The 262,369-nt window shown below is 41.6% G+C and overlaps 5 protein-coding genes and 1 non-coding gene across 13 annotated transcripts; 1 reads left to right on the forward strand and 5 right to left on the reverse strand.

The window, feature by feature from the left end:
* Positions 1 to 2,619: 2,619 nt before the first annotated feature.
* FSD2 (fibronectin type III and SPRY domain containing 2) lies at positions 2,620 to 54,577 on the forward strand. Its single transcript, XM_064456314.1, has 13 exons — positions 2,620 to 2,816; positions 31,047 to 31,831; positions 31,910 to 32,005; positions 33,046 to 33,279; positions 34,546 to 34,568; positions 35,563 to 35,684; positions 43,262 to 43,417; positions 44,468 to 44,602; positions 45,437 to 45,590; positions 45,977 to 46,110; positions 48,033 to 48,165; positions 51,305 to 51,481; positions 53,710 to 54,577. The coding sequence occupies exons 2-13, from the start codon at positions 31,088 to 31,090 to the stop codon at positions 53,960 to 53,962; spliced, it is 2,361 nt and encodes a 786-aa protein (XP_064312384.1). The 5' UTR covers positions 2,620 to 2,816; positions 31,047 to 31,087; the 3' UTR covers positions 53,963 to 54,577.
* Positions 11,870 to 26,817, reverse strand: WHAMM (WASP homolog associated with actin, golgi membranes and microtubules). Its single transcript, XM_064456311.1, has 10 exons — positions 26,192 to 26,817; positions 22,685 to 22,858; positions 21,194 to 21,344; positions 20,502 to 20,671; positions 19,626 to 19,791; positions 18,489 to 18,676; positions 16,951 to 17,037; positions 16,771 to 16,866; positions 15,918 to 16,395; positions 11,870 to 13,161 (listed from the first exon to the last, which is right to left on the reverse strand). Exons 1-10 carry the CDS (start codon positions 26,741 to 26,743, stop codon positions 12,875 to 12,877), a joined length of 2,349 nt encoding a protein of 782 aa, XP_064312381.1. The 5' UTR covers positions 26,744 to 26,817; the 3' UTR covers positions 11,870 to 12,874.
* A 446-nt stretch (positions 54,578 to 55,023) lies between the features above and the next one.
* Positions 55,024 to 59,696, reverse strand: LOC135314279 (serine/arginine repetitive matrix protein 3-like). Of its 4 annotated transcripts, none has more exons than XR_010373739.1 (4): positions 59,093 to 59,689; positions 58,633 to 58,738; positions 57,030 to 57,587; positions 55,024 to 56,936 (listed from the first exon to the last, which is right to left on the reverse strand). XR_010373739.1 is itself a non-coding variant. In XM_064456313.1 (4 exons), the coding sequence occupies exons 1-3, from the start codon at positions 59,670 to 59,672 to the stop codon at positions 57,548 to 57,550; spliced, it is 726 nt and encodes a 241-aa protein (XP_064312383.1). In that variant the 5' UTR covers positions 59,673 to 59,696; the 3' UTR covers positions 55,024 to 55,804; positions 57,514 to 57,547. The 4 variants fall into 4 exon arrangements, 2 of the variants coding, with proteins under 2 accessions (XP_064312383.1, XP_064312382.1); XM_064456313.1 differs by having other exon boundaries at positions 55,024 to 55,804; positions 57,514 to 57,587; positions 59,093 to 59,696; XM_064456312.1 differs by having other exon boundaries at positions 57,514 to 57,587; positions 59,093 to 59,695.
* Positions 57,765 to 57,895, reverse strand: LOC135314488 (small Cajal body-specific RNA 15). The gene has a single exon (XR_010374019.1). It is a non-coding gene; the product is annotated as a small Cajal body-specific RNA 15 (non-coding RNA).
* A 6,659-nt stretch (positions 59,697 to 66,355) lies between the features above and the next one.
* Positions 66,356 to 227,025, reverse strand: PDE8A (phosphodiesterase 8A). Of its 5 annotated transcripts, none has more exons than XM_064456317.1 (23): positions 196,622 to 198,292; positions 104,699 to 104,755; positions 102,045 to 102,235; positions 100,815 to 100,871; positions 98,467 to 98,524; positions 96,877 to 96,965; positions 96,560 to 96,638; positions 94,810 to 94,947; positions 89,331 to 89,419; positions 88,037 to 88,088; positions 87,898 to 87,940; positions 86,854 to 86,931; positions 85,527 to 85,597; positions 84,713 to 84,877; positions 82,054 to 82,102; positions 81,673 to 81,808; positions 78,792 to 78,990; positions 75,776 to 75,993; positions 74,781 to 74,913; positions 70,985 to 71,149; positions 69,950 to 70,079; positions 69,053 to 69,175; positions 66,356 to 66,734 (listed from the first exon to the last, which is right to left on the reverse strand). In XM_064456317.1, exons 1-22 carry the CDS (start codon positions 196,880 to 196,882, stop codon positions 69,066 to 69,068), a joined length of 2,568 nt encoding a protein of 855 aa, XP_064312387.1. In that variant the 5' UTR covers positions 196,883 to 198,292; the 3' UTR covers positions 66,356 to 66,734; positions 69,053 to 69,065. The 5 variants fall into 5 exon arrangements, with proteins under 5 accessions (XP_064312387.1, XP_064312386.1, XP_064312388.1 ...); XM_064456316.1 differs by lacking the exon at positions 66,356 to 66,734 and adding an exon at positions 67,706 to 68,970; XM_064456318.1 differs by lacking the exons at positions 66,356 to 66,734; positions 196,622 to 198,292 and adding an exon at positions 226,609 to 227,025 and having other exon boundaries at positions 67,706 to 69,175.
* A 13,053-nt stretch (positions 227,026 to 240,078) lies between these two features.
* Positions 240,079 to 255,018, reverse strand: GATM (glycine amidinotransferase). Its single transcript, XM_064456321.1, has 9 exons — positions 254,876 to 255,018; positions 254,235 to 254,450; positions 248,523 to 248,718; positions 247,111 to 247,301; positions 245,663 to 245,800; positions 245,208 to 245,372; positions 243,283 to 243,346; positions 243,075 to 243,191; positions 240,079 to 241,133 (listed from the first exon to the last, which is right to left on the reverse strand). The coding sequence occupies exons 1-9, from the start codon at positions 254,942 to 254,944 to the stop codon at positions 241,021 to 241,023; spliced, it is 1,269 nt and encodes a 422-aa protein (XP_064312391.1). The 5' UTR covers positions 254,945 to 255,018; the 3' UTR covers positions 240,079 to 241,020.
* Positions 255,019 to 262,369: the final 7,351 nt, after the last annotated feature.

Consider the following 262,369-nt stretch of genomic DNA (forward strand, 5'->3'; position numbering starts at 1 on the left):
AATGATTGAAGGAAAATTCCCTGTTACTGCCACTGCTTTGTAGTGGTGGGAATTTCTCAGCTACAAGACTGTGCTCTTCATTAGGCTCTTCTTAAACAGTTATCGCTGCAAAACCCTTCAAAGCATCAGTGGCTTGTAAGGAATATAGCGCTGTCTTCCTGAGCCTATGGATTAGCAAAGAAAAAACCGCTATCAGGATGAAATGATGCCCCGCTCGGTTTAGTGTGTGACTGATGCTGAATCCCAAGGGAACAGGGACTCGGACAGCAGCAGCTGATTTTGATAATCATTTCAGCAGAAGTTTTGGTGAAAGATGTGCTCTGCCCACAAGATGTGGATGAACCAAAGGTATAGGATGGCTGCACTGAACTGTCAGCTCATCCACCTTTGTCTGGGCAGTTCTGGGCTTGTCAAGCCTGTAAATATCAAAAAGTCCTCAGCATATCACAAACATGACAATGTGAGGGATGAAAAGCAAATATCCACACATAGCTGAGCAGCACTGCTTTAGGGTCAGACACTGTCAGTCAAAAACAGGAAAAGCTGTTGCTGTCCTACACAGGCTCAGCAGTACCAGAGACCTTTCAGAAGGGTGGGTTCAGCTTTTGGGGGGGCTGCAAGGCAGTGAGGGCTCCCAGGCTGGGCTGGCGTGGTCTGTTTGTGGGCATGATTTAGGGGCAGAAAGGCACAGAGCTACCCTAAGGTAATTTTTATTTCCATGGATCATGTTCAACAAGCACCTGTGTATCAAGGAAAGCAATACATAGCCTCAAGATGTTTTAATCCGGACACACCTCCAGATGGAGAGCCCTGGCTGGCCAACACAGCCTGGCCGGGGATGCTGTGCCTGAAGTCCTGCACCCCTGGGAGCTCGGCATTGCTTTAGGCTCATTTTTAGACTATAACCTTGACAGTTACGTGAAGTTTGCGTGTCTTAAATACTGTTCTCTGTGGTAAACCATAAAGTACCTGAAGTGAAATAGGGAGTTAGGAGGTGAATATAAATGTGACGAAGGTGCTTCCCAAACGAGGGCTCTCCTGCAGGCTGCAGGCAGAGCTAGTCCTGGCCAGGAGAGCTTTGCTTGTATTCCTGGGGGATGTTGGATGTCTAACCATTTTGACTTTCTACTGTGTTTTTTCTTAGCTCTTTTTTTCTTTTCTTCTTTTTTTTAAGTGAATATCCTAAACATACAGTCTTCAGATGAAGGTGCCTATACCTCCAAAAATTTTATATGCACATTTTGAAATAGATTTCTTTTTCCTTTCTGGTTGTTTAGTTACCTAATAATAATGACACATAACAGGGAAGGCACTTGAGAAAGAGCTGTCTGCTGTTGTATTTTTGTTTAGTTTTGGTTTTGGTTTGTTGGGGTTTTTTTAACACTGGTCAGCAATAATTATTTTAGCCATATACTAGCTAAAAAAACTGATAATATAAGATTTGTGAACTAAGCTTCTAAGTTTGCAGAATGTTGATTAACTTGGGTATGTGAAAGGGAGCTACGCTCAATAAAAGAGTATTTTGCAGCATTTAGATGTTTTCATTTAATTGCTTAATAGTGATCATGAACATATTGTTCTATAAAACTCATCCTGAATGACAAAGCACATCATTTTTAACATTAATATATCCCTTGTAGTTGAAAGTTCTGAGAGTGTTTTAGTGTGGTCTGCTATACCAAAATATTTAGATTATTATGAGATTTTAGTACTAAAGGTAAACATACACCCTGTTTTTACTGTTCCAAGTTAAGTGAATGACTGACAATTTGTTGATACACAACTGTGGGAAAACACTGCAGTGCTCTAAATGTATCTTTTTATTTAGTTTTATGTTTAGTATTTGGTTTAATGAAAACTGAAGTGTTTACTACAGTTGGATCATTGTAAAAACATCTCTTACCTCATCATTTTGTCTGCTGTGAAAAAGTACTTTCTTCTTTTTTTATTTTCTTTTCTTTTTTTTTTTTTTTTCAAATTGACCATAGACCATCAATGTTAATATTTAGACTCCTAGTAGCAGTAAATGCTGGGTTTTATATATACAAAAAAGGAAAACTTGATTTTTTTCTTTATGAACTTATTATATAACTGTGATTTTTATCTGATTTTATTGTAACATAAAGTTGTTTTATGTAAAAATATATAGTTTAAGTAAAATCTCTTGTCTCACTGTCTTCATTGGCTTTGGAAAATGAACATCTGTGGCTGCAAATCTGAACTGCCCTTTGATAATGCTGTCCTTTGATAAGAATGCGGTTTTGATCTGTACATACGGTATAGTGGCTTAGGTAATCGTAAAAACCCTTTTTCAGGAGATGGATCTTTAAAATGTTTGTCTTGCTTCACTCTATACTCATTCAGAGAGGGGTGCAGGATTGGGGCTGGTACATACATATATATACACAATACATACATACTAAACTGGAAAAGTAGTATCTAGAAATATTTTGGTGTGAAATTTTGGACTTGCTGCATGCTGAGAAAGGCCTATGGCTAGGAGAAGGCTTTTTGTCACCCTGTCTGGGGGATGTTCAGGACCAAAACCCCTCCCATGATTCCTGTAGCTGATGTGGCAGCCCCTGCTGGCAGCTACAGCTGGTATTTTCTCTGCAGGAGCTACCTGGGACTCAGAAGTAATCCTCTATTGAAATTAGAGATGTTCTGACACGAATCTCCTGCATGAGCATACAGCGGGTAATAAGAGCCCTCTCAGACGAGACTGTTTCCCAGGTCCTTGCTGGTGTCCAGCAGCACAGTCCACGCTCAACAGCGCACCCCTGGTAGGGGATAAGCCTGAAGGCCATCTACAGACAGTATGTAATGATGCTCTCAGCATCGTCATATTCATAGTACAGAAGCAGCGTTTGCTGACTTTGCGCCAAACCAGGCTTCCCCAAAGGAGATAAGAAGGTTTGAAGACTGCTAAATGGCTGAGGCTCATCGTGCCTTTGTTATTCTGGGCTACAAGGCTGCAAATGTCAGCTTTGGGGTGCGTGAGAAACACGTCAGAGTGCTTCTACAAGGAGCCATCAATAGCTCTGACAAAAAGTTCAGCAAATTCTGGCAGTCCCTGAATAACCAGTAGCTGTAAAAGCAGCTTACATGTACGCCAGTAAAATGCAAGTAACGGTTTCTAACTCATAGCAAAAAAAGCAATCTGTTTGGATGTACATAATTATAAAGCTTAGTATAGTAGCAGTACCTGTGCATACTCCTACCTATCTGCATACTTCTATCCCATCACCTACATTTATCAGAAACAAGCCTCATTCTCCTGTTACCAAGCAAGCTGATGATCCTGCAGTATGCATTTCCATTTATGAGTGATAGCACCCCTCTCCAGTCATGCATGGGGAAGTGCCTTGTGCCACCGGTTGCATGGAGGTGCCTGGTCAGTACAGGCACATCTGACACTTCTGTAGGCTAATCGCCTCATTAAGTCCAGGATATACTTTAGCATTGAGAAAGTCACTGGTCTGTGTGAAAGGTTGCTTCTCGCCAGTTGTTCATAATGCAGGTGACCAGCGGTTCACATCAAAAAGCTTGTGGAGCCCCTCCTTAATGGGGTTTGTACTTCTGCAGTTACCCTTTAAACAGTGTCTTACCTAGCTGCATGATACTGAGCTGTGATGTCCCACCTTGGGAGGTCTGATGCAAATAGGAGCTAAAGCGAGATGAAGTTTAAGTTTAAATTTCCTTCCTTTTGGAGGAAAAAAGCCACCACACCACCACAGGGGAGGCCTGTGTAAAAGCAATATAGCAGATGGAATCCCTGAGCAGCAACAGGCTTGCTCTCCCTGTAATGCACAGAACTGGTGACAGGGTTGAACTTACATAAAATTCAACATTATTCTGTCCCACATACTCCAAACACTTTTAATGTTCCAAACTTTTCATCTAAAGGAGCGTCTGTACCAACAAGGGAAGAGAAGAGGATGTGTTAATTATATATCACTCTCTTAACTGTCTCCCCACTTCCAAGGAGACTTGAGCATTTATGCACAAAGCCACTGATACACAGAGAAATGTGCATACATTTTTCTTTTATTCCTTTTTATTGCCTAAGGTGTATCCAAAAGCCTGTAAATCATTTTAATGATTTACAATATTAAATATCCTTTATATAATCGGCATTGCCAACCAGAGCAGAACAGCAGCACCAGTGAGGCTAATATGCAACGGGCTAACCTTCTCCTGCAAACAACTGAAATGTACATGCTAGATGTAAAAATATAGCAGTAGCAGCTGAGAAAGTAAAGCCAGGCAATGAATGTAGCTTGGACTCTGACCTGCAGCAGTGCTGCAGCTGTGCTTTGGCCACAGAACCAACTGGAGCAAAGTCCAACCCTCCTTCAAAAGCAGAAAAAAAATACCCTGCCAGGTGCACTGCCAAGTTTGATCTCAGTGAGAAATGCTAAAAACGGCCATGCAAAGACTCATAAAGCAGCACTGCAAAGGCCATGCCAGTAACCTGCAACATGACTTTCCATTTTATCATCTAACATGTGTCAGAGTAGCACTGCCATGTAGCTGTCCCAGGCTGTGAAGATCTGAGACCTTGTGAATTTTAAAAGCTTGGCTAACACTTGCAAGACAAACATCTCTGATCTTATTGCAACAATGCATTGATGGGAAGATTTGACAGATCATCGCAGCTGAGTGGTACTTAACTCCGACCTCTGTCTGTGAATTTTTCGAAGACAGATCTCTGTGCTATGAAATTCACTTTGGGTCTTAACACTTTCCTTGAAAACTGAATATATTTCAATAACATTTCAGAATTGTTGGATCTTCTCAGAAGCACTGGCTGAAATGAAATGATCTCTAGATGGAAAACTGCAGGCTTTCATTTGGGTTGAAAACAAGAAATTTTTGTGGGCTGGTATGGGACCCAGCTTCTGGCTTTAAGGCTGGTACCCCAAGTGTACAGGCACAGCACTTTAGAAACATTTTACTGAATCAGTCCTGCTTGAGCAGAGCTTTGGGGACCAGCTGTTCTCCACCATAAAATGCATAAACACATGCATTCCTGTGTTGGTCTGCAGTGGTGGTTTGTATCGAGGATCCCAGAGCTAAACTCCGTGCAGCTTCCTGGGACTGTGCTTCCATGCGTGGCTGGGAGCTGCAGTCTGAGTGAGGGCTTAAATACCCTGAACAACATTTCTTGACAAAGGTTTGCATTTAATTTCTCAAATTTTTGAGCAGCTACATCTATTTGTACATGAAGCATGGACATGGAGCATTTTTGTTTTCCTTTCATGTCCTCTTCATTCATTAGTACTGGCAGTCTATGAAAAAGAAATCGGTGGCTGCTGTGATCAAGAGAGAGTGGGCTCTTGCTTTTCTCCCAGCTTTCCATCACTGAATGTGATTTGTTGCATATGCCCTGGATTGTGCTTAATGTATGCTGGCTGGAGGGAATTCAGACGTTCAGGGAATTATAAATACTACCCGCGCAGGCAACCTTTTTGCCTTATCATGTCACACTGAAGTGTATCAGTTTTCAAAGCTATTTTCTTTATGGCTTTTGCCATTTATTTCGTTGCTGCCATTAGCCACAGCTTTCACTTTTCTGTGGATGCAGGTTTGCACTGTTCATTAGCCTGGAGATGAATGATGCAAAATAAGATCCCGGAGTTCCCTGGAGCAAAGAACTCAGGAAAGAAACAAAGTATTTGCGTCTTTCAAATCCCATTTATCTATAGCAGTGTTGGGTGCATTTATAAAGATAATCCCTGAAACCTGAGAAATTGCAGTGATTCACTTTCTCCTTACACTGCAGAGGTCCTGCGGTCATCAGCACAGTCATTTCAGTGGGAGGGGAATGGCTTTAGGATAGGGATAAGAGGTACACATTAATGCTGTTTAAAAACCAAGAAGGAAAAGAAGCACGGATGTATTGCACTGCAGCCTAGCTCTTCTAAATCATGGGGTTTAACATTTTGTATGCCTTAGTGGTTCAGATGAAAGGCAGCCAGGGTCTGTATCCTGGTCCCTCCGTAAGGTGAGATGTAGCATCCCTCAGCAATCCATAGCTTCAGCTGCCCTACTTTTGTATCTTGTAACTGGGTACTGAAGATAGAAGGTGAAACTTCTGAGCTGCAGAGGGTTTTGAACAAACTCTGACCAATTTTCTTCAGATATGGTTGCTGTAATGGACTTGGGTTTTTTTATACATTCTGGATAAACTAACATTGCTGATCACAGTTAGCTCCTCTTTAGAAAAGAAATATAAAGACATCGATAGGCTATTACTGATGTACAACTTGCTTCCATGTGTGATAAATGCATATTAAAAGCCAACACTAGCACTGATGGGAGTGTGCAAACAAGGACCGAGAAGCACAGTGTTTCAGCAAATTAATGTGGTGCTGTCTTGCAAACTGGTTTATTTTGTGCAAAATGTGGAGCAGTTCTGGCATGCCTCATTGTGAAGCCGCCTTTGGGTCACACCAGGCTGGTGGGCTCAGCAGATCTCTGTCACAGGAAAACATTGCTTGTCTCTAGATGCCTGCTTCACCTCTGGTCCAGATGTCTCCTTGCCATTTAAAGCTCATTACAGATATACAGATGACTGCAGCCCTGCTAGACTGCTGTGGGGAATACTGCTGCTGTTGCTGGAAGTCATCCCGCAGGGATGGAAGCAGGTCCACAGAGCCAGCCCCATTTCTGTCCCCAGGTACGGTATGGGGAGATCCTGCCCTTAGGGGAGCAGGCAGCTGCCTCGCGTGCAGGCAGAGGCACTGACACTCACCAGTGAGCAATGTCTGGAGGGAACAGGAGTATCACACACAGAGGCTGTGTCTCCCTGGTGGTCAGCCCTTTTCACGGCAGCAGATGCATCCTGGAGCATTTACATGTGCAAAATGCTCCTTTAGGCACAGCAGACAAGATGCAGTTCTGCTTCACCATTCTGTGCCTACACACCCATACACACTTTTCAGTATTTTCATTCCAAAATAGCAGGCCTGCTGACTCGGGAGGGAGGGGACAGAGCTGAGCTCTCCATGTAGGCTGGGGGAAGTGTAGGCGCTTGATCCTATTTCACTGTCACCTCTGCTTCACAGGAAGAGACTGTGGGAAGGGCAGTGACTCACTTGCTGATGAATAGTGATTTGAGCACATCACCAGGAGTGGGACAGATTCATTTCGTCACACCACCCCACCCCCCCCGCCCCGCCCCAATGACTGCACTGCCCACTGCCACAGCGCTGAGACATCTGGCTACCAGGCTGCTGGCATTGGAGCTGGCTGCCTTTCAACCCCTTCTTGGGGAGAAGATGATGGAAACGGGGCAGAGCAGAGGCTGCTGCTGGTTCTCAGAGAAATACCTTTTGGTTCTGCGAAGACACCCATGGGATCATGTTTCAACTCTTGCCTTGGGACAGAAAGGAGCTGCAAATGTCTTTATGGAACTGAGTGATCGACTCTTTGAAGCTGGCATAAACCAGTCTCCCAGTAGGATATTAAGTTTCTGCCCCAGGCTGTAGCCTGGCCAGCACTTCCCCAGGCTGTGCGCCCTTTGGCTACTAGCAGGGCAGTGTTATATGTCATTGGGAGTAGGAGGGGAGGGATGTGTGCTCCCTTTCCATCAGGACACCCTTGTTCAGGGCTGGCCCCAAGGTGCAGCCACACGACCCTGGTTACCTGCAGCCAGCTGGCCAGGGAGATTTCTTTTCACCCCATCCTCAGTGCTTTGCTGGGGATCTGGGGCAGGAGGGGCTCCAGTGCAAAAATGAGCAACTGTAGTTTTGCTAAATATGGTTTCTGAGCAGTTTGTGGCTCACTTACTGCAAGAGCCATGGCTTGCTAAAGATGGCTTGTTTTACAAAGCATTTTCACAAGTAGCTGAGCTGTTAATGTCGTTGCTACCTGAGCAGCTTTAATTGTGTTGCTGCTTGCTTTCAGCTAAGCATGACATGCTGGGAATGAAAATCACATACCTTTTTGCCGGGAAAAAAAAAAGCAAGTTCTGGAGCAGTTCTGAGTGTGTGTTCCCCCCAGGGATTCGTTCACATATTGTTCTGAGCTGCTTTTCTGCCAAGGTTTGCTGTGGCATTTATTAAAAGATGCCTTCAATACAATTCAGCTTTTATCATCACCATGGGTTTAATTGAAATGATGTGCCCCTTTTTCCTACCAATATCATGTTAGTATGGTGTGCAGTGCACAGATGTACCCTTGGCTGCAAACAGGAAATTTTGGAATTAAAGCAATGCTTTTCAAGTGAGGGTATGCATAGCCTTCAATTGCATTTTCTCCAAAGGGCACACACTCTTATCCACCAACCTCATCTTTGTAAAGAAGCACTGAAAAAAGAAGCACTTCCTATCTTACAGGCCTTATAAAGACCAGGTTAAACATTGATTTTTGGCAGAAACAGACATTTAGTGGTTTTTTTCCCGCCCGCCCCCTTGATTTTAACCGAAAGGCAGAGAAAAGCTAATGCCCACAGCATTCAGGCATGGTGTGGCTCACAGAAGTGAGCAGGCTGCTTGTGCAGCACACCAGTCACTTCCAACCGTGCATCTTAGAAAACAGCCAAGGAGAAGGGAAGGCATGTGGTTTGAATGGAGATAGACAGGCTTATGGAGATTTTAACATAATTTAATATTAGGTGACGTGCTTTTATAGCATGTTTATAGCTTTCTGTATACAGAAATGCCCGCACTTCCCAAGCGTTGGTGGAACGGTCCAGGCATCTCCCAGCTCTGGGCACATGCCATGTCCCTTGTGCAAAAAGCAGTAACTCCATGACCTGCAGGTGGGGTGAGGTGTTTCTTGTTACTAGGAAACCCCTAGAGGAGGACAGGCTATCTTTGTGCAAGCACATTTTTATAAATCAGCATCACTTTCCAAATAGTAGTAAATTAATTCAGAGAGGCTCTTTGACTATGCATGGCTGAAGTGAAATACTTGCTTGAGCCTCTGTAAGAGCAGCATCTGGATCACTTCAGAGTGTCTACACTCAGACTTGATTTGCTTGATTCAATAACATTTTACAGGAAAAAAAAGAGTCAATATCCAGCTTATGAGTCAGCCCCGTGCGCCGAACTGGGGGCTTGGTTATGGAGGCGCTTACTAAATCCCCAAAAGTGGCATGTTGACAGAAATGCTGATAAATCTGTAGCTGCACTGGGCATTACCAGCTACAGCCACACTGCTCTGCACATTGGGTAACGCTGCTGCGACACTTCTCTTGCTGTGATCAAAGCACTGGGATTTCAAAGTGAAATTCTTTTAGTCAGACCAAGTTGTCTTTGAATACTCTAACTTTAAACCTCCCTAAAAATACTGGCAGCTGCTCTCTGGACTGTCCACATCCAGTTAGAGAGACCACAAGCCACAGTGATAATGATTTATAGAAATCGATCTCTTTACCTCATTACTGGACTTTCCAGCAAACCTGTGCATTATTAACTCCTTAAAGCCAGACAACTGTATTTTTTTCAGTTTGAACAGATCAATTTCTACAGCTGGACAGTCAGGGAAGATTATTCCCATCAAGGGATTCATTTCCTATCCCAGGGTGAGATACTTTAAGAAGGATATCAAATGTCTAAAAGCTGTCACAGCAGTTTTGCTGGTTACTATTAATCTCGTCCAGTAGAGCTGGTCATCATGGAGCCAACCCGCTACTCCAGTTTCTCCCATTTTGCCCATCAGCTCTTGCATGGTGCTGAAAGCATGTGCATTGAACATATGCATGTGCATGAAAGCATGCCAAGGTGGGAAGGCGCCAGCTGGAGCCTGAGCTCAAATCCAGATTAAGGCCCCTCTCCTCTTGACACCTGCAGGTGGTTTCTCTTGAGTGCCCCATCAACCTGGGGTGAATCAGCCTTGGGGCACCGGGGCCATTTCCTATCCACCAGTCCCTCCGCAGCCCGGTGCCAGTGGCACAGGACAGGTCATAGTCACAGAAAGCCAGGAGAAAAAGATCTGAAGGTTTTTCTTCAGTCTTCTTACATTTGGGCATCTCTCAGAAAATTAGCTGTGGCTCCCCCCCACAGGGCAAACTGAGCCTCAAGGCAGTACAAGTGCGCACACATCCGCTGGCCACAGGCTGCAAACCTCTCCCTGCTGCAGTGCGTCAGCAATACCGGCAGCACCTTGGGGGGTGTTTGTCTAACCTGCTTTTAAAGATTACAAGTGACAGACACTCCACCACCTTCTCCGGCAATCTGTCCCTGCACCGCTTTGCTCTCACTGTGTATTAGAAAGGAGTTCTCATGCTGGTTGTAATTTAAGCCCATTACTTCCCTGTGAATACACAGAACAAATTACTCCCCTCCTCTTCACAGCAACCTCTTACATATTTGAAGACTGCTCTCTTCTTTAGGCTAATGACAGTGCTTTTGGTGTTTTCCCTAGTCATGTTTCTGACATCCAGGAGCATTGGTGTTCCAGCAGCTGCCTTTTGCCAGGAGCTGTGCCCGCAGCATGGTCAGGACTCCACCATCATCCCCCGGCACTGCGGCTGTGCAACGGCTGCTCTGCATCCTGGGAGCCCTAGTCCCATCAGTGCTCATCTCTGCTGAGTAGCATCCTTCAAATTTTGGTAGTGAGCCAAGTGGCAAGAATTTTTGATAGAAGTGAAATCTTCCACACCAACTAGAAAATTGCTGCAGCACATTTTTCACACAGCAGGTCTATTGGCCATACTGCAAATGAAATGGGCTTCAGAAAACGGGCGGGTTCAGACAGTTTCTGAGTGGACTTTTAAGGATGTTTTTCAGCCTGGGATGTAGAGAGCTCTGTTGAACACCTGAGATCAGCCCCTAGCTGAGTGTCAGGCACAGTTGCAGGAGAAAACTCAAGGTAGGAGAAATCACTCCAGTGTTGCTGTTACTCAGACGGCCTCTCCTGAGTAAAATCGCTGCTGTTAAACACAAAAAAGCTGTAAGATTTGTTGGAGAAATTGCAACTTGCTTATTCTCCGCATACTTTAAACTGCTGCATTTAACTCCCTAGCACTGTAGCTGAGAATTCAATCATAGCAATAAAATGGCAAAGGGCTCTGCACTGGACTCCGAGCTGCCATTTAGCAGGAGGGACCAGCCACAGGAAAGCAGCCGAGCCTCTGTGCCCTTTCCCTCGGCTTTAAATAACCACACTGCTAAAGGGCACAGCCTGCATGAGGGCAGCTCTCAGTCCCAGCACCAGTCCCCCTGCACCCTCCCCACACTGCTCCCCACCACTGGCCGAGCATGCCTCTGTGCAGGGTAACCTCAGGGAAGAGATCTCCGCTCTTGAAGGACCAGATTTTATCCTCAGTTCCAGTCTATGGGAAGCATTCAGCATTTGGGATGCCAAAGTCTGAATGTGCAATATATTTGCCCGTTCTGCCCCAGTTCAGCACAGCTCTTGCGCCCAGGGGCAGGCAGGGTGGTATGGGTGCACTGTGGCATCGGGCCTGCCAGCTCCCCTCTGCAGGCATCATGTCTGAAGTGTTGAGCAAGAAGTGACCTGTGCTGCTGCTGCTGCTGCCACTGCTTTTGTCTCCATTCAGTTTGACAGCAGTGGACAAAGTTGGGGTTTTATGACTTCCAAATAGCAGTAAGTGCTGAAACAGTAAAAAATGAACCCCCAAACTGCTGCTTCTCGCATGAAAACTGTTGCATACATATTTACTGTGCTGATTAAACAGATCTGCTACTCTACAGGAAAAGAGGGAACTAAAGCACCATATTTGCTATTTTGTTACCAAATTACAATTCATAAATACTTGAGAAAATAAGGTCATTTACATATAACTTGTGAGAGAGTGCGGTTGCTGTATGACTGCCACTTGCTATCAAAAACCAGAGTACGATGGTGTAAAAAATGCTTACTTCACCACAGTATCCTAAAATGACAGCACACTGAATACACTTCTGTCAGGATATATTTTTATTAAGGGTCAGTATAAACTCCAGAAGAAACTTTGAATCAGTTTTGTCACTATCTACTCCAAATAGAAACAGTCTATAAATTGAATGTAGCTGAATTTTTAAATAGTCAAGTTCCAGGCACAATGCAAATACCTGCCATTTATAAGGCAGATAATTTAAATTCATGAGTAGCTATAAACATGCATTGATGTTCTCAGTGGAGAAATGCAGCTCTGTATTACAGGGCTAGATCCCAGAAAATATCATATACAATATTTTGGCTCTTTCTTTCACGCCAACACTTCATTGTAGATGTATGAAAAGCATCTAAAAATCCTCTATATATAACTCTCCAGCTAAAAAGTAAACTCTTTGGTAATTACTACAGCAGTGTTTATTTCAAATTTGATAGTAATTTTTCCAAGTAGCATTACCATGCTCATTCGTAACTGCACACTCTATAACATGATAAATGGAGGATCCATGAAGTTAGTTGAGAGTGAGCTGTATTAGGCAAGCAAAATGTTAAAGAAATTTCTGGACAACGGAGGTAGGAATGAGAGGTTCCAGATTATGCCAAATTTTCTGGTCTGCCTCTATCGACACAGATTTGGTTCTACGTTTACCTGACAAAATAGATTTTCAGTTTGTTATTCACTCAAACTGTGTTGTGATAGCATTACTTACTGTGTATTAACAACCTAAACACATATTTCAATCCAGCATCTTAGCTGTCTTCAGATTGGTGAAAATTCTACATGGCTGAGCCAGAAATACCTATTAATGCAAGCATATTTTGGAGTATGGTTTCTCATGCAAAAATAATGATTTGGAGCTCCTGTAGAAAATCATTAGGATTCTTTCGCTTTACATATCTTGGACTGTGAGAAGAACACACACACATCACGCTGTTCTTTCACTTTGAAAGGGACAGTCTTCTACAACAGGCAAAATGAGACACACATACTGTTCCAGTCCGTACAACTGTTACTCTGAATTGGTTAGCCATCCCATTCTCCATTATTCTGATCATTGTTTTCTTCTTCTTCAGAATCAGCAGACACTTTCTTAATTCTCTGGATGACTGCCTTAATGCTTCTCTCTAGCTCATTAGTGGATCCTTTACTGACGTCTTTCTCAGTATCTCGATTCACTTTTCTTAGTTTAACTCCTTGCCTTATGGCAGAGAGGATGTTGTCTTTCACAGAAGCATACGGATTTGGATGTTCCACTTTGCGAAGATGAACTTCATTACGTTTTAGAGAAGCCAAAACCTCATCCATGGAACCTGCAACACATACATGTATTGTTACCAGAGGAAAGAACAAGACAACCACACTTCGAGGCATAAAACCTTACCCAAGTGTTCAGGGTTCTTCCTTTCATGTTTGCTAGAGACAGGAAAAAGACTGGTCTGTTCTGGCACAGACTCCTTCAAGCTTCTGCAACACAACACTCTGGAACAGCTTTTAAAAAGCAGTTAAAATTTTTATATCTGGAATTGAGAATCCAATGCCTCTTCAACATTATACAAGATTGGGCTCTAAGGAAGGAATTATACACAAAGGAGGATGCTTCTTTTTCATTACAACTTTATGGGCTTTCAAAAAAATTTCACTGAACCAAAAAAATCTCTTCTATTCTGTGTTAGAAACAATCTACCATTCCTCCTAGCTTGCTCAGATGCCTGCTGTGACTGTCAATTGCATTTTTGCTCAGCCAAGAGAAAAATGAAAGGATTTGAGTAGAAGGCCTTGAAACGGCACCACTGAAGTCAGTGGGAGCCAGATCAGGCCCTAAGCAGGCAGGCAGGCAGCTCTTTTCTGTATGGACTTAAAAAATAATTTCCATTTTACAACATGATCTAAATCTCGGGTGTATGCTTCTGAACTTCAGACCGTAAAGGACACCATACTGAGAGAGCTTCCACTAGTTCTCTTGACACACACTGTAATTTGAATTTTACTCCTTCTGTTGGATTCTTTCTTGCTAGCTTCAGACTGTCGGAAAGGGAGGCAGTTTCCCTGGACAGCAGTCAACTCCTACAGCCATAGGTTCAGACCATCAATGCCTCACAGCTGGAAGTATTTTTTCCATGCACAGTGCACAGAAGGTTATGTGATTCATAGCACATATTCTTTCAAGTGATCAAGCACTTAAAATAATATTCTGCTAAGTCCTGTGGTACCTTCAGAGACTGAGATGCCAGAAAAGGATCAAAGATCCACCAAGTTGTCTCACAAAGCCGTCAAGTAAGAACGTCTTAAGTCTATTAATCAAATGGGCTGCCTGGTAAGACTAGTCTAACAAATCATAGAAGTTCCCCTTGGAAAGTATGTTAACACGTTACAGACAATATTTTCAACACCAAAATATGAACCTCTCCTGGCTTTTCATGTGCAAATACATGAGTAGTCTATGTGTAACTAAAACCTGTTTATGAAGCTGTTTCAGCAAGCTCCTGTGGCAGTATTTTACTGATTACTATTACAGCAATTACCATGCTGGGTTTCTTCATTAAATAGGTGTAAACAACCAAAGAGACCTCTCCGATTAACAAAAAGGATTTTTTTCCTATCCAAAAATAATGAAAGGACACAATGTTAGGCTGTGAATGGTAGTAAATATTAGCTGCTAACAAGGCTATTCTAGTAGCAATCAGACTACTCTGGTGTACAACCCCTGTTGCTAATCAAAGCTTCTTAAGCATATCTGTGGTAGAGTTATCCCACGGACCTCCCACACTGAAGTCCGCACACTGATCCACTGGATGCACAGTAGTCTGGCACAGTAACTCGATTGCATCTCAGCCCTTCAGCTGCTTGTACTTCCCCTTGGAAAAACTGAAAATGCTGAACTTTCCTTGGTATTTCTGCCTGTGGTTTGCCTCTTAACTGAGACGATACAAAGGCTGCTTAGATGTATTGTGAATAGTCTGAAAAGGAAAAGGAATGTACCACATTTAAAGACATGTTTCATTCTAGCATAAGCTCCACTGTAAAAATGACAATAAAAAATTGCTGCCTTCCAACTTAGATCAATCTCCCTGACATAGTCAAAATATCTGCTTGCTTTAGAGATAAAAATAAGCCTGTTAGCGGGATGTAACCAGTGCAGCCTTGGGAGGCTGCTGAGCTCTATTCTCAAACTACTCTTTCAATTGCCGAGGTCAGCCTTCAATTACACCTGCGTAGTCTTGCTAACAAAGCAGAAGTGTAACAGAGCAGAATTTTTGCCCTAGGAATGTTCATGTGCCAAAGCTATCCATCTGCCTTTCAAATCCTGGTTGAATTCTGCATGAATTCTCTTAAGAAACTTTTATTTAGAAACCAAGCAAATTGTAAGTGGACACAGGCTGTGCATGTCTTAGAAATGCAAGCAGCCCAGCTGCTAGCTCTGTAGTATGTAAAGTGCAGCCTTAGTACAACCACAAATTGACCCACAGTAGTCTTCTGACTAGACAGGTGATTAATCCTCCATCAAAATGCCACATTCAGTTCAAAAGTTGCAAAACTGTGGCAAGAAAAAACTTGGTAATAAACATTGCTTCTCACCAAACAACATGAATAAACACCCTCCCCTTGAAATTTCTTCTGACACCTTCCTACCTATTACTGCAGTGGGATTTGCAGTGTCATAAGAAATGCAGGTCCTGAATTACAATCTCCACAGAACTAGTAGTGCTGTGATTAAGCATGGTTTAAACTAACTTGTAAGGCTGTACTTAATAAATGCAGGATTCCGGAAAAGATTCTAGTTCAAACTGATAGCACTTCCCCAAAAATGCAGTCACGCACTCATGAGCGTGAGGACCCTGTGAAGTGTATCAAAAGGGATACACAAATCATTGTTCCTCACTTAGCATCCTGAGTTATGGTCAGTGTTATTGTATGTGGTTTCTTAGACTAAGCTTTCCAAGAGCTTCAGTCTCTTGAGCAAGACTGCACACTATTCCTGTCCAGAACCATAAGGAGGGAGAACAGAAAAATACAGGAAACAGAAGGAAAAAAAACAAACACCACCAGTTGATGTGAGCCTTCTTACCTATGTAATTATTTATAGACCTCCTGGATGAGTCATCCTGTTTGTGCAGTGCAGGGCTTTCTGTGGGGACACTGGAGCTAAGGAGAAGTGGCTTATCCACTATTGCTGATGGTGTCTTTAACTGAAGGGGTAAAGGGGGAGGTGGGGGAGGAGGGGGTAGAGGAGGAGGGGGTGGAGGAGGAGGTGGTGGTGGTGGTGAGGATGGAGAGACCATCAATCCCCCACTGTGCTTTTCCTGCTCTGAGTCAACAGCAGTAACAAAAATCTGGACAGGTATATCTGCTGAGGTATTGTGATATGAAGGTTTTGAGTCTTCGGCGTCTACTAGCAGTATGCTCTTTGGCTGCTCCAGAGCTGCCCTTGCTCTCGACGAAGGTGGAAGGGACAGTACTGCAGCCTGCTGAGTGATGTTTCGTGGCAAGTTGGGACTGAGAGGCTGGGGATGAGATGTTTTCAGAACAACATGAGGTGGACACTTCTGAAAAACAAATCATAAGGCAAGAGGTCACATCTCCATTGGACTGGCCAAAACACAAACCCCAAAGAGACAAATAGCCACAGAGTATAGACTTGTTCCACTCACCCATTCAAGCAGAAAATTCAACCCTGAACAGACTTAAATTAATATCAAGGTACTTCTTTCAAAGCCATTTCCTCACTTGTATTCTTTGCAACAGGTTCTGCACCTGGAAACTATATTCTTAGTGGATTTAATCCTCTTGACTCATAAACAGTCCTACTTTAGGCTATCCAAATGGTTGTCTCTGACTTGGACTGTGCTTACACATGAGCTGTGTCTACTTCCTGACGTGTTTTGACACCACTTAGGACTATGTAAGTTCACAGTACTTGCCTCTCTGAAGGTCTTCAGCCTCTCCAGTGTTTTCTGACGTTCCTGGCTTATCCAAGCTTTTTTCTTTTTCTCCTCCTCTTTTTGCTTGTCTCTCTTCTGCATTAAAACACAAGTAAGTGAGCATTAGTGTGTGAAAACAAGCAGCCACCAGATTCTCCAAGGCTACTATTCAGTACTCACTATCTGTATGCTATGATGCTGCTGGAAGCGTTTTTTGCTCTCTTCTGCCTGTTGCAGTCTCTGCCGATGGCTTGCTTCACATCGATCCTGGTAGAACAGCAAAATTCATGCAACCCTTGGTTAGTTCACGTTTACTGTGCACCATCTGTGCCATTAGTTCCTGTACACAAGCCACTAAACAGCAACTAATGTCAAGTGCTTAGCTGTGCCAAAAAGGATGGCTAAGCTCAATCTGTGGCAGATGTGAGAGCCTGAAGGTAAAGTCTGTGGGACTCCTTCATGGCTAAAGCCAACGGGATATTTTGTTCTCCTAATTAATGATAGGGTTATTCATGCTGCAGAGGGAACATACCCAGATCTGAATTGATCCCTCTGTCCTACATTTAGGTTAAAAAAACAGAGAAGAAAAAGGGAAAAAAAAAAAAGCAAGCAGCAACAAGCTCTGAAGAAATTTCACCCAGGTACCAGCTGGAAGGAAGCGGTGCAAAGACATGAGGAAGAATGCAAGAGGGAAGATAGCTGGGCATTAGAAAAATGCAAGGCTACTTTCCCACTGTCCCTCATTTGCCATAGCTCCCAAGTACAAAAGCCAGGGAAGCAAGGGTATGGGAAGCACAATGAATGCCTAACAGGGATACCTTCTTTAGTAACAAAGTGCTGCAGAGAAGCTGCAGGCTTCAATATTTTCTCTGGGAGTCGCTATTTGTCACTGTACAGAGGGGGATTATCCACATGGCTGGGTAAGCATTTGCAAATCATCTGGCATTTGGCTTTAGTGTTATATAACCAATAGACAGCAATTAAGTGAATGAAAACAGAAGCAAAGGAAGTGTCTGCCGAGGAAGCAGTTGCAAGCAAGAAACAATGATGGCTCACAATACATTTCCAATGTCACTCCCATTTTGTCCAGGCTAGTGAGGGGTAAAAGGCTGAATAGACTGGAGCAAACTCTGCTCTCTGACCCAGGACTGCGCAGATGTAAGGTAAGCTCAGCTCACTGGGAAGGTTCATGAGTTAACTGTGACCTCACCTGTGTCTTCCTAGTGTCCTGCTCTGAATGGAAAACAAAGGAAAAAACTGCCCTTTGCACAGAACTGAGAGGCTGGAGAGAGAATTGTAGCAGTTAAATTTTCCCCTCCCTCCTATGCAAAAGTAAAGTATCTGTCACCACAGCTTCCTTCATTACATGCCAGGTTTCCTCCTGTACTGCAGCTGCTTTGTAAAAGGTTTGTAAAAGGGCACAGCTCCATCTGGCCACAGCAGGGCTCTGGTAAGGTTTAGCTGATACGGGAACACCTCCTGGGTCACCCATGTAAGTTTGTGTTATCTTAATAAACTAGAGAGGCACCTGCACCACACAGTGGAGTGTAAAGCTGGCTTAAAAAAATCACGTTGCCCCTCTCTGTTTGGAGGCTTTGGCACTGAGTCATGTATTATCTTATATGCTCCACCCAAAGCTTCCCTAGCTGTTTCCTGGCCATCCCTCTTGAGTCAAGACATCAGCTAAAGAAAATGCACATCTCCAGGACTGCATTTACTTTTTTGTTCCTGAGGTAGGCTCTCCTCGCACAGACAGTCCCACGCTTTGTCTCCAACTGCTTAGTCTTCTGCCTCAGCATCGTCATTTCTGACAAGTTAGCGTAATGTTGTCCCATTGTCTGTTCAATGACCTTGAGCTCCTCAGGGTTTTCACATGTATCATAGTAAACAACTTCATCCTGTTTCTCTAAAAAGGCATTTGGCATTTTTTTAAAAACCCCAAAATTGCCACAGTTATTTAAACATTTAAAAAACTAATGACATTTTAAAAGCCACTGAAAGCAGTAAGTTAGTTATTAGAAAGTGTAATGCTCCGGAGTGGAGCTTGATCCTTCAAAGTCTTATGCAAACATGTCACGTTACTCACAGGGATGCTTTGCAGGATCAAATTTGTGCTGTTAGCATTTGTTATTTAGCTTGCTCTTTCAAATGGCCCTCTGTGCTTTAACTCCTACCCTCACTGACTGAAGTTTTCCTGGAAAACTGAAGACTGTTCTGATCAACATGGGGTGACTTATTTTATTATTTACCACATTTTAATTATGCAACAAGCAGGAGCAATGCTTACTTCACAGTTCACACAGTAATAGAGAATTCATAAGAACAAATAAGCATAAACAAGACTGGTGCCTAATTTGGTCATAAATATGTTATGAAGAGACACTTAAACTGGAGTATAGCAATATTCAAGTACCATCTAGCTGTAATTACCTCTTTTTGTCATTACAGGATGTTGCAATTTCTACATATTAAATTACAACAGATTTGTGATGAATTTCAGGACCCATTTCAGCAAGTCATGATATCCATATTCTCTGTTCAAAGATCATGTAACTCAGAGCAGTTAAGTATTTTCTATGGAAGTCGTTCCATTTGCTAAACCAGTGCATGCACATATCACAGCTGCTGGCAAGATGAGCTACCCATGTGGCTTATTTTTAAACTCGTGTTATCAAATTAATGTCTAATTAGTCAGAAGACAAAATATTAGATGGTGCCAGGCATCAATGTTTTCCAACGATGCTTTCTACTATCAAGACCTCAGCAGCGATAATTTTTTTTTTTTAAGTTAAAACAGAGCAGGCTATATCACTCATGTCTTTCAGATATGTGCTTAAATATTTGTTTATTCTTACCTTTAATCTGTCTCCTTAAAGTGTCCAACTGTACAATAAGCAGCATCTCTTCATGTTTCAATACTTCAAGCTGTACATTATATAATTCCAGCTGCATTTCATAATACTGTATTTCCAGCTCCTCCACTACAGTCAGGTTCTCTTCTTCTTCACTGAGGTTCTCCATCTGTATAGACCCAAACAGAAGATAAAAAGCATTAATAACAAAATGAAATATGGAACACACACGAAACACGCATGCATGCACAAATACATGTACAAAGCCTGGCCTAACTGGCAGCTGCTTAGGTCCTTTGGTATGGAAACAACAGAACATTAGAAATAGCTTGGAACAGAAACTCAGAGGAGCAGAGAGCCTTATTAACCTAAAGTGTAATTTTACCTGAAGTCTACCAGGAAAGACTTCATTATCATCTGCACAAATAATACTGCTCCTGAAAACAATTACATACAGTGCAGTACACTACTCTTGGAAAATAAATATCCAGTAGTCCTAGCAGCAGTTAGAGGGCATCAAATCAAGATCAGAAGATTAAAATTAGGTAAGTATCTTTATTTTGCAGTGTCCTCTGAAAATAATATCTGGTCTTTATCTCCCTAAACCTAACAATTTTAAAGATTAATATCACAAATGCTAAGAAGACACTTGAACTGTAAAAGCATGTATCTTAACCTTTGCTAAGTGTCCTTGTCTGTGCAGGAGCAATTTTAAAAAACCAGAGTCATGCATTTTTCCATAACTTAAAACCATATTGAAAACCTAAGATTTTTCATAAACAAAGACTTTGAAAGTCTATTCCCCATGACCACTTCCAGTAGGTTTTGTTCAGCCCTTCACAGAATAGTGACAGAAAAGGAGGCTTTGCAAGGTCTTACGCTTTTCTGAATGCCAGCTCTCTTCTGCTTCAGGCACAACTCTCTTGCCCTCAGATGCTGAAGAGTTTCTTTAGCTAGCATACATTTCAGGTTTTCTAATCGTGGCAAAGCTGATGCCCAGCTGGTTTTACCAAATCTTTCCTGATCTTGTTCCATCTGTTTGTGCATTGCTGCAGATTAAAAACATTACAATAAGATATGAGAAGTGCAGTGTACTAATAGACCTTATGCTTTTCTGTTGTACCTGCAGTACTAAAAGTATTGATGCTATTAAACAGTTTCTGAAGCTTCTTAAAAATTACAAGACTAAAAGGTTGAATTTATGATTTTATGTAAGTAAAATACTTCATTGTACCATGGAAACATGCTTTAACAGTTACTCAGCAATCTACTCAGTTAACATGCTGAAATCCTCAAGGCTTGTATATCAAGCACTAGAAGTGTGCGTGGTTGCTGTTCAGAGATTTGCAGCCCTATGTCTCAGGCCTTGGCAACGTTTGTGTGCAAGCCAAATGCAAGTTGTAAACCAAATTGGTTAAAAGATATAAAACTTAGGTGAATAAAATGTTTCTTTCTTAAGCTGAGCACTCATCCTAACCTCAGGGTCTGCAGAGAGAGACCAGCAAAGGTGGCAAGAATTGCTCAGTCCCCTAGGTATTTACACAACTTCTTGTATACATCATTCTGATTACCTGCCAGAGCCTTTACAGTTTCCTTGAAGTAGTTCACAGTGATATCCTGAATAGAGCACACAGCATTCTCAGCTCGCTTAGTCCATTCTTCAGCATCTTTCTGCAAAGCTGCTACTCTTTTAGGCCCCAAATTATCATACTGCAAAGATTTCTGCAAGGAGACAAAATTCTCAGTTACCAACTGGTTACCACAGTGGTGCAGCCTGCATTACGCTATACTGAAAGACATTTCAAGCAAGGCAGAGCATGGTGGCAAACATGACCTTCCCCTCACCTGTCACAAAGTGAATCACTGCTCATGCCTATGTATTGCCTTGTTCCTCATTCTCTAGGCTAACTCAGAACCTTTGTTCCCCAATCATGACTTCATGCTTAACTTTGGATAACTTAATTATTAAAATATTTTTAAACTATCATCTTAAAAACCACATCCAGTACAAATGTTTTCAGTTGTTACTAAAAGTAACTCAAAACCACTCTTCTATGTTCTCTTCTATTTTTCTCCACGCGTTGACAGCACATCACACTGTCAGGTTCTCCAGTTTGGCAGTTCTTTAACAGAGGAACAGGGATATTGAAAAGAAACATAAGACAGTATTTTCAAGTCCATAAAGTATACATGCATACAAGACTAGTATTCAAACTTTTTTTTAAAGAATTAGATTCCAAATGAGCCTAAATATCCCTTAAGAGTTTTTCTTTATATACAGAAACAAACTTTCTGTTTCATCCATTCAAATTTTCACTTTCAGTACAGCATACTGGGTATTTTATTGTCACAGATTTAGACCTTCAGTATCCAAGAACCTTAGTCTGAACTTAAAACCGTTCTGCTCTTTTTGAGAACATTAACAGCTCACTTCAATTTTAACAGACTATTTAAGGAAAAACCAAAATAGTAGATGGCAGTCTTTTCCAGGGGCACCGTAACTTCCAGTTTAAGATGCACATGAAGTTAAATGCACACAGTGACAACTGACATGTTTTAAACTGTACTTCTAGCAGGTTGTAGCAGCAGTAGAAAACCACTTTTTGTGATAAGGTCTCCTCTGCCTTCTATTCTACCACCACAACTGAGTTAATCTGGTGCACCAGCATTGCTGGGGGATGACATTCTCAGTGTCACAAACTAATCCCACAACGAAGGCTACTTAAATCTCTGTAAAGTCAGCCTACCAGAGTAAACCCCAGAGAGGTGGATCTTGGGGATGTTTTCCTTTTAAGTCCTCAAAACAAAAGGAAGTGGGACACTGGTGGGAAGACAGCTGCAGTTCTTTTCAAGTCAGTGTCATGGACTCTCGAGATCCTCTCTCTGAGAGTGGTTCTACCCTAACTCTGAATTTCTCAGTCATGTTTGGTGGCTTGGCAGGCAAAAAAAAGTAGGTACAGACAGAAGTAGAGAATGTTAAGTGATTTGAGTCTAAACTACTCCAAGAGCAGCTGATGCCCTACTGTATAACTTGTCCTTTCACTTTGTAAAGGCAAACCTACCAGGATTTCCAGTTTGTACAGTGTCGCCAGCTCTCGCATATCTCTGAAGGGCTGCAGTAAATACTGGTAGAATTGTGTTGCCATGGTGACCAAATCCTGATAAGCTTCGTCTTCTTCTTCATAAACCTTCATCAAAGCCACCATTGTGTCAGCATTTTTATGCTGCTGAAGAACCTAGTGGGATAAAAGGTAAATCAGACTTAGCTGCTTTGCATTCATGTGCGCTGACTGCTGACAAGCTTTTGTGGAAAGGACCTGCCATTTGTCATTCGATGAACAGGCAAGACTTCCCCCTACACAGGAGGCGTAGGCCAGGCATTCAGCAGCCACCTCTAGCTGGAAATATCTTTAACACCACACTGTTAAAGGCACTAACTGCTGCATATTGCACTGGGAGACTGCCTAGGGCTTCCACCACAGAAATTCTAATAGCTGTGTATAGGTGACTTGGTTGCTGCTTTTTATAAACACAAATGGGAAACCGGGGAAGTCTGTGTACTGGAAGGACAAGTAAGGTATTCTTAAACTAGCTCTTGCATTGCTTCCACAATTCCTAAATGCCTGCTAATATGAAATGAGTTTCTGGATCCAGAATTTCCGACTTCAGGCATAAAAAATCAGATTGCCATTTAAAAATAAGAATTCAGAAACAGATTTCTACTCCTGATATACCCTGCAGTTAAATTCCTTTAACATTTATATAATTTATAATAGTTAATCCTGATTTCAGTTCTAGGGATATTATACCTCGTAACTTGTAATTCTTCCATGGAACAACTGCCTTTCTGATACACTAGCCCTTATTTGCTTCTATGACAAAATATAAAGTTGGAAACTTCCCCTCATTGCATTTTTTACTGGCACCAGTCAAAGCTTCAAAGATTATTCTTTGACAGCACCTAGCAAGAACACGGCACGCTCTGTGTGCCAGGACAGAGTGACCCAGCTGAGAGAACACAGCTAAGTTCCTCTGAGAAACACAGACCTTCCTGAAAGGACAGCGTTTGCTCTACAGCCCTGTAAGAAGGGAAGGGAATGGGGGGTATCTAGTGCTACAAAAACGAGAAAAAGCATTAGAAACATTAGCTTGATTGTGTTGCAACTGGGAAGCACTGAAATTAAACGATCACCTTTGCACTTGCCGGCTAAGTCTGGGTAAGACAGCAGGAACAAAGTTCCCAGCTGCAAAGGCACTTCACCAGGGAAAATCTGTAGAAGTCAGGCTCAAGGGCATTTCCCACCAATCCTCCCTCGAGGCCTAGCACACGCAGGATGGGAACAAGAGGATCTGAACTGCAACAACTTCTGATAATCCCAGAAGTCCTGCGGCCCCTTAGGATTCCCCAGGAGCTCATGGTAGCTCAGACAGTCCTAGGGCCCACCTGCAGCAATTTAATTGTCTGGTTTTTTTTCCTCCACTATCAAAGCCAAATAGAAACGCAATAGTTCACTTTTTGGTTTCCATTCTCAAAGCAAGTAGTGAGTGTCATGCTGCTCCTGAAGGATGCTTATAGTGAGCAGAATGGGAAATATCAGTAAAATTTCAAAGTCAATTCATGAGACATTTATTCATTACACGGGTTTGGGGTTTTCTTGGGGACAGACAGGGGTGGGGGGGGGGTGACATTTTGTCTATTTCAAAGTAAAATCTTGCTTTTACACAACCTGATATTCTTTCCACAGAATTCTGGTTCACAGTTAGCCCAACTGACTACTCTGATTGTTGTAATGGTATTGCTCTTGGGTTTTTTCCTTTGTCTTTGAACACACATACACACAAAAAAAAGTATTTACAATACTCTCCTCCATCTTGTATCGGTATCTTCTGAATTCTTCAAAATTAATCTCCTGGCCCAGAGGATGAAGTATTTGAGAAGGACATGAATGTAAAAAAGGAATAAGGATACTCAGATACTTAAGGCTAACTTAGTGCCAGAAGAGGCAGGTTTTATTTCTTGAATCTTGTGTAACTTGGTCTAGACTGCAATATAATGAATTTATGTCCCTGTTAGGCCTGCAAATACAACAACACTTTGTAGCCTGTTTAGCCATATCCAAAATATAGTTGGAAATAACAGAATAACTGGCACCGAGCTATACTTAACCACCAAACCCCAAACTGCCTCATGGCTGTACATGCTTGGGCTGCTTGCAAAAGAACATGGTGGCTAGAATATATTTCTAACTGGGCCATGAACTGTTATAGTCAGTTAGAGAAACTGTACCTTTTATATACAACACTGTACATGAATTTCATGTAAATTGAAGTTTTCTTTTTTAAAATAGTGTCCTCCTGAAACAGTAATGTTGTTACAGCTGTTAAATACTGAAATAGGAAACAGAAGGCTAAAGCCAATTGTCTTAACTTCCCTCCAAAGCATGACCACTTTCATAAAATACCTTTCAGCCTACTTTGCCAGGAAATAGACTGCAAACAGATACAGCAAGAAAACTATAGCAGCAACACACTGGTGAGCCTAATGTATCTGTAACGCTTCTTTTAACATACTGACATCCTCATTGCAACCATTTTACTACAAGTTTAAATTCATGCTTACTACAAGGGGAGAAAAGCCAGGAACATATCTACAGCAAAAACAAACTTATAGTACTAAAGGGAGAAAGGGCTAACATCATCATTAGTTCATACAATCATTAGGCCAGAATCTGACACTTGAAAAACAACACAGCTTCTCTGACTACAAAACACATACTTGGCATAGGCCTATGGCTAGGTTTGGTTTTAATAAAAGACCTGACTAAGAATCCCCCAGTTATAGGCATTACTGCAAACAGGCAGTCTGAGACCTTCACAGGGAGGTTAGAAAATTAGAACATGGTTGTACTCTCCCTTTATGTTATCATTCCACCCATTGCACAACACAGCTGGGTATTTTTAGCAATGTGTTTTTGTAGGAGCGCTTGCAGCTTAAGTAAGCACCCCAACGTCTTATACTGAGTGCGCACCCAGAGTTGGTTTATTCCCCACTTAATAAAGCAGCACTTACAAAGACTTATGACACTCAGTACTTGAGAAAGTTGGCCTAGCAGATTCCAGACAATCAAAAAAGTGTTTGTGTAAGCACCAATCTGAACACTGGACAATACTACGAGCAAGATGGTATTAGTAACTTAGTCACCCTTGCTCACGTTATCCGAATGTGAATTTGACCTGAGCGACTGAAGCTCTTGCAGCAGAGGCTGCCAGCCTCATGCATGCAACCCCCAGGCAAGCAAGAGGTGCTTAAGCTCAGAGGCTCAGGCAGGTACAGCTGCGAGCCGTGCTGCAGCAGGGAACAGCAAAAGTGGTCCTACACCGAGGGAAACCCTTGTCCTGCCCGCAGGGAGAGCAGGGGGTGCCCCTGCATCGCCCCCACCCCGCACCCCTCAGGGGCAGCCTCAGGCCAAGCCCGGCGCGCCTGCTGCCCCAGGCCGCCGGCCCCCTCGGGCCCCGCCGGCGCTGCGGGGCGGCCCCTCCGCCCCCCCGCCCGGCCCCGGGGCCCGTACCCGCCGCAGGGCCTCCTTGGCCCGGGCCAGGTGGCCCCGCAGGGCCCTCCCGCGGAGCTCGTGGAGACTCTCGAAGTACTCGTCGTCGCGGCGGCTGTCGGCGGCGAAGAGGACGTCCAGCACCACGCGGCCACCGCAGAGCTCCAGGGCCCAGCCCAAGTAGAGCTCCAGCTGCCGGCACAGCCCCTGCAGCTCGGCCTCGCCCGGCGCCGCGCCGCCAGGGAACAGCACGGCCCAGAGCCCGCCAGCGGTTGCGGCGCCGGGCAGGGAGGGCGGCAGCACGGGGAAGGCGGGCTCCAGGCGCGGACAGATGGCTGCCAGCTGCCGGTGGACGCCGCGCAGGGCCGGCGCCGAGAAGAGGCCGGCCCAGCTCTGCGGGGCCTGCGGCGGCGACGCCGCCGCCTCCGCCCGGCCGTGGCAGGTCACGGCGAACGCGCCCTCCACGCCGTTCCAGCCCACGAGGAAGCGGAGCCGCGGCGGCGGCTGAGGCTCGGTGAAGGCGGTGTCGCGCACGGCCACCCACCCCTCCAGGCTATCGGGCTGCGGCTCCATAATGGCGTCGGCCGCGCAGCCCCCGCCGACCGAAACAGAAACCGACCGGCCCCCAGGGCGCCGCGCGCACCCGGCGGGGGGGCGGGCCCCTCACGTCACGTCACCGGCAGCGCGCGGACCCACTGGCCGGCGTCGCCCAGGGGCGGGGACCAAGGCGCAGCCGCCAGAGGGGGTGGGGGCGGCTAGGCGGCACTCACATGGCTGGCACGGAAATAAACAACATGGAAAGAGAGGGGGGTGATACCTGCGCGATGCGGAGTGAAGGCCCTGAGTGTGCAAAAAATCCCAGTTCTTTTTGTGAAATAAGCACTTATTCCTGTGAACAGCGGTGGGCACACGGCCCTGCGGGAAGGAGCATGGGCATTACCTCAGGATGTCCGCTGACTGCGGGAGGCCTCTGCCATTTTCCTGGGCCCCGTGGGTTTGAGCCGCTGGCTGGATGCTGTGGCTGCTGGCTGAGGGGAAGCTGCTGTGCACTAGCAGTTTTCCAGCCATCATTCCCATGGGCCCGGCAAAATTTCACAAGTTGATCCCAGACAAAACCCTATGGTCCTTCCCTGCACTTCAAAATGGAGAGGTGACACCCTGTGTCAGCCTCCAAGCCCTGGTGGTGGCAGGTGGCACCAGGCCCCAGTGCCTGCCGTGCCACATGCTCAGAGGCTGTGGCCACAAACCACTTTGCAGTCAAGTGGTGCTTGTCCTTAAACCACACTCAGTCCTAAGGTCATCATAGTTGTTATACCACCTAAATACCGTCTCATGGGCCTCTGAGGGGAGTGGGGAGCAAAGAGATTTTTATGTAGCACGTGTCTTTTATTCAGGCCTTGTGTGCAAGGCTGAATTTAATTAACGGTAAACACAAATTAAATTCATGTTTATTCTTTGAATGTTATATTCTAGTCTTTGGAAGCAAAGCTGACGCTACTAATTTTTTCAGTAAATTAAGGCCTGCAAGATAGTGTAGCTTAGCAGTATAAGGGAGAATATAAGTTGTCATTTGAAAAATTAATAAAATCTCTCTGACGGCATAAATGTTAACATTTCAGCAAATGCTCCATAATTTATGTGAAAACATCTCTGCTCTGATCTCACAGATGATAGAGGCACTGTCAGCGGTAATGAGATCATGACTACATGGGTAATTAACTTGCAATTCCTTATCAAAACAGCAACAATTGCACTGCTAGCCATGTAAGAAAATTACACCAGGTTTAATTGGAAAAGGAGGAAAAACCAGAGCTGTGTCAAGATCCAACAGACGTTTCCCCTTGCACTGTCCCCTGAGTTCAAGATGTATATAATTCAATGTTATCAAATGTGCTTAAAAACCTCTTGCCAGCAAGGCTGGCTCAGTAGCATGTTCACAAGCAGAAGATTATGTATGCTGGACAGCTGTGGGTTTGAGTGGATACATAAAGCTCAAGTGCTAGTGTAATCACAATAATCAGTGGTAATATACAGCCTGGTTTTTATCAGGTGAACCACTACTGAGTGCAGACTGAAGGCGTATGTTCCTGTGAAAACCCTCCCTAGCTGTGCTGTTGCCTACCTTTTTCACTATAGTTAGCTCACCAGTGGTCCAGCATAGACATACAGGGTAGGAATGTATGTGTATGTATAATAAGTATATACAACATCATGATTTCTGATATTTTTCTAAATTCTGATTTTTAAATATTTTTTTCTATAATCTGATCTTGATTCCAACTCAAGCCTGTAGTAAAACTTCTGCTAATTTAATAGAGAGCAGGGCTTTGCCATTAAAATTTTGCAAAGAACAGAACAGATACTTCCATTTAAATACACAGTATTGCTGTAAGTATGTGTCCAGCTCTTTGAGTTTGTGCAGAGTGTACATTTTGTGTATCCCACACACGATACTCTGCCTAGCACCACAGTCTTGGAAATCACACCTAGAGTCAGTGACTGCACTCTGCCAGCTTTATTAACACCAGTTCAGAAAGCAATAGAGCTTTAGCAAGGGGTCTGTATAATTGTTCCAAGTACTTCAGATCCAGGAATCAACCTTCAGAGCCTTTTCTTGGTGTATGACATTCATCCTGGTGGCACTCAAGTAGCATGCTGCTGAAGGACAGCCAGGGCACATCTATATTTGTTCCATTGCTCATGCTGGCATGTCCCCTGAGCAAAGAGGCAGTCTAGGGTTACAGTAATAAGTCTTCCAACTGCAGTCATAGGAAAGTGGCAGGGAATTGCTTTCGTGTGAATTAATTTTTACTAGGGGAAACAAATGTGAAGTTTGATGCCATCTGAGCTATCAGAAGAATTTATGACGTCTTAAGATAGAAGGCAAGTTTTTAGGTAGTAACATTCTTTGTTATATATTTTCAATAATTGATGGTCACAGACTTAAACATTCTTCACTGTAATTGTATCTGTGCCTGTAAACTGAGCAAACACTGAGCAATCATCTGAAAATCTTATTTAGGCAGCAGGGTTTCAGGCAAGCTTAAGTATGTTCATTTTAATTTATGTAATTTAATTTCATTTTGGTAGGAAAAATACTTGTTTATTCACTTTTCTAGTTAGTAGTAGCTTCTAAAGCAAGCCTTATTTTATAATTATGGGGGGAAAAGTCTTTGTAGGAGCCAGACAACAATTTCTGGTATGTGTCAAGACCTTTTCTCTGTTTATTATGTTAAAATTTGCATGATTTATTATTTATTTTATCACCTTTAGCATAACTAGTATTTCTGCCTAACTTCCGTGTTTTTGTCTGTAGTAAGATACTGCTAGCTGTAGAATCCACTCCCATGTCTGCAGTGCCAGAAGACTAACGGTGAACTTCTGTGTGTGTTTCTTGCAGATCTGGGCTGTTTTCAGTCATTGATTTAAAACTGGAGATTTGGAAGTTTCTTAGCATTTTTCACTGGTTCAAGAAGCTGCTTTCTAATAAGTCACTGAATGTGTTGACTTTGTTAGCTAAGTAATCCTCAGGAATATTAGTGAAATATTGACGAAATAAATTTGAAGTGATAGCAAGTACTTGAAACTATGAAAACAATAAAAAGTAGTTTGAAAGCAAAGCTTATGTGAAAGCTTCTGCAGAAGCTCTGATAACTTTGATGTCTGACTGACCTTTTGGCTTTTTTCTGCAAGAAAGTGGTTTTAAAGCTTTCATATGCTTCACTGAACTAGGATTAGATGTAACTATATTTTCATTAATATTCAGATGAAATCTCTCTATGAACTCTTTTGACTGTAGTAGTAAACTGCTGAGAAAATTGTCTCAAATAGCTTTGTAGCTGTGATTTTGTTAGTGCCGGTGAACAGAGGAGGGCTGCAGGGACATTGCAGCTCTGACAGAGCACCATGTGGTCTCTCTGTACTAGTGTTATTTCATGAGCTGTTGTTAATATGGGCTGGTTAGAAAGAGTGGACTTAGGGATTCAGGGTTAAGATTGCCCTTGCACCTTTAATGTTGTCCCACATGCATCTGCTTTATCATATAGCTTTGTGTTTCACATCCACATGCTCTTTTCACACCTTCCACATCGCACAGAATGGATGTGTGTGAGCTCCAGGTCAGAGGAGACTTCTCTCAATTCAGGGGTCAATGACCTGCCCTGCTTCCTACTTACTGTATGCTTTATCACGAGGATCATCACTGATCTTTTTTCTGAGCTTTGTTTTTGTTAAAACATATATTTTCACAGCATGTAAGAACCCCCAAAAGGCAGGTTTTTTTCCCTGTTTTATACAAAGGACCTGAGACCTGGACTGAGAATAATGTTAAAAGAAACCTCAAGTTTCAGTATCAAGAATAGTAACTTGAGAAATCCAGAACAGGATTTTTCAGGGTATTTATTAGTGTGTTATATGGCATCAGTGGTGACAAGAGAGGGCATCCTACAGTATGCCTGACTGACAGTTCAGAAGAGCGCTTGACAGCAGCTAAAGGATGAGCAGACTTCAGGCAATCTCCAATTGCACAGAACAGCATCAACTGAGCCTGAAGCACAGTCACAGCATTGAGCTGAGGACAGAACTGTTTGGAAATCAGACATCAGGGTCACAGATGAGCCACTCAGAAAACATAGGTTGCACACCAGAAATGCTCTCTGCTGTGCTTTGCATGGAGGTGAGAAAAAAACCCAAGCTTCCTGTGGCTTCACTTCAGAAGATTCATTTAGGAAGTGAAGCTACCAGCTTTGGTCTTTCCCAAGCCTACCTCCAGGCCCTGAGCAGTCCTCAGCCAAACCTATTCACTCTATATATTTTTAAGCAAGAAAAACTCATGCTTGATATCTCGGTATGTAGCTAAGGATCTTATCTTTTACAGCTTTGAGACTCAACATCCCAAAATCCTCACTGAGGATACCAATGTCATCCAGATCTGGCAGCACAAGAAAGTATGAAACTAATGACCAGTCACCCAGTCATTCAGCTTCCCAACCAGTCCCAGAATCTAGTGAGAATGAGACTGAAGGCTTGATATTTTATCACATGGATCTTTATGGATCAAAGGAGAGGTTTGATATCTTTCCTGAAGAGCCATCTGGTCAAGGAGACAGATCTCTGGGGGATACCAGAAGGGAATCTGCATTGAGTAGCAAAAAATGTCAGCGCTCACAAGAAGCTGGATATGACTTGGAAAAGGAGGTTGCAGAGTTGGCTAAGATGTATGGACTTGATGAGGATAGAGAAAAAGAGCTTGAGCTTCTTGGAGGACATCTGGAGATGGTGGAGAGCAGATGGCCGCCTGCCCTCACAGAAAAAACAGGATCACAAGGCTCCATATATAATGCATCAAAAAGTAGCTCTCCAGTGAAAGACCATAATCAAAGCACAAAACAACAGGGACTTCCTGGCGAGACTTCTCAAGATGATGATCAGAGCAAAGCCAGAGCAGAGGATGAGGCTGAGAGCCACACATGGTCCAGAGAGGGGCTTAGCAGTGGCAGCATGTCAGATAAGTGGAGCAGTCAGGTTGTCAGTGAGGAAGAGGAAGCAGCAGATGTTTTTTGCTCTACCTGCAAGATGCCAATCCGAGCTTTTGACAAACTGTTTGGTGAGCACAAGGATCATGAGGTGTCTCAGCTCCCCAGTGCTGTGGAAAGCGAAAAGGTAAGAGTAATACAAGTACTGGGGTGCCTCAAAAACAGTGTTCAGATATACTAAGAATCACACTGGGTGTTTTGGTAGGAGGAGCTTCATAAAAATATGTGCAAGTTGGAAGAGCAGATCGCTCAGATGGAAAACTTCGCCAGTCACTTGGAAGAGATCTTCATCACTGTAGAGGTAAGGCATTTTTGTTGGGCTAATTTTGTCATACTAGGGTTAGAACAGTTTTGACAGTCATAGTGTTCAGTTGTTAATGAGGTGAGTAATTGTGATAACAGAGCACAGAGTTATGTTGGGGTTTGTCTAGACTGAGGTACTCAGGAAAATTAATTGTAATGGATTTTTAAAGTGGGTTAGTAAAACCACATTAAGCATTTGCACACACACTTGCATTCAGAAATAAAGTGCCCCCCCGCCCCGCCAGTTATCTTAGTTTTAAATGGCTAGAGACCTGTGACCTAGCTAGTCCATCCAGGGTGTACCCCTTGTGTTCACTCTGTTTCATTCACGGAAGCGCCAGACACAGGCAAACCCTTGGACCAGCTGCATCAAGCTACAGCACTTTAAGGGTTGTGCTCCTGCTCACCTGATGTCAACTTGGCCCCAGGAGAAGGGGCCCATCTGGCACTAAGTCAAACTGAAGCAGTAACTCAAGGCACCTACTGTCTTTTCTCTGCTGCACATGGCACAGGACATTGGTGCCTTAGCAGTGGGCAGCTGCTGGCAATAAAGCCTTGCCTGCTCCTTAAGTCTTCCTTCCTAATGCTTTCTCCAGCAATGAGTGAGGATACCAGCATTAGCTGCTCAGCTCCCCCAGTGCGAATCCATGGATCCCACTGGGTTGCCATGGTTTCTGTCATGGAAGGACGTGCTTGACTGTGTTGGTGGAAACACTTGTGAGATTATGGCTAGGATATATCCCTAGCTGTGCTCCCTGGGCTTAGGTTGGAGACAGTTGACTTGCATAATTGTTTTTATTATAATTTCTGATGCCCTTAATATGCCTGGAACCATATCCAAGACTCTCTTGTGCCTCAGTGGGGATGAACAATTAGAATGAACCCCTAAAAAATGCAAATTAGTCAAATTACAGCTTCTGTGTACTGGCATTGCCTCCCTGGCAGGGAGAATTTTAGGCAGACCTGAGTAAGAATTTTCTGTTGCTGAACTATGGATCAGGACTGATGCCAAGGAACAAACCCCTAAATGCCTTGCAGGAAAACTTTGGGAGGCAGGAGCAGAACTTCGAGGTGCATTACAATGATGCAGTGCAAGTGCTTGCTCAGAAGTATGAAGAACAGTTGGAAGCACTGGGAGAAGAGAAGAGGCAGAAGCTTGAAGCTTTATATGGGCAGCTGGTCAGTTGTGGGGAGCATCTCGACACCTGCAAGGAGCTGACAGACGCAACCCAGGCACTTTACCTGGAAAATGAGAAAGCCAATTTTATGAAGGTAAAGAGCTTTAATTGGCAAGGCCCATTCTAAATGCTCTTTGCTGCTTTCAGGTAGTCCCCATCTAGGAAGTCAGTGGCTTTATTTCTAGAGAGCATTTGGGGTGCTCGACCCATGGTGCTGTCACTGCTCCAGGTGCTTGGCATGGTGGCATTGACTCCATGGGGCCAAAATGCAGAAGCAGCAGCAGAAGTTTGTAACTTGGATGCTCAAGGATTTATGAGTCTCACTGGGGTTCAGAGAAAGGATATGTCTCTAGAAAGCTTATCTCGGGAAACTCTGGAAGCACTTAGTGTTCATTGCTTCATGCGGGCTCAGCTCTCTTGCTCTATTCTGGGCTCACAGAAGGCAGGCTGATGCAACCACTTTGGAAGATGTTTCTTTTTCTTGCTCATTTTGTTGGAAAGTTCAGCTGAACAGGAGGCTCCAAACTAAATACATCAGGAACTCTTGCAAAGTGATGGATGAATGCCACTTTTGAGGAGGTGTCAAGAAGTTCTTTTTCTTTAGCAGGTAGAAAAATAATTGGAAAAAAATGAGAATTTTCACTGCTGATGAGCAATTGCTCTAATTTGTCCTGTGACTCAGGTGGGTGGGAGCATTTCTATAGCACAGCCACAGTACCTTCTGAATCAGACAGTGAACAAATCTCCTAAAACCTCCAGTCTGCTCCAGTGGACCAGCTTGCTGTGTTACTCCAACCTGTGGAGTTCTTCACATGAGCTGACTGTTCCATTCCTCTGCATCTCTGGAATAACCTTATTTTCTCCTTAGCTTGTAAACAGTTTTAAATTGCCCCTAGGAACCATTATTCATCAAGAAGTGAATAGCTCTTGGTCATGAGCTCTCAGCTGCTCATGTTTCTCCAGGGATGGTACATCTGTCTTCCAGTAATGTGCACTGCTTGGACTCCCTCCAAAGCAGATTATTTCACTATTTTCCCCAGCTGTTGTTGGGGTTTGTTTGTGAAGGATCTGTTAGCACTTTGAACACTTCAGGAAGGATACTGTCTACAGTCTAATTGGGTAGACACTGGTCACTGCCTGATACTGCACCTTATCTTTCTTACTTATCAGCCAAGATCTGTCCATTTGAATGGACAGTTAGGCATGGCTTTGTTCTTAGAGCTGAGTGAGAGCCAGCTAGCTCACTCTAAGGGCTGCATTTGGGACAATTCATGTATGACAAGCCAACAGCATGATGCAGACTAACGCAAGAAATGTATCTTTTCTATCTTTAACACGCTCTCTCTCTTTTTTTCTACAGGCAGCAGTAACCATGGTTGACAGGTAGCATCACAGTCTGGGATTTTGCATCATGCTCCTTCCTGCTAATTCTGCCTTTTACTGGCGAGACTTGCATGTTCTGGACTCTGTTCAGGCACACAAATGTCACCTAAGCTACTAGAGCTATGGACATCTTTAGTATTTCTGGTTCAAACTGCAGCAGAAAAAGAAGTTTAAAGAAGTTTAACACTCAAAACTAGTTTTAAGCCAATTTTTAAAAACCCAAAGGGAGAGTTAGAGCATGAATAAATAACTGTTTTCAGCTTAGTCATAAGGAACTAATTTCAGTGACTGAGAAACAGGATTGCTAAAGATCTTGAAAGAAATGCTCTGGATACAAATCTGCCTAAAACTGAGCTCCCTGAATAGGTTAGTAACAGGCTTATTTATGCATTAGTATAGAGGAGTAGAAAGTCAAGCCACGGGAGCTCAGAACAGATCCTGAAAGATCTTGGAGAAGTTGGAAGAAATCTTAAGGCACACTAAATCAATTGCAAAAAATATACATTTAAATTGACCGCCATAATTTACGAAAACACAGAGAAAAGATACCCCTTTGTTTCAAATTTACAACACCTAGAACCATGAGGCCCTGAATTAGTAATAGGGTCATAAATTCTATATAATGGAAGTCATGGATCTAATAGCTTGCTTCCCACAGAGGAGTGCTGGGGAAACCTCACCCACCTGCTTACTGGGAGCGCAGTGTGCCGCAGCCAGCTTGCGAAGTGTGTAGGGCACCCAAGGCGTGGTCCCTCAGTCCCATCAGCATCCAGCTGTTTGGACCTTGGAGCGCTGCTCTGATGTATGGCCATGTAGCTCCAAGCAAGGCGCATGGGGAGGCTGGGCTTTGTACAACTATGAAAACATTATTTTAAGGAAGTAGCTGTTATTTTAGAGTTTGATGTTCTTTTCCTCTTATTAATAGGTATCATAGAAAGGTATCTCCAACACTATGGTACTTCCAATTAGACTTTTTTTCCCCCTACAATTACAGGCTGGAAGAATTCTTAAAGAAAAAAGTGGATTTAGAACTTTCAACACTGCCAGACTTTGAAGAGCGGGTCATAGACTTCTCTGAAGTTGAACAACTAATGAACTCCATTAATACAATTCCAGGTACTCTTCCTATCTGATCATTATTTCAGACCTATTTACATTTAATTAAGGATATGTATTTGTCGTGGTTTAGCGGCAGCTCAGCCCCACACAGCCGCTCGCTCACTCCCCACCGGTAGATGGGGGAGAGAATCAGGAGGGTAACGCTCGTGGGTTGGGATAAGAACAGTTTAATAATTAAAATTAAAAGAAAACAACAGTAGAAATGCAATGTAAAGGAGAACAACGAGAGGCGCAAAGCCCCGGGGGGGGGGGGGAAAGGGAGGGGAGAGGGGGAACGAACCGCCGGAACAAACTGCCCGCGCCGCAGCCGCGCGCCGCCCGCCGACCCGACGCCGCGCCGCCTCCGCGCTGGCGCTGCAACTGCCCCCACCTCAATATATTGGTCATGGTGTCACATGGTATGGAATGAACCTGCCATTGGCCATTCGGGGGCAGCCGTCCCCACCATGGCCCTGCCCCTCCCAGTCCCCCCCGCCACACGGCAGAGTGCGGGAAGCTGGAAAGGTAGCTGACCCCCACAGTGAGGAGAATTAACCCCTTCTCAGCCAAAACCAGCACATTCTCCACCCCTTATTCCATACCATTTACACCATGCCCAGGTCCCATATAATGCAATACAACCATACCAACCACCACCCCTCCCCTTCCCATCCTTTAACATAATACACAGACATCATTCCCTTAGTTCATGGACCTTCCCTGTACAATGTCCATTAAAAATGTCCATTGAGTTCATCCAGTCCATGACTCTGGGCTCCATCTGTTGTATCAGTCTTTCCGGGTGGGAGAGATGGTGTGTGGCGTTGGGCCGCTGCATACCAAGTCAGTCATCGTTCCATCACTGCTGCACGGCTTGTTTCATAGTTGATCTTCCATGGGTTGGGAGGCTCGTACTCTGATATCATTGGTACAACACAGAGGTGACACACAGTATTATATAGCAGTTCACATTGTGCCATGCAGTTCATTGACTGTTTTCACCCAAAATCAAATCCCCTTGAGGCACACATCGGATTTCTCCATCCTCCCGCATCACCCACCAAGTGCACCCAGGTCCTCGAGCAAAAGCAATCCCACGAATGGATTTGCCTTTGCCGGAGGCAGGAAGAACCCAGACTGTTTTGCCCAGCATACTTTTTGTGTGCACTACAGGGACTCTATCCCCTTCCACAGTACGTAAGGATTCTGACTGGGCAGGGCCAGCTCGGTTGGCAGATCCCCTCGTGTTGACTAACCACGTGGCTTTTGCTAAATGTGTATCCCAGTGCTTGAATGTTCCACTCCCCATTGCTCTCAGTGTAGTTTTTAACAGTCCATTGTACTGTTCAATTTTCCCAGAGGCTGGTGCGTGATAGGGGATGTGATACACCCACTCAATGCCATGCTCTTTGGCCCAGGTGTCTATGAGGCTATTTCGGAAATGAGTCCCATTGCCTGACTCAATCCTCTCTGGGGTGCCATGTCGCCACAGGACTTGTTTCTCAAGACCCAGGATAGTGTTCCGGGCAGTGGCGTGGGGGACAGAATATGTTTCCAGCCAGCCAGTCGTTGTTTCTACCATTGTAAGCACATGGCGCTTGCCTTGGCGGGTCTGTGGGAGTGTGATATAGTCAATTTGCCAGGCGTCCCCATATTTATATTTCAGCCATCGTCCCCCATACCACAGAGGCTTTACCCGCTTCGCTTGCTTGATTGCAGCGCATGTGTCACATTCGTGGATAACCTGTGCAATAATATCCATGGTCAAGTCCACCCCTCGATCACGAGCCCACCTGTATGTTGCATCTCTCCCTTGATGACCTGAGGTGTCATGGGCCCACCGAGCTAGAAATAGTTCACCCTTATGCTGCCAGTCCAGATCCACCTCAGCCACTTCAATCTTGGCAGCCTGATCTACCTGCTGGTTGTTTCGATGTTCTTCAGTGGCCCGACTCTTGGGGACGTGAGCATCCACATGACGTACCTTTACAACCAGGTTCTCTACCCGGGCAGCAATATCTTGCCACAGTGCGGCAGCCCAGATGGGTTTGCCTCTGCGCTGCCAGTTGCTTTGCTTCCATTGCTGCAGCCAGCCCCACAGGGCATTTGCCACCATCCAGGAGTCAGTATAGAGATAGAGCACTGGCCACTTTTCCCGTTCAGCGATGTCTAAGGCCAGCTGGATGGCCTTTACCTCTGCAAACTGGCTCGATTCACCTTCTCCTTCAGCAGTTTCTGCTACTTGTCGTGTAGGACTCCATACAGCAGCCTTCCATCTCCGGTGCTTTCCCACAAGGCGACAGGACCCATCAGTGAACAGGGCGTATTGCTTCTCATTTTCTGGCAGTTGGTTATACAGTGGGGCTTCTTCAGCACGTGTCACCTCCTCCTCTGGTGATAATCCAAAATCTTTGCCTTCTGGCCAGTCCATAATCACTTCCAAGATTCCTGGGCGACTGGGGTTTCCTACTCGAGCCCGCTGGGTAATCAGTGCAACCCATTTACTCCACGTAGCATCAGTTGCATGGTGTGTAGAGGGGATGTTTCCTTTGAACATCCAGCCCAGCACTGGCAGTCGGGGTTCCAGGAGCAACTGTGCTTCAGTACCAACCACTTCTGAAGCAGCTCGAACCCCTTCATATGCTGCCAATATCTCTTTTTCAGTTGGAGTATAGCGGGCTTCAGACCCTCTGTATCCCCGACTCCAAAACCCTAGGGGTCGACCCCGGGTCTCCCCTGGTGCTTTCTGCCAGAGGCTCCAGGTAGGGCCATTCTCCCCAGCTGCGGTGTAGAGCACACTTTTTACATCTTGTCCTGCCCGGACTGGCCCAAGAGCTACTGCATGGACTATTTCTCGTTTAATCTGTTCAAAGGCTTGTCGTTGCTCAGGGCCCCATTTGAAATCATTCTTTTTCTGGATCACTTGATAGAGAGGGCTTACAATCAGACTGTAATTTGGAATATGCATTCTCCAAAAACCCACAACGCCCAAGAAAGCTTGTGTTTCCTTTTTGCTAGTTGGTGGAGACATGGCTGCTATTTTGTTGATCACATCCATTGGAATATGACGACGACCATCTTGCCATTTGATTCCTAAGAACTGGATTTCTCGTGCAGGTCCCTTCACCTTACTTTGTTTTATGGCAAAACCAGCTTTCAGAAGGATTTGGACTATTTTCTCTCCTTTCTCAAAAACTTCTTCCGCTGTGCTGCCCCACACAATGATGTCATCAATGTACTGAAGGTGTTCTGGAGCTTCTCCCTGTTCCAGTACAGTCTGAATCAGTCCATGGCAAATGGTAGGACTGTGTTTCCACCCCTGGGGCAGTCGATTCCAGGTATACTGGACGCCCCTCCATGTGAAAGCAAACTGTGGCCTGCACTCTGCTGCCAGAGGGATTGAGAAGAATGCATTAGCAATATCAGTTGTGGCATACCACTTGGCCGCCTTTGACTCCAGTTCGTATTGAAGTTCTAGCATGTCTGGCACAGCAGCACTCAACGGTGGAGTGACTTCATTCAGGCCACGATAGTCTACTGTTAGTCTCCACTCTCCATTAGACTTCCGGACTGGCCATATGGGACTGTTAAAGGGTGAGTGGGTCTTACTGATGACTCCTTGGCTCCTCAGTTGGTGAATGAGTTTATGGATGGGGATCAGAGAGTCTCTGTTAGTGCGATATTGCCGCCGGTGCACTGTTGTGGTGGCGATTGGCACCTGTTGTTCTTTGACCTTCAGCAACCCCACCACAGAAGGGTCCTTTGAGAGACCAGGCAAGGTAGACAGCTGTTCAGTTTCCTCCGTCTCCAAGGCAGCTACACCAAAAGCCCACTTGTAACCTTTTGGGTCCTTGAAATACCCTTTCCTGAGGTAGTCTATGCCAAGGATGCACGGAGCCTCTGGGCCAGTCACAATGGGGTGCTTCTGCCACTCATTGCCAGTTAGGCTCACTTCGGCCTCCAATACAGTTAGCTCTTGGGATCCCCCTGTCACTCCAGCAATGCTGATGGGTTCTGCCCCTATATAGTTCGATGGCATTAAGGTGCACTGTGCGCCGGTGTCCACTAAAGCTTTATACTCCTGTGGGTCGGACGTGCCAGGCCATCGGATCCACACAGTCCAGTAAGCCCGGTTATCCCTTTCCTCCACCCGGCTGGAGGCAGGGCCCCTCTAGTCCTGATCATGGCAGTCACAACTCACTTCCTGCAAATGTGAATCAGGAGTCCCTCTATTACACTTAGAAATAAAATCTGCGCTTCTACTCCTCTGTCTGGGGACTTGTTCACTGGAAATTGGAGCAGCAGCTTTCCTGGAAGAGCCCCCCTGAGTGACTGTTCTTCCTTGCAGTTCATGCACTCGTGCCTGTAGGGTCGAGGTAGGCTTGCCATCCCACCTCATCATGTCCTCTCCGTGGTCACGCAGGTAGAACCATAGGGTGGCCCGTGGTGTGTATCCCCTTCTTTGAGCCAAAGGACGCTTATTCCTAACAGCTGAGACACTGCTCTGTCGAGGTGGGGAGTAGGACAGATCTTCTTTGAGTTGCTGGACCTCTTGGGATAGTTTCTCCACAGCAGAGACAAGCGAGGAAGAGATATTTGTGTCGTAATCTCGGAGTCTATCTATCACCTCTGCCACTGTTGGTGTCTCGTCATCTTTCCAGGACATCACTGCCAATGAGTTTGCATGCGAAGATGGTGCGCGCCGTACAAACTTCCGCCACATGGGTCGTGTGCACTCGGCTTCATCTGGATCTTTGGATGACCGTTGATCGTCCAGGTCACCATAAATCACCTCAAACACAGCTAATTCCCTTAGATACTGGATGCCTTTCTCCATAGTTGTCCATTTTCCTGGGCGATATGTAACATCTTCTTTAAAGGGATACCTTTCCTTCACTCCAGACAGGAGTCGCCTCCAGAGGCTGAGGGCTTGTGGCTTTTTTCCTATTGCTTTGTCAACGCCCCCTTCCCCAGAAAGGGATCCCAATTGTTTGGCTTCTTTTCCCTCTAGTTCCAGGCTACTGGCCCCATTATCCCAGCATCGGAGCAGCCAGGTGACAATGTGCTCACCTGAACGACGGCTATAATCTTTTCGCATATCTCGCAACTCGCTTAAGGACAGGGATCGGGTGGTCTCTATTTAATTTATTACTTCTCCCTCCTCTCCCCGCGATGGCCCTGGTTCTTCATCATCCCGTTCTAAACGAGTTGATGTCCGCTTCCAATATTTTGTCTTGTGTATGGGGGCAACTGATACTGGTACGGGTTTATTTTCTGAACTAGCTCCGGCACTTGTTGTGGGGGTTTGAGTGGCTGCAGTGCCTGTCGTCCAGGCTGGATTGTCTACAGTGCCAGTCACTTTGCATTTCAATCCAGAGACATTCTCTTCCCCCTGGGGGCACTGAATGCTGTTGAGCAGGGCTCGGTATGCATGGGCCAGACCCCAGCATGTTGCAGTTATCTGTGTCTCTCTGGAGTTCCCAGTGTAACAACATACTTTCTCCAAATATTCTACTAGTTTTTTAGGATTCTGCACTTGTTCGGGGGTGAAACTCCAAAACACTGGGGGTGCCCACTGCCCTAGGTATTTGCCCATGCTATCCCACATGCCCTGCCACTCGTAACTATCAAGCCTCGGGGCAGATTTCTGGGTGATATTCTTAAGTTGCTTAGTCAAAACCGAAACAACCTGCCCAAAAACTAACAATAAGTGCACCTTAACCACCCAAGGATGTTCAAGATACAAAGACGTTGTTGTAACAAAGGCACAGACATCATAGAACAAAGTTGCAAAGGTATTATTCTGTATTTCCTCCATATAAAATCTCTCAGAGGAGGAGGTATAATTGTTAATTGCCTCAACAAGGTGGTATCCGAAGTACAGTAACGGTTTCAGCAAAAACCCCAAATACCAGATAAAGCTGAAAACGAGTGTTTGTATAACAAATCTTGTAGGCAAAACATTACTAATCACAGCAGAACACAGCAGACTCAACAAATGAACACCAATCTGTAACACCAACTGCAAAAAGGACAACATGGTGCTGTGACCAGCAGCTGTTGTTATCTCCAACCCTTGAGGCCCACGTTGGGCGCCAAAAAGACTGTCGTGGTTTAGCGGCAGCTCAGCCCCACGCAGTCGCTCGCTCACTCCCCACCGGTAGATGGGGGAGAGAATCAGGAGGGTAACGCTCGTGGGTTGGGATAAGAACAGTTTAATAATTAAAATTAAAAGAAAACAACAGTAGAAATGCAATGTAAAGGAGAACAACGAGAGGCGCAAAGCCCCGGGGGAGGGGAGAGGGGGAACGAACCGCCGGAACAAACCGCCCGCGCCGCAGCCGCGCGCCGCCCGCCGACCCGACGCCGCGCCGCCTCCGCGCTGGCGCTGCAACTGCCCCCACCTCAATATATTGGTCATGGTGTCACATGGTATGGAATGAACCTGCCATTGGCCATTCGGGGTCAGCCGTCCCCACCATGGCCCTGCCCCTCCCAGTCCCCCCCGCCACGCGGCAGAGCGCGGGAAGCTGGAAAGGTAGCTGACCCCCACAGTGAGGAGAATTAACCCCTTCTCAGCCAAAACCAGCACAGTATTAAACAGAAGTCCATTACTTCTTTTAAAGGAAAACTGCAAAGGCAGAATTAGCTTCTCCCTAGTTTTCCCCCTAGGTTTTTTTGTTTGCCTGAATATACAGAGCCACTGGAAGCTATTTTTGGATTTATTTTTTTTTCACTTGTTTTCAGTATAAAATTACCAGAACTTCCAAGTTTGGTCTTCCCTGCTTTTGCTGCATGATTTCCTAGAAGACTCACAAAAACACCCCCCTCTGTTGAGGGGTCAGGCATGCTTAGTTGGTGATAACTTGTCTTACCTTGTAGTTGCTTGAAAAAAAAGTAGAGAGGGACACCAGACTGCTTTAAACAACCTGAACAGCTTCTCTCAATAACCAGATTTCAGTGGCTTGTTCCTCTGCTATTTAGCAAACATTTTTCCTGTTATCCACAGGAATCAGCAAAAGTCAAAGAAATTTCTAATAATTAAAAAATAAAAATACAAAAGATTTAAAATATTTTCTGGCACACCACAAATGGTCAGAAAGAATAATATGCATTTTTTTAATGCCTATACATTGTGTTTTCTTAAAGTAAAATAGCATTTGCTACTTGTTTGCTTGTGCTGCTGACCCCATGTTGTACAGCTTTTCCCTAAGCTTTCTTCCAGCGACTCCTGAGCCCCTGGGCTGGCCCGCAGCAGCGCCGTGCATGTCAGATGTTGTTCCTGCAGGGCCACACTAGCTCACTGGGAAGCAGTGGTCCTCAGAGGCAGGGGAGGTCAAGTTGACAGAGAAGTGTTAGGCTGAGGCTTATGTATTTTGTTGTTTTGATTTTGATTTGGAGGAAGACTAGTTCATACACCAGTTATCTGCAACTATTTACAGGGTCAGCTCCTAACTTTTCTCCATGTGGGAAGAATATGACTCTATTCAATGCCTAGTCTTTGTGTAAACACCTTTGTGAGAGGAGAGGTGTTTGCCTTTGAACAACATACTATACTTATACATATAAATACTGACCTGTTTTCTACTCTGCAGCTCCTTGTGCCCCTGTGATCAATCCCCAGGCTCCCAATGCAGCAACTGGCACCTCACTGAGAGTTTGCTGGGGGCTTTTCTCAGATGACACTGTCGAGTGCTACCAACTGTGCTATAAACCAGTGAGCAACGAGAGGTGCAGTGGTGAACAAGCAGGTAAGGAGGCCTGGACCCAAACGGACACCTCAGTGTCCACCCATCAAAACCAGCTAGTTCCAAAGTGCCAGTGGACTTGCTGTGGCAACCAGTGCACCTTTTGTGCACTCCCTCCACCACCAATACTGTCATATCTGCCACCACATTTCCTGCTTCTGGCTTTGTCACTCTTCCCCTGCCACATCTGCCAAGCTGCCAGCTGCAGCAGGACCCATCACAGGAGCAAAGACGGGACAGGGCAGCAGCTGGGATAGCAGGAGCGGGAAGGGGACAGTGGACAGAGTCATGTCTCAACAGCAGCATTTCTTTTCCTGGGGGGTGCGCACTGAGTTAGACACACATGTGCTGCATCCACTGCAAGGCACAGTATTTTTAGAGAGCAAATCATATTATCAGCAAACCCATTGAAACTGCCGTAGTCATCTTACAGTTTATCTCAGTGCTAATAATAGGCTGTAACTCCCCATCACACACACACACACAAAAATAACCACAGAACCATCCTAAAATGTCCCAGCCTTGTGACAAAACTGCTTTTGCTAATAATATTCTTGCAGAACCTTTTACTGAAAACACCCAGTCACTTCTCCAGCAAAGTGGAAGCCTGTAGTGTCAAATGGCCAGTTCAGAAAGAAAAGCAGAACCTGTCCAAATCTTATAAGATGAAGAATGAGAAATGAGTAGTGAAATAGCTTCAGTTCTTGTCCCACTGCTGGAATGAGCTGACCAGACAGCATCCCCTGAGTGGGAATGTGCAGGGTCTTTCTAGAAAAAATTCAGTGACAAGTAGGTGACCTTTCTTTCTGGGTTTTTTTTTTTCTGAGTGATGTGGCTCCTTCAGAAGCTGATGCATTATCTGATTTATGCCTCCTTAGAGGAAGGCATGGTGAAACAGCCTGACAGCTAATCAAAGGGTATGGAGCACACAAGGAGCTAACTTGAACTCAGCACATAAAACAACGCGCCTCAACTCCATTATCTGAGGCAGCTTTGGGTAAGTGTGGGTAATTGTGTAAATGCACTGTAAATGCTTTGTTGTTTTCATTTCAGAGCATACGCTAAAAGTCAAAGAAACATATTGCACCATTACTAATCTGTTGCCGAATACACAGTATGAATTTTGGGTCAGTGCTTTAAATGCCTCTGGTATCAGCCCACCGAGTGAAAGAGCAGTTTATGTAACAGGTAAAAATATTTCATTAATATGACTATGTGACCATCATAGTGATGTTCATAGTAACCTCTGAATTTATGCCAGTCATGCTTCCTAGGTGCTTTGTTTCTTCTGATGTAAGTCTACTGAGTGCAGGGGAATTTCCTGTGTTTATTTGGAGAGCCTATCAGGCCAATTGTCCATGTTTTAGAATTGAAGAAACAGAAGCACAGAGACAAAATAACTTATTTGAATGCAGACATGTAGGAGAGCTGGGAGTAAGGTTCAAGTCTCCCAGTTCTGCCAGGTGGATGCCAGCCATTCTTTTATTGGCCTGTGTATATTTTGTGGATTCACCTGCTATGCTGCCCTTTGTAACTGCAGTTCAGTCAAGCACATTTTTGATTAGTGTGGCTTGTCTTCGGGAATTCTTCCCAATAGGTGAACTGCACCAAGATTAATTACAGACCCTGGTTCTCTTTTGTGAAATCCTGACATAAAATTGAGCAAGTCAAAGTGGGACCTTCAAGCACTCATTCCTGATATCTTTGACATCTTAAAGCAGAGAAGAGCTGCACCTTTATGACAAAGATAAAGCCAATGGTAGAAAGAAAAGGGTGTGTAATCAGTCTCTATGTATGTTACATCTCTGATTAATTCTCTTGGGACTTATATAGTCCAAATTAAGTCTTTGAATAACACTGTTAATCACCCTGCCTGCTGTTTATTGTCCATTGGGGAAGCAGGTTTCTTTATCTACATAGTATTAGTAAACAACTTTGTTCTATTTTTTAAGTCTTCAAAGCATGTTTGTTGCAAACATCTTCAAGCAACAGCTTATAATTGTTCTTTTGCCTACTTTTTAGCTCCTTCACCACCTACCATAAAGAGTAAAAACATCCGAAGCTGTGAAAATGCAGCACTGGTGTGCTGGGAATCTAGAGACATTAACCCTGTTGATTCCTACATGGTTGAGTTGTCCAAGCTGACAGATGAAGAAAATGGTGATACTATTACTGAGTAAGTCACTGTTCTGTCGAGTCCATAACCTGTAGAGATGAAACCATTTCAAATCATGTGGCATCAGATAGCACTTAGAAAGGACTCATGACCCTTTGGTGAATTTACCTTTACAAACAATCCCATTAGTAAAATGTATTGAATAAATGTTAATAAAAATTACTGTACAGGGTATGGGAAAAAGGCAGAAGCAACTGTAAAAATCTGCGTAGTCTGTCACACACCATCTCTTACCCCTACTACTGACAACTGTACAAGGTAAAGTGTTGTTGATGGGTTACAAGAGAAGCTGATCATGTAATTTCTTCTTTGTTGTTCAGAAAATAATCTCAAAGGCCTACCTTTATTCTCTACCCTGTCATTTTCCATGGATTTATTTTCTGTAGATCTATTGTTGGGATTCCTAACTGCGAAGTCCTAATTCATCTCCAGCCAGCACAAAGCTATCGCATCTGTGTTAGAGCCCTAAACCTGGGTGGTTCCAGTGAAAGAAGCGAACCTGTCCTGATACACACCACAGGTACCGTACAGCACAGATCAACTCCAGCAGCCTATTATCTCAACAGAAAGATTCCTGCTGGTTTCAATGGCCTCTGGATCAGGTCCTAATCTCTTACCTCTAATTACACACCTGGTAACCTTTTAGGAATGGAAAAAAACCACTTTTTGTAACGAGTGCATTACTTTAGCTCTGTAATTCGAAATTACTTCTGTCTAGTATATTTGATACTTGGAAGTTACTAATTTCTAAACATTTTAAAAGACCAGATCAGCCCAATGCCCCCAGATGTTGCCAGCTTGCCAAGTACTGACACACCAATGAAGAAAGTTGTAGCGTGAATTTACTTCAGAGATTACCTTGTAATGATGCTGCTGCTGGAAATTTGAGACAGTCAGCACTTTCCAGGGTAATTTGGATATGCAAAATCTTCCTGTGTGTATATTAGAATGTCTCCAGCTTGGCTGGGGAAGCTCTGAGGTCTGGTTGCCTTTATTAATCAGGAAAAAGGCAGGCCAGCTTTCAGCTGTAAGCTTTGCTTTTGGTTACTGACAGAGCATTATCATCTCTGCTCTCAGTGCCATGCTGGGCAAGGATTAACCTTCTCCCCCAAAGGCAAGTTGGATGCCCTTTCCCCTCCCAACCATCTAATCAAAGCCCATTTTGATGACTTATAGGCAGACATATGTTTTAATTTTCACCACTGCTCTAATGATGCTGCAGCTTCACTGGGGTGTCTCAAAGCTCCTATGTCACTCACAGATGCAGTCACACCATACCTGTGTCTCTTCTGCACTTACCTTCTGTGAGAGACCTGCAAATTGTGCTTATTCAGCAAGCTGACCACACACCCATTGATCTGCGAAAGGCTTCATTTCAGTAAAAAACCTGTCTGCTACACATCAATGACACCACAGAAAAGAAATGGTCATTCTTAAAGCCCTGGAGAGGAAGACTGTCATTGTGTTACCATTGTTTGTCATTGTGTGTATTTCAACTACTTAAATCAAATTCAGTATTTGAAATTGCCAGTTCTGCTTGCACAGCATGTTTGTTTTCAGCAGCACATGCCTGTAATTGCCCTGTCATTGTTTGCATTGTATTTACATTGAAGTAACTTGGCAGTTTGATTATAATGATTTCATTTGGAGAGATTTATCTGCTCTGAGTCTACATTATGCAAACAGCTGACGCAAATTGATCTGTCAGTTGCAAGCACTCACCTCCAACACTGAGAATGACCTTTGATTCTTACTTACTGGGGTGGATACACAAACACCAACTACAAACAGCAGCTGTGACACAGGTGGCTGCTCATCAGAGTGCCATGTGTCAGACCTGCTCTGTGAAGTCTCTGAAGGGAGAAAGGCAGAAGGACTTTTATCCTGGGCTGGCTTAGCTGACTTACCTCTCTGAAGGCTGATCTGATGAGGAGGTGCTGAAGCATGAGGGATGCTGTGTGTGGCACCTTTGTAGAGGTTCCTTCTCTTCAAACTGTGCCTGGCATTTATGTGGAAGAGTGGGGCCATGGAGAGGCCTTTAAGCCCCCCTTCTCCTTTCAGTGACTAAAAATAGATCACTGCAGCTCTGAGGAAGGTGACTTGAAACTGGACAGTCCACTGCAGGGAGGACCACTCATCTCTGAAAAGCTACTTCCTGCACAATGCCCACAGCTTTGAGCCCTAGCTGGTTCAAAACCAGGTTAAGGCCCCTTTTCTGCTTTTCACAGGCTGTAACTAAACAGGGTTAAGCTGTAAAACACCCATTTATTTTAAAAACTCCAAATAGACAACCTTGTCCAGTCAATGTCAGCCACAGATTCCTTCCAGAGCACCAGTTAATCTTTTTGTGGATCCAAACAGTATTTTACCACACCCTTGCTGCAAACCCTAATGCCATAGGGAGCTACTGGAGTTATCCTCAGGCATTCTCCTCCCTTGCAGGCACCTACTTCTGCCTTAACGAGGACACAGCCCATCCTTTACTGGCGATTCTGGATGATGGATTTACAATTGCATGCGATGAACTGGAAAACCCAGAGTGTGATCTGCCTGTCTATGACAACAGTTTTACAAGGTATATAGAATAATTTCAGTTGCAACAAATGCATGTGGCTTGTGGCTGCTTCGCCCACAACACACCCCTACCTTGAATTTAAATCCACTAAAAAGGTTTACTGGTATTGCAGCTCTCCTCACTTTCAAGCCAGGCACCAACCAAGTAAAACTTACAGACTGTGTGTGTATAATGCATAGTGATTTTTCCCATCTTGGTTTTTGCATACGTGACTACGGTTATCTTCAGTTTTAGACAACTGCAAACATTTTGGTTGGTCCTTTTAAAATATGGATTACTCATCTTTTAGAATACCAGATTTATTTCAAGGTATTTCAAGTTGGGCTCCTAAGATAACTATTCATTTTGAAATGGTAGGCTTTCTTCCATAGCTCCTTGGCATACATATTATCTACACCTCCCTTTGCATGATGTGTGCACCGACTTCTATTAAATTCAAAAACTTTCTTCCCATTAAACTCTTTACAGAGCCCTAAATCCCCCAAAAAACATCAAAAGAAAAAAATAAACAAATCCCATATACTGTTAATACAACACTAGTGGGATTAAATTTTTTTAAAAAGGCATTATTATCAGGTTCTCTTTTAATTACAGTGATCCAGCACTCACACACTTCCAAGGCTTGAGGAGCTGCTCCTCTCTGTTGGCTGTTGCTCCCTCTCTCCAGCCCCTTCCTTTGCAAGCTGCTGAGGTGATAGAGCTTTGCATGTAATGTGCAGGAGGCTCTGCCCCACCTTCCCTAGTCTCCTTTTCACACATGGAGATTTGGGGACTGTTTTTATATAGCTCTGTCCAATTGAAACCACCACTCATATAAAACTTGTTTGCTACAGTGAATACTACAGAATGGGCAAAAAAAACCTATTGGTGCTTTGGGCACCTGACAGTCTTCTTTGAAAGAGGCTTGTGTAGTTCAAAGCACAAGTGGTCTGTTTGGGTTTGTTGGGGTTTGTTTTTTTGTTTTGTTTTGTTTTGCTTTTAATAGATGCCAGGAAGCGTCTAATGGGGCTTTCAGCAGCTCTCATTGATTTTGTGAGTTTAAATCTCTGTCTCTAGCTGCTCTTTGGAACCTAAGCATTATTTGGAAGTTAATGCAACTTCATGAAGAGTATTACAGATGCAGCCAGCCACAATTATATACAAACCTGCTTACACATGTTGGGCACCTCGAGCTAAATTTGAACAGGTATTTAAGTGCCAAAGCAAATGCTAAGGAAAGGAGAGGGATCTGAATACTCACCTCTTGCTGAAAGATCTAGCTGATACTATCTGGGCCTACAGCTTTTACTTTCAAAACAGATTTAGGCCCTTTGCCATTGAAATGAGAGACTTAGCTTGCCAAAATGCATGTTTCCAGTCAGAACCATGGAAACAACATAAAACCAGGACAGGGGTCTGCACAGAATACTACAAGCCCACAACTTTGTCCCTCCATGGAAATGCAATGTTACTACAGGGCTCAGTAGAAAAGAGCCAGGATATAGAAGACTCTCTTCATTAATGTCATCATAATTAACCCTAAATGGGATTTCATCCCACTTCTACAGAGTGCTTTTATGTTTCACATAAACAGCCAGAGCTGGCACTCAACTCATTCTGAACTCTGAGGCTGAGCTTTTGATGCCACTGTGAACTCTCAGAAGCCTCTTTCATGCCAAGATACTGTGGGGGGAAAAAAACCCTAAAAATCTCCCAAGCTGAAATGACTAATGATCATAATACAAGGAAATTACATCACAAACTCTTCTTTCTGAAGTTTGTGTGATCTCTGAAAGACTAATGTGTTTTCTAACCACAGCAGCTCCTATGGTCTGACTCAAGTCTGCCTTTGGTAGCTTTGCAACTCTCATCACTATGGTAATATTCTGCTCACAGATGTTTACCCATCTGTTTTGCAGCATTCTGTTTCCTTCCCAAGCTGGAGCAGCACAGCCTCTGTGAGTCGAGATTTCAGCAGCCTTTAAGCTATTTCCAGGACATCTACGTGCACTTGTAATGAACTGTACACTCGCTTTAAGTGATTGCTGCTGAGGTACAGAGTACACCTATCTTGCTGTGCATGCCTGCCCTTACACATCAGGCCCTCTTTCTCAGTATTACCTAAAGGTAGATAAGCTCAGAGTGGCTGCCAGAGACATCCTTTGTAATTTACAACTTTAGATGACCCTACCACAGAAACATACAGGTTGTGTGTGACTCCCTGTCCAAAACTGAAGGTGTGTTTTAAAACCTGCTATCCCCTGTGATGCAGCAATGACGGCTAATACACTGTGTACTTTTCCCAAGGAAAAGCTGGGTGTAATCTTACAGGATTCACATTGCCCTTTTAAATTGAGTCAGGGTGTTTCAGAAGCATTTGGCATAGGTTATTTTGCCCAACTTTCTTGCTTCAGAACCTGTGTTTTTGCTGACTTGCATCTTCAAAGCACCCACCTCCTTTGACTCTGAGACTGTGCTTGTAAATCAAGCTGAAGGGTCTCTGTGGTTTATTGTCTTTGTCTCTCCTACACATCTTTTTAGGCATCTTCTACATGGTTCCTATCATAAAGGCTAAGTCTACTGTTAAAACTTTCACGGCCCACGTATCTAAGCATATTGCAAACTCTGCTGCTGTGTTCAGTTCTTGCTGGTCTCTCCAAACACAGTATAAGCAGGTCTCCTCCTTCCCAACTTCTCCAGGAGTTTCATGCTGTTACAGTGCTCCATTCCTGATGGTGAGGGACATGTAAAGCCCTGGGCTGTTTAGGAAGAAAATACAAAATCTGTAGCCTTTTCCCCCTGCTATACTGGGGTTCACCAGACCACTCTCTTCTAGCAAGTAACAACTTTCACAGAAAACCCAGACAGCACAGGATACTGTTCTCCTTTTTCCTGGAAGTGCCCAGGGTATTCATTTATACAAAGCTACCTGCAGGTAAAAACAGGGTAGGTGTCACAAAGAAATTTCCAGATTCTGTGTCAGGTCCTCAGCATGTGGGCTTTGCTGTAGTCAAAAATCCATGCTGTGCTGCTGAGGAGACAGCAAAAGTGGCTTTTGTTTATTGGTAGGTAATGTCCAGATACATTACATACCTAAACATTGTAAATAGCATTGCAGCGAGTCCCTGCCAAAGCACGTATTCCTGTCTGTCTCCCACAGGTGTATTGGGATCCTGGGGAGTCTGATCCCATTTCCAGGGAAGCATTACTGGGAGGTAGAAGTTGAGGAAGATACAGAGTACAGAATTGGTGTAGCTTTTGAAAACACCCCGAGACATGGCTATCTGGGGGCCAACAACTCATCCTGGTGCATGAGGCATATCATCACGCCATCGAGGTAAGGGCTGTGGAGGCTTCAGGTCTCCTACAGGAACACCTCCTACATGTACACCTGCAGGCAGAGCAGCAGACACCTCCTACCTGCAGGGGACAGCCAGAGATTTTATATCAAAGCTCAGAGCAAGCACTTAACCAGGGGCCTCTGACATTCCACTGCTGGCACTGTGAACTGGTGTTGGAAGGATACTGGAACCTTTAAGCGAATCCTCCTGCTTAATGAGATTCTCACACTGAAACAGGCTCTTGCAGGAACAAAATCTGCATTGCAGAAGTGAGCTATAAAGGCCTTGGTTTAGGTCACCGGAACCCCAGTGGGAAGACAAAGTAATAGATCCATGTAACATAGAAACTATGTATCTGGCTAAATTCAGTAGTATGCAACTGGTTTGGATCTCTTTCCTATCTATGGAAGTACCAAACAGCCACACTGCCACATCTGCATGCAGAAGTGCCAGCTCCCCTTAGGCCTCAGCTGAACCTCTGGGCTCTCCCCCAGACACCATTATATTAGCATCACTGCCTTTGGCTCACACTAAAGATCTGGGCACCTTGTGAAGCACCCAGGAGCAAGAAAACAAGTCACACCCCCAGGCATCTCAGACCATTGCCTGCTGCCTGCCTGAATGGCTCGCTGCTCAGCCTGCAATATTTGCCAGGGTGCTGCTGGGTCCCATTGAACAGGGAGCCTGGATACCACCTGAGGGTCCCCAGCACACACAGTCAGCAAATGGTAGGGGTGGCATAGCATGGGCCCATATCTGCCTGTCCTCTGCCTGCTGGCATGCAGGGAGAGGTTTAAGACGCAGCTCAGTTGGCTGGAGCACGTGCTCCTCCGCAGGCACCTGCTGCTCCCGGCTCCCCAGCAGTTGGCCCACTGCATAGCCCGGGTCCTTAGTAGTGCTGGCATTTGCCTCCCACACAGCAAGAAATACCGCTCAATGACAGAGACCAAACCCACTAAGGCTAATGACTCTCCCATACACTGCAGGCAGGCTAATTTGATTTCCTTGCTATGTTGAGCTAAGAGGTACATTGAGGTTTGTTCTCATTCTTCTGGAGCAATGAGCAAGGACTTCAGAGCTGGGCCATTGCTCAGTTTGAGTCACTGTGATACCCATTTCTGCAGGGAAATGTTCTCAGGTTTGAGTGGTGTGGGTGGAGAAGGTGATTAGTAAAGAAGCTGGCCCTTATGAAATGCCAGAGAACCCACTTCAGCCAAATAAATCTTCTCATTTCTGCACAGAAACGCGCATGTTCCCATAGAAGTCTCATTTTTGGTTGCAGCGTGCCACACTAGGGAGAGCAGTGTGAGTAACTGTTGAAGAACGTCAGCATTACTCCAACAGTGACTACGTGGGGAAGGACTATTCTCATGACAAAGCTGCTTATGTACAGAGCTGCTTATGTACAGAAGTTCCAGTCCTCATGCTCATTTACTAGAGGCTGACATCTTTTAATTGTGATTCCCTGGACTGTGGAGGCCAGGAGCGAGCAGGGAAGTCCTGTAGGAAAAGCAACCAGAAACATAATTTGGAGAGTGGGGGTTGAAAAATTATGTCCAGTATTCTGGCAGATGCTGAGCCACACTGAATCAGGCAGCCTCTGCCCAAGGGATTAGAGCCCCTCACTGCTGCTGTGCAGGTGGGTGTGAGCATTTTCCCGTAACTTTGGCAGGGAAGATGACTCGGTACCACAGGCCCTCAGGGAGCAAGTGGGCAGCATGGCAGAGCCTGTGGAAGAACAGGACTGAGTCATCCCTCACCAACTCTCTCCTTGACAGTGCCTGCAGATGTCTAGGGGTAAGGCTGGGGGGATGACAGGTGTTGCTCTGGAGCAAGCCTAACAGAGCACAGCTTCTACATGGGGGGGACAACTTCAGGGAATAAAAAAGGGAAGTCCCACATTGTGCTCTGACCTTGTCCACATGTAAGGGCTACCAGCCATCCATTTGCAGCCAGACTGGGATATGAAACAAGAGGCCCTTTGCACAGGTTAGGCAGGCAGGTCCGAGCACTGTGGGGTATGGCTGCATGAAAGCACAGAGCACACTGTTCCTCAGAAAACGAGGCCTTTGCTCAGTGAAGTGGATGGGACTCGGGCAGTACTGCGGGGTGCACAGGAGGCACGGGACCGTGAAGCAGGAAGCATACCCTGGAACACACTCATGTGCACAAAATGCTTCGGTTTGAGAAGCCCTCAGGTTTTTTGTCTGTTTCTTGCCAACAGGCACAAGTATGAATTCCTGCACAGTGGGATGACGCCAGACATCAGAATTACTGTCCCCCCACAAAGGATTGGCATCCTGCTGGACTACGAGAACTGCAGACTCTCATTTTACAATGCAGACATTGCCCAGCACCTTTATGCATTCAAATCATACTTCCAGCATTATGTCCACCCCTGCTTTGCTTTGGAAACACCTGGCATCCTACGGATACATACTGGAATTGCAATACCCCCATGGACTGCCCTCCCATAACCTGTGTTCTGCAGCTGCAACATCTACATGTAACCTACACTGGGCAATGCCCTCTTTTGGCATTAACTGCTCCATCACGCTCCCTATAAACCAGCTGCCTCCCAAGAAAGAGAGCAAAGCAACCCACCCAGACCAGCTGCCAGGCCAGAGCCCTTACGACAGTTTCTATCCTCTGAGGCAGGATCTTAGCAGAAAACCACAATGGTCACAAGATGCATCAGCATCCCAGAATTCTCCTGTTAGAAATGGACACCATCCTTCTCAGAAGTGACGCTGTCACCAAGCAGCAGAGGCAGCTGGATCTCCAGTTCCCCCAGTACCCATTTGAGCTTAGGGAACTCCGCTGTTCCAGAGAAATCACTAATTCCACTCTTGTGTCTGCTGAAGAGCTAAAAATTCAAGAAAGCAAAAATAGCAAAAGGCATAATCACTGTACAGATGCTAGACAGAGCTGAAAACGCTACAACCATGAAGCTGATCTCACAGTCAAGTATTCTTGTCAGTACATGAAGCCTGTGACACAAGATAATCAAATACATCTCCCTTGTGTGTGCGAACTGTTAGCGCCTACCACACTTTTTGAAATACCCAAGCATGCACTAGTCTCAAATATTAAAACACATTTTTACAAAATGCCCATGCTTCTCATTCATTCATCCAGGGAAAAAAAAAACCAAAACAAAAAACACACAACACCAAGGCCTTTTGCAGTGCCCAATTGCCCCTACAAGAAATCTAAAGCATCATTTTTAGCTTGTCTTTTTGGCCATGTTCACCTCCACCTGGGTATTATCCTCCACACTCACAGATCTGTTCTCCCGTCAGCACTGAGGACTTCTCACCCCTGATGGCACGTCTTTGAAGATTTGCGTGCCCAGTGGGGGCTGGCCCTGCCACTAAATGTCAACTAAATGCCAACTAAAATGTCCTTGTTTAGGCTTCATTTCCAGACATGAGACAGAGAGGCACTGCCAGTCAGGCAGGCTTGTCTAGCTCTCAAGAGCCTCATTCGTGTTTCATGTCAAAACTACCTGAATTCAATCAAGAGTCATTAACAGAGAAGCTTTTCCACAGATTTATTGTACATTCATCACAAAAATTGTTGGTTCAAGTTCCCATTCTAGGGGATAGTTGGGAACAGGCAGCGGCCTCTACAATACACAGGGTCCCTACAAACAAACAGAGCCTGGCAAAACTGAAGAGATTTCATGTAGAACCATGTGCCAAATGCTTGCCTGTTCTTCCCCAAATAGCTTAAAATCTCTCCAAAACAGGCTTTGCAGAAACCATAAAGACAGGAACTGAATATGTCATTACGGCAGTGATTAGTACCATCCTCTCTTGGTACTAATTGCTCTCTGTTTTGCAGGCCTCAGAAGGAGATGTTTAGCAACACTCAGCTACGCAAGTACAGTGTTATTTCTTAGCCTACCAGGAATTAAGAGATTTCCAGTGCAGAAAGGGTTGTTATGGTCACTTTGTCAGACCTCCTGTGCAGCAGGCCAGAGACTTGCTGTGAGCACAACTTGTGTCCAGCAGAAACGGATGACTCGGCCAGCCGGCGCTGCCAACGCAGAGGGCAGGAGGTGGCCAGGCAAGCCCTGCTGACATTGCAAGGCCGTACCAGAGAACAGCAGCTGACGCATACAGCTCCTCTGCCAGGCAATGAAGTGGTGAGGTAGCACCACCCAAGTTGTTTTAACACCTTTTTGTTTTAACACTTTTTTTCCCCTTTGCTTAAAAAAGTATGACTTGATCCAGGGTCCAACTTCCACTCACTAGAACATGTTTTACCTTTATCTGCCAAAAATTGAGCGACACGACTTCGTTTCAAGTAGATATCTGAAAGAGTAAAACATGCAAATATCAGAGCAGAGATATGAGGATGTCTGAGCCTCCCAGCAAAGCCTTCAATGCAGAAAGACTGCTAGTGAGCCCAACAATTCTGGTGAAAGCAGCTGTTCTCTTATGAACAGTCCCACCACTCCCCACCAGCAGCTTTCACCTCAAGCGTTTAAACCATACCTGTACCCTGGCGCAAGGATTAGCCATTCACCTCAGATGATGCAAGAAGCCAATCCAAACTCTTTTTCAAGCTGTGAACTGCCCTTTACAAGCCTCCTGCAGGACTGCTGCAAGGACAGATTTTCTGAGCCAAACACGAGGTGCTCGGACACCTGTGGCATGGGGCTGTACAGGTACCAAACAGCTCCATCATTACATTGCCAGCTTGGTTTAATCTGCTGGAGAATGCAGGCCTGATGGCTGAGTATGGAGTGGCCTGCTCAGCAGAGTATGACTCAGTGGTCATAGCGAGGTGTGGTACAGGACAGCTAAGGCTACAATAGAACAAACAAGCAATAATTGGCTACTAGGTTAAAAACAATATGGGAAATGAGTTTGCATGTTTCTGTTTAATAAAAGCTTCACCTGACAGCAATAACCCAAGCTTTCCTCCCTTAGGAATCCCATCCCTGTCGCTTAAATGTTTATACAACAAAGGAAAACGCACAAACAACCTGCATTTTTTAAAACCAGCTGTCACTGTGAGCTACCTTTATATAAATCCCTTACAGGGAGGCCACTGCTTCCACCACAGGGTCTATCAATCAGACCAGTATGGCACCAAGCTTTAAGTTCACATCCACCTCACCTGCCTGCATAAGTCCACCAGACAGGGAAGTACAATACCTCTCTGAGGCTCTAAGGGCCAAAACCAGTACAGAACTGGAAGCTGTATTTAATAGTAAAAGGGGCATCTCCTACCGAAGCTAAAGGGCCAGCACAGTACCCCAGAGCTGACTAACACCAAGTGTATCAGTTTATCTGGAATCCTTGATATAGCACTCATCTTGAAGAGCTGTGTTGAGCTGTCCATCCAAGAGCTACTTCTCTGCATTGAAGGATGTCTCCAATGAGGCAAAACCAGTTCTCATCTCTGGCATGTCTACAGGAACTCTGGCTCACTGCTGAACTAGAGCATGTGAAAGGACAACAGTCAGTCAAAAACTAGTTGTCCTTGTCTCTGAGAACATGTTATGTACTGCAAGATGCATTTTCCTGGTACCTGTTAGCGTTTTTCTTTGTGTTCCTTTTCACTATGTGCATTTACTGGCAAATACTAGCAAAATTCATCTTCTCTGAAGGACAGGAGCTCATGCCTAAGGCTCTGCTATTGGCCACCTGAACCCCACAGGCTGCCCTGACTTGCAGCAGTGATCCAGGCATCCCTGCAGAGCTTGCAGCAACAGGAACCATCAAAGGAAGGGACACCCCCAACCACACCTCGCCCAGCAGCTAACTGGGGACTTTGCCAGGGCTGCCCAAAGGCCCTCACGCATAAAAGCAGACACCCTCAAACCCCTTTAGGCTGGGGAAAAAGGACCACTTTTTCCAATTCCCTTCTGTTCCCTCTTGATTTAAAGTATCAGTACACGTTGTTGCCACAGGAGGGCATCACACGAAGTCCTTTCACGAGGCCGCACCAGTTATCAGGCAGATTTACACAAACAGCCTACGACTTTAACAGTTACAGTTTCTAAACTGTTTACGGTAATCCTTCAGCACGTCCAGTGTCGTTCCTCCTCAGCCAGTCCTGGAGCTGGGAACAAAGGGACCGAGGGGCCTGTGAGCAAAAACACACAGGTCAGACAGCGTCAAAAGCACAAATACAACAACAGGCAACACAGCAGCCCTGAAATACAGTTTAGTGTGTTCGATTCAAACCAAACACACCCACCATTTTCTACAGAAACACTTGACTTCTTTACTTCTAACTTGCTCCCTCTAATTGCCATTAAAACCCTGTAGGTAGATGAAGTAGGTCCTGCCTTTCTCTCACAGACAGGCCTTGTTCTTCCGCCATTTAATTTAGGAGGATAGTATCAGTGGAGCCAATATAATGTCACTGGCTCCACTTTCTTAGTCCTCCAGATGAATCTCTGTAAGAAACTCCTGGGAAGCCTCATGGGCTGACTGTGCTCTCCTGAAGGAGACTGTGCAGCCTGACCACCCTGCCTGCCTTCCTGGCCTGGAAGGCAATTCCCTGTTCCTGCTCTCAAACCCAGCTCTATCCTTCTAACAGCCCACTACTGTTTTCCAACAGTAACCACTATTACTCATTAACTGCTAATGCACAGCAAAGTGGCCAGGGACCGCGCAAAGGCGGGCTCTGCTTCCCGTTTAATTCAGCACCTGGATTCCACTGACTCAGTGCACAGTCCTGAGAAATAATGCTGACTTTTTGTTAAATTTTCTCTCGGTTGCATTTACGCTGGTGTGCTCAACTGCCAGTATATTTTGGGACTCAGCTGTCCCGCCCCCAACTTGCTTAAACTTTTTCCAAGTAGGCTTACGTTTTAAGCTTTATGTATGCAAGCAATACCAAGGCCACAAACTGCTTCATAAAATGGCCGTAGGGGGCTGCACTCTCTGCCAAAAGGATGCTTATGCCACGGCGGGAGCTGAGTAAGTGTTTTGCTGCAGATGCAAAGCTGTGGCTTAAACTCAGCACCAGAAAGGCTGCATCAGCGAAGAGTGTGGTCTCAAACTAATTCACAAAACCAAACCCCCGGGCAGCTCCCCGCCCCGCTGGGCCCGTCACGCCGCCGCGGGCGCTGCCCCAGGCAAGCCCTGCCTGCAGGCCGTGGGCCCCGGCGGGCATCGCTCACCTGCCGCCCTGGGGAAGGGTCCGCGGGCAGGAGAGCCTCTTCATCAGCCCGGCACGGCCGTGGCCGCGCAGATTCCCACACGAGACGCACATAGCGGCGGCAGATCCTGCAAGGCGGTACACGAGATGGCGACAGGCGCGGGCAGAAGGCCGCTCCCAGCGCCGCACGGCCGCACAGGGGCCCGCTCCGGCGGGAGGAAGGCTCGGCCCGGCCCCGCGGGGGCCGCTCAACCCTCCCCACGCCGCCGCCGGCCGCTCCGCTGGGCCTCTGCGTGACCCGCCAACGGAGCGGGGACGAACGCCGCCGCCCCGTACAGAAGGCCGCTCCCGGCACCACCGGCGCCACTCTCCCTCCCGCCCTCGGCCGCCTCACCCCGCCACGGCAGGGCGAGGGAAGACACTGCGCCGGAGCAGGGCGCGGGCACCTCCCCGCCGCCATAAGGGGGCACATCCCGCCTCACCTCGTGCCACCTCCATTTCCTGCGGGCGCAGGCGCCGAGGCAAGCCCAACCGCGCCGCGCCGCTGGGAGGGGCCGCCCAGCTCCGCTTCCTGCCCGGGCGCGGCGGGGGGCGGGCGGGCACTCGCCGCCGGGCGGGGCCGCCTCGCTCTTTGCTTGAAAAAACCACGACCTTAGACGGGCGACGGGCGGGCCCTGCTCTCTCTTCGGCGCCGGGGCGAGGCGCCTCGTGTTTCACTCTGGGTGGGAGCGCTGTCCCACGCGTCGGACGCGGTGCGGGTGGCCGCCGGTCCCGGGGGAAGTGGTGGCTGTGGAGGCGCCCGGGGGTCGGTGGGGGGCGCCGGGACCGCGACCGCCGGAGGAGCGGCTGGTGCGGGGCGGCGCAGGAGCTCCCGCCGAGCCGTGCTGACCCTGCGTCCCGTCTCCGCTGCAGCCACGCAGCGTTCGCCCGAGAAGTAATGGGCCGAACCCGAGCCCACCACGTACTGCAGCCTACCTGACAGCCGGCCGGGCAAGGGAGCGCTTTTTTAGCAGCGAGGGCTCGCTCTGTTACCTCTAGCAGCCCTTGCCCAAACGTCACCATCTTGTGCAACACCTGCTTATCTGTCCGCCTCCTTTCCTTCCGATAACAAGTGCTTGATCCTGCAGATTTAAGCACGTGAATAACATCCTGCTACTGGGTCGGGCAATTTCCTTTCCCCCGGGCCCTGCTCCGCGCGTAGCTCTGGCATGGCTGAATGAGAGCCACCAGCTCGCAGCAGCCGCCGGGTTTGCACCAGTGGGGCTGGGGCCGTGACAAAGCTGCCGTGTTGTCTCAACCCCTGGGGCAGGTCCACAGCTGCCAAGTGCATCTGCGTGGGCAGCCACCATCCAGGCTGGGCTGGGCTGTGCTGAAAGTAGCACGTAGAGTCCCTCGATTTGGAGGTATTTTGCAGCCAGTTGGATACACTCAAGTTTTCTCTCAATCTCTAAACAGAATTCCTTATGTCCCATCTACGGCGTTGGAAAGTGCACTCTCAGGAAATGCCTGGGGCCACCCCAGCACCTCCTGCCCTGTCCTACTCCCATGCTGACCAGAAAGCTGCAGCCAGGCTGCTTGAGTAAACCTATTTATTGTGCCTGTGCAGTAAGTGTCAGATATATTTCACAGCCTGTATAATAAAACACTTGATGAAATGAACACTGAATAGCCTCACCATTTATAATCTGGGTTTGTAAAGCTCTCTTGTAGCAAGAGTCAGTAGCAGCCCTGCTTGTCTTCACCCTTTTGGTGTAGCTTTTCCGGCCTCCAGGGAGGCACCTGGTACATTTAGCACGGGCCTAGGCTTTGGGAGAGCTTCAGTATCTGCAGGCTAAACTGTTTCACATATTACAGGTTGGCCTACCACCAGTCAGGCTGTCCAGCCCAACCTAAAACCTTATTTGCATGTTTGCCCCTTTCTGCGACAGTGCATGGTTAGGAGGGCTCAGCTATTTATGAAGCTGCAGCTCACTCTCTGTGCTGGGCCAGCTGCACTCCCAGGTTGCGCTGCGGTCCTAACTCCTCAGGGCCACCCAGGACAGCCAAAGGCAGGAATAACAGCCATGGGAGGGAAAGCTGGGGAGTGGATGGTTGCTAAGGTGCAGTGCAGAGGCAGCTATCACAGGTAGGGACAGGCTGCTGGGCTTCATTCGTAACTTTTTATTCTTGCACAAGGCAAAGAAATAGCCAGAAGTAAAGAGCAGTAGCTGTAAACCACCTCTGCAGTCTCCATATTCTGGAGTTAACAAAGCTCTGCTTGGCCTTAGCAAAAGAAAAGCAAATTGCTCATCAGACTCCTCTTCCAAGCAAAGTAAATACTTTGCCTCCTGCCCTTGAAATGACTTATCAAAGGGCAATATCTCACCAGAGCCTGTTTCAAACGTGGTCTAACTACCGTTCATGCTATTATTAACTGGAGGCAATTTGGGAAGGGGAGGCAGGGGGCTTTGATTCCTCTCACATGAAAGCTTTAAAGAAGAGAAAGAAGTCAGAGTATCGACCTGTCATGGCATACAGATAAAAGCCTCACTGTCATTTTTGCCCGCAGAGCCTCACCATGGCTTCAGTGGCCTGACTGTGGGGTAGCTCAAGCCTGATTTATAAACTGCAGCTTTCCCATTCAGGGTCCCCAGAGCACAACCTTTCCTCCCCTCCAACACCCCACAGGAAGAAAAAGGCACATCACCTCCCATACATGGAAGCATGTGGTCTACACTGCTGATTAAGCCCAACATTTCTGAGCATGCCCAAAGAGATCACTTGTATTGACATCCAGGAAAGGACACTTAAGAAGTAGTCCGACTTCCTACATCTGACAGCTTGTCAGATGTAAAAGAAAACCTTTGTTCCTAGTGGAGAATTTCAAATTCAGCATCATCATTGCTATGACCTGTTCTCTTGCTTTGCATTCCTCTGTCTGTGTATTAACCCTAGAGTTAACATCTGGCTTTTTAAATAGTTAAATAAGCCGAAAGATCAAGGGATAGACAGACAAAAACCTGAAATACATATACAAATATCTGTTTAAATTAGAAATTGAGACTACTTTTTTCTTTTGCTGCACATCAGCTTTTAGGTTGTGTGGTGCCCTCTTGGTCCCTCAGCGTCTTTCTGCATATTGCTAGTGTAATCTTGGCTGACATCGGCTCGGCTCAGTGGTGAAGATATGAAGAGCAGGCCTGTGCAGGTGGCTCTCTGTGCTTATAGCACTAGTATCACACAGAAGGAAATCTGAGCTCAGGGAGCAGCTGATCAGAAGAGGTAGGAATAGTTCTGAACTTCGCTCAGCCATGGTACCATGGCGTTTCCTACAGACTATGATAATGTGACCATGAATTTGCAACCACTCTCAGGGCAGACTTCCTTCAGAAAACCAAAATGATCGAAGAGATGGATCTGTGGGTAAAAAATAACACCTAAGAGGCAGATTATGAACTGAACTAAGCCAACAAAAGTGTAACTTCAAAATCAGTGCGTTGGGAAGGTTTTTTACTTGAAAGTCTTGAGGTGGGGCTACTGATGGGCAGATGTTTCTCTGTGGGGTGCTAAGTGGGGGAAAAACCCCCCCAAGTCCCTTTTTTACAGACCACCTTCTAGAAATACTATTGACTCTTGTTACAACAAAAGCAACACAAATACAAATACCACTTTGCTAATACATACTGAGCCAGACTTAAACATGTCACTGATATTTACTTAACAAATATTGTTAGGTATGTACTCTGATGTGGTTCAAAGAACACTTGCTTATTTAAAACAGCTTATTCTAAAACAAGGCTTTTTGTTTTCTTTCTTTTTTGTGTGTGTGTGTTCTTGGCACGATAGAGCAGCTAAAACTTTCTGCTTTCTGACCTTGGCTTGTCAGAGATTTGTCATAATGGGATATAACAGCATATTTGCACTGAGTCTGCCAGCATGGATTTTCAGGGGCTGGGAGAGGCTGCTCACTTTTAGGGCTTTGTTGTATGGTGAGGAGAATTCAGTTCTGCTCTCAAGATGACCTGAAAACTGTCTATTCATGCAACTGGAGTTTTTCTCCCTAACTATCCCGAAAAGCTGTGTCTGATGTTATGCATGCCATTCCCAGCCCAGTCTCGGTGGTGTGGCTGGGCACCTTGCCTGTTTCTCAGCACTTATATTCATGCTATATCATTGCAGTCTGTCTTACTTACGGTAAACAGTGCCTGAAATAGCTGGCACCACCCACCGCTGGGGACAGGCACTGGGACTCCGTGTGCACAGGCCGATGGCACGCGGCACTCCCAGGAGTCTCACTGAGGTCAGGACAAAGTGGGGAGGAAAGATGGATTTCTGGCTTCTCAGCAGCTCTGACCAGTATCTCTGTAAAGCAGCAGTGACAAACCATTATGAAAGCACCTGCTTTCTAAATTTCTCTTCCCACTGTTTTTGAAAGTCAGCATGGTTCAACGCAGAGCCCTCAGCAGCAGCCTGGGGTAGATGCTGACAAGCCACTGTACTTCCCTGCAAGTTGTTTTACCCACCTGCAAAAGGGCTCTCTGGGGCTTCTTATAAAACACTTAGGGATCTGTAAAGGAAAAATTTGATTTTCTGTAAAGAAAAATATTACAAGCAAAGTAACATTTTTTATTTTTAGGCAAAAAGGCACAGTTCTCGCTGGAGGTGCAAAGCAATATTCCTCTCACATTCTGCACTGCAAATACCAAGGGAATCTCATCAAACATATTCCATTTCATCTTTAGGCTGAAGACAAAGCTGTACCTCTTCCCAAGGACCTAGGGAACTGCAGGATCACTAGGATGACATCATTCTACTTGTTTATAAAACATGCTGCACACTGATCTTGGCGCTTAGTGTGCTCAGGTTGAGCTAAGAGCTAATGTAATGAACTCCAGGGAAGGATTTACATCAAATACCACTTTGGAATATTAGAGACAGCCAGGCCCAACTCACTTGAATAATTACACACTGGCTAAAGTCCTCCTTTCATTTCAAAACCAGGCAATTACCTTTTTCACTTGCTCTCTAAAACTGTGTGCATTGCTGTGCTATTTCACTACCTCAGGAGAAATATATGCAATTAAAGGATGAAGTAACTCCTGTTAATTACCTTGGGCTGAACTAAGATTGGTTTTAGCTCTAGCAATGACTCTTGCCACTCGAGGGGGGGAGCAAGCAAACCAAGAAAAGAGAAATTCCAATCTCAACAAGCATCCATAGCTGCTTTTATTTAAGATAACCTCAAAGGCAGAGGTGCCTGTGAATACTTCTGAACTTCAGTGTGCATGTGGGAGTACAACACAAAAGACCCTGCATACATATACACATTATATGCAGTAGCAATGCAGTGCTTACAAGCCTTTTTAGTTTACTATTTTTATATTCTTCTGCCTGTGGATCCTAGTGTAAGGCTTTCAGCCATTATAGGGTATGTTTCCAGGCTCAGTTTAACTTGAATCTGAAAAAGAAGATTTTCTTGTGGTAAAAGTTGTAAGCGGTAAGTCAGTTTGAAAGGCAGGATTTAGTCCCAGCATTATGGCTGTCTGTTTGAGGGAGATCCACAGCCAGTGGCAGTTAAGCGAAGGACTCCTAGCAAATGGGACCAGAAGAAAAATGAAAGACAGAGAAACTGAGAGGGAAAAAGTAGAATGCTAGAAGACCAGAAGACTGCCTCCTGGCCTGAGAAAGACTTACTGTTAAACCATGGGCAGGGCTTGAAGGTCCAGGGTTTCAAAGGTGTTCAGAAGTCTCAAACCCATTTTGCTTAGTGGCTCCAGGTCCCTGGCCTTTTCCCACTCAGTTGTCTTGCTTGTTAAAGAGGATGCTAACACTTAGCTTTGCAGGGTTTGCAAAGATAAGTTCACTGAGGTTTGCATGGGAAGTATGGGAGAAGATTCTTAAAGATGTTAAACAAGGGGAAAAAAAGGAAAACACAATACACTTTGCCCAAGTAACATTCAAAGCAGGCACCGAGAGAAAGCATTCAGTGGAGTTACAACACAGAAGTCCTTTGCCCACAGAGCCATAGCTTCAGCAGAACAAAAAATAGGTGAAGCACCTGGACATCCCCTTTGTTCTGAACCAGCAGCACATGCTGCACAGGGACATGGCAATAATTTAAAAGCTCATTTTCTGCATCCAAACATCATGTCAGGATGAAATGCAATCCATCCTGCTATCATTTAATGAGCACCCCTGGGACCACTGTACCTTGGAGGCATGATGTCACACGTCAGCAGAAAGATTATTTGTTTTGAAGCTTTGAATAGCTCTGAGACTTCATTTCAAAGTGCTCCACGCAGAGTCATGACTCAAACCCTTCTGGTCTCACAGAAGGGCACAACTGACTAGAGTTTCCCTGTGCTGCTTCTGAGCATCCTGTAAGGGATTATTAGATATTTAATTTTATGATCCTTTCCTCTCTTTTATGTAGGGATGGCTTTGTCATTGCTTTAATTCCATCATGTTCATGACACATTTTCTTAAGTGTCATATCAATGATGTCTCTACTGAGACAAGCAGAAAGAACCACAGCAAAAAGCACTGCAACAAAAACCAAGGCATTCGTTCTATTTCAGGTGATTTTTCATTTATATATAGCCCTTGGGGAAATCGTAGTATGAAAGCCATTTCAGACCTGTGACAAGGTAGCTGTGCACAACACCTGTCTGGTTTCTCCTTTTGTAAGAATAAGCAATTATTACTCAGAATTTTATACCTGTCCCTTGCAGGGAACAAGATATTAATCTAGGGCAATTTGCTGAGGAGCCAAGATTTTTTCTTACCAGATCATAATAGTTTGGACTTATCCGGAAGCAACTGAAGTGATACCCAGGTTTAGCAGCAATATTACCTGATTGAAAATAGGTAGCATGGAAAATAGAGGCAGTCATTCTGAAAGGGTCATTTAATGCTGAATTGCTGAACCTGATTCAGTTTTAAAACACAAAGCTTTAAGATTGAAACCCATAAAGGTCCTCTCCTTCATCATGTCTACATTGGAATTTACTTTTAACATTAAAGCAAGAACAAATGAAAAGTGCAGACGCTGTATACAACTGCTAGCCTGTCTGAAATTGGGAATAACTTCAATCATACTCTTTCAGTTTATTCCAGCGTTCTCCCTTCCACAGTGGAGAACCATCATTAAAGCCATGGTTCCTGTCCCAAGCAGAGCTCCATCACTGAGTGACAGTTCAAAAGATGTGGCACTTCAGGACATGGTTTAGGAGGCATCGTAGTGTTGGGTTGATGGTTGGACTTGATGATCCTAGAGGTCTTTTCCAACCTTAATGATTCTATGATTCTATACAAAAGCACAGGAAGAGATACTAAATTGGAAAGGGTTCAGAGCACAGGGCATACGGTCTTGCTATGTAATCTTGGAGAAGAAAGGAAGGGGATCTGGAATGGCTGAAGAATTTGCAATGGGATCCAAAGACATCTGGATCCTGGATTGATAAATATCACATCACAGCTATTGCTGCTCACAGCAAGGCCCTTCCTGCCACATGGGCAGCAGCCTGGAATCGCCTCCATTGAACCTGCACAGCCTTACACTGCACAGAAGGCTTTTAGAGAGAAGCTCTAAAGATGAGATGAGACCTAAAGAAGGAAGAGCTCTTAGGTGAGGACCAGGCATAGTCATTCCAGACTTTAATTATAATGTCCCTGGCAACAGCAAAATTTAGATGGACAACAGAATGAACAGAGCTGCATTCAGTGGTTGCAAATCAGTGTTTTATGTTAAGTGAAATTATTGTACACTGACAGGGACATAAATCTGGCTGATACAGAGGGTGGATTAGCACAGTTCTACACTCCAAGTAATGACATTAAAGATGCAGTGTGAATTTCAGGGAATTAATCATATTGATCACATCTTTTCAATGATGATGTATCAGGCATTTTTATAGCAGATGAAATTAACTGCTTTTACCATTCATTAATGTAACCCAGAATATTAACTATGCTTATGAAGAAATATTTTTACCCCCTTCCTGCAGACATTCTCTGGGCCCATATGCTGTTACTTTTCCTCTCCTACCCCCATTGCAGCAGATAAGTGGATGAGATATTGATGGTGTGATACAGCTTCCCTCTAAAGGAGCCAGGGTAGCTTTTCCTTGAACTAGGCACAGGAGCCTGCATGCAATAGAAGAGATTAACGCCAGGTGGCAAATTACAGTTGATTATAATAGGTGCATGTATAGCGAAACACAGTGTAATATTGCCAGTAAAACAAAATGTATCTGGCACCAACTCTCCCTCTCCTTGCATGTTCCCTTTGAAAATAGGATACTTGGTTTTTTCAGCCTTCAATGGAAATATACCTGCTCATTCAGTATCAATTGTAGAACCCCTGGGCACTCCTAGGCAGGATCTGAGCCCTGCCAGCCTAGGCAAAATACACACATCAATGAACTAAAGGAAATTATGAAAGGGAATCCCCTGCCCTGACAGCATATAACCCAAATTCTATGTAGGAAGGCAGAGCACACAGCAAGGTAAGGGCAGCACTGGCAGAAAGGTACAATGCAAACATGAAGAGTAGTGAGCTACAAAAGGTGGTGGCCCATGAGTCTCACTGGCCTGGAGATGAAGGAGAAACACAGGAACAGGTAACACCTGGAGAGGTCACCTGTTCCTTTGTTACCTGCTTTAAGGCTCCTACTGCTGTAGTCCCCTGCATCATCCACCTCTCCCCTGCTTCTGCTTGTTCAGGAATGGTCAAAATGTTGCTAAAGTCAATTGGTTCTGCACTGACAACAGTCAGCCATTTTTTCAGTGCTTTTGGAGCCCCTTTATGCCTACCAGAAAGGCTGACAGGATACTCTTCTAGTCCTTCAGTGGAATACAGCGTGGCATTGCATTTAGCTGTGAAGAGACTTGTCAAAGGGCACAAAAGGGTTTGATGGGCTTACCAAGGGCCAGCCACAAGCTGAGGGGCCTGCCAGCCATACACCACCTTTCATCACCATTATGTCAGTCCAACCCCCTCAACTATTCCCTTCCCCAGACAGCAAGTGTCCCAGTTATTTTTAAAATAATTTGATTTATCTGTTAGTCTTCAAACTACAAAGTAAATATATATTTCAAATGAAATGGCTAGGACCTTTGACACTTCTTAAAATATACATTTTATTATTTTCTGGTGTTTACTATGAAGGTTTCATTCAAATTGTGAAGGTACACAGCCTTTACAAACTTCTTGAGTCAAAGGTTTTTGTTGGTGGTTTTATGTTCTGTTTCTTTCATGGTAGAGGAAAATACATAGGCTATAAAACGTTGAAATTCATTCGATGTTTAGTATTACCTCTTCGCATATGCTGTGGAATGCTTTGTAGAAATACCATATAAAATAAGGCAGACAGGGAATTCAGTCATAAAGTTTCATGGGAGAAAACAAAAAGTTCCAACATATTATTTTTGTAGCCAAGGGAAAATCAGGTGGTTGTCACTGGTTTGTGGGAGAACTACTGCAGTTCTGGTGCTCAGACAGTATACATTTATTGTTTATTCTACTATTCTCAAGTGAGACCTTTTCAATAAAACTTATTTTAATTAACATAAATCAGACAATATTTAAACATACACATCTATCGTTACAGTGCAATAAAAATGTATCATTGTATAGTATTTTGTATTTGCATTATGAAAATAAAAGGTCTGTACATCAATTAAATGTATATTAATGAGTATGAATCATGTAAATTTGTAATGCATCTAAAGTTGGCTTTGGCTTTTAAGTATTTATAAATTCATAGAAAATATTGAACATCTAACAAAATAAATAAAACATATCATTTTAATCATCATAGATGCTAACGATCAACCTCAAAAATTCTTGTGTTATTTTTTACATTTGCTACTAAATTTTTTTAAAGAGAACTCACTTTCAGTAGTGCTCAGAAGTGAATGATTGCACCTTCTGTGATGTGAAAAAATAGAGTACATCTATTTTTCATAGATCAAAAATTCCTTCAGAGTTGCATTTTAAATGTCTGATTGTTCTACGTAACTGTCTTAAGTGCTTATAAAAAGCATGTAGCTTTCTCATAAAAGCTGTGAATTTCTATTAATAGATATTTCTTTTTCACTTGCAAGATTGAGGATTAAGCAAAATCTTCTAGGGAATGTCCTTTTTATGAGGATTCTTCAAGGTCTTCCAGCTTCATGTACTGGTATGAAGATATCACTAAAATATGTTCACTAATAAACCCTCTTCAGTACAAGTACTGCAGCAATCCAGTGTAATTCCACTTGGTAGGCTTATTTCATTGGAGTCCACACATGGTAGTTTTGTGGAAGTCAACTGCTGACCTCATGTTCTCTTGAATTTGAAAGTTCCCCAAGCACATGGGCTAGCCTTACTGTAATACTGAAGAGACCAAAACAAATCTGAAATCACATGAATAAAAGTGAGCTTGAATAAATAGGCATCTGGTTAGTAAATTACACACCATGGTCTAATTGCTATTCTGGTGGTGGTGGTCGAAGGCTCCGCAGCTTCCTTTCATCTAGTCCTTTCCAGTATTTAAAGTTATTATCCAGATGCTGCATCAAATTTGGCAGGTCTGCAAATGCTAGGGAAGAAAGGGCAGAGTGTATTTAGTTTGCAGAATTGAGAGTGTCACATGATTCTGTCTGCTTAAGTATCACTTTAAATGTCTGGGCAACTGTGTTAAGTAAGAAAGCTTAAATCTGTCATACTGATAGTTGAAATGGTTTTGGCTGTATAGCTCTCATCACTCATGTATCACTCAGGCCACTGAGAACAGCTCTGTAAGTCTACTTAATACTGGTTTTCCAAGTTCCAGCAAAGGGACCCAGTTTTCCAGGAAAGGCATAGCTAATTATGCTTGTAATTATTCTACTTCATCAAATCTCAGTCACATGTCATGATCTGGCATTCAGGAGAGTGACATTTCTGACCACTTTTACCATGGAGGCAGCACTTGGAAGGAAATAGCTGCTCCCCCAAGCAGTTTCTAGACTGTAGAAATTTGTCTTGAAGAATAACTGATATTAACATGGACAAAATGACTGTGCCTAAAGTGCTATCAAGGAGCATATGTTCTGTTCTCCATTTACAGAGAAGCAAGTTTAAAGTGAAGAAAGTTAAACATTGCCTGAATCTAATATATTAAAGAGAAGCCAAGAGAAGCTGAGAGAATGGCTTGTAGCAGTACCAAAATACTTCTAAGCAATAATGAAGTTATTAAGCTTACTCAAACTGCAGAAATCTTCCCTTTTCTCCCCCTTTCTTTAGGAGCCATAAGAAAGCAATTTTATATCACAATACTTTCAAATGTTCACAAAATAGTTATTGTCAGGAGATACAGCAGAGTTTTGCTTACCGTCCCAGGCATCAAACATATCCGTAATGAAGTAATCAATGAATGATATTTGGGATTTGGGGATGCTGCAAGTATTTCTGTCAAAAACTGGCATCACAACAGGTAAACCTTGCCTCTTTTCTTCATCAGTCTGCAAAAAAACACTCTTGTGATTATTCACCTAAGACACATTCTGTTAATGGGCTTCTTTTAGCAGCAGATTGTTTAGCACTGACTAGAGCATGCAACTGCTAAATAAACAGAGGAACCTGAATAAATCTGAAGAAGCAGCAATTTAATCTTAAGCACCTAGTTGTCTGGGTTTCAGCAAAACAGCAGACGAATAATGCCTTCCAGTGTTTCCCACAAAGTGATACATTTACCTTCTGCATCTACACACAAAGCTGACCCTAAGTAACTTCACATGTTACTGCTTAAGTTATGACTGCTTTGGAGCTAAAAGATGCTCAACCATTTTCAACCTCTGACGGAAGCCTCACGGAATCTGTACACCTCAGACATGGCACAATATCTTTTTTGTCCTCCTCTTCTCCCCTTGAGGTACCAAGGCCCAGCTGCAGTGTTTGGTCTATCATCTGTAATAATGACTCTGCCCTCTCGTTTTCCCCATCTTTCTGAAAGCTTTCTTCAAGCACAGTGTGCTACGGTCTTACAGCATTTCTTGGAGCGAGTACTGTCCCATGCTAACACTAGGACCTGATGATCCTAATTCTTGAGGCATAGCCAGGATGTGGGTACACAGAAGGCACCCTTCCTCTGCCTCTTGTGATGGGAATGCATTTGCAGGCAAAACTCAGCTCTAAACTGAACAACTTGAAAGCTTAAATTTTTCAAAAACTGCACTGTAGAACTTGTCAGCTTTCATCTGTCTGAAGGCATCTAGTCTTGTATCAGCATGAGTAATATCCCATCACTTAAAATAAAAAGTTGTTATTTTTCACATTATGTGGTGCAGCCTTAGATGTTCTGGGACACTAGCAGTATATGCACCCTTCTCTCACCTGGAATTTCAGCAGCCCGTTTTAGCTGTCTTACCTGTGCAAAGTACTCCTCAGAGATGCGTCCAGCCCACTCTATGCACTGTTCTATGGGTCTGCATGGATTGGAAATGTCAGCACACTTTATCAGCATGCGTTTGATAAGGATACGGTTTTCAGGAGACGTGAGAACAGTTTTGATTGACTCTCCATCACCATTATTCTGTAACATTTAGGAATTAAAAGCAATCCATTAGCAAGGTCTCTGTGCACTTACTCAAAAGCTTTGTGCCCTGGGAATGCTTTCAGCAGATCCTACAGGGATCAGTCCTGCTACTGGCTACTATATTTGATGTCCAACTGAATTTATTGGGGGATTATGAATATTAGCCACAGCTCTGAACTAACACTGAACTCCAGTTTCTGGATTCAGTCACCGTCTTTGTGACAGATCTCTTGGTCATCTTTGGGCAAGTCGTCTAATCCCTCTACGCCTTAACTGCCTCCTTAAAAGTGTGGAGAGGATCCATTCATCACTACACACATAGTGATGAGAACCGTGTAGGCAGAAAAATGTAAATCTCTGCCGAAATCCAAGGATTAATGGACTTGCACATTAAGGGTGGAATAGCTGGTTTAAAAAAAAAAGGCCTGACCCGAGATGCACGGTCATCCTCTGCACACAAACCTCGCCAGCATGAGCATCAATCATTCTGAGAGCACTGCTACTATTAGGAGAGTCAGATCCCACGTTGCCTCCCAGGCATGCTCCTCATTCCCTTCCACTGGACCCACGTTAGCCCATGAGTCTCTGACCTGACTGGGAATTTTGCTTTCTGAGAGTTTGTCAGTATTAAAGCAATATATTAGAAACATGCTTCTGAACAGCCTCATCTTTCCTCTGCAAGTCCAGGAAAGTTTTCAGCCCACACACAGCTTATATTGGGTTCCCAGGCTGCACATATAAGCGTGTCAATGGTACTTGTTTATTTGGAGCCAGTATACAGCTAACATGAGTAAAGGCTGTGATGATCCAGGTTAGAAGCTATTTTCTGTGGAGCTATGATGAAGTAAGTTTCCAAAGGGCAGAGATTCAGGATTAAAATATCTTAAAAAAATTACCCAAAATACAACGTTATTCCTTGACTCTTTAGGGATGGGTAGGTACAGAAATTTACAACACCGTCTACTCAGAATAGAAACTCTTTGAAGCAAGGAATATACTAGACTTCTCTGGCACCTAACAAGATCTTGGTTTATAGTCAGAGCAGTGAAGAAGCAACAGTAATGATAATGATAATCATAATAATATGCCATCAGTTCCTGCAGTATTTTGTACAAAGAGGGAGATACAAAGCAACAGAAACATAATGATCTTTTATTAGGACATATTTTTCAGAAGAAAGTTCTTGTGGGGAAGAAAGTTCTTCCTAAAGGAAGAAACTGCCAATAAAAAAAAATAGTATTTGTTAGTATAGTGGCTCAGAAACACCAGCTCCACAGTTAACACCAAAATGAGACTCCCAAACCAATTCTTTTCACTCATTTTTAGATATGTGGAAGGGAAAATACAGAGGAAACAAAGTGAGGTGCATACATCTCCACATAGCAGAGAATATCCTAGTAGGTAAACCACCAGGAATCAAGAAAGGATGTTCACTTCTGTGATCTGTTCAAACGAAGGCACAATTCTACTTGCTGGATGCAGATGTCTTGGGAATAAAATGTGCTAACTGTGCTTAGTCCCAGCATCCTGCTCAGAGTGCAGAGGTGTCTCTGCATGTCAGATGTTGGCTTCCTGTCATAGGCTTAGGTGACATCATGAAGGGAAATGGGAGGATAAAGGATGCTGGAGCTGGAAAGGATTTTTTTCAGTTTATGAAACAAAAGAAGAAAGGAAACAAACAGAGCAGCTTCTCAGCATGGCTCTTTGAACAAATATGTATAAAAATAATAAATAAAAGAAATAAGTGGAACTGTCCCATTTGGAACACACGGTTGGCAGCTCAGCCTGCAAACACTACACTGACTCACCGCCATGACTGGAAACCAGGCCAGGAAACACATGCTGCTGCTGCAACCAGATATACAACCAGACTTGAAAGAGGACCTGCCAGTGTTGTTCTGCTGGTAACAAGCATGGCAAATGATTTGGTTTCCCACTCACACATTACAGGCCTTTTAATAGGAACCTGCTAAACAGAGAAACTCCCAACCAAAAGAAGGGAAACATTTTGCTTCTTGTTTTCAATACAAATTATATACTTTTTGTCTTTCTTCCCACCCTTGGGCAGAATTTGCTATGAATTGCAAATGCATTGTAGGGCAGTTTATTTCGCTGCAGCCCGTGGGGCTCAAGGGCAGAATTAACTTTTGTTTGATTTCTATATGTCACTGTACTTGTTTTTACTGTCTGACTGTACAGGTCCAAGCCCTGTTCTTCAGCAGCAACAGCTATTCAGCTCTCCATAACAGGCAAGAAGACGATTTTGGCTCTTTGGATAGATGCTGCTGCTGAAAAAACTGCTGGATCCCAATTCTTGGGGCTGGAAGGAGGGGCTCTGCGCACCAAGCCAGGCCAGTACAGAGCCCTCCAGCAGGACCAGGTGTCCTAGAGAGTTATGCACTCCACAAGGTCAGACAGTGTGGTGCACTACATTCAGCAGCAGCAGCTCCTTTGTTCTCCTCCATGTCTCTTCCCCTCCTACACTGAATGCTGCTACGCTCACCCAGAGAGGCTGTCCAAGTGAGGACTTAACAGCATTTCTCCTAGTATAGTCACTAAAACCAGTATCCTAGGGGACTTTGGCTTCATATTTACATAGTTCTCATTAGCATTGCTGGGTGCCAAGAACAAAGCTAATTCTGGCATATACTCCTGTGGACAAAGGTACTCCCCTCCAATTAAGCTCCAGTCTGCTTCTGATGGGTGAAGGAACAAGACCTGTGCCTCTCCCACCTTCAGATAATAAACTGACTGCCCTCCCCCATTGCACACAACAGTCATAAATGTGGCTTTCTAAAAAACATGGTAAGAAAATACAGAAAACCATTACAGCTCCTACAGGATGTTGCCACCAATGCAAACTTTATTATAACCATTTCTGAAAATTCTTCTCTTTGCAAAAAACCATTCCAACAAAATTATACACTGCTCTTACTGGCAACAAAACTGCTGGTTGAAGCTGTTATTGAAACTGGTGTGGTTTTTCAGACTGAGTTCTTAACAGGCAATTTCATTGTGTCCATGGGGTTCCAGATGGCTATTGATTATGTCTATATGATACATAATACAACCATCATCTATTTTAAAGATTAAAAAAGAAAGTAGACAGAAAACCCATGAATGCTGCCAGGCAGTGCTGAAGGCTGAGGGCCCTCATTTTCAGAGAACACACCATATGGCAGTCAATATACCTGCCCTTATGCTGCACCACCAGCGGTTCCTGTTGTCAGTGAGGGAGTAATTCAGCTTCTGTTCTGAGGCAAATCTTGGGTCCTTTGCAGAAATGGCTAACAACAACATCAAGTCTTGCCACTAACACTCTCTCCATGGGAGTAACTGGGTTCATCAAATGGCATTTTTAACAGGAAAATATATAGCCCAAGGTTCTGGTCCCAAGTACAACATCACAGCACTGCAATATTAATAGGATCCAAGTGAGTCCCGCTCACCCTCAAAATGTGTGATGACCCATTAAGCAGAAGGGCATTCAAACCCAGAGGTGAAAGGCACATTTCTAGTCTCTCTTTCTCCATGTTTCTGATGAACTTTACCATGTGGGGATTTCCTACAGCCAAGGGTTCCCAGTCCCTGCCTAGTCATTTTAAGGAGGACTTGCAGTGTCACTTACCCCATTTTCTTCTAGTGCTGCCAAGGGTTTATTAATGCTGTTGACAAACTTGTTGACATGCTCAAAGTGCTTTGTCATTTCTGTTGCTAAGACCATGTCAATAATGGCTTGGCGAAGGGTTCGATACTCATTCCTGTTTAAAGAAGGAAACAATTAAGAACGCTGGCTAGTTCACAAAGGGCTGCTTGCTGAAACAAGTCTAACAAAAACGCTATAGACCATTTCCATTGAAGGGAGGTGCTGGGGGAAGAAAGAACAGCAATAAAGGCTTGGGCAGCTGCATCTATGCTGGATGAAGTACCCTTTGGTGTGCAGAGACATATGTGCTAGAGGCATGACTGGATCTCTAGGAGAAACAGTGCAGGAGTGGGGCAGAAACAAAGGCTCCAGCTACTCAGGAGGGCTGCCAGGACATGCCACACCAGTGTGTTCCCAAGGCTTGTAGCATAGACACTCAGCAGTGGCTCATGCCCCAGCCAAGTTTTCAGTAATACTTTTCTGCTGTGTCTTGAGAGGGCCAAGGCAATGGTCACATCCTCACCCCAAATGCCTTTCTAGGGCTGGAAGAAGAACAACAGGTCCTTCACTGTCTCTCCCATTGCAACAAGGCATTTAATTTTTGACTGACGCTCTGTGAGTCTTTCTATCCTTGTTCTACCCAGCAAACTACCCACTCAGCCATAGCTTGTCCTCTATATCCAAGGCTACAAAATTATTCTTCTAGACTTGCTAACATTAGGATTTACACAAAGTTCCTTAGATAGGGTCTGCCTTTTTATCCACAGGAGGAATTGGAATAATGGGATTACTCTTAAGTCTGTGCAAGACAGGCAGAAGGACTCTACTGTTTTAGAAGCAAACTTCTACAAGGACTACAGACAGTTATCCACAAGGCACTGCCTTCCTCTGGGATGCTTGTTTGCATTATCTTATGTTACGAAGAAGAGAGTGAGTGATGTTAATGGGCAGACAAGGACCCTGGATTTTAAGCTTACCTCTCCATGTTTTTAAATATATTGCATTTGTCATCCCGGGTGGTGAGCTGGAAAGCCAGGGCAGCATGATGGCTCTCCAGCACTGCGGTGTCATTGTAGAGAATTGCTAGCTCACTGCCAGCATTGCACAGGAAAGAATTTGTTCTTCCTGGGTGATCCACATCATGGACTGTGGCAGCAATGAGTGCAGCAACCTCATCAATCGGATCCAAAGTTTGCTGAAAATAGAAGGATGCTTCGTTTTCCTGGCAGACTCATTAGAAACCCTACTCTGTCCATAAGATTAAGCCAAGCTGCTGAGGAATAAAAGCCTGAACTCTGCAGATCAGTAAGGGTCAGATGTTCTAGACAGAGCAATGGAAAATTCATTATAAGCTTCATTGAACACTGTATGACTTTTCTGGCCATTTTGTGCCTCTTGAATTTTACTTTAGCCACACCTTTGACAAAGCACATCCAATTAAACAAATGCAGAGTAATATATTAGTTTGTGTTTTCTAACACAGAAACCACCTTCACTTGGAGTTAGGGTATTTGGCTTGGAAAAAAGACCAATACTGCTAAAAATCATTCTATTTCCAACAGACCCCTTCATTTCTTTTGGAAACTCAATGTGTCCTAATAACATTCCACTTACATGCTGGCTAGGTTTACAATTTGTAAGGAATGTTTCCCGTATATCCAGTTCTATAATAACAGTGTCCTGGGGCTACAGCTAATATGAATTCTATGAAGAATCCTTGATGGTTTACATCCGTGGAAAAATTACATGACACACTGTTCTATACTTTCTGTATAAGATTCTGATTCTCTTAGTGTGCTGTACTCCATGCTTTATGTCTACTTACATTGGTCATTGCTTTATGTCTAATTATATCTACCCTATAATGAAATAAACAACTACTCAACTTTTAAGGTTTTATACTTGAGTTTTAATACTGTGTTAATAGCATAAAGGAGAAAAAGAACCAAGCATCTCAGGAATATATTGTACACATTTGGAAACTAGCCTTCATGCTGTGTTTATGTTGGCTTTTTGTGAAGGATCACAGATACAAAACAATTACGTTAAAAATGTTAATAAAGTGAAAGAGACACAAGAGCAGAAATGTTCCCAGTTGAATCTGGGAGCAGGGCAGATAATTTCCATTCCAATTAGTTTGAATTTAAGGTCCAAATTCTCTACTGGCTTTGACAGTACAGTTCAGAATCATTAGACTTGGTAGGTGAAAAGACAATCCCTACACTACTTTACACCTCCTGAAATTAATGCAGTGACTTGACTTTGATGGAGTTAGGATATTATTCATTGAGGACTGTCAAGAAGGTCTTGTGGAGGACAAGAAAAGGCAAAGAATTATTTCTACTCTAGGTTCATAGTAAGCATTGCCTGAAATACTATCTGCTGTGTGTTAGCTTCTTCCTTCTTTCTTTCAGCTGCTGCTCATGGGATTCTATTTTTGTGGTATGAAGTTAGAAGAGAGAGATTTTTAGAACAGACTCTCCTCAGAGGGACACACTGACCAGTGTTCAGTCTGGCTGAAAGACCTGTGCAGATGGGAAGTGGCCAGAAACTGGAGAATACTTGACCTGTGGGATCACAGCAGTGTATCTTATGCTTATTTCCCAAGTCTGATAACAAACTTCACAGGGATTTACAGCACCTTTACCCCCAACTTCAGGTCAAGGATTCTAATTTTGTCATCTTAACTCCTGTGGCACAGAAGTGGAAATGATTCTGAGAATATTGCTTCAATTTGGGAGCCAGAAAATTTTCCCAGACAAGAACCAAGTTCAATTTACTAAAATAAAAATCCCCTCAGTGTGAACTTGAGTGGTAGGACCTGGCCTTCTATATTTAGGTTAAACTGAACTCTGGACAACACAAAAGCAGCTGGGCTGTAACAATGAAAAGATAAAGAGAGAATTTTGAACGTTGATTCTGCCCCTTCTACTGCTGCAACATTTTTTATCTTCCTATGCCTACAGCAGAATGGAAATAACATTCTGGAAAAGGAGGAGGCAGTCTTGCTTCTGTGGCATTGAAAGGAGTCCAGATCTTGTCTGTTTTTCATAGATATTCTTGGGAAGACCAGCTAAACCTCTGGCAAATCAGAGGCTGGAAATATCCAGTGACATTCTGTTTCCACTTGGCATATAGTATTTGTAAGACAGTTTCTGGAAAGCACACTAGTAAGCTGCAGCTCCAGGTTAAGGGACTTATTACAGTTTTAATGATCTGTCAGAAGGTTGGTTTACAGTCACGAATGTCTCAGCAAGGTGCCCATCACTAGCACTATCCTTAGGCAGGCCATTTCAGGGTAGGAATTCCTATCCAAAAATGCAACTCAGAAATATGTACTACCACTCCACTGCATACACATGCAAGCACTGTTTTAATTCCCCTTCTCCAGTCCGCCCTCTGGGCATGTGAGAACAAAGGTTGCTGTGATTTTTTCTGGTTGTCAGTGGCTCTAATATGCCAGTAGGTGTTATGGTACAAGGAACTTCAACGAGTAATCTTTTTCAATACTCTCCTCCAATGTAGTCTCTTTAAGCCTCAGGGCATCTCGTCCAGTGTATGAAACAGCTTCAGAAGCACTAAACCTATTTCAGGCCTATATTGTCCTGGGAGTCTTCTGCAAAATGACCATCACAAGGCATAAGAGATAGTGATTTATTGTGTTAAGTCTGTATTTGGCATGTACCATCACAAAAATAATTGTGTCATTAGCTTACCTATCTGAGAAAGTTAAACTATATGAAGAAGTTTTGTTTTAAAAGGAGGGTTTCTTATTCTCGTATCAAGAATAGCTCAATTCCTGTAATATTAGTGTCCATCCTTCCATGTATTTATAAGAGAGGTCCTAGAACGTACGTAAAGCAGCCCAGTTCTCTGACCTCAGAGTTACCAAATTCAGTAGACATTTGGCTCTTGGCAACTTTTTTTTTGAGATCTTCCTCTGATCGCGCCTGTACGTCCCGCCTAGACTATTTCTTATAAATGTGGACTCACCTTTACTCTTTCTTTAGACAAGAAATAAGCAGTGGCATGTAGTACATCTGCTGAATGAGTAGAATTATGGTAGGAGTTGGAGGAATGGTAGTTAGCTTCAATAACCTGTAACCATGATCTCAGAGTTGATTCTGAACAGTTTAGGAATTCACAGATTCCAAAGCGAGCAAATATTTTGAGACCCAGATAAACCAAAGGCCTGTTGAGAAAAATAAACACAAAGTTTTAAAACAAATGAGATTGAAAGAGTATTACCTAGCATCAATAGTATGAATCTATTCAGCATTTTTAACCAATGACATGTCAGATTAGGTATAAGGACTTGTTAAAGAATTACAATCCAGACCTGTAGAAATGTTCTGCCTACCCATCATGTGCGCACTCTCAGAACCCTGCCAGTTCTTGACACCTCCAGGAGTAATAAAAAGGCCTACATTGCTGCTGTACGACATGTAGTAGTATTTTGAGGTTTGCAGAGTCTATGTTGAGTAAATGTATACTGTAGTCAAAATGAGATAAATTAGCAAGTACTAAACTCTACGCATGAGAGGAAGGAGGTAATCTTGCTGCTGCAACAGATTCCTAAACTAGCTTGCTTACAGTTAGATTAATTATATCTATACTATACAATGCTGCAATCACTATTCTTTCTGCACTGCAGATCTGCTCCATTTCTTTTACACCCACTCATGCAGGCTTCCATTACTCATTGACTTTGCATGCAACAGAGGATGAGAGATGGAGGTATTCTGGAAGCAAATGACCAGGCCAGAGTATGCCATTTCTAGAAGGCTACAAGGTCCTATAAGTATAAGGACTATAAGATGAACCCTCAGGTTAACCAAGTCAGAGACCTGTCTCCAAAACCAGCCAACATCACTGTATTCCAGTACTCTTGCCAAACTGCACAGTTTAAACCCAGATGACTGGCAGGTGAATGAAGACCAGAACAGCAGTACAGAATATTTCTAATCTGAAAATTGTGATAGTGCAATATGTTTAACGGAGCAAATGAAAAGAAAAAAATATCAAGTTTTAGCCCACTAGCCTTTTTTCGAACCCAGTTTAATATCCCTGTTTTCTTGCCCAATACATCCTTTGCTTAAGAAGAACAGGTATAGTAGTAAATATTTTCAAATGTGGATTCTTAAAAATAGATCTTAAACCCTGATTTTGGCATCTCACTTCGCTGCTTGATTCCAGATGCATCAAGCCCTTTGATTTTTAGCTGCACCTGAAAGGTGAGGTGAGGTCATTTGGAGTTGGCTGTACATCTTTTGGCAAAAAAACTCAACAATACTGTGCCATATACTAGAAACATAACATACTGAAGTTAAATTCCCCCTAATTCCTGCCATGTAGCACTGTCAAAGGTCTCTCCAGGTTTCCGTGTCAGTTAACTGTAATACACTAAAGCTTAGATTTAATGAATTATCTTTGCTTTACTACCATAAGTCTTCTTGGACTTGAAGACAATAGTAATAGCATATTCATACTTGTGATTCATTGAAGATCACTTTAATTCTCTTAATAAATGAATTGCCTTTATTTAAACACAGCAGGAAGCAATCATGGTTATAATACCTTTAGTGAGAGGACAGACCACAGAGTCTGTGGTCTCTCCAAATCAATAAGAACAGAGAAAAACCTATCTGGTGATGTCATGCATGTTGGCTGGGATAATTAATTCTTAAGTTACTGCAATGTGCATATTAAATGTCGTAAATCACACAGACTGAATAAATATTGACTGTTTTTTTAAATTACTGTATCTATAGCACTTCATTAGGATCAGAAATGTAGCGAAGGAAAAAAAACCCTAAAGTGACTGGATGCAAATTTCTTCACTTACAATAAAATCACCTTAAAGAAGAATAAAAACCTCATTTTTTTTTCTGTCCACACTTTTGACTTATAAAACCGTGGTCTAAAAATGAAGTGCATATATGTTAACTAAATGCTTGGTATCTTTCTTAGACACTGCTTTTGAATACCTTTTAAAGTTCTTTCAGATCTGGGATTTTAACAAAGGTTTAAGATTCACTGCAGGGTCTAGCTTCCAAATTAGTGTCTCATAGAAGCATTAAGCTAAAACAAAGCATGACACATGAAACTAGACCCAAGGAGAACTTTTGCTAGGCATCCGAAAATAAAAACAAGGATTTAAACAGAAAGATCAATTTACAGTCTTAGTGGGAGCATTTACTACTAATGAAGTACAGTGTATCAAAACTGCCAATCTGGTTTTGAAAACTTCTGTGATGGAAATTGGTATGCACGACTTTTAATCAGTAAATATTCTTCAGTTAATCTTATACATAAAAGGTAGCCTGCCAAGATTTTAGATTAAAGACCTTCCTCTAGTCTGCTATTCTGCTGAAAAGCTGTATTTGAACTGTTTAGGAATAAAAATTGCCCAATTACATGGAGAGAAAATAAAGCATGATCTGTATCAACTGATGAAATTAAGACAGCATGTTGACTCTGTATGTAGTTGGCCATAATTTGAATTTGAATCCCAAAAGACAACAATTTGATTTGTAGAACTTTTCTATTACTGAGAATGGAATAGGAAGACTTTTAAAATTATGTTGTTTTGTTATTATACCATATCAAAGATACATAATCTTCATTTACATCCACTGGGTATCTGCAGAAAATAGTGTATGATAAACCAGAAGATATTTAATGGGTTCATGGACAACTACAAATGACAATGGGAAAATTTCAAACATTTGACTTTGAAAATAAAAGTAAAAAAGCAGAGGTAGAGAAATTAATATTTTAAAAGCACAGGTAGAGGAATTAAAAAGCTGGTTACAGGGTGACATTTAAGTCAGTTTTCAGCAACTTCCATTTATTAGCTCTTGAGCTTACTGACCTTTTATGGGTGGCAGCCTCAAGTTCAAAGATGTCAAAATCCCAGTGTTCTTCATTTTCCATTGCCTGTGAAATCCGTGGGGGTATGTCATTGAGAGAAATTGGAGAGATCAAACTGCCAGCGACCTGATGAGTTTCTGTTGAGGAATATATTTTCAGATCACTATTAATAACCCTGAGATACACTTTTACTTTAAAAGTTTTATTTTCTGTAGTAATGCCTGGCAACTCTAATTTCTGTAAAGCTCAGTAATGCTGCAGAACAATGCTTATAAAAAAGAATAAAACAATGTTTATAAAAAAGAACACCTGATCACATTTCCCATTTATTAAATTTCTTAACATGTTTTAATATCTCAGTAACCACCAAATTAAAACTTACGTTTTGCTGACAATATGTATTCATTCCCTGATAATCTTCGTAAACCATCCTGTTCAAGAAAAGTTGAGAGTTAGATGCAGGGTATTATACAAAAGGTCTATAAGACAATGACACCAAACAGTAGCACAATGACTTTAGAGAAGCCTGACTGCAACCTGTCACAGTCATCAAAGCTGCCTCTCTCTTATTTGGGTATACTGTTAAGATTTGCCTGTTTTACATATAGTTCATAATGAATGTCAAACTGCAAGATATGGGATACAATGTGAACTCAGACAGGTAAAAGTGAAATTTCTCAGCTGCAGATGGAGGTCTGGAATTACAGCCTCACATCCACCTTTGTCTGGACAACACACACACAGGCTCTGGATGAGTGCCACAAACCAGACACAGAATGTCCACATACTTCCCATCAACAAGCAAAGGTGGGTGGTGGGAGAGAATGGATGGAGACATGCTTCTGCTTTCCTCCCCCTGGTATTGGCAGGTCAGGTCACCTCAGCAGCATAAGAATCTCATGATTTGTTTCTGGGATTGCAGAACAACAAATTACTCTGAGGCTTCCCTTCTATCAAACAAGAACGTATGCTTGTTTCTTCTCCAATTCAGTGCCTCCTAGGCTTAATTCTGGCATGATGCCTAGATGTGCAAACTGAGACTAAGGATTAAAACTAACAGGATGATATATTTAATATTTACTTTTCAGCTAATCTAAATGCTGGGGCCCAAATACTGCTTGGTCTTTTGATGTATACAGCTGTTAGTTACTGCACATTAATGTTTATCCCATGATGTAAAAAACCTGTTATTAAAAAAAAAATCTTTCTGCAAGCACCTTACTAAAAATGTTATGCACCCAAAGTAGAGCAGAAGTAAATATGGATGCTATATCTGAACATGCAAAGTCTGCACTTAAAAGAATTGTTATATCTCATTCTTATTTTCACATTTGTAAGTAAATTAGTCTGGAGTTTTGTGATTTAAAAGGAAAGGGAGTACTACTCCTATAACTGGCTCAGTGACTTTTTAATAGCACTGCTATAACACCAATATTTAGTCCATCAGATGCTGTCTATCATTCAGAATCAAATATTAGTTTTTTAAAGAGTTGAAATAGCAGGTGTAATTCTATCTGGAAAATCTATCTTTGAACTCCAAATGCCCTTCCCATCATGAATTCTGCTTGAGAGTTCAAATCCAATAACCTACTACTTGTTCCCCTACTCAGACATAACTTCTGAACATGAAATAGAATAATATGATTCTGTTTTCAACAGACCCTTAGCTGGAAAAATGTATCTCCCAGATAATTTAAAACTCATACTATACCATATACCCTTATGCTCTGAAATGGATTTTCTCAGCTTTTCTATTTTTTCATAAAATTGCCCTTGTTTTATTTTTAGTAAGGATTTTGTGTTTTGTAGTATTGTTACCTACGTGTTCTGGGATACAGTCAGAATACAAATCTATGTGAGAATCAACAATCCACAAAAAGGAGAAGACAGTTGAGTTTTTATGGACTATGTGTATTCAGCAGGAGAAAAGATTAACGTTGAGACTCTAATGGTTATATGCATCAATATTCTTCCTATGTTTTTATAGTTAAGGTAAGAATATATTTTGTCTACTGAGCTAGTAAATTCAAACCCTATACAAACCATTCAGGTCTTCACCTGGTATTCTTGAAGTCTCTCGTGCGTTCTTCCTGATTAGGTATTTGCTGCCATATTTTAAAAGGCAAAAGTATATGTAAACTGCTTGAAGATTTGATAGATACTGCAAAGGCGTTTTGATAGTTACAGCATGAAATGATAATAGCCCAGAGACATCTCTGAAAAGCTCACATCTTGTGAGCCTTTTTGCATCCAACACACTGTCAAATCTTTTCCTGGGGTAGCCTTTTATATGCAATCTACAGACTAATGGGAACACATACCCTTTAAGGCATAGGAAACATTCATCCAAGTTCATCTAGTTATTATCAGGAGGGTCAGACTCCAGGCTCTGAAGGTTTGGGTACAATTCTTGCTTCAGTACATACCCTTTGTTCAACTTTGGGTGCAATGCTTTTTCCAATGCCCCCATTCCTCTTTTCATAACATACCAACATAATACATGCCGCCTTCAGTCTTTTTATTGCCCTATTTATTTAAATTATGAGTTCTGTGGAGCATGATTGTGTTTTAATTCATGTTTCTAGCTCAAAGCACTCTGATCTTTCTGTGAGCATCTATGGGTACAAATATAATCCAAGAAATCACAACAAAAAATATATTTTGCATTCTTTTGAAAACACATACATTCTATACACAGAAAAGCCCCTGAAACATGCCATTCTAATCCTAATTAATAGAAACAAGTGTCTGGCTATCTTTCTTCCTTTGTCTCCCATCTAGACCTTTCTAAAATGAATCACATTGAAAAAATGATTGGTTTTCCTTTCCATTTCTAGCAAAACGAACGCTTCAATTTTCTTCCAGTTTTCAGAGCTACATTCTTAATGTAGGGGAAAAAACATCCACAAAGAGAGATGTGCAGTTTTTCCTGAAAATTTGGCATTGTAGAGGCAAAACACGTGCCAGATGATAAAGATCGAGTAACTGGGAAAATCAGGCACTGGGACATTAAACAGCTGTTTGTGGCAGTATGTACTTACTGTCATTAACCCTCCAACGAGGTCACTTGTATGTGGATCCTCATCTTTTGTCCCCAGTTGTGGAGAGTACAATTCAGTGGTTCTTAAAATCTCCAAAACCCGGTCTAAAGCTTCAGCAACTGGCATGGGACTGCTTTCTTGTGCAGCATTGATGATGTTTATTACCTGGTTTAGCATTAGACATGTTTTGAATTTAGAAGTGATTTAAGAAAGAGCAAGAGACACTCATCAATTACTATGGAAAACTCACAGCAAATAAACAAGAGCTACAACTTTAATCCATGTGTGGGAGAATCAAAATGAAAGGGATGTTACTAAAGCACTGATGATTGCTACTGATTCTGGGAACAAGATCGCAGCCTTGAAGACAGCAGTCTTACTAATGACTTTCCCATTCAAGGCACAGCCTCAAAATGTCTCTGAATTGATTTAATATAACCTTCTCCCATTTGCCTCTCTCAGTTTATTAAGGAGCTGATTTTTGCCAAATCCTTGTATGGTTTCAGAAGGCAGTTTACAATGCATAAGTAAGAAGGAGGAATTCTAGCCCCTCCTTCACATAGGCAAAAGTCCTTAAAAAGCTTCATGCAATGGCTGACCACATGGAGGGCTCTCTACTAAGCAGGCTTGGGAGGACTTAATTCAGAGCATCTGGCTCTTTGGAGCTCCACCAGTGGGCAGGTGGAATGGGGGAAGAAGTTGTACCAGAGGCTAGCGCTGCCTTGCTCCTCAGTCTGGATGCTGTACTGGAGCCTTGTGCCCCAGTATGCCAGTACAGCACAACTGACAACAGCTAGTGACAACAGCACATTACCTTGGTGATGGGTGCTTCAATAGTCATGGAATGTATCCTGGCCATAGAAGAGTGCCGCCTTTGTGAGCTGCCTATGTGGAAAACAAAGCAGAATTTGTATCCTGATTTCAGCAACAAGGCATGACAGGAGGATTGAGCCAAGAAATCTTGATTCATTTTTCTGAACTGCTTACCCTGCTGTCCCTTTCAGAGGCAATCTACTACAGAATGATACACATGCTCGTTATGCTGAGGACACACAGGTACAAAGAAATGCTTGCTGAACTACTGTTATCCCACATTAGAGGTAAGTAGCTGTAACAGCCTGGCAAAATCATGGCCATGTTTTTTTTATTTTAACTAATTAAAACATTAAGTTAAAAACTCAGTTAAAAGTCTATACGGATGTGTGTGTGTATAAACTGGCAGGCACAGGTAGGTAACTATTGCACTTAGGTTATTACAGATGTATCTTCTGCTGCTGCCTAATGCAACATGACAAGTCATAATGAGTCAGCTTCCAAGCTGAGGTAAATCAGTGAAGCTCCTCTGAAGTGAAAATAGCTAATCCAAATTAAAACAGCAGAGGTTCTGGCCTATCATTCATTGGAAATTGAAAAACAAATATTTTATATCACTTAGCAATTTTGGTTCTGTAGAGAAAAGGCCAAGATGGGATTTTTCTGTGTAATTATGTTGTGCTACCTATAAAATGCAGACACATATCTGTTACTCTTTGTGCTGAGCATCTCTTAAGAAAAAGAATCAATGCTATTTTTGCTATACTGGAGCATGATTGTATTCTCACTGCCACAGACGTACTTCCTTGTTTCACTAGTGTATGCTGCCTAGACTGTAATGATGTATGCTTTAACAAAATCATGTAAGTATCAGCAACAGTTTTGTACGTGTGACTTGGCTATCAAGTTTGGGGTGATCTAATGAAGGAAAACACAACACAGTGAAAATAAAATAAAATTCATTAAAAATTATCTTCATACTTTTATCAAGAGAAGAGGTAAGAAACGTAATAAACTGTTAGGTTTAGAGTTTGCTGTTTGTACTTGAAAATATCTGTGTTGTATCTTTTAAGGTCTTCCTTGCAGGATGGTAGCCTTCTGTTCTCTACCAGTTCCAAAAAAAGACTCAAAGTAGTTCAAGAGAAGAAAAATGGGGCTGACAAATGTAAAGTTGTTCATGAATTGATGACTTACTCTTTTATTCGTGTGTGTGTGTGTATGTGTATATATACACATTGATGCTTACCTATATTTGTATGTGTATGTATGTATGCACATAAAAATCTGAATATATATAGAAATCAGAAATATCTATGTGTTTACCATACCATCACTCCCTCGTGACGTTGTGGATCTGACATCTAGTGATCCTTTCCTCCTGTCTTTGTGTCTGCAAGTCTGAATATCTGTGGAGAAAATGATATTGTACAATTACATATATTGTGCCTAAGATGTATGTTAAAGGAACTGAAACACAGAGGAAGCCTGATAGCAGCTGAGTGACATCCACAATGCTTCAGCAGATGAGAGCCAATGAAAGCTTCTTTTTAAATTCTCGCCCAATTACACTGTCATGAACCCAGTCACACTCTCTGGCAGAACATGCCTAAGTGTTTTTGCAGAAGGGATCTAACAGTGTGGAGGAAAAAGTTGCTTTCTTGACACAGTGACACAATTCTAACTGTAAATACAATTTGTGCAACACACCTGAGCTCACTCAAGTAAGAACTGCCACAAAGAACTGGTGGACAAAAGTAGACTACACACTAGCAAACTAGGCCATGTATCCTAGGTCCCTTATAGACTCCAGCAGATACAACCTGTGCTACCAAGGCTACAATTAACAAGCACCTGCAGCATGGTTGCCAAGGATGTTGTAACTGAACTGTTGATATTTGGGATGAGGGTGAATGGTAGTGTTGGTCATCCTCATTTCCATCCACATGCAAATATCCCACAATACAGTTAAAAGCAATACAAACATACATGCCACTAGCTATAGACCAGCCACAACAACATGACATCTAGACAGCATCCTTCTTATTTCTAATTTTGTCAAAGGGATCCACTACCTACAACTGAAATGTGACACTGAAGCCAGCAGTGTATCCCACAATACCAAGTTAGGGTCCTATTACTACATTTTCAAGGGTGGTTTGCTTTATATCACTTCTAAAACAAATGAGGCAGGTAGAGAGGGCTTGTATTTACTTTCCTGCCTTTTGAACTGGATTCCCAGCTTATTGCTAGCTAAATAGCACTGTTCAGACTGTCCTGGGCATCTGTGGTTTTCAGTCAGATCACTAACAATGGGCTTTATTCTTTCCCTAGTTACGTTCTCTGCTTATTAGGACAGAAGAGATGCGTCATACCTGTCTGAGATTCAGCCTGAACACGTTCACATGTCTTCTCCGCCTACAATTTAGTATGAGAAATCCAGTTAGAATTTTCCCATTATTTTGTAATATTTAGCACTCAAACTAAAGCAAGCATAGGACTATTTTAACTTACCTTATTGTTGTCATTGCACAGTCTACTAATTGACACATAGTGTCTAATCTTTCTGTAGGCAAAAAACAACATGTTAATTCCCATCCAAACCTCACTGTAATGCACTGCTGATACACAGATTGGGTAAGAGCAACAAATTAATATAGGAAGAATCCTGTTCTGGCAGGAAGGCTCAACTGGGAATGAAAAACCCCCACAGTTCTGCATGTGATGGGGAATACAAAATGGAAGCATGTTTTGCAAAGATTGTCTCCCCCTCTTTCTCTCTGTCCCCTGCCCAGCTTCTTCTGGGCTACCATAGGACGTTTCAGGTATGATATAAATGCAAAACATGCAGCAATGCAGTCCAACAATCAAAACCTTCCATAGGATTTAGGGACAGAGCAATCAAACTGGAAACTACACCCTTGATTGCCAGGAAACTTTCTGAGCTAGCTTCAAATGGGCGTAGGTTGTTCTATAAGTAGCAATGTATGTAATACATATTGGTCTTACAAGTTTGGCATCTTAAGCTGAAAATATGTTTTTACTCTACTGATGGAGAATAGAGAACATTAATTACTTCCAGGGATGAAACAAACCAAACCCACTTTTTTTAGGAAGTAACTGCATGAAGAAGCTGCATTTAGCCTTTCCTTCATGAAGACGCACCTTTCTAAACAATTGTCTCAGCCTAGTCTGGAAGATAATGTGGTGTGCTTTTAATTAATGTTTGTTTTGCCTGAGAGGGCTTTGAAACTACTACGGCATGCAACCCGATCCACTTTCTTTCCCAATATAGTATAGAAGGACTCATCATAAAGGTACGGATAACTAACATATACCTGTGTGCTCTGAATGCTCTACCAAGTGGAAGTTGCACAAAAATCAAGACGTGCTTGAATTTTGACTGGGATCAAAGCACACAGTAACCTCATCACATAAAGACGCTTGGCAACGGGCACTAGTAGGTGAATACAGAGGAACATAGCACAGGTGCACAGTGGAACAGGATGTAGGTCCTGGTGGTCCCAACACAGCACACAGAAAGAGAGAAGGGTGCCCTTGCACTTTAGGGCGTATTAGAAGAGTAAGAGTCACAAGTGAGCACATGTGGATCTTTGGCTCCTTTTTGGGGAGAATTTCATTTTCCCTGCACACAGCATGTAAAGTTGATTTTGCCCCAAGGAATTACATGCAGAGGTCTGATGCTCCCTTCCTTGCATGTTTCCCTTATACTCAGTAACAGGAGAATCCAATGTCTGCTGAAAGCCTTGCTTCAGACCTAAATCACCACCTTAGCTTTCATACTTACCCTCCCTGTCCGACAACAGGTAGTATCTTCACATTTTGTTGTATGTTATCTCCATTTTTCTTTTTCGCATGGTACATTCCTTGCCATTCCTGAAAAAGGAAGGAAGTTCAGACAAAACAGGAAGAGAAGCTGTAGCTTCATACCTTTTTTCTTTGAAAGCTGTCTTACAATACAAAACCAGTCAGGGCTAGTTGAACTGTGCTAACCCTCAAATTTCTCCCCTGCAACTAGCCTATGGGTCACCCTGTAACTAACCTGTAGGTCACTGTGTTGCTGCCAATGCACAGAGAACTTCCAGAGGGGCAGCCTTTGAGTGCCCTGACAGCAACAGCCGAACCTCAGGTGCTGTGGGAATCAGAATCACATATTCCCACTGGTCCTGCCTCAGTGGTGCTGGGGGTCACTGGGGGGAGACCTGGCAAAGATGCTGTCAAGAGCAGGGGCTTGGACCAGCCCTTTGCCTGGAGCAAGAGTCCCCCAGAGGCTCTAACAGTGCAGGGCACCCCCCTGCCCTGCCCCCGGACCAGACAGCACATGTCTGGGACTGCTACGCTGACCTGCCTGACTTTCTCCCTGACTGTGTTGACTCCTCACAGGACAGGAAGGCCGATGAGAAACCATTATGCTGACCTGTCCACCTTCATTTCTGGACTGTATCGTCTCTCCTGTAGAGTTGGGAAGACTTATCACTGGTTAACATTAAATATATCTGTGACTAAAGCACTTTGGTATCCTAGCACATTTACTTTCCACACTGCCAGTTCTGTCTCAGAAAGCGGCAGAGATTTATCCTGGCTTTTTTAAAGCAAAAAGAGCCTAGTAGAATAGCTACTGGATTCTGCTTCCCATCTGCTGACCTCCCCTCTAAAAGCACTCTGGTTTCAGGATCACATTTAAGTAGACAATTTTTGAAGTATCAGATTGTCACTGCCAGTATAATTGTTTCTTGATAAAACTCAAAAATGGGGAAAAAATTTTTCATTGTGCAGTGAGAAATCTTTTTTTTCCTCTGGAAATGCGACATTTCTTTCTTTCTAGTGCAGAACCTCATTTTCTCTTTCAGTGAGACTCAGGAAAAGTCCCTTCTCAATTGTTTAAGCATGCTTTTAAATGAAATACTGTTAAAACAATCACTTCTGTTATTTAGAGAATTTAAATCCAGAAGGCACCACCATGGTCTAACATCCAGCCCCAAACCACCTCCCTGCAGCAGAGCCCACACCCATGCTGTGAAGTAGGAGAGCTCCCACGCTGATGCACGCAGACATGGCTAAACCTAGCTTCAACATATGCCAGGGCATGGGCCCTGTACTTGTTGCTCCCTCCCAATTCCCTCACCACGCTGCTGCTGCTTCTCAAACTGTGCTACAAATACCACAGCAAAGACATATACCACAACACTGACAGACCTCCCTGGGTCTCCCCTTGCATGTGGTGTCTCAATTAGAGTTGCCCCCTCACAGGCCTATTTAGGAAAACTCACGGAAAGAAAAAATTGTGAGCCCTGGGTCTCCCCACTTCACTTCTGGCAGCAGCACAGAGGCCGGTAACCTTCTAACAGAGCCGGTCTTTTGAAACCTGGCAGCTGACAAGATTTACAATCTTGCCTACACATATCCATCCCTAGAATAGTTGTTGGTGTCTTTTTTAATAGATGCATATTTTGAGCAGGGCCTCTAATAAATACCAAGTGATTAATAAATAATTGATTCCATATTGCATATTAACTTAATACAAATTACCCATGTCAACTGCTGCCTTACAGTTAAGTTCAACAGACTGCAGATCAAATTGTACAAATGTATGTGAAAATACCTTAATGAGGTACATGATATGTATTTATATATGTTAGTCTGACAGATGTCGCAGTCAAGCAGGCCAGAGCACAGCTACAGTGAGAACAGTTTTGCATTTATGTTGATGGAGCCAGCAAATAAAGACTCCAGCCTACAGAGAGCTGCATGGTGACAGGCTGGGCAGAAAAAATTATGAAAGGCTTTTCCGAGGATCTGTCAGAAAAAAGAACTGTGCATAACAAATTGTGAAGTGAGCATGATATCTTCTGTGAACTGCATGAGGAATATAAATGAAGGTAAAGCAAACATCACAAAATTCAATGCTCTCATAATTAAAAGTATGCATATCAATTGTTTCCTGACAAGCAGGATGAGGCAGAGATGAGTAATCGATCTCTAACCCAGGTAATAAACCTGGAATATGCACAAAAGGGTGAAGCCATAAGGTATAGATTGGATAATTCCCACATTGAAAGTGCATCCTTTTCAAGAGAGGTTATTCACTAATGTGCTCATCTTAGTCAACAGATTGATTTTTCAACTTGTGAATTTCTAAAACCTGTGAAACTGTGGCAAGAAATGTGTGAGGGAAAAGGTCAGCAGAATTCTGAGAAATAGGAGGTCCAAGCCAAACTCCTGCTGGTAGTTGAAGTTCTCCCAGGGACATTACTTAAACATATTTTAAGAACACCATATGCTCTCTCACAGAGCCTCTGTCACCAATCCAACAGAGAAGAGCTACTTCACAAGACGTGCTGTCAGTCAAGCTCACGGTTATGTCTACATTACAGCCACACAAGTACAGTGATCAGTCACTTCTGCATGGCCTTATGTGCTGGGATTGAACGCAGAGTAACTACCATACACAGTTAAAAAAGTGGTTTCACCCCTGATAGAGTGAATCAACACTGAGGTTTCAAACTTCATTAAGGCAGCCATGGCATACATCTATCCACTGAACACACACATGCATAGTAAGTAATCCTTCAATTCAGCCTTCCTTTTAGATTGGGGCTTCTTCCACTAGAAATTGAAGTTCAGCAAGCTACTTGTAGAAAACAGAGCAAACCAAAATAAACACAAGATGCCATGAAAACAATCTCACTGAAAGGAAGGCTCCGTTAGGAAGGAATTGCCATAGACCTTTATCATAGAGCGATCACGCTCTCCCAGTCCCTCTGTAAAGATAGCTATCTTGCAAATAATTCCCAAGGAGTAAGAGGAATTGCATGTCTTGTCTGATTCATCAATAGCTATCCATCTCACTTCAGAAAAAGCAAAACTAAGATAAAGAGCTTTGTGTCAAACTTCAGAGATCAGAGGCAGCAAGAATTCCAGTCAGAATTGCACATTTCATCTTAATGGATGTAATTTGCATCATGAAACAGAAGAATGAAGAAAGTACAACTTGGTTTTTAACTCCTCAAGTATGGATGGGTGAAAATGCCTTTCAATAACGCTGGCTTCTTGCAAATTACAGCCAGCTGTAGTAACAAAAATTAACTTCCAGAGATTTTTTTTTTTTGCTAAGAGAAATAACATCCTGACCCAAGAATCCCTATGTACCATGCAATTAGCAATTTTTGTATATAATGCCTATGAACTTTTGTTTGGATATACTGAACTTGCTCACAGCACTATGTTTTTCAGCACGAGAGGGTAAATGCTACAAGAGATCATCCTCCTGAATTCCATTTAAAGACTAGAGGTAGATTTTATACAGCCTACATTTTTCTAAAGGTCAGAAAATCTTGCCTTCTATTATTTTTGTTGTATTACCATGTTTGTTCAAAACAGAAAAGCCAAGCCTGTTGACAGGAGAATATCACAATAGTAGACAATTGGCTTTTTCAGTATGCTATAATCCTACAGTAGCCACCATATAGCCTATTGTAAAGGGAAGCAGTCTTTTAAATTTAGGATATAAAGAAATCACAAGCCTGAAAACAACATACAGACCATGCCAGAATGATCCAGACAAAAATGAGGCACGTCTGAAAATGCTGTAACATCTTGACACAAAACTTTCAAACTAGAGCACCTTCAAAACGCTGCAGTATTTCAAAGGTTGCTCCGCACAGTTAACCTCTACTCACAAATACCTCCTGTAAGGATTTAATTTGGAACTCATTTTTCTATTAATATGTAAATGTAAGGCCACATAGATTGCATACTATAAAATGTTCCAAAGGGAAATGCAAAAAACACGTAAACAGAACATATCCATCTAGAACAGCTGTTCTAGACAGACAAGTTTAAGTAAGTAGTATTTCATTAACCCTCACAGTTGGAAGCCCTAGAGCCATGAGTAAAATAAGTGCAAGGAAAGAGATAGATTACAGTTATATTTCTATAATTCATATAATAAAATATATTTCCATTATTAAAGACATTTTTATCAGCACACTAAATATTAAAAATTTGATCACTTTATATCTTGAGAATTGATGTTGTAGATTTAAAGCCTGACACATCTAATGTATTCGAATTATAACTTAATAAGTACTCTCTCCTAATATCAGTTTCGTATTACACACATTTACTGAAATAATTTTGGTCAGGCAACAGAGGTGTGAAGTACCATAACCCAAGCTATTGTCTATTGCTGGGATCTCTTCCAAAAGGCCAATACATGTAGAAATGAGTGATACATTCTTGTTGAAACGCACATGCAATCTGCACACAGCTAGGGTGTAGCTTTTGTTGATGAATGCTTGTGTTAGTTCCCTGATTTACAGGGTATGAATCATGACAATTTTGCATCGGTGCTTTTGCATCACTGCCTAGATAGACAGAGTACCATGATTCATTTCAGCATCTCCCTGCTCTGTGTCAACAACATGCTGCTTCCCTGCAGACAGTCAGTATGACCCAACTAGCTATCCTGACTCAGGTCTGAGCATGGGCCATGACGCACCTACAAACACACCATTCCCAAATCTTTTTGTGTAACCTTCAAGATTTTCTTCCTATAAGGTACTATGACATGTTCAGTGACCCCAGAAGCATTTATCATCATCATCAAAATGCAAATGAAAGCTCCTAGACGGATTCTCACACTACAGCCACAACAGACCCAAAGGAACATCATGGAGCTACCAGAAAAACAGTAACGTCTCTCTGTAATGACCTCCCTTGATGCCAGATGCACCTCCTCATGCACTTTCTTGGTGCAACAAACATTTCTAATGAAAACCCATTAGAAGCTCCCATGTCATTAGAGAATAAAAGATATTGGCAGCTGGCAGCTGACACTGCCGATCACTCTCAAGTGATATTGCAGATGTCTCTTTTGATATTTTCACATTCTGAACTTGCAAATCAGCTTCCACTTTTCATGCTGAAATACTTCAACATGCTGCTTTTCTCATTTACATCACACAAGATAACATGTGCATCCATCCCATTTCTCTTTGGTATTCCCACACCTTTTACTACATACAGCATATATTATAAAGAAACATAGCAAGTCACTTATTTTCATAAAACATGTAGCTCTTCCAAGCAAGAAAAGAGAAAGAAGCCCTTACAAAATGAGCATTTTTTACTTCCTCTTCTTGTTTGAGTAAAAAAGATGCAAATGGTATGTGTATGTGAAGCTGCAAGTTACATCATGTGTCATCCCTGGACAATAATAACTTTTACATGTAGCAAATGGTAAGTGATACAATGCCATTACTCACCTTTCCTATCTTAATGCAGGAATTAATAGTATCTAGGAAATCGGCTTTTTTTTCATTTATAGGCACTTCTGTTAATTCCTTTCCTATTAGTTCACCTATTTGATAGCCCATCACTGTTTCAAAAGCAGGATTGACATACTGTGAAATAAAAACAAACAAAAAACCATTCAACAGAATACTTAAAGCACAACAGAATCTTTTTTTTTTTTGTATTTGCTAATCCAAGGGATCTCTTTCTCACCCTGAAATAAAACTCTGTATGCACTACTCCTGAGAGATGCCTACATTTTTTTCTTTGTGAAGCAAAACATGAATGTCCATGCTAGAAGAGTTGTGCAGAGTGTGTGCATGTAAGCAAAGAGAGGGAAATTATGGAAACAGCTGAGTATTACATATCCACAGAGTTTAGATAGACAACATAAATTCCTGAAAAATTAGCTCTGTCAGTTCTCAAACCTATAAACCTCAAACCTATCTCAGTGTTCCTAAAAATTGCAAATTAGATGGTGGGATAGCATAGAAATAATAACCTTATCTACTGACAAATTCATCATCTTATTGTGTGTAAGGGCCAACCGTCACCATTCCCCTGTCCCAGCAAAGCCCAGCCAAGCAGACTGGAAGAAGTGGAATCTAATAAAGCAACTTTCTCTCTGAACTGAATGTTGCATTTCACTGCAATGCTGTAGCCCTTGCCTAACAAAACTGAAGACTGGTACCCATAGCCCACACCTTCATGACCCTCTCGCTAGCTGAGTTACAGACACAGGTCCTGTCATAACAGCATCTGAATGCCTCACAACTTACAATGTTTCAATATGAGAGAAATTAAAAAGGTGCCACTGAATGCCCTCTGCTCCTAAACATTCCCCACTAAAGGTTCCTGCCAAAAGGTTTCCCTGCTATTTGAGAAAGCCCTGCCTGACAGAGTTCCAGGACTCTTGCACATGTCGGTTCTCTCATACTCTAGGGCTGTCAGCAGATGGACAAAATTTGGTCTGAAAACACATATTTAAAACAACTTCAGGATGTGTTCTGTATTTTTGCAAAAGGGACAAAGAAGGCACATCCTTCAATGAAATTGCCATTGTCAAGATCTGGGTCAAGAGGGTACAATTTATATGTATGTTATAACTCCTAGAGGATTAGACTCAAGCTATACTGATAACAAAATCACTCCTCACAACCTTCATAGCTAGGGATGGAACTAAATCCCTTATAAAGATTATGTTTTTCAGGATTGCAAACCTAAGCACAATTTCTTTTCCCTTTTGAAAGAAATTTTTAAGATGAGATTATATTTAAAAATGGCTGGCTCAAGAATTCTGATGCATCAAACAGTATCAGATTTAAGAAAAAGAAATATTACCTTTCTTTAAATAGAACATCAATTAGATTTGCTTTTCAAGACCATCAAATTAACATACAATATTTTTGGAAAGAATACATGCAAGCCAGTGGCTGCATTAATTTATGATATGAAAGAATCATTACAAAATATAAAAACAAGAGAGTAAATCTTTATTAATTCAGAAACAAAAATATCCCTCAAAATCAACTTGATTTATGCAAGATATTTTAAAGGGAGAAAATTCTACTCTACAGCAAAACTCTCTCCCATCTTCTTAGAACCATTAAGTTAGGTGAGATTCTTGTACTGTAAGAAAGAGTAAATGTAATCATCAATGAAATAAAATACAGTCAGTCCACAAAGCAATTTTCTGTACTTGCAAAAATAACTGGAACAAACCTGTATTACATGGTCTTCACTTGTGATCTCAATGGCTTCTTGACTTTTCTCTAATGCTGTAAATAATGAATTACACGCCCTGGAGACAAAAATTAAAAAAAAAAGGCTTCTGATTAAATTTAATCCACGTAATTCTTATTGTATATGACAATAAAGTACTGCAACTCCACACTGAATAAAGCTGTACTTTAATGATTGATGTACTTTCTTCAGCTAACTGACATTCTTTAATTAACCTCAGTACAGTAAAATAAATATTTGTTTAAGGATGTGGCTGAATTGGCATATTTTGTTGATAATGTTTTTGGTATAATTACCTTAGTTTGAATTGTGCCTGCACCTCTCCAAATTCCAGCTGAATCAACTCATTGTAACAGGCCATTATATTAGAATTTTCTACATATCTCTGCAAATAAAAGGTTAGAAATATTTCATTAATACACATTTCTGTACTCAAAGGTATGAATCTCTTGTTTTCTTTTGCTTGATAAAGAACTAAAAAGTAGTAGACATGCCAAAAATGAACATGTTGTAACACAAGCAACATGAGATTATTTTTTGGGACTAGTAGAATTCTCCAGGTTACTGCATTTTGAAAAGGTGACAGATCCTTCTGGCAATGAGGTTCATCTATTCTGTTTATTCTCTGTGATTGTCAGCATGATCAATATATAAAATAATCTACTTGTAACGGTTAATGCTTTCAATCTACTTATTTAAAATAACAGTGAAAACATTGTGTCTCAAGTCATCAAAATTTGAGATTATTATGCGTTTCCAATTGCTGATACCCCAAATTGTATACATAGAAGAAAGCAAAACTTCCTGACAAATATACCAGCCATTGAATACAATTATTCATTTTGGGGCTCATATAACAATGACCTCAGTATCTGTGATGTTTTTTTAAAAACATCTCATATTTACTAGATTTGAGCCTGAACGTTAAAATCTTTGTTCATGCCAAAGTGCCACAGACATTGATAGGCTGGGAGGGAGGATTGATTATCAAAGAAAAGCCACATCAAGGCTGCTAAACAAAATTTTCTATGCGTTGCCATTAGACCCATCTCCAAGGCTCTGATCCATAAATAATTCAGAACCTGTGTCAGATTACTTATGTGCCCCCTGGAATGACACTGTACATATAAGTACGGTTATTTTCAGGCTCTAGCATTTCCTGTATTAGGACCTTACTACAAAGAAGCAAATAGGTGCAAATGGATTGTGATGGGATAGTAAAAAAAATCTGTCGAGCATGCAACCAAATACTCTGAATCACACTGTAAATCATGCACATTTTTATTCCATTGTCAGCTTAATGCAATGAGGAATCCACTTAACTGACACACTAATAAGCACCTTTCCTGCTTAACTGGAAGAGTTGCCAAGGAACAGATTCAATGTAATATATTACAGGTGCCTCCAAACAATAGATAATAGCACTTGACAGTGTTTGAAGCGTGTTTACAGATGTGAATTGGCATTTAATAGAAGAGATTTCCCACAGCACATTCTGCTGTTCATTGCAAGCTGCTCTCTGGCTCTGCTGCAGTTGCTAGTCAATTTTGTCACTGTCAACTTTTCAAGCAGAACATCATATACTTACTTTGAAATAAATGTATAAAGAAGAAAAGTCGCAGCACCACTTCTTATATTCCTGAGAATGTCCACCTACTTAGTCAGCATTATTCTAATTCTACTGCTGTATGGTAGTTCAGAATCTTATATGTATATAAGAATATATATATATAAAAGAATACATATATAAGAATGAGAAGAATGAACAAGATTTACAGGTTGGATTACAGACACGAACAGTCGCTGACAGACAAACTTCTAGATAGTTTCTTGCATGACAATTTCGAAATGTCACAGCAACCTAGTGAAGTATAATACATACATACCCTTGTGAAGCCAGCAGAGATCAGGGGCAATACTGATGACTCTTCACGATCAGCATGCCTTTTAAAGAAGGACGATAAAGTCAGAGATCATTTCTGTAATCAACTGAGACCCAATTTCACAATACCTGTACCCCAGATGTCACATTAAAGGCTAATATGGCTGGATCCTTACAGGATCTATGAATAAAACAATATTTGTGGGTTTTATAAGCTTTCATCTTTGGCATGGCTAAGCCAAAATGTTCTTTTTCTTTTTGCGTGTAATGAGCTACTTGCATCACAAAAAACTAATCCTTCAGGAAAACAAATTATTTAGCTAGATTGTTGTACTATTCCTTCTTTTTTGGTAATGGATTCTTTGTTGTTTATGCTGTGCTTAGCCAAAGATGCACTTGAAAGTCTATATGGCCAAAGTTCTAAGAAATAACTTGTTATTTGAGTGTACCAAATCTTAAGTGGGCAACTCAAGATTCCTGAATGAGGATGGATTTTCCAGTATTGCCAACCCAGCGTCTTCTAGTAGGTCACTTTGGGATTACATACTTCTAAAAGGAGATATAGGAATAATTTTTAAAAACTTGGCTATACTGTTAAAAGAGACTCCAACATATGTGAATGTATGGCTGGAATCTGGAAGAAAGGCCATTATGTTAGGTTTCTGTAAATGAGCAGATGGAAGATGGTCTGGTTTAGTAGATGGCAGAATAGCTTTTATTTATGTGTGAAATTTTGGATCTTATGGCACCTCTTCTTTTTGTTTTCTGTGCACTTGTTTCTTATGCATGAAGAGCATGATGCCTACTAAAGTACAAGGTTTGCATAAGATTAAGCAGAGAGAGAAAAATCTCTGTCAGAAAAATCTTCCTCATGCCAGCTATCTGGTAATGCTTCCTCCCAGAAGCACAAAGAAAGATGGCAGGCATTATGCAGGGGAAAAAGAAGGCCAAAAAACCACGAACTGAACGGCAGGAAAATGAAGAAGACCCTCCATATGCTGTTGGCTAAATGTCAGGCTTTTTCATAAATATGCTTCTTGCAGCAAGAAAGGAAATGTGTGAAAGTTCTCTGTGAAATTCTAAATGGTGACTCAAGAATGCTTGGGTTTAGCACATGGGAGCTTGACACAGTCAACTCAGTCACAGTGGAAGGCAAACTCACTTCTGAAGTTTTCAGTAGATAGGGATAGTAGACACATCTGAAAAGTTTGAGAACTCAAGCTTCTGAGATACTGTCACTGCAAGGGACTATTATCTTGTCCCCACACGCAATGCAAACATTTTGAAAAGACAAAAATTAATGGCAGGGAAAAAACCCTTTTGAGCAACTTCGTAATTGGAAGTTAGCAAGCCCAGCTTCCAAGCTCTCCTCACTTCTGAAAGGAACTGCTGGCCCACTGAACCACAGGTGTCTTTCTCTCTGATGTGCATGAAGCAGCTCTTGAGTTGCTGTTTGCTCTGTAGCTCCTTTTTTCCCCACTTTTCTTTTGTGTTAGTCTGATGAGAGGCAATTCTGATTGTAGAAGCAATGGCTACATAGACAGAAGACTTCCTGACATAAAAACATCGAAGATGACATTCACAATGGAATCCCTTGAAATGTTTAATTAGGGTGTTCTCTTCACTAGAGATGATAATGGAAGACAGGATTTTTAATGAGAAATTTCAATACCTCAGAACTTGTTTTCAGAAGAAGTACTTTCTGAGAAATAGACATTCCCAAAATTGTACTTTGAGGAAATTATCTTCCATTTATTTCATTTCAGGTTAAATACATGGTATTTTTGTTACTTTTACATTATTTTATGATATATAAGTAATGTTTTCAGAGGGAGTAGGAGAAAAAGGTATATACACTGCTTTACTGAGATGTCTATTTTACTTTTAAAACTTCTACTTCAAATTGTTCTGTATCTTTTTTTTTGTAACTCAACGGATCTCCTGTTTGTGCTGAGATTAATCAGACTGACAGACAGATCAAGAAAGGTCCAAACTGTTATTTTTATTAATACAAAAATACAGATCTATGAGGCAGTTCCACAGTTCTGTACATGATGTTGCAGAGGTTGTTTGAAACATACTCCAAAAGCCTGCAGTGATCAAGACAGAGGAAAAGACAAACAAACAAAAAAAACCCCAAAATCCAAAGAAGGACCTCTTTAGTAAAAACTAGAAATCAAAAATCCTGTTCCAATCTTGTGGTCAAGGATGGTGAAAATCTATATGGTATAACACATTACCACTAGCACAGTAAGAAGTTCTAATTAAAGTTTTTTAATGTAGTATTTAATTTTACAGTGATAAGATTTACGTCATGTTGATCACACGTGAAAGTAAAGATATGAGTATTACCTGCGTACTACACCAATAATGACTGTGTTTTCTGAGGGTTTTGTTGTTCTGATAGACCTTTAAATAAAAAGCAAATCATTTAACATCTTTTTAAGTTCACATTTCAGAAAACAGGACTTTACAGAATCTTCACAAGGTACTTTTCTTAAAATGTCTCCTTTAAATGGTTTTACAGCAAAACAAATATCAAATCCCGAGCCCGCTGGACCACTAAGAAAGGAGAATAAATTTAGCAGTACCTGAGACTCCATTAAAAAAAGACAGAGAATGTAGATTAATCTAAACCTCAAATACTTTCAGTGGGGAATAGCAAAAATTCTCACCTCTGAAATGGCTTGTAATGGACTTATTTGAAGGACTTGGCCTCACTCATTTAAGGAGCATTTTCTTTAATCCGGGAGAGAATGGGAAAATGTAACAAGGGGAACAGCACTGATACCTAGTCTTCGCCTGACAAAAATCTTATCTAGTTACTTTAGTTTAGCAAGGAGAAGAGCCTTTGTCCCAGTCCCCTGAACCCACCACACTCATCCAGGGTACATAATCTGACCCCACCACCCCACACCCCACAGACTGTTGCTTAGTCTAGACACATTCCCAAGGGGTATTTCACTGGAAAGTCACTGAAGCAAGGCGCTGCTGCCTGTCAAGTCTCTGTAGAGACACTCAGAAAGGCAAATCCTTTTCCCCTTTTTTCTTACTTTACAGCAGTTTTTGAAGTTTTTTTAGAATCAATTGGCAATTTTCCTCTTCATAACAGATTTTTAAAATGTTGTAGGTATGGAAACATGCACACAAAAGGTTGCTTATTTGCATCTGGAGTTATTCAACAGCAAGTGACCTTTCAAAAACTTTGAACACTAATGAAGTGAATGTATTCATTAAATTGCTTGGTGGCACATGCAATCTTTGCAGTTAATTTAATGTGCAAACAAGTAACCAGGTATTTGAAAAAAAAAACAAAACCACAACAGTTCACTATGGCAAGAAATTTGTACACTGTAGCTCTGAGCCAGATTGAGCTTCAGATATCCTAGCACACAAACAAAAATGCTCCAGCTATCAGATGTAAAGCACTGAGTTAACATTATTTGATGCTGTGAGTGGACATCTGTCCAAAAGCATATCAATGTTCAATAGTTTTATAAAAGGGTCATATAAAGCAAAAAAAAACTTTGATGATGTGTTAACTATATAGTTAAGCATTAAATACACTGAAATGGTGCTTACCTGCATAATGCTTCTGCATCAAAGTATCTGGAATGTCTATGGTCAATAATGATAATGTCATGGTGTTTATCAAGAAAACATTCTAGTGCCGACTCAGGTGTCCTCGCAATATTACATCGAAATCCAGCTTTCTCACATGCCCAGCAGAACCCATTACTCTGGTTATCTTCTTTAGCAAACACTAAAAGGACCTGGGATAAAGACAGACAATGAATCATTACAAACAAATCTCACATATACTGTAGATTCTGTGACTTTTGCCTATTCTTAACATGTGTTTTTAAAGCCGCTTCCAAGGCTTAATCCATTATTTTTAACAGAATTGTTTTCTACATACTATTGCTTTTTATAATTGTCTGTAAAGAGAGGTGTTTCAAGTGGGTAAAAGAGTCTGACAGAGCCATTTATATCCACAGGGGATGAACAAGTTTGGGAAGTGGCTCTCTCATCATTAGCTACAAAGAAAGTTTAGGCAATCAGTTGAGATTAGGTGCCTACATTTCAGACAGTGTACATGAAATAACAGTGAGGCTACTTTTCTTCACTGAAATTGTCTTACATACAACAGTTTTCTTGGGTTTTATTTTTCTTGCCAGGATCATATTCCAGGAAAAAAATGCCACGGTTCACCTCACATGAATTAATATTTAATGGTGCTTCAATGGCATGATGAAAAATGCGCTTTCCTTTTCATCTCATTCTAGTTCCCCAGAGTACTGAATGCAGCCCAGTCTGCAGTGTTTCTGGAATCTATAGACAGGCTGGTCAAAATGAACTCATGCAAGACTGAAATCATAAGCAGTACCTCTGTATATGGAGTATGTCCCCATGTGACTCCTGTGCAAAGCTTCCCATGGGATTTATATCACAGAAGGAGATTACCATGGTTAAAATCCAGAACTGGAAGTCAGATCTATGAGCCAGTATTTTCTCTGCCCTAACTCGCTGTGTAATTGTCAATAACATTAATCTCCCTGAGCCTTTTTAAAATCAATACAATGCCTACATACTCATAGTACAATAAGGCCCAATTCCTTCTAAAATGTATTTCAAATTCTAGGATTGAATACGGTACAGAAGATAAACATAAATTCTGCTAAGGAAGATTCTCACTGATGTGATTGTGCTTTGTGTCAAGATAATATTTTGCAGAAGAAAACTTCTTTTGCCTGAAAGAATACAAAGAATAGCAGTATACGTAACTATGTTAGTGTTGATCTTGTGGATGACTCAGTATGTGCAGCCTTTTGGGAAAGATGGATAGCTAAGCCAGCACTTGGTCTGTTGTCCCAAGACACCAATCTTTCAGTAATTTAATCAAACCACACTTAGATATATGCTTTGGTCAGACAATAATGTGGAGCATGTGTAACTCACACCCATTCTGCTGCTGTTTATCTTCTGAGTGGTTTAAGGAATTCCAGTGCTGGTTACACTTTGGACCAGGTTGGTGGAATGTCTACCAGTAAATCTTAATATTTCCATGTAGTGCATATTTTTGTAAGAATGAAGGACTTTGCACTCATTCAGTTCAGATTCCTTTTATAGCAACCTGCAAAACTGTTTGCAAAAACATGTCATACTTTGGACTATATTTAGTGAAGTTAATTTATAACACTCTTTAGAAGTGGAAGAATGGTTTTCAGCAAGAGCACAGGAAGTCAGCAGATCTGAGTTGTATGATTGACTCTGGCACAAATGTGATGTCTAACTTCTCCTTCCCTCATACTTGCCAGCTATATTAAAAGGATAAATTGGGAGAATTTTAGAGTGGCCTATGACTGGACAAAGGTGATACAATCATTAATAACAATAAAGGAGGCAGAAATATTTGAGGAATGTTTCTGATTTGTACTTGGGGAACAGCTGGATGAGTCCATCCTAAGATCTGATGTTCGATGATATCACTGTTCTGACAATAGCTCAGGAAGATGTTGAACTGCAGTTCTTGAAGACAGACATTTTCCAATTATCAGGTCCAGATTACTTTCACTCAGGAGTTTTGTAATTACTGGCTGATAAACTTCTTGGATTATTAATGGTTCAGTATGCCTTGGGATACAGGAGAATTTTCAGAGGAAGTCCAAAGGAGTCACATATATGCAAACCTCATACCCATCCCAGACAAAATAAGGGGTCAACCGACATATAACCTTTATTAATAAAGATATAAAAAGGAGGACGAATTAATGCCAGTCAACAATAAATAACAACAACGAAAAAAAACTTTGCCAAGCTCATTTCATATCTTTTGTGATGAGATTGCAAGTTTGATTGATGCTAGTAATAATGCCAGTGTAATAGGTCTTGACAGGACATGTGGATTAGTATCATTTTGATGAGATTTTGGTTAAGAATTGGCTACCAGTAAAATACAGAACAAGGCACAGACTAAACTGATTACTAGCTAACTGATAGCAGAACAAACTACAAATAGCTCTATTTTTATAAGCTGAGAGATGTTTGGAGAAAAGAGGCAGGATTTTCAGGATATCACATAGGTTGTCGTGATAAAAATCTGTTAGGTGCTCATTACCACTTGACGAAAATGATCTGTGAAGATCTCTATACCCAGAAAATTCCAATCATAAATTTTTAAGCTAACGTCTGTGATGTTTTAGAAGTTAAGACTTCAGTTTGAACTGTTATATTACCTGAAGCTGATCTTGATGAAGTCTCATAGGGCCAAACTGCACATCTGTTACTGGTGACTAGAAGAAATAAGAAGAGATCTTATTAATACATATACACCTAGGGAAGAAAAAAAAATAGCTCTGTTAGAGAAGACATTTCTTATTTACCACTCTCTCACAGATATATTGCTATCGTTATGAAGCTGCTTCTTCACGAGGCTCTTGTTCTGCTTTTTGTAAATTTATATGCTAAGCTGCATTAAAACAGTTAGAAATCAACAATCTATTCTTAAACTTATTTTCTTCTTGTTATTTTAAACATAAAGTAATGGATTAGTCATGAAAGTTTGGTAGACAGATTGTTATTTTTATGTATCCTCTGTATCACTCCAGCAGGTCTGCAAAACACGGAAGTGTTTAAAGTGGGGTTTTTTAAGTCCAAAAAAGCATTAGATCTCCAGGAGAAAGGCAAAAATACATAACTCTGCTCTTAGAATTTCACATGTAACAGGTGCCCAAGAGTGCTACAAACACACACTAATTTAATTTCTCCAAGGGAGTTTTGCTGCATTCTCTCCTTCCTGCCCAGCCCTTCCAGGGAAGGTTTCAGAACTCAGATGTTGGTATTTGATGATGCATGTATTCAGCATGCAACTTCACTTTGAAAAACTCTGCAAAAATGCTGTCATATGTCATGCATTCTGCACACCAGCGATTTCCATATCAGAATCTGTTCAAGTAACACAGGCAGTTTAGCTTAGGATACAGGAAGTGAGCTGAGATCCTTTCTTCTCATGTGTCACTTCAAGCAATGGAGGTCAATGACCAGAAGTGCTGTTTATCACAACTGGTTCTCTTTGATATGATTAATCATTAATCAAGCTTAAACATGAATGACTCTTCAATTGGTATGGGATGGACTTTCAAAAGTAGTTAAACACATAAATACAGAGGGAGACTCTCACAGGATTACACCCATTAGGTTCTTTGGGAACTCCCATGAGGCGAGTAACTGCACTTTCATGTGCTTAAATATTTTTCACCTCTTGTCTCAGAAATGAAAACTAAAAAGCGGGAATAACAATGTTCCCAATTCAAAACAGGAAACAGAGTCCAACCAATGGTCTTTGCAGTTACATAGACTCTTCAAAGGTAACTGGAGTAAAAAAGCAGAAGAAAATTATTTTTTGCAATGCAGTGAACAGAAGACATCTCTGGATTCATATGTATAAAGAAAAGATCTGTTGAGCATACAGATGGCATTTTTACATTGTTGTTTCTCACAGTAAAACCACACTTTATGATCAGATTTATTAATTTGCAGCCTAGAATTTTTCCAATAAGTCATTTTAAAGAATCACCAGCATGTCCCATAGAAAAATATTTTTACAATTAGACACTCCATTCTTTTATGTGTTAAGATACATGAAGAATTCTTTCTATGACCTTACTGTACCATTGCTCAGCACTCAGAGTTTCTCATGTGTGGTTTTATTTATTTATCAACTTGGAAATCATCACTGAAACATTAAATAAGCAAGAAACATGAGTCAAGGAAAAATGGCAACACAGTGCCTGCAAAAAGAAGCCAGGAACCAATGTTTGCCTGTGTTATTTCAGAGGGCCTCTAAAAGCTGATATTAAAATGACATGGAAGGGTTTCAGATTTACTCTCAGTCACTCAGGATCAGATTGGCTTAGTAAATACTCTCCAGTCAATTTTTTCCTAATTTTGAGATCAAAAATCTCTCTTCAGGTGGAAGAATCTATCTGCTTTATTCTCCCTTGGGGCCCATTATCCAATTATTCAAAATCTGCACTAGAAAATAGCAAATACTTTTTCTGATAATGCACATAGCAGGAGGGAATCCAGCTCTTTGCACCAGTGTTAACTGGTTTTGCAGCACTGACAGTAGTAACTACTTGTCCTGAATCAGTAAGATCAGCAGAAATGCCTGAAGGACAGAGAGGAAGCATGTCTATTGAGTAAGAAATGCCTCTTTACAGTCACTTCTCTGACCATAACCACACTTCAAATTAAATTTTGAAACATCTATTTTGTACACTCCAGCTTCCAGCATAAAGCAGCAAGTGTTTTTAGTTTCACCAAGAGATGGGCCTGAGTGGAGAGGTTCAGATCCAGAGCTGAATTTCACTGGCATTTGGGGGTACATAAAACCCCATCTACATGGTCAGCGTAGCCTTGTACTATCAGTCTCAGTCCAAGGGGAATTTTAACAAATGAGGTAAGCCCAGTATTGCCAGTTATTGCTTTTCAGATGCTTCTTTCTTTTAAAAAAGTTCTGAATGAATAGTCATCAAAGTATTTAAAAGACTAAGCCTGAAAAAACCACTTTTCTCACAGAAACATGGGCCATTTCTACACTAAAAACACCGGTCTATGCCCCATTTAAGCTTAAGTAACAAGGACTGCCTAAATGAGATAAACTGTCTTGTTACATGTTAACTTGCTGTCCTGAGTAGAAGAAAAACCCCAGTCTGCATCTCAGCTGGAAAATTTTGGTGAACGGCAGTTAATTCTTAATCCTGTTGAAATCTGTTCAAATAACTTGATTAATCATTTCAACTTTTTGTGTGCTGCTGGTAGCACTGAGAAGTAACATGCTGATTAAGTACTGTGTCAAATATCAAGGCTTCAGCAAGGATTAGCAAAAACTCTCAACTATTGGTGAACTAAATGAGCTTTAAAAATACCTCTAACGCTGCAAGCTTATAACAAAAACAAGCCCAGCAAAAGCTCACATGTATAGTAACTGCACAAACACAACTTTAGCTACTTATTCCTTCAAGTTTCTTTCCTACTTGAAGAACAAAGACCCAAGTACATTGTCAGGTTGACAGACGTGATTTATGCATGTGACAGCCTTCCAAGCAGGCACAAACCTGTAAGAAAGTGTATAAGACAGAGAGGTGGAACTAGCTGTAGGTTCCTGGAATTGATCGTGAGAGAGCTGGGTCCCTTGCCAAAGAGCCGCTGATGCAACTTCACAGGTAAGTTCAGCATAGGTGACTGTGCAAGACCTGAGTCCAGGACACTTAGAGCACCCTGACTATGAATGTAGGTCTTTTGAAAATCCTTCCTTGGCCAGACAACCTTAGAGGCCAGCCTATAACTTGGAGCCAGGGACTAAATCAAGAAGATAGTAGGAAAGGGTGCTGCTGCTGATTTCAGACAGCTTAGCCTACTCTCATTGAAGCCCCATACTCAAACGATCCCAAGCGTCCAGGCTGGCACCAGGGCTCATGGTCTCAAAGGTATCTAAATGCTAGAATAGTTTGCAACAGTAACTAATTCTCAGGCTTTTGAAAAGACAAACCTTTTTGGCTCATCTGTGCTAGTACAACTTCCACAATAGCTGCAGCTCATTTCCTCTAGGTCTGGGGAGTGACAGATGCCTGTAATAGCAGGCTGCATGTCAGCAACTACTAGTTAGCTTTAATTGCAGGCAGCAGCTCAGTTTACTGCAGCAGCAAGGGTTTACACCCTCTGCTTAGAGACACAGCAGATAATCAACTCCAGGCACTTGCAGCCATTTTACATTCTCTGACCTGCTGAACTACTGCTGGTAGCACTTATTTTCCCCAAAATTTGCCTTTCTTATTTGAACATTGTCTTTTCTGTCCTGTCAAACCAGGCCTGCCCCTGGCACAAAGTGAAATCCATCCTAAGGCAATGGCATTAGCCATACATATGATAGCTGTCAATGGGGAAGTCTTCTACTGACTGCTGGGTTCAGCTTCACACTCGCTAGAAATAATCTGCGAGTTGTAGCAGCTAAGTTACAAACACTGAAATTACTGATAGAAACACTTTGTTTCCAAAGTCCAGATAAAAGTGAATGTTTGGTAAATACAAACTCAAATAAGCTTTAAAAAGACAGACCCAAACAACTGTGACTGATCTGATTAAAGTACAACAAACTCAATGTTGACCTGATATAACCTGGTAAAGTACTTCTCACTATGAGTCATTCTTCACATTTTACCAGAACAGAATCTACAGGAATGGTCTGTTCTTGGTTGCTGGGTTGGTTTTTTTTTCTTCCTACAGCTAGAAAAACTTTGAATGATCTTGCTCAATGAATAAATGTAGAAAGAAATAAAGGGTGGAAATAAAGCCAGCTTGATCCACATGCTCCCTATGGTGATAAACTGCCTGGTTGGCATGTGGGACACATCAAAGCAGCCCACAGGTCTCCTATTTACTAGAGGTCTCGTATCTTGGCTTTCTACAAAATGCCTCTCTTACCATTACCAATTGGAGAGGAGAGCAAACTTCCTAAAAGGGCAGAGTCAACCCCCACAAAATCCTTTGGGTATTAACTCCCATTAACTCCTGCTATGGAGGGACAAACACATTCCTTCTGGAGGCTGATTTTCTTAAATCACTTCTTTTATAAAGCTTTTGTGGGATGTTTTAAAGCAGAGCCCCATGCAGCCCAAGGTGACCCTTGTCAGGGCTGGGACTGTGGGCTGCTGCAGCACTACCCACGCACAAGAAGCTGCTGGTGACCTGGGGAGCAGGAGTGCTTGCCTGAAATCCTCCTCCACAATCCACAACTGCTCCATCACTTCCTTTCTGCCACAGATGGGGCTGCGCGGATGACAGGAATGACTCTTCGTCTGGGCATGTAATTGCCATGCACAGCCTTGGCCTCCTGCTAGTATCCCTCCCTAAAGGGCAGCTGGAAGCATTTCTGCTCCTGCTCTTCTCGCCTTTTCCAGGTTAGAATTTGTGGGAGGAGATGTGACAGCTTATTTTTCCTGCAACTGACTTGAACAAAGAAGTGACACAAACTTTTGCTGAATGGATTGCAGACGGAAACTGCTGCCATACGGCTAACATCTGGGTTTAAAAACCAGATGATGAGAAGAGAATTTCTGTTAGTAGTTTTAAGACTAAGTAACTGCCTCTTCAAATAAAGACTTCAGCCTCAAGGCTCTGACTCATTTTAATATATGACACAGATAACTACAATGATTAGACATGAGAATTTATCGCTGGTCCTAATGGACTACAGCCAGCAAAAGTAATTATTTTACTTAGATCAATATTTTAAGACATTAAAAGAAAAGTGTTTTATCAAAATTTAAAATATATACTTAAGTTTTCTACATATACTAGGTACACTATATAAATCAGTATGAGTTGACTCATCACAGCAAGATTTGACAGTCTTGATCATCAAGATATTCTAGGAGCTACAGGACTGTTAAACTGAATTTTGATAATTCAAAAAAACCCAAAGGGATTAATTTTACAAAGGAAAAAACGTCATTTTTCTTAACCTGTTCTTTTAAGCATAAATTTATCACCCCAGAAAATGAAAGCTCAAAGGAAATAATAGATTTATACCATACCTTAAACTTTAACTGATTCGGGATCTATTAATGGCAGAAATTTGAAATCTACATGATAATACCTGATCTGAGAAACCTTAGCCAAACACTCTTGGCTGCTGAAAGCTAGGAAATAACACACTCAGTATAAACTGGAATGACAAGGTCCAGGATCCAGGCCACCCAGGTCATACCAGCATGGTGCCTCTGTCTGAACAGAGAGGGGCTTTGTAACCTGGTGTGGCTAACGTTTCTGGGCAAGGAAGACTCCATGTTCAGGATCAGCTGTAGTTTTTCACTATTCACATTTTTCTGGTTTGTAACAATCTTGATCCCTTTCTGAGATATACGAATACTAATCCAATCCATAGTCATTTACCTATTTCCTTCTCAGTGGAAATCTACCTAAGTAGAGTATTTAAGACTTAGCTTCTTATTTTCCACACACTTTCTGCTAGACACTTAACAACACTGTTCATATCTTCCTTGCAGATTTTAACAGCACTGTTTTGTTACAAACTTAACATTGGTACAAGTTATATAAAATGCTGGCTGAGCAGATCTTCCTACCAGGCACAACTGTTCAGAGCATAAAATGAATTTTATAGTCCATGGCCTGAATTCCAACCTGGTAGCAACAGTGAAAATTCAGAGTAATCCCACTAAATACAAGAGAATATACTGGATTTACTTCAGTGTAAATGAAGTGGGAGTCTGGCCCCATGCAGCTACTTTTGTTGTTTGGAGGCCACAACAGTTGGAATAAAGAATAAGAGGGAAAAAAGCGTCCAGGGTTTCTGCCATTGCTTGACAGATTCAAGGACAAAGGTAAGCCCAGCTCTCAAAGACTCTAAGCAGTATGTAGTCAGTTTGTTCTTCGCTAAAATAGGAAGACAAGAGTTCTGAAAGGCAATTAAAATTCACCAAAACTGCTGCTCAACCTAGACGAAACCTGTTAATTCCAGCCCTTGATATTTTTTTCTATTTTTTTTCATAAAAGATACAGACAAATGTCACAGACTCGGTAATTTACATAATGTAGCATTCTGACTCAGTGCAATTTTCTTTGATAAAGCTAGCATTCAAGTTAATATAAATTGAGTTCCCACTGATGCACCTCTGTCACCAAAACAATACAGGTTTAGATCTATATTACAAGGTCTGAAGATCACCTGAGGTTCTGTTCCAGTATCTTTTTCCTTTTATCTATTTTCTGTTTTAAATTGATTCCTAGAAGAATTATCTGCCACGCTGCCGTGTAATGATACAACAGGCAGTGTAAGTGATGGGGCAACATATCTTCTGTTTTCTTAATCCATTTCTTAAATTTTAGTATCAGTTGTGAATCAGTTTTATATAAATGAGCTCTTGAGAGCCAAACTCTGGCCTCTGATTCACATCATTAGCAACACAGAATTTGGATAGCTTGCAGTTTTTGTGAGAAGAAGAGCTTTATTGAGCATAATGAGTTGCCAGAGCTCTCTAGTCAGGCTGCTGGCCCTGTCAGCCATGAGACCCACTCTCTTATTCCCGAGTTCCCGACATCACCTTCACTGCTCCTAAAATCTAGCCCCTCTTCCACTCCTCCGCCTGGAGGCAAGTTTCAGGTTAACCCAGGTCCTGAGGAAGCTACCCAGAAGATTTCTGCACCCAGCTGGGATGGGGACTGCATCTCTGGTGTGCCAGGACACAGCACTGAACACTGTGGCTATCCTAGTTTCACCAGGCCTCTCCTGGGCCTGAGGAGGAACCTGCTGATTCTTGCTGTGTGTTGGGCTTGCCACACATGCCAACCATTATTATATATGCTTGTTTGTATTCTGGGCCTAATTCCCCACTGCATTTCTTCAGTGTTATTCTGCTGCAATAAGTAAACCTAAATTAGAACAAAACTGCAGTAATACTGTTGTGAAATTGGGCTCGTTGCCTTCTAGCACACTTCAGACACAACTGAGAACTCCCATTTTGTACTGTTTATACATTCTCCCCTTATTCATTACAGGAAACTTCAGTTATCAAGCTGTAAGCATGATATGCTTATATATATATATATATAATGCCATATAATGATGGCATTAGCAAAAGTGAATTATTCCATTTTCTTGGGAATAATTAACGATGCTGTCCCAAAGAGACTTTTATTATTATTCATAATGCGGTAAGACCTGGGTGGCCTCTGGCCCAGATGAGTAGCCCACTGTGGTAACACTGTACAACGACAGGACAAAAAGGCAGTCATCATTCCCTGCCATTGTTAAAGGTCAGAATTTTTACACAGAATATGGTAACAATTTGGGGGAATTTTTTAGCTCTTGATAGGATATTTAAGTGATAAAATAAATGTCATTATCACTTAGCATGCCTAGAGCACTATTACACAAATCTCAAAACTTGTGGAGGGAGGAAAGGGTTGCTGTTTCTATTTTTACATTGAGAGGAACTGAGGCACCAGGGAAGAGAGCCGGTCTCGGCACACCTTGTGCTGAGCCCCAGCATCCTCCAGCACAGCGTCAGGTCCCCCTGCTTCCTGGCCAACTGACAGCAGCACACACTGGTAATATTGGGACCATCTGATAACAGCTGATATCTGGAAAACACCCACTGATTTCTGAAATTCAAAACTATAGTTTGTGATCATTCAAACACAATTTACATTATGAATCAGTAGCTGCAGTGTTATCATAGGTTTCTAAGGTAAGGAGATGCAACTCCAGCAAAGTGACTATGCAAATCTCATACTACGTACTTCCACAAGAGCCCTCATTCTCAATGAGCCACACATCAAAAGGGACAGAATAAATTACAGACAAGTCAGAAAAAGAAAGCCATCTACTCATTAATCCACACTGACTTTTTCTGTCCAAAGAGAACAAAGGCAAATGGAAAACAGACCTCACATCAAAAGCTATTCAAATATACCAAGTTGTAGTTGTTGCAGTACCTACCTGATTCAGAGACCCCTTATAGACCTGTATGCTATGCACAAGCACACAGGGCTTGACATTTCATCTATTTGTCTGTTTAGAAGAGGAAAAAATGTGAATCATATGCTCCACAACAACCCTGGAGACGTGAATACCCTTAACACTGGTCTGTGCCCCATGGTCATAATTTTGCCAAATGCTTTTATGACCAGTAAGCACTGAGTTTAAAATGCTCTAGGCCTTCACCATCTTAAGATTTGAGATGGCTCACAGGGGTCTTCATTAAGGTCCCCACTTTCTGACTGAAAGTTTTTCAAGAACTTCTCCATTAAGGCCACATATGCACAGATCTTTGTCTGGAGGCTGTGAGCTCTCCCCACATTGGATCCCTGGGCTGCTCACTAAACCATAGCCAAATATTTCTGTGTGGTGAGGGCATGCTGTAAAGCATTTGTAGTTATATCCTGCACTAAGAGAAAAACAGTGGCTTAAATGATCTGGCTTGTACTTTAGAAGAATTTTTTAAACCCTATAATAATGGTTTTCTATACATAGGTTGCAGAAATGGATGCCTTTATCAATGCAAAAAAAAAAAAAAGTAATATGAACATTTTCAGCTGTTCAAAGTCAAATGTAATTTTGAAGCATTTATCTTTTTGGAGAGTCCAGCTTAAGGGTAACAGGAATAGAACGTGCAACATGCAGAAACTTAATTACTTCAGATGAAAGAAAGGGTAATCTTTAAGACACCAGCACCTAATTCCATGTTTTATTTGTTTTTGACAAAATTCAAGGCTCAGCTAGAATACCCTGCACTTCAGAGCAAATGTCCTCCAAATTCAGGCATCCTTAGTATTCTGGGGTTACTTGCAAACAAGGGTTGTGATACGTTTGTGTCCTTTGTGAGACGTTACCTTGCAGGCAGCTGAATGGCATGTATGTGTGGATATTACACCTCTCTGAGTGCAGCTATTCCCCCATACTCCCAACAACTCAGAGACTATTCTGTTTTCCCCTTTGCAATGAGGAACAGTCACACTCTATCTCACAAAACGCTTTAAAGGCAGCCACATAAAAACAGTGTGTCTAGCAATTCCCAGAAGCCTGAGACACCTACTTCCTCTCTGCTTTTCCCCTCACCTGACACAAGTCTGGCTACTCCGCTAGCTGGGACAGCTATAACCAAGCTCTGGGGACCAATTAACTCCTCATATGCCAGTGTCAGTGTGAAAGTCCTAGTGTGCTATCCTCTCTCATCTGCTGGCAGAAAAAACCTCTAGCCAGATGTAAAGGCTAGCCAAGAAGACAGAGGAAGAATTTGGTCTTTGAGTCTTTCAGGTCATCAGCCAAAACACATTCAAACCCAGAGCGTTAAATATGTTGGGGTTTGCATCACTCCAAACAAATCCAGCCTCAGCTTTACCAACATCATTGTCTAACTGAAAAGGAACTTCTCATTTGCCTACTGCTGCCTCAGGTGTATTCATTTTGCAGGCAGGCTATAGCTGACTTTCCATCCCCCTACTTGAGCAGACACTTCAGTACAAATACTACATTCTTCTAGCCCAGAGGGAAATTCTTGCTGCCTGCACTTTAACAGTTGAGCTGCATGGCACTCTGGGAGACTTAAATATGGCACAGTAGTTCTATTGTTTAATATTATTAAAACTGCTTGCTCTCTTGTGATTCTGCAAGATCCTGGAGTGTAGCAATAAGCACTAATCATTTCATATCTATCAGCTAGTTCTCTTCTTTTTAGTGGATACCACTTGCTAGTTTTATTTTAGAGATTATTACAGATATATCAGGATACAATAGATCTCCATCACTGTCAGTTTTATTCTTTTCTTTATGCACATGAATTTCAGTGGCAGTTTTCCTTGAACCATCTGGATTCAAAGAGTCAGCTGACTAAAAGGAAATTCCAGTCTATCATCAGGACCATTTCCAATTACTTTCTTTATGCCAAACAAACTTTTCATGCCTTGATCTACCAACATTGCAATTGTCACAAACAGACCAAGCAAAGCAAGAGGGTACAGCACAAAAATAGCATAAACCAGTCAGCGGATCTGCTAGGCTTCCTAGAAGATCTCTATTTTGTCCTAAGACTTCCATTTGTTAAGGAACAAACTTGATTTTTCTATTGTCATTAATAACCCATTGTTCGTGCTGATACAGTTCAGGCTGTACAGACCATAATAATTTTTCTATCTGCTGCCATCCATTGTCATAAAAGCATACATTTCCCAAGCAATGTCAAATGGCCTGCAGCAAACTGCTGTCAGGTCACAGTTGTGCAGGTAGCAAGCTCAGATTAGTCCTCCTGACCAACTGAGAACTGCACATGAGCTCCTGTGGCTGCTATTTATGTTACACATCGCCAGCCTTTGCATATGTGGGCATCCTGGATGCGCCAGTTGATTTTGGTCCTCTGGGGCTGGATGGTGACAGTATGGAGCTGCCTCCTTCTCCTTCTTCATCCCCATTCCCCCAGCCATCTGCCACACACACCGTCTTCACACAGCTTACTCAGGTGTCTGTGAACCTGCTGGACACCGCTGGCATGTGGTTTTCTGTATGGTCCAAAAGGTGTGCTCTGCCCAGTACCCTGCCTGGGAACTGCTCTCAAAGACAGCAAAGATGCAGTCTCTGAGATGTAATTTCACAGGCAGAATAAATGCTAAGTCAGTGGGACAGAGTCCAGTACAATGGAAGAAAAACATTCAATAGGATAATGAACATTTCAGCATTTTTGTTTATTGGATACAGGTTTCCCAGGCTGAGTGCAACTGTCTACTGATATTTGAGAAAACCAAGAGAGGTTCATGGCATTCAAACCTTTTCTACATAGGGAACTTTGTCTCCAGTAAACGGAGGAAGACTTGAGACTGCAGGCATATTCAAGATGTCTTTTTTAAAAATCAAGGAAATTCACAGCAGTAGATCCTTTTTTTTTTTTTCATGCTTAAGGTTTAGCATTAATTATGCTTGTTCACACCAATGACCAATCCAACAGGTTAACTCCAGGTTTTATCAAAAGAAGGAAAACAGACAAATGGATTTAAGAAGACTGGGGATCCCTTCTTTCTTTTGACCACCAGGAACTTCACTGGCTGAGGGGATGAGTGACTGGTTTCCTCTAATACAGATGCCTCCTCATTTCTGAGGACCTACAGGGTAGTTTGAAACCTGACACTGGTTTTCTGCTTGAGTCTGGTTCAGTAATACACAGTGCTTCTGCCAGCCCACAGGGCTCGATAAATATTACACGTGTGGTAGATGGGATCACTCTTTTTTCCTTAAGTACAGTAGAACCTTTTTACAGTTATGCCAATCCCCCTAAACTTTGCATGTCTTTAATAAAGTTGGGTTTTCATTACAATCAGAATTGCAATTAAGTAAAATCTGATGCAGCAAAGCAACTTTTCGTTCTGGTTCTCTTGTAAACAGAATTCTACTCTATCTGGATTTGTGGTAGGCACACTCCATTTTATTTAACTGAAAAAAAATCAATTTAAAAAAATTAACTATGCAAACACCTTTGAAACAAAGCAATCTCTGCACATTCTGCCTACGAGTAACATTTCCTTTACAAAAGAACTGCTGGATATGCCAAAGAAGATATGGCTGGTATAAAACTAATTATTACTAATCATGATTTTCTCTCTAGAAATGCACAAGCAACCGATATGTTACTGCCTCCTAGTACAGTTTCACAGGACTAAAGCTGTGGTAACAGCAGAGCACTCTACCACACGGCAGCTCCTTTTTTAATAAACAACCCATCAGCAAGGAAACCCATAAAGCACGTTGCCACTGTAGTCATTAGCTGGGAAACAAATTCAGCTGTGTATCAAATATCCCCTTAAGATGAAATCCCGCCCACAGTGAAGTTCATTGACATCAGTACTATCTAGATACACCCTCTCCAGGTACAATGTTTGTATTTCTCAAATAAAGTACAAGGGCCAAAATTATGCAAATAACCTATAGATGTTGAATAGCTTCACATAAATTATTTAAGCTTGAGATTTCCAGGAAAGAGAGACATCATTTGGAGATACTTGCATCAGATACTTTTACCAGTTACATGACGGCAGTGAAACTTTCACACCCTTGCTGCAATTACAAAGTTTGAAGGAAAGATCTGTAACATGCAGGTAAGAAGAGAAGATGCAAAACCACTCTATAAACCTATAATGTAAGCACGTGCATTCACCTGCAAACTGCATGGACAGATAACCGCTGTATAAAATCATGAACACTTACAAGTATATAGCTAGCAGCGGTTAAAAGGTGCATTTGGTCGAGCAGATGTGGACTTTTCATGTGTCATTTGGACAGTCATTTTAAAACGGTACTTGCCTTCCCTATAATGTGGGTAGGATGTCAGAAAATTTTTTTTCAGAAGCTTTACCAGTCTCCTCAAGTTACGAGTCCTCAGACCCTTCAGTGGGCCCTTCCACAAGGGCTGTTTGAACACCAGCACTCTGTGTGATCTCTGAAATAAGCAGGTTCTCTGCTCCCCCAGCAAAGACTGCAAAGTGCGAGCAGGGCAGAGTTGAGACTAGCACAGCAGAAAAGCTTCTCAAATACTAGGGATCACCAGGTACCTACCACCTTCTGCACAGTTTTATTGACACCTGAATATATCTGGCTCATCTAAAAAGGTCTGATGTTGTAGCTGACACTTGTGCAATTGTCCTACAATAGGAATCAGTGCTGGAACTGTGCACATGTGAGGACCCTGGCCGATTCTATCATATGCCACACAGCTCCATGCTGCACCATTTAGTTAGGCAGCAACATTCTCCTTTCACTTGGATAACAATGGTGAATTAGAAGAAGGAGCTATATGAAAGAAAGAGGCTCCACTTAGTCATTATATAATGAAATGGTGTCAACCTATGCAAAAAAAGACCAAAACCCTGCTAGGTTGCAAGAAAAAATGGCATCCATCCAAAATCAATCTCCCTTGAGATACAAATTCTGGTATCTGCCAAGATGGAAGCTTGTTTAATCTGTTTTGCAACTATCTAAAATATGTGTCCACCCTGAACATTTTTGCTTTCTCATTCTGCTGTTTTTTTCTAAGAAAGGATGCAATGGGCCTAGGCCTTCTGCTTTGAGCGCGAAAGTTTTATGCCAAAGAACAAACAAGAGAAAATAGACATTAAAGTCCTGTCTGGTGACACCACTAATAAGTTCACAGTCACCGTTTCCTTCTTCCTCCCCTGCACCAAGTGTTTCTTCCCAGACAGTGATCCAGACTGCTGATAGCTCTGGCAGGGAGCTTTTACCAGAAATTTTAGCAGGAAATGTTAATTTGCAAGCCTCGGTGTCCTCCCTCAGGGAAGACAGACATTGTATCTGCACAACCGAACTGTGGGGACTCAGAACTCCTCAGACCTGCCTGGAACATGCAAAAGAGAAACTCCTCTGTATCTCTAGCAAAGCTGAGTAAAAAACCAACTGTATTAATTTATTTTCTTTTGCCTTTTCCCCCAAGCAATTAAACACTAGAAGAATGTCCAAAGCAAACAGAAAAATTCTATTAATTAAATATCCAATTTAGTGTAGTTTCATGGCATAACTTTGAGCTCAGCCTGATTTCTAGGACACAAAACATAGCTGGAAATTTGAAGGACTAGAATAAAAACAAACTATTGCTTTGTGTAAAATTCTGCTGCATTTCTATAAACCAGCTTAATGGTAAAATAGCCTGTGTGTAACAGTAAATGTAACACATCCATTACAAATAAATTAGATATCAGGGATAAATAGTTTTCTAGTATAATGTCTCATGTAAAAGACAGAAAGAAAAAGCCAGACTCACTTTATTAACAGTTCCAGTAAAGCTACAGTAAAACTACAGGTCACCTGGAGAATTAAAAAATAAACCTATAAACCTATAAACTCATTGAAGAATTATGTAGATCAGACTCTTAAAAAGTTTTATTACTCAGATAGATCACCTGATTTCTTTTTCTTCCTCTTTGAACTTTGAACAGAAGGCTGTAAGTAATTAGATGCAGTACTATAGATGCAGGAGAGAACAGTGTTCTTTATTAGGAAAGCTTTTATCAATCATGGGAAGTTTCATTTGACTTGTTTTATGTGTTTGCATGTTCCTTTCAGCTAGGACAAACGTTCTTACCACATTCATATTTGTCTGGTTAGCAGATTTTTCTGCATCTCTTTTGTCCTTATCCTCCAAAGACAAAACAAATGCTGTGCTGCTAAATGTTGAACTTTGCAATTTTAGTACTGCATTGCGACAGGAATGTATTTTGACTTACTGTACAAGCCACTAACATGTACAGTCTAGGCACCTACCACGGAACACCAAAGTTCTACATTTTTTCTTCACTGCTTAGTTTGAACCAGTATTTCATACTACGGATGACTTCAGAATATACTATGAGTTGCATAATTTAATCCAGTTATATTTTGTAATCTAATTTTGCTAAGAACATGCAAATATATTCCAACAAAACAAACCTTCTGTGAAACAGCAGGAAAATATTAGAGGTGGCATCAAACCACTACTCCATTGGACATAAATTACTCACAGTACGATCCCCACAAAACAGAGTAACAAAATTTGCAGGCCGCAATATGAGGTCGTACCCAGAAATACTTTCCAGATGAAGCAAGCAAGATTTGCAGTGGTTTTGTGACACAATCAACAATTTCCTGCTATTGGAAGAGAGATTATCTAGTGCATTTGCTGCACAGATTCTGTCTTCTTGCACACCTCCTTTTCTGAGTTCAGTGAGCAATGAAAGCTAAAAAGGGCACTTGCACAAATGTGTAAAATGTGTTCATCTGATTCGTGTCAATATGGAACAATGCTAGAGTCACACGGTGAAGTGTGACCTTCTAGCATTTGACCGTTCTGTTTGTGCTTGTGTAACCGAGGGCCGTTCAATTGACTTGTTAACTGTCTTAATGGTTGGAATGTTGATTGGCGATTTGGGTTGATGGTGAAGACAAAAGCGTGACCCAAAATTGATCAGAAAACTGGGGGGGCTGGCGCCTGAGATGGTGCTTGGGCCAGTCGGGAGGGCGTCCTCCTAAAAAAGATACAATTCAGTTGACCTTCAGGGACTAACAGCGGAGGCACCCTGCTGCAAAGGGGAGTGACCAAAAAGACTTGCCCCCCACACCCGTAAAGAGCATGCGGGCTAATCTACATGGCAAGCGTGACTAATTTAACTACGGCTGACCAACGGCAAGTGGGATGCTTATCACTGACCAATGAGTGTAAACTTAGGCGTGTTTTTACTAATTGTTATTAATTAAGTAACTGAATATAAACCCTGTAATTTCGTATGACGGTATGCACGTTAGGCGGAAGGATCCCCCGTGCATCCAGCGCTGCTTGCTTGTCTCTATTCAATAAATTGTAAACTTTGATTGAAATTCCGTTGAAGGCTAAATTAATTATAACAAATGTAAGGTCCATCACAGCTCTCTGTCCTTCCTCCTCTGTGCAGCTGGCCCTGAATGCTCAATAGCTGATCACCTGTGAATTATTTTGTCAGACAAATCTAACAAATACATTGCCTACCAAGCACGCGTAGTATTTCAGCCTCATGCCCCTTGTTTATTCTTAAATGGTACAGCCCTGCCACTGCTACCCATGTACTCTTTGGGAAGTAAAACATGGCTTGTTTGAACCATAAACTAATACTACTTAAAGCATTTAAGACTGATTTTTTTTTTTTTTTTTTTTAACAAGAGAAACATGCCTATGTTGGGAATAATATTTTGCTGATACTGTAAACATGGAACTACGGGTGTCTCAACCCATATCCCACATACTATGTTTCTACTTCAGACTGAGTTTTAAAACATAATTTCACAGTGTTTATGATAACTTAATAGCTTAACTGATGATTTTGCTCTGCAACTCTCCTTTGTATTTTTAGCCCATTCTTTTTTTTTTTTTTTTTAAATCTGCATGGCATATAGAATTACCAGGACTACCATTTGACTGGCTTGCTATTTTTTCTAGCGTAAGAAGAATCTGTTAGCTGTGCCAGTCAAGAAAAAACACTTCTTCCCCCGAGTTACACTCTGAGAATTTAGTTACAGCCTTTACAAGCAGTGCTATGCAAATCAGTGCTTCCCACGCAAGCAGCTTTTCAGAGTCTTCAGCAAGAAACACCTGCTGGTAAGTATAGACCTATTTTTTACAGTACAATAGCATATTTTCTTCCTGAAATGTTCAATTTTTTCCAGTATTTCTGTCATACAAGAATAGATTAAAAAGAAAGTGAAATAGTTATTACTTTTCCATGACTGCAGTGCCTACCAGTTGTTTCCTTGACACACCTCTCCCAGTCTCATCTGGAACTCTCCCTGTTTCACTGGGTTGGAAAAACTGTGTCCCTTTGACTGCAACGGTGACAGCATTCATTTCACTCTCTGTTCTGTCTTCTAACACAAGACTGAAGAACTGGAGCCTCAAGCTGAAGTCAGAGGCAAACATCTGGAATTTATTTGTTAGAAATAAAATGAATGACATCTTTTCAGGAGTGTTAGCTTGCACCTGTACTTATAAATCTCCATGAGGGCAAGTTATTAATAAATTTAACCAGGAGCAGAAGGCAGAAGGCTCTGAATATGAGCCCTTTGGCTCGACCCCTGTCAAGGGCCCCAGGAAGAAGGTCAGTACTGAGATGCCCTCGAGACACTATTTGTTCAGAGCTTTCCTCTTCCACCGAAGGATAAGGAATACAGTATATTAGGCCTCCTGGGGCCCACCATGCTTTCAGTGCACAAATCCAGCCAGCTCTGTAGAGCAGGTTGGGTGGCAGACTGTGTTCTCTTGGTCTCCTCTCCCAGATGACAGAGTGCCCTATCCAGCCTTACAGTCTGCACAGGCAACTGGGAGTTTCATCCAGCCTTGCCACAGGGGAAATGTAGCCCCAGTGGTTATTTTTGTTGTCTGTAACACCAGGAGTGATTCAAACTTCAGCAGAAGCTTTGCAGGGCAATGGAAAAGAGAACTGGAGGAATTTAAGGGGACAGTACTGCAAACAGAGTAGTGATGGGGGGCCAGGACAGAGGTCAAAAGAATCAAACACGGCAGCTGTTATCTGATGGGAGGGCACAAAGGTACAGGATGAACCTCTGGAAGTATGTAGAGGAGGGAACAGGGAATACACAGAGAGGAAGAAGGGCAGGGGAGAAACAAAGAGAGAGAAGCCCCTGCCAATTGTTTGGATGAAGTGTTACCTTTGCCTAGGCACTGAACTCATTGTCTGCAGCCGTCTCCTTTCCTGCTTCTTTCCTGAGCCTCCCTCAGCACAGACAGTGCTTGTTCCAAATCGGAAGGTGACTGATGTGGGTCCTGTGCTATGGGCAGGTCTACAGCAGGGACTAGATCAACTTCTTTAGTTTTACTTGTGCAGAGCACAAGGTTTTCACTGCAAGGGTTCAGCTGACTGAAGTGCAAGTTCACTGCATCTTATCCAACTTGGCAGGCTGTCTCAGGGAATGTTCATATTTAGGGATTGGTATGATCTTAATGAAATCCCGTTGCAAACGCAATGAAACACCTGGAGATGCAAAGCAAATTCAGACAGGTACCCATGCCTGGGTACTCTATCCAGTTCATTTCTCTATATACTGACTATGGGCCCCATTAGGGATGCAGGATGCTGGAAGAACAGGAACTCTGTATTGGGGGGAAGCCATTATATTTCTTTCTGATCATAAAAGAAGATACTTTGAGGGAAAGGGCATTTTTGTTTCTTCACAGACCCAGTCATGAAGAAGTCAGAAAAGACAGAGAACTCAGCATTTCAATGAGGTGAAAGCCCACATGCTCCACACTCAGTACTTCACACAGTCAGACTATTTCTAGTTACTGAACACGTCACTGAGACAGTGCAGCAATACTGAATTTAGTAGAGGAAGGCACTAGGCAAAATGTTCTGGTGGTACCTTAATAAAAACCATTAAAAAAATAAAGACAAACTCAATCCCCACAATGGTGGTCTGGTTCCTATATGCCACTCCAGCATACCCTGTTGCTCTGCAACTCCAAACGTTTCGAGTTGTGGGTTTTTTAGTTTTCTGTTTTGGATTTTTGGGGGTTTTTGTTTGTTTGTTTTAAAATAAAGGACCTTAGAAGACTACTTACAAGAACTGCTTTCATGAAGTGATCAACTGCTCTTCACCAAATACACAAGTTCTTTGGAGAAAGGAAAAAAATAGGATTTGGAGACAGGGTAACACTATGCTGGGGGGAACCATTTGGAGTATGACAGGCCTACAGAAGAGATAGGGAAGCACAAGACTCAAGGCACACAGTGTGCCCTATTTTTACAAAGATTGTTTCTTATTTCGAATAGGTGCCTCCTCTTGCTGTGGGTGACAGGAGATTAATATGATGATGATGTTAGTATTATTGACTAAAGATGCCTGCCCCAAGCTTTGTCTGGAAGAACCGTTGAACTAAGCTCACTGGTTCTTGTCCAAGTAGAAGTTAACAACCCTGTGGCACTGGCCAAAATACAAGCAAACCAAAAATGTAAGGGGATCAGACCCCTGGCAGAGTGTCAGCACCCCTCATCTCAGCAACCAGATTGCTGTGCTAGCTAGTAGAAGAACTATTGATGAATGCATTATTGACAGTTCCTCTGTCTACAGAATTACAGCACTAGCAGCCTCACAGTTAAGACTTGCAGAATGTTTCTGGATGGAAGTGTTTTCACATATACATCATATAGCACCATATTATAAACTATTTCAGGCTACTTCAGAAAGCTACTAACATAATTCTGCAAGAAAAAACACTCATGGGGAAAAAAATCCAAAATCCATTAAAAAACCCACACACAACCTGAAACAAATGTGGGTTTTTATCATTGCTTGATATTCAAACTGTCAGCTTTTTCCTCCTGGTAAGCAGGCAGCTCTAGTTCACAACTGAACACCTACTTTATTTATTTAGCTATGCTGCATTTAACCTTACATCCTGTCTGCTGGGTGCATCCGGCTCCACAGATCTCCATGCAGCAAAGCTTTAGCATAAGGTGGGGGAGCTACTTTCCACAAGCCAAAAAACAGGAAATTTGATGACATTGTTCAGTGAGCTGACGTCAGCAGAGAGTGATACAAAAGAGTAAACAACTTCCTAGCAGCCGCAGACAAATGGGCCGGAACTACTGGAATCCTGTGAAGTCTGGTGTGTTTTGCATGAAAATTACTGTCTCAATGAAATAGGGAGAGATCTTTGGCTGATGCAAATTGGAGCTGCTCCCTGGAAATCTAGGAACTGCACCAATTTGGTCTGTTTAAGATCTGACTCCCAGCCTTTACCTTTCAGATCCTGAAAACACCATTTTTGGGAATTCACACTGTTGATATTCTGAATATTTTGTAAACGTTCTCATTATTTTAAAACACACAAAAAGTTGATTTGAATAAAAAGGATAAACTTCAGTGAATGTATGGAAGGTACTGTCAGGAACGCAGGTGCCACTTCATTATGATCATACTACCATCAGTCTTACACATATATAAACTGTATATATACATATAATATATAATATTCTTGTTAAAATACATTGATATGAAGGGAGCTTAGCACTCTGCTGGTGGAACCAAACAGCATGCATAACATCTCCTTTTTGGATTTCACTGTTTGCTTTGTGGAATCTGCTTTCATATTTCCAGCTATGGGCAAATGTCAAATATGATCCAAAAAAATAACCCCTCAGCTAGATGTACAATGACTTAAAAACAGATTATAGCAGGCAGAAAGGAAACATAGGGGAAGACATTTTGGCTCTAACTGAATGTCATTCTGCCCATCTCTGTGCAATTTAAAGATTTCTTAACTGCAAGAAGTAATATTTGACCGTTGATCACAAATATGGAGCTTCGCTACTGCATCCCAATCAACTGTATCAAGAAAAATTCTCTTCCCTACTCGTCTACTTGTAAAGAGACCATTGAGGGACAAAATTTTTCAGGCCCTTTAATACTGCCTTTTGAGCTATCCCTTTCAAAGGGGTGTAGAGAATTAAGTCCTATTCTAAACAAGGTAGTTCTTAAGCTCCTGACAAACTGACTAAGACCTTGCTGGGCCCTTATAATCTGAGAAAGTCTGGGGTCCTGACAGAAAATACACAGGGATATTCCCCAGGGGGATGCAATTCAGTAGGTACAATCCCAGGACTCTCCTCTCACCCAGGTATCCCTCCTAGCCAAAATCTAAGCAGAACAGACTCCTAAGATGAAAATTAGCAGCTAAGTTTAGAGCTTTCCATAAGACTGCCCTACTCTCAGTAACAGAGCAAAGGAACAACAGGAAAGAGCTGGATGCTTCTTGGCTCTCCTTGCCAAATTCACCTCTCCTTGGAGACAAAAAAATGTAGTATGCAGTCCTGGGGAGGAAGACACACCAATAACCATGTCAACACTGCAGTCAAATGACAAGGCAAACATACTGGACCAAATCTATCTGCAATATAACTCTAGTGATTTGAACAGACTTTGTTCTTCCCAAATAGTGGCAAGTAGCTGTAGGCTAACGAATGGCTAGACAAAAATAAATAAATAAATAAAACCACACACCTGAAGAGCAACAAATACCAATAAAAACCAGCAGGTCTTAAAAAAAAAAAAACCTAAAACTGTTTCTCATTCCTTATTATACCTACATCAGAATTTTCCTGATTTCTATGAATTTGTCATTTCAGCAGAGTATGAGTTTGTACCAGTTCTGTCATTCTTCCCCGACTCCTCCATTTAAATGTTAGAAGTAAGGGCTTAGAAAATAAACTCTTCTCTGAAGCTAATCATTCGCAATCCTATCTTTGGTTACATGATGAAATTAAAAGCATATACATCACTAGCAAAAGCTTCCAAGAACAAGCAAATCTACCTGGAGAAACTCCAACATATTTATCAGTGAACGATATTTACCTGGGTGTGCCAACAATGTCAAGAAGTTAATCTTGTCAGAGATGGGTTTTCTGCAAAACCCACAGGGCTTCAGGATGAAAACATAATTTTGCTACAACTCTCTTTCCAAACTTCCGTTCTACTAAGGATTATGGCTAATACATAGCTAGGGAAAGAGACCTTGCTCTGACCTGCAGGAACGGCAATGATGGTGGTGTGACACAACCTGAGTGGAGATACATGACTATACAAGTCTGTTATCTACATAGCACACTTATTTAGGGCTTTCCATTGTTAAGGTCTGATTTATATCAATAGAGGTGAACATGGTGACCAAAGGAAGACGGCACGTGGTTTTAAATATAAATGAAACTATGGAATCCTATTGTGTGCAAGCACAGAAGCAAGGACAGCATAGGAAGGGTGGATGGGTGTGCTAAGCAATCTGCTCATTGAGGTTACTATCTCTTCTTGATAGGGTCTGGCAAAAAGGGTAGTAACTTCTACAGGATTTCTTTCCCCTTCTTTTCAACAGCCTGAGGCCCTGGACTAGCAGATATGACACAAAATGCAAAATGTTTTCCAGTTACCTCTACAATGACATACCACTGAGATGTATTTTGCAAGCCGGGGCACCGTTTCCTGCTTTTTCCTGTGCAGCTAAACAGAGAACTCCTTTTAACTTTCAGTTAAATGGAATACCTGTCATTATCACCTACGTTCAATTAAATTTTTACATATGAATTTTTTTTCATGGAAGTGTATTTTGAAATTTCACTTCTGCAGTGCAATGTAAAAGCACCTACTAATCAGATTAAATGAGCAATAAAACCCTAGCCTAGGTTTATGGGGGAGTTAACCTGGAGGCCACTAACTATGGTATTTCCTATATTTTACACCTATTTTGGGTCACTTTACATTAAACTAGCAAATGGACTAAACTGAAATGTTTTCTGATATTAAAAGAGTGCTTGTCAGGAAAAATGAGAGCTCCAAGGGTTAGATGCACCTACCATTCACCCATCCACAAAGGGGAATGTGTTTCTTACAGGATCACTGCACAGTAGAAAGCTTTGTTTCTGTAGAGATTTTGACATATGGCTGAAGTTAGACCTTAAATTAGAATATTCCTCTCTGAATTGAGAAATGATCTTTCTGTGCAAATGAATAGTGTATTCAGTGCAAATAAAGCTTCTGCTATTGCACAGTTCATCTTATCTACTGATGTAATTTCCTCTTAGTTGCTTCTCTAATATTAATAATCACCATATAGCCAAAGAGGTCATATACTAGGAATGTATACTTTAAAATTCTTCAACATTGAAGAAGAGTTTGGAAAAAAAAATCTATGTTTCTGGCTAGAAGAACACTCTGAATGACTTGCAAGGACGTGATGTTATGTTTTTTAAAGGCGGGGATAAAGAAACCTGTCTACTTAGGGGAAAAAGACTCCAGATTGCAAGAGAAATGCAAGAGTTGAACACAGAAAGGAAAATCACTAATGAACAGTGAACCTAACCTTCCTTAATAACCAAAAAAAGGTCATAAACAAAGTAATCATGCTGATATAACCAAAGGATCACACAAAAATCATGGAGGTTTGATTTATGGGTTCAGGACATTTCTGATGCAATTCTTGATATGATAATTTTTGTTCTAGAATGACTTGCAGCAGCAGCTTCTCTTTTCCTGAACAAAGCAGAAGCAGCTTCCTCAACACAATGTTTTCAGCAGTCAATTCCTAGCTGCACAGGCACCTCAAGGATGCCCACTTACCTACCCAGCTGAAGAGCAGAAGAGAGAAAAAAAATGCAGGTACAGAAAACTTGATGTTTTTAAGGACACTGGCACCTTTTAAGGTAACTGCCTACTATGAACTTCTCAGAAAATCTCAGATTAGAAAGCTGGGGTATCATTTTTGTGATGAGTACTCTGCTTGGTGGGACTGTGGCTATCTCCAGGTGTTATGAAGAAGTTCAGCTCTTTGTACACAAACAGGAGCAAAAGAGGAAAATGAACCTCTACCACATACGTCAGGGGAAATAATGGCCCAGGTCCATCCTGCCTCATCTTAGTCACATAGCCAAGATGCCAGCATCAAAAAGGTGGAAATCCTAGTCACCTCTCTAACTCATGGACAAATTCAGGAACCTGTGTTTCAGATACAAAAGATCTTAGGAGACAGAAATGCTCACAGGACCGGCTGCCTTGGAACAAACCAGAGCTGCTGGCACTGGAGTGGGATTTGGAAGGATCTGCCCCCTTCTGAATGACTCAGCACTCACCCCTGAAGCTTTAATAGGATACCCAAGCTACCATACCATGGGAAATTAAGAAGTGTAATTGAAAAATGATGTTGATGTTTAAAAAACAGAATTAGGACATTCTTTACCATCTTTGATTTATAAAAGCCCTTCATGTCACTATATATAATTTTGAATGAAGCATTTTTCTCCTTGAAAAAAAAAAATTACTGTCTAGTAAAAAGCAATTGTTTCTACACAGAAAATTTAAAAATGGGATTAAATGCTACATTTTTAAAAAATTATAATTTAAGGAGGAGACAAGTTCTAGGGCACATTGGAGTGAAAAGACATTGAGAGCCAAAAAATTGGTTCTCAAGAAATGGTGTCAGAACACAGTAGCTGGAAGCTTTCAAGATGGGCTGACAAAGAAAAACTGAGTAAGACCTAGTTAAAGATAGCAGAGTAAATCTGAGCAAAACTGAGAATATTACAGAAGACACAATATCTCACAAACACATTCTTTTTTTCTTCTTCTTCTTCAGGGTAAATATAGGTCTATTACATAGAAACTCTGTTCTTTTATGTATTGGAAATAATTCTTTTGAGTATTTCAGGGCATGGAAATCCTCTTCTGGGAGAGATCCAAATACTGATTTGACAAGGTCTTTAAACCAAATAATTCTGGATAGAATTTTCTTCCTCATAGTACTTTGGCTTTATGTTCTTCCCGGAATGTTTTCTTTCTTCACTTTTAAGTACCAATGTTACCAGCTCTGGAGTGTCTTTAAAGGATCTCAAAATAGTTGATCTTTTCCTCAAAGCCAGTTCCTGGAATCATGTGACTGCATGAGATCGTAGGTTTTCCTTGTAAAAAGGTTACTTCTGCCTCTTGCAGTTGCAGAAAAAGCTTGAATCCTTTATGTTCAAACACTAGCAGAGAGAACCAAAATGTGCCATGATTTAAAAAAACATTAATTTCTTGAGCTTAGTGCTTTTTTTTTTTGTCTGGAATACTGATTTTTAATCCCCTGGAGCTGGCACTACTGCACCAGCACAGCAGAAACAGGTCACAACTGCTGCAGGACTTTGATCTGAGCAAGAAAGGCATTAAGTGTGAAGCAAAACAGGGTGAAAGGGCAAGGATCAGCCTGACTAAGTCTTGTGCCCAAAGTCAGACCCTCAATCAATATTCAGACAGCTGTCTTCAGCACCCATTTCCCAAATACAGGACTGCCACTTTTCAAAGGAGACTTCAGCTTTGAACCAAATGCAATAGGAAAACCAGCATTTGGATTATCACACGTCTAATAGTCCTGGATGGACAAAAGTAGCCTGGGCTACCATGTTCACAAATAAAGGCCAAAGGTGGAAAGAGCTGGTTCCACTGCATGCCCTAGTAGAGCAGCAAACACAGAAACCGGTAAAACGGAACACAATATAGCCAGAGATGACAGATCATCCTGCAAAGGGCAAAGAAGTCAGTCAATAATTTACACCACAATAAAAGCTTATACTTTCACAGGGCAGAACATCAAATCGCAGAGCTAGAAGGCACCTGCAGAGGTTATCTAGATCATCCTCTATCCCAAGGCAGGATTAATATAGTTATGTCACCCTTAACACACATTTGCCTAAGCTTATCTTAAGCTCCATGACTCTCAGCTTCACTGTCCTCTCTGTTTGGAGGTTTTTCCAACTTATCACACTTCAATATTCTTTACAATTAAAGCTGAATATAGCATTTCTTGCCCTATTCACTGTGGAAATGAAAAATGTATTATTCCCTCCCACTCTTTAGCAGCCTTTTCCAGATTTGAAGGCTGGTTAGTTTGTGGAAGTAAAGGACTTGTTATTTTCCTTTTAGTCAAAGCATTTAAAAACAATTTAAAAAAAAAACACAACAAAAAAGGTTATAAACACTGTTATGGTAGTTTTATAAGCTGCAACTTGTGAGCAGTAGCTCAAAAGAGTTTGAGCACAACTTATGGGGGGGATTGCAGAGGGATGGAGGCACACACAGCAGCTGAATGCAGACAGCGTATCTGACACTGACAATGCTTACCAGCTGAAACCCAATTTCTGGGAAACGCCTAGAAAGAGCGCAGGTACCGACTTCCACGGCAACTATTCTGTTGAAAACCAAGGTCCTGCATCTTCACTAAGGAAGGACCATGTCCAAGGCAACACACAAACATATCTTACTAAAACCAAGAGAATTTTGAGTTAAGCTTGTGCTTAAGTGCTTGCTGAATCACAGCTTGGTGTTATACATGAGGAAGTTTGTAATACGCATTCATTTTCAATCAGACAACCTAGACATTATAGGAATTACATTTTGCTCTTAGGATTGCACTTGGACTGATTTTGTCAGTCCCCAAAGAGAGAATCACTGTTTATTACAAGAGCTGGGATTAACTACGTACTCTAGTAAAGACACTAGAAATCCTAGCAGGAGGTGACTGTATAATTACATTTCTCATAGATACTTCAGAATGAAATACAAATCTCGTTAGTGCTTACTGACATCTCCAGAGCACATAAACTCATAAAAGAAGTTTTCATAGATTTATAAAGTTAAATAGAAAAGCTTACTGGAAAACAACAGACTGGGCACACTTATCTTACTTAATTTGTATGAGGCTCTGGCAGACCAGAAAGTATAAAGGAAATAGTTGTGTAATGCCTAATGACTGCTTAGAATGGAAAAATGTTTCTTCTTTTATCTTAGCTTGTTATAAGGGGATGGGTCAGAGTACAACACAGTTTAAATGGGAGATCATGCCTATGATCAACTGAAGTTTTTAAAAACTGTGTGTACATATTGTACAGTACCATGTTAGCTTTGAACCATGTTGAAAATAGAATCATTTCTATTTGCTAGGAAGTTGTGGGTTTAACTTTATAGCACAAAAGCAATAAATTGACTTTCTTGCAACTAAGCCAAGGAGGACGGAGTAAGTATTCTCATGAAACTAGCAAATAAATGCACCTACATCTATTTGATACTGATAAATCCATATCCCATCTTTTTGTTCTCTGACTCTCCATACATTAACGAATTACTGCAAATTACTAGGACATTGTCATTATCGTATACTTTCAAAGCTTCTAATTTTCATGTATCTCAGCTTCTGAAAGGTACTAGCATTGGAGCATGCCATGGAGCCAACAAACAAGGTCTGTGTTTCAGCAAGTGGAATCAAAGTGGAGAACACTCTGTTCTCTTTAAACTCACTTCAGCATCCCATCCCAAACGAACTAAGGCAAGGCACTTGAGGAGGTTTCTGTTCTGAGCATTGCCTTTGGTCTCTGCTCCACACAGGAGATGTGAGACATGCACTATTCCTCAGCGCAGCTTCCATCAGTGTTGCAATGGGTGTGTTCCAACAGATGCATCAGAAACAAAAAGGTAAACGTAGTTCTGGCCTAAACAGTTGCAGCTCTCACAGTCCTCTCTCTGAGCTGTCCCAGCAGAAAACTATGTTCTACGTGATATAAATAGGCTTTGAGTTTTTAGAACCAATATGTTGTTTTTTGCATTGCAATATTACGCCTTATATTGCATACACCAGGCATAAAAGTCAGGCTAACATGTATCAAGATTTTTACAATTCCATGCCAAGAAAAGCACCTCCAGTCTTGAATCTTGCATTTCTCGTTCATTTAACTTCATGTCTTCTGAGGCAAAAGTACCTTTAGTGCACCAACAGTTTATTGCTGTTACCATCACCCAAACAGACCTGATTAAGGGGCACTATAATATTACATTAATGAATATGAGTACTGATAGCAGTAAAAATGCCCCAGATGAGGATCTGACCCTTTGACTGTTATTTGGGAAGCCTCACTTTTCACAGCTGCAACTGACTGAAGTACATTTCGTTGCCAACAGTTTTCTAGATATATTATAGAACTAAAAGCTTGAGGCTCTGTAACAGATAATATTAAAATCACAGTCCTTAAAAACAAGAAAAGCAACAATGGCAATGCACAGGCTGAGCACCAATCTCATCATCTGTTTACACCAGACATCTGTCAAGTCACTGGTCATTATTCCACTACTTTTGCAATTTTTAATCCCAAGAATCCAAATTAATTTTAACATGGATGACTAGATTTTGATACTTCAGCACCTTATTCCTTGAAAAGTCTGGAAAAAATAAAAACGTTGGCAGTCTGATTTAAACTTAAACCAAATCTGGGAAGATTAATTATGAGTACAACTGTAGTAAAAATCCTTCATATATAACACTACGTTCCCCGCCCTCCTCTTTTCTAACAGATATGAATGAGCAGTCAGCAGATAACCTATTTGACAGACAGATTTTCAGGAAAGCGTAATCAGCTCTCACTGCAGCAGACTCTAGTGAGCTGCATGGATTTACACCAGCAGGAGGCCATGGTCAGAATATAATTTCCAGTAACTGTGTGAATGAACTGGGGTTTTTTTCCTTTTTAAACTCTACATGTGACTTAGCAATTACATTTTCTGAAGTGTCCCCAGGCCAGCAGGCTGCAGTTCCACTGGGTTAGGACTCAGTGCAAACCCAGCTTTACAAAGGACTCTGTACAACATGGGCTTTGCAAAGCCCATGTTGCAAAGCATTCCTTCAGCAGGCTCCCTGGGCACGTGTGAGATCTGGGAGTCCCCCAGTGGCATCTGAACCTCCCATCTGATTGCAATGAGTCAAGTAGTGATACTGCCCTTCCTGCTGGGAGGAACGCAGCAGCTCAGGAGGAGGGCCAGGAAGAGCTGCTGAGAACTGGAATCTCTCAGGGATGTAAAACAATGTGAGGACTTAAGTCCAACCAACATTTTACAGATGACAATTAATTCCTACAGAAAGAGAATTGTGGGCCAGAACAGCTCACACTCCAGGACAGAATAATCACAACCAAGTCTGGGTCTTCATTTCAACACTTTCTGGACATCGTTTTGGGCCCCAGGGCTTTGTTGCAGGTACCAAAGATCTAAGGCTGCCGTGGTATTAATACATCCCTTCCCAATTCAGCATATTCTGCACCTGGATATTGTTCCTGTGACAGATTAAATCCATCCATTTCTTCTGTTGTTTGTCCTCAGACAACAAAGAAATCTTACAAAGGGTCAAAATGTATCATCTCTGTTGCCAGCTAACAATTCCTTATCGCCATTACTCATTTATACTGTTTATGTTTTCCTATTGCCATAGTAACAACAGCTAAAAAGAGCTTGGATTAAATAAATCAGTGGAGTCTGCAGACCTGAAAGCTCCTCAATTAAACAATGGTTCATATCGAGGGAAGAAGGTGATGGACAAAACCTGCAACACATTAATATTGGACAGTCTTCTATCACTCACATGCTAGCAGCTGGCAAACATAGTGTCTGAAGAAAACTGGCTGGTATAGAATCTAACAGGGAATATAATACAAGGAGGAGGACTTGAATGAGAAGGTCATGATTAGTTGTTATTGCTGTAACATATTAATTGTTGATATTACATGCAAACATCAGAAATTTGGCCTCTCTCCCAATGACTCTGCAGTCTATTAGACACAGCCTTCAATTCTTCCTTATGCTAGTGTTCTTTTATTATATGAACAGCCTCATCACATGAGATGCAAGACTTGCACAATGAAAACTTAATATTATAGACAACACATATTCAGAAAAAAGTCTATTAATGGTGATCTGCAAAATGCTTTTGGGAGAGCATGGAGGGGGGCTGTTGTATAAAGGACATCTAGGCAAGTTTTGTTTCCCTTTTTTTTTTTTTTTTTTTTTAGTTTTTGACCTGTTCTTCCTGGTTTTCCCTCTTCCCAAAATAGCAAGATTTGCTACAGTTCTCAAAATATATTTGCTGTTGGTCCTTTAATTAAGTATATCAGACTGCTGATACACAAACAAAGATGCCCAGAAAGAGAACTTTTAAGATCCACAGAGCTTTTAATCTAAACATAGGTGTTTTGTGCCATTTGAGATGCCCTGATATCTCCCACATGGCCTTCCCTGCTGGTCCAGAAGGTTGTTTGTAGATAACGTGTTATGAACACTGAGTAGCAGCTGAGGAGGATCATCCAAGATACTGCAGGGCATCACAGCTGGCACGCACTAGGCACCTCTGCTTATGCAATGGAATAAATCCCCAAGTGCCTCCACAGTTAAGCAGCATCTAACCAAGTGGTTTAAGGATCACAGTCTTAGATAAGGAGATCTAAATTACATTTCACTTTGCTGCATTTGGCTCCTTCTAACAATCTTTACTGCTGTTACTGCAATAGGACAGCCTCAAGTGCCTTTTCAGCTTTGCTTTTCCATCGGCTCCACTATTCATGTTTATTTGTACTGCTGGTTTATCCAAGAGCCCTTTTCATATACTGGGATGCTGTATCAACAAAACACAATGATGGGCAACATCCTACAGATCAAGTGTATGACATGGAGCAAACAATGGAGACGGATGGATGGGGTGTAACACAAGGAAACAGCACTGTCGTAGTGGAAGGCAGTACTTTCAACAGACCACAGACATAGCCATAGTTAACTGGGTCTAGCACAGCTGCTTCTGACACTGCATCTGTCAGCAACACGGGCAAACTTTTCAGGGCAGTAAATAAGTCCAAAGAATATCCAGTGACAGAGGCACCTGGATTTCTAATGTGAAATATATCCTTCATTCTGTCCTTTTCCTACTTTCACAGTGTAAGCCTGTGTATGAACAAATTTGCAAAATGCAGGCTAGAGGGATACATGACTGCTCTCCATGAAAATGCTGGACCAGAAAAGAGCAAGCAGAGAAAAGAACTACTGAAGCTAAATAGAAAACCTTGGCACAAAATGAAGTAGGTATCAATTCACCATAAGTAAGTTTAGGCTTGAAAAAAGGAGGATTAGAAACTCTCAGAAGAGGAAGGATCTGGAGCAACCTTCTAATAGGAACAGGGAAAGGCTGAAAAATAATTAGCTTTGAGACAGTACAGAATGCATTTATGAAAGACATTTAATGCTGTGGCTACCCATAATAGCAGAGGACTGGCCTTCATGACCCAGGTGATCCCTCCTACTCCAGTCACTGCGTATGTCCCCAGAACACAGAAAAGGCCAAAACCCTATCTGGTCAAGGTCCCTTTGCCTATGTGCTTGTTTTGTGCGTAATCCATTGCTACAGTAGCCAGTGGAATAGTGAACAAGTGGTACAGAAAAAAATTATTAGTCCAAGAAAACACAGTAAGGAAAACCAGAATAAGTCAGAATATCAAAACCCCGAATGTGCTATATTTGAAATGCAACTTTTTAAATCTTCCATCCCCAACTCCAAAGCAGAAAAATGAAAAAGTGACTGGGGGATCAAATCATCTGGTTTTATGTTTGGCATTAAACAGGTCATAAAAATTATTGACTTTGGCTCTTTACGCCTCTAATACATTAAAAATAATTACAACCATGCCCCAGCTGAAATGTAATCTCAGAAGTCAGTATGTGAATTTAGGGTTTTGAAGAAAAAGCTACCGCTCAGCAGCACACAGAGCTCATCCCAGAGAAGAGAAGAGGAGAGGGCAGCCTGCACAGCCAAGTGATTGCCACTGCACCGTACAGCACAGGCTTGTGTAGTCCTCTGACCAGGGTTAAAATCCTTCATTACTACCATTACCTCCATAGTTAGTTAATCCTGGAAACCCACAAAGACAGTTGCTTAAATTCTAAAGAAAAAGGGAAGAAAGAAGGTGTGATTGTTTTGCAGCCAGCTGGGAAGAAAAGTGGTCCCAGAGACACCACACATAAGTGTAAAGAAAAGCTGAATTAACTTCAAGAAGCGTATGTAAAGCATTATATGTACAAGCATGCTGTAAATGCTCTACTCATTCCTGCTCCATACAGAGTTCCCAAACGTACTGAAGGGGGAATGGGACTGAGTCAAGCATTGAGACAAGACTTCCGAATTACCTCCAGTTCTAGGTGCCTCCCATTTTGAGAACCTCAGGTGGCATTCCTACAGCCAATATTCAAAAGCGCTTGAAATTTACTGTTTATTTTCGTATCTGGCCAGGCAGTGTGATTCTCAATTTTTCTGCTCCTCACACATGGCACTACACACGCAGTGAAGGCCTGTTAGATCTGCTCTGGCAAAGCAAAGCAAAATTCAAGAGACCCCAAGTTCTCTCTCTAACTGCCCATGTAGAAGAGGCTGCCTTGCTTTATATCTGCTCAACTTAGCTAGCTCTTCTCAACACTGCAATGACTAAAGACAAAATTTATCTTAATGAAAGATTCCACAGAAACCAAAGAATTTGGCATCAACCTTCAGCATGAAAACTTCATTTTTTTTTTTCTGTTTACAATTTCTGTAAAGCCCAGTTGAAAGTCAGCTTGTGAATTCATGTAAAGGCACCCAAATGGCATTTCAAAGCTAAAACATACACACTTTGGTGCAGTCAGTGTGCTCAGTGAGAATGGGATAATTCAGCACCTATATAAACCTTAAAGTATTTCTAGGTTAAAAAAAAATCATTAATGTTTAAGACCATCTTCAAAATCACCTCATCCACCCTCAGGTTAATGCCACATGAAAGTCTTATCTTATTCCCTCTTAATATTTCATTCAGAGTGCCTAACTGCAGGTTTAGAAGCTCTTCCATCAGCACCCAGGTTTGAAAATCGTAGTAATTACTTTCAACTGAGATTATATACAGTAGTCTGCTTGATACCTCTTTGTTTCAGTGTCCCACTGTGAACCTATCAGCTGCATGAGTTATTGCAGCTCTCCTTCCCATTTTAGGCATTTGCAATTTTATCAGCTTTTGAAAGAGAAATTGGGCTGGGTTATGGCAGTGAGGCAGGAGAGAAACTGACTTTCAAGGACTCCCAGTGTGAAAACATTTGCAACCTTTTGTTGGTAAAAGTCTAGTCAGGGATGTGGATGTTTAAGGTCTTCAAAAGATGTAGTTACAAAACCTCTCTGTTCACTTTTAGGGTTCTTGTGTTTTCTTCCAATAGCTTGTTCAGATGTTTCAGTATCTGGACCATAAAGCAGATAAGATACAATCTATTTGGCAAGAATACCCATCGATGCTGTTCCTTTTTTGTAAGTACATTGATATGATCATATTAACCTTATCAAACAGTTCTACCAGATGAAAGGCATACATTTGCTTATAGCTCAAACCACCTACATTTCATTTTACTATGGAACAAAGATGCCAGTATTACTAAGCAGTATAAACATTCTTCTTCACTTGCCAAGCAAGGTTAAAGGGGGATCCCCATGGCATTAAGTCACTTAGACCATGGCCAATTAAGAGTGGAAGCTTTCCGTTCCTCATCTTTAGTTTCTGACTGCAGCCACTTTGAGGCTGAAGCCTCTGGGAGGCCCAAAAGCAGCATCCTTCTCCATGGGGCATGGCATCTGCCATAGTGTCTCTGTGGGCCACTTCCAGCCCCACAGTTCAGCAGCCCTGGACCCCACTCCACTAGAGCCTCAGGACCTTCTTCTCCCCCCCTCCTTCTGGATGGATGAGAGTCCCAGTGACAGGCTTACTCAGGCTCCAACTACACAGATGGGAACTCCTTCCCTTAGCTCTGTAATCCACCTCAACATCCCCAGTTACTTGCATTGATTCATTCTTTTGTTCTCTGAAAAATGATTGCCTACAAACTCCTGATGCAAATGGGTTACAACTTCCCATCTGGCACAAGAGCAAAGCAGCACAGGTATAGGTAGTGCTGCCCTCTCTGTCTGCCTGGAGCTTTGAATAATGCAGCCTCTCCAGTCAAAATAAGCCTGCCTGGTTAACTTCAGTCTCCCCTGTCCTATCTTAAAAGAAACTCTCCCCAGCCTAAAAAGCCTAAAAAGCAGCATGCCCCACCATCGGCAAGTCCCTTCAGGGGAAAAACCAGGTTTTCCAGTTTAAGGCTGAAAACTAATTTCAAGAAGAACATAAAAATTCCTTCTCTTGCAGCATAAGGAACAAACCACGCTCTATAGGGTGCAAGGAAAGCTTTGCAGGGTTCTTTTTTGGCCATGAACAGGCATCCAATTAATGGTCTCTGGCAAAATGTAGCTTTAACACTATGATGCAGTCTTACAAAGATTATTGTGTTATTGTTTGGCAAAGCTTTTTACTGACTGTTAGATTATTTTTAATGAGTAGGAAGTAAGGGGGAGTTTGCCACTGAACTTAACTTTGAAAAACATTTTTCTTAACACAGTAGTATGTTTAACTGGCAGATGGCAATCAGTGAAATTCCATACACACAGCAACACGCACCTTTCCCACTAGCAACTGCAGCTACCCCAGTACATATGGTCATAAGTTTCCAGAAAAAAGGGCACAAGCAGGACAGAAGGGAAAAAGTCATAAGTCATAGGGCCCAGCTCTAAGACTGGGCAGTAAGATCCATAGCCTAGTGAGGTCTGCCCAGATGGGGAAAGCAATAGGATCACAAATTGGTGCGGGGGGCGGAAGGGGAAAAAAATTTAAAAAAAATCTTCGGACTGGTTCCTTTCTAACCCAGTCATAACTGAAGCAAAGTCCACATTGCCAGGCCAGAGAATCAACAGGAAGAGTCTGACACTACTGCAAGACAAGTCAGGAGCTCAAACATCCACAGACCTTGGAACTACTTGCAAAAACCTTTAGTGCAGCAAACCCTATTTACCATACTGAGAAGCACGGTCTTTGAACTCCTTGTCTAGCCTTACTGCAATCAGTGGCAGGACTGACTTGCCATCTTAGATGTGTGTCTGTGCCTGCAATGTGAATCAGTACATCTGCTAGCACAGGTGTCTCACTTCCCCTCCCCCTGCCTGTGCTTTTTCAATTCAGCTTTGAATTGTTCACACTGGAAAACAACAAATACACAAACCCAAACTTTAATTGAAGGAAGCAGGCCCCGTGATGGTTTAGCTACATGCACAGACCAATGTAAAACTTAGAGTCTCTGCATCAGAGACCACAGTGGAGTATGATTCCCTTAACCTATGAAAGACCACTATATTTGTGCCCTCTTTAAGCTCAAAACTGAAATCTTATTCCATGAATGCTTCATGGCTCATTATCAAGACCAAGATTTGTTTTGTGGAAAAGTCTATTTTTACTTATTCTCAAACAACACTAAAATCCTGAAACATTTGACCCTGAAGAAATCTCTGGGAAACAACCTTCACATATGTCAGAACATAGACTTTTTCAGTTTCCTCCATATGTACAAGGCATCTGCCCCGATGGACATCAAAGAAAGCCACCAGGATGATAGGAGTCTTTACTTTGGCAGAAAATGGCACACAGCAGCATATAAACAACATGCAGACTAAGATGGGAGTTGGCCTGCTGGGGTTATGTGTGCTATCCGTGACTCCCACGCATGACTCTGGCAATCTTGATTTTGATTTAGTTACCTTCGCCTTGTTTTTATGGGCTTATTTAGAAAATTCTATAAAGCAATAATAACAGAATATCTAAGTGACCTGAAGAAAACTGCACAGAATGCCTCATTTACACCACATATTCAGATTCCTACTGTCTACTCTATATGATTTGTTGTTAAACCATACAGATTCTGAGAACTTCTGCGCTGATATTTAGCTTGTCCGACAGTGCCTGTTCTGCTGACCTCTGGGGCTCCCTGCAAAGCCTGTTTTCCCAGACTCTCAGAGGGGTGGACTGAGCCGGCTTAAATGAGGAATGTCACATTTACTGTGGGCTGGGAAAAGATGAGGGCTCTGCTTAGTGCTGACATGTGTCAATTTTAAACCTGTAACAAGTGCATTTTTAGAAACAGAATTGTCTGCATGCTTTTGTCTGGAGCTGACCACATTGTGTCGCCTGGACAGAGGAGGCGCAAGAGGATTGTGAGGTCACATAAAACTGGATTATGACAGTGACTCAGTGGGGCATTAGGAATAAGCTAATTAGAAAGGAAGAATCTGCATGTACACACACATCTTGCTAATCGGTGATTATGGGAAAGAAAGGATCGAGAAAATACATGGCAGCTAAACAGGATTTTAACATGATACTAAAGAGACAGAGAGACCCTTCCCTCAAGTACAAGCAAGCATAAAAGTGGCAGATGTGGTTGATAAGAACGGTCCTGTCCCACTTTGCTGCAGACGTCCTTCACATGAACAGCATGGCTGCGCTCATCTGAAGTTCAGGAGAGATGATGGACCTCAGTCACCTTAGACCCAAAGAACAGCCACCATCATGATTTCAGATGCACTTCTGTCAAGGGAGCACTCTCCCATTGAGCAGACAGGGCATCATGTTCATAAGAATGCCATTGGCACCGTGAATTCCTGAGTGGATCATGCCAACACATTAAAGACAAAGAGGAAAAGGACTATATCTCTGCACAAATATCCCAGCCAGGGAGCCCCACCCAGATTTCCCTGCGAGTCTTCTGACATCCATGGTGTTTATACACTGGCTTTGGCTTTTTCTACAAGGCTACTAAGGTCTCCACCCAGGCAGACAATGTCTTTGAACTGGTGTACAATAAACTGTGTAACACTGTCCTTCTTTTTCATTTTTTAATGGAGGAGGACAACAGATCCTTAAATCACAGTATTAAACTTTTAAAAAAAAAAATAATTCCATGCTACAAAAGGCAGCTTCTTAGTGTGCAGAGCAGCTCTAATAGCATGTTCCTGCACATAACAACCTGAAGCACAGGTGAAAAACAACAGAGCTAACACACAGTATAACTAAGCAACAGTAAAATTTAGCACTGGTGAAAGCAGTAAAAAACTTTTAAATTGACGTCTAATACTAAGTAGCTGAAGTTACCTCCCTAAGCTAGAGTTGAAGTGTACAGTCGCACAGCTCATATTGCAATAACAAGAATTGTCCCAAGAGAAGACGCAGACTCCTGGCTTTGTACCATTCACAACCCACAGTTTACAGCATCAGCTGAGACCCAGGAGTATACTCACTCCAGGGGCCATCTGTTACCCTCTGCACAACAACCACTATTAACTCATTGTCACTGGGAAATCGTTTACTTAATAATACATTGAGCTGGCTGTTCTTCCTGCAGAAGAAAGCTGTTCCATAAACATAAGGACATATTTCCAAACCTCAGTATTCAACACTCTCTTCCCTGCCTATTCCAGCTTCTTCATTTTTTAAATCTCTTCTTGTGATATAGACTTTTATGAAGAAACTGTTTATTTAATCAGTAGTTTGCTTGTGGCCTTGAATAGCCCTGATTAATAAAAAGATCAAATTAGTGTTTCCTAAACTACTTCTTGAAGTGGAGGAGGAAAATAAAAACATTCCCATGCTATTCCAATGACTAGGTAGAACTGCTTTCATTTTAATAGCAGAGATTTACTCCCCAACCCCCTCCCCATAAGGTTATTTACTCATTATATGTTTACAGATCAGGACCCTTGATCCAGCAAGTACTTGTGCACCACATAGCACACTTTATCTCAGTGGGACTCTTTCAGAGATACAAGCCTGCAGAAATCAGGGCCATAGCTATATTTCTGAATGCTGCTGGAATATAAAGAGTGCAAGACCAAAAAGACACAGCGTCAACAAAATCTCAAGGTAGAGCAGCTCCCTGGCTGTTGACTGAACTGTGTAACTCTAAAGGACTATAGATGATGCGATCATGACATTTCCATTACTTTAGAGCGGCACTTACAACTGTACGGACATGGTGGCAAAACCAGATTTAACGTAAGCCATGTTCCTCAGCACCCCTTTAAAAAACAAAACAAAGACAAATAAACAATTTGAGACAAAATAATAATCTGAGCTGACTTTGCAGTATTTGACTGGCTTTCAAAACCATTTTGTGTTTTTAGAAAATACTGCGGGTTCTGTACTCTCTGTGGTATTTCCAGCGGACACAGCTCTTCCTGTGGTATTAGACCTGGCACTGCCACAAGAACTTTGCCCCTGATTGTCTCAATGAAAACACCACAAAAAGGAACACTTTCCATGACTGGCTGAAAACATCTAAAATATACATATGTACAAGGATACATTTTTATATATATAATCAGGAAGGGGAAAAAGAAGAGAGAAAACTGGAAAACAGATGAAAATGCAATGAATGGTTTTACCAAAAGAAAAAAAGACAAAGATTTGGGGAAGGATTTTTGTTTGTTTGTTTGTTTTTTGAGAGATTCCAGTCAGGCTCAAAAGCTTTGCTCATTTTTAGCTAGTGGAGTTGAGCCAGAGCCTTTCCTTGGCTCTGAATCAACTCTACTCTATAGCTTTGATTTACTGAAATCTCGGCCTTAGTTGGGGGAAGGGATACATGTCAGTGCTGCTCCTGCAAGGGGTAAGCAGGAATCGGAGGTTCTGGCTTACCCACCTCTGTCCCTCTTCCTCCAGCAGTAGCGTAAGGTCCCTTGTTCCTGGAACCCACTCAACTATCCTTCTTTCCAGACAGACTTACCAGATCATCTAGCCTTGCCAGGTCTTCTTTGATGTGTGAAGGCAAAGTCAAAGGGAATGAACCCAATTATATATAGATTATTACATGGGCTTCAAACACATTCCGATAATGCACGCTCCTCTGGGTGCTGGTGAGGATGTCCTGCAGCCATGAGACAGATACCTTCCATATATTGGCAGGGAGCAGACTAGTTGCACGCCTTTCCAGACCAGAGGTTGGGTTTTTCTGTCAAGTACAAAACAGTGCTTGGCAGTGCCAGGTCCCCGGCACAACCCTGGCAAAATGCCCCAACCCTCCCCAAGAGGGGCCAGCTCCATCGACGAGTGGGTCTTTTCTTTGCCATGTGTGTTTGTGTATTCAGCCATGGCCCTCTCTGCTGAGGCTCCCAGCACAAAACCAGCAGAGCAGTTGGTGGGTAACCTGCCTTCTAAGAACTGCTCTGAGCCCACTGGCTTATTACACATTACTCTAAGGAAACAGTAGATGACAGTGACTTTGCAGCACAGTTGGATCTAAACTGATGATCTAAATTCTACAGCTTTCATTCAACCGCTTAGTTATCCAAGTCACACAATTCCCTCTGTGAGCTCAGAAATATACATTATAGAGAAAGAAAATTGTAAACGGAAGCAGGTCAGGCTTAGACAGACACGTACCCTCTGGGGCACGTGGCAGGGACGCAAGAAGAGAGACACAGCTAATTGCAAATTACTGTCATTGCCATATTAGTCATGTAACATAAATGCTGTCAAGTAACAAGCTTTATGGGAACAGACTCTGATTTCTCTAACAATGCCAGAAAGTGGCATTGCAGCTGAAGTCTGTACATGAAGCCTTGTCAGCATCAATAGAAATGCTCCAAGATCTGTCAGCTGTACCTAGCAGGGGAAACCGGCTATATTCAAGATGACCAGGCTAGTTCTGCAAGTATGGCTGACCACTGTTTGGGATACCATGGAGGAAAGAGAGTGGGGGGCAGAGACATACAGCTCAGTCATGAAAGTATGAAAGTACACACATACAGTCTCAGACTGACTCTGCTTGCAGGAGCGGAGAGCTCTTCCTCCAGGTCAGAGTAACAAAAATATGACACTGCTTGCACCAAATATTTTCCTCATTTTGGTGCAAATAGAATCTGCAGCCTTTAGCCACTCAGAGATTTTTCTCTGCAATGATACTCTTCATTAAGGAAATCTCTTTTCTTCCCTTATGCCCCAGTGCTGCATAAAAAGGGTAAAGGTACAAGCTGTGGGCATTAGGCATGCCTTGTTTCCTTCAACAGAAATAACTTAGAGGTTTTTTCAGATTTGTTTCTGACTGCATAAACAGTGCTCCGCATTAATTAGCATCACGACTCCAAAATGCCAATTTACAGCTTCTCAGTCAGATAGTCTTGAAGAAGATGGAAGTCAGATATTCTGCTTTCTGGTATTAATCCTCATCCAAAATGAACCTATTTTTAACGGAGAGCCATGTAGTAATGGCAAAGAAATGCAGACCCTTTCACCCCAAGCAACAGATTTCATCAGAATAAGTATTATCTCTGAACCTACCGTAAACTTATTTTAGTACTGCTGTAGGGTTCCTGGTGCAGGACCTTTCCCAGACCCCCCAGCCAGGCTTCTTTCTCTAGTTTCAAGCCAGCAGTACACAGACATCCTGCTCTGGCAGATGAAAAACCTACAGAAGTGTCTGTATAAAACACCAGCCAGTAAAAATAGATTCTAACAAGTGAAAAATGCAACATTGAGATTAGAGAGTTGCAAAATGGTGAGAGACCATCACTCCAGAGGGGTAGCTAAGCAACAACTGCTTTGTTTTGTTTTGAAATCTATATGAGGAATAAAAATACCACCAAGCATAGCGTCAGCCCAGAAAAAATATTCTCCCCTCTGAAGAAGAGCTGGGGCAGTGTCAACTAGTCGAGTTGCATGCAGTGCACGGAAAAGTGTCATCTCTCTTTTAAACCTGCCATCTTGAAGCTTTTTTTGACAACCTTGCAACTGACTGTTCAATGCCTCAGATAATAATGGGGTGGCTTTATTGAGGTTTTTATTGATGGCTGTATTTGAAAACAATGTATTTAAGATAGGTATGCTATTCTTGAATAAACAGATAGTAAGTCTGAAAGCCTACAGTTCATTTGCTAACAGAAATAAAGCCTCCCTTGGAAGTGATAGGAGCTTATATGTACTGAGTGGCTTAACCAAAGGCAGAGGGTTAATTAACCTAATGAGCACTACATTAAAAACCTATTAAACCAGGAAGTTCCAAATACCTGTCAAAGGGAACATTGTCCTTTTCAAAGCCAAATGTACTCTTAAATTCCTGAAAAGCCAAAATAAAACAGCCCCCAGGTAAATTCTGCTGGATGAACTTTAAAACTCAGGCTGAGCTAGGATAAGAAGCTTATAATATAATACAACAAAGAAATTAAGAATGCTGTATAACTCTCTAAGACAAAACTGAAAACTTTTACCATCTCAAAGGACAGACTCTTCCCGAACAGTTAGCAAGTCCAAGAGAAGGCACTGGGCACCAGCAAAGCAACACTCCTTGCTCCTTGAGCCTTGACCTCTTTACATGTTGATTAGAATGATAAGGTACACAGGGAAAGTCTGCAGCTCTAAGCAAAAGCATGCTAAATCCTCACCAGTCCAAGTAGGACTCATCTCCACTATTAAAACCAAATAGCAACAACTCAAAAGGAAGATGAATCCCAAGGGATGAAGATCCTTTATAGTTAGGAAGAAGAAATGAAGCAGTCTGCAAAATGTGCTGCTGCAGCACTCCCTTTTGGGACTCCTCTGCTGTTCACTTACAGGGCAAGCTGGAGGAGCCAGGATCTATGGCAGTGAGCAAGCTACCACCTGGAATGACCACTTGACCAATCAGGAGCCACAGCACATCTACTGCCACGCAGCAGCAAGTTCTCTTACAGAAGAGAAAATAATTCAGCAAAAGGTAACACACAAAAGAGAGTTAGTTTAGCCTACTAAACTGAAATTCCTGGATCTTAGACAACCAACAAAGCTGAAATTTTCTTACTGAACAAATACAGGGACAGCTTTTTTAGGTGTTCAAGCACATAAAGACAGAGAGGTCTTAAGCATCCAAGCAAATTTCTCCTGCATAAGATGAGGGTTGATGAAAATCCACGTTGGTGCCCACATGCATTTTGGGAACCTGTCAAAACCTGTCCTTTATTCCCTCAAAGAGTAATGTGTACTTTCAGGCATTTACTAAAATCCTTTTTACCACTGGACCATTTTGAATATCGTGATGTGATATAAGGATATCTGAAAACGGAATGAGCTCACTTCTCTCGCTTTATTGACCTTTTACGTGGATGTACCGGTATCGATATCACTGGGAGAAAAGAACCTGTCCCAGTATATATAAACAGTATTGTTATATGAGCAGAAAAAATATTAGGACGTATTCTGTTAACATTTATAAACACATTTTACCCAAATCACAGAATAAGGTTCCAGCAGACTGACACAGAAAACTCCCTTTCATACCAATGCAGCATGCAATGTCATCCCTGTCCTGCTGAAGCATCAGCGTAAGGTCAGAGGTGGCACTCCTCCACAGGCAGGCACAGAGGACATGCAGGCATTGCAGGGAGTTGCCCAGTTCCTGGTAGCTCCTAATGGTGTCCGTGGTGTGGCTCCTCACACACCAGGAGAGGTGGAGGTAGAGAACTCTCTGGTGAACAAGCTCTAGGGGCCTGGAGGGAAATGTCTCCAAGGAGGAAAATTCTGAACAACCAGCTTCTGAACAGAGCTCCTGGTGGGCACACGCACCTCTCTTTACACTCAAGCCCCTGGTAGAGATGTACAGCCTGTAGTTTGGTTAAAGTATGCTAGAAATATCTCCTACTTCTAAGGCCCAGGTCTGTTTCTTCCTAAGGTCAAACAGTGATCCCTCTGATTTCAAAGGGTTTTAGACTGGGTCCTAAGTAATTTATATCACACATACATCTAAGTACTTCAGCCTGTCTTTAAGGAAGCAGAATCTATGAGCACCTCAAGAGTTCTTGCCATAACTGTTATTTTCCAGTGACAAACTTTCTGCCCCCATGGCACAGCAGAGCATCAAGTCACTGCCGTTGCTAATGTTGGCTAGACTGGAAGTAGTGGAAGAAGACACACTAAAATGAAATTAGTTTCATTGTGATGAGTCCAAACAAGCAGCCATTGGGGTTATGCCCTTCTCATTCCAACAGATGGAGACAGAGACCTTTGGGTTTAAGGATCATGCCTCAATCTCAAAATCTACAAAATTTAGATATGACCCTAGCTTATCCATGCACATTCCCAAAAGCTTTAGACTGTCGCGTAACTTTCTACCAGAAGAACAACAACAATAAGGGAAACAGTTCAGTTTACTGGATTATGTATAGAAGTAAAATGGAGGAGTAAGCAAACAAACAAACAAAAACCACATGAAGATCCTCTTTTTCCTAACTAGATTACATCTAGTCATAGTCCAGAAAACAGTGTTAGGATGAGAAGCAATAGGTTTGTTTACATTGTATTTAACCAACTGAAGTAATAATACTCCCTTGAGTTCTGGGAAATAGTCTGATAGTTGAAGGAAAAAACCACAGGTCAAACATTTTCACTGTTTATCGTACTTTAAAGGTTTGGATGCTCTTTGTGCTTCATAACTACTGACTAAGCAACTGAAGCCAGTGAGGGCTTTGAGCTGCTCTGTACTTCAGAAGAGCATGTCACATCCCCAGAACATGCTGGGTTCCCAAAAATAACCTTGGAAAGTTTTGTCTTTGCATTTCAGCAAACCATGGAAATGTTGCAGTAGGTCCTGTTGACATTGACTTCTTAGGGACGCCAAGGAGACTGTCTTTCTCAGCAATGCAGATTTCAGAAGAAGCTGTTTGTCTGGGCCATATAAGGTTACTGAACTCAAGATACCTTTCAAAATATATTTGTCTGATATATTTGTTTAATATAGCCCCCTCTCCTTTTTCTGGGAATACATAGCAAATCATCATTTGAACCATAACATGGCCCCATCCTACCTCCGTTCTAAAGTCATCTATCTAAGCATTTTCTGAGGAGTTGCAATTCGCTGTTATTGCAACACGCACCTTTTTCTTTCCCCCTTTACACTTCCAGCTCATGACATTCACTGTAGCAGTGGCACTCTTTCCTCCCTCCAAGCTCAAGTGTTTCACCTTCAGGAAACATCCCAGCTCCTCTGGCCAACAGGATAAGAAACCTGAGCTGGTTTCTGTACTTGATTTTAATGAATAAACTGACAACACTGCCAAGTTTCTAGGCTGACCATTTCAATCTCAAATCTAGTACTGTTTATGCTACATACTTCTGACCTATGCAACAACCTCTACCATAAAGAAGCAAAGAGTAGAGACAGTTCTCCTTTGATACATGCATTATTTTACCTTCTGAGCATTTGCTGGATTTAATCTGAAAATGGTAGAGTTAATTAAAACAAACAATCAAAAACTTTAGACTATTTAAGGCAGTAGGACCCTGCTTAAAAACAGTTTGCCTTGAAGATAAAAGCAAAACTTACAGGTGTTTATATGAGTTTTACAAACAACTTGCAAAGCTAGATAATAAATTCAGTGTCTACGTATGTCCTGTCACTCTCTTCAATAGCTCCAAGCTCTGCATGTTCCGTACTGCTAAAACTCTTCATTATTGCTTCACCATCTTGACAATCCCAGCTTTTCTTTGTCCAGCTTCCTTAGCTCCAGACTCTTCTGCTCTACTCCAGCCTAAAGTGAGCTGTTAAAATCTTCTCTGAATTTCTCCAGTGGTTTCTTGTTATTACTGCAAACTCAAAAAGCTCCTTCCTCACTTACAGTACTCTTTCTGTTTTTCACACCATCTATAACTTTGCTGCTCTCAACCTCCTCCCATATCATTGTCCCCATTATTATTTTCTCAGCTCACACTCAGAGCACCTTCTCACTTCTCTTCAGCCACCTTTGCCTCTGAGCCTCATCAGCAGGTCAGTTTATGCAAGACCTCTTTTCTTTCTGCCCTTTACTCATTAACCACCAATACTCTTAATTCTCCCTAAAGTATTTCTTCATGGCTTGATTTTGCCTCTCCCTACATTAACTTCTAACCTCTTCAACACATGAATCCTATCTTGCTGTTTGCTTCCTGAGCATGATTTCAACATTTTTTCACAGGGAAGAAAAGGTTGGAACAAATAACCCAAATGCTGTAGGAGTGTCTTGAAGATAAATGTATTGAATTCCATGGGGAGTTCAAGTTCTACATTAGAACAGAGAAGGAGCCCAAAAGAAAAAAAAGGAAGCTACTCTGTAAAAGCAATCACTAATGTTACAAGAAGTTGTAACAGTTGTACAGTTACAAGAAGAATTTGTGTGTGGAAGATCTTATTTAATTGTAAGCAAATCAAAGATGCACATCTCGTATATTTATTAGTCGGAACGCCTGTGTTTTTTTGCCGAGGTAGAAATGGCACAGCTCTAGATGGGCCCACAAGACACCTCCACCTCTTGAAGAAGTGAGTGTTGTGACCCTTGGAGCTAAGCACATTACTGGGAAAAGAAAGAATATACTTTAATAGCTTCAGTGTAAAAGTAGTTCCTTATTTTCAATTTCTAACACTAAAGTGTTGTTTCATTTGGCAAATGTTATCCAATTTGATGCTCCTTTTTATGCAGTGACCAAAGAAAGCCAAAGCAATGGAAAATGGCCTGAGCAAGATACATCACCATCATGAACAAAAATACTTGCTCTGGAAGCTTACTCTATTGTCTGTCTTCAGTATCTGCCTAGTTCAGCACCTGATTTCACTTGCAAGTCTTTCTTACTTCTGAAGGCACAGATGAAAACTGAAGCTGCAGAGGTTAATAAAAGCCAAGCTCTGTGCTTCACTAGGGACAGTTGCAGCTGGTCTAAACCTGGATTGTTCTACCGCAGTCAGTGGAGCGATGACAGTTCACCAAGGCTTTGCTTCAAAAATGTATATGGGCTTTCCGCACACCACTCCACCCCCCACACCACTCCCTTTATTTCATTCCAGAAGAACCGTTGATTTGGGCAAATCACCCAAAGCACAGTTGTCCCCTTTTAAAACTCATGTAAACTGCTGAAGGGACAGATCTAACATAAAAACAAAGCCAAGACTAAAACCGTATGACCAATCCTCTGCCAAACAGACTGAGCAAATATTATGCACAGCATGCTGAAGAACTAGCTGCAACACATGAATAGCATGTAATGTGCTATCTTCAAAAACCCCTCTAGAAGCATGAATCATAATCAGTTCCATGCAATCATTCATGTACAGAGACCACAGCAATATTAAGCTTTCATAAACCTTTTGAACATAATCTGGAAAGCAACCCAGGCAATATTTGAGTAAGGCTACAAAGTGTAAAATCAGTAAATAGTATCAAGCTGTCACACATTAACAATAAAGACTATGAAAATACACTCACAGACAACTTTCTAAAGATAAGAACACTCAAAACCAGGCCTTTGTATTTTACACAAGTGAACGATAAATCAGTATTGAATTGTACATGTTAGAACACAAATGTCTGAATTTGACTTTTCTTTTTCTAGTCATAAAATACCACACTGTTTCTGCACAGGAAAGAATAGATTGAAACAGCATTACACGTGTCCGGAGGCCAAACAGTGTATGTTAAAGCTGGAAAAATGAAACAGAATCCTCCAATCCCTCTACTGCTCACTCAACAGACTGTCAGGCCCTGGCTTCTTGACAAACTTTTGAATGACAGAAAAATATAGACACAATCTGTCACCCTGCGCTGAAATGCCCTGTCTCCCATGCAGACAGTAACATGGACACCCTCTAACATCACGGATTCCAAACACACCAGAGGTAGGCTAAGGCAGCCCAGGCCCAAGGCACTGCAAGACAGCTCAATCCTGAGCCCCACTGCACCTTCAGCTTCCAAACCACTTACTGTCCTACAAACTTGTACCACAGTCACCTGGGGGTATGGAATACATCCTCATATCTTTGTGTAGCACACACACAGTGACGACTAATCAAGCATGAAGTGGAGCATGTTTGATTTTTGCAGTAAGAAAAGTGAGCTTAAAAAAACGTAAGATAAAGAGTAGTCGGGGAGCTGAGGAAGCCAGGGTTCAAGTTCTTGGTCTACCACAGAGTTTTTGTGTGACCCTGGTCGAGTTGTTTATTCCCTGCACGCCTGAGCAATAGCTCCGTGGGTGGCACATAGGAGAAATACGTTAAAGACTGGGAGGTATTTGGATAGAGAAATACCCAAGAGCTCTGGGACTGGCATATTTATACATACAGAAAACACGAAGAGACAATAACTCAGAAAGTGGTAAATTACAAAATAATAAATGCATTAATCTTGACAGCAAATGTTGAAGTAAGCATAAACAGAGGAAAGTATTAGGGGACACAAGAACTGTGATGATTTCCCTCAGCTAATTACATGGTCCTAGAACTCAAGAGAAGGTACTTTCTTATAAATATAACTTCGGTTTCTTGTGAGGGATTACAGCTGCCTATAAAACCAATGAGCAGAAACACGCCTGTGTGTTGTGTCCTCTCTGACCTATAACAACTGGAAGCAGCTGCAGAATTACAGTTTAAATCATGGTCATTTCTGCAGATGCAGCCAGCTTTACGCAGACTGTCAAATGCTGCTGTAAAACTACAGAGCACAAGTTTAACTCACTTATTAATGGAAATATGAGCTGGCTTGTATAACCTCTGCCCAGCAGTTAACAAGAAATCATCGTTAATCGGAGAGGATACAACTCTCATACGAGAGCTCACTAGTTTTTCTTTGGACATTTCAGCTGAAAAAGCAAGATAGATATATTTTACAAATACATACCAAGGGTTCTAACTTTCCACAGCTTTTTTTTCCAAATGACCAAAATATTTTCTTGACAATTACTTTTAAACATGAGAGAGTTTTTTAGTTTAAATACTGTAACTTGCCATAGCACAAACAAACTGTAACTAACTTTTTAAAAAGTAAATTCTAACTGCAAACGGAAACATTCGTTCTTTGAAGTGCATTTCCTTTCACTCCTCCTATTAGGCTGATAGGGCAGTTTTAAAAGAAAAATCACAACAGGGAAAAATAGTGTGACTAACTTGCATCTTGCAAAACAGTTAAAGTTTTTTCTGTTAAAATGTATACCACGGTGCTAAAGAAAAGGATATTTTCCTTGATATCTTCATCTTTGCTCTTAAGACAAAGGAACATGATGTTAAATTCTGCGCAGATGTAGCACAAACCACAGTCCTTTGTGCGTGTTCTTGAACTGTTTCAAGAAGCCCTAGAGATATCACACATTATCCCATGATTCAACGCTTTAACCTTGAGGGAAAAATACACAAAACAGCTTCAGATTTTTTCCAACTCAATACAGCATTGTAAATACTCTAACAGCTATTTGATAAACACAATAGAAGGGCCTTTAAAGTGAATACATCTCGTTTGCCATGTTTATAGTAAATGTCTCGGTAAAGACTGTTTTAAAATGCAAAACATGATTAATTACTCCAACATTTTTACTGTATCTACTTCTCTGTGTTGTCTGATTTTGTCTGCTTTAAGAGAAATGTCTTCATTATGAAGAATGCAGTATCACTCTTGTTTACTAAAAAGGTCATTGTTAATTTCTATAAAGTAAATAAATTTGGGTTTGATCATTAAAAAAATATTTTAAACAAAATATATTTGTCCCAAGTACCTGAAATAATTCTAAGGGCTAATAAAGTGGAAAATCTCCCGTAGCACAAAGAAAGTGGGGTGTACACAAATGCACTACCTTTGTGCTCATGCAACTTGTACCAGAGAGTATGGATTTACGTTAGCTGCAAACATTCCATAACACACAACCTCTTACTAATGTTTAGTTTGCATTTAGCAAAATATCTGATTTAGTAACAAAGTTTCCAGTGTAAAACTTTATGGATGCCTGCAAAGAGAGTATTGGAATATTTCTAGTCATGGTGCCTCACTTTTTCTAAACAAGAGAGACTTAAAAAATTTAAAAGGTCAAATATCTCCCCTCTTATTATACTGACTTCCAATTAATTCTTATTGATTAGAAAAATATATCTGATTCTTCAGGAATCTTAAGGAACTTAAATTTGTCAATTTTCATTTCATTTTATTCACCTACGCCAGGAACAGCAAAATAGCAAATTCCCTTTTCCTGCCTTATTCTGCAAATTACCTTTCAAAAGAACTACAGAAATTGTGGTAAAGAAACAACCTTCATGCATTTGAAAACATAACAAACAAAATGGTGATAGTATGACATTATTGCCGTCGTATTTCTATGGGGCTGTGAATTCTATGGGACTACTACTGAGATGGAAAGAAACCTTTGTAGAATATTTTTAGACATCTGTTATTCCAGTTATGCTGAAAATTAACCTAAAGTTTTAAGCTCTTTTTTGGCTTACAGGAGCCAAAATATGGTAGCATGACAATCACTTTTAAGAAACATTTACTTCTGCATCATTTTTCCACTACACCAAATAAACATTTTTGGTTCACATGAAGAGGAGCTGGTCATCTCAAAAAAAGGGAAGGCTTTTCTACCAGCCCAAAGCTGGTAGAAATCACACTGTCTTTTGAGGCCTCAGTGCCACAGACACACTCCAGCCATGCTTAGCCATGTCCAGGCAGGGACAGGAGCAAATACAGTTGGGTTTTTTTGCAAGTCTTCACCAGACAAGGGATTCTGCTTCACAAGATACAGACCGTCCACTGGCAAGGAAGGACAGTTGACTACAAAATTTTTTCTCCTACAACACCAGTCTCCCACACCAGTGACATTCCAGCAAAACAAGGAAACTGCCAACCCATGTGTCAGCGCACTGGTGCATTCCAGGGGGGACACATGTAGCTCAGGAGCAAAGATCTAGAATAATAACTTTGGCCTAACAGGACTAGGGAAGAAGCCGCATAAATACATGACATTTCAGAGCAGGCCAGACATTGCAGAACCACTAATGTATTCATTTCCTGCTAGAAGTATTAATAATTTACCATCTTTTTTAAAAAGCAGCACTAGAGCTGCATCACTGCATTCCAAGCAAATTCTAGGTATTTGTACAGTTGTTTGTTTTCATTTGCCTCCGAGTTCAGTCCTCTGTTTCATTCCCACTGGCCTTCTGTAAATCCCTGAAGATAGCTAGACAGAATGAATCCCAAGATTTTATTAAGCTACAAAAGAAAATAAATTATGCTGAAGCTCATGTGAATATTTAGAAATTTTTCCAAACACGAGGATAAATGTGCAGCTTTCGTGAGGAGATACAGGAAAAAACAATTAAAGGGCCACTTATGCTCAGAAAGACCATTCAGGAAGTGATGGGAAAAAAAAGTAAAGGGGATAAGTTAATGTCAGGGCCTGAAATACTCCCTTGCCTGTCCACCAGGGACAGGACAGAGCTTTCCTGGGAAGCACTGTCACCTTTTGCACAAATTGAAGTATTTCTGTCTCTCTCAGATCCAAGCGATCTCCTTCTGGGCTGTACAGCCAACACCATCTTCAGTCACAAATGGTAATCAGATGCAGTCCGGGTTTCTAAGCCTGCAAACAAGAAGCCTCGCTACCTCTGCTGCTCTGAGCTAAGCATGCAGAGGGCTTCGTGCTGTCAGTCTTTGGTGGGCACTTCTGCAGGCTACCAGAATCGTCCTCACCATGGTCCCGTTGCTACCTGGAAAGACTCTTTGCATCGGGAGAGGCAGCTTCCCAGAGCTAAGCATGCAGGTGCAAGGGAGAATGAGAGGCAGATCAGACCCGTCATTGTGAGGAAGCAGAGAGACAGGCAGCAGGGGCTGGACAAGACTCCTTTCTGTCTCACTGCAGCCCAGGAAATTGGAAGAAAATGAGGGCAGGGAAGGAATAAGAGCTTAAAGCATTTTATAATCCAGGAGTGTTTTTAGAAAAGGTGCTGCTAGAAGGAAACAGTCATCACCTTCGCAGTTATCAAAACAACTTTCTCACATGAAACAACTACCAAAAAAAAGCCAGTGAAGGCTCCTCTTGCACCTCACCAAGCTCCTTTTTCCGTTCATCCTGGGAGGCACTAATACACCTCTTGTGATTAAAAGCCATGAGATCTGGTATGTGGCTTTACAGTCCTGATGTTTCCTCTCCATTGCTTTACAAGGAATCCTGACCTTACTGAAGAAAATGGCAAAGCTCCCATTAGGCTTTAATGGAGACAGTCTTGGGCTCTTACAACCTGGTGTGTCAAGGGTCGCAGTCCTGCAAACAGCAGGAGGAATGCATGCACCTCAGTGCTCCCCTCGCTGCCAGATCCTGCAGAGAAGAGCTGGTGTTTACAAGGCTGGGAACACTATAAACTTTCTCTAATGCAGACAATGATTAAAGTCTCAGCTACGGAGGAGAGATTCCTCCAAACTAATTCTTTCCTGTTGTGAGAGATTTATTTTTTTTCTTAGCAGACATCAGAACTCTTTCATTTGCAAATGTACAAGTCTCCAGAGGGAAGCTTGAACTTATCCTTAAAGTTACTAGAAGTTTATTATTACTTTCTCATGGAAAAAAGTCACGAATGTCTTGTAATCCCTCGTGTTCCCATCTTCTAAAGTTGAATGCATCCTGACCCAGAGAAAAGCTTGGGAGCCCGCTAAAATAGGAGGTAAAAGACAATTCTGAAACAATTTACAAGATGTTCTTTCCTTCCAGGCTTTAATGTTATGACTCACTACTGGGTGCTTAAAGTCCCCTTAGAGTAGTGAGAAATCTATACATACACTTGATGGACTTTCTAGAACAAGAATGGGCTGTTCCTGTGTTTTGTCAAGCAAAGCAAAATATTTTGTGTCAACAGAGCTAACCCACACGGTATCTTGATATGGCTGCTCAGTCTGGGATACTGACCCTCACAGCACCTTCATATTTTAGAATCAAAATACCTCTACATTTTTAGGGGATGGAAAGGGAAAGGGTAGAGGTTGGAAGGCCAGCAGCCTGCCAAAAAGTATTAAGCAGGATTTTAGTCTGCTCTGTAAAGTGTCTTATGTATTTTCTTAGGGCCTTATCCAAAGCCCATTCAAACCAATGGGAATCCCTCCAGGCCTAAGCTTTAGCCTTTACACTACTGTATACATTTTTATCATTAACTGCAATTATATTCTCGTAACATTTGTGGGCAAAATGGCTGTGAGACTCTCTGATACATAAAATATACCCACAACAGTTCTGCTATAGGAGTCTTCCAAGTTTGTTTTCCTGACTTCTACATGGTTCTGTTCAATGCCTTGGTTAAGAAAGCAAAGAAAATTCTTGCTTTCTGTCTCTTAAAATTATTTGAGAGAGAAATTAAGAAACAATGAGTAAGAGGATTACAGTTAATCACTGAATTTGGTCATGCCAACCATATTCTGTACCTGGATGGCAAATGATTTTGCTCACCTTACCATAAAACAGCTCGTTAGTCCCTTCAGCTGCACTGCTGTCCTAGAGCTATTGCATTGCTTTAGAATATAAGGGCCAAGTAATGCATCATCCTGCAGGAAAGGTGTCTCCTGCCTACACACTTGTGAGACTGCTGGCAGCAGGTATCACAAACCAGTTTGAAGAGCAGGTGCTTACAGAAAAAAGACAAAGACACCCAAGAATATGGGCTGCTGTTGTACTTCTGTATTCAGAGAATGCCCTCCTCTTGGGGCAATCCACCAACTGGGCTACAAGCCGGAACTTCACACTAAGATTACTTCATTCTGTACATTGATTTTAAGAAAATGCATGATTTAATTGTTTTAGAAATGAACAGGAGACTCACATAAGATGGGTTTTTGGATCTCAGCTGGTACAGCCTGTACGAAGAGCTGAATATTGAGCTATCACTGACCAGGTTCCAGTGCAGTTCTAGTAATACAAAGGCAAACATTACCACATTTGTTTTGGGTTTGCTGTGGTTAAAGGAGAAGCCTATTTAGAGGCTCAGAATTAGCATCAGAGATTATGGGTACTATGTAGGTGAGATCTTATCTGAGTGATATTACATCTTGTGGAAAATATGTAAATATATCAAGTTACATGTGCATACAAAAGCATTTCACAATTACACTAGATATTTAGACAGTTGATCCCTCATGCAACAAATACAAGTAATACAACCTCTTAAAACTGCAAGAAACAAGACTCTGCTTTTTTTTGCCAAATAAGCTGGTAAACTAACTCAACAAGTCTTATCTTGCCTTTATCAGCCCACCTGTCTTTACCCCTTTAATGTCAGGCTTAAAAGAGGAAGTGAGTACTTAACTGATAGTGCTTCTTCAAAGGAAATATTTGCTTCAGTTACCTTGCATTTTTAATGAGATTGTTTAGTCATAGCTTGGCATCGGTTCATAGCATGCACCATGTCAAAGCTTTCAGGTTTTCAAAGCACAAAAATGCATGAAGTAGTTTGAGCCAGCAAAAGTGGAATTGTTCCTGGCTGGCATAAAATCATGGAGATGATGTTTACCTCCCTTCCTTGGTCAGAACAGAGACAGAATTAACAGGATAAAGTTATTCCTTTAATTGCAGTCCCTGTGCCATCTTGTGGGGCCTGTTTACAGAAAATTCTCTGCAATTCAGATTCAGCTAAGGGAGGAAGTGCCCAACCAACTGCAACTTGCTCACGTTTAAAATGAGGGCAGGACCTAATGAAGTGGCCTCAGCACACCAATGATCCCTAATTTACTATTATGTCATGCTAGCGAAAACTTAATAATACTGTACCTCTGTGGCTGGGTAGCCTCTTTTGTTAAAGGGGAAGATAAAAGATGCTATAATATTTTTTTATTGGCTCTCTGTTTTCTTATAAGCCCCAGATCAAACATTTTACTTTGTATGGCTCTGACTCAGCACACAGTATATGCATTTCTGACAAGCAGGGCATCTATCATGCACAAAGACAAAAGCCCCAAGAAGACTTACTGACTTAAAACAGAAGTACAACTACCACCACCACCTCAAACCCTCTCACAGTGCACAAGGTAAGCAAGTGACCTGGAGCTGAAATATTGTCTTGCACTCAAACTTTTTTTTTTTTTAAAAAAAGAAACCACTCGTTAATATTTTAGATCAATACCCATGTTCAGAATAGATTTCTTCTAAGTTTTGCCCTTCAGTAAACACCAGAATGGTTTTATAAAGTGAACAGCAAAAATCACTGGAAGCTTTATAGCATGACAAAAACACACCCCTGCCTTTACACCTTGCCCTGCAAGGGACAAAAGCTACATCAGCAGCTGAAAGGGGGCCCTCCCAAATAACAGACGTTTTCACTTTCTTTGTTCTTCCCCCACCTCTACTCTAATCTTTTTTAATCCCAGAGTAGTGAAAATATTTGGCTCTGAAATTGGCATTTATAACAGAATTAAAAAATAAAAAATAAAAAATGAGTAAACCCCAGCTCTGCAGGGCATCCTGCCTTCCACTGCTGTGGCACAGAAGTGGAGACTTTCTTGTTTATATAAACTAAGTGCCCTTGAGACTCTCAGGAAATTGGTTGGAGGCTTGTGTCTTGTTTGCCCTTTCTCAGCAGCTGAAAACATTCAAAAGCTGGACAGCACCTTTATGTTTTCACTGCTCATCCAAAACAGAAGGAAGGGGAAAGACAAGTAGAAGAAAGAGAAAAGCAACATCCAGGAAGTGCCATTTCTCTTTAGCTATGCTCAGTATTGATGGCATGGTGCTACCATCTGGAAGGACAGCAAGCAGGACAAAACCAATCAAAAATTACCAACTGCAGAAGGAATGAGGAAAGCAAGTTACTACAACAGGATGCTGGGCACCTCTTTGAGAGCAGCTAGAGGTGCGGTTACACAGCACCCACCAGAAAGCATCCAGCCATGTGTGGAGTAAGGCACTTGACAAGAAGAGATTTCTCAAACTCAAAATAGATTTGACCTTAGGATTCTACTCCAAACATCCAGAACAAGTGAAGTCACTATATATAAATTCTTCTGCCTTGTGAATGCCTCTTGAACTCTATACTGGTGCAAGGCTTACTTAGTAAGTGGAGCAAGTGCTTTGCCTCCCTCATCCTAAAATGCTGCTTAGAAATCAAACCCAAAGACTCCCAACAAAAGACTGGAGCACCATTAAACTCTGAGGGCTCCTCACCACACAAGCAGAGTTACCCCTGTAAACACTTGGGCAGTGCCTCAGGGCAGAGGCTTCGTGCTCTGCCTGCCAGGTCCCAGGCTGGGACTGACTGCCCAGGTTGCGCAGGAACCCTGACTTCCCGTCCTGCAGCAAGCGAGCACTTGTGTCTGTCTGACTGTGCTCTCTATGCATAGGCGCTAAGGAAAAATACAAATGTTGGGAGTGATTATTTCAATCATAGACTTCTTTAGAAAGAGAGAAAAGCTGCAACATGATTACGCACCAGCAAGGGCTTGTACTCGTGCCATAAGAGAGTACTGTGAAGATGACACCTGTGCTATCGAGGAGAATTTTTCAGGATTCTTCCAGTACAGTAAAGTGTTGGTCCAAGGCTTTCTATACCAGCGCCTGCTCCCAGGTAGTACCTTCTGTCATGCTTCAACAACATCTAATTCCTCAAATTATCGAAGCAAAAGCCATAACATCTTTTTCTTTTAAATTTCTCAATCTGTGTTAATTTTCAGGCCATGATCCAGCTGTCCTTTTTCTTTTCCCAAATACTGAAATAAAACTAGTGGCTACTGAAAATAAAATAATCTTTAAACCCCACTAAAAGCTCCCCTCATATATCTGAGGGATTATTTTTCTTATGTTTTATCCAGACATCCCATTTTGGAAAAGGTGGGAGTAGTTTTTGCTTTTCAAGAAAAATAAACTTACCTAACTTTTGTATATAGTTTCTGTGGCAAATAAAGAGGCAGCTCGAAGGGCCACCCCCAACCCCAATTCCTCTAGAGCAATACTTAACAATGTTCTTCCTCCACTGATTGAATGGGTTCATTGATCTGAAAGGGCTGTGGATCAAGCAATATTTAAAGGGGAACTGCTAAAGGAGCTTTCAAAGACAAAATGAGTGTTCAGGTAGAAAAGCAAACAAGACTGCTTTAGACACAGAGCTCGCAAAGGAAACTGGAGGCTCTACTGTGCCACGTGAGCTTACAGTAGCCACTGCAGACCTGGGGTATTTCTGAGAAGCCTTATTTCGTTCACTGACAAAAGTGCTGGGAAGAAATGCATCCTGACCTCCTCTTTCCTCGTAGGGAAGACAATATTTCCAGCAACTTATATGTTAGAAAGGGTGCAAGAATAAACAATAAATAAACTACTTGCATACAAATAAGTTGCCTGAAGGAGCAGTTATGTCTAAAAATTCTATATAGTGACCAAACTGCTAAAAGATGACAGAACTTCTAACAAAAATAAAAGGTTTCTTAGTAGAAAACAGCCACAATTTCAGAGAACTACAGTATAATAATTATGGCAAACTTTTAAAAAAAAAAATCTATGGGCAATCCAGGAATTTAGACTAATGAGCCCTGCAGTTATGCCAAGCAAAGAGGTTGAAATGGTAAAACCAAAATAGCATCACGCCTGGGAAAAGATGACATAAAAAACAAGCAAATGTTCTGCAAAGGACCAGTGTCTCTAGCCTATTCAAGTTCTTTGAACAGGTCAGTAAATTAGTGTATAACAAAAAAAAAAAAAAAAAAAAAAGAAAAAGAAAAAAACACCCACCCAACTCAAACCCTGGATACTGTAGTTTAGACTTCCAAACTGACAAGATCCCAAACAAAAAAGATGCACTAGAAAGTAACCATGGGCTAAGTGAAGGTACCACCATAGACCAAAGGGGAAAGAACCAAAAAAGAGGATAAAAAGCACTATTTTCTTTATCTAAACCAGAATGTGTTGCATACCATTTCATGCCAATATTTTTTTTCAATATTCCATTTACCAGTGGCACCATCAACACCAACCTGGCTCTAACATAAGGAGCAGTTCGCCTACACCAGCCCACAGAGCAGTTCCTCTCCCTTCCTCTGCCTCTGATCGATGCAGCTGCCTGCAGGTATGACACAGTACAGCCATACCCATGTAGGTTGAGACATTTCTAGTAGCCTGTCAAAGCTGCATTAGCACTGTACTCCTAAATCTCCTTCAATTTGTTTAATGGCAGGCAATGGGAAAACACAGACAACAGCAGTCAGAGAGATTGTCATTAAATAAGATATAACTTGACCTGCAAGTGAGCTAGGCTCAGCCATGTGGCTGTGTCTTAATCAGTGGAAACAGGATTTCAAATGCCTACCTGTTGTATAACCTTTTTGTATATTTAAGGCTGAACCAAATAAAGTCTTAGTTTTCATCTATGAGTTATGCTAAAAAGCAAAGGCAAATAGCTTTGGGGCTTATTTTAGCACGTATTTTTATAATTGCATGAAAATAAAAGTAATAATGTATAGACAATCCTAAAAATGCCTGAGAAAAATCAAAAGCAAACACAATAAGGTACAGAAAACATTTTGCACTAATTTATAAATCTTGTCTTAGATTTCTAATCAGTTTAGTGGTAATGACAGCATTGTTAACTTTCAAAGCCAGCTCTCTCAAACACTGGCTTGTGTGTAGCCTCCAGAGGACCTCAGCCTTATATACTCTAAGGAACTGAAGCAGAACTTCAGGCAAACAGAAGTGCTTCATTTTGAGGCTGATGCCAAAGAAATTCCAGAATATATGTCCGTAAAAGAGGAGTTAAGATCTCCTGGGGCAGCCACCCAATACAACTTCCGCTTACTTACTTACTTATTCATTACTTGTACTGCAATAGAGCCCAAGGACGCCGATCACGAGCCAGAGCTCATTCTGCTAGATGCTGTACAAACACATAAGAAAGAGTCTTTAGCCCAAGGAGTTCACAATCTGATCATTAGTTAGTAAAATCACTCAGCCAGAGACACCACTGTATAATCTTCCATGACCATAAACTCACCTTTCATCTCACTCTAACAGCACTACCCATGTAACAAGTGAAATAAGGGACTTTGGGATAGCAATTTGGAAAAATAAAATAAAGAGAAAATTAAAGCCTTGCCAGATCACCCATAAACACAAATGTATACCTGCAAGCACAAAAGAAGTACCATCTCAAAAAGCACTTTCACAGACTAGTCCTTGCAAAATCCTACTCTCTGGCTGTCCTTGGGCCACTCTTTTTTGTAAAATGCAAATAAATTAGCATCAAACTGCATAATAAAGAGCAGGAGACAGTAGGCTTTACTCAGGCCTCTAATTTTTTTGTGATATTCTTAAAGAATTATACATCAGATAGCTATAATTCTTCTTAAGACTCTGTTCACATTAAATCATTCAGTGATCACATTTTTTGCAATGCTACTGCATTTCTAGTAACAGGCTCATGAGCACGCTAAATTCACTTCAATCCACCCACCTGTTAGACACTCTACGATCTAAACACAAAACTTTTCTCACCTGACAACTCATCTCTTCAGCTTAAAAAATTGCTTCCATCCCTTGTCAAACAGAACCCTTTTTATGTCTACATTGAAGAATTTATTCCACTGTTTTCCATGCAAGCAGATTTAGAACCAAAAAAAAAAAAAAAGAAGCCACATTTCCTAAAGTTTTAATCTGTTTTGAATTGAATCTCCATAGCTGCCAGTCCACGAAGAGGAAAAAAGGTTACCCATAGCAAATATTTAAAAAAAAAAAGTGTGCATGCTCTGCAGTATTCAAAGGAGACAGAGCTTGAGGTCTCCCCTCAACCAAAGCTGGGACAGAAATTTTCGGATTTTTATCTTTCAGCAACTGACAAATCCCTAGTGCATTATTTTTCCTGCGGGGTGTACTGCATATTTGATACACTACAGTTTTCTCCCTCCTCTCTATCCACTTTCCTTAGCATTTCTGTTCATTTTCTGGTCTCCATTTTCTCCAGCCTCACTTTCCCATTTTCGTTTTCCTTTCCCACAGATTCCTTCCCGTCTTTCAGAATATGCCTATTTGGGCTTCTTTCCACAGAACCACAAAGTTCTCTCTTCACTGTCCCTACCCATGCTGTCAAGCTCTTCTCTCCATTTATACCCACATCTTTACCTGGTCAGCCTGGCACAGGAGCCCTGGAAGATCCAAGCATCAGGGAAGAGATGACCATGTTTTGGTGACTCATCTGCTGACCAACCTTGAGAGTACCACTCTCCAGATATGAGCTGACTATTCTTGAAGTACTAGCTTCCCATTTCCACAGCAGGCCAGTTTCCCCTTGTACTGGTCAGCCTCATGCAAAGCTGAAATCTGCATCTTTTAGAGTTGTATAGACTGAAAACCTCAAATATTTTCCATGGGACAGAGCCCTAACTAAGGGCTCTATTCACCTGAAATGTGATGCCGTGGGCTTCCACACCCAGCATGTAGGCAGACTGCACTTGATAAATGTCTGTTTATCATAACTGCAGAAGTCAGCTCTGCTTTTCCAACTGCTTTCTCCATTGAGATTAGGAAGGTAAAGGTCACATTTTAAAAAGACAGGCCTTTAAAACTAGATTATTTTTTTTAAGTACTAGCAACTAAACTCTCTATGTGAAAACATCCCATCCTTTTCCATAAAACTAGGCTGCACTAGATCATAGAATCATAGAATCGTTAAGGTTGGAAAAGACCCTTAAGATCATTGAGTCCAACTGCTAACCTATCACTGCCAAGTCCACCACTAAACCATATCCTCAAGCACCACATCTACCCTTTTAAATACCTCCAGGAATGGAGACTCCACCATCTCCCTGGGCAACCTGTTCCAATGCCTGACTACCCTTTCGGTGAAGAAGTTTTTCCTAATATCCAACCTAAACTTCCCCTGTCACAGCCTGAGGCCATTTCCTCACATCCTATCACTTGTTACTAGGGAGAAGGGACCAACCACCGCCTCGCTACAGCCTCCTTTCAGGTAGCTGTAGAGAGTGATAAGGTCTCCCCTCAGCCTCCTCTTCTCCAGACTAAACAACCCTAATTCCCTCAGCCACTCCTCATAAGACTTGTTCTCTAGACCCCTCACCAACTTTGTTGCCCTTCTCTGGACATGCTCCAGCACCTTGATGTCCTTCTTGTAGTGAGGGGCCCAAAACTGCACACAGTACTCAAGGTGCGGCCTCACCAGTGCCGAGTACAGGGGCACTATCACCTCCCTGCTCCTGCTGGCCACACTATTGCTGATACAAGCCAGGATGCCATTGGCCTTCTTGGCCGCCTGGGCACGCTGCCGGCTCATGTTCAGCTGGCTGTCAACCAATACCCCCAGATCCTTTTCCTCCAGGCAGCTCTCCAGCCACTCCTCCCCAAGCCTGTAGCGTTGCATGGGGCTGTTGTGACCCAAGTGCAGGACCCGGCACTTAGCCTTGTTGTATCTCATACCGTTGGCTCCGGCCCAACGATCCAGCCTGTCCAGGTCCCTCTGTAGGGCCTTGCTGCCCTCCAGCAGATCAACACTTCCACCCAGCTTGGTGTCATCTGCAAACTTACTGAGGGTGCACTCAATCCCCTCATCCAGATCATCAGTGAAGATATTGAACAGGACCAGCCCCAACACTGAGCCCTGGGGAACACCACTAGTGTTCAACACCGGCCGCCAACTGGATTTAGCTCCATTGACTACTACTTTCTGGGCTCGGCCATCCAGATGGTTTTTAACCCAGCGCAGAGTGCACTTGTCCAAGACACGAGCAGCCAGCTTCTCCAGGAGAATACTGTGGGATACAGTGTCAAAGCCGTACTAAAGTCCAAGTAGACAACGTCCACAGCCTTCCCCTCATACACTAAGCAGGTCACCTTATCATAGAAGGAGACCAGGTTAGTGAGGCAGGACCTCCCTTTCATGAACGCATGCTGGCTGAGCCCAGTCCCCTGTGTGTCCCGCATGTGCTGCATAATGGCATTCAAGATGACCTGCTCCATAACCTTTCCCGGCACCAAGGTCAGGCTGACAGGCGTGTAGTTCCCCGGATCCTCCTTCCGACCCTTCCTGTAGAGGGGCATCACATTTGCTAGCTTCCAGTCATCTGGGACCTCCCCGGTTGACCAGGACTGCTGATAAATGATGGACAGTGGCTTGGTGAGCTCCTCTGCCAGCTCCTTCAGTATCCTTGGGTGGATCCCATCTGACCCCATGGACTTGTGAACATCCAGGTGAAGGAGCAGGTCGGTGACTGCCACCTCTTCAACAACTGGGACTTCATTCTGCATACTATCTCCTCTCCCAGCACAGGGGCCTGACAACTCTGAGGATGACCAGTCTGACTATTAAAGACTGAGGCAAAGAAAGCATTAAGTACCTCAGCCTTCTCCTCATCTTTCCTGGCAAGGTTACCTTCCACATCCAGCAAAGGAGAGAGATTATCCCTGGCACTCCTTTTGCCACTTATGTATTTATAAAAACATTTTTTGTTATCTTTAACGGTGGCAGACAGTTTAAGTTCCAGCTGGGCCTTCGCCTTCCTAATCTTTTCCCTGCATACCCTCACAACATCCTTGTAGTCCTCCTGAGTAACCTGCCCCTTCTTCCAAAGGCAGTAAGCTCTCCTTTTTTTCTTGAGTTCCAACCAAAGCTCCCTATTCAGCCAAGCCGGTCTTCTCCCCCGCCTGCTCGACTTATGGCACATGGGGACAGCCTGCTCCTGCACCTTTGAGACTTCCTTCTTTAATAACATCCAGCCTTCCCGGACTCCTTTGCCCTTCAGGACTGCCTCCCAAGGGACTCCGTTAACCAGACTCCTTAACAATCCAAAGTCTGCCCTTCTGAAGTCCAGGGTAGTGGTTTTGCTGACCCTCTTCCTTACTTCTCCAAGAATCAAAAACTCTATCATGTCATGGTCGCTGAGCCCAAGACAGCCTCCAACCACCACATCACCCACCAGGCCTTCTCTGTTTGTAAACAGCAGGTCCAGGAGGGCACCTCCCCTGGTTGGCTCGCTTACCAGTTGTGTCAGGAGTTTATCTGCCACACACTCCAGGAACCTCAGAGACTGCTTTCTCTCTGTTGTGTTGTATTTCCAGCAGATATCTGGCAAGCTGAAGTCTCCCACAAGAAATAGGGCTAGAGATTGTGAGCCTTCAGCCAACTGCTTGTACGGTACTTCATCTGTCTCCTCATCCTGGTTGGGTGGTCTATAACAGACTCCCACCAGGATGTCTCCCTTATTGGCCTTCCCCCTGACCCTTACCCATAAGCATTCAACCTTATCATTACCATCATTGAGTTCTAGACAGTCAAAACACTCTCTAACATACAAGGCTACCCCTCCACCTCTCCTTCTTTGCCTGTCCCTTCTAAAGAGCTTGTAGCCATCCATCGCAGTGCTCCAGTTGTACGAGTCATCCCACCATGTTTCCATGATGGCGACCACATCATAGTTTCCCTGACACGCAATGGCTTCCAGCTCCTCCTGTTTATTGCCCATGCTGCGTGCATTGGTATAAATGCACTTCAATTGATCTATTGATCTCTTTTCCAACGCAGGTATGCCACCCCTAGGCTCATTCCTAGCAAGCCTGGTTTTCTCCACTTCCCCCTTCATATCTAGTTTAAAGCCCTCTCAACAAGGCCTGCTAACTCCTGAGCCAGAATCCTTTTTCCCCTTTGCAACAGGTGAACCCCATCTGTCTCCAGCAGGCCTGGGGCCATGTGAACTGCCCCATGATAAAAAAACCCCCAAAATTCCACCACTGGCACCAGCCTCTGAGCCACGTGTTAATGAGATCAACATATTCTTCTTTAAAGAGATAGTACATTACTGACAATGGCTTAAGAACTATTTCGTTACACTGATACACAGAGGGTAATAAAAAAATCCCTCTGTTACTGAGAAAGGAAGCCCCGAAATACAGAACTGCAAATTCCAACATGGGAATGCATTCAGATCATATTCCAACCAAAATTCTTACACTAATTAGAGATCGATTTTTACAAGGCTTCAAATCCTCTGTGCCTCACAGCTAGGTTACAGAACTACTAGTTTTATCACTCTTACTCTTTAGACAAAGATTCATTTTCTGCTCAAATAAGTACAAAGAATCTGTTGCACTCCAGCCACTACTGCACTCTTCAAAGACACAGTCATACTCTTTTTTAGAGACAAAAGTCCTCCCCCAACACCCTTTTTCATTTCAGCAGAGACAGCACTTTGGAGTGGCAGGGAAGCAAAGCCATCCTCAGCCTCGGGGGGATGAGGTGGATCTTGTCCTTTCCCCACTCTGTGCCTAACAGGAGGATCTGGCTTACTTCCACCATCTATGCTGCACCTTTTACTGACATGAAATGTGTTTTGTCTTAACATTTAAACTATGCTCACAGACTTCCTTTATTCTCTATTTATTCCAAAACTTCGAAGGGTAAAAATGCTACTGCTAGGCAAAAGGCAAATTTTTAGTTTCTTAAGAGCATATTTGTGCAGTTAAAACACTATCCTGATTTGCCATCATTCTTTGTTCCACTGTATCTCTCCCGACTTTTCCAGCAAGGAATACACAGCCAATAGCTCTATCCTCCTGACCACGCCTTAGGCTCTGGCAAAGAGCAGCTGAGAAGAAAGACGTTTTACATATTTATGATTAAAAGATAACCGATAACCAGGATCCAGATGTTGGTCTCTGCTGGCCAGCGCACAGTGCAATTATTATTCCATTTATAGAAAGAGATGTTGTCCTGCCTTTTCCAGCCAACCAAAAGGTCTTCCATAAAATGCTCAAATGCTCTGAAGAGAGGCATTCAAAACAAGGAACGAAGAGGGAACGGATTGCATTTGCTCCACAATTATTGCATTATATAAATTTAACATGGCCTCAATCCTACAGCATCATCCATTCCCACAAACTCCTAGGCTCACTCTGTCAGAGTGAGCTTGGATATCCCCCTGCAGCTCAGCACTAGCTCCCACACGGGTGCCGACAGACAGCACTGGAGCACCAAAGTAAAAAGCAAAATGTGGGCTAGATAGAGGCGAGATCAGCCTCTTCACACCCACAGCCCAGGGCAGCTTCTAACAAGGACAATGGAAACAGGCACAAATTGTTTAAGCCACATGAAGTCTGATAGTGTTATTAAAGCTCTTCTCCTTCTGAGCTTGATCTTGGAAAAACTTCTGAATTTGTTTAAATGACTGAGTAGTATTCTAATTCCCTGTGTTCCAGACAAAGAGCAATCCAGCCAAAGCACAGGGTCTCTTTTGGGTTTTTTTGGTTGGTGAGAATTTGGGCTGGAGGAAAGGGATGGAATAAAAATAAGTAGGACTGAAAGGCAGAAGGTTTTCAAAGTACTGAATGTATAAAAATAATAGTTACCAGGCTGAGGGATAGCCCACAGCTTCAACAAACATAATAAGACAATTTTAACTGTTCAATATGTCATCTGACTATAATATTTTAATAACTTATCTTAATAAATTTTCAGCTTAATAAATCCAGTTGCCATTTATACCAGTAAGCATTATGTTTTGGCAAAAAGCATCCACAATTCCGTAAAAGAAAAACAGGTTAGAAAGGTTAGAAATATTTGGAAAAGTTATAACAATCACTACAAATAGAAGTCTGTGGAATGTATAACTTTACACTGAGTGCTCAGATTCTGCACACCAATACATTATTAATTTTTTTTTCAGCTGTGGACAGGAAAATGTATAAACTGTTAATCATTATATACAGCCATTTCCTTTGGGTATTTCTAAACAATGGAAAAAGAGACCTTAACTGAAGTTTAAAAATAACTTTCTGTCCACCAACATTTCAGTTTACTTTTAAAATATGCTTCTTGCAGCCTTAGAATCACTATGTACATTGTGGTAATTTGTTTACTAATTGTCATTAAAAAATAATAAAGATTAAATTATGTGTTTCCTCTTAACATCACATTTTTATAATTATACTGTGTATGTCATTCTCAAGCATTAGTGGAACTTGACACAAATGTGATTTCTCCCAATTCTTTTGCATTTTCTCCCTTTTCCGTGAACAGCTTATTTCCTGAAATGTACAATATGACTTGATTAAATCATCGGATTTTCATTTTCTCCTCCCATTATAAACACTGCTTGATTCCATATAAAATCAATATCACTTATAGGATATAAAAAATATTTACAGTCAGAAAATTAAAACAAACAGAAAAAACTAACAAAGAGAGCTACCCATCATGAAGTTGTTCCTCCTCAAAGTATTTACTTCTTCCACAAAGCCTCAAATCAGATTTGATTCTTAAGGACAGCACAGATCCACCAAACTCCAGATAATTATCAAGTTCCTGGTCCCAAGCTATGACAGATTTTAACTGAGAACATTTCCAGAGGTTTAGTACGGCCTGAATACATATTTTTAATGGTACCACTCTTAGAAACAATGGCACTATTTCGGCTGAAGATTTCACACACAGCCAAACACAAACACACACTACCCCTGAGGCAGACCCCTGAGTGACAAATTAAAGTTGATGCATGAAGTCTGATGAAATAACAATAAAACAAACAAACAAAAAAACAACCAACCCAGAACTTGGTACTGTACTGTGTCAGGAAACATTTACAACAAGCGACTCTACAAACCCCACCACAAAATGAATTCCTACAAAATTACGTCTGCTTTGGCCTCAGATAATTTGATGTCATTTCAGTTGAACCTTACTGGTTTCAGCTCTGTAACCTCTATCAGGCTTTCACACAGGGGCGGAAACTAGGTTGACTTGGATGGGTTTGCACAGAAGCAATACTGGGATACACTGGCTGCCAACCCATCATCACTTCCATTGTCTCAGTGTGCTTCCCACATGCATATTGTGTGAATGAAATTCTCTTAATCCAGAGAAAACCCTGAGCCAAGCAGTATGCATTATATAGAAAGATTATATGAAGAAAAGCAAGGATATGACCCTTGTGTTGTTTTAATTTTAAAAGAATGAAAGGAATAAAAAGCATAAAAGGACAGAAACCATTACCCACATCACAGTTCTCTAACGGAGCAGAAGCTCCTGGTACTGCAAAAATATCTCAGAAATTACGGTTTAAGAAATAAAGTTCACTCATTAACTCATTTCCTAAAGGCAGTATTTTCTGAATATCTCCCCTTTACCCTTTTTACTAACACCACATTATAAAACTATTATTGTTTTTATTTAAGACTTAGAAAGCAAAGTTCTGGACAGCAATGCAGACACTATTAGCTAATTTAAAGGCAAACTGTTCCAAGAATAGTAATTTTGTTTCAGCTGTTTTGCAATTTCACTGCTTTGTTATTGTCTGCATTTGAAGAGTTACAATTTTAAAAATTGCTTTTCACTTTCACAATATTCATATGGGAAAGATTATGTAACATCCCTTATTTTAAAAATCTGGATTTTTTTTTTTCAAGTCAGAAAACTCATCCAGATATCCAAGCCATCAAGGTTATTATTTCAATGGTGTATTCCTGAATAGCTCTAAAGTTCTCTACAATAAACAGAATGGTTCAAAACATCAGAAGGAAAATTTTAATAATTTTAAAATAGATGTCATAAGTAGCACTACTATTAAAAATTATAGTTCAGTTGTCTACACAAAACTTCCAAGGTAGTTAAAGAATATCACAAACTACTATAAATCTCAGAGTTTTGTATATTAAGATGTTACATTGCCATTCTCAAAAATGCTCTGTTAATATTAAAAAGAGAGAAATAAATAGTCCGGGATTTTGTTACAAAGCACCAGCAAGTTGTACATTACGTACACAACTGGATTGCTGCAATGTTTACAGAAAGCCAGTCATTTAAACCTCCTCTGAAAGTTCTTAAATCTTTGATGCTGACAGTTCAGAAGACAAGTAAGAAAAGGCTTGTGCCAGAATCCACTGTTTTAAGAAAGCAAGACATTCAGTTGTTGCTAAAACACTGCCTGAGTTTTTGTAGAAATATTTACAATTATACAACAGAAAACATGCAACAAATGTGGGGGTGATTATAGAAACACACAGAAAATTAATTCAGAAATGGTCTCCTCAGCCAGGTAGCATTAGCTTCTGTTTCTGACTTCATACTCCTCAAAGAAACATTCCTCTTTCCAAAGGAAAAACACTGGGTTTAAGAATATATGTCAAACACAGAAAAGTGAAAAAACTTGGTAGCTCAGAGTTCCACTGAATTGCAAAAAGTTCAACAATTTGTACTCTCCCGAGGACTTCATCTTTTTTTATCTTTAAATCTAAATGTTGCTGCACAGATTAAAATTACCTTTAAGCATCTGTTGCTTATCTGCAGAGATAGCTACTGTTTCTCAGGAGGAGCCTCTCTTTTAATTAAAAATGTAAGAAGTAGCCTTGTTACAATTCTAGCCCAACTTTAACAGTTGCCACCACCTCCTTTGTGGCGCAGAGCACTTTCAACCCATGGCAGACTTAACATGTGCACTCAGACAGGCTCACCCCTGAAACCTAAGCCAAGGTATCTATGGAGTTTGCTCACAGGAGGAAGGCTCTGAGCATTGCACAGCACCCACAAGGCCATGACCATACTTTCACACCCTAACTCAGAGCTGCCTGTAACAACCATGGGCTCAGGCAGCCATATAGGGTGGCAGAGGGGTTTACCCACAGCACACCCAGCTCTCCCCACGTGTTCCCTCCAGGCCACCTCCCTCACCCCACAGCCTGTTCTTCCCTTCCCCCTCCCTCCCCTGACCCACTCCTGCTGCTGGTTTTCTGAAGGTTATCTGAACATGATGATCGTCTAGAGATTTCTTCCCAAATAATCAGTATTTTTAAACTGCAAATTTACCTGCAGTGCAGCTTATATGCATGAAGACTGACATGCTGTTGTTTAAAATCCCTTTTTTCAATAAGATGCATCAGCAAGCAAATGTATATTCATATAAGGAAATTATGATCATTCTTATTTTAGACATAAAACCAGTATTTTCTCAAAAATAGTTTCATTTAAACCTTACTAACACTGAATGATAGTGAAAAAATTATTTGTTTTTTAAGCATAAGAGATTTACATCCTTATAAAACTATTTTGATTTAAAATTGTTTTCCTTTAAATCTCAAGCCTGACACAGAATAAATTTCTACTCTGCTTGGTGAGAAAAAAATATCAGCTTACCATTTCTTCTTCTGGGTGCAATAATTTCAACACAAAACTTGGTTTATGTTAAGAGCAAGACTTAAATGACTTTAAGGCAAGAAAAGGGACATATTTCACAGCCTTGTATAATCTTTCTTCCTATGAGTTACCTTTTTTCTTAAACCGTGTTCTTATTAAACAATACACTGACATTTTGCATCTCTTCTTTGTGTACATAAGAGCTTGACCAAACTGGCTACACTTACAAATTGCTTTATTTTTCTTAGTGACATTTCTTTAAAGTGATATTTTTTTCATGGCAGGCTCTTAAAAAGCAAGCTTATTATCTAGAAAATATGCCATATTTGCAAACTCTTTTGCTCCACTTGCTTTATGGAAAGGAAAAAAGCCCCATTTTCCACAAACGACTGTGGTTTTCATGTCACTGAAGGGCACATAGCTTGGCGGTACACCCTACCCACTGAGTCATCAGAAACTGGACTTGGCTGCAGAATGCCATTTTTCGTTAGATCCACATGTGATTGACACAGACCAACAATCTTGGGTAGAGGGCTCATGCTAATCAGCCACATACACAAACAAGAGTACTCAACGCACGCAAGTTTATCCAGCTTGCATGGGCCAGAAAATAGCTTTTCATGTCCAGAATGTTGATTTTTAGGACTACTAACTAGTCCTTCTTTCTTTTTGTTCCAAATGGCTCAAGAGCCGTGTTTACACCCCAACTAGAAACACCAAGGCAGCTTTCATTTAACAAAACCACCATCTTTTAATACCTAGACTCTACCACCATTTGATCAAGGAGTGTTTGCTTTCCAGGGCAGCTAAGATACCAGATACCTTTTTCCACTCTTCTGCAGATGACCCTAATTCTGACAGAAAAGCAGAAAGTCTACCGCATCTTATTAGCAGTTTGTATATGCCTGAAGTTACCAAACACCGTACAGCAAAATTTTCAAAATTTATCTGTTGTTCATTTCCTTCACTTCTCTGTATTTGAAGAATGGTGAAAGCATCAATGTGTCAGCTGGAAGGTTAATTCTGTGTCAAAAGGAAGAGCCAAGGTATTCATTCAGAGCATTTTTACACTGATATGGATCACCAAAAGTGTCAGTTTGCTGCTGTTTTATCCAGAAAATTTTATCTCCTAAATCAGCACTGGGTACTCATGTTTTAATTTAGTAAGCAAAAAAAAAAAAAAAGTGATCTTGAATAGAAGAGACATTTCTTAATGTGCATGATGATACGTACGAGAATTTTTCAATACAGTAAATTGCAGGAGCCCGCAGAGCTTCTCCAGAAGAATTTTGTAATGATTTAGGATGTGGGTAAGAGGTATCTACCCCTGCAGCTACTGAAAAGTCTTTCAAATAGCATTTGTTTTCCAAGGGAAGGGTATCAGTAAATTGAGTGTCATGAAGGGACAGTTTGCATAGAAGAGCAAAGCAGTCTGAGCCAGAAAGTTTCACTGAACTCTCAGCTTTAGTTAAACTATGCCAGAAATATACGGAATAAACAAACAGATTAGGAAAAGAAGGCAGAAGAAAGTAATAATCTTCACTGGGAGGAATGGGGCAAATGTAAACTGAAAGGGCCTCTGTGTGTAACAGAGGCTATAAAAGGAAGACTGTTTAGTGCTACATCTGTTTTGTGTAGGCTTCTTAAGAAGAAAAAAAAAAAAAAATCACACTAGCTATCCAATACCTTTATACCTGGCACGTGAACACATTTGGTCTAAGGAAGAGAAAGAAACAAAACCCCTAAACCTCCCCAGAGCTTGAAAACTAGGGCCCTTTGAGTTGATAACTTTGCAGGAAAACTGAGCAATGCTAGAAAAGATCACAGCAAATGCCGTTGCTCTGCCAGATTCAGCAATGGCCACACCGAGCCTCAGGAACTCAACCTTTGCCATGGGATAAGAGATCGCTGTGGCAGTACAGTCACCTTCTTTCACAGCTTGAGCCCAGGAACCACAAGGGCCCCGCAGAGGGGGAAACCTCAAACTGGCAGTGTCTAATTTGGTTTTGTTTATGTTCCTGTGTTCCCTATTGATCTGCATAGGGCTTAGAATCAACAGCAAAGACCAGCAACCTCCCCAGTACAAACTGCAGAGGCAAAATAATCTCAGAATGATGCTTCCCGCTCTAAATCAGAAGAGACAGCCGGATCCAGTGGCTGGCAGTTGGGAAGTGGCCCCAAAGTCTGCTTGGTACAAGGCTCCTCACACAGATCAGCATCTGTTTCAATTTATCTCAGTGCTGCAAGCTGGGCTTTCAGTTGGACATGCTAGTGTTTGCAATAAGGTGGAGCAAGCACTGTCCAAGGAGGTAGGCCATAAACCCCATAACAAGGTGAAACAGGTTCTCACTAGAACAAATGTAATGGGGAAGAGAAAGAGCAGACGAAAACAAGGTTGGAAATAATCCTTTGGGAACAGTTTAACCCTCAAGTGTCTATTACTAGAAACTCTAATTAACAGATACGCTGACTCCAAAACAAGAGATGGTTGTCTATCCTCTAAGGAGGACAGAGACTGATTAATTTGGACGCTCCATGTGATAAATACTTGACAGTCACTGAAACATGCCCCACTGGAGAAGCCTTCACAAGCTTCTCAGGAGACTACGAAGTGCAAAGCATCTGCATAGTAAGACATAGTCCTGCTCTCACCACAAATTAACACCTTTTTACTGCTCTCCATAAATTACAATACCGAAGGCACAGCCTATCCAGCTGTTAGAAAAGTACCTTTCCGTTTGGTTAAAAGGAAAACAAAACAGCTAGGAAAGGCAAACCAAAAGATACTGCTTCTTGCTGATTTTCCATAAGATGCTCATGGGACTACCCCATGTCCGTTACCAGGCAGCATGTCCACCGAAAGATGCACTACATTTTGCAAGTTCTTCCCTTCTGAATAAGGATACTGCAGATTTTCAATGCCATCAGCATAATTTGCAAGATACGGGTGTTGGTTATTCTTTAAAACAAGAGCCTCTCATACACAGGGCACCCCCTCCATGTTTCAGCCTACAGAGAAACCAGACTAAGAAATCCTTCTACTGGTACGGACCACATTGCCTTTATGGACCCCTGGAAGGCTGTATTCCTTCTCCTGTCATATATGCAGAAATTCATTCATCACTGAACAAAACACTAGCATCGAATAATGTGTCTTCAAGCATGTGATATGTGCATTTCCAGCTGTAGTGTAAGGAGTGCCAGCATCTACCAATGCACCAAGGTATGACCATCATTTAACAGATGAATATCCAGTTTTTGCCCATGAACCGGGATACTTCCTGCCATGGAATAATGAATGGACTTTAGTCCCTTCAGAAAAGAGAGAAATGAAATACCAAAACAATTTAACTAGTCCACAGTTTGCTGCCTGCAGGTGTCTGAGATCCATGAAAGCAGGTGAAAGGCAGCATGCCCTGTGATGGACACATGATGCTGCAGCCTTGCTCCATGTCAAAGCCTGAGTCTGTATACAGAGCTTCTGAAAGTAATTCTACTCCCACGGTTCCAAGCTGTACATTCAGGATTCAAAGGTGCTGATTTATAGTATTGTAAATCTTTCCTATTTGTTCTTTTTCCATTGAAGTTTGTTCTCAGTGCTAACAGCCATTTATTTTCAGCAGCAGTGGTACCGGATAGGTTGCACAAGTGCTGCTTTTGCATGGGTTGGCGTGATCAATTCCTATGCTTTCAGCACCACCAGGAATAAGTGCCATGGTTAAACAGCCAGGAGACATCTCTGTTAGCAGCTAGAAAAACCTACCACACACATCTGTTCTCAAATAAAAGATCAAGGTAACTATCAAAGAGGGACCGCATCACTTTAGTGCGGTAAAAGCCTTTCCCACAATTGATAGTGTCTTTTGAAGGTATGGCAGAAACTTATCTCAAATCATTAATTTTATTTTACTATAAAATACCTACCTTGTTCATATCTAAGAGTGAAAGGAAGGAAGGGAACATATTCTGGTTAATAGCACTGAAGCACTCAAGATTTTGGAATTACATTCCTCCTTCAAAGGGGCATTTGTATGTTGATAGCAATCTCTGTAACATCAAGAAAACGACAAACAGCAGGAGGCTGGGAAGACAGATAATTCTGGTGACAGACTGCAAATTAAACAAATAAAAATTAAGCAGATATATTTTGCGTTTTTCTTAAAACCAAAGATTCATCTTTTCTTTTTCAAAATGAAGTTGTCACCTCTATGAAGGATTAATCATAACAGAAATTGTATGACATTATTGAAGTAAGAAAATAATAGTAAAGAGAGGGCATACAAGAGGAATGGAGCCCATCAGCATTTAAATAGCACTTTTTAAATCCTGTGAGAAAAAAGTTCTGGTTGATAATATATGGTTTAACTTCAGAGATTCAAATATTGGCACTAAAACCAAGAAGGTAGAGGAAATATGTCCTATAACATGGAATATTTTTGTTGGAATAGTCAGTAATACATAGCAAGTTGCATAAGCCTCATCAGTATTTCCAAAGTAAGATCTTTTCTCCTTTACCTCGGCAAGGGAATGCACAAAGGCTGATGATAGTAAAATAAACACTTATTTGTTTCAGTAGTGTTTGGTCCAAGCTAAGTCACCAATAAAAAAAAGAGCACTTTCCTATACATCTGTTGTCTAGGTGATGTGTCTTTGAGACCTAAACTGCTAACTTAGCAGACAAAAAACAAGCTTTTACTACTGTTAGCTTTGCAAAACCAATATAACCATGGCTGAACGAGCTGGAATTTTTATTACTGGCAAAGAAGATTCAGACAGAAAACAGCTTGATTGTCAAACCCAAATATGAGAGTTTGAAATATCAGCTGTTAGAAAAATCACCTTTTGACTTGTAAACTAAGCGAAGTTTTATCTGAAAGTGATTGAGAGAGAACAAGTGCAGAACCTCCTGCTGACGTTTTTACAGAATCACTTCTGGAAACAATTCTGCTGTAAGATAAGAACCCTCTGCCCTCTTCCCTTTCTGCCAGCCTGCGTACACCACTCACACGTGGAACTGGAAGAACAAGCTAAAGAGTGCTACAATGCTCCAAGTATCACTGAGGTATGTGAAAATCATATGGGAACGATCAAAGAGGTAAGAGTCGTGCAAGAAAAGGCATGCAGCTTCCTGGACAGCTGAAGCTCTGCCCTGCTATACTCTGGGCTCTACCACAGCCCTGCTGTGAGTCAGTTTTTCCCATCTTCACAAGACCAAAAAGTGCAAGCATAGAAAAATGCCTTATTAACTTGCTGACCTCCCTATATGATTCCTGCACATTGGACTCCTCAGCCCTTGGGATTTAGTCTGCTCCCAGCAGGAACTGTACAGGCAGTCCCTATTGCACTGCTGGGAACCTGCTGTCCCACTTTGTCCAGCATCCCATGCTCCACCATGGCCACAGAGTCCTTGGCCAGGCTGCACTGAACAAAAAAGGCGACTCTGGGCTCCTTCCCCCATCTTGTTAAAGGCTTGATCTTCCCAGCTTTTTGTGAGGGGATCTATATAGCAGGATGCAGGGCAGTGAGTATCAAAGCTAGCTCTGACTTGGTTTGCTCAGGGACTGGAAACACTATAGCTGTATCACCACAATACTCTGCACACATTAGCCCTGATGTTTACACAGCTTTCCTACTGCTGCTACATGGGCTGGCCTGGTCATTCAAAACTAAGTCATATTCCTCTATGTGTTATATTACTCTACCTCTGCACTTTAGATACACTGTGAGATTTCTTCACTGGTTCAGATGAGGAAGGATCAAACTGGAAAAGGCAGATCCCATGAACAAGATTCTCTAAACCTGGATGCGAGACACAAGTCTTCTGCAGACAAAAGAATGCTGACGCTTGGCCCACATTAAGATTTCTTTCTACATCCTGGGAAACAGTTATTTAATTTCTGTGCAGCATCAGATTGAATCAAGAACATGAATTACATTATGCTCTTTTAAGTATCTGACTTAATCCCAATTTAATAATTTAAAACCTAAATAAATAACATTTTTTCCCAGGGCATTAGACCATTCTAAGGTCAGCGCTCCATTCCAGAAGGAGCTGCCAGCCACTGTATCCATCCTTTGGGGACTGCCTTCTCAGAACATATGTTGACATTGTCCATTCAGGCAGGAAAGAAAAATTTGTTACGAGAAGCTGAAGTGCCAACTTGGACCATATTGCTTGAGACCATACTTTTGGGTATCTTACTATCAAGATCTATTCAGGCGAGTCCATCCCCTCACTTAGGTCCAAGATCTTATCAAAGAAACCCCAAGTACTTAAATTATTTTGTAGCTGTTGTTTATGCTCTAACTAATAGACCTACTACCTCAACTACTGAGGCTACCCTGGGAAGCAGCCATGCCAGGACTCCTGTCCCACATACAGCAGCCAGCAGAGCCCCAAGGACAAGGGCAGAGGCAGGGACAAAGGAAGCACAGCAGATTGCTCCGGCCAACATCAGACAGGAGCACTGGGAATACAGTGGTTAACCGGACCCCTAGTTTTGTTTCTGAAGGAATATTAGCCAGTGGATTTTGTCTAGTTCTGGTTTAGTATATTCCCAAGAGACACCTCAGTTCAGCAATCAGTAAAAAAAAATGCTTTGGTTTAAAATGTCAGAATACATTTTATTCTGATAGATCTGTTCAATTTCCCTCAGACTTACTGCAGCAGTAAGAAAATCACTGTCTATGAAGAAATAAATGAAATCTGCCTGGGTAGCTTTAAGCTACCCATAGGACCTTGCGTCCTTCCAGGGGAGGGCTCCACCTCTGTCCTCATCATCTGCACCAGCACCACTGATGTCAGCCAGGGCAACCACAGACAGAGCAACACCGCTTACCAAAGATTGTGGCTGCAAAATCAGACACATAATACAACTCAGCATAGCAAGCTTGGTTCTTCTTCACGCTTTCATCTCTTTTTTTTACTTTAGGACATCAGGGATTAAAATTAATTATAGAAACACAGCCATGCAAATATATGGAAATGTGCAATATATCCTTTTGATACAATAAGAGTGATTTTTTTTTCCTCCAGTTTGTAATTTCAGTCAGATAGCTTCAGTGTTAGTTTTCTTTATTTACTGTAAATAACTGGGACACTGGTTACCAGGGCTATTATTAATTACGCCAGCAGACAAACAAGTCATCTATTATTGAACTAAAATACTTCTAACTGCACGTGCAACTCTTGCACTCTCCTTATGCATAAATAACCACAAGTTTCTCTCTTTTAAAAAAGCATATGTCATTATAAAGAGTGAATTAACAGAGTTCATTTCCAAACGTCATCACTGGCTTTAATTTATTTTTACATTTGTATAATGTAAGCACTGAAGTGTGCAACAGCCCTATAAACATACAGGAAAATATGATCCCTGCCCCAGTAAGTTTACATTCTAGGATGGGATTTCTTGTTAGCGCTAATTCTTTCCACTTTTTTCACTGATTATTAAAAAAAATTATGAAGACCTGAACAAACTATGTGTGCTATTGCCTGCTAACACAAATAAGACGGTATTTAGGCAGTATCATTATTTATTTTTCTTCCTAAATCTATTTTCCCCAATGTAGCATGACCCTCTCCTCTCTGCCCTCCTCAGCAATGCACTCCCAAGAACACAAGCTACCCAACCAAGCTGAATATACTGAACTCACAAGTAGAGCCAGGCATTTGTGAACATTAGCAATGACATCAGAATCCTCAAGCTATTGGAATGAAAAAGAGTTTTCAGATATTGTATATATTTCCACCTTTTTTTTCCCCAAATATCTTGATTAACACATCGCTTCAGCAAAATTGGGTATCATTTGTATCCAGAAAAAAAAAATACACAGGAAAATAAACACAGCTCCAGACACAGAAAAAGCTCCTATAATTTAGGCAAAGCTAAATGAGTTTTTAAACAACCACATGTAGTCCTTGCACTGCAGTTGCTTATCTGTCACAAATCAGACAACTACACAATGGCCTTGACTGACTGTTGTACATCATTCAAAGTTAACATTTTTGTATTTGACCAACTTATCCTCCTACCTGAGCAATGAAACCCACAAGTCACTAAGTAAAATATCATTCTAGATCCCAAAAGACTTTGCCAAGGCACAATGTGATCAATCTCAAAGATTTTTAAAAGAGGAATCTGGTGGTTGTAAAACAATTACTAAAAATACTGGAGACCTTTCCCAGGCAACTCTCTTCATTTATCTGCGCTATATTTGCTGTTTCTGTCTAAGTTTCTTTTGGGTAGTTCCTAATTCTATGGTGCTAGCCTTCAGTTGGAAAGGAGTTGTGAAGTTTAGAAATACCTACTTATTAGACCTAAAAAGCTGCTGTTTTACTAAAAGCAGTTAGAATCAAGAAATTGCTTTCTCTGAAAAGAGAAGTATTTTCAAAAAGCAAGGAAGTACTCCAAGGGTGAAACAACATCATGTGAGTGACATGAAAACAGGCTGAGGACTCCTGATTCCAGGGCACATGAGGACTGAGCGTACCACAGAGACTGAACTTGCTTAGTTTCTGCCTGGAGAGCGTTTACCCTGCAAACACCAGCAAATGGGCAATCTATGGAATAACATTGTCATGAGCTTCAAAAATTTAATAGCCTAATGTTTTTAGAGGGCAAGGTATTTTGGAAAGATGCTGTAAAAAAGGCAAAGAAAAATTTAAGAACAAAAAATAAAGTATGCACGTTAATTAGATTTTAGGTTTATTTTCCATGGACTGAATGGGAAGATCGTAAAGTATAAAAGAAATTACTCCTGAGATTAAATAAAGAGCTTCCCCACAACATGGAAACTATCTCCAGACTACATAAAGATACTGTACCAATACACACTAGCATATTTTTGTGCTAAGCCTAACTGTACAGAATTACTTATGGCAACATTACAAATTTATATAAATTCCTTCATTTTATTACGTATTTTCTGCCATTTCTGCACTTAGATGTTTGTTATATCAACGACCATTACCATTCCAGCCACTGACACATAGTTGACTTCAAATAAGCTAGAAAGTTTTGTTCTCCAAGTCCGCAGGGTTCACTCACCTTTGCTCTACCATGCACGCATGCTGGAGCTCTAACATGGCACCAAGAGTCCTCAGTAGGCTAAAGACAATATGGACCACACTCCAGTTTTTGATAGTGATATACCAGACAGGAAAAAAAAGTAGCCAAAACCAGCTAGTAACATAATGGCTTTGAGAAAACCAGCCTTTCCATTAACTCTATGGGCTTCAAGCATCACCTCGGCTCTGGAACGTGGGTACAAAGTCAGAAGCAAGAGGCTTCATCTCAGAGTCTGGCACATTGCTCTGGTTTGCTTGCATAATACCACTTAAATGAAATATCACCCTAGCCTCAATGCAATCAAGATGAGAGTCAGGCCTCTCTCAGTCTATTCATTCTATGCTCTAGAAACTAAAGAGGAATGATTGGTGGCCCAAAACCAGACTGCAGAGTAGGGAGTTATGGGATGCAGCTCCATAACCAAGGCAGCACTTATGAACCACTTTTCAGTCCTCTGTAACGGTCACCAACTCTGCAAGTGCAAAAGAAAACAGGAAGCTCAGAAGGTTATTGAAAGATGTAAAATAGCAGTTAATTACATTAGAGACACAATGAACATGACCCTTTGGAAAAAATAGATATGGCAGTTTTTGGGAGTGTAACAATTTCTTCCACTTGGTCCTCGTCAAAAAGAAAGCTTGACCTTCAATACCTTGGGAAGCCATTTCAAGATCCCCAGCAAGGAAATAAAATACATTTCCATTTCAGATCAAAGTTCAGTTCGATCGCAACTATTGATGCAGATATTCCCTTTTTATAGTATCTGCACTGACATAGTTACAAAAATAGATGGAAAATGTCTAATGACTATTATGAAATTGTGTCAGCACCAGCTGAATCATTCAAGACTAGGAGTTCACGCTTAATGTTATTTATGACAGTCTCTATTCATATTTAAATAACTAAAATTCATATCCAGAAACTATAATTAATTTGCACATCAACTAATTATTTATGTTTTGTGCTATTTATGTTTTGTGTTATTTCTTTTGGTTAAGCAACACAAGAACTTACCTACAATTTAGAATGTCAGTGAGGAAAACATTTTAAGCATAGAAGAGCATTGCAATTTTAAAAGATGATGAAAAAAACCATTTTTCTAGTAAAGCAAATTAGAAATAAGTTTAATGCATTTTAGCTGCAGTTAGAGAAAAAAGTACTAAGTGAGAGGAGCTGATGTGAGTTTCATCAGTGAGGGGACATATACTATTTATGAACCCCAAAAATTACAGATACATGCATATATGAGCATTAGAAACATGAAAATGACAGTTAAAGGTAGAACACAATGGCAAAAGTAAGAAAAGGGCCTGCAGAAAGGAACCTCCACTATGTATAACTGAACAAGTTAAAAACTACAGACTACCATGGATGCTAAAGTAACATGGTCAACCAGAAACAGGCAGTAAAATGGCAGTTCTGCTGCAGAAGCAGCTGTGGTGTTTATACAACATTCATATCACAAGTTGCCTTTTTGCATTACCATCAAATTGTCACCAAATCACACCTGGTAATTCAGTATCTTCTGTACAATTATCATTTGTCCATATCTAAAAATACATCTAGAATAGTTTCATAATTATTGACATTAAATCAGTTCTAAACAACACAATTAAGTAACTGAGAGTTCAACTTTTCCTTAATAACCTTAAGTTGCAGAATGCAGAGCCACATACTGTCTGTTCTGAAGAGCAGTGTCCTACAGTAAAAGGCACACAAACAGCAACAGAGGACAAAGGCCATTAACAATCACTTATTTGTCCTAATTCAAGGACTGTTCCTCTCCATTTGCTCTACTGCCTGGTCTAGCCTACAAAGTCTTGCTGACAGAAACATGCCTTTTTTTACTAAAGGTTTGCAAATACCCACATTATAATTTCATACCTCAGCCAAACCATTTCCTGTTAAATTGACCTGTCCAAAAGAAGAAAAATTCAAAAAAAGCACCAGTGCAGAGGCAGCATTCACAGTGCTAGCAGAGGTCCTTGGAGCTCTCACTGCTACAAATTCTTGCTGCAAAGGCATCATAAAAGCAGGCAAGTGGCTCATAGACATCAGCTGCCAGAAACTATCACAGCGCAAAGGCTCGACAAGGAGGAAAAGGGCTCCATGTGCTGGCTCTGTACCAGGTTTTTGCTTCACTTCTATTTCACTTCCACAGTCCTTAAATCACAGCATAGGTATAACACAAGTGTCCTGGGAAACTTTCTTGTTGCAAATGTACCTAACACTAGCAAAACTGGTTTTGCTGGTATACTTCATACCAGTTCTTCAAATGAAACAAGCTATTTTAACAAAGGCATGTTTTTCTTCCCCCCTCCCCATCACTATATCCATAACAGAGATTTTTCCAGTATAAAATATTATCAAAAATTAAAATCCCTCACTGACATTTCTAGGCTAGGTAACGTTCCTTGTACAGTCCTGGCCTTGACTGTATTAAGACTTTGCCTAAATTAAAAATGTGTTCTAAGTATGATTCCACAAGTCAAGAAACACAGAAAAACTTCCTATTTATTATATACATATATACTTATTTACATATATGCATAATTATACAATCATACCATTGTATTTGTACTCTCAAGTAGCATTAACTATACTGTCATAAGCACAGTAGTATCAGTATTGCTGCGATTAGAGCAGGGCTTTACCCTAGCCACATCAGTAAGAAATCACCAATGTAAAGAACAGACTACTGCAGTATTAAGATATGAGGCGAGAGGAGGTTGCTTCATCACCTAAGACCCTAGACACTTGTTTCTGTAACATATGATGGGACCTTTCAGGGTCATGGGCAGCAGAGGTTTGCAGACTTCTTTGAAACAGTATTTACTCTTTGTTCAAGGCCATGTTGAAGAAACCCAGCTAGCTAAACCACAGTCAGCAAGCTCAGTCTTCATTGCCTTCAGCAGGTGTTTTAACAGTGCTCAGAGAGACTAAGTTTTCTATACACTCAGGGGACAAAGGGGGACATGAAAAAGCACAAAAATAAACCAGAACAATTAATTTATAAAGAAATGGGTCATAATGAACTATTCTCTATTTTTAAGTGAGCTGAGTAACAAGGAATTGCATACACATTATTTGTAAAAAAAAAAAAAAAAGTTAAAAAATTACTATAGACCTTCATCCAGTATCATACAGGAGTGACAATCTATGCACCTCAGCCACAGCCACTTGCTCTTACCCCAACACCACTATCAGCTTGGCAGCATATGCAAAACAGCATTGGCTTTAACATGCAAAGTGGTATCTGCACTAGGCAGATCAAAGTATTTTCAGTATCTGTTAAAGGAGGCCTTAACTGGTTTTAGAAGCAGTGCTGCAGTAATAAATCTGATCTCTTGAAGCACGAGTTGGAAGTTGTACCCTCCTGTCATCAGGTTCACTCTATGATGTATTGTGGAGTTCTGGCTGCAAAGAAGCTGTAGCCTGCAGTTAATGAACTGTTCAAAGTAGCTGTGAAATTGTCAACTTAATTAAGCCAAGTTTAGTTAACAGTCATCTTTCAAAAATTTTGTGTGAAGAAGCAGGCTCTGGAAGTGTCCAGCTATGTATGCACTGTAGGAAAGTGCTGTGTAGTTTTCTGAACCAAGAAATTAAGAGCTCATGTGATAAGAGATAGTGGTATTTTACGAAGTATTTAAAGAAAGCCCCTTGGCTGTCCCAGCATGTCAGTGAGTTTCATAATTTTTTCTATTTTTAGAGAGTTAAGAAGCATAAGCACTTGAGAACAGTCAGTGATGGTTTCTTAAGATAGCTTGACCTCTAGAAAGACATGTATGACTTGGAGAGAGGAAGGAGAACCTCCTGAGGAAACCTTCTTGTGAAGGTCCAAGCTCTCAGTGCTCAGTACTGAAGTTCTGCATGGACATGGCAGCCACAGTCTGAGAGGTTTGTCCTACTCAGATGAAGGCAGTCAACTTCAGAGAGCATCAGGAGGACCAAGCTGCTCTATACTACATACATGCATTTCCATCCCTGTTATTCATGGCTTTGAATAAAGCACTTCAACATGCACCACTGTCTTTCCTTTACCTTAACCAGATTAGCACATGTTAAAGACCCTGTCCAAGCTAGATTAAAAAATAAGATCTTAGAGTATACCAAGTCAGGAGTTTGTATTCTACCTAAATTAACTGCAACCTCATTGGCAAACATCCTGTACATACATATTCCTCTGGACAGTCTGCTCAGGTCTGTCCTAGGACATAAATACCTGTCGTAAACAAATTGAATTACATCAATCATTAGTCTGGGTTTCAACAAATCATTACCACTTGCTTCAGTTCATTCCTCAGTTTGAAGTTTCCCAAACCCATCTCAGACTCTCAAGGATATGAAGACCTCTTGCAATACCCAGCAACAGCAGAGGTGCAGTGCTGTTAGCCATAATCCCTTCACCCTGGCAATCCTTTGTCATGCTTTTCCCTCCACATGAAATGTTTTGTTGATTTACCTTAAGAATCATTAAACTATCTTAGAAGGGGCTAGATCTAGAATCTCCTAGAAATTCTACCTGCTGGCTTGGGACCACCCAATGTTGGGAAAGATGATGAAAAAAAATCCAAGCCCTTCACCCAAACCCACCTCTCTGCAAATGGAAGGAAAAAATAAAAGAAAAAAATCCAACAATGAGGTACTTTACAGGTCCTTGTAACTCTTACAAAGTCGCATGAAGCTAAGAGAAGTCAAACATTTAAAGATTCCCAGGTAATATTTCACACGTGTATTTACTGTTACTGAGTGTATTTTTACAGGGGTAAGGGGCAACTAGATCCTAAAGCAGTCAAAGTGATTGGCCACAGACAGGGAACTGCCACTCTGCTTTCAGATATGCTCAACAGGCTGCACTTCCTTGGTACCTTTATCCTGAAATGGAATAGCCCTGGCCCAGCAAATTGTAACAAGTGGATGTAGCCTGGTACTTCTCTGACCAGTCAGCTGGAATGCCAGTCAGCTGGGGAGGGGGGGAAATATGTAAGGGGCCATTGACCAAAAGAATCATGTTTCCTGAGCAGGGATGATAGTTCGTCTTTGCAGGTCATCCGTGGAGAAAGGGCAAGAGACCACATGGCCTCATTGCTAAACACACACTTTAGGAAACAACTGTCTGAGGGAGTCAGTGTCCTTACTCCAACTGATGACAGAAAAATTTAGGAGCTTTCCCAACCTTCTTAGAACAAACCACTCTTCCACAACTAGGTTAAGATCCCTGTGGAGACAACTGAGATTTCTGCAACCTACAAACAAAACCATTCCCCATAGTACTTCAGAGTCAGGCACTGGACCCCACCACTTACACTCTATGCTAGCCTCTGGTCTTGACCTCATGATTAAATTTAGGAGACAATGAGAGAGCAGTGCAACTTATCAGGGAGGCACCTCCTAACCCACCTAACTCCTATCCGTGAAATAAAGGGTTGAACATTACAGCTACCTCTGTGACACCTCTGAAACACCCACAACCTGCACTTCCTAGCACAGCTCAAAAAAGAAACAAAGATTTCCATTCCCTGACCCTGCACCAGGTGTGTTTCACTTCCTTCAAATTCTCTAGTTTGCTTACACTTTGTATACCAACAAAGCAAGGTTACCTCACAAAGCAAAATTTACCCCATGAACAGTGTCCCACAACCTTAGAAGAACACAGCAGAAGAGAGTTTATATAGCACAAAGAGCACAAAAGAGCCTTGTATAAGCTCTTAGCAATCAGAACAGCCAAGATAAAGTTAGGAGAAAACTTCAGAGCTATGCAACCTCCAAAAAGAAGTCCTTTTTAGTTTAATGGGCAAAATAAGAGATGGTAATTTCAGCTCACTTATTTGACAGTCCAGCTATGAATCTCACTGTAAGCAATTAACGAGAGAGCTTAGCTTTTTAGAAAACGAACTTCAATCACACTCCTCTGAAAATTTGGTGCCTGGCAATTCTCCAGTGCTGACATGGTGACTAGGGGCTAAGTCTGAGGATCAGACAAGCCATTAGACTTCCCATACATCCCACCAACCATGAGCAAGGCTTGCTCCCTCTGCCCCCACTCCCGCTTTGAGGATTTGCACTGATAGAAAAAACAAAGCAAAACAAAACCCCACCCTCTTCCAAATGTTATGACATATAAACAGTGACAGCAGAATCGTGTTTTTCAGTAAAATATCATGAGCTGATATATCAATATTTAGCTCTAGGAACCAACAGTAAAGAATGCCCACCAAAATTCCATTTTTTAACATCTGCTACCAAGACAGCAGGCTGACACTACTGCCTGTCCATCAGGGACAAATATTGCCTTTGCCCTTCTCACCAAAGACGGGGGTTAGAGGGATTGATTAGCTTCCTCACTGAGCAGTTTCATTAGTTTCATGAGTTTTTATTATTAACAAGGATTATAAAAGCTAAATCTATCTTATCCCCAAGAAGCTGGTTCTTGCTACTCAGTACCACTGCCAGAGGCAGGGCACTGTGAAAGCTGCTTTTTTGGAGAAAACTTGGTTCCCAACAAGCTACTGCTCTAACACATTAATTTTAAAGAGCTGTAACTTGCAATAACATTTCAGAAAACATAAACCCCTCCTAAAAAGTAAGTGGCTGCTGCGAAGTAAAAGATGCTAGGCTTAATCAATGCTAGGCTTAGGAGCTGTGATTGGCTGCACTACCACTAAATCCAAACTGAGTGCTCTCATGACAAATCTCAGCTCCATGGCATTAAATAGGAAGGAACAAGAGACATAATTTCCAGAACTGAGGACATACAATAACATAACTAATTGACAGTATAAGCAGAACAGCCCTTTCACCTGAAATTCTGCAGAGAGCAGATCACTTCCACGGCAAAAGACAAAAAGAAAAAAGATACTAAGTAAATTAAAAGTTACAGCAGAATCAATAGAAGCATGAAGCAGTGTCTGAGTTCACAGGGCTTATTCTTCCTTGCAGTGCAGCTGTTAACAAAACAAAAGTTGTTTGGGTTTGCAAAACCCTCTTTGCCAGGCTTTGAAATGTTTCATTCCTCTAAAATATCAAAATTACCCTCAGCTTTTCTTCATCTGCTGCATACTCTGCCTTATGTATGAAAAAAAGCACTAGCTTCCCTGGTCAAAATGCAAACCCATATTTAGTTACAATTAATCTCCCTTACATTCTTTTAAAAACTTTTATCAGTTTTTCTTGGTCCCTGCAATGGTATTTGCAGAAACAAATACATAAACGATCCACACTGACAATATTTCAGTGCTAAGTATGTACTAACACTAGTTTAGAAATCAATCCTTCATTCAAAAATTCCACTCGTGTACAATTTTTTAAATTACATTTGTCAACTTAGCAACCAAGTTCTAAGGAGATAAAACTAAAATATCATTATCATATTACATGCCAAAATTGTGAAAAATTAGAAGTAAATCAGTATGTCCAGACTAAAGCTGTAAGAGGAACATGAAAAACTCTTCTCGTTTTTGTACCTTTAAATAGATTTCTTGCATCTTTCTCCAAAGCACTCTCTGCTGACTGCTGTTAGAAACAAAGCACTGCATTACTTGGACACAGTTTGATCTGAGTGCAGCTCTCATGTTCCTGGGTATATGATGGCCCTGATCCTGCACGACACATAATTAAGATCAAGCATTCAAGTAGAAACACACGAGTTAGCCAAAGAGCCACATGCTAACCAGTGGCAGTCTGGCTCTTCTAGTTTCAGTTCAGTACCTCTAGCCTTGCCCATGGCACTGCATCATTACTTATAGAATGACCATCTGCAGCCAGAAAGCACCAGGCAACATAACACATCCCAACACATTTCTGATGCAAGTGGAGAACTACACAGGTACAAATACACAGAAAAAAGCCCTTTTGAATGCCTAGAAATTCAAAGTTTTAACTTTGAAAGTCACCACTCTCAAGAACAGCAGCAGACATACAGATTTTGTTTATGATCTGAAGCCACAGCAATTTACATTCTTTACAGAGCTACTGCTTGAGAAAAGCCCCCACTGCTATACGAAGCTGACAAAAAAAAAAAAGAAAAAAAAAATCCATTTGCTATTACATTACTCCTGTCATTAGACAGTTAATAATACCAGTTATTGGTAGCCACTTCTGCTTCAAGTTATGAAAGTAGTAAGTGTGGTTGTCCTCAACCATTTTTGAAATTTCTCATCAAACTTTTACAGAGAGAAAAAAAAAACAAACAAAAAAAACTCAAGAAAAAAAACACTTAAAAATTGAAAGAAGCAGCAGACAGTATTCCAAAAAGAAATACACATCTGCAAACTCAGTCATCTCAGCCAAACACTTATCTTGACATACCGCATGGATACATTTGGGCATTTAAGAACTTGGAATCAAAACCACTGTTGTTAAATAGAGTTGTCCAGTGTCAGAAGAGACAAAGTCATGATAATTAAGTATGACTGAGGAACATCATCTACCTGATGATACAAAACTATAGATACTCTTAAATACAGGAAGATTGTATTCGGTGTGGATTGAGGTTCTTTCATTGTTTTAATTAATGCAATTGCACAGTTTTTTCAAACAAGATCCTTATAAAGAAGGTTTACTTTGCTGACTGCTTACTGAAGTTAATTGTCTGATTAAATTTTATTAGAGATAACAGAACCTCAAACTGTAAGACAGAAAGCAACAGTAAATGTGTAACTTTAAAAATACATTATCTTTTAGTGGCAAGTAAGATGGGGCCTCATAAATTTTCCACAGCATCCCAGTAGGGAGGTAAAGGTCGTTGCTAATTCCAAGTTAAAAACAGTGGGAAGGAGAAGATGTCATTCTTTCGTATGTGTCCAGTGATTCTGTGTTTCTTTGTATGTATTTACCTAGGAAACTGGGAATTCTAAAAATCAATGAAAATATTTCAAGGTTACCATTTTTCCCTTAACAATATCAGAAATCTGTTCATGTTGCTATGTAAAATGTTTCATTCATAATGGAAAATACCTCTTACTTGAAAAGGTTTGCTCTTTCCAGGCATATAAAATGGTTGAAGCTTCTTGTACAACTTTCAAATTAACGTGCAAAATAATTCCGCTTTTGCAAAAAGAGTGAATTCTCATGTCCGATAAAGAAACAGACACAACTTAAATCTGTTAAAAATATTAACAAACAGATTAAATTTCTATCCTGAACAAAAAAGAAAATTCCTTGAAATAGTACCTATTTAGTTTGCTCAGGAATGAAAGGCCTATGTGGCCAACAAGGAGATTGTCTTTACACCAACAAAAATATGTCAACCTAATTTCTAAGGATATAGGGCTCAAAAATTGTCTATCATGTAATAAAGTAACAGAATCAAAAGCAGCATTTCTTCCTTCTCCTATTGGAGCCCCTCATACAGGAATCAGTCTTTTTTATTACTAACAGTATTTTATTCCCAAAATTGCTCTTAGATCTTGAATATTCCTTTTTTTATTCCACGTTCTTTTGTTTGCAGAGACATTAACTCTCTACATATATATGCAGACTACCTTTAAACTTTTAAAACACTATCAAAGCCATCTCAAATTACCTTGTCAACTACACTGAAAATAGATATAACTTAATTCACATTAGTGCATTTCCATGTCAAAAAGTAGGTTCTAGCCCTCGTCCCATCTCCTGAAACAAAGCCATAATGTGGGAGTTGGATTACAGAATACTAAACTTTTTACTATATATAGAGTGACAGACTTCCAGATTTTACAATGAAGGGGAGAAAAGGGCCCAGGAGTTTGATTTGAGGCCAACAGCTCAACTCATAGTAAAAGGGGATGGTCTGGAAGAATGCACAAATTAGAGACTTCACTATTTAATTTCACAGCATGTGTACCAACATCATTTATTACATTTTGGCCTTAATAGGCATTTTAAGAAAGAACCTAAGAGGGGCTGGATGCCAAAATCTTTTTGAAAAGCAGAGAGCTTTAACAACATTACTTCCTTGATGCCTTTAAAAACTTAAAAATCTGACTCTGGGCAATAAAACTATTTAGTGTGTCATGCACATTAAAACTATTCAATTTGCATCTTGTCATCCTGTGCCAATTTAAATTATGGCTAATTGAAGATACCTAATTATTTTACCCAATGAACTGATAGCAATGTGTAGAATGTCACAGGGCCAAGCAAATTCCTAGTGAACCTCCACTGGATGAATGGGTCTGACATACAAAACACTGCAATAAACATGGAAAACTGCACTTTGGACATGAGATCACGTTCTGTGTGCAATCTCAGAAACACTGCTAACAAAAGTTTTAATTCCATCCATGGCTGGTAAAGCTGTTTACAATGTGGGAATATTATATCCATATACAGCACCAAAATAGAACACAATGGTAAATTGTTCTCCTATGTGTGCAGGTGCTTCTGGGGTCCCCTGACAACATGACAACTTACATAAAGCTGGTATTGAAAAAATTTCACCTGGGGCCGATCTGCTCATTACCATATTAGCTTTCAGTTTTCGCTGAGAGCTAATAAAAGCTTTAGCTGCCCAGATCTCTAAATATTTATTTCCTCTTTGAGGACTCATTTGAAAGTCAGTTGGCATTCCAAGCGCTCAAAAAGTGAAGTATTTTCAGTGTACTGTTACTATTGCTTAAGAAACCCAATCCTGGAGTCCTCTCTCAAGGTGGTAGCCAAGAGAGGTGAACAAAAGTTCATATAATAACTAAAGTAAAACAGCAGTTTGTCACTGTTGGTAGTGGCAGCTGTTGGATATAACAATTTCAATGGATGTTAAAAATAATTCTCATTCAAATACCTCTCATTTCCTTGACATGGACATTTACTCGAACATGAAGAACAGATATCAAAGCATGCAATATGGGAAGCAAAACAGTTTCCAAACAGTATTTTTTCCGAAGTTTCAATTTCTCACTGTGGATGTACTTGCACTTGAATCTGAGCCATACAATTAAGAACACAAAGGGTACAACACAGTGAGATAAATACCTAGAACTGTAGAAATAAAGGCTTGTTTTTAATACTTCCTCTATTGACAGATTCAGGTGGCAGAAAAGGAAAAGCTTAGAAATTAACTACCTAAAATGGCCAGGGAGGAGACACAAAGCGAGCTCAGACCAAGGGCAGCAAAGAACAATGCAAAAGGCAGAGAGAAGTCAGTGTTTTTTGTCTGGCCAATGAATTTACAGCTAAAAGGAGTTTCAGTGAAGTTTTTAACAATAGTACTCAAAAAAATTCAGGGTATAACCTTGCTCATCTCAGTCACACAAGGAATTGCCCTCAGATGCAGTGACACATTTTGTATGAGTTGGTTTGCAGGACCAGGAGAAGTACCAATAATAATGCTTTAAAAATTGAAAACACAATTTATGCTATCTTAGTAGTGTAGCAAGTGATTTACAGTTTGTTTTTTTCCAGTTTACACTACAGACAACAGGAAATGAAAAGGTAAAGATAAAAACCAGACTTAAATATGAACCCAGTTCACATGTTACTACACCAGTTCACTTCATAACATTTCAAAATTAGACTCCCATCCTCTGGAGAAAATGTTTCAAGCCTTGTAACAGCAGCATAAAAAGTATCAGCCTGAAAGTCTGGATCCATAAAGACTGAGAAAAGTTCAAAAGAAGGATCCTCTCAGTGGGAGCAAGGATGCCTGTACAGGAGGGCTGATGTCACTGGAAGTGGGAGGGAAATGGTGATGGGAGGTTTGTCGGGGAAATGATTGAGGACAGTTTCAGTGGGAACAGGGAGGAATCAAGAGATGGTGGATAGCCTCAGTGGAAGCACGGACAGTATGCGTGGGAGTTTCAAAGGGAGAGAGAGCTCATGTGTTCCAAGGAGAAGGAGTTACCAGACAGACAGGAAAAGTGCAGATGGCTTAACGGACTAAATAATGTGCTGCTAAATGCTGAAATGAGATCCACTTCAGCACTGCAGGTACAATATAGCATACAGCCTCCTGTAAGCAGAATTATGCAACCATTGGTTTGCAGTGACTGCAAAATTCTCAGGCAATTTCACAGGGTTTGAATGAAGAAAACTTACTGCCTGTAGGGCCATGGATTTAAACTGTCTGTCCCCTATCAGCTGATAAATCAAAAGGCTATTTCACATTTAGTCCTGCTGGCTTAGGACTACTTTTAATTTAAAATAAAGGAAGCTTGGATTTACTCTCTGATCCCCTTGCACCTAAATGCACATATTTCTGTGCTAAATATACATGACAGAGTTACACAAGAGAAGAGGAAGGAAATCTCACATACGTAAAAGAATGACAGGGCAAAATAAATGCACAATGCATGTTCTACAGTGTATATTAGTGCACTATTGAGGAGCGACGCACACACGTGATGTTGGGACAGCATGTGCTAATGAATACCCAACTAAATTTTCGATAAATGCCCATGAAGTCCTTACACCATTCCAGTGCGTTTACTCCACTTATGCTACAGATTAAACAGAGGGATTATTCTAAAGGTGTTTAAGCAGGTTTCCATAAAGCCAAGCACCTTTACCACTAATTCAGCAACACAAATGTCTGAAGAAGAAAATCATAACTAATATATATATACAGAAAAGACAGACTATCACAATTTTGAGTCCACTCCCTTGAGATTTTTAGAGCTTAAAAAAAAAAAAAAGAAAACTTTCCTTTGCAATAGTGCTGGGTAAGTGTAATTTGATATTCTTAATGTAGCACTGTATAATCAAACCTCAGTCACAGTTACTGCGTCTGTGTCTTGCTCATCTTTCACTGGGGAAAGTACAGAGTTTAAGCTGTGGAGTCAATACATCAAAAATTAAGGGAAGGGTTTTCGTGGCTGGTTCACTTTTTAGATGTGGCACTTGGATTCCAAGTTGCTCATAAATTTTTAAATTAAAGCCACATATGAAATTACTAAGGAGGGAGATACAAGTGCTATGACCAAACATAATTCATTAATAGGGCTCATCCATTTCTCATATTCTATCATGATACTTGAAAATACCAGAAATAGGTATTATGGCATTTATCTCTGCAGACACGGACTTTCAGGACTGCTTTGCAAATTTGCTATGGATAAACTTAGGTTTTTCTATATTAGGAAAAAAACAGGTTAACTTTTTTTAGCTACGGTTTGTAAATTGACGCAAATCACAAAGTATAGTATGATCACACCACACATCCAGAAAATGACCCTCTGATATTTGTCCAGAAGGAAAATATAATAAGACATCAACATAAAGCCAGAATAAGTCTGGCAGCTAATTAGCAATATATATAATGCCATTTTACACTTGGCATGGGTTATTTCTTTTTATGACACTTTCTGACTTGAAAAATGTGCACTATAGCTAACAAACTGATTCAATAAAAGTTATTGCACTACGTATTTTACATATTTTAATAAACTTAATGCTAATGCCAGCTGAAGTGAAAATATGAGATTTACACATGGGCCAAGTTTTCTTCTTCTTAGCTCTCACATAGGATTTTCTTGGTTTTAATCTGTGCATATACAACAAAAGAATGTGAATAAATGTCAATTAAAGTGCCCTGAAACCAAGTGAAAATGCCATTCAGGCAGGTTACTGGCTATTCACACAAATTCTGATGACACCACGGTTGGCCAAAGCACAAAAAGTTTGCAGCATCTTCTGTTTGCGTGAGGGCATCTCAGGGGCCATAAAGGTTGCACTATGCACTCTGAAGAATAGCAATAGTTCCTAGTAGCACCGTAATTCTTACAGTTCTTCCTCAAATCAAAAATCCCTTTAAGTCCAAAACAGCACAATGTCCTGCCCAATGCTCCATTTGGCTTCAGGGATTTCAGGCTCCTGTCCCTTACTCTTCAGTGTTCTCACACTTTGTTTCTTTCCAAACAACTTCACTGTACTGTGAAAACTGCCCTCCAGTGATAGCATAGCCCTCTCTCCAGCACAATTGCCGAGACAATGTGGTTATCTAGCACACTAACGACTGTACATCTGATCATACTACACACACTAATGATAAAAGCAGAGGGTGGACTGCCATGCTGGTTTATAGCTCTAAATCACATTATAGGATTTTGCACATGAAAAATCATGCAGATGTGATGTGTTCAACAGATTTTGTATTCAGCTGATTGCAAACAGAATTCCATTCTCACTTCTGAAAACTCATCGTTTTGCAGAAATGTGCTTAGAGTGATGACAAGGGCAGAAAATACAACTGATAAAAATCAGAATGACTGCCAATGAGATTACAGTATGCGTATGAACCAACATCAGTCGTATAGCATCTGGCTGCATTATCCAAACCCAGTAATAAGAAGTTTTACAAAGTTCTTGAAATCGAACAACAAAATTTAACAAAACTAAGACTGCTTCCCATGCATGCTTCTGGAAACAGGTTTTGGAGCTGTTTTTTTCGCCATAAGCAAACACACAGAAGACAAATCCACTGAATATAAATTTTAAGAATATTTTTTGTTAGATTTTGTTATGTGCAATTATAATCACACTTAAGAATTCATCCAGCAGAACAATTGCAAGGATTCTGATGACAACTTAAGTTTTCTTACTCTGGTTACCGTGTTAAATACGCCATAAGCAAGTCTATCGTGTGTGAACAGGGCCATAAAGGTCAGTTTCCTGTTCAGTGTTATTAACACAAAAATTTATTTTAGTATAACACCATTCAACTTCATGTTCTGCCTTAGGTACTGTTAATTCCTCCTCCAACTCACTACTTATAAAGTGTCTTCTCATTTTCTAGACTTTTTTTAAACTCCCATGAACTGAGATTACTATATCTGGAGGAAAACAACTGAAGAAAATCACAGCACTGAAGAAAATTATTCCAGGTCAATATTCTAGAAGTTGTCCTAACGAGCACATAAAAATCCTAAGAAAACTACAAATCGTTAGAGTTTCTGTGAGTCTGCAAAACGGTTGACATTTAGCTAGTTCTTGCCTGCATCTCAAGCCCGTATCTTATATTTATGGCATGTGTATCTCCATTCTTATCATGGTAACGCAGAGCAGATCAGCCATGTTATATAATATCACCTGTGCTGCCACAATTTGATTTTTTTTTATATTTGCAATTACTTATTTTGACAAAGTAGAGATAGGTCCCCCCCAAAAAAGGCAAAATATATTAAATAATCAAAACCTATAGCATTAGGGACTAAAGTACAACCCACAAACAGGCCATCAATATAAAGTAAACGACAAGAAAGCACTCTGCACCACTAGCTCTCACTTTAAAAAAAAAAAAGAAAAAAATTACAAATTACAATTCCTTTCAGTATGCGTCTGCCGACTTCACAGGCCCTTGTGTTGTATCTCTACACAAAAGTATGCATTTTAACAAACATGAAAAAGAACCTCCAAAAATACCTTATTTGCAGCAATAGACAAGGTCAACAAGTTGTTAATGTAAATCAGTACCCAGAGCAAAAACCGCTGCCGCTCTCCTTTCAACTTTCTGAATGGAAGAGGTATGCAAATTGATCAGCCCAGCTAGCAGATCGCTTCAGACTGCTTTTGCCTCTGCTTCCAAACAGACAAGCGCAAACAGCAACACTGGATGACCCAGCACAAACAAACATGTAAAACAGAGGAGTCCGTGGCAGCGCAGCTCCCATGCACGGCAGAGTCCCACCGCGGGCCGACGGGCCCTCCGCATTCAGAAGCCAGACCCGTGCCCCCCGGCTCAAGGACTGACGAGGACAATTACACCGCTCTCCTTCCCGGCATTAGGAAAACTTATTTTGTGGAATCAAGAAAGAGGCTTGGGTACATCTGTATAGTCGTTTCATGAGACTGATTCGTTTATAAACGAAAGTAATAGCTCAAGCCAGGAAAAGCTCCCCAACAACGTATCGCTTTGCCAGGGAGACTCCTTGGGTTAAACCACTACAGCCAACTCCAGTTCCGAGAGAAACAGTGCTAATGTTGAGCATCCCTTTTACCTTAACACTGGATCTGCTGGTCTGGGTCTCTGCCTCCATGCTCTGGCTGTTCTCCCTCTTGTCTTTCTTAGAGGAATTAGTCCTCACCTTATAAGTGGATGTGTTGGAGGATTTAATGAATAATCCTGGGACGGGGTTGCCTTGCTGCTGTTGAGACATGGTTGTGTTGGTCTGGTGAGGGGAATTGCACTCCTCAGACTCTTTGCTACTGTGATAGACCACTCTGCTGTCAGAGATGTGGATGCTTGGAGCACAGCCCATGCTTTGTGGCCACCTGGGCAATACTTCTAAATGGTATATGTGTGTGTGTATATATATATAGATATATATATATATATCTTTCCTTCCCGTTGGTATTTTCCCCCTGCTTAATTTTTTTGTTAATAGGTTGAATCTCTTTCCTGCGTCTCCACCTCACTCTGAAGCATTGCCATCAGTCCCTTCTACACCACCAAAAACGTGTCTGTTCTCCTTGTCCTCCAGGAAACAGGTCCTTTTATCTCAATCTCAGCAGTGGGCTGGGGAGCTGGAGGGGAGGGAAGGGGGGAAATCAAGAACCGGTCGACTTCATATTTTCACAGGTTATTATTAATTTTTCTAAGCCATCTGAGAATCTTGGTAAGGTTTTCTTTCCTTCTGGTGAAAGAAAAAAAATAAAAAGGGGCGGGGGGAGAGGGCAAAAGCAAAAATAACAAGACGACCCCCAAGCCCCAAGCCGCACGCACACACACCCCAGCGTCTTCTCGGCCAGGCGCTCAGAGCGGCCGGGGACACTGCACCATCTCCTCCCGCCTAGTCCGGAGCACGGCGCATTTTCCACCTGGGTTTGCACAGCGTTACCGATTAACCCGGGTAGGGGCCGGGGGGGGCCGCTCCCCACCTCCTCTTCCGCGCTCCCCGCCGAGCAGCGCCTGCTCCTCGCGGTCCGCTCGGCGCCGTGCCGGGGGTGGGCTTTGGAGTGTGCTGGGGGGGGGCCGAAATGGAGAGGTTTAAAAAAAAAAAAAATAGTAATCAAGATTTGCCCCTCCGCCCCGAGGAGCCGGCTGCACCCCTCACGCCGCGCCGGGCATGTCCCGCACCGCCTCCGTCGCGGGCGGCCGCCGCGGGGGCGACATCCAGGTTCCCGTCGTCGGAAGGAAGAGCCCCACGTCAGGCAGCAGCGGGGCTCTGGGGCCGCCGCAGCGGCATCCCGCCCGGCTCAGCGCCGCCGGGCCGCAGCGGAGCGGGGCGGGCCGGGCCGCGGGGAGCCCCCCTCGGCCCCTGGGCCGACCCTCGGCGAAGCGGGGCACGGCCCGGAGGGGTTCCCGGAGCGGCAGGAGGAGCCGGCTCCGCGGGCTGAGGCATCAAAGGGCCTCCATGTTGGGGTTTTTTTTTTGGTCAGAGAAATGATGCGAAACGGCGAGCGGGGGGATTTTAAAAAAAAAAAAAAAAAAAAAAAAAAAAAGGAAAAAAATTGAAAAAAGCGAGAAGTAGAAGGAAAGCGATCCTAGCGTCCCATCCCGGCGGAAAGGGTTGCAGCGGCGAGAGCTCTAATTCCCAGGCAGGGCCGTGGCGTCTGCGTCCCTTGCAGCGGGGAAATGCCTCTCTCCTCGCAGCCGCCTTCCCTCGCTCTGCGACCGCCTTGTTATTATTGATGTTCCTCAGCGGCCGCGGCCCCCTCCTGCCCACCCTCCTCCTTCTCCCGCCCAACGGCCGCCCTACCCCCGCCGCTTGACAGCACCGGAGCCAATAAAAGCACCCGCCGGCGCTGACCTCCGGCCCGCGCTGCCGTCAATGCAAATCAGCCGCCAAGGGCCAATGGCGCGCCGCGCTGCTGCTCCGCCCGAGCGAGCCAACTTTAAACCGTCGCGCCGCGTGCGCCCGGCTGTGGGGGGACGGGTGTGTGCCGCGCGCGGCCGCCGTTGGTGGCGTCACCTGCCGCGAGGCGGGGCCGGGGGCTCCTCTGGGGTACCCTTCCCGGGACCCCCGGCCCTTCCCGGACCCCCGGTCCCCCCTGCCAGGGCAGCCCGAGGCATTCCAGCTGCGGCGTGCGGAGCCAGAGGTGCTTTTGCACGGCTGCAACGTCTGTGTCACAGTATGACCCCGACCATTTCAGGTCCAGTTAGCTTCTTACTCTTGATTAAAAAAAAAAAAAAGGCAAAACACCAAAATAACCAACCAAAAAAACACCACACCAAACCATCAACAAAGTACATCAGCAGAATTCTTAACCCCACATCACTTGTCAGGACCAGAAGCTCGGCTGCCCTGCAGATGTTCAGAATGAAGGCTGACCCATCAGCCTGCCTGGAGAAACCGGCCAGTTGCCTTCCTGTAAGGACACTGGTTCCTTTCTTCAGGAACCGGAAAACAGTCTGAGCCCAGACTGTTGTTGTTTCCCATCATCTCCCTTTTCAACTCTGGCCATGCCAATTTCTTCAAAAATATTTTTGAAAGCAAAGACTCTGAAAAGGGAAGGTGGTGCTACATGGGTAGGGCCAGACCCTAGGGCTTGGAAAATGAACTGCAGACAGACTTTTTCTGCAATGTGCATGTAAAATAAACTTCTGTTTCTATATCGTATGGAAGTAACTATAATGCTATATCGTATAGCTGTGTTGTGAGACTGTATGTCCTTCAAGAGAGAAAGAGTAGTATTTAAAGCCATTTAAAACACCACACCCAGTGCAAGGCAAGCTATGGCTGTAGACAATACATGTTTCAGAAATATCAGCTCAAGTGCAGCTCAGGCTCAACAACAGGCATATGACACCTTGCTCTACCACAGACCACCCACAACCCAATGGGCTCGTAAGAGCCCTGTTCGTATTCCACACATGCCTTTCACTCTCCTCACTATGTCATTCGTAGCTCTGCCAATCTTTACTCTCCATGACTTGCAGAGGTGCTTCTCGGAGGTATTGCCTGTTTGCACCAGCTGAGGAACAGCTCAGAGGTGACAGCAGTATAGGGAAGGCCAGGTTGAACTTTCGATTTAGGAACATGGAGAAACCAAATATCGGAGATGTGACTTTTGTCAATAAGCTCCAGCATCTGATGTGGGAAAATGATGTATCACAGGAGGAAACTATTTAAACTACTCCAAATTTGTACCACAAACGCTTCAGTGCTCAGCTGTCAGAATCACACTGTTTCAGGAACACCAATTCAGCGCAAGCACTTCTGTGCATTCCGAACATTCAGCCTTTGAACAGTGCCTTGGCTATATGACAAATGCCATCAGGTAGTAATTAAAAGCAAAATGTGCAGATAAGTGATGACTATGACAGCAAGAATGGCAAAAAGAAGCGCTTCATTCATACATAATAGCCCCACTTGATGCAGATGAGAGCTCCTTGTAAGGTTCAGAGATGCAAAGCCAAAAGTCAGTGCTTTTGAGAAATGTGGTTTTTCAGGATAACCACAGTACTTGCACTGACAAAATGCCTTTATTTACTTCTCGTAATTGCTAGGGTTAAAGGCTGGAAAATCAAGTCTTTCCTTCCCCAATCTCTCTGCTACTGTGAAGTTTCACATATAAGCAATACTCACAAGAACTTCATCCACCCCATTAATTTAACTGAACTATACAGCCTGTTAGAACCAGAAAAGAACACTGGCTCCCTGTGCTCTCTCATCACTTTGGAAGCCCACTTAAGAGAAGCACTTAAAATAAATGAAGGGAAAGGCTTAATGTACCTGCTTTAAACAGTGGGCACTGTTTGGAGGGGGGTCTCATCCTCATTCTTTCCTTTATATTAAACATTACTTACTAGATCACATTAATAAGAACACACTTAAGTGCAGCTAGAAAGAGGCTGTGTAAGAGAATACTGCAATTCCTACTTGTGCCATTAATCACAAGCGTGGCCTCTCCTTCAGCCTTAACGGATATGTCAACAAAACGGCTATTGCACTGTATTTCTGGTGGCACTGGAGGAGTCAGAGACAGCAAAACTTCATTTTCAGAGCTCCACATTCTGTTTGCAGTGCTGACACCTAGAGTTAAGCTTTCTACTTTGTAAAATAAATGGGTTTGATTTGAAGCTACACAAAGATGAAATGTATATTTTGTGATGTCATTAAAAAAAAAAAAGTATCAATATTAAAAACATCTCTGCTTTCCATTTTGGAGGCAAACAAGTTCCCATTCAACCAATACTTCAGTTTATCTGAATGACAGACAAATAGTGGGTAGAGGGGGAGGGAAATGCTTCATTCAACATTATGTAAGAACATGACAAAACAACAAAGTGTACATGCAGATCTGACACGTATGACCTCTTTGCCCTTTTTCAAAAGTTTTTCCGCACTAACCCTACCCAGATTATTTCTGATTATTTCAATTTACATCCTAATTTCAAACAAACAAAAAAAGCCTCAGTTTGCAAGTTTTTCAGATGAGCGTTCACTCTGCCTTGAATGGGAAGACGAGGGGAACACAAAATGCCTGAACGATCCCCTAGTAGTCTAATAAAAGCCATTGAAAAATCACTACAACTATTGCTACACTGATTAAAATCCAACTAAAGACAAAAATTTCTATTTGAACAAGACACTGGCACATGCACAGGCTTCTTTCTCTTCAGTTTGAAAACATTGGTGCTGTCTTCTATTGCCAATGGAAAAATACAGCTGAAAGTATAGATTTACCCACAGCCTAGAAGCAGGGAGAAGGGCTGAAAACATAAAAATCATTGCCAAGAGTAGTCATTTGTCACTAGACTGTATGAACTCTGTGGATAAAGGGGCTTGTTCAAGCTTATTTGCTGAAGTGCAGCTCAGGAAATGGTGGGCCCTATTATTCAAAAAAATGAAATAGTGCAAAAGAGCAGAGGAAGAATAGGAGCGTAGACACTGGCAGATTAGGGCTGTGGGGGAAGTGCAAGGTCAGTACAGAGTCAGTAAGTGAGAGTTCAGAAGAGAACTAGCTCTAGGAGACAGCTGGGGAATGAGAAAGGTTATTTATGGAGAATAAGGTTGAATTTCATTCAGGACTGCAGAATAAGAAAGAAGGCTAGGAAAGAGCTTGAAATTATTTTTATCAGCTTGGTCTGTAGACAAGTGGGTGCTGTAGAAGATCAAAGTATTTAGAGAACAAATACATAAGCTTAAAATTTAAGAGAGATTGAAAATTACAGTATTCAGCCACTTCCCCAATCATCTCATAAACAAATTTTATTGGATCTGGCATTATTTGACAAAAGACTGAAAAACACACTGGCTCCCAGATCTCCCCCCCAAATTTCCATAAGCAAAAGCACTTCCCCTTGATGTATCAGCAGCATGCATCCATTCCACACAGCCTTTAACCATTTCCCATTGCACATTAAAGGAATTTATGCATGAGTCCTGGGACAAATCACTCCTGCCCAGTTACACAAAAATGTGTATGAAAGCCCAGAGAAAAAGCTTGGTGCCAAAATCCAATTCTGATAATATGTCAATGCCCAAGACACTGACAGGAGGAATTATGCAGAAGAAATGATGGGCTAACACATGCATGAACAACAAATATTGGTGTGCTTTGAAAAAAAAAGGTTTGTTCCGCAATGGCAGAGCAAGCATGCCTGCAGTCCTGGGAACACAAGGTAGCAATCTTGATATGAGATTACTTTAAGTGGTTTTAATTGCTTCTCCCCCCCAAGTCAGCTGAATGTTCCAACTGTGTCTTCTGGCCTTCTGAAAAGTTAGGCAATCCTGCTGGTCTCTCAGCCAGCAAAGGAGGCAGCGGGGAGGAGGAGGTGGAACTGTGGAAAACGTGCCAGGACACAAACAGCTGAATGGACTCTACACTTCTAAACACTGACACATGCAAGCTGTGACAGAGCTCCAGCCCCAAGATATTGTAGAAGAGAAAACAGGGACCATATTCTGTCTTAGCCACAAGTCAGAGTCAGCATTATACCCCACCAGCAGGCCAGGGTACTTCTGCTTGCTTGTGTAGAAGCGACAGATGTCCTGGAACTGGGCATTTTCAGGTGACATGAGACAAGTGTAAAGTTCGTCCTGAGAGAGATCACTCCCAGCTCCTGGAATGTACAGAAGTACAATGGGTTTGTTTTCTGCATCACTTTCCTGATGTCCTGAAAAACCCCAGAGCACTCTCTGAAGGCCTGGCAGGCTGTCTGGCTTGCTGTTGTTGCACAACTGCGATTGCAGAACACAGACAATTGTCTGTGCCACTTGGAAATCAGGGCCTTCAAGACAGTCTAAGTCAGCAACTTTTTCAACTCTAGCACCAAAGACATTCAAGTCTAAAGCTCAGATACTTCATATATGTACTAGCATCATCATCATAACTGGTGTCGAAATGGCTTTTGCAACTGTAGTTTACATATCACCCTCACTGCTGTTCAGTGATCAGCAGGACACACACACACTATTTCTGGGAGAAAAATATATCCCCCTTCTCCACCATACCGTCTTTCGACTTTGTTTACCCTCTCAGTTGTTGCACAGTGTGGAAGTCTCTTTCCTAGTCCCATTCTATCCTAAAGATTTGTCTCCCTTCCTTGTATTTCTTAGTCTCTCCTGCTTCTTCCTACCTTTTCCTCGGATCCTTTTGATTCCTCCTCTCAGTACCCCTTTTGTCATCTGCTTTCTCTTGCCATTCCCCCCTCCCCCATTAGATCAAATTGCTTTGCCCAACCCCAAAGCAATTCTCACCTCTATGATCTCCCAAAAGTTCAGTCAGCCCCCTTAAGCCTTCCTCAAAAGCCCCCCATTTTTTCTGGTTTCACAATTGTCCATCTGTCCGACGACTTCTAAAGTATCCTCCAGCATTATACCTTCTCTACTTTGGTTTTTGTAGGCTTTCCTCAAAGCACGCATAGCAGATGCGGAGCGAAGGTGACCAGACCTCTCTGCCACCCAGATTTAATGACTGGGCATGGGGCTTCTGATGCTGCTGACTTACAGCAGGCTTGGCTGAAGCCCACCTTCAGCAGAGCAAGGGAAAAGGGTGAGAGTATGGTCTCCCTGAATCTCTTCTGCTCCAAAGGAAGCTGAGTCTAGATCTGGAGGCAGTGGAGACTGACACCCACAGCATCGCTGATCTCTCTAGGAACCCTGAGTATAGATCCTTGGACTGACCCGGGGCCAGAGCATATTACAGAACCCTTACCACTATCTTAGAGTCTCACAGGTTTTCCTCTTCCTCCCAGTCCTCTCTTCTCAAGTGTCTAAGTCCCCACCACCTAAAGGAGCCATCGTCTAAGCCTTGTCTTTCCGGTCCCTGAGCCTGGGAGTCCTGCACAGCTGGGGGAATGCAGCACCCATGGGATGCAGGAGGCTGCACTGTAACACCCAGCTGCTCTGGTGGTGCCAACCCCAGAGCTCAGCGGGAAGGAGGAGTGCTCTGTGAGCTGCCACTGCTGCTGCCAAAGCAGCCTCCACCAGCTCCCACTGCCTGGTCTGCCTCCAGTCAGCCAAAAATCTGTGGAGAAGGGCGGAACAAAGCACTGTCGTCCCCACCCACGCCCCTATAGTTATCCTGTGCTTCACAAGCAGGATTATCTGTCTGGATACACAGTGCCATGCAGTCAGCTGTGAGCATACAGAATTAGCTGTTTCCTTCTTGCAGATTTTTCCCTTCTCTCTCCCTAAATATTTTTAAGCAAACTTACACTAATTTAGTATGCAAACCCCTCAGCTTGTGATTTACTAAATGGTGAGAACTGGTCCTTCTGCTAGAAAATTGATCCCACTTAGATGGAGTGGTATACCCAATTCTTACATCCTACAGGTCTTGCTGCCTGTTGTCCCTCTGCTTCCCAAGGCTGTTGGATCCCCCCTCCCTTACCTAGCCAGCCTCTGGCCCAGCCGGAGGAGGCTCAGGACCCTTCAGACTCATAAATTGAGTCCTGATGCCATAATGCCCTGTAACACATTGTAGCCTGCCTGGATATGGTAAGAGAAAGCAAAAGAAAAGCAATAAAAGAAACAAGCAACCTGGCTCCTCCATCAGTAGGTCAGTTTTCTTTGGTCATCAAAGCTAGAAGGATTAGCTCTTTGTCTGTGTCAGCCTACCCCAGCAGCTAACAAGATCAGTCCAAGCTCATGAAAACTCACTCAAGACAAGCTTTCAAAGCCACAGACTTACTCTCCCTGACTCTCTCCCCATCTCTCCTCTCCTGGGTCCCCATTGCCTCCTGCCCTGCAGCCACTTTCTCACTAGCTCCTGGTTAACCAGGCCAGCAGGCTTCCTTCCTGAGCCAGCATCCTTAACTCTTCCCAGAAACAGACAGAGTAAGAGTGGGAAAGAGACAATAAAATACAGAGCTAGAAACTCATCCCTGCAGTATGGCAGCAGCAGGAGCTGAAAAAATTCTCTAAAATTACTCTTCAAGACAGGCTGTACACCCACAAAACAGATGGCTTTCAAGGCTGCTGAATTTATTATTTACAGAACAGATCCATCACCCATGGTCATACTGGGCAGTAATTTATTATATATTCACAATAGCAAAAAATCCCATCTACTGGCTGTGAGATTTATGTTCCTAGATCACTCAAACATCTGAAAAACTCATCCTACAAACATGTCTGAATATAAGACAGGGAACTGGACCTCATCTGAATAATTAACAAATGTTAACTCTTTTCTCAATTACATTTCCTTTCCTTGGACCAAACCAATACTTTTAAATACACTCAGTTATATCCAACTACATACAATGCTTCCCTGATGTTAGGTCTTTCTGTGGAACAAGGCAGTATCCTTACATACACAAGAAGCTGAACCCTTAATTAACCAAGACAAGCATACCCTACCATCAGACAACCCAGAGATGGTTGCGCAATTTATTACTCCCTCCAAATGTACCCCTTTTTCCAGGAATGCTTCACATCCAGTTCTTACGTTGCAATCAACCTCTGTGAGTAATGTTTCATTCATGATTCACACTATTTTTCCAACTGTATTCTTGTTTCTGTAAGCTCCCACCAGGGAAGATGCGCTCCCTGCCACTTGCCTGCATGCAGCTCTGCATCCAGACAGCTGTAAGGAGGAATGTATAAGAATCCGACCTCTGTGGTGCCATGGCACAGCACTCATAGATCATGAGTCTTGTAAACTCCATTTTACAGCTGTCTGCACATGCAGCTGAGAAGCAGGAAAAGCAACACCACAAGAATTGCAAGAGGAGATGACAAATTTTGGGAAAAGATAAGGAGAAACCACACCGAGGGCAGGTGGAGAAACTAGACCGTATAAGTTTTCTGGGGATAGCTATTTAAAAAAAAGAGAGACAGACAGACTCAGGATGCGTCAGGGAGATAAATCTTCCAAGTTTTTGAAAAGGGGAAGGCAGTGCTTGCAGGCTTACTCACCACAGCCCTAACAAACATAAATCTTACCCACATGGGCACCATCCTTCCCAACACACTCACCAGGGCTGGCTGTAGTGCAGCTATCACGGAAGGATCTGTCATATTAAGCAGAACAGCACTTGGCAGTTTCTGTGAATTATGGTTAAAGCCAGCACAGCTGGGTGCTGCAGGGGTTGACAGGCTCTGTAACAGTCACAATAGCAAGCACTATAAAAAACTTCACCAATATGGTTTGGGAACAGAGCTGAAAAATAGTTTTAAAACATGTCCTTTAAACTCATGAGAGACTTCCAAACAGATGCGGCAGGGGATGATCTGACAAACTGGGGGAGGCTGATCTCATGGTTCCCATCTGCCTTGGAAAGACCTCCTGGGTCTGCACTTACTGTGCCCATGAGAGCGGGTTCCTCCTGCTCTGCCCAGAGGCTTTTTATCCTCCTCTTACTTGAAAAATGCTGTGGTGGCATCTTTATCTGCCTGATATACCTCCATTATGCTGCTCCTTCCCTTATCTCTCACATGCCTCAGGTGCTAAACAGACCTTTTCCTGCAGCCCTAATATGGTTTACACTTCTGGTTTTGGGGAGTTTCAGAGGAAACCAGTGAACACATTATCTTTACAAAGAATTAAAAAAAACCAAGCTGGAAAATCACTCTTAAATTCACTACCACAACAAGTATGCCAATCTGGGCAAAATGATTAAAGATTTGTTCATCTCCTCGCACTCTTGGAAGTTCATCAGACAGGCATCACAGTCATTTGAGAAGGTCAGGATCATCCTATGCACATGATGTTTTTTCAGATCCCCACACAGACCGCTTCCCCCTCAGCTGGTATAAACATGTAAAAATCGCATCTTCCTTTGACAGTCTTGAGCACCAAAAGTAATAACCACTTTTTCAACAAAAGCTCTGAGTCCTGAGGTCTTCAAAATTGACCTAAAGCAATTATCCTTTTAAAAGGAATCTAAGTTAGTAACTGTCCATTTCACATATCCACAAGGGAAAAGCCATGTCGCCTCTTGAGAGGGAGGGATAAAGTGAGAAGGAAAAAAAAATGCCTCTACATAACATGCTTACTAAAATGCTTGAAATATCTTCACTACAAAAGCTTTCTCCAAGCACAACCACGGTTGTTTTCAGCAGGAACAGCAAATCCCCAAAAATTGTTTTCCACTGGGTAGAAGTACAGGTATTCAAGAAAAAGACTGCAAGAGTTAACAGTCTAAATTCAGCTTATGCACAGCAGGTTGAGCATGTACACAGACTTGCGGTGCACAGAGGCAGGCAGCGATTACAGCTGTGTGGTACTCAGCAACTCAGCTGATATCTGCATGCTGGTTATCCAGAAACTCATTTATGGGTAGTGTGGGCTGTTATTCCCCACTTACTGCACCCAGAGCTGCCATCTTAACTTGCTCACTTTTTCCTTGACTAGCTCATGCATCACAAACAGGCAGGCAAACCTTGCTGGGGCCTCCGCCCTGGCTTACTTTCCCCCATTCAGGGGAGATTTCTGGGAAGCTCTAGGAAGGGAGAGGGGCACTGGGAAACACTTGCCTTCTCTTGGGGGTTTCCCCAAAAACCAGCAGCAGATTAGCCTGAATTCATACCTACCACTGACTAAGCAAGGCATCATTCAGCTCTACCAAACACGCCATGGAGATGGAGCGAGGAGACAAATAACAGGTCTCTTACATCCACAATTTAGTGTCTAGACAGGAGCCCAGTCCCAATTTTCCTCCTACCTTGGATCAGCAGCAGTGAGAAGATATAGGACCAGGCCCCATTCCCAAACAGTATTTCACTTTTGATTTTTAAACTGCTTGCTCATTTACAAAATAAAGCTGGAGGCATCTCACAGCTGAAACTATGTGTCCAGCTGCGATGTATTTCACTGATTATGTAATAGGTGATCAAAAAGAAAAACAAAGAAAAAAGCGATATATAGCAAATTCCATCTCTCATAGCCTTTCTGTTCAAGTTTTATTAATATTATAAGCTAAATAACAGTTAAAATGTAGTATACAAGGATGTTTGGAAGTGCTGTGCTTGGAGAGAGACTGTAGGTGTACATGCTAAGTATAACACATCAATTTCTTTCATGTGGATGCTGTTTTTATGAAACAAACCAGAGAAATGCAAACTTTTCCTGACTGGCAGCAGAAGTTGCACATTCAAGAATGGAAAAAGGCACTAACCTGTAGTGATAGTTACAGATATCCATCACTGTACAAATTACCTGCAACATCACTCAGATAGAAATCACTGACGTGCAGGTTTAGATAAGTGGGAGCAGATCCCTTGTTTGCGTGTTTGCATGTGCTTTGTAAACACATTGTTGTTTATTCCTTTGCTGGCAAGCCGTGTTGGCTGTTCTTTATAGCATGGAAGACAGCAATGAAGTATCACCAAAAGGTGACTCTCTGGGATACAAAGGACCCTGCAAAACAGCCAACTCTGCCCTGCAGCAGGGGCAGGGCTGCCAGGGCTGCCGGGGCACCCTAGGCAGGGCGGGCAGAAGCTCACAGCTCCTCGTGGTATGATGGCATGATGGCATCACCTCACTGCAGCCCTTAATAGCTTGTTGATTCAAGCCTCAGTCACAGGCTTTTAGTGCTGGTCAAACAAAATGAGACATTTTTTCACCACAAGGTGAAAGCCCAGACTTTTTAATATCTGCTGATTTCATATCTCCAATGCAGTGAGGTTAGTACGCAGAATCGCTCTTAAAGGTCTGCTTCATGGTCACCACATGGCACTTAGGCAAACTGAGATAATCTTAAATTAGACTTCCTTTTCATTATTTGGCTGTATATTGTAGTTTTGCATTTTCATTAGTATGGAAAACTCCATTAGATCAGCTACCTTCACTTTTGCTCACCACCTATAGTTTCAGTTTCTTGTACATTAGAACAACGCTGCAACACTCATCTTAACACCGCATTAGCCACATTTTTAGAAGCTTCCTGTTAGTCCTAAAAATTTTGCCCATTAGAGGAAGAGGAAGAGATGAATGTGCTAAATATCCCAGAACTGTTTAGGACAATCTGGTAGGGATAGTCTTGGAAATCATACTTCAATATCATTGCAGATGATAATGTAGTTTAGCTATTTCTAAACAACCAGGCTGCCTTTAGATGTTGCTCTCTAGGTGTGTGGACATTATTATGATCTCCAGCCTACAGCAGAAGAATTGTTTGAATTCCCCTTCCTCTCTGTCAAACACTAATAATTTCTGCTTTATATTAGACTTTTTGTGGATGCCACTAATTCATATTCAACACTTGATTACAGGAAAGCCCAGTTGGGCTGCTCAGCTGTACCACTTTGGTACCAAGCTGAAGAAATTGTGTGCTCTCACAGTTACTCGTGGGGGTGCCTGAACACACCAAGTCATCCCAAAGCATGCCAAGTAACTCCTCACCTCATGTCTTTAGACTATTTATCAAAAGTATTTTGTAAGCACTCTCCCAACATGTACCTACAGATTGACCTATATGAGGAATATATAAACACAATGATGAGGGCTGCTGGTTTTCTCCCTTTTTAGGATTTCTATTTCATCTTGCTTTGTTTAATATTTTCTCACTCTTATGCCACATGACAATATTTTTTATCCTAATATAGTGACCTATTGATAACATCAACGCATTAAGAATTACAATTACATATTCCTACCTGAGCCATTTATCTGATGCTGCTATTTGACCTGTCCTAATCAGGGCAGATTGATCCCACATTTATCCCAACATAGCATTTTACATTAGATCCTTGTATTCACACAGGGTTGTGCTGGCAGCGCCTCGGCTCCCCAAGGCTGCCCGGAGGCTCTGAGGACAAAGTATATCAACCTTTCCAATTGGATTTTCTGAATTTGCTGTGCCTGCTCTCACACAATGAACCTAATGGACAAAGAACTAAAGCAGAGATGAAGACTGAAAATTTTAAGAGGAAGAGAAAGTAAATTAAGCAGGAACCCTGCTAGACAGAGACTGAAGCAGGAATAAGAATTCTTTGTAGTGCTATAGATTTCAGAAAAAACCTAAATACTCAGACCAGCTTCCTGTCAGAGTATAAACTGCATGTACTTTGGCCATTTTCTGATCAGTTTAAAGCCAGTATCATATTTGTTACAATGACAGCATATTTACTAATGAAAGCACTCTGAAAGATATTTTAGGAACAGAAACCGAATTTTATCAGACTAAATTCACATTGCACAAACACTGGTCTTTAAATACAGTTGCCTGTGCCCCCTCCATTATCAAAATAAATCTGAGGTAGCTCCCATATTACACCCTTAAAAAAAGACAGGAATCACCCAGCTCATCGTCTGCTTTAGGAGTATGTGAACTTCTGATAAAACGTTTACTTTTGTTGCTCTGCCAAGTGCTAGGCCCAGAACTTGGGAGGATTAATAACAGGCATGGGCCAGAGGCACGTGATTTAGCTAGCCTTGTTTGCAGTTCGGCTACTTAGCAAGGTACAGCCTGACCTTAGGTGACTGTGGCTAAAAGGAACAATTATGGAACTTGTTATGGAAAAAAAAGTAAGACAAAAACAGACAGACAGAGCCATATAACTAGAAGAATTTAAAGTGTTCAGCTAAATTATGCACATTAGAACACACTACATCCAAACTTTGTTAACCACTTCAGTGAAAAAAGAACTTCAGAAGACATAGAAACCTTGGATTTCTTCTAGAACAGTTGCTATACTGCTTTCTTTTATCTCTTGAGCAGCAAATAGAAGTAAACTTTCATTTTTCTGAAGTTATGTGGCCCTATCACAGACATACTGGAACACATCATAAATATCAGTTGATTTATGATTCTATTTCCTTACAGATGGGAAAACATAAATTGAGTGACTTGCCCTAAGTCACCTAGGAAGTATTTGTCATTGCCTGGAAGTAAGGCTGTAATGTGACCCCCTTCACCACAGTATCCACCTTTTGAAACTTCAGTAGTTTCTGGGAAATGGTGTATTTAAAATAGTTAATATAGCCAAGTAAAATTCCATATTTTTAAAGTACTTCTAGCATAACCTATGATTCTGCAGTAAAGCTCCACCTTTCCTAGAATTAGTAGACCTCAGTCAACACCAGCAAAAAAATGCTTGGTGTTAATCGTGGGCTTGAACTGTGTAGTGATCATCTAAAAGGCTTTAAACACAACAACTTTCTGATACATATTTAAGATTGCACTTCTCTGAAGGTCAATTTATCACAAAAATACCAGTAATAGTCAATGAAGTGAGTGATTTAGTGTAGCAGGTTTGCCTCTAGAAAGGAGTGTCTCCCAGCTATGTTACAAGTGGAAACCACTGCAGAAAAAGGAGCTGGTGCACTGGGGAGGCATGTGCAGTGGATTTACTCAGTGTTTGACTTGTAAACGGGGAATAACATGACACTTTTGAGGAAGCTCAGAAACCTGCAGAGAACTTCCCTGCAGCTGCACAAGGGAACAGTTCTCATCTCCTCCTATTTTCTTAACTCTGCTGGTTTAAAAGACTTCCTAATTGTTGTTTGAGCACGGAACAGTTGGCATTTTCTGCAAAACAGTTGGATTCCTGGTCAAGAAGGACTCCAAGAGCAGCACTCCTGGGCAGATGAGCAGCAGGCACAAAGGTGTGCTGGCATGCTGTTTCCCAGCCTGCTTACAGCTCTGTGCAGCTAAATCACCTGGAGTGCTTGGGTGCTGGTACCCATACAAGGAGCTCTAGGATCAGAAGCAACTCCACTGAAGCCACTGGAGATTATTTTGGTCCTCTATGCGATGTCTTTCAAATGTTATTTGTGGGCACAGAAAAATACCAGAGGCATGTCTTTGGGATATAGTCATTAAAACGCAGGCATCTTGGGACACTCACAAATGCCTGCTGCAAGCCACAGAACATGGGCCTGGCCGCCTGCTGATCTCCTTTGGAGAAAATTGCTAGGGTTGAGGGAATTTATTTTGTTCTGTTCTTTAAGGGCCTCCTGTGGCCAGATGGATGGGCCGGATGCAGCTGGAGCACTCCCTCCCCTTCCTGGTGCAGAGTGGAACTGGGACAGCTGAGCACAGCTCTCCAATGTCCTGGGATGGCTTGCTGCGCTGCCCTGGACGTGGCATTCAAGGGGACAATCCCCAACCCTTCCACATCCCAGTCAGCCAGTCAGGGAGCTGGTGGGTGGCATCCACAGCCATCAACCCCGTGTCCCCCCTGCCAAATTCTTTCCACTTAAAGCATTTATTTAGCCTTCTTTTAGTGTGTTTCATGAGTATTGAGTTGTATGAGTTTAAAATTGGGCTTAGCTAGTCAGGGTGGACGGACACTGACAAAAAGCTTTTAAGCCTCCTCTGTGTAAATACCTGGTATGTTAGGGGAACATGTTAGAACATAACAATAGCTCCTTGCACTGGTACAACAGGTTACTGACTGTAATTCTCAACAATAGATTCATGTAACCACAAAATTTAATGCATTTATAAGAAGATTCAGTGTTACCTACAAAGACAACACTGTGTATTATCTGAGGCTGGCTCCCACCCCACACAACCAGCTGTGGCGGAGGTCAGCTCATCCTCTCAGGTATCCATGCTGTCTCAGCCAGAGAAGTGAGTACTGTGACCTGATCCAGCCCATCAAGCACTGATGCCAAACTGGAGATAGAAAGCAAAGGCTTCCATATAAGGGAAGAAAGGAGTCAGGAGAGTTTAGAAGAAAAAGAAGGGTCAAAAGGAAAATTTTGTAGTGCAGTTCAACTCTCATCAACACAGTGCGCATGGTGCCGCCTCTGGCCCGTTATCACATAGTATAAGAACAATGCTAGATCCAAAAAGAAAATAAAAAGGAAACCATAGTATCTGGACAGGACATCTCTTCTGCAGAACACTTATGATTAACCTTAGGAAACCACAATAATTTATCATTGAAGTAAAAAGAACAGTGAAACCCTAAAGAGCATTCACATGAACCAGGAGTAGCATCTGGCAGATGTACTGGCTACAGGAAAGCATTTGAGCTATGTACGGTAGATTATCAGTGTCTGGACATATTATTGTTTTTTGAAATATATGTTGTACCTTAAATGAAAAGGAAAATCCTATGAGATGGCATTTGAATGCCCATTGGAGTATGCCCTGAGACAGCTCTATGAACCATGCAATGAAGAAATAACCATAGTCCAGTTTTAGGGAGCCCCTTAGTAAATTGGAGCAAGCAAGGTTATGGAACAACAAGCAAGGTCTACAAGCTTAGGATCTCTTTGCAGAAAACCTGAGTTCCTTTTTACTGTAAATACTGTGAAGCTTGTCTGAGCAGTGTCTTACTACAGACGACCATCTTGTTAGCTGACCTCTGGACGTAACAGGTAGTTGTCACCTGCACAGAAATTAAAACAGACGTTAATGAACTAATTAATTCACTCAGTGTTTAAAAATCCCTCCTTCCTATCCCCCCCTCCGCTCATGACTCCTAAGTAAACTATGTAGAAAGGGGTCTGATTCCCCTGCGTCTCTGACTGAGTATATACACAGTGCTCCCTCTTCATACCGTTATCTTTGATGTAACGCCACTGTGCGTTGGCTAATACTCGACCAAAATCCATTATAGGCACCTCTTGTATAACGTGCACCTTGCTTTAGCGTGCAAGACATTTGGTTTCCAAAAACACAATAGGATGGCTAGAGTAACCACTAACCAGACATGCTGGAATGCCTCAAAGTGTCCAAGATTAGTCATTTGGCATCAATCCTGGGGAAATGTAGCTTTACATATCCCACTCTGGACAGAAAGGTTTAGTGCTTGGGGCCTTCTGGCAGGCCCGAACCTGACTCCTTCCCTTGCAGAGTGCAGCATAGCTTAGAACAGCCGTGACTACAACAGCTAGAGCTGAGATGCAATCGCCACAAAAACCCGGATCATTGACTTTGTCAAATCTGTCTCCAGCATATTCTTTTCTTCACCAAAAAAAGAAACCCAAAACAAAACAAAGCCTTTCCTATGCTTGGCCTTGATATTTATTTTTTTCTGGATAATTTCAGCTTCTGTATTTGTCAGCAGAAAGGAAAATGCATGTGTCACACATTTATCAGAAATCTGGTGGGTGTTTGTGTATTATACAAGAGATCAACGGTTGGGGAAATTTCATTCTAATTTGAGGACAACAAAACAAAGTTACTGAAGAATAGCAGGTATGCTCGTTGGCTATACAAATCAAGGCAAATGCAAGATTGCATTTAGGTGCTACAGAACTGACAGGATCAAGAAACAGAAATACTTCTTTGGTCACTGAAGCTCGATGCAGGACTTGCATGGACACATCTTATCAGAAGGGCTGGCACCTGCACTTCACTGCACTTTTAATAAGGAATCCAGTCGCCTATATGTATGTAAAGTATTTCTTATGCCACATTCACATCAGACAAGACAGCATAGCACAGAGCCTGTGCCGTTGCTTTGAGCCAGCCAGCACATCTAAACCAGCAGCTGAGTGCTGCACAGAGACAGCTCAGGAATAACTCATAAGCAGGACAGCTGGAGCAGCATGGCCTGGCTCCTAGGCTTGGTATGCCTTACTCTCAGAAGGACCAGTTTGCTTGAGCTTAGTGCTGAGATGAGACAGAATTAATCCCACAGGTTCAGAAGCTGGCGTGCTCACCATGAGACCACGGACCTGCGCATCAGGCTCTTGTGTGGCGCTGCCATGGCCTCAGCATTTCTGCTCAGAGCTGCAGAAAATAAACCAGTTAAAACATGCAGAAACTGGCAGCTGTGTTCGTGTTTTCACATATTAAGCTGCAGAACTGGTGCCAAGTACTCGTGCTCTCAGGACTGCACAGATGATGCTGCTTCTTCAATGTATGACATTCATGTAACATTCCAACAGGGAAAGAAACTAGCACAACCAAATGGATGAATGGAAAAACAAATTGCTTCAAGTTGATTTAAAGAAGATATTTAGTCATGCATGGGAAGGAAAAAAAAGAGAATAGGTGACCAAAATAGAATGAAACAATTGGAAACAGCTGATGTTTGATGAAAAGGAAGGTACTTTCTGGGGTGAGAAATTTAAAAGCTTTGAGTATTTTGAAAGGGCAAATTATACATGACTTTTTAATTCTTTAAATGGTGCCAGGTTATCCAGAAACCACTCCAGAAAGGTTTCCGAAACAGTTTATTCTAGAACTAAGCCAAACCCTTCAGCCAACTCTGGAAAATCTTATTTAGAGTCAGACTAACATTTTGTGAGCTCACGTCAATGTTGGAAAATTGCTCCAGCCGAAAGCATGAGGGAATAGTTTTGCAAAGGAACCCCTGAGTTTTAGCCTGTTTTTATGATTTGCAATAAGAAAAGGCAGAAAAGGAAACTAAAATCCTTGACAGAAAAAAAAAATAAAAATAGAAGGGCTGAGTTGCAGTTGCTGACAGAGCCATTATTGTCTTTCCATTTCACAAGTTTCATGTTGTACTGGAAGCAAGAGTAGGGGGTTACTTTACATGAGCTTTATATTAGTGTACTTAGCATACAGACATGGAAGACAGTTTCTCAGTCCTGGCCACAGCACCTTGTGACTACAAATGTGACAAAACCAATTTTATTGCTCCAGCCAGTGTCAAAATCACACCAATTACCATTAGAAATCTCTGCCAAAATGGCAGCTCGGACAGCGCAGTCACCCCCAACCAGTAGGAATTCAGGTGTCAAACCCCACAGGGCACATGGGTGACACTGTTGTGGGCACTGACAAATTACTTTCCCAATGCAACTTTTTTTTTAGGCTTTGCGTGAACTTTAGGGCACATCCAAGTCTGAGGCATCCTAGTCATTCATGTTTCTAGGTCACTAGCTGCCCTTTATGTCCTATCAGCCCCTCTCTTTTTGTTTTTTTTTTTTTTTTCTCTCTTTTTTTTTTTTCAATCTAGCCAAAAAAGTTAGTGAATAAATGACAGATACTACTTTGTCCCCTTAGTAAATCATCGGCAGACATGGATCAGCATTTTGAAATGTATGGACATAGGTAGGAAGCCAGACAGACAGTATATTACTGCTTTTCATAACAAGTACTGATGTTTTGCTTCCAAGAGCATCCACATCTTTAAGTCACAAGTAAGAAGTCTGGTGTAATAAGCTAATTTAAAGTCAGGTGCTCTTGGCTAAATAAAGCCATATGAAAGAAGAAAAGAGAAGCTATGTGAAAGGTTATGTATATGGAGCCCAAAGACAGTATACATTGCGAGCCTGGCAGAAAGGACATAGATGTCCCAAACAGAAGCCTGAGAAAACAGAAAACCAGTAATTATGAAGTTAACCCACAAAAATACCTTTTGTGGGGGACCAGATCTGTTTTTTAAATTCAAGCCAAATTTGGAAAATTTTTGTGAACACAGAGAAAAGTTCAAGACAGAAATGTAGAGCATATTGAAATATGCTTTGAGCAGAGGGGTTGGACAAGATGATCTCCAGAGGTCCCTTCCAACCTCAACTATTCTATGAGTCTGTGAAATGTTTTGCTTTGGTATTTTCTAAATGAAATGGTTTGGGTTTGATTTTTTTCTTTTCCAAAATGAAAGGGGACAAAAATAAACAGCTTATAAAGCAAAACCAGGCATTCTGTTTGGGACTGAACAAAAACATTTTGCAAAATTTAAGAATTTTCCTCCTAAACCCCCTTGATTTTCTCCAAGGGAACCTCTGCTTTTAGTTTCATTAGAACTATGTTTATTTTTCATATTTGTGGGGGAGGGGTCAGAGAGCAAACAAAAAAACTCACCATTCATCCAGCTCTGCTCCCAACCCCTATTTTCTTATTCACAGGTGAAAAACTGCAAAGATGATAAACCCTTTCAGACATACCCCTGTTTCTTCAGGGCTGAAGATGCGGAGCAGGCATCTCTGCAGCCAACAATAACAAACACGAATGCCAACCTTGTGTGTTTCCATGGCCATGGTGTCCTAGAGACCTCCTCTTTCACCCACATGCTCCTCCCCTCCAAAGCCACCTCATCATCATCTCTCTGAGGTTGTGGAAGGAGGGACAATTCAGGTACACCCATTTCCCAATAGAAGTAGAAGAAGTAGCAGTAGCAGTAGCAGTAGCAGTAGAAGAAGAAGAAGAAGAAGAAAAAGAAGAAGAAGAAGAAGAAGGTCTTTCTGCTCTTTTATTCTTTCTCCACCTTTCTTGTTTCCCTGGGTCTATTTACCCATCCCATGTGGTTACTGGTGGAAGAGAAACTATTTGGTTAGAGAGGGGAGAGCACAGGGAGTACTGTTGTACAACCAGCAGCCACCAGGATCAAGCTAGTGTCCCCAGGCTGTATGGGCAAAGCAGAGCAATACTTTCCTGTGAACACCAAAAACACTTGCAGTTAAACCTTGCGCTTGGGCTGGTGTGGGAGTACATGACACTGGCAGATCACCTACACCAGTGTCTGACTCGAGTCCGTTTGGGGTTGATGACAGCTTCAGCTGACCATATGCCCATGGCCAGCACTGCAAAATGTGCTGCAGAGATGAGTGGGACTGACAGGAGGTTGGAGGGGCACCCCAGAAACATCCCAGAGGCAGAGGGAAGCAGGGTCTGAGAGCCAGCAGGTTTCGCAGCAGCCAGGCGTCCTCTCCATGCTGCATGCCCATCTATGTCCCAGGCACATTTGCTAGCACACAGCCCCCTACTTGTGCCTGGGACCCTGACAGCATGACCTGAAATGCACAGTAAACCTGCTCTGCTATAAAACAGCTCTTGCCACAGTAAGCAGGGCCATGGGGACTGTTGACCTGTTTTAATACTAAGGGTCTTGGAGTTATCAGCTAAACCTCTGGCTCCTCTTAGTATTTCAATCTCTGATAGAGCTGGTCAAAATGGTTCCATCCAGCAAACTTTTTCTAAAGAAAAATTGTTATGATTAAGGCTTTTATTACTCTTCTTAAGAAAATGTCAGTAAAAAAAAGTAAATTTCAAAATCCCAAATTCTATTTTGGTTTTGGTTGGTTGGTTGCAGGTTTTTTCTTCTCTTAACTCCATCATCACACTCTCCTCACCCACCCTTTGCTACTCTAAGGAAGAAAAAGGAAAAGCAAGTATATGGAAGGAGAAACAGAGCCCACAAAGTTGCCTTTTGTACCCAAAACAAGCTGTTCCTGGCACTGCAGCACGTCACTGTGCTACTAGAGAGAGGCTGTTTTGCTGTGCATTCTGCCAAAAGTCCTTATTGTAGTCATGCAGGAATTAGCCCATTCAGCTCCGAGGCCATGATCACTAGTTTCCTTCTGGCCCATCTAGCCTACAATGAAAAGCAAGCCAGGGTTTGGCTGTGTGCCCTGAGAAGAGATATCTGGGGAACTGCTTTCACTTGACTACATAGTCAACTCAAATCCTCCATATGCCCTATTTATTTTAAGGAATAAACAGTTAGGCCTGGGATCAGTACCTGGTACAAGCTATGGGAGTTGATTTGCAGCCTGATTCTCAGGGCAGGGCTTGTGCATGCAACCCCCATCGTTCTCAGATGCCTGCTGCTGGTAAATACCACTGCTCTGCATTTGCACAATACCACTGTTTCACCTCTTTTATCAAAAAATCTCAGACCTGTGCTGCAAACATGAAGGAGCTTCACAACAGCTAGGAGGGAGGTCGGGATTGGTACAGATGGGGGGAACAGGCAAGGAGAAAAATGCCCACCTTAGGGAGGAAGCGAGGCAGTGGAGCGCAGCTCATCATATTAGCACTTGTTTACTCACACAGCAACACTTCAGTACAAAGAAAACCAAACCTCCATTATAATCTCACATTTTTAGACTAGGCTTCTGCGTATTAGTTCCTATTGATTGACATGTGGAACAGCACACTTTGATCATCTTGTTAGTCAGGTATTCTTGCAGCAATACGTGACGCACTTTAAATAAGCCAGGTTAAGTCCTTGTGTACACAAGGAAGCTATTATAAGAAAAGGCAATGATGAAACTACTTTTTGCAAGAAGTAACCAGATATTGAGTGCCTTATATGCTTTGGAAAAATTCACTTGATTTATATAATTTTTCATTACTTTCTGCTTAGCATGACATGGCGGTGTCCCCCCAGCTGTGACCGGTTTGGCTTTGAAAGTCAAGATTTTGCAAGCAGGACTAGTGAAAACCCGTGAGGCTCTAAGCTCGCAAGGTCAAAAGCACCAATGGAGGAGACCCCAGCACTGCCACGGGGCAGGAGTACTGGTACCATACAAGGCTGCCAAGACCCAGATAGGCACCTCACTGCATGGCTGACCCTGTTGCCCAACCTCCCAACAGAATTACATTTGCAAAAGCATCTGATTTGCAGAAATACTGATCAGTCCTAGCTCCTACTGATACCAGCAAGGACTACAAGCACTGGGATACTGACAAAAATCAGAGCAGTATCACCAGCCCATGCCTCTCTCTCCCATTCATAAGTGTGGCTCAGCCTCTTAGGGACCATAACTGCGTCTTTATGAAGCTCTTGGATGGGTTTTACTGCAAAACAGAACTAAGAATGAACATGCACGATTACACCAGGACAATAGCCTAAACTTAACAATCGCTTCCTGTAATTGTCTGAGGCAGCCTGTAGAATGGAGAATCACCTCATGATAAATCCTTGTTGCTCATTTATCATCATTAATCTATACTGTCAGAATGAATTAGGTGCAGAAGAGCATGTTAATTGCAATGCAGATGACACTCTAGCTTTAATTATCATGACTTCAAAGTAAACAGTGTCAGTTAATCGACCTCAATCACCATAAATGGTTGTTAGAGGAAAGTACTATTCAGCTGACAGTACTGATGTCCAGCTTGCAGGGTCTGCAGTTACAAGGCTGGCATTATATCGTTACTTTTCCAAATTGCTCTCTAGTTTTATCCACATTAGTCAGGTCTATGGGACACTTTTTCCACTGCCTATGACATGTCTTAAATTAGGGGTGACCAATTTAGTCAATTTGTAGCAACCTAGCTTTATTTATAGAACACTTCAGATTAAACAGCAAAAGCTCCCACTGTCCTTTTATGCCTTTTCATTTTGCATTTAACAGCTACTTATTCATTTTACTTACCAACTAGGGCTATGTTTTTATAGCTTGTGGTTCCCATTTCAATATTATTTTATGCCATTTTCTGAGGGCTAGGATTATGGAATAAACCTAAACGGTTCGTAAGGCACTGGGGGAACAGCTAGCAGTGTTGCAAAGGCTTCCAAATCCCATCAGACAAATGTAGCCCTTTTGTTAATGTAGGACCTGAGATAAAACCTCTCAAACCCCATCAGATTCATCCTGAGATTCAACATGTGAATCCCAGCAGGTGGGTTGACCACTCACTCTGGCTGTTACCAGCATCAGGCTCCTGCAGAGGAGAACAGATGAATTTGTTCTTCATATCTCTTGCAGACAGGACAAGAGGAGGTGTGCTTACACTGCAGCATGGGAAACAGCATGGTAGGAAGAAACACTCTAATGCAAAATCCACCAAAGCATTGGAGCAGGCTGCCCAGTGAGGCTGCGGGGCTCCAGTGGCAGAGGCTTTAAGAAGCCGGGGTATCTGCTGCAGACCCCAGGGCTTGTGTGGCCTCTGGGGTACTGGGCATCACTCCAGTGTATTTCCCGCTGCTTGATACAGCTTGTGAAAAAATACCCTCAATTTCCACTGCAACTGGTGTGCAAAATGCAAAAGCCTGAGAAAATACAAGGAACCTGTGAAATGTCCTGCTTTGCTCTCTCAAGGAGAGCAAACCAAGGAAATAAGGAGTTACAGAAATAAACCAATAAAGTAAAATTAAGGTGGGGAATTTAATCACTCAGGAGACGGGAAATTCAAGGCTACGGTACCCATGGCAACTACTATTTGTCTACAGTGTATGGAACATTAACCTTAACTCCATAAGCGGAAAGAGAAAAAAATTATGGGACATATCACATATGAATGCATATTTCATGTGGAGGGTACTCTGCGAGGGCTACTATGAAAGCAATAATTAAATTTCCTGACTGCAAAGCAGGTAGGTGCATGCACAAGCAGCTTTTCTGAGACACGAGCAAATGTCACCAGGCAGAGCTCCCAGCTCACCCCCACAGTTTAGGCAAGGAAGATTCAAGGTCTCTGTCTGGCCTTAGTATTATGTCCTGCCGTATAAGCTTCTGGCTGCTGTTGAGATTTTGTTTTGAAAATTTCCATCTGTTGATTTAGTGAACGTTGTGGTGTTTCTTTCAGTTGTTTGGGACAACAAGAATTCTGCATTTCTTGTATGTTTTCCTTTTAAGCAACTAAAGCAACACCCATTGTTCAACAAGGCAGAAATTCAGTTCCTGCTGGCTGATCAGTTTATTCAAATGTGAGAACCAGATTATTGCCAAGTTAGATGGCAAACAAGTTGTCAAAACCTGAGAGAGTTTTGCATTTGTTGTAAGCTGAGTTTTAACCCGAGGCTGGGTGCTGAGGGTCAGATTACTTACAGAAAGACCCAAAACCAAAGCCAGACAGATAGACAGTAACCGTGTGGATTGAAACAGCAGAAATATAACAGCTGAGAAGACTAATTGCAGGCACTGGCGGGGAGCAGGGCTATTTAAAGAAGAATCTGTTTAATAAAAATTATTTCTATCTTTTGTCACGATGATGGGACACAGAAGCAGGCAGTCTGCTTGGTTATGACCTCCCTCCCAGCCTGACTCTGAAGGTGCCATGTGCCATCTCCTCCCAGGGCCAGAGGCAGGTTGAAGAGAGGCAGAGTCCCTTTGTTCCACAGCCCACAAGAGAAGGAGGCATCTCCCTGCTGGGGCTTCACTGCTCCCCAGCACAGCCCTGCCACACACCTTCTCCAGTTGACATCACTTGGTTCTCAGCAGAAGTGGACCAAAGCAGGGATCCTGGGCCCTGGTGCCTTAGGAAAAACTTGTGTCAGAAGCAGCATGCAGGTACCGGTGCTTGTAGGCAGCCAAACACAGCGCCCAGCATCTCCCACAGCAAACCCAGTGGCAGGAGCAGGGCCAGACTCTAACCCATCCCATCACTCTTAATAAAGCAATTTAACACATCCACAGCACCAGCTGGCATAGCTCAGTGGTGACCTGTCACCACTTCATAGGCTGATAGGGCAAGGCCAAAATCCAGCCACTGCACAAGGAGGGGCTGATGGAGTCAGTGGAGCAGTGGCACACTCCTGGGCAGGTTCGGATGCCTGCGTGCCATGGGTGCCTTCGCAGGTCCCCCATCCCCATGCGGCACCTCGCCACTGGGTAGGTTTGGGCAGCTCTGTGCAACGCTGCCTGGGGTGCTGTTTGCTTGGATGGGACTCCTTGCAGAGGCAAGGAGGGGAGCAGTATGAAACACAGTAAGACTCTCCTCCTGAGCAGCAGCATCCTCATGTAGTACTGTGCCAAAGTACTGTTCTGTCCAGTAGTTTCAGATATATTTTACCATGTCAAGGCCACAATTACCTAGCAGTAACTCAGAGTGAGGAGATCTCCCACTGCTGAGATTTGTGTTTCTTTCACCTGCACTTCAAAATAAGAGTGCTCACACAAACTCCGTCTGCCAGAAAACCATCCCAGGGCTGTCTCAGACCACTGTTTGCACAACAGGGCAAAGTTGAGCCATGGGCACAGCTGAAACAGGCAGCCTGAGGACACTCTGCACAGCCTGGTTCACACCTGTAACCTGGAGATGCAGTGAGCAGAAAGCAGTGGTGCCTCTCCAAGGCTGACTTAGAGCTCAGGCTTGCCCAGGGGAGCCTGCACTGTGCCCTACAGGCCACCTACTCAAGTAGGCTCAAGACACATGTTAGTCCACGTTCTGGCTGTCCTGCTCCTCCTTGCTAAAGTCTCTGAAAACCTCAAAGTCAGCTCCACAACAGAGGCGGCTGGCCCCTCACCAGCAACAGTCAGCTCACAGGCTTGAAACTTTCCACAGGATCATAAAAGCCAGAAGGTAATTATTTTACATTAAGGAAAAAAAGTATAAGGTAGGCTTCTTGCAAATACCCACTGAGGGCAACACAAGAGGGGTTGCAGGGTCAGACCAGCTGATTAAGAGCCATGCTGTAACCCTAGCATCCTTCACACAACATCCCATCCCACGAAAGGGGAGGACTCCCAACAGCAGTGCTGCCCTTCGCTCCTAGAGACACAGGCACTCCTCCAGCCATGTTTGCTATTGCTAGTGCAAATCCCAGAGCAGGTTCGCTAGGGGTGGGCTGAAATTACCAACCTCATTTCCAGAGAGCTGTTAGTAACCTTGGACTCTTCTTACTGTGTCTTAAATATGAGCTATTCCTCATCAGGGAGAATTCAGGATTTGGTACTGCACAGCAACGAACAGCTGAACAAGCCAAATTTTGAAAAATGGCTGCATATATTTTCACAGAAGTCATGGTATAGAAGCCTTCAGGTTCAGAATTAATCTGGCCAGACACCACCACAGTATCTATATGTTAACCCAAGTTAAGGCAGGTTTGAAGGCTACTGAAAAATCTCACCCTCCAAATTATTTCAGTTTCTGAATCTCTGACCTGTTGGTTATGGAAAGGGAAAGAAGTGCGGTGATGAGGTAAATGTGTTTATGAATGCATTACTGTTACCTTTCTACTCTAACAGCTTACTGTAATGACTTTACCACCCATATTGATGGCTAATCAAGAACAGCACTAGGGGAGGAGGAGGAATCAGTTCTGCCACTAAATTTGTGCAAAGCGAAGACATTGTTTTTTCCTCATAACATGAAAGTCATAGCCAAGGCAGACTTACTTGCAGCCTGTTAATGGCTAGAAGTATCCCTTTCCTAGGAGTTTGATCTTATTTCTTACAAGTGCTCATATCTTACCCGGCACCTCTTCTGCAGAGCAGCAAGCGCAGCCTGAGCTGCAGCAGAGCAGCAAAGTCAAAGTGTTCAGCAAGCTTTCCTGAACTCGTGTTTGAAGAGTTTCCTCAAAAGCAGCACAAGCTACTTTGCCAGCTAATCTTTCCAGCCTGCAGCTACAGAGCAAAGCGTGGCTGTGGACCTGTGTCAAAGGTACATTTGTTAACACATTTCCCCCGGAGTGCTAATTAACATTTACATCAAGTACTATGAGAGTGAAAAAGCTTCAACACAAACACACTGCAGGGAAATGCAAGGACCAAATTCTCTCTCCCCCCAGATGCAGTGTACTGTTTGCCCTTCAGGAGCTGGTGAAAATCCAGTTTGTTTTGTAATCTTCTGTTCTCTAAAATCAGATATTTCTGCAAGTTAATAACTAACTAGCTTCTTTTTATTTAAAAACCTGCAAGTGCATTTAAAATTCTATGAAAGCAAGGCCCTGCTGGCACTGGTGCGAGCCAGCCCGTGTGCACGTCTCCATGCTGAATCACAGCACAGACGCTCCCCCAAGTAATTACAGAAAATGACAATATTTTATCATTTTATAATAAACATAAATAAAAGCCAATCAACACATTTTCGCTTGCATCTTGAAACAAGACTGAACCGTCTTAAACTAAACACTAAGATAGGGAACACAAACATAAATATTTGTAGCTGGATCCTCAGTTGCCACTTTTTGGGACACCAACAAAAAGGCTCTAATGAGCAACATTTGTACCCCACAATAAGATGCAGGCAAAGTTATTTGCAAACACAAATTTGCACATCAAAAAATGCAAAGGCTGTTGCTGAACAGCTGGTTAATGAACTATTCTCAAAATTATTTCCCAATACTGATTGAGAAAAATGTGATATCACATTGAAGTAAAATTTTTAAGACTGCAATATCATTTAAATATCGTTGAAAAAAGTCCTTTAGGTTTTTCCCAGGGGAAAAAAAGTTTTTTTCCAGTTTTTAAAAGAAAAACTAGAAAAATCCCAGTTTACAGAAGGAAAATTGTATGCTATGAGCCATGAAACAGTAGTATGTAAAACTTCACCTATTCTGCGAACTTTTACGGCATGAAAGAGTGCATATTATTATTCAATATATTCTCTCCTGCCACAGCCATGGATGCTGCCCAGGATCCCATGAACTCAAATCTCAGTGTCTAAAGAAGTGCCAATATTTTTCAAATTAGCATACTTGCAGATGTAGAAAAATTTCACTGGGCAAGGGATACAGCTGCACGCTGCTTCCACAAATCAGCTTCTGACTCTCCACCTCCAAGGAAATCAGGATCCAAGATGAATAATATATTTTGTGAAAACACAGACGTTTTGATTGCAAACTGGTCTAGAGGTCTGTGAACATATTTTGTTACTGTTGCCCACTTGCCAAATATTTGGGGTGAATAATTTTTAGCCTCAGTGTTTACAAAATGCTGTCATTGTTTAGTCCCTTTTTTCTTTTTTCTTTTTGAGTGTTGCTTGCTTCTGCCTTTTAATTGGATATCCAACTTTGCAAACAAGAAAATAAAAACAACAAACTAAATGCAAAAGCAATGCATATTTTTCTTAGCGATAGTCAAGTGAAGGACCCTCAGCACTAACGAGAACAGTCTGGGCGGTACCACAGGAGATGCACCAAGTGATCAATGCCGAGCAGATGTTCCAACAGGACAAGGTGATTTTGTTTCTTTTACTTGACTAGCTCTTGAAACCAAGCGTATTTTCATTAGCTACACACATTAACATATTCACTAAGACAATTTTTTTAACAAGTAGCAAACACTCAGATATTTTACAGATTGCCAGATTCCTAAGTTCTCTGTCTTAATTTCCAGCGACTCCTATCAAGAAAAGACAATTTTGAGCTAAAATCTAAACTGGCGCATTCCTGACATGATCTCCCAGAGACTCTTTCTCCAAAATACGAATGTCTGGACTGAAATCCTGGCCTCAGCTCAGGCAACAGCAAAACTTCCACCAGTCCCCTCCAAAATGTGTAAAGACAAAAATCCCACAGTATTTTGGGGGAAACCAAAATGGAGGTAGAATGCCCAGCTCCCAAAACACTAATCGTTTAATCTCATGTATCAGGATGAGATTAATATAAACACGCTAACCTGTCCAAATTGGAAATCTTTCAAACTTCAAGCACAGGAAACAACAAGGGGTTTTTTTCAGGCAGGATGTCAGAGTTACCCCTGTGGTTATATGTGAGCTGAGGACAATGTTTTTACATGAGATCAAATTACAAACACAAGCAAACAGAAAACAATCTCCAAACGTCACTGAGATTTGACAAGAAGCACAGCTGACCCATTAGGAAGGTTAAATGCTCTCGAGCGAGCTCTGGGCCAATATGAGGAGTTTGCTGCTGGACATCAAGTTCTGTGCAGTTAAATTGTCAATTTGTTTGCCCAAGTTAATGCTTATCTTACCCTATGGTTGCTGCGGTTTTATTAAACATGTTTGACCTGCAAATCTTAAAGCAGTGGCTTTGCTAAAATTATAAGAAGTTTCTGGATTTTCCAAGCACCTAGGAAAACTATTTTGGTAGTTTCCACAGCACAGAAACCTGTAGTTACTCAGATATTTGAAACTTCCAGTGAGGTGGATGACAGTCACTTAACCACACACATTACCATTTCATTTCTATTTCTAATGTTTAGCACAACCTTGCTCTAAGGAATTTCTGAAGTTGTTTACAAAGGCTGATGCAGAGGTTGTGTGCAGTCTGGTCCAAGGGCAATGATTTACTGAACTCACTTGTAAACAGCAGAAAGAGATAATATTTTCTGTAATTGGGAAGGGAAAAAAAAAAGTCCTCACCTTGCACCAAGGACCATTAGAGACAGGGCTGGTTTCCAAAATATCAGCTCGTTCATTTTCTTCCATGCCTGATTTGTTGAAAAACTTTTGTTTCCAATGAAAAACATTAAATCACCCTCCAGGCAAAACCAAACCACGCAGGCTCTAGTATTCCAGTTTGCGAAAGCACTGCAGTAAGCCACACACCAGTTTTATGGTCACTAGTCTAATCCAAGGTTGCAGATCCCAGTTCCTGGCTGGATTTCACAGAGCTTGGCCTTTCTTTTAAGCCTTGTTAGCTCCTCTTGTCAGGCATTTATCCCCCTTAAACCTTCCTTGCAGATCCAGGTTTTCACACAACAAATGGCAAATGTTTATGGCTTCCCGGGCACTATAGAAGAACGGACACTGAACCTCTGATCATCTCAGGAGAAGCCTGACAACAGAGTGCAATACGTGGCCACACCTCTCTGCTGCCAGAGCTGGCCTAGACCATAAAATCAGAAGCAAGGTCACCCAGCAACCAACTGTTCCACGTCACTACAGTAATAAAGCCAACTTACATTCGACTTATTGCTTGGGTAGATAAATACTTTTATTAGATGAAAGAAACCCAGAGAAGATGGCGGGGGCTGACTGTTCTGAGCTGAGATACATCCATTTTGATCAATGCAAAGCTCTCACCAGACATGTGTGGGCCACATACAAAACCACAAAGCTCTGTCTGCAAATCCCATTGGGGTCAAACCTCTAAGCATGTCTCCCTAAGGATGAACTCCATGTGTACTCCATGTACTCCAGCAGGCTGGGTGGGTAACCCCTGCAGAGTCCCCTGCAGCAGAGACCATGAGCTCCCATCAGATGCCTACAAGACTTCTATCTGCCACATGCTCAGCTTGAAGTCCCACTCTCAAAAGTCTACTTAAAATAAGGACGAATTTACAAAATAGCCCTCAGTTCCCTGACAGAGTGCATAAAAATCAGGCTATACCGTAAGGCTGCCTAGGGGACCCTTCTCAAGCAAATGGGTTATTTTTCTCAGGATGTAGAGCAACCACGTACCTAATGGAGCACCCTCAATTTAGAAAGTGTCATTTCTCTCCAAACACACTGTATGTGTTACAGAGAGGGGCTCCAATAAATATAAATAAAAGCAGGTAACAGAAGATCGCTCCTCTTTGTTCTGTTTACACTGCGTATCAGGCAGTGCCACTGCAGATAGCTGGTGCCCTAAAATTTCGAAACTGACTGTGATCTCTGGCATCTATTTAAAGACATACATGGCTTCATTTTCAGTGCAGCTGCTTGGCCTGCTTGGGAAAGGCCTCACTTCAATAATCCCCAAAACAGGGGAGTCCAGGGTCACTGGCTACTCTGGAAAAGTAAGAACACTTTTTCCTCTCTCTAATAGGTGACATTTCTCGCTGAACAATTCTTCATAAATATATATATGGCAGGAGACAACTTTTTTTTTTGTGGCAACTGTGCAGGAAGATTAAAGTTAATTCTGTCAAAATATAAAATATTTTAATCAGATGTTCATATTGGCAGCATCATTAAAAGGTATCAGTGGAGGGAGCTGATTTTTAGACCTCTTTCTGCCACTGAAGCACAAAGTGCATAAATGATTTGCTCAAGATTACACACTCAATTATATACTCATCTTTTAATTAATCAAATAGGATTTCATTATATATTTCTCAGCAGTTTAATTAAAATTGGTCTTTCAGGAGTTTGAGATTACATTTTACAAAATCATCAGTAACTAGAAGTGCCTATCTAGGCTATGACATGAATAGTTACAGGCCCTGAAACACTGTGAGTTGTGTATGTCTAACTGTGAGCCAGGTGTACACATTGTTGATTACATATTTATTTCAAAGAAGTTAAGTCAAATGTGACAAAGTAGGCAAGAAGCATAAGGGCACAGATGCCTTTTTATGGAGAGAGAGAAAAGCAAAGGATAAGAGAGTAGATTTGGAAATGAGCAACCTAGTCTGTCTTTGCCATTGATTCTGTGACTTTGAGAGGTAAATCAAAAGCTCTGTGCCTCAGTTTCCCCACCTATGCTGCGAGACTATCAATACTCAGCACTACTATCTCAAAAGAACAGCTGGCTGTGCACTGAAGATATTAAATGTCTTCATCAAACCTGCATCTCTGTCTTTTGACATGTAAACTCTTCCTATCATTTGCCCACCCAAGCCCGAAAGAAAGCAAAGTTGACTTATCCCCACAGGGTATGGGCACAGGTAACACCATCTTAGCCTTCTCTCACTGGCCAACGCAAGCCTACAGTCCTCAAGGTGCTGGGCACATGGTCATTCCACTGCAGCAGTGTAGTTGAGTGAGTTTTGCCCACTTTGAAATAATTTGAGGTTCACATGAACTCACCACCCAAACCAGCAGATAGCCAGCTGAGGTACTCCCTTCCCAGCTGGAAGGTTCTGCTGCACACAGACTACTGCTACAGATATTCACCATGTTTAAATCTCACTTTCTGTGATTTCATATGCCTGGGTCATTTTGTGAGACACAAAGAGCTTCCACAGCACAGAACCTGACAGCCTCTCAGCAGCTGATCCTGGATCACTGTTGCAGCCCTCACGGTGCTGCCCAGAGTCTCCATGGGACGCCTTTGGCCAGCCCTCCCTGCCCAGCCAGGAGTCAGCGCAACCTCAGGCAAGGTGCAAGACAGGGAAGAGAGATGGGGGAATTATACCAGTCTGCCCAATTATTCACAAGGGCTGTTTACCATGGCGGCTTCAAGGACTGTTTTCCACAATTCCTTTTAACTCTCTTGGGCACAAATCTCTGGTCACTAATTGCCCACTGAATTTTAAGAGAGCAGGCAAGGGGCCTGCCTGGAATATCAAATTGCTTTGCATTTTGTTTTTTCTCTGGTTTCTCTTTACAGGTCACCCATTTAGTGACATATTAGCTATGTTCCCAAGTAGGCGAAACTAGCCTTCTGAAGTTTGCTTGCATTAAATAGCAAGCAAAAGTGCTGTATCTCATTATCCACGTAGGTGTCTGTGCTACATCTTCTGCTTTGATGACATTTTGTGGCAGTAATTTTCACAGCTTTTCTGGTTTTGAATTGACCATTTCCTAATTTAAAACAGAGCAATCAAAGGAAACACTTTCCCCATATGCAGCATAACATAGATAAACTTTCCTATGGTTGCTGTGGAGAAGCAAACTCACAATGTTTTCAGCTTCAACCTTTAGTGTAAACCAGACATCTGTTCTGAGTTGTGTCAGATCACAGGAAGGATAGCCCACAGCTTGGTTTACTTCAGACTAATTTAGGAAATCAGGACTCTCCCCATGGATTAGTCACTAACTTCTTGGGCAATGACAGGCCAGACACATTTGTCCCTCCAGCTCAGCAGTTTTCCCCTGTAAAACAAGGGTGACGGCTCTTCCTCGTGTCAGAAGGTGAATTGTGGCTGGAGGATCTAGCCCCCATACCAAGCCAGAAACTAAACTTTTCAGCCCATTTGTAAATCTGCAGTCCTGGCGTCAAAGTCCACCAGGAAAGGAAGAAGAAAAAGAAAAGAAAAAGTGCAAATGGGTCTAAAGATGGCTTTGAAGTACAGCCCAGGAGAGGAGATCCGGAAGTGAGAGCTGTAATTGCAGCTGGGTATCAGTTTCCTTTTTTTATTTCAGGAAAGCCCACAGCATGGTGCACTTTCTCTCTCTCCCTCAGAAAGCAGGGTAACACTCACCTCTGCAGGACAACAGAAGGAGCTGATAAATGAGAGGGACCATACAGACAAAAAACAACTCTCTGCATTTCTAATGCAGATGCAAGTGGAAAGCGTCATGAACATGTCTGAAATGACTGTTATTTCTTCTGGACCAGCAGGGAAAGCTAAAAACTATTTCTCATTTTGTTTCCTAAGGAAATTGCACTGTACTGCTTGTGGGCTCTGTCCCAGTTCCCTGCAATAGGGGCAGCTTCCAGCAAACTCAATAGAGAAGGGATGTCAGGGTCACAAAAATAGGTAGTCCAGCAAATACCCTACAGAGTGAAAGGCTCCCAGGTGAACTCAAGCCATCAAGACGACCTACATGAGAAAGCGCACTAAAGAGTAGCTGCCAGTGCTACAGATATGGTACTTTTCATTTCAGGCTGGGGGCTGCTTTATTCCAAGCTGCCCCGAACCTAGGAATGCTGGGCCATTAGAGACACCCTGACACTGTTCATACCTCACCGAGCTGGATGTTCAGCCGAACACACGGCGGGCACAAGCATAAAGCTCAGACCTCAAGGTCCTATAGGTCTTTGACCTGAGCCCTGATAAGGCTGCCTGTTATGGAGGCTGCCCTAGCCTGTCAGTAACAAGCTGCTGCCACAAGCAAACACGTCAGAACAGGTTAATCGACATCCCACTGTAACTTTAACAATATTAGTCAACACTAAACAAAGGTTTAAATTTTTTTCCTTCCTGAGATAAGCTGCAAGGCAGGGATCAGGGCTGCTGTGAGAAAACACGGACTCTTGGCATAGTGGAATAAACCTGTTTGTTCCAGTTAGAAAAGGTTTGTGAGCTGAACTTGGGGGCCAAATTATCACAGAAATGAGTGGATCTTGAAGACCATTGCAAAGGGTTTAGGTTTTGGTATTTGCTAGGCATACCTTGAGTGCTTGGCTGCTATAAATCTCTTCTTGTTTAGGAAAGAAGTATCATTTTGCATCATACTGTGCTTATCTTTTAGCAAAAGCGGGGGTAGGATCTGAATATGCTGGTGTTTGCAGACAGCAGTGGTGCAGTACAGCCCGTCTCTTAGCTTCACAATGAAGAAAATGAGCTACAATTGTGAAATCATTGCCTAACAATTGATAAGGACAACCGCTGCAATCCTCTTCCCTGCCTCTTCTTGGCTGGTGTCCCATTTACCACACATTACAGGATATAGAGAAAAGAGAATGGTAATGTGGGTAAAGTACAAGCCACATACATAGAAGACATAGATTATTGATATCCACATCTTGTCTGATTTTCTCTTTCACCATGGCCAAGTAACTCAGTCTTTGCAATTCATTTTTTTCCTCCTTTCGTGACTATTTTTACCTTCCTTCTGACAGCCCTTGAGTTTGCCCAAAGACTGGGGCTTTGTAAATAGGGTTGGGGGGAAGGAGCTGGAGAGACCTATCCCTTCAAAACAAAGTCACAGCAGGTACCTTGAACAAGGCACTGCAGGAGACTCTTTTAGCAGGCCCTTGCTTTGCAGGAGAACGAGGATTATCCTTGCCTTGTTTCAAATCAAGACAGCCACCCCCATGTCACCCTTCTTTTCAGGAGCTCCCTATGGCACCACAAATACCTTGGCACATGAGATGCCGGCTCCTGACATCCCAAGAAAAGCCAAGCCCACCAGAAGACCAAAGAAATTTGCTTCAGACTTTCTTGCCCAGAAAGGAAGGGCAGATGTATACAGTTCCTCAGTATTCAAAATTCATGACTCTTGGAAACAGCAAGTCCACACACCCTGAAGTCACTGTTACCGCTATCATACCCCTGTGAGAGGAAAAGCCTGTAGTAATATATAAAAGTATTCGGTTCAAGTATTAAATAAATATTGACTTCATAAAGTGTTAAGTAATCGTACTTTTAACAATATAAAAAAAAGTGTTATTACTTCCTATTCTACATAGATGTCACACACTCAGTGGTGATCATATTGCTCACTAGCCAACTGTGGAAAATATTGACAGTTCTAGTATAATTTTTATATGAGCTGTGTAACAGAGCCTTAGTCATTGAACTGTAGCTCCCTTGAACAGAGTTCAGCATTACAGCTAGCTAGGGCCAAACTCTACCCAACATCCCTATAACCATCAAGCAGATCACCTAACACAGTTATTTCAGTGCCTTGCTGACTCAGAAGTAATACAGAGAAAGGAATAAAGAGGATAAATTGTGTTTTAATTTAAATTTGCTGTTCAAAAGTGCATTACTGATATACTAGCAGGAGGAGATTTCAATTTGCAGAAGAAATAATGTGCAATTCACAAGCAATTGCTGCTTCTGTAGAAGTTTAAATTGTATTTTGTCCTAATGTCCTGGAATTTCTTAAGGGTAATGCAAATACCTTCCAGTTCATCTTAACTCCTGGTTCTTCCAAATATGTTTTATATTTCTAAGAGCAAGCAGTATATTTTCATTAACAGAAGGAAATATTCTGAACAGTAATCTGAGGGAACAGGAACTGCTGAGATAAACCACATCACCCACAGAAATCTCACCTGTATTACAGCTCAATAAAATACCAACAGTTGGTCTTTACTTCCTGTAGAGAGGGGGGCATAACTGAACCACAATGAAGGATCTAAAAGAACGGGAATGACTCCATAAATGTTCAGCTTTTGGGCCATAGTTTTAAAATTAATGGCTATGTCAATACATTTTTTGTGGCGCACAGCCCGTGTGAGAGAGGTTTCCAAAGGCAGAGAACAACCTTCATTTGGCTAATGTCATTTCTGACACCCTGTGCAAGCCTAAACAATACAACTGGCCCTTAGGGAAATGTCCGACTATGTCCTTGTACTCCACAGCAATTGCTTTCACATAGATATATACTTTTTGATGTAGAGACAGTCCTTTATGTATGATCAAACAAATGATGCCTACAGGTAAAAAACAGTTTGAGGTGTTTTCACTGACTTTGATCAAAACATCAACAGGAACAAGATGAATAAACAAAAATTGCTCTAAAGTATCCCTTAGGGTAGACTGGAAAAAAGTTACCGACATCACAGCAGCACCCTCTAGTGCTGCTGTCACTGGGATTTGCCAGCACTTCCTAGATAAAATTTGGTATTTAGTGTCAGGATGCAACATCACTTATTCTACAGTGGGCAGTCCCTGAGGTCTCCGCACTGGCCAAAACCTGGCATACAGGGCCCCAACTTCTGAGAATCCTGTGCTCATCACATCCCATAGGCTGAAGGGGGCCAGGCCCTGGCATGGGTGGAAGCCACCACGGACTGACAAGTGGGCATTAGTCCCCCGTTAGTCTGTGCAAACCACCGAACAGATGCTCAAACTCATTGCAGAGCTGTGGTTTTGGGAAGGGGTTTCAATGAGGCATTCCCTCTCCTACACCTCCCTGACTTCATGGGGTTAAGGTTTACTCTGTAAATGCTTGCCTGGCCTTTGAGGGTCTCACACAGGTGGTGCTAAAGGTTTTCTAATGATGAGGTATTTTTAGGGTAGGTTTCATTGACAAAGAGCTCACAATAAGGGCAGAATATCAACACCATCTTGTGAAAAAAATGAGACTTAGATTACTAGGAAGACAAATCCATCAGTACTAAAAAATGCTTGACTGAAGAGCTGCAATTACTTAGGATCCTTGTGCTGTGCTAACAGTACCTACAGCACAGCACAGTATCTCCCAAATGATGGCAATAAAGAGTAGTGCAAAGGCAGAGATTATTTTTTGATTGTTCAGTGGAAAAGAAATGAGACTACTCCCACAGGTTTCAAATTATGTAGAGATGCAACTCCAAAAGTATCTACTGTCAGTCACAACAAAATAGGTACATAAGTCCAGGTCAATAAACCAGCTAAAAATTCATCAGCCACAGTGGCGAACACAAAATAAAAAGATGGAGGCAAGATTGAGTATTTAAAACATGGTGGGTGAGAGACCATAATTTAGAAGGGGAGGGTTAGGTATGACTTTAAAAAAAAACAAACCACTTATTGCTGTCCTGAAGTCACGGAGTAGCTGCAAGGCAGCCAAGCCACAATGACCACTCTTTCTCCACCTCACTCCCTGCAGCTGCAGGGAAAGCCCAGGAGGAATTAGTGTTGCCTCAAGTGCTATACACAGACACACCCATCCACAGCCTTCATCCCCTCACACTCCTGTATGTTATCCTTTGTGCCTGGGAAGCATGAATGCAAGATCCTACTACATCAGACAGAAAGAAGTACAGGGCAATGGTGGAATGTTTGTATCTGAGCACAGCCATGCTCAGAGCCAACCGGATCTCATGGTCAGAGCTGTAGCAGGTGTAGGGCAAGAGATCGCCGTGTCCATTACACTGTTTCTGCCATGCTGTCTAAGACATGGGTGCATGTAAGTCCCATAAGGTGCTTCTTTCTATCTTTAAGTACAGACCTACTTTTTATTACTCGGCTCTAATAATTCTGAACACCTCACATGCAGTTCTCAGAATCTGCCTTCCTCCAAATGCCTCAAATGCGGCAAGGCCACAGTTATAGTTACACTGGGTTTGTCACTTTAGCATCTGACACTCCAGCCAGACAAGGCAAAGATCCAAAACTCCGAAAGGCAAGCACTGGAACTTAAAAAAAATCACCATAGGTGTGCTCTAAGGCAATAGGATAGGCATATTACACATCAGGAAACAACAGAATAAGATGCCAAAACAGAAACACAAAATAGTGTTTCTATACCTTTTTCTACATAGGAACCCACAGAAGCACAGTTAAGTCTATCAGGTCCCTAAACGGTCACCCACGTAGACAGCAGATAGATCAACGTACCTGAGGAAGTTACCTTAGTCTCTGCTGGTTCCTCCTCTTATTCCTGCCAGTTGGAATCACCTTCACATTATCCTCTCTGGGCCCCAGCCAAATAGCTTCCCCCTCATTCTTGTCCTACAAGACATAGAGGGAGCAGGGAGATGGTGTAAACCATTGCAGAGCATGCATTGGATTTGCTAGTCTATTTTTTGTGGGGCTGCCCAGTTCATCACACTACCAAGCTTATGAGAATAACATAGCAGCAAGATACCGTTTGGAAGGCTCTGTTTCTCATTCATACATCTGACTTCATTAACTCATAAATCGTGACAATTTGCTATAAACTAATGAATGAACCACTAACTTAGGACATCATTCATTATCATAAAGTTATTTCCTGCCTGTTTAATTAAGCTCTGAGAATGCTCTAGCAGAAGGAAAGCAGAAGCAGACCCTCTTGGGAAGTGATAAATGCCAGAGGCTGAGGGGTATCCTGGCAGTTTTAGCACAGCTAAACACAGTGGGTTCTCTCCCTAGCAGGAATAAAAATCCTCAGCCAGTCTGGTAGGCTTGAAGAAGGAATTCAATTCTAGAAACATCTTTGACTAGCAGAAATGTCTGTGAATCCAACAATCTAATTTCCACCAGCACTACATAAAACCAGAGAAAAAAACCTATTTTCCCCAGAAGGCCTAATTTTTGATCTAAAACCAAAACTGATTTTATTTGGAGTCATGTAGACATTAGTCTACCCTTCTTAAGCCTTGACATAGCAGTTGCAGAACTGTTTACCAAATTGCCGTTTGGGTTATTAATCAAAGGAGGGATGCCAAAAAATAGAACCAAAAGAGAGTATTTTAAACTAGACAGCAGAAACATTCAGGAGTTACCAAAACAAGAAACAACCATTTTCTGCTAGCACAGACACAACTTGAAGCAACTGACTTGGAGAGAACCATTCTTTCTCTTCGGCCCACTAAGTAGGACAAAAAAAACCCCCCTTCCTTCCTCCACTTTATATCACATCAGCACTTAGCATTCCCAACCATGAACTACAGATACACAGCAGGAGGCTATCCCTGCCTCAGAGACTTTACCTTCTTTCCATATCCTCTCTGCTTTGATGCTGGGACTTTAAGAATTGTATTTTATTTAAAAAACAGACATGAAGAATCTTTGTTACAGACATCTATGCAAATATACATGGCTTCTCATAACCAGTGAGCTGGTTCTGAAACAGCCAAGTTTCAGAAGCAAAATGGAAGGGAAATCTTAGCTCCCCAGGGCCCCTGCCCAGGGAGTAGTTAGCTAATTCCCTGCAGATGAGCTGAGCCTGCCCTGAAAAACTCTCTGTAGATTAGGCAACTGATTTATCACATTTTCTTATCCTTATGGCTCTAACTGATGCAACGCTTCAGGTCTCCCAGTCAGGTCTGCTTCTGCTGCTTCTTTTGACGGTGCTGTCTATTTTGAAAGCTGAAGCTGACCTTCTGCCAAGCAAAAGCAAGTATTTAAGGCTGCCTCAGCCAGTGAAAAACAAATTATGGAGAATTCGAGTCCAGCCCACATTTAATTTGCTTTATTTACATATAAATGCAGCCTGGAACAGAGGTGGTCTAACACCACCATGCCTGCTTCCTCTGGCCAATAGTATCCTGCTGTCCCATCTAATTTGGCCTTAAAAAATTGCTTGTAATTAGATATCAAAGCAGAAACCAAGCCCTTCTGTTTTGTCACTGTAGATTTGTATTTCCATGGTCTTGCCTAACCAAAACCTTCCGTGACACAGGATGACCTCCCTCTCTGCAAGAATAAAAATAACTCAGAAGATTATATGCATCAGTATTATGGGGTGCCATCCACCATAACAATATTATATATCACGTTCCCTCCATCATTCCTTTAAAGGTTTTGCTGTCTTTGTATCACTCCCTCTTGAATGGGATGCTGGGGAAAATGTTTCTTATCATCACCATTTTTCAAGTTCTTCCACTATAAAGAAAGCCCACTAGAGCTTTAAAATTTAGCTTTGAACATTTTTTAGCATTGCGTTGTCCGCTTCGTAAATTCTCTCCTGTGGCACAATCAGCTCTCCAAATAACGTAAAATGTAATTTTACATTTGGTAATACAGACATGCATATCCACTCAGGGACATTTGTAAACATACCTGTGAATAAATTCTCATACTCCCTCCACTGCTGGGAAAATACTGCAGTTCCAGGAGAGACACAAACTTTGTCCTCACTGGTCTTGTGCTGCAGGACACTAACATGGGATCCCACAGGGTTCCCAAAGAGTCTTCAGCACTTTTGTAGGCTGAAGCAGTTTCCAGGCATGTATTGTTAACCATCTCTATACCTCATGGAGTACCCAAGTGTGGTTCCCTTTTAACTTATGTGGAAACAGATTGGTTAACTGACCAATTCAAAGTCAGTGAAGGAGTCAGGTCTGAGGAGGTCTCAAAAATATTCACACCACCAGATCCTCTCTCCCAGAATGATGGTAGTAAAGCTTCCTCATGTCGGTGTATTTTTGATAGTGTGTCTCTCCAATCTGTATTCTGACACTACTACTGAAATGGAGCAGAAAGTTTCTGCTCATATGGAACAATTCCCCTGCCTTCCCTGTTGAAGGAAAGATGATTTAAGAGACAAGTCTATTCCCAAGCCAGTGGAAAGGATTAGGTGAAAGAACTTGTATTACTGAACAGAAAAAAACCAAACAACTTCAGAAGCATGCTGGTAGTTTCCAGGCTGAAGGGCTTGGCACTGTGTGTGCAATTTAAGATTTAAAAAAAAGGAGCATTTGATAAGGGATAAGCAGAAAAGCCAGGAAAAGGCTGAAATGTTTATAAAGTCAGAGTTTTGGCACCTAAATTTGGTGCTGAATAATATCCTTTTCTAAATGGAATTTCTTTTATTAAGGGAAAAGAAAAATTCTGATCCTTTGAGACTATACCCAGATTTTTTTAAACACAATTCAGTTTGCAGGGTACAGAAAGGGAGAAATTCCAGCTAATCTGTAAATTAACTTCACCTCAGTAAAAGAACAAAATTCCTGGTTACGAAAGAAAAGTGTTATTAATTCTTGAAGCTGTTCTTCAGTTGAATATTACAAATAAGGCTAAACTATGACACTGGGAAATGTGAAATCTATTTTTGTCACAGTCTAAATAGGAAAGCATAGTAAAACATTGCTCTCCTGTTAAACCAGAAGCCTAAACTTCCTAGTTGGTACTTTTGTTTGGTTGGGTTGGTTATTGCAGCATCCTAAAATGAACTGAAAAAAAGAATCAGTGAGACAGGCCTGCTGTAAAGACAGCTTTGTGCCAGCATTAGGGCTTATGCATTTGTCATCAAGCAATAATTACTACACTTTCTTTAAAACCCTAACAAAACACCTAAGTGTTGAGTAGATTCAAAGAGTACATGGTTCTGTGGAAGTGCATCACATGCCTAAAAAGAAGCAGCCCACAATCAACAGAGCCTGGGAATCAGAGAGGTGAGAATCCATACAAAACAGAAAAGGCCAAAAAAGAATTCTAGCATTTTTCCCCTCAAACTGAAAAAGTGAATTTAACACAAAAGGTGAATTACAGCTTGTGTTGGATTTTTTGACATTTGCTTTTGCATTTCTCTCAGATGGATATAAACAACTACCCAAGGTTCTTTATAATTTTTCAGTCATGTTCACCATTGGATACCCACGCCTTAATCCAATACTAGTGATCAGAATAGCATGCAAATGGCGGTAACAGAAAAACTTCAGAGTTCAAGAATTTACTGGGAGCTAAACTTGAGGTATTAGTCTAACGCTGAAGCTAAATGTGTCTTGAGCATTTCCGCATGATGTAAAAATCTCCAGTCTATGCTATTTTTGAAAGAACTACATTATCAGAATAAACAGGCAGACATCCCCACCAATCCTTCTGTTCCTATTGCTCTGAAGAACAAGAAAGAAATGATCACATCAGAACAGACAGTGGCGTTTTTTCCAGAGAAAGGGAACATTAAGGTCATGACACATATAGTACTTTGATCATTGGGGGTCAATCATGTTCATTTAGGGGGAAAAAAAAAAAATTGCGATGGTCTTACACCACAATTGCTTCAGAAGAGTACACTGAGATGAAGTCAGAGCATTAGAAATGTTCATATACAGCACTACTACCCTGTCAAGTATGGGTCATGTATAACACAATATAGTCTCCTTGATCCTGGAGGTATCAGGTGTGCACATGTCCTGCTGCTAATCTACATCTGTCCAGAGTTTTTAATGGTTTCAGCTGTATCTTGTGATTACTTATGCCAAGCACAAACAGAGACATCATTTCAGCACTACAACATGCAGAACAATGGGAAAGATGACCTGCAGTACATGTTCCTCTACCCAGCTGTCCAGCTCCATTTCAATATTGGAAAGCAAAGCTTGGTTACAGGAAGACACTATGAATTTCCGTTGGCTAAAGAGCTTGATTTTAAAGGGAAAAGAGGGACCATCTCTACATGGTCAAGTGGTGGAAGCTGTCTCGTTAGCTCTTCCAGTCTGGCATATCTTAAAGCATTCTAGATTGTTGACACATAACCTGCTTAGTCCGATGTAACACTGGGTAAAATATGACCATATGGCTTATAGTGTGATGCTAGTTTATATATGAGCATGTTATGCCTGACATCTGATTTGCAAGACCTTTTCTGTCAAGGTGCACTGTATTGTCTGACTTAGTAGATTCTTCCACACTCTGGTAAGAAACATCTATTAGTGTTACTTTCCCCACCAGTCATACTTCTGTGCAAAACAGAAGCAGAAACATACTATATGAACAACATAGTACACAGGTTTCCTGCATTATACAAGTGCCTAAGTTATTACATGCTTTACAGAAAAAAAGATCCATCTATATTTTGTATCTCCATCTGTATTATAAAAACATGTACCCAACCAGATGTATTGTGCTTACTTGTTTTCAGAAGGACAACAAATTGAGAATGCAAAAAACTTTATTAGCATAAAAGTACATATTCAGTAATCAATACTCAAATTCCTTCACAGCATTTGGCATGTTTGATACATCTTTCTGTATCTGCAACAGTTGGAGGAAGAAGGGGTTGTAAGATGTCAGAGGTTTAGGGTTGGAGGGGGATTGTTGGTGGGTTTTTTTTGTTTTGTGCCTTTTTTCTAAGTTATGTAAACAATTCACAGTGAAACCTGTACAAGCAGAATATTAGCTATCATTTGTACACTTAAGAGTTAAATAAAAATTAATTTCAGCACTACAAAAAGCAATATAAAAAAAGAACTCAGGTGTAAGACAAATGCATCAGAAGAAAATGTAGAAGGACATGGGAAACGTAAGTGAACACGTTTTAAAAGTTAGATCATACTGGAAATTCTCTGTAAATATCTGTATGGCTCAACATGAAAAACATTACAAAATTACTTAGTTCCATAAGAGATCTGCACAGTTGCATCTATTTTAACTTCATTAAACATGAATATATTAGAACAATAGACTGATTAAAAGGCATAAGAAAACTTTACTCAAGTTTAACATTTCAAGCTGCCTATTTGATAGAGTAACTAGACAGAGGTAGATGTCCAATATTAGTGGCCAAGCTATCTAGCAAGACCCTTTAGCTATCTTGTCAAGTTTTTACATTCAAAGCCAATGTGAAATGGCTTCACAGATGAAGGATGTCTTTCAAAAAGCCAGCCAGAAAACCTGTATTGCTGATGGGCGTAGTTTCAATTATACTGCTGAAAGCCAAGGGTATATAACAATAAATCATTTACGGGACGATTGTAAGGACATCGCTGATCAAGCACTAGAGCTCATGAAGTAATTTTAACAAAAGTGAAATTAATTTATTAATTTCCTATGCTTATTTTGGAAGCTGAGCCATTGCTGCCTATCTGGCTCGTAACTAGTCAAAATAAGACTGCAAGGTACCACGGCGGCGGATATCACATGTCCAGCAATGGAAACCACCTCCCAATGAATTGGCATGGCGAATATTCACTTTAATTGTAGAAATGCCTGCAAGAAACATACATCACACACTTCAAAATTAAAATATCAAATTCATGTGGTAAGCTTTGATCAGAACATTAGATAATGCTTTATCAGATCATATGCCTAGATGCAAGTACGGGAAGTATTTCTTACTCATTTGTTAAGAATTTCTTTTCCCAAATTCTAAGCAGAGAACAAGCTAGGAGCGTAGCTGGCTTGTTTATTCCAGCAATACCCTCAGGAACATATAGTGCCTGGAGCACAGCTGGTGTTTGATGTGTTATGATGTGCCGGTAATAAAAATTCCATTTTTGCAGTATGTGAATAATTAGTTGAAATTCTGCTACAATATATGACCAGGGCACATTTACATAAATCTGTGTGGGCATTTATGGTTCAGACACTAAATGTGCTCTTTCAAGTGCCTTTCAAGAAAAGCAGCATTCAAAGTAGAGAGCTCTGAGTCCCTCTTTCTCTGAAAGAGGCCATTACACTTACTACCTAGGAGAAGCCCCCTCCCACTTCTTTTCAGCTCTGATGTTTCAGCTGTGGCTCAGCTTATACAAAGTCCTGACAGATAGATGAGGATCAGAAGACTTTTCTGTTATGAAGTTTGCCTTTTTGCTTCTTCATACTTTCAGGAGCAGCTCAGTAGAATTTATCATCTAGGTCAGCAATAGTTTTGTTCCCAGTAGACCCATCCCAATCCTAGGAACTTACTGACTACGGGAGTTTATTTAGAACTTATACAGACTGTGAAGTTTAAGTGTGAAAGATATGTCATCATTAGCATTAATGGCATCATTTTAAAAGTACTTTCAAACATTTATAAATCCTTATCTCCTTGGTCACGCAGAGAATCAAAACCTAGGATTGAAAAGCCAAGTGACTCACATTTAAAAGCAGATTAAAGCATTAGATTGCATGATTCGCACCTGCAATAGGTCTCAGGTCTGAGAGAAACTTCAGTAAGTACACTCACATCCGTGGCACCAACCCTTCTTCTAAGTTCACAGTCACTATCTTCCACTTTTGGATCATTATCTCCTTCCCACCATTTTTTTCCCTTTAAAGGAGTCTTTTGCTATTGGGGAGTATTATCTTTTACTCTGCATTACAATGATCCCTCACTTCCCTTGACTTCTCATCTACCTACCAGTCTCCTTTCTACGCTGTCAACTTTTGCATCACCATGTACTTATCTTGCATCATTAGTCAGCTGGCTGTAGCACCAACCAATCTGGCTGCCCTCCTCCTAACCGACTAGGAGCCACAAGTAGATCTATCTACATCCTTCCCTCCTGGTGTGATGGAATCTGTTGGATTAACTGTATGAGTTCAGATTTTTAAGTCTATATTATTTGTCCTTGGAGTTAGCTGTGCATAAGATGACTTTCAGATTTTATATTCAGTCACAGTTCTCCTGCTCCTGCATATCTAAAGGAATTCTACCTTATCAAGACGTTACATCTCACAGGACTGAGATTCTCCATAAATGAGCAGAAATACCTGGGTTAAGTGCTCTTGATTTGATAGTTTAAAATACAATGAGTTTGAAACTAGAAAAATCTGAAAGCATTTTGGCAATGAGGGATAGCCAGCTCTACATCACTTAGCACACTCAACCTCTCCAAGACAGATTTTGACCTCCAAACTGAGCAGACAGTTTTACATAAAAAAAAAGCAGCTCATTCAAAAGCATGCTAGCAATAACTTTAATTGCTACTCAGGCCTTTATTTGCTGCAAGCTGTAGGGGGCACAAGATGTAAGAACCCCATATTCATATGACTGAAATATTCAGGAGAGAAATCACTGAATGATTCTTACTTGCTAATCCAATTGTTTGAGTACCTTTACCAGTGCTGGCTGCTTTGACTACTTTAAGTGAAACCTCCATTCACCCTGATGTGTATAGCTGGTATCAAGATAATTTTAAGTATATGTTGAAATGTGTTAGGACATACCCAGATTTTCAAACATCTTCTGAATTGATGTCTCATTGGCATCCACCATCACACGTTTCTCATCCAGCATTAGGACATTCATGGAGAGCCATTTAGAAGACATCCACAGTGGGTGATCTAAACACATGAGAATGAACCTTCTACTATACCAATGTTGCCCCATGTAAGAATACTCTTGGAATTCTTAAAAAAGAAAGAGTGAGTATACCATCTGGGATGAGTGGCACTGGCGGGTGAATCACGGTCCAGCCTGCTTTCTTGAAGAGCTCGATCTGAAAGAGCAATTTAATGATATTCTAAACAGGGTTCCTAAAGTATTAGGTTCTCCAACCTACACATTTTATCAGGCTATTTCAATATATATGACATTCCCTTCCCTCCATTCACTACTCTTGCCCTCATCCAAGTTCCATCTACAAACCCAGTTTTCATACAAGCATTTTTTGAAAGCCTTTTCAAATTTGCGTACCACTAGCATTTCTTTCTACTGCTTTTATATATACTAAGATATATTAAAGACAAGAGGTAACATGCAGTTTAGAGCCTGTGCAGTAAAGATATTAGTAACAGTGCAAAAGTATTAAATTCTTTATCTTTGGTATTATTTCTTCCTATATGACTGCAAAAGCCATTGATATGAAATACACTGCCATTTATAGAAACAAAACCACCAAAAACACCACATAAAATGTTTCTTATGAAGCATGATGCAAACGTAATAATATGCAGTTTATTTAACAAAGGGAACAAAATAAAAGCATCCTAGGGAATAATTTGTGCCTCAGAATCACACAATTAAGTTTAAAATAAATTTGGATACAGAGAACTGACTTTTCAAATTGAATACTTGGAAGAGCTCTTTTTTCAAGTGTTACCACGAGGTGGAGCTCCGATCCTGAAAACTCAATAACCAGCCTGGCCTGCCAGGATTTTAAAGAAAAGCCCCCCTTCACCCACAACATCCCGTACATTTCCTGGTCATCCAGAACTGCCAAATCAGTTTTTATGAAAGAAAGCTGCATCTGTCTTTTTATCTACACAGACAGCAGTTTTCCATGAAAACAGTCCCAGCACATGGGTTTAAACGCAAGACCAAGACCCTCCTCTTGCAAGCAAGATTATGAAAAACGGGGAAGGAAAAGGAGAGGAAAAGACTACATATATTTTTTAAAAAAATATATATGCATAATGGATAGTACAAAGGCAGTAATTCAATGGGATTATTTGCATTGAAGCCAATTGCTGCAAAGAGACTAATATTCCTTCTAAGAGCTATGCTGTGCACGTGGTTCCATCATCTCTGCCGCATATAGGTCTATCTCACTGATTAAGTTACCAGCTCAGTTATTCCCATGCAGTTGTACAGCTCCCAAAGTCACGGGGATCCTCACAAAAATCCTCAAACACTGAAAGTACAGGTAACATGCCTGTGAAAGTGATGAACTCTTACTCTCTGGAGGGCTTTCTGCTCCAGTTGCACTGTTTAGCAATATTAGCTTTTTCTCAGAGTGAGGTAGTAGGCTTTACCTACTGAACAATGTTTCCCCTCCTTCCTACTCTTCAAAAAGTATTTTTCACACAGTTATTCAGAGCTGACTACCTAAGCAATTAACAGCCTCCTGCTATTGGTATGGTTAACAATACCAAAGGAGAGGTGTCCACAATAAGAATAAAAAAGGGAATTACTCATCTGAACAGCAGAAAACCCTCAATTTCTCCTTGGATACAATTAGTATACTTAAGTAGTTGAAGTGTTCAGAGAAGTAGTATATCCTATGTACTTGCTTTGATGCTACATTATTACAAAACAGATCACTTCCATCACATTTAAACAATGCACATAGGAAGAAACACACAACTCATCTGCCTAGTCTCACAATGAGAAAGCACGAAGAGCAGTAGCAGAAAACTGAGGGATAACACCGTCATTGTACTGCCAACAAAGTTCTAGAGTCAAGGTGCAAATATATCTATAAGTTCCTGAACAGCTGCCTGAGTGCTATTTAAATTCAATAATTTAATATGATTCAAGCGCATACAAAAAACTTGTGGATTAGCAATTATCCAGCAGGGACCTAATCCAGTTGAGTAATTTTTAAACACAAAACACCCTCTCTTCTGCTACACTCTTACCTGATGGCAGGGACGGTCTGGGTTAGAAAGCACAAGATCAGGTCCAATGATATTAAAAGTGGCATCAATGTGCATAGGGTTAGGATCCTTAAAGGATATTATATGCACTCTATAGTCTGGTGCAAGATGTCGCCTCATCCATTCAATGCCCATGTAATTTGTAACCTGAAAACAGGACAAAATAAGTTACACTAGGCTGGAATATAAACTGCATCCAAGCTTAGTTTATCTAAGGTTTTATTTAAATTTTTAAAGCCACAATAATAGAAGTTTGTGCCTCTAGCTAGCCTTTTAGCTGTAAGACACTCTTATCCTGTATATCAGATATTCTACGAAAAGCAGCTTCTTTTGTCAGCACTATGATCTTAATGCTGTTCAGGAATTTAAAAAGACATAAATACAAGTAACAATCATTAAGATAGATACCAAAGCTGTTGGAAGAAACCTTTGTTTACCTGGCTCCTTTGTACAAAGATATCTCTGCCAGCTCTAATGAAGTCAGCAGCATCAAAGCATGGTTCAAATTCAGTAGTTACAAATTTCCCCTGAGCAGCCAGTTTATGCCTGTCTTCAACAGAGCAGATTGGATAATCCTAGTTATAGAAAAACAAATATCCACCTTAGGCTGGAGTTGATAAGGCAAAGTCTTCAAACTATTTGCTACTGAAGAGTATTTTGAAATTAAGAAAATATGTTTATATTGATAGCTAGTCTGTTCCTTGGAAGTGGTTTGGTTTACTTGTTACTAGAATAAAAAAGAAAGCATAAATGTGGAAGGTTGAGTAAAAGGTTTTAAGTACATTCAAGAATAGATGATAAAAGGTAATAGTTATACAAAGGAGTTAATTGCTCTTGAGAGCCACTGCCTCCCTAATATTCTGGCTTTTGGATCAAAAGTATTCATTACCAGTGGAGTTTAACTATGAGTCCAACAAATCACTGCAGTGACAGAAATGCTGGTATGCAAGCTTTTTCTGAACAAAGGTGGACTCCCTACTTTTCTCTCAGTTTAGAATTGAGAAGTACTTCAAGCTAGAAGGTAGATATTCAGGAATTTAAATAGATTTTAGAATGAAATAATGCAATTAAGAACAAATGAGGTACTAAAAAGCAACACACAAAAACTACTAGATAAGTAAGCATGCTTTACAACAGGGTCTGGAAGTTTTCCAATACTGACAGGTTACTCTAAGGTAATTTTGTTTAATAAAGTCTTCTTTGCATCATTTATAAGATGTCACTTTTCCCAGAAAGTAATAATCATTTCACATCCAGTTTTACTGCACTTATTGTAGATGCTCTTACCAAGGACCTAATGCATTTGAAGGCCTATAGGAAAACTACTGAAATTGTCCGAGCCAAAATTATAACAAAAGAAAAAAAAAACCAGTATTAACTTAATTATTTGGAAGGCAAACACTCACAGTTTAGATCTTCCACTACTACTTTTATATAACTTTCGAAACACTAATCATCATGCAGAACAAGGATTATGAGGTTTTTTTCTGTGACAAAACAGATATTCCTTCCCACTTTCCTGATATGCTCAGGACATATGGACATTCTCAGGGAATATAAATTCTTTAAGGTAATCTTTGTGATGTCTTTCTAGCATTCCTTCCTCTTCAGTAATGCTAAGTTACAGCCAGTAATCAAAACAATTCAAGCAGACTTGAATTCAATAGGGACAACTTCCTGTTTCTTATTTCCTAATTGCACACACTCAGTTTCACCTAGAAAGGCTACAGAATATTTGCATACATCAGAGAAACCACAAATTTCCAGAGTTGTTTTGTTCCCCCCATCCCACCCCAGTTTTTTGAGACATAGATATCAGGTTGAAACTGTCAACAAAATTCTTTATAACCAGAACCGAAGTTCTGAAGCAAAATGAGAGCAATACCTGATCATAGAGTTCATCTGCCATTGTAGGTTTGGGGGCAGTTGTCCACTTAGCACCACGGTTGAAATAATCTTTGATTATTTGTCTATACGCTCTGTACTCAAAGAACCGAGCACGCCAAGCCATAGGTGCTTCAATAATTTCATTTCCCACCACCAACAGAATGTCTCTTGGCATGGCAGCATACATACCTGAAAGGAAAAAGGCCATTAACCTATGAGACAAATATGCTTTTCTCAGCTCTTTCAGCTTATTCACTTTTCACCTTCCTTTTTACCATTACTTCTATCCAAAAGACTGGCAAAAAGCATATTTACAAAGTCAGGAAACCAGCTCATAGTCCTTATATTCTTCAGCAAATTTTCAAAGTGACTTTTTTTTGTTCAAAATACATGCAACATTTTGCTACAAAGCCTCACTCATAACAAGTTCACAGCTAGATGAGAGACATCCACAATCTATGAGCCTCCACGTCATAATTTGATTAATGGACATTAACTAGATAAATCCTTATGAATAACTCAGATTACTTCAAATAGTGATAACAGGTAGCAAGTTTTCCAGGTGAACCTCATTTCTTTATATGCCATCCTTTTAAAAAGTAATAGTGCAGAAGAGGAATTTGGTAGAACACAGAACTAGTACAGGAAGCAGCCCCGTTACACTTTTCATTATCATTACCTGTTCCCTAATGATTTTGAAATCCACTAGAACAACTCAATAACACATTTGACATGAAAGGAGCCTGGAGACTATGCTTGATGCAAAGCTGAGTGTGAGCCAGTGTGCTCTCAGTGCAAATAACCAAAGCCACATAGTGCTATACAAGGAGGAATGTGGCCAGTAGGTAAAGAGACATTCAAATTTCCTTGACACTAGTGAGGATCCTCCTGGAAAACTGTTTCTAGTTTTGGCCTCCATAGTTTAAGATGGACCCAACTCTAGGGTCCAACAAAGGGCTATCAAGACAGGGGAGCCTTACAGCACGTGACCTGGGAGGAGAAGGGAAGAAACCTCAGCTTATTTCATGTGGCAAGTAGGGGACAAAGCAGTAACAGCCTACAGCTACTTTCTGAGCCATTAAACATGACAGATGAATGCTTCTTGGTAGTGGCAGTGACAACATAGCAAGGGAATCTGGCAACAGGTGCTGCTGTCGGAATTTCAGGTTAGGTATTAGGAAAACATCTTTCACTAGGAAGTCCATGCAGCACTGAAACAGATCAGCAAACCAGGTGGCAGAATCTCCATCCCTGGAGATTTTCCAAATTATAGCTACACAAAGCTGTTACTGACCTCATCTAGCACTGGCAATAATCCTGCTCCATGCAAGGAGGTAGGTTATATGACATCCAAAATGTCTCAGACAAGAGCTAAACAGACCAGGCCTTCCACAACAGAAGAACATTTACCTGTAGACTGAAAATCAGGTGTTTTATACTTCACAGACCAGTCAATTGGATCAGGCCTCTTGACAACTACACCTTCTTTTCTCAAAATATTGCACATCTCTTCAATTTCAGCAATCGCTTTTTTTAAATGGTCTTTGGGGAAGCTCTGGCCTCCATATTTCTGATAAAATCCCCAATACTTTTCGTATGTGTTGGCCTAAAACAAAAGGACAGGTAAGTTACAAAGAATAAGCATCAGTTATTTTAGTAGAGTGAAATAGATGCATAAGACAATTCTTAATGGTCAAAGTTTCTCCTCCTTCTTTCACTGACCTCCCATTGCTTTGTGTTATGACTGTAGCATGTTGTAGTGTGCCTTATATTTGAATCTGTAATGTTTTGAACAGTTGCTAAGAATTGTTAATGTCCTGCTGATTCTTCTAAAATAAAGGTGGAGGGGGGGAGGAAAAAAAAAAAAAAGTGAGAAGCTTCAATACTTCAGATAATGCTCAATTATTCCTGGTTGAGAACCCCTGTCCTGGTAGCACTCTGCTGCCTTTCAAGGCTTCACTCAGATGTTTTATGATATGCATGTGTCCAATCATTAAACTTACATAAGTGGAGGTGTTAGACTAGTTGTGAATGGCTGGTGTCTTCACAAACACTTACATACAGTAACAAAGTTAAGTTTCAGCTGTACGTGCTAAGCAGATAGCTTCAGTACTGCTGATGGACTGTACATGTGGCATGATGCCCAAGAAAAAAAAGTCCTCTAAGGAAAAGCAGGAAAAAAAGAAGGGAAAGTCATTCTGGAATGTGGAGAAGTACACATTTCATTCCCACCTGCAAGTTTAGTTTGACTTTTAGACGTGATTGTCAGGATATTTCCTTTCCTCATATTCTTGGATATATATGGATCAGTAGCTTATATTACTTGTTTCTACTGATGGAAATACTATTATAAATAACGTAATAAATATTTCTAGAATTCTCTTCCCCTCTTTAGCCATAGCCCCACAGAAAGTCTCTTTATTTATCAAATCACAGATGAAAACCAAGAGACTACATTACATTTCAGATAGTATTTAGTGGCTAGTATTGCAAAGTGCCCATGAAAAATTTGGTCCTTATTACACTAGACCTGTACAAACACACCAAACCCTCTAACTCTGCTATTTAATAAGGCTAGCAGACATGTTTTTAAATGAAAACAACTTTGAGCTCATCTCCAAAATGCATACATCTGTAGTCACCTTGTTAAAACCTCACCACTGTCACAGTGGTGACATCAGGAATTCTAAAGCCATCCCAAGTACAGGTAACATGCCTTGCTGGCTAGAAGGGGCCATACTTCAGGTACAGCAGCAGTCTAGAAAATGAAAGAGATACTAAATTCACCTGTCAGAGCTGAATCAAAACAAGTACAACATTTACAGGCCTAAATCCTCTGCTCCTGAAATCATATGATAGTTTTTAATTAGAGAAGACTAATTCAGAATAATGTCCTAGTTCTCATGGTTAAGAAAATCCAGCTATATAATCAAAACAAATTATGCTGCTTCAGTTCAGTGTATCTTTGAAAGTACTTTGTTCAGATTTATTAGCTGTGAAACCAGTGGTTTTTATGGTTCTTTGCTAACACTAATATGACAGAGGAACAAGTGCATATGGAGCCCTTCTGGAATGATAGCAGAAGGGGTCAGGAACAGGTGAGCCAGTGGTCAGGCCTTCCTCCTACCAAACAGTCCTGCTTATTCAGGCAACGTGAGTGACAGCAATGGGATGCAGGAGAACCTGCCCTCCCAAATGTGAGGTTACCTCCTCATGCTGCAGTCCCAACTACCTTCCAGAAAACAATGTTCTGGACAAAAAAAAAAAAATGCAATGATGTTCCTTTTGTGCTAGTACCATCAGTGAGCCCTGAGCAGGCCAGGCCATTCATCTGAAGGCACACCTGATCTCCTTCAACAATCCAGGCTGTCCACTGTATTCTCTACTATTTCAGGATTTTTGCCCTCATGCTAGAGAGGTAAGACAGAAGGAAGAGAAAATTCAACCTTTTAGACATCCTTAACATTTATATCAAAGGGCCCAGGCAAAGATCACAGCATAGCCATCCTGCTCCTCCAGTACTGAAGGTTCTTCCCATCCTTCCTGAAGGAATTTATTCTTTTTCTCTGAGCAAGACCTTGGGTAATTTGATCACCTCAGACTTGCCAGCTGTTCAGAAGTCACATGCAGATCATATGAAGTGCCTAGCATTCCTATGGAAACCTTCTTCTGCTAATGAGACAAACTCGTCCTAAGGAGTAAAGCTAGTTATTTTCAGGGCCACCCACAATGTATTTGAACATCATTAATTCCTAAGAGGTGAGGCTCCCCTCTTCACCAGGTGTCCTCTGGTACTGCTCTTTTTCAAACATGAGAAATTACACCTGTGTTGCACTAACATGGCATAACCTTAAAGTTAAGACAGGGTTGACACCATAACACCACTCATATTCCCTACCCTCTGAATAACTGGTAAAAGGGTCTATGACTGGGACATGTATTTCATACCAATTCAGGGTTGAGATTTCAGGCCCCTTTGATCACATAGATACAACTCATTTCAGACTATGTTCAAAAAGTACCATGGCCAGGACACAGAAAAGAGCTTTAAATAATCTCCTCAATGCACCTTATAACCTACTGTCTGAGAGTACCTGAGAACCCATAGCAGCATTTAAGAAAAACCCTTTTCAGAAATAAATTTAAGAGTGTGCTGTAAGAAAAAGATGGTCTTTAAGAAACAGAAAAATTACCCCCTATAGTTACTATATATTTTAACACTTGTTGTGGAAAATAATTAACTGTCAACGTTAACACTCTCAAGATGTACCTTAAAGCTAGTATTGACAGTTATTAAATTTAGAACATTGAAACATAAATTCAGATCAAAATGCATTTTGCCTAATTCAGTAGTAAACATCCCCCTCCCAGCTTCTCATTCAAGATATAATATGTGGTAATAATACTTCTTTACCACAAATGCATTATTATTCACAAAATATACTGAAAAACAGAGCACAAAGCTATAAAGCTCAACTGTTTGACCAAGTGCCAACTGCTTCAGAAGAATACATCTGAACTGTGAGATTTTTGACCAAAGTGCCAATTCAAAAAAGTACATTTTCCTAATTAATGTAGCTGTTAGCCTCCTAGTTAGGATTTCTCATGTTTCCCGATAGTGTATGTACCTCTACATAACCTATACAGCCCATTTCAAGCTCCCAAAAGGATATGTAACAAAATGTCAGCTCATTAATATTAATCAGATATGTAGGGCTTCCTATTCAATTCATTCCTTCCTCCTCCTTATACCAAGCACATCATTCCTACATCACAGCAAAAAGATTTGCATATATCGAAACCACGCCTCAAAGTATCAGAAAGTGCTGAATCCAGCCATACTTCCAGCACTTAATATTTTGTAAACAAACATCCATACAATCTTAAAACACAGCTTAGAAGTACCTCAAAGCAAGTATTCACCAAAACTGTTGTACTTTGAGATGTGGGGGTTTTTTTAAAGCATCTCAGGTCCACAGCCTCAATTTTTTGTTGCACAACTCAAATTCATTAGCTTTAAACTGCAGTTTTTATAACCAATGATCCTCATTCATACTTGGCTGATGGCATGTGATACACATCAACTCTTAAGTAGCAATACTTAAAGGGACAGCAGCAGGGATTTCTGGCTGTTGTATGACACTGGAGCAACACACACACACCCCCTTTACATTTCAGCCTCATAGCAGAGATCTGAACAATAAGTGAATCTATTATTATCTTTCAGTATTGGCAAGGTAGGATTTGGACTACTGTTTAGATTATTCAGCGTCACTCCCAGGTAAAGCTACTGTTGCAGTTTCTACCGCATAATTTAAGCAAAAGCAGAGAAAACTAGAGGAAACTGCAACTCAGCTGATATGTTCTATTACTACTACCTGTTGTGGTCAATGTATTATTTAGACTTGGCAGTTTACATAAAGCAAAGCTAAAGCTTGCTTTAACCCTGAGATGTAAGTATTTGAATTGCAGAGGTGATCCTATACTTTGACATTCCTCATTGAGCTTCTGATATTGCATGTAACAGAAAGTGAAGTTCTGACTTCATTTGATTAGTTATGGCTTAATAGGCACTAGAACCAGTCTAGCTGTATAGCATGTCACACTTCAAGTTGGACATTTGAAAGAGTATTTTTTCTGACATTAAAGCAAGCCCTTGACCACTGCTTGAGAACAGAATTTTGCCTCATTTAATGTTACAAAGAAACAAAGTTAAGTTCTTCCCCCCCCTTACTCTTCCTCTACATTCATTATGGCAGTTTTAAGTACATAAATGCACATGCATACACTCGTATATTAGAAATACCAATCATAATTAGCTTTTTCTGAAGCTGCTAGAATATCTGGAGTGTCTGAAACAGGATTCCAGAGCTTGGTAACTGAGCTTCAGCTTTCAAGGAGTAAATACAAGTCATAATGAAGTCAGTGGCAAAGTTTTCATTGCACTCGCTGGGGCCAAGATACCGTCTCAAATGTCCCAATATAATTCAAATGATTTCTATCTGGGGACTAGGACCACCACACTGCAGTAATTCATTCACACTCCTCCAAACAGTTTTGCCCAGAACCACAGCACAGATCCTAAAGAAAAATATACAAATGTTAAAGCGGCTGGGGGAAAAGTAGCCTTCTCCACAAGTATATCCTAAACTTCCTTTAAACTACCATTTACAACACTTTAAACATATTTTCAGTATCTTTGTTTGACATTCCTTCAATGTCAGACCAAAAGAATTCCTGTTCTTTTTTTAACTCTGAGGTCTTCTCATCAACTTTGTCAAGATATCCTTTAAAATTTTACTAAGGTCTCTTTAGCAGAAGTAGTGTCCCAGCTCCTTTTGCTGTAATAGCCACAGATTACGTGCTGCCTTGGAGGCAATACCATACTGTGACACTGGAAGAGAACAATTCAAGATCATCCCCACAAATGCAGGTAACAAAACATACTTAGCAACTTTAAAGTCCAGGTAAAGTACACAGTAAAAATCTGGAGCAAGACTGTTGTTTGAGTGTTCCTGTTCTAAACCACATTTCAGAGAACAAAGAAATGTGAATTTATTTAGGTTGCTGTTGTAGTTTTAGGCACAGAAAAACTCTGAAAAACAGGAGTACATATTTCCTTACAATACTTACTGTAGCACGTACCAGTTCCAGTGAGCTATTTAACAGCCATTTAAACAGAATGGTCCTGCTTGTCTACAGCTACGGAACTCAATCTTTCTCAGACTATTAAGTAGAAAACTACACTTTCTTTTCAAGTAGTAACCCAACTTAGTTTTGAGCCCAATGAAACTTTCATCAGTCCTACCAACTATCTCAAATGCTCAAGTGTGTCCTTTGATAGCATCAGGGCTGTATTAGTAGCGCAGATTGTACATGTTAGAGATTCTCTCTACTACTGACTTATGTTAAAACAGCTAATTCAACTGAAAGTGGGAAGAAAAAACATATCCCCCACCAACATAGCTACGCTGTAAAATTTCACAGATGTAAACAACTACTCTGAAAGAAAAATCCTCAAGAGTAAACACCACACATTGTGCACTGTAAAGCTTAAGCAAATTGTATATATAAAACCTGCATTATTTCATATTCAAGATTGGGGTTTTTTTAATTGTTTACCTTAACCTCCACAGAAAAAGGTGGGACACAAGCATTTTCAGCTCTTCCCACAATGACCTCTTCCAGTGGGTCCCATTCATTGTATGAGCAAACAGGACAGTCCTTAGGCACAGGGCTAGTAGCCTTGTCAGCAGCAGCACAGGAGTTCTGGGAAGCTGTAGCTGCCTGGGTGCTCCAGAAAGATCGCTGCACCCATCCTGTAAAGCCTCTTCCGAGCTTAAAATAAAAAATAAGAATGAAAATTATGTTTCCCTTACAAAAGGCAAAAAGCAATGGCTCATTCCACCCGTGCTTTACACTAATCCCAAAGCAATGTACATGATTTGGAGCATTAACAGAAACACATTGTTTGTTACAGCCATTCTAATTTATTTACAACCTACAAGATGCTTAAAGGACAATCCGCCGTTTAAAATACACTCAGTTTAGGAGAACAACGACATAGGAGCACAGCGTTGGCAGCGGCGGATGGAGCCACCGAACTCCGTGCTGCTGAACTGGGAGGGTGTCAGCCAAAGCAGCCTGTAGCCGTCCCGTGCCCGCTCACCACCGCTCGGAGAAAACCCGTACGCCTGCACCCGCCGGCGCATCCTCAACCCCAGCCCCTCCGAGCCCGGCGGCGGATCTGCCTTGGCACCAACCCGCGAGCCGAGGTAATGCGCCGCTTCAGCTCCCCGGCTCCCCCCGCGCAAGCACCGCACTCGCAGCATCTCTGCTGGCAGGACAGCACAGGACGGGACAGCTCTGCACCGCCTGCCCCCAGCGGCAGTGCCACAGCGCCCCGCGCCCGGCCCGCCGCCTTTATAGCGGCCCGCCACGCCCCCGGCCCCGCCTGCCCGGGCACGGCTGCTGCCGGGCGGCGGCGGGGCCCCGGTGGGGCTACGGCGGGACGGGCCCGCCCGGTGGCGCGGCGCGGCGCCCCCGCCCTCACGGTCCAGGGATCGATCGGCGGCGCCGGCAGCCGGGGTGAAAGGGCTAGTCGCCGGAGCTGCCGGACACACATTTGTGGGATTTCGTTCCCACAAATGGCTCTTCAGCAACGACTCGACCGTGAAGGTTTCCAGTCAGGTTTAAAATTCGTCTCTAAAAAGTGGACTGAAGTGCATCATTCTGTTGTTTTTACTCATCAGATATGCATGTTCTTCATTAAACCTGTAGGAGACATAAGAAATTCACTTTTACGAAGAATTCCAATAATTCATGTTAAGAATTCAGATTTTTAGAATACAATGTAAAGATTTTGGGATTCACCTAAAAATATTTTCATTCTTTAATTACTGAATATATCAAGAATATCCCAAATTCTTTAATTGCTGAATATTTCAAGAATATCCCAAACACTTTTAATTTCAAATTCTGGCTTGTCAAAATGCACATTGTGATATGATGAAAAGTAATCTTAAAATGAAAACATAAACCAATTAGCTCCTAGTAGGCCTATTCTTATTTTCCTCTGCAAAATCTCTGCATGATTACATCAATAGAAGTATCTTCAAAAATGCTTCTATCTCAACAGAACTGCAGTCTGTGAGAAATGTATTTGCTACCACCTCTTCTCATATTTAGCATGTCTCCCTTAGCCTGATACATTGTTCTGCAGTGTTCTCAATTTTGCATATATGTTCACTTTTAAATAATTTTATTTTGCCTTACAAAAGTAACAACCACATATAGAAAAAATTAGTTTTGCCTGAGTTACTCTGTTTAAAGTTGTAAACACCTGCATCTTTCCTTCACCCTTACTATTTTTGGTTCTGCCTTTACCACCCATGTACTGCCTAGCATTTCTTCAGCCTTGTTCAATGCTCCTTCAGGCTTATGCTTCATTACCCAGAGCTAGTACAGTGGGCATGCCTGTGAACAGACATGACATTTAACATTACTTCTACATGTAAAATCACACGTAGTGCTAGTGAACTCAGCAGACATCTCTATAGGAGGAAACAGGTAAACATCACTAGCATTAACATATATTAAAACATAAGCTACAGTCTTAGAATACAGCAGATCAGCTACAGTTTAGGACGCCTTAGGTAAACAAGTAATCAAATTTTATTGTACAGGGTAATCATCTGGCAGTTTGCCTTTTTGGCACAGGTAAACACCACACACCTTTGCCAGAGAAATAGGACAGTGCACGTTCTCTCTTCATGAATTTACATACTTCTCAGAGCAGTAAATTATATTAGTTGGTATGATATCAAGCATGCTTTTCCCTGTTTCATATGACTGCAGAACTTTTTCATAACTCACTCATCTTTCTTTGTTAGGACTCATTTGTAACACAATTGCCTCAAATGCTATTCTTGTATCGAAAAGGATACAAGGATATTCTTTTTAGTTTCAAAAAGGAATTTCCTTGATGCCACATAATTCCTAGTTACTAATTTTTGTCATCTATTTAAATTAAAAAAAAACCCTCAAAACCTAAGTTTATGCCAGTTCTGCTCAAACGCTTATTATTTGATTCAGTTGATTTTGCTAAGGTCACTCTACTCACATTAACCTTCTAACAAATTAATGATTGGCTTGTGGCTAAATACAAAGGTCTTGCTTCTTTTTCTGCCCTTCTTGACTTATCAGCTAGTTTTGGACCTTTGGATCATTCTTTATCAACTCAGTTTACATAGTTTTTCTGACTCTGCACAATACTTCTTTTTCTACTTACTACATACGTTTGATGCTTTATGGGGTCCCTAAAATTGTCCTCACCATCATTACAATGAGCTTTGTGCTGAAAGCTCTACCATTCCTTTATTTTCCTGCTGGACTGCATTTTTTCTGCTCACATTCTTTTCAGTTAAAACATTCTTTCCTATATCTCAAAGGTCTGTTTCTTCATTTCTTAGTTGTAGTTCCCCATGGACGTAAGCCAATCTTCATTTAAGTACAATCAAAGCAGAAATTCTTTCCTTTTCCTAACTGGCACATTCACGGTCTGACCTTGAAACCTTTACTCATGGTAAATAAGCATTTTCCTTCCATCCTTGAGTACCAGTCATTTGACCCCCAGATTCCCCTCACATGGGCCTTAACACCAGCAAAGCACTAACCATCTAAATGCACTCTAGTGGTATCGTATGCTTCTTTCATCACCTGACCATCTTCTGGGTCACTTGAAAAAAATCTCATTTGTCTCCTTAAAGCAGTCACTTATATTTCTCTGCTTACATCTTTCAATTCAGTAACACCCAATAGAGACTCCGTACAGTTCACATTTATGGTGTATGGAAGTGTCATTCCTCACAGTTCCCTCTTTGGCATGAAAATGAGAGTCCTCTTGCTTTTTGTACACTACATAGCTCTTTATATATTATTCTTCCTCTTCTGCAAGAAGGGCTTGATCTACCAATGTATGTTTTAACACAAACATAAATCATGGAGCATTACACCAGTAATGATTATTCAAATGTAAATAAAGTCAAATTCATTCAAATACAAGAAAGTTACTTAAACATGTGGTTGACTATGCAAGTGCTGAGCACTTTGGATCAAAAAAAATCTTATGATAAAGATCACGTTATTAATGTTATTACACACAATTGCTAGAATGATTACAACACCTTGAAAACTCAGCTCACTACTCAAAAGCTTTCCAATTATTTTCAAAATTGCTGATCTAGTAAAGATATTTTCTTCCCCTACAAACCTCACCTCAGGATGGAATTTTAACTTTAAACAGGAACAGGAGCTTCACATTGCTATTGCTGAGATCTGGCCTATAACAATTAACCAGCAAGTTTTGTTTGTTTGTTTTTTTTTTTAATGGGGCTCTATGCATTTTTTTGTAATACTGTATCCATCATTTTTGAATGACACAAGGTGCCTTGCAGGCTTATATAAAACCATCTCGTTCTGATAAGTAGGTAATCCATTTAAAGCAATGTGGTACCAGTTAACAAAGAACAATGTTCTGGCCCGACAGCATTAGTGAATAAGATATTAAGTAGTAAAATTTTAGTTTAAACCACAGAATTAGAAAAAGCAACAGGAGACATGCCGTAGAGAGAAGTTACCCTTGGCAACAAGAAGTGAAGATCAAAGTATAAACTCAGCTACGTTTCAGATATCTGCTCTCAGTCTCATGCATCTTTTCCTCTAACACATATCTGTTAGAGAAACGGAAGTCTCAAAGGATTATAGTACTGTTTAAATGTGAATTTCTATCTGCCCAGGACTTGAGATCCTGCCTGTCAGAGCAGACGTTGTTTAGATGTGTAATGTGGTATAGCAACATGCCTGAAGCACTTGAGGGACATGATGTTTAAGGCTAAGGAACAGCTTACCTTTTCTTACCAGTATTTCTGCTATGTTACTGATTGAAGCAATTTAGTATAAGACATCTGGTGTGAGCTGGTTTTAACATTTGCAGATATTCAACTTATCCTTACTTTACTTACAGAAACGTAGGCTATTTAACAATACAGTTGTGAGAGACTTCAGTTCCTTCTAGTGCCTTGTCAAGGATACTGCGTACTAAATTCCAACAGTCTACACCCACAAGAGGAAAATTTGACACAGCAAATCTTATCTGTTAGCAATCAGGAATAGCATAGAATCCAGTACACTTCTTCAAAGGCAAGTTTCAAACTTCCTGAAGTTCAGAAGTCTGGACTGTTCCAGCTGGGAAGAAAAAATGCACCTCAAAATATTAAAATTACTTTTTTTTCCTCCTTTAAGCTTGTAATTTTGTTGTCAACTCTGAACTCTAAAAACAGTCAAAATATTTTGTTACACATAATTAAAACAACTTCTTTAACATAATTTACTTCAACTCATGACCTACAGTAAGAGATGAAACTCAATGTACTGTTTTCAAAGTCCTTTGAAAGAAATGTCAATTTCAATTAAATAAAATCTTGCTTTGTCATTCTCCACACTCAAAAGAAAGATGTAATTAGATTTAATCCCTTATCCACCCAAACAAGCTACATATGTAAAATAGCAGGATATTCTTTCTCCCTAATCCCAGCTTCATCGAACCCAATTTAATATTCAAACTTGCTGAAAAACTCCACACAGCTTCTGTCTATTTTATCTATTATAGTTATTGAAGGACAAATCCTGGAGTTCTCACGAAATGTCAGTTCTGGGTACTTTTTGCAAGATTTCCTCTTCTTCCTGTCAGGACATCTTCACTGTGGCACTGTGACATTCTCAAGTGCCAATTTGTCCATCAGACCAAATGCAATCTGCTCCGATGGAGTTTTGACCACAGAATTAAATATTTATTCCTATGAGTACAAGAACCAAGTAAAACCAATTTCCTCACTTTTTATGCAATTTGTATGGTAAATGATAAATCATAACCATAAATTGGATGGTATTTATCATAATCAGAGATCAGAATTTATAAGGAATTTCCATTATGTGGATACGCTGGTATATAATAGCTCTGCAACCTTTCTGCTAGTTGGGGCCCTTAAGGGGTCTTTTTATTCCTATCCAGCCACGGATAATCAAGAAACTTGTAGGAGCTCAATACCATTGAGACCCATGACCCTTTCTCAAACTTGCCTGAAAGTAGCCAACAGGTTCAAGTTACAGGGAGGGGAAGGAGAGAACAGACACAGACATATATGCACATACACAACCCACAGTCATATAATCTTATATTCTTAGGAAGCCGGACTAAAACCTTCCTTGTCTTTAAGAAATAAAAAGATTATTAAAAATTCTCCTGTTTGAAAGCCCATGACTTATGTTTTTTTTCTACATGATCCTCAGGCAGCAGTAGATCAAAATTTTGTAAGGTTGTTACACACAGATGACATTGCACAATGGTATGATTCAATTTTTAGTGTACTATTTTATTTATGCAAACATTGCTCTTCATATCTTTCTGTTAAAATGTCTTTAAAATGTCATTGCAAAATACAATCAAATGACATATACAATCAAAATACATTTCAACATATGTATTTCAAAAAAACAGATCAATATTAATATGTACTGCACTAAATTTAAAGCATGCATGATAATTTAGGAAATTATTTAACTCCTTTCTTTTGGGAACCAGGTAACTGGAATACTAGAAGGATGTAGACCAACACAGTTATGTATCGCCACTCAAAACAAGGCTCAGTAACTGAGCAAAGGAAAGAGTACAGGCAGTAGAGGTGCACATACGTGAAGGGCAGGACACTGGCTGGCGAGGAGATAAAAGTTGCAATTGAAATAGAAAATTACATAAAGCAATGACAGAGCTCTGGTGAGATAATTGTTAGACAAAACTTTTGGCTTAAAAGTAGTCCAAAAAGAAATGTTTGCAAATTTGAGCAAATAAAATAGTCCTTGACTGAATCCACCTGATTTCAGGAAAACAGGACTCCACACTGTCCTTTGGGCTACTCACAAATCACGTCATATCATAGAAATGACTGATTTAATAATTAATTTATTTTCCTAAGAGAGCTTGCAGAAATCCACATTCTGAATAGCTACACTGTATGTGCATGTAAACATGAGTACCAGCATACATATAGATATCTGTTTTAATTTTAGAAGACATGTATCTATTATAGAAAGGTGATAGAGCTGAAGAAAGTTATATGAAGGCAAAGGATTTGGTGATCATAATCCATGATATTTTACACCCTGTCATTTCCAGAGGCAGTACAGTGCTGACTGCTGAAAAACGCAGGAGGTTCATGCAGCAAAAGGCACATCACTTGGTGGGATAGATTTCATTCAGAGCAGTATTTCCATGTATACAGTAACATGATCTGCCTACATTTTCTGGGGTCAGACAATACTTTCTGTCAGGGCTGCCAAGTGAACTCCATGGCTCTAGGCCATTTGAAATCTTTTGAATCTCAAATACATGGTCTCAGGACGTAGCCTGTTGTACATTAACATTTAAAATTTGGAAACTGCTTCACATTTTTCTTGAAGAATATTTATAGAAATTATTAATATAACTTTGCTGTACCCCTGAAATAACAACTGCATCCAGTTTTCTTCTCACTCCCACTGGAATTAAAATTGCAGCCATATCACATTATACATGCGAAAAACAGTTCCAAAAATTCTGCTTCCTTTAACTGTTGTGTGAGTGGCAACTGCAAGTAAGCTACTGGCCTCCTAACATGAAGAGGTTTTGCATTATTTTTGTTCCACTTGTTTTCTTTCTTGGAAGAGACAGGAAGCCTTAGCTCTCCAATAACCTCTTATCGATCCCAAGCTTCCAGGAGAGGTCAGCCCAATGCACCAAAGTTATTAGACCTCTATTTACTTTAGGGAGAATGCTACAAAAAACCAGCTTTCCTCTGTTTGTCCTTTCTACACTGAACCACAGAATGCCTTGGAAAGACTCCCTGACAAGAGGAATAAGGCACAGACCCTCAGTCACTCTGTGCAGTTTCTTGAGCTTGTGAATATTCCCTTTGACAGACAAGCAATTACTCAGTTACTATTTTCTAGGATATGCATGCAGTTTATTCATGTGAAAGAGGCTGGAGTACCCCTACACTAAACTAGATGGCAGATCTCGTCTGCTCAGTTTGCTACTGCTCAGTAAATAAGGCTGTGAGAATAAAGTTCCTTCCCCCCCCTTTTTTTCTAAGAAAACACAGTTCTTTGATAAGCACATTCCCTCCCTTGATGGTCTTGTTGGCAGTATCTACGACTGTAACACCTCTGAAAAGTTTGCCGAGCATAAGCTTGCCTTGATGGTAGGATAGTAACAAATTATACAAGTAGGGTTTACTTTGAGTGTCTCCTTCAAAAGATTTCATAAATTCATTGCAAGTCTTATGCTAAATCTGATTCAAGCCTAAAATTAGTGGTTAAAAAACAACACTGGATTTGGACATATGGATGTCATTTACTCTTCCATCACAAATTAAAAAGAAAAATTACAAAGTCAAAATTTGGTGGAAAGGTGTAATTTTAAGTTCTCCTGAGGTCAAGGCTCAGCTAAGCTTTCTGCTTAATCCTTATCCTTTCATCACTCCTTGGCCACTTCAGTTCTTCAAAGGTAACAAACCATCAGCAGAGAGGAGAGAACAAGTGGCTTGCTTGCAGTGACAGGGATACCTGTACTAACCTAACTATCTGAACTCTGAACTAACTTCTGCTGGTATAGCTCTGGAATGAGTTTGGCTATGGGTCTATAATGAACTAACAGAATTCAA

The sequence above is a fragment of the Phalacrocorax carbo genome, chromosome 7 (genome assembly GCF_963921805.1).
Source record: "Phalacrocorax carbo chromosome 7, bPhaCar2.1, whole genome shotgun sequence".
In the NCBI taxonomy this organism is placed as follows: domain Eukaryota; kingdom Metazoa; phylum Chordata; class Aves; order Suliformes; family Phalacrocoracidae; genus Phalacrocorax; species Phalacrocorax carbo.

Bases quoted from the DNA above. Each gene is read 5' to 3' on its own strand.
- WHAMM (XM_064456311.1), bottom strand. From the start codon at position 26,743: ATGGAGCCGCAGCCCGATAGCCTGGAGGGGTGGGTGGCCGTGCGCGAC. The intron at 17,038-18,488 runs GTAAATGCAGTC...CTGTTCTACCAG, and splicing joins CCTACCTCAGGAACAAAAAA to GATCGATGTGAAGCAAGCCA. The intron at 16,867-16,950 runs GTGAGTACTGAA...GTTTTAATGCAG, and splicing joins AGCATCATAGCATACAGATA to AAGAGAGACAAGCAAAAAGA.
- FSD2 (XM_064456314.1), top strand. From the start codon at position 31,088: ATGTCATCCAGATCTGGCAGCACAAGAAAGTATGAAACTAATGACCAG. The intron at 46,111-48,032 runs GTACCGTACAGC...CCTCCCTTGCAG, and splicing joins TGTCCTGATACACACCACAG to GCACCTACTTCTGCCTTAAC. The intron at 51,482-53,709 runs GTAAGGGCTGTG...TCTTGCCAACAG, and splicing joins CATATCATCACGCCATCGAG to GCACAAGTATGAATTCCTGC.
- LOC135314279 (XM_064456313.1), bottom strand. From the start codon at position 59,672: ATGGTGACGTTTGGGCAAGGGCTGCTAGAGGTAACAGAGCGAGCCCTC. The intron at 58,739-59,092 runs GTGAGGCGGGAT...ACCGCCTTGCAG, and splicing joins GGAAATGGAGGTGGCACGAG to GATCTGCCGCCGCTATGTGC. The intron at 57,588-58,632 runs GTGAGCGATGCC...TTTTGCTCACAG, and splicing joins ACCCTTCCCCAGGGCGGCAG to GCCCCTCGGTCCCTTTGTTC.
- PDE8A (XM_064456317.1), bottom strand. From the start codon at position 196,882: ATGGGCTGTGCTCCAAGCATCCACATCTCTGACAGCAGAGTGGTCTAT. The intron at 75,994-78,791 runs GTGAGTCCACAT...TTCTATTTTCAG, and splicing joins TGTCTAAAGAAAGAGTAAAG to CAAACTTTGGATCCGATTGA. The intron at 71,150-74,780 runs GTAAGTGACACT...TAAATGTTACAG, and splicing joins CAGCACTAGAAGAAAATGGG to AATAATGGTGATGGAGAGTC.
- GATM (XM_064456321.1), bottom strand. From the start codon at position 254,944: ATGCTGCGAGTGCGGTGCTTGCGCGGGGGGAGCCGGGGAGCTGAAGCG. The intron at 248,719-254,234 runs GTAAACAATTAA...CTTTTGTTTTAG, and splicing joins CTTTTTCTGTGGAGGTTAAG to GCCAACACATACGAAAAGTA. The intron at 241,134-243,074 runs GTATGTCCTAAC...TGTTTCTTGCAG, and splicing joins GAAGATGTTTGAAAATCTGG to GCATTTCTACAATTAAAGTG.